This window comes from Cryptomeria japonica, chromosome 8 (genome assembly GCF_030272615.1).
Source record: "Cryptomeria japonica chromosome 8, Sugi_1.0, whole genome shotgun sequence".
NCBI classification, from domain to species: domain Eukaryota; kingdom Viridiplantae; phylum Streptophyta; class Pinopsida; order Cupressales; family Cupressaceae; genus Cryptomeria; species Cryptomeria japonica.
The window spans coordinates 742,143,915-742,432,272 of NC_081412.1; the positions used below are offsets into that span (position 1 = coordinate 742,143,915).

Genomic DNA, 288,358 nt, shown 5'->3' on the forward strand with positions numbered 1-288,358 from the left:
TCAAGTTCCACAATCATATCAACTTGTACAACAACTCAAGTTTCACATTCATATCATCTTGTAAAACAACTCAAGTTCCACATTCACATCAACTTGTAACACAACTCAAGTTCCACAACCCTATCAACTTGTAAAACAACTCAAGTTCCACATATATATCAATTTGAAATAATGCATATCAAATCAAGTTCATATCAAAACATCCATATCAAAATTCACATCATATCCAATCACCATTAGATCAAAATCAACTTGAAACATTGCAAATCAAATCAAGTTATATTGGAACTCATATTGGACAACTTATCAAAACAATAACAACAGACACACAGACTGCCACTTCGCACTTATCCCCAGAAAACTGGCAAAAACCTACCTATTCTTTCTTCATCCAAAATACCACTTTACCCAACATTTTCCACTCATGCGCTACCCTATCCTATCTATGCGCCACCAAAACTACCCTAAGTGCTACAACCCCATATGTGTTATCTTATCGTGGCCCTGCGCTACACCATTAACCCTATGCGCTAGGGTATACCTACGCGCTACCCTTTTCTTCCTATATGCTTCCTCGTATTCCTGATGCACTAACCTAACCCTAAGCACTACCCTTTTCTTCCTATACGTTTCCCTGTAGTCCCGATGCACTAACCTAACCCTAAGTGCTACCCTAACTCACCGCTGCGCTATCCTAATCTACCTGGACGCTACCCTATTTCGTTAAACTCTACGCTCTACGCAACCTATTGTATGCACTACGGTTTAACCCAGACGCCCTAAACCGTTAAATTCACATGGAAAAATTCAAAAACATGATTAAAAATGACAAAACAAAAATCGAAAAGGGGTAAAAAATGATGACTTACCGGTGGTCCATATGTGGCGGGCTTCTAATACCTCCGAACACGCTCGAATCGATGAGAAGAAAAAGGAATTGACATTTTTTCTTTTTCTCCAAATGTCACTTTCTCCAAAGTCAGCAAAGCACAAATGAGACAAAATAAATCACTTTTTCCCTTTTATGGGGTAAATGAAAATTAGGGTTGCATGGACCAATACGTAAATTGCTCATGGTCTCATATCAAACACTCATTATCGGGAGATGAATCAACTTATCGCATTCAACATAGACAAAAAATGACAATGCAATCATAACACATCAAATTTTCAAAATTTTGATTCATCTCCCGAGGGGGCATTATCAACATCATTTATCAAAATCTGGGGCACAACATGAACATCTCGACAAGACATCACACTGATCATAACCAAATCTTGACGACACATCATTTTCTTTGAATCAACATGTGCACACAAGTCACTTCAAAGAGGGGCAAAATGTAGACGTATAAAAATGACCATATTCCTAAATGAACATTTAATGTTCATTTTATTCTCATTCCTCTATTTTAGTTAAATCTAATTTAATTAAATCACCACATTCTTCTATTTAATTAAATAAATTATTCAATTTATTTATTTAAATTCACTTAAGCCATTTATATCATTTGATTGAATAAATCATTTTATTTAATTAAACCCCTTCTCTCTACTTTTAATTAAATTTACATTTAATTAAATAGTTTACCCCAATTAAATAAATCTAATTTATTTAAATCTCCAACTTGCAACCAAATTGAAATAAAGCAATTTATTTTAATTAATCATTTGTCCTCCACCCACTTGTATTTTCCTACAAATGCAAGTTGCACAACTATTTTCCTATTTATCCTCACCCACTTGAAACCTTTAATGGTTTCCCTTAAAATCTTCAAACTTAATGGCTTCCTTCTAGAGTCTTCTTAAGCCTTTAATGGTTTCCCTTAAAGTCTTCAAACTTAAAGTCTTCAAATTTAATGGCTTCTTTCTAGAGTCTTCTTAAGTCTTTAATAGTTTCCCTCAAAGTCTTCAAGCATTTACAGCTTTATCTACTTTTTTCTCATGTAAATAAATTAAGATTTATTTAAATCCAAAATTCACATTCACATTTAAATAAATTAATATTTATTTAAATATTTATCCAAATATAAATTACACCATTTAATTGAAATAAATGATTTTATTTTAATTGAAAATCCCAAATTCCTCCCACTTGCATTCTCCTACAAAATCCACTTGCGTGCCTAAATCCCTTCAATATTCTTCTAACTCCTTCTAATTAGCCTAATCATATCCTAATCATTGTCACATTCCTAAATAAAAGGAAGTCACTTCTCAAAAACCTCCAAAGTCTTCAATAACCATTAAAGGTTTTATGTCTTCAAATGGTTAACCTCTAAAGTCTTCCAAACCATTAAAGACTCTTACATAACTATTTATGGTTAACTCACCTTTTATCTTTGGTTAGAGACTTTCTTCTAACTTAACCATCCTTTTGACTCATGGGTCTCTTCAAATCATTTATTTATTTGACTAAGGTAGTCATTTAACCCTTGCACATTCATTTATCCCTTGTATAAAAGGAATATCCATTAACCTAACCCTAACTCAACCCCCTAGGGTAACCATCATGTCCCCTCAAGCATTTAATGCTTCCTACCTCTCCTTTCAAGCAGTCTTATGTTGAAAATTGTCACCATTTCATTGGTGAAAATTGCAAACATGGATTGATAACTTTCAATCCTGACCCTTAATAACTCCTCCAATCTTGACCCTCCATTGCCCTATTTTCACTATAAATAGAGCTCTCCTTCCTCCATTTCAAAGATCATCCAAGCTTTTAGTATCTCATTTATGCTCAATTTTATCAATACATTTAGCCTCTCTTTGCAATAGGAATTAATCTAATATAGAATTTTAGAATATTTCTTTTATCATTAGCTTAAATCATTAACTAGTATATAATGTTAGGATAGTATTTATACTAACTTGTCATCTTATAATCTAGTTTAACTCATTTGTAGAATCATGCATAAATAGGATGCATTCATGTTAAAATCAATCAAAAGCATCCCTCGTTCTTGCATTAGTCATCCTTAAGTCACTTTGCTCAGTGATCTGAGAGCAAAAACATTGGCTTGAGGGACTTTGTGAGATAGAGAACCATGGAACCTACCATGGGAAGTTGAGTCATTCTTCATGACTCCATAACTTGCACCAAGAAGTCATGTGGGTGTGTGGACAAGCCTCTTTGAATATAATTTTCACATTTTAAGTTTCATCGCCCCGTTTTTCCCATATACAGCTTCGAGTCATCAAAAATCGAGATATGCCTTTATAGAGGAGTATCATGCGACCCACAGGTTCAAACTGATTGATCATATGTGTCTTGGATTGGAAGAAACAGTATGTCAAAGTTTGACATTTTTTTGGACTCGGGGCACTTAAGAGATCGTGTCGGTAGGATATGACTCTCGACGTTTCGACTCTTTGGGATGCATGAGAAGAGCATGCCCTACCCACTCGAACACGCTTGTGACGTCGGTTTGTACACACGACGAACCGAATCAATTCTAGCCTATCTTGCAGCTTTGCATTGAATGCAATTGACAATTTTTGCAGCAAGTGAAAAAATGTTACCAATTGAAAATGGCTTTGAGTCATCAAAAAATGAGATATGTCATTCTAGAGGAGCTTCATGCGACCCCATAGGTTCAAACAGACTGATCATGTGTCATGGATTGGAATAAACAGTCCGTCAAAATTTGGCAATGTTTTGGACTCAGGGCACTTGAGAGATCGCATCAGTAGGGTATGACTCTCGATGTTTCGACGCTTTGGGATGCATAAGAAGAGCATTCTTAGCGTAAACCTTCCCACCTAGATGCGCTCGTGACGTTGGTTTGTGCATATGACAAACCAAATCAATTCTAGCTTATCTTGCAACTGAGCAACTTTGACAACAACTGAGCAACTTTGACAACAACTAAGCAACTTTTACATATTTTATCCAAATGAAGCCAAACTTTGACAAATTTGACAACTTTGATGCAATTGAACAACTTTGACAACAATTGAGCAATTTTTATATCTTTGATCTAAATAACCCCAAACACGAGAACCAAAATTTGACCATTGCAAGCATGAGGGTGCTCTCGCACCACACATATTGTTGTTTATATTTATATTGTTGATTAGATAGGCAAATATTCATTTAAATTTATAAAAGGGCAACCACCAAATACAACAAATACACACTAATAAATTGATTACAAGGAGTTTTGTAAGATTAATTCAACATTTTAGAAATTTTATCAAATCATATTCCACGATTGCAATGTTTTATATCATAGATTTTTGTTAATGATCAATTAACTTTATAAAAGGGCAACCACCAAATAAAACGAATACAAAATAATGAAGTCAATACGCATTTATTGGATCGAATATCAACATTTATATATATATCAAAAAAAGACATGTCTGCCAAATTAATACAAGTATTACAAAAATGTGGCATATGCCATGTCCAAATCAATATACAATAAAAATGTAGAATATATCTACATTTATTGGTCATTCTAACTATATGATCCTAAACTTGTGTTGGATCATCAAAATCGAGCCTCTTTGATGCAGTGCACGGCTCTGTAGATGGCTACAAAACCACAATTCAAGTTGGAATTCTTTTGTAGAAAATAGTTCACAATTAACAACATAACTATGCCTTTAACTATAATTCTTTTGCAATTGAAATGTAGATTACTTCATTAGCTAATCTCAGAGCTAATGTCTTCACTCTCCTCTCCTTGTCACTCTTAGGAGTTTTCTTGAAGACAAACTTAAAAGGATCCACATTATGGCCAAACTGTGAAGGGGGCTATTGTAGATTAGATGTACAATTAATACAATGTACTAACATAAATACATAAAAAACACTTAAAAGCTATAATATAGAGAACAATGACGTACTGGTGCCTAAGATGCTTCTCCAATGGACTGAGGATGGCTCACCATCGATGGAGAAACTGTCACTATTACCTATACAAAAAATGATCAAAGATTAAATACAATTAATATAATGATAAGTATTGTAGGTTAAAAACAATTAATTTAATATATCAAACAAAAGTGTTCCAAATCCTAAGATGCTTCTCCAATGCACAAAGGAGGGTTCATCATTGATGAAGCAACTATGGATATTTCCTGTATGAAAAAATTATAAGATTCTAATTTATCACAAGTTCACATGTACACGTGCATATAATCATGAAATCAAGAAAATAAATTAGAGATATATACCTCTGCCCTCTCTTGATCCACAAACGAATCTGGTGCATTCAACAAATCCACATAGCTCAATGACCGATGTACATGTAAAATAGACAAAAAAAATTAATCAATCTATAAATCCCAACTAAGACAATTTCAATATTTTCAAACAATTGTACAACTAAAAATGTGTTCAATTACCTTCTTCCCACATTTTGGCATCTTCGAGGAATTCTTTTACTTGGGACGAGGCCTAGATGTGGAGGGGGTACCCTAAAAAAACAAAATTAACATGAGATATTAGTATAGATAATATATTAAAGATAATTTTAAAAACCTAAAATGAAATGACTTGCATATTCTATCAAAACAATACATAAAAAAGAGTGTACAAAATATGATATTGTATAGCCTTGAAGGCCAAAATCGTTCGCTGAGAGCGTGATGTCATCAATCTGGGACATTTGGTCCCCTGTCAACACCTACAAACCAAAAATTGGAGCAAACATTAAAGATAGTTAGTATATCTTGTAATTTTTTTGAATTCAAAGAGTACTATTCTATTTTAACATGTTACAAAATTTATACCTCAGGCATCGAAGTTGCAATTGTAGTAACTGCGAAAGAAGTATGGGATACCGCTACTGCATCCTGAAATGCATATTATTTGTATCAATTTAAATTGATGTATAAATGAAAAATTCATTTATGTAATTACAAATTTAAAGTGACTGATAAATAAAATGCTATGAATTCAAATCAACACACCTGTGTCTGCGGTTGATGGCCAAACAACATGTTCATCAACTCCTCTATCAGCACCACATCCTCAGTCGTACAGGTCTGACATCTACTCCCACAAATTATGCACAAATGAGATCTGGATCCATCTACAACGGGCGCGTCATCCATCCCTAAGCATATCCCAGAGCAACTAACACACATGCTGAATGGGCTCTTTGTCGCCACCTAGAGCAACTAATGGCTCATCATCCAGTACAAGAGGGTGTGCTAACCATGTCCCATGTTGGATGATGGCACCAGTCAATGTTGTGGCCGCTTGAAGAGTCTGTAGCTCCATCGACTCTTGTAGCTCTACTGGGACAACCTGATGCACCTTGGGTTTGGGTGCTAGGGGGCGACGACTCTCCGGGGCTACTCGCCTACGAGCTCCAAGTCTATCTTGGGTAGAGCCGCCAACTCTACCATGGAACTCTCATGTCAAAATAGTTTGGTCGCACATTGAGGAAAAACTCACAATATACTTTTATCAAAAAATACAATGGCACCTCATAATTATTACAAGGTGGATCATCAAAGACCATCCACCACCTCTACCAAAAAAGATTCTTCATCTGCACATTGGTACACCAATGTATGGGAAACCTCTTTGCATTAAGAGGTAACAACTAACCAGTTTTAAGATCAACAAAAAGGGCACATATCTGTTATTTACTAATATTTTTGTTTTTCACTCTCTCGTATGATAACCCACCAGGATAGTATTGATGACACATATCTTTAAAGTTTCCCCATTTTGTAATTTGTGTGGAAACGGTTGTGGCACCACTAGCTAATGTTGTTGGGATAATGGCGAGGGATTTATGATGCTCAAGCTCAAATGTTTTCAGTTTATTAATCAATCTATTTATTTTAGACATGTTTTGCCCTAACTAATTAATCAATTGCTCGTGTTTCAGGTGTACATTCAAAAGGAGGAACGGAAGGTGTATCTTATGGGTTTTGTTCGAGGTTTTCAAGAAGTGCATTTTGTTGTTGTTGTTGTGGATTATCAGAATCTGGTTTTTGAAACAAAAAATTAAAAAACCTAATCAAAATAAATGAAATTAAATTCAAAACGTAAAACAAATTGAATAAACGAGAAAGAAAGACAAATTTTAAAAAAATAATCTTGATCCGTAAAGTTTGGTGGAGAAATGTGGCAGCCTGTTCGCAATTTCGTGGAGAAAAAGGAGGAAAAAACATCGTGGTCACAAGGAAAATAAGACCCAATCATTTTTTTTAAAATTTTTTTGACAGATACCGCGTATGTGGTTTTTTAGGGCTTATGAGCGCGTACGCACTCACTTTCCTAAAAGCAACGCGTACGCACTCACTTTCCTAAAGACAACGCATACATGGTATCTTTCTTTAGGCTCAAGAACAATAGACCTAAGCGCGTACGCGGTGATTTCAAATTTTAGAACCGCGTACACTCTGCTTGTTTTTTCATGTTTTTTTTTGGGTGGTGTCCACTTTTCTGACCACCATCTTTGTGCACACACCCAACTAGAAGATGTTGCTCAAGTCTTGAGTTTTTGAAGTTGGACAAATCAAAAGGCATGATTATTATCGTCATCTCCAAAATGGGGATCCTGAAAGACAACATGAAAGATGAGCCAAAAAAGTAGAGATGAAACGAGGCGAGTACTCTAAGGGAAGATTCTTTAAAGTACAAAATCAATATTCATCCATGTGATGGTGAAATTAGTGCCAAAAAGTTGGACCAATAGATGTCTATAATGGAGGTATACTTCAAACTCCATCCACTATTCCCATGTAAACAATTTCTTTTACAAGATTAGAACTTTCTAGACATGCTCTATGTGGTAAGAGAGTTACACTCATTGGAAACCAATAAAATGACACCATTTGCAAACTAGAAAGACTTTAGAGGTTGCTTCATAAATAATTTTACCTCATATTCCATGCAGAAGAGTAAATGATGCAATATTATCACTTGAGACTGAGTCCAAGAAATTGCATGCAAGCCTACTTGAACATTTTTCAAAAGAGGTTAATCTAAATGGGCAAAGACGTCGTGCATAAGGAAGTGCTCGTGAAATATGTTGGAGGACTATTTTGTCAATTAAATAAGCGCTCATTATGCAGACAAGGTATGTGCTCATGTGTGTTGCATTCAGCTAGATATAAAAGGGGAAGGGGAGGAGGAGGTGGGGACACTTTCCACAAAAACAAGCATGGTAATGAGCAATAGCATGGTGTTACCAAAAATGAGGGTGTGAGGAAAAGGAGAAGCAAGATTAGTGATACTTTCCCTACTAACTTAAAAGACAAAATTAGAGCTAAGACTCAATACTCACATTGCAATAGAGATGGCCATTCCAATGACAAGTGCCAATAGCTACATCATGGGTTGGCCGCTTGTAATGAGGATGAAAGAAAGAATTTCATTTAAGTGGGAGAAATTGTTTTTTTCTTAAGTTCACTTAGGAGTGCTTGTTTCTAGTTTAGTTTTTGTGCATCTAGTTTAGGTAGATTTGAGCTTTATTTAGCTCTCCATGCTTCCCATTTAATAATCTAACTTAGGGCATTTTTGTGCTTTCTTTATAAGAACCTCATTGTACAATTGTAGTTCATTACATATTCTTTGCTTTTGAATAATATAGCATTCATTTGTGCAGCTCTCTCTTGTGGAAGGTGTTTTCGTTTTTCATTTAACCTTGTAGGTGCTTGTATTGCAACATTCAACATGGTATTGGAGCTCAATCTTTACTTCAACAAAAATGAAAGGAAGCAAGGTATGTGGAACACTTCCTACACTAAAATTTTGAGACCGTTGTGCAAATTTCAATCTTTTAACAATTACATAAAGAAGAAACACATATAAACATAAAATAACCAATATATGTCATAAGTGCACATGAGGAAAACCCTTTTGAGAGAAAAAATCTAGACTCCAAAGCAACCCAATGTATTATTCAATAAACAACATTCTTACAATACACTTGTAGAACAAGCCTTGACAAGAATTATTACCAAACCAAGATTTGGAGGAATTCTAACAAGTAAATAATATCTAAAAAACTCTACACAACCTCCACCTCAAATGCCTAATATATAGGACATACAATACATGAAACCATCAAATGGTATTTTAAAAGCCATGAGTGAAAACCACCCAAAATGGCAACCAAATCCTTAGCTTCAAAATCCAACACCCAAATCTCAAAATGGATCTACAAGCTAAAAATAACATATTCCTTCCCCCTATCATAACATTGTTATAATCCACTCACCAAATTGGGCATTCCATTTTCGTTTCATTATTTCCAACCAAAGATGACATATGATGTGTGATAACATGCATCAAGTAAGTTAACAAGAGCAACTCCCTCTTACAAATTTCTTATGTGCCCAACTTTCAGATGCCATAACTTTTGATCTAAGAGATTGATTAAGCCCTTTTTCTAAAATTATAGAGCTCAAAGAGACCTACGTGATAGACACCTTTGAAAGTTGTATCAAATAACCAAGAATATTTATTTTAGCCAAAGACCAACTCTATATCACAAAATTAAGTTTTTTTTAAATTTTATAACCTAAAAATCAAACTTTTTAAAAGTTTAACATTAGGAACAAGCATATAGATTCATGGACACTAGTCTAATGATAATGGACACTAGTCTAATGATAATGGACACATATCTTGCATCAATCAAGAAGAGAATTCCAAAGAATGTTGGTGGTCTTCATTGAATGAAAGAGCTCACACAATTATTTCATGCATGGGGCAAAAGTAAGGAAAAATATTTACTACTCTCTTGCACCCACATCTCAATCAAATCTTGATTATTGTAGGCTGGTTAATGAATTAAGATTGGAGATTGTGTTGGAGGTGCAAACTACATGTTGATGTGTTTTTATGGCATCATGCAACACAAAACAAAATACTAAGTATTATATCCTCTCTTGAACAAAGACCTCTCAGATGCCAAACTATGTGAATTAGCATAACAAATTAAGAGATGTGAATTGATTGAGAATAGATGCGGATTGTGGAAAACCCTTGCAACAGACTTAGGGCGAGTTGTAATAGACCTTGAGGCATTCATTTGCAACATATTCTCCAAATTCGCAAGCAGAGATAAAGACAATTAAGAGCAAAAATTCAATCAGACCTAAGAAAGTGAATAAGAGACAAATTGAAGCAAAGGCAAATCATCAAATCTTAAGGTGAATTAGCATAACAAATTAAGAGATGTGAATTGATTGAGAATGGATGTGGATTGTGGCAAACCCTTGCAACAGACTTAGGGCGAGTTGTAATAGACCTTGAGGCATTCATTTGCAACATATTCTCCAAATTTGCAAGTAGAGATAAAGACAATTAAGAGTGAAAATTCAATCAGACCTAAGAAAGTGAATAAGAGACAAATTGAAGCAAAGGAAAATCATCAAATCTTAAGGTGAATTAGCATAACAAATTAAGAGATGTGAATTGATTGAGAATAGATGTGGATTGTGGCAAACCCTTGCAACAGACTTAGGGCGAGTTGTAATAGACCTTAAGGCATTCATTTGCAACATATTCTCCAAATTTGCAAGCAGAGATAAAGAACTATTACAAAGGAAGCCACTAGGATGATTTTCACTTGGGAAGAACTTTACATTCAAAAGAGGGGTTGAATCCGCTAGATCCAAATCCAAGGCAAACAAGGATGTGAATTCCAAGTGGATTGCAAGGGTTGAAGTGTGATTTACCCTCTTTTGTAAATCAGAAAGTTGACTTGTTGACTATGTGGAAAAGAGAGATAAAATGAGTGAAATGAGGAGCTACGGGTTCAAGATCGCACTGTAACTTTGGATCTGAGCTAATTAGACTGATATGGATTTGCCCTGCAAATTTGGAGAAAAGTCGTCGGGACCGTGGCAGGAATGTACATGGGCCTCCACAAAATCCGCGAAACGAAAAGGGTTCTTCCGTCTTTGCAAAGTAAACCCAAACCTGCAATTAAAGTTGCGCACCTACAACCTACACACACAAAAAAAAGGAAAAGGGGTTGTGGATAGGGGTTTTCCTCAATCAAACCCCGGTTGAGGAATCAACCTTGAAAGAAAGTAATTGCAAATGCTTGAATGTAAACAATGGAAATGTATACCTTGTAGATCTACAATTTGTCGATGATGATTGTTTTACTTCTTGAATGTAATCACAAGTGTTGCATGAAATGGCATGTAACATGACAAAACCCTAACACACACAAATGAATGTTGTAATATGGCTCCAATGGATGAATGAAGAAGACTTGAATGCTTGATGATGTATATCTTCTTTTATGCTTGCTTATCATTCCTTCACTTGAATTTTGCCTCCCACAGAAAACCAACTCCCTTTTATACACATGCCTCAGAAGATTAATTCATCTCGCCAAAGGCCAACATCGGGGAGATTTGGGATCCCGAAATGCACATGGGGTCAGGGGGACCTATCTTGGGGCCACCCTAAGAGGGTGGGACAGGGGCACCACCCCCCTGTCCTGCCCTATCTTGGGGCCCAAATAGGGTCCTGAGGCTATCTCAGGGCTCAAACAGGAAGGGGTCAAGGGGTGAAAATGCAAAAAGAGGTCTTGGCTAGGAAGGAGGATGTTGTCGCCAAGGTGAGGACCTCAAATGTGATTAAAATTGTAGGAGGTGCAATTTTATGACACTACATTTAGCCCCAACTTTAGCAGGAGTATGGCTTACGCCACTACTATCGATAAAGTAGAAGAAAAGAGAGATGAAGATGAGAGATGCAGAGCAAGATCACAAGGAGTATAAGATGTCACTAATCTTGAGGAACCAAGCCCCCAATCTTAGGATCTTACCTCACTCAAACATATGCAAGAGCACACAAAACAAAAAAGAGCAAGACGCACAAAACAAAAACAAAGTGCAAAAGACACATGACAAAAACAAGACACAAGATGACAAACCAACTAGCCGAAGAGACCTCGATACTCAGATGTCTCAACAACTAATCAGGACACAAAGACTAATGCCATCACATAAACACAAGCGATCACATAAAAGAGCAAAGTTAACATCATCCATGAACCATCAATAGCAAAACTATGGGTTCATGAGAGGAAGAAGAGAGAGGACACAAATACACACTTTGGTGATCCATGAGAAGAAAGGCAAACAAGAGAGAAACCATGGACATCTGGCCCCTAAAACTAGGTGATCCATGGAGAGAAGGACATGAAAATCTAGCCCCCAGAGCTTGTCTGGGTGATCCATGTAAGGGAGGAGAGTGGGAACTCTGTTAGTTCCACCCAACTTCAAGCGCGTGTGTGTGCAAGTGAGGTTTGAAGCGCCTCATAGGAGTCTATGCCCGAGTACACTACAACATGTATAGAATATATAGTACAAGTGTTAAGAAAGGCGTTATATCTTGCTCTAAGAGTCTGTGCTTTGGTTCCGAGAATAATCACCCTACATAAGAGAAAAGTGGCATCATCTCGCTCTAAGAGTCTGTGCTCTGGTTCCGAGAATGACCCATTGTACAAGAAAAGAAGTGAAGACATCTCTCTCTAAGAGTTTGTGCTCTGGTTCCGAGAATGACCCACTGTACAAGAGAAAAGTGATGACATCTTGATCTAAGAGGCTTCCCTCTAGTTCCAAAAATGTCCCACTGTACAAAAAAAGTGATGACATCTTGCTCTAAGAGGCCGCCCTTTGGTTCCAAGAATGCCCGTGTACAAGAAAAGTGATGACACCTTGCTCTAAGAGGCCACCCTCTGGTTCCAAGAATGTCCCAATGTACAATGCTTGAGAGAAGTATAGTACAAAGGAGCAATGTGGGTGCCCCCCCTTAAGATGTCAACATAGACTAATGTTGATATCTTAAGGAAAGTAGAACAAGGATACCTACCTTCATCACAAAGAAGATATATGTTATGCAACAATGTCATAAATCCCAGAAAGAGAGGGAATACTCTTCAAGCAAGGATAAGATAGTTGAAAAGAGATATCTTGTTGTAAGTGTAAAGGTGATCCTTGAAGGAGAAGAGATCTTTGTTCAAAAGACATCTACCCCCAAGAGGACTTGTCTTAGACAAATATAACATCTTCTAGAACGAAGTGTAGAAGAGAACAAGAATACAATCCTTCCTCCTATTTCTAGGTGAAAGGGATTCTTGATGAGGGATGACTCACGTTTATCCCCAAGAGGGATGGATGAATTTATCATAGATGTACATTACCAAGTGGAAAAGAGGTTGTAATCAAGGACTTACACCTCTTGTATAAGAGAGAATCCTTGAGCAAACAACCAACAATTTCACACAAGGAATGACATCAACTAATAAAACTCACACCATCCACACAATAGGGAAAAGTGGATCCTTAGAGAAAGAGAGAGGGAGAGAGATCATTTCCCCCTCAAGTGTAGGACAATGAGAAGAATGACACAACTTTTAGAGAGATGTTACTCATAAAAGACATACCGTTTCAAGCAAGGAATACATCCTAACCAAGGAATAGACATGCCCTCGCATGAAGGATAACTCCATTCAAGAAAGGACATCAAGTTATGAATAACACAATAGAAGAGGTAATTTTCAAAGAGAGAGAAAGAAGAAGCAGAAGGTTCACAAAAGTTCTCCAAATAGAGATTATTTATAATAGATGCATCATTTCAAGCAAGGAGAAGATCCCACTCACGGAACAGACATGCGCTCGCATGAACGAATACTCCATGCTAGAAATGACATCAAGTTTATGAGTAATGCAATAAAAGAGGTAATTGTCAAAGAGAGAGAAAGAAGAAGAAGGTTCACAAAGGTTCTCTAAATAGGGATTATTCATAATAGATGTACCGTTTCAAGCAAGGAGAATATCCCCCTCACGGAACAAACATGCGCTCGCATGAAGGAGTACTCCATGCCAGAAAGGACATCAAGTTTATGAATAATGTACTCCATAAATAAAATAGTGAAACCTTAGAAAAAAAGAAAAAAAGGAATATTCTTGCCCCCCAAGCATAGAGGCAAAAAGAAATAGACTATTACGTTGCTCACTAAGTATGATTGCACCTGAAATTGTACCACCACAAATGACAAGGAGCCCCATATAGGTAGGCTAACTATGTCACATAGTAAGGAGAACCATAATAGGAATTTGAATGTTATTTTAAATGATCACGATGAATATGCCATTCATTATTAGATGTTATTTTTAACATGCCTAAAACAATGAAATGTTGTATTTGTGTTTTCAAAGCTTAACACTCATTAGTAGAATGGCCATGGGTTTGATGATATTTACAAAAAGAAGAAATCTGAGAATGTTGTTTATGTTTTCTTCTTCGTTTAGGACAAAGAGGAAATATTAAGTTGGAATTTAGAAGATTGGTCAACACATGTTCTTGTTGTAATTCAAAATTAGAATGAGAAGGTGTGCATTTACAAGACAATGGAGAAGAAGAAGAAGATGTGGACAAAGGAAAGTGTGATTTCTTCTGACTTTGTCGCTCACATTCAAGCATTCGTCCATTGCATTCATGTGTATGTTCAAAAGAAGGTTCACTCTTAGGGGGAATTGGATTGAAGTTTAAAGAGGCCCAATCAACTTCAAGATTTGTGTTAAGAGAAAAATTTGGAATATGAAATTCAAGCATCTTAGAGTTTCTAGAAAAGGGAGGAGTGAAATCTAAGGAACCCCAATCATCCTGTAAGAGTTCTTTAAGAACTTCTTTGATAGGAGATGGTGTATTTGAGTGAATTGAAGAGAGGATTGTAGGAACTAAGAAAGCATATGATACTTCACTTATGTTCTCATCAATTACCTCATTAGTATATGTGTAAGGCACAACATGATAATCAGGAAGAATTTTTGGTTTCCTAGGAACATGAATGGAATTGATTTGATTTTTGTTAGACTCTTGATTTTTGGGAGAGAGCATTATGATCATCCTCTTGTTCTAAGGTATCTTTATGTTCAAGACACTCATTAGAAAAAGGAATATCATATGTAATTAATGCTTCATCTTTACAGGGAAGATCATGAAAAGAAGGTATGGTATCACTAGGATAAGTAGCCATAATATCATCCTCTTGCACCAAATAATCCTTATGAAGGAGATGCTTTTTCGGAGAAGAAGGAACACAATTCTCCAAAGATTCATCTTTAGGAGGGAGATCTTTGAAAGAAGTGTCCATATTCCCTTTTTGCACCAATGTGCCCTCATTAATGAGATTAATGTTGGGAGAGGGTAAGTCATAGCTATGAATGAAAGGGGGAACTAAATTATCATCATATGCATGAAAGGGAATATCATGAACATCTTTAATGTAACTCGAAATTTAATTAGCAAAATAAGATCAAAACTCCATATTCATTGATTATCAAACAAGAATAATGTTCACCCCATACATGCATAGAAAATTTAATAAAGGAGGGAAAATGGAATTTGAACTGCAAATTTAAAATTTGAATTTTAAAATTTGAATGTAAAATTGTGTTCGACCTTAGAGGGTGTTAAAATTGATAAAGTATGCCAATTTTCTGGATTTAAGCAAAAAAACATAGTCAATTCCGTCTCCTAAAATTTCGGGGAAAAAGTCGAGGACCATGGCGAAAGTATACACGGTCCGACCAACTTTTTTCAAAATTTTCAAAGATGATAGGTATTATGATATTATTGCGGAATCCAAAAAAACAACTAATTTGGAGATGTCTAGATTGGTCAAATTTGCAGACAAAGGTCGAAAGTAGAAAGATCTTAAAAATTAGGGTTTTATTATTTAACCACTGAATTTTCAAAATAAAGAGATAGATTTGAATTGCAATTTTGAAATAGAAATCAGATCTGAAACAAGTAGTTAAAATTTTACACTTCACAAGCTTAATTTTCTCAAAATGAAAAATTAGGGTTTTTATGCCATTAACCTCTAAAATTTGCAAATAGATCAAACTTGGAAAGGAAAATATGAAATTCAAATTGCAATTATTTAGATCTAACAAATAAGAAATCAGAATTAAGATGTAGGACATCGGGTTCACCAAAATGTAAAGTGGAAAATTGGATCCTAGTGACTCCCCACCTAGGAGAGAGAAAAGAAGCCACTAGGATGATTTTCACTTGGAGATACTTTACATCCAAAAGAGGGGCTTGAATCCACTAGATCCAAATCCAATGGAAACAATGATGTGAATTCCAAGTGGATTGCAAGGGTTGAAGTGTGATTTACCCTCTTTTGTAAATGAGAAAGTTGACGTGTTGACCATGTGGAAAAGAGAGAGAAAATGAGTGAAATGAGGAGCTATCGGTTCGGGATCATGTTGTAACTTCAGATCTAATCTAATTAGACTGATACAGATCTGCCCTACAAATTTGGAGAAAAGTCGTCGGGACCGTGGCAGGAATGTACATGGTCCTCCACAAAATTTGCGAAATGAAAAGGGTTCTTCCGTCTCTGCAAATGAAACCCAAACCTGCAATTACAGTTGCACATTTGCAACCTACACACAGAAAAGAGAGGAAAAGGGGTTGTGGATAGGGGTTTGCCTCAGTCAAACCCCGGTTGAGGAATACACCTTGAAAGAAAGTAATTGCAAATGCTTGAATGTAAACAATGGAAATGTATAACTTGTAGATCTGAAATTTGTCGATGATGATTGCTTTGCTTCTTGAATGTAATCACAAGTGTTGCATGAAATGGCATGTAACATGACAAAACCCTAAAACACACACATACTTGCAAATGAATGTTGTAATATGGCTCTGATGGATGAATGAAGAAGACTTGAATGCTTGATGATGTATATCTTTGCCTATACTTGCTTATCATCCCTTCGCTTGAATTTCGCCTCCCACAAATGAGAAAACCAACTCCCTTTCATACACATGCCTCAGAAGATTAATTTATCTCGCCAAATGCTGACATCGAGGAGATATCATTATTGTTGACCCTTAAATTAAAGGCTCTACCCTTGACAAGGCTCTCAGCCTTATCATGGTGCCTTATGATGCTACTAAGATGAGAAACTATAAGGATACCCTTGAGGATCTCTTTTTTGGGTTTGATATGGAGGCAAAGTTGAATTCCAACGACTCAATCACTAGTGGGGAACAAGATTTTGAGCATAATAAACATGCGGATAATGATCTCAACAATGTTGCAACGCTGGTGCTTGTTGGTAAAGGCAAGTTCATCCGAGTTAGGCGTAAGAGAGGGAGGCCTCAAGGTTCTAAAGGTAAAATCTCCCCCCTCCCCAAAAAGATTGACTCTAAGATGGAATTGCCCAAGTGTTTCAACAACTTTAGGGCTGCCAAGAACTCCTAAAACTATACTTGTTAAAAGATGATGAAGTGCATCTCATGGATCATTAGGGGGCTTGAATCCCCTGACAAAAAACATGTGATGAGAAGGTTTCTCAATCAGCATGGACATGTAGACATAGTAATGCTTCAAGAAGTCAAAGCTATTAAATTTGCTCTAGAAATGAACTTAAAATTCATTTGGAAAGATGTCTGTCAAATATTAATGGAAAATGGAAGGATTTGATCTTGAATTATGGCTCCTCGCCATATAATAGAGTTATCTGGGCTACTATCAACTTTTGTAACACAAAGATTGGGGTATGCTCAATCTATGCATCCAATGACTACAAAGAAAGAACAGGGATGTGGCAATGGCTATGCTCACTTCCAAATATTCCTTGGATTCTCAGAGGTGACTATAATATGATTGAATGTCCTGAAGAAAAGTTAGGGGGTGTCAACATGGATTGGAAGGGAGGGGAGAAACTACACTGGCTTAGGATGAAAAATAAGATGAGACTCTTTGATACATTGGAGGGTCTAAAAAAGGAGTATGAGGGGATATGGTTTACTTGGTGTAATTTCCAACAAGGCCATAAAAGAATCTATTGTAGGCTAGATAGATTTTATGCCAATAAGGATTCCTTTTCTTTTATGCAAGATAGTAAAGGTGTCTCTGTTAGAGTTTTCCCTTGCATGTTATCTAATTATCACCTGATTGTCTCCCATGTCTATTTAAAGGACAAGTTTGTTGGTAAAAATGTGAGGCATGAGAAATTCATTTTGAACACTAAACTCTTGGAGGACCAAGATGTTCTCACTATTGTATATATGATAAGGAAAATTAATAGATGGAACGATGTCCCAAGTTCCAACATTAAAAGATGGAACCAAAATGTAAATAGCTGGAAATATTTACTTAAAACTATTGGAAAGAAGAAGACCAAGGATAGTAGGAAAATTGAGAAATATCTTATTGATGACCTTCAAATAATGGAGGGTTAGGCCCAAAATAACACATTAAATCTTAAGTGCACCAAGTCTATGTCATACTCCAAAAATCTTCTGAGAAATATACAATAAAACAAGATTAAAGGAGGCAAAATCAAGGCTAGAATGAATTGGCTGCAACAAGGGGGCAAAGGATCTAAGTTATTTTTCAATATACTAAAGCAAAAGGAGTATAAAGAGAATATTGACAAAATTTGGGTTGATGGGAAAGATATTGTGGATGATGAAGAGATTAAGTCTAAGTTTTTGCACTATTATTAAAATATGTTTACCTCAGGAAATAACCCTTCTTGTATCATAGCTAGGGATCAATGTAAGAGATTGATTCCGAAATTGATCTCTACTGAGGATGTTATAGCTCTCAAGGAATCCATTTCCATTGAGGAGATCAAAAAATCCATTTGTTCTTTGAATAATGATAAGGCCCCTAGCCCAAATGGCCTGCCCATTGAATTCTACAAGGCATATTGATTGCATTAGTGATGATCTTCTTTTGATATATAAGGAAGTAGTTGATTTGGGTTCTCTTTGTTTGACAAGGGGACTATTAAACTCCTCCCCAAAGATGGGGATAAATCATTAATTAAGAATTGGAGACCCATTACCCTCCTTAATGTTTCATACAAGATCTTGCCAAGATTTTGGCCCTCAGGCTCGTGGATATTCTACCTGGCTTTATAAGCTCTACTCATACTAGGTTTATCAAGGGAAGATAAATACTGGAGAACCTTATTACAAGTTGGGAAGCTATGAGTTAGGCGAAGACTACAAACCAAAACGTGCCTATGTTCCTCCTAGATTTTGAGAAGGCTTATGACCATGTGGAGTGGGGTTTCTTATGATGATGTTAGAAGCCTTTTGTTTCTACAAATAATTATGTCAACTGGTTCAAGTCCTTCTTAGGGATGCTTCTAGTCACGTGGAAATCAATGGGTCTCTCCCTAAAACATTTAAACTGGAAAGATCAATAAGACAAGGTTGCCCTTTGGCACCCGCCCTATTTGTCATTGCTTCTGATGCAATTTCCTACTTGATGAGAGATGTTACACTGTCACCGAGAGTTAGAGGAATTGCTCTACCAAATAAGGTTGACCTATTAAACATACAGTTTGTCGATGGCACTGCCTTGTTTGTTGAATTGCAGGAGGAGAATATGAAGTCTCTGATGACTAAGCTCAATAATTTTGGTGAAGCCTTTGGAGCTAGAGTTTCCCAAACCAAATCTATATCCTTGGGTTGGCTTGACAACCCCCCTAACTAGCTGAGCAAGTATGGATACCATTGGAGGGGACCATCTAAGCAAGTTAGGTATTTGGGCATCCCTTTCTCTTTCTGGCCTTGTTTGAAGTAGATGTGGCTTTGGATTAAGGGCGAATTGGAGACAAAATTAAGGAAATGGGACAAGCATTATTTGTCACCCGTTGGGAGAATTCAAGTCTACCAGAAAATTCTTTCATCATATAGCCTATACTATGTGTGTGTTTGGATGTTCAACAACTACCAAGTTAATGAAATCCAGAAAAGCATTAGAAACTTCTTGTGGTCAGATGGAAGAGGAAATAAGAAGAAACGCTCTGTTAAATGGGGTTGGTGATGTTTGGATAAATGGATGGGGGCTCTGAGGTTGAAATACCTCAAACTTCAAGGTATTGCTCAAGCTGCTAAATGGATTTTTCATTCGCTGGAAGGAGATGAACCTTGGAATGTTCTAATCAGGAACAACATAGAGATGGTTGTACCTAAACAAGCCAAAACATAGAATTCTCTCCCCTTTAGTGACCTAGTTGCTAGGAACTTCCTTGTCTCCATAAAAAGCTCTTATGTGTTTAAGGCAATATGGAAGGGTTGGGAGTTTGTTAGGTCATGGGTCTCTAATTGTAGGGTCAACAGTAATGACATTAAATGTGGGGAAATGTCTATCTAGTGGAATCTTTTCTATGGAGGCAAACCTCTTGCTCGTATTCAAGGCTGCTCGGCTAAGAGCTAGGCCTTAAAAGGTATATGTTGCTTTAAAGATATTATCATTAATGACCATCTTATCTTGTGGGCTGAATTGTCTTAGAAATTTCAGATTCTTGTGTCCAACTGGAGGACCTATTCTATGCTAAGAGAAGCTTGTAATGTACTTCAACTTCCTGAACCTTGTATGGATAATAATGACAGGTTTCTTTCTTGCACCTGGACAGATGGCACTCCTCTTATGAGGACCAAAGCAAAACTAGTTTATAATAATTTATGTTGTAATACTGATCTCATTGCTCATATTAATGCTATGTGGTGTACTGATTTTTCTAACAAACAATGACAAAATATATTTACCAGACTTTGGAGTAGTAACATTGCTCCTCAAAAGAAGTGCTTCAAATGGATACTTATTTCAAGCAGACTTCCCTTCAAGAATGACCAACGTGAGGTTGATATATGTAGTGCTTGCAAAGTAGCAGAAACTGCTAACCATGTATTTTTTGAATGCATCATTGCTAAGGAGAATTCGCTCCTATTTGGAATTACTATTAGTGATATTGTTAACATTATGGACATTGTCATAGGTTTGGTTCATGGCTTAAAAAAAGACTAATCAATTTTTGTTTATATTATCCTGTGAAATTTTATGGTATATATGGAAGATTAGAAATGAGGATAAGTATCAGGGCAAAGCTAGGATGCTTACTGAGTCTTTAAAAAGGCTCAATGTTTACCATATTTGTGTGCAAGTCACTATTGTAATGAGATTGGCAAAGAAAAAGTTTGAGAGATTCTTGGAGAGTGGGAATACAAGAGTATTCACCTTAGAAATCTCCCACGGGTACACTTGGAGAAGGTTCAAAATGGAAAGAACCCTTTTCGTTAATGCATTAGCAACCTTCATGCATGAGATTAATGAGGGCAGGAAGATGGAAAGGGATTACTTAGCTCAACTGGCAACCCATGGAGCAGTTCCCATTGGAAATGACAAAACGGTGATATGGATGGAAGATCCCCTAAGCTGGATAGCCTCAGTGGACCAATAAGTCTTGGCTTGCAGTAACCCCAGAATGATGTTTTGTAAATGAAATACAATTGTAATAGAATTTTTTATTATTAAAAAGCAACATTAACTAGGGCGTCGACGCTTAACATAGTCAAAGACTATAAAAACACAAAAACAACAACCAACAACAAGGGTATAGACCCTTAAAACAAAGAACACGGGAAGAGAAACAACCCAAACCCACTCAATGAAGATAAGGAGGGGTTTGGGGGAGGGGAGAGGATTTCCCCTTCTGCCTGCAACAAACCACGGTCTAAGTGATACTATCATTGGGACCAACAAGAGAGTGGTCCAACAGGGAGGACCCCGTAGTGTTACAAATACTAGCAACAGTAGAGTGTTGTTGCAGAGCAGCAACAAAGTGTTGTTGCAGAACCATGACAGATTGTTGTATAGGAGCAACAACAGGAGCATAAACAACAACATTAGTAGGAGAAGAACAATTCAGCATAGTCGGAGTGACAAGAGTTGAATCCACAAGGGTGGAGGATGAGTCCACCAGAGAGGTCAAAACCATGGAATCGACAACAGCATCAGCAAAAGCAAGAGGCACCTCATCCTCTTGAGAGGAGCCATTTGAATCAGAATCAACAGCTTGGATGGTCAAGTGATCAGCAGTAGCATCCTTCCACCAAGTGGCAACACCTTTGTGGCGTGAAGTAGAGTAGTCTGAAGCTAGATGACCCGAAGAGAAGCATTTCCAGTCATGAAAGGGAAGGCCCTCAAAATCCAATGGTTGTGTCCAAGGCCTATACCCCACCAAAAGAAGCACATCTCTCAAGAGAGGCGAGGAGATGTCAATGTCCACAAGGATGCGGGCAAAGGTGGTGTAGTCCATTGAAGACGTAGCATCATCGACCTTCCACAATCAGCCAATAGAGTTATCGATGGCCTCATAACAAGAGTTCTCCCAAAAATGAAGGGGGAGATTTGAGAGGCGAACCCAAACTTGACGCACATTAAGCGGTTTAGTGAGATGGTTAAAAGAGGTTGTTTAAGGCTTAACAAAGAGGGGGTGCACTCCCCGAGCCCACAATTTTCCCAAAGCCAAATCCCGATCAAGCGAAGATGTAAAGGAAGCAATGAAAAAGCCTTTAGCACAAAGAAAAAGCTCAATATTGTGAGCCACCAAGGGCCTCCAACACTCACCCAACAATGGAGGTCCGATAGTGAAGGCCACAGCCCATGGAATCTACACACAAGAGCACAGGGTTGGTAGAACCCAATGCTATCTACCACATCCTATCCACAAACCACCACAGCAGAGGATTTGGCATAGGGAAGAGGATGAACCTCCTTGGAGGGTTGGGCAACAGATTTGGCCACACCAGCAAAGCTATGCTTGTTAGAAAAAGAAGGTTTGGGGGGGACATTAGCACCAACAACATTAGTAGCAGCCTACTGAAATGCATCACCAGAAGCTAGAGAATCAACACCAACAACTCCCCCCGAAAGGGAACCCACAAGTGGGGGTGGGCACGAACATTCCACACCGCAGGGAGCAATACCCACCATGGAGGGCAAGTCCCCACCAGGACCAACACAGTCCACCTGAGGAGCATCGCACGAAGGATCCGCGTGGGAAGCGTCACCAACGGAAGCACTGGTAGGCCCAACATGACGAGGAAGGGGTGGGAAATCAGCATCACTAAAGAAAAACACAACAGGAGCAGACCCTGTCACAGGGGGAACACTAGTCGCAAAGACATTGCAGGAGCAACGCTCCCAGAAAACTTGAAACAGGAAAAATGTGGGAGGTGATGACTGAAACAGCGTGTGAGGAACCAAAGAGCAAGGGAGCCAAGGTTCCATCACCATCAATGGCAGACACATTCAAAATCTACGAGGCGGGACAGTTGTTGGGGAGCGAGAGCGAGAGAGCCATTTTCTAGTTGTAATAGAATGTTGTCTCTAGAGGAAAGCTATATTGTATATTATACATATATAGAGTCACTGTATTTTGCAATACTATATTGAGTCCCATACATATGCCATGATGACAATTAGTTGGTCAAGTCCTGTACAGAAGTTGGACATATAATATGGTCATTTTGATAGTATAGTCTGTTATTTTTTACAACCCCTACATGATACTTGTAATGTTTATTCTCTATATTGAATATATGTAAAGACAAAATAGGCCTTGTAGACACCCAAAATTGTCCAGTCTAATTAAATAATTATCTAAGCTTAATTCTTCTATTAATTAAATAAATCTTTATTTATTTAATTAATTCATTTATCCTCTTCTAGCCTTATTTTTCATTTAAATAAATACATTTATTTATTTAAATTATCTTTTTTCTAAATTAAATAAATATCTTATTTATTTAATTATCCCATTTCTTCTATTAATTAAATAAATCTTTATTTATTTAATTAATTCATTAACCTTTTCTACCCATGACACATGTCATTCATCTCTTAATTCATACACTACCTACCCCTCTTATTATTTTATTATTTCTTCTACCTACCCTCTAATCATAGCCGACCTCCTTTTACACCTATCTCCATTTCTTATAGTGTCTTCTATATAAGGAGATTTCTCCTTCATTATCAAACCCTAATCATCTTTTATGCACTTGACTACACTACGATCCTACTTGCAACCACATTTCGTTCTTTGTTGAGCTCTTGTGCACATAAAATCTGAGAGCAAATATATCAAGCAAGATCAATGGAGATAGGAAGAATGGAGATCCAAACCCTATTGGATATGTGATGGTATAATCTTTGTGATTTCATTTGATTTGCATTGTCTTAGGTCATCTTCATATGTTATGGTGGATCTTTGTCGTTGTTAGGCTAGGGTTTTGTGGTTGAATTCATTTAGCCTTTCAATATCGTTATTATTGTTATCCATTTTCACCATATACATTTTGGCACGCCCGGTGGGACTCTTGTCCCTTTTGTATTTAACAATTTTGTTGCAGATCTTGTGTTTTGAAGTTGCAGATCTGACGTTTTCGACAACATTTTGATATTCCCGCGTCTACGCACTTTCGGATCGCGTTTTTAATTTTCTAGCGCGTCTGCGACATCTGGAATCGCGTCTGTGTTATTGGCAGTATTTTATTTTGCAGGTTTCGAGAATCGCGTTTGTGTTATTAAGTCGCGCCTACGGTGTTTTTAGCCGCGTCTGTGTCCAGAGGTCACGTCTGTGTCTCACAGAATTGCGTCTGTGTCACAAAGTCGTGTCTGTGTCGAGGGTAATCGCATCTGTGTTCACCGGTTTCAAATTTTGGGTTTATTGATTCAATTTTGGATTTTGCATTTAGGGTTTCAAATCTGGTTTGTTTGGATCTAACATTTTTAGATCTAGTTAACAAAATTGGTGCAGCTTGTCTTGAAAGCAAAATCGTTTGGTTGAAGGCCCCTATTTTCACAAAGTCCTTTGGATTTAAAATTTACCTAACTTGTGTGCTTGCAGGAAGGGGTGATTATTTGAAACAATCCAAACTACTAATAAATCTTTGTTGCAGATCCTTGGCAAGGGTTTTTGGATTTTTATTGTGTGTCTTGTTTTCATAGACTAGCAAACACTTCAATTGGTGCACGAAAATTGAATAATTGCCTTTTGTGTCTTGAGCAATAGGTTCTTTTTGTTTAATCTTTAGAGGGTCTGTCTTCTCGTGTGGTCATTAGGACTACTAGTGAGAAGAGAATGACCCAAGTGGTAGCGAGGAAAACCCACCTCTTCCGAACCACTATAAACAACTGTATTCATGGTGAAAACTATGAATAACGTGTGCTGATTAGTTCATACCGACACTATGTCTCCCCATAAACCCTTTTGATCAAATTTATTTGATCAGTTGTAGGGCGTAACCCCTACCGACTAGGAGCCTTCTGTATTTACAGAGCTGAAAGTGCCACATGTATGGCCACATGAGCGGATGCCCTTACTAGCACCTTTTTGTTTTAGAAACCCAAATCCTTCTAGTTGTTGGTGCAGGAGGTCAGACCTCTGGTAGTGGCCCACACACATACGGTTCTTAGTAGAGATACAAAGTTCACCACAGGGAGTTTTCGTGGGGACTGATGCTTGGCTGACCCGAGAAGTGAGTGTCGAGCGTGGAGCCAGTGAGGTCAAGCATCTAAGTATCTGCTCTGAATAGCGTAGCCTCGGGGGTAAAACCCCATGAGGGATCAACAACTATTGTCTTGGCCAGCCATAAGAATTGTGCTTGACTTATTTTAAACATTCAAAACATTCAAGACCAAACAGCAAAACGTTGTGTCTTTTGTGTCTTCAAGTGTATGCAAAACATTTTTACATCAAACAAAACACTTTTTATTGGAGTCATTTTGGAGTCTAGACATTTGCAAACATTAGGTCTTCAATAACACTGTGTCCTCTTGTCACGAAAAACAGTCAAACAGTCAGATTTGGTCACAACAAAATGACTTCACAGATTGGAAAAGATTGCACAAATTTTGCAGAAACGCGTCTGTGTCTGACATAATAGCGTCTGTGTTGTATAACCGCGTCTGTGAAGGGCAGAAACGTGTCTGTGTTCACAGAATCAACATTACACTACAAAAAATCTCAGAAGCGCATCTGTGTTGAACAGAGCCACGTCTGTGTCAGGAAACTGCGTCTGTGAAGTATACAGGCGCGTCTGTGTTCAGAATTGAAAAAATTGTTACAGTCCAGCAAACAAACATAGTCAGTTTCGGAATTCTTGAGCTTCCTAGGTCATTTCTTCAGGGTTTCATTTAGCATTCAACCTGTCTTTGAGTCTCATAAAGTCCATCATTGCTTCACATCTCACTTTACATTCACAATTGTCTAAATTTGAGTCAAAAGGTCACTTGCTTGTCCTCAACATACTTTGTCAACACACTACATACAACAACACTTTGCTAAGTGGTCCCTCATCAAGGTTTCTTACCTTTGGGTCTCATTTGGTCTTACTTAGAGTCAAGGTCAACTTACCTCATCAAGAGAAACTATCCTCTCTTTGGAAGTCACACCTACTCTACTACATACATACTTGATCTTACACTTTGGACATTGCAAGTACACTTCAGATTCATTTACATTCCATCCAACTCTTGGTCTTCCATACTTTTTCCATTTTCATCTAGTCTCACACATCTTGGCCAATACCTAGTTCATGGTTGAAACCCATCTTCGAAAATCTAGGAGAGAAACTAAAGAGGCTCAAGAGTCCACAAACATGAGTTCTTATGAGTATGATAATGATATCTTTTTCAATTCCGATCATACTACATTACCTGACATGGATGCTTATAGAAACATTCCAAATGTTGAGAACATGGACACTACAAACAACAATGCTACACATAATGACAATATGGACAACTTTTCTGTACATTCAACAGATGTGGAAGAATCCATTATGAATCCCCATTTCAATCGATTGGTTGAGGAAATAATGAGGAGGGATAGACAATACTTCTTACAAATGATGGCACAAAGTGGAGCCAAGATACCTCATGGTTTTGATATGTCTCAAATAATGGAACATAGGCCTTTGCAACAAACTCACTCTAACATGGATCAAAGAAGGCCTAATAGTGGAGGCAATAGAGGACCACATATGGTACCAGAATCACCATGATCTTTGTTTCAAAAACCAGAGGTCCCACATACACATGGTCAAGCATATGATACTCACCTTCGCAGACCATTATGGAAGTCTTATGCAGAAAGATATGCTCAATCACATACCAATGCTAAGGATCAACCACCAAAGCAATTGGATATTCAAAGGCATGCTCAAAATTTGGACACAAGGAAACCCCGTGTCAAATTTGGGGGCAACACATTAGAACATGACATGCCTGTAGAGTATGGTATACATGGACAAAATAGATATGGCATTCCTCAACATGAATCTATACCGAGTGGTCCATATATGCAGCATCATTATAGATCTCCTCCATATGAACATGTGTATGATCAATATCATCCATATATGCAACATGCTCCTCCTCCAATTGGTGCCTCAAGCATGGGGTATGGTCCAAGAAGTTGATCTCCACCTAAGAACAATTTGGAGCAACAAATTAGGGACTTACAAAAGAAAATGGAGGACATAAATACACTGAAGCCAACATACACAATGAGAGACATATGTCCATATCCATTTGACAAGAGAATTCCAATGCCTCCTTTTCCTACACACTTTGTGATGCCTAAATTTCATAAGTATAGAGGAAAAGGGGATCTTAAGGCACACATAAGACAGTTTTTCACAGCTTGCATTGAGGTAGCAACAGAAGAGACATATTTGATGAGATTATTCCCACAAAGCCTAGGTGATCAAGCTATGGAATGGTTCTCCCAACTCCCACCTGGTATTAAGTCATGGGGTGATCTAGCAAAGGCATTTATTCAACATTTCTCCTACAACATAGAGACAGACATATCAGTCACTACTTTGTGCAACACCAAGCAAAAAGAGGGAGAGTCTTTTGCATCATTTTTACAAAGATGGAGGAATCTAGCGAGCAGATGCTCTTGTGAAATTCCACAAAAACAAATGGTAGAGATGTTCACCCAAAATGTTAACAAAGACATTGGCTATGATCTAAGGAAAGCTTGTTTGTCCACCTTCAAGGACGTCATTGAAAAAGGATTAGTGATAGAAAAGGTCCTAATTGAACAAGAAGTCATTAAGATATTCAAGGAAAACAAAGATGACTTTAAAGGAAAAGACAAGCCAAGATTTTGGAATAAAAACAAGAACACAGTCAATGATGGTGTTGTCGATGCCAACACAGTGCGACCTAAATTCATTTTTTCAGGATCAAGTTCTACAAACAATCAAGTGAATACTCAAACAACTTCTAGATCACGAAGGAAGTACACCCCATTGGGAGAACCACTTGAATCAGTCTTCAAAAAGCTAGTGGCAAACAAGGTAATCATAGTTCCAGATTTTCCTCCATATGAACCAAAGGTTAAACCAAATTGGTGGAATGATGATGAGTATTGTGAATTTCATAAGAGAAAGGGTCATAAGATAGGAAATTGTCATCGATTGAAGAACATTGTACAAGATCTCATTGATAGAGGTGACATTGAGATTGAGGGACACTCATCCAATCAAGAACATGAGATGTTTAAGGAATCATTCCCAAAACATGACAAGGGAAAAGCTAAAGCCACAGAGGACCAAACCAACTATACCAGAGCATCTTATAACTATGATTCAACCATCAATCACATCTCGATGGACAGCTATGTCTCTACCATTATCAGCAAGGACAAAACGTCTGAGAATTCTACCCGGAGACCCAGGATTGTCCGAAAAGGTGTTGGATCTTCTTCCGAACCTACCTCTGAATGTAATGTCACAACCCGCTGAGGTAAATTCACTTTGCAAGGTGCTCCAGCCAAGAACACCGCTTCCTCATCAACCAAACCTGAGTATGACCTTGTAGAACAGTTAGGGAAGACACCCGCGCTCATCTCCATACTTGAGCTCTTACGCATATCCCCCGCACATAAAGCCATTCTTGACAAAACTTTGAGAGACACTTTCGTCCCTACTAATCTACGTGGACCAGTTTCAAGCCATGGTGGGATACCTTTCTGTTCCACATTCACTTACATTCACAGAAGCTGATGACGCCTCTGTAAGTCAGCCACCTAATGCACCGCTACATGTTGAAGCCTTCATACACAAACATCGAATAAAATGAGTCCTGATAGATGGAGGAGCTGGTCTAAACATTTGTAAATTGAGCACAATTAAACAATTGGGATATTCTGATAAGGTTGTGAATTCTACAAATCAAATCACCATCAAGGCATATGATGATGAAGAATGTTCATCCAAGGGCACAGTCACCTTGCCTCTCAAAGTTGGGCCAGTTACAAAGGATGTGGTTTGTCAAGTCTTGGATCTAGATCTCACTTATAACATATTACTAGGACGTCCTTGGATTCATGAAATGAGGGCAGTCCCATCCACATATCACCAATGCATTAAGTTTCCTCACAATGGAGTGGAGGTAACAGTTAACGGCAATCCTAATCCGTTCATATACTGCAATAACCTGAGATCAAAAACTGAGACCATCATTCCTAGTAATCACGAAGTTGTTCCTTCTTCGGCATACATTAATCCTAAGTCATTAAAACCTTCGACATCAAAACAAGGTGAGCTTAAAGGCAAGTTTCAAGACAAGGGCATGGGGGAATACACTTTAAATTAGACCATGTACTTACGACAAGTCATGAGTTCCCCAAAAGAATATGGAAGACCACATCCTAACAAGCAAGTATCCATCATGGTACTTAAATGGGACCCTACTACCTTTCAAAGATGGGGCGAACTGGAAGAGGAAGATCTATATAAAATGCTTTACAAAGACATTGAAGATGACACACAAGATCACATCAGTCTACCATGTGAGAAATATGGCAGAGGCTTCAAAATTCTACAAAAATTCGGGTATGATGGAAAAAGCCCTCTTGGGTTACGAAAGGAAGGCATCATTGAACCTTTACAACCTAAATTGACATTCAAAAATGAACACTCAAAAAAACTTGGTTTCCTGACTTCCAAGGTCCACACTCAAAGGACAGAAGAAGCCTTACAAATCAAAGCTGCCAAAATTCAACAAGAGGATTGCTATTCCACAGACTCCAACGAATGGGAATGGGCTTCAGATAAGTCCTCCAGTGACTACGAGCTCACCGAGACATTCAGAGAACCAGATGAACCCATAGAAGAAGAGGAATTTTATAACAAGTTCAGAGTTGGTCAAGAAATAGCCCATGAGGATTCCACACAGTCCTTGTCTCAAGGTTCTAGGTTGAAATCACGTAGGATGAGAACACCTGTCCCAGAATGCGCTACTAGTGATGATAATTTGGATTCACTCATGATCGAGACTGATGAGGAGAGTGCCATCGATGACCTCGATAATTACCTTGACATACCCAAATATAACTGCATCTTCACTCTTAGCCCAGCTAACTTTGAAGACATTAAAGGCCTTCCCCTTGTTCACCACCAACTCATTGACTGGGATCATGAAGGACCTGCACAGTTTGACACATTCCAAAATGATGAAGCTTTTATTGACTATCTGGGCATACGAGATGATCTTCCCCCTAGGGACCATAAAGCGGGATACACTATAGAACTCAATAGCGTGGCATATTTTGGTAAGGGTGTCGAACCTTCCAGTCGCAAAAATGTAAAAATAAGAACAAACCAAGGGTCTTATGGCGAAAACCACATTGTGGCGCTTGACCCCAAAAAAGTAAAAAGAAAGGACGTATCTGAGGGTGAAAACCTCTCCGAGGCACCCGAAGATGGAAGGCTCGACATTCTCCCAGCATCATATGAGGAAAAGTCATCCATGTTGGTAGAGGAGACTATTAAAACAAACATTGGTACAGAAGAGGTTCCACACAACATATTCCTGGCTCAATCGTTGACGGAGTCAGAAAGGTCAAAATTCATAAGTTTCTTCAAAGATCGACAAATCAACTTTGCATGGTCATATGCTGATATGCCTGGATTAGATCCGGATTTGGTAATGCATCATTTGACAGTCAAACCGGGGACACAGCCAGTGAAACAAAAATTAAGAAAAATGCATCCTCAAGTGGCATTACTAGTCAAAGCAGAACTTGAGAAATTATTGGATGTCGGATTCATACGCCCAATTGATTATCCTGAATGGATCTCTAACTTAGTACCTGTCAGTAAACCAAATCGCAGCATCAGAATATGTACAAATTTCAGAGACATCAACAAAGCTTGTCCAAAGGATGATTTTTCAATACCAAATATCGACTTGATTGTTGATCTCACAACAGGTCATGAAATGTTATCATTAATGGACGGATTCTCTGGTTATAATCAAATAAGAATCGCACCCGAGGATCAACACAAAACATCATTCACTTGTACTTGGGGAACTTTTTGCTGGAATGTCATGCCCTTCGGGCTAAAAAATGCAGGTGCTACATATCAAAGAGCCATGACTACTATCTTTCATGATCTCATGCACATAACCATGGAAGATTATGTCGATGACCTCTTGGGCAAATCAATAGACAGAAATACACATTTGGACATACTTTCAGTCGTCTTTGATCGGTTGGAAAAATACAAAGTGTAAAGCGGAAAAATCGAACCCTAGTCGTTCTCCCCTCCCCAACTCCGAGGAGGGAGAAGGGAGAGTCACTAGGGTTGATGGTTTTCACTTAGGAGGGACTTCACATTCAAAAGAGGGGTTGAAACCCACAAGATCCAATCCCACGCAATGCAAGATTGGATTCTATATGAGTTTCAAGAGTTAAGACAGCAAGGCTACCCTCTTTTGTAAAGAATGTAGATAGAATGATTAAGCTAGGAATGCATAGAAAGTGAGAAAGATTCACTTATAAACTGAGTTAGGGATATAGGATGAAGCTGCGGACCTGGAATTAGCAGTAAAATGTCGAGACGGCGCTGTCCTGCAAATTTGAGCAAAAGTTGACGGGACGATGGCGCCCGGCGTGCACACGGTCCTCCGAAAAATCTGCGAAACGAAGGGGGATCTGTTCATCTCTGCACAAGGATTCCAGATCTTCAATTTCAGCCGCGTACCTGCAACCTACACACAGAAAAGCGAAGATGATTGGGGGGTTAGGGATTAGGGGTTTGCCCTTAGGTCAAACCCCAGTTTTGGAATTAACCAAGAAATGAGAAATGTTGTAAATGTAATGTAAAACAAGTACTAGTACCTTGTTGTAAGGATGTTTGTATCCTTATATGCGAAGGTATAGATGTTGTTGTTTGTTGTATGTTGTATGTTGTAGCATGTAATGTGTTGTAAGTGATCTCCTCTTCAATGGTTGAATCCTTGTCTTGAATGCAACACTTAGCCTTGAATGGAGACTTAGAATGATCAATTGCTTGAAGGAATGCTTGAATGCTTGAATGTTTGAATATCGTTTTCACGCCTTTTCCATCTATTTTCCATCCATCCAAATGAGAGAGGAAAATGTAGTTTATATACTTGCCAATTAGGGTTAAAAGACTGATTTTCCCGACCTTAGGCCGACCAGGAAAGATAATTTCCAATTTGCAAACAAAAAGACCCGAAGTCCCATAGGAGACCGGGCCCAAAATAGGGCCAGGGACCAGGGCGCTGGGTGCCATGGTCCTGGGGGACCAGGGCGCTGGGCGCTCTGGTCCCACCTCCCGAGACAGCAGGGTGCAAAGGAGGTTCAGGCCAGGGTGCTTGAAAAATGCAGTTTTTGGTGTCATGAGCAAGTTTCGGGGTCTCCATTCAGGTTTAGTGTTGCGTCGCCATCGTGAAGACCCAAATGCGGTTGAAATTGCAAGTGTCGCAATTTTAGGACGCTACATTTAGCCCCCACTTTAGCGGGAGTATAAGCGTACACTCATACTTCCGGTAAAGTACAAGGAAACAACATTGAAAAACTTTCACCACGTCAAGGAGGCAAGATACACCAAGCCCCCAGTGGACTAAGGATCTTACGACTTCGATTGACAAGGTAAAAGGGAAGATCACGAGGGAGAACCATGACTGTCAGTAGTAAGGTTCCCTCACTATGAGTCATGCAAGAAAGATATCAAAAATTTTCAAGGCAAAGCTAAATTTGTCAAGAAATTTTCAAGTATCTTGAAAAGATATGAACGGGATGTATGCCCCCCTACGTTAAAGCGATCGCACACGCCTCACCGGGGGTGATTGCTTTAAGGTAGTGATACATATAAGAAAATGAAAAAGAGAAAGGAGCACGTTATCACAAGGATTTAGCCCCCGAGTGTGAGATAAGCCCAAGGATAATAGACACAAAACACAAAGCACGAGGTGACTTCGCTTTCCCCGGGGTCAGTATGCTGTATGATAATTCATGTATATCATATGTATGTATGCATAATTGTTCTTCATTCCCCAATCAAGGAAGGTCACCTAGAAGAAGGGAACACGTATCTTTTGAGTCAACATGAGAGAGATCGAGAGATCTCAATGCTTTGCATCATCCTCAAGTAGACAACACTAAGGACAACAAATAGAAGAATGAGAATAACACATAAAAGAAGTAACGAAAGAGAGGAGGAGAGAATCTGCTATGCGAATGAAACTAGTCTAGCACGTCATCTACCCCCCGATCTTGCTGATCGATGTTTCGGGAAGGCAGGGAACACGCTAGAGGAGGAACATCCAACACAGCAGATGGAGCTATCACAAGATCCAAACAAGGGCTATGTTCATGTTCCAAGCCACGTTGTTCTTGTCTAGGAGCTAGGATAAGTGTTTTAGAAAATTCATTAGATAGATAATTATCAACATCAACATGTTCATATTCACTATCAAAATGAACAGGAGTAACATTTGCATCATGAATAACATTTTCATCTATATCATCATCAAGATTTATAAAAATAGGATCTTTAACTCGCACAGGATCAAGACCATCATGCATCTTATGTTTAGGAGATTTCGGCTCAATCGTCGGCTGAGGAGAAAATGGAATAATGCTTGTTGAAGGTGTTTTTGGGGATTGCAAAGTGTAAAGCGGAAAAATCGCGATCGAACCCTAGTTGTTCTCCCCTCTTCCGACTCCGAGGAGAGAGAAGGGAGGTTCGCTAGGATTCGATGGTTTTTCACTTAGGGGAGAGACTTTACATTCAAAAGAGGGGTTGAAACTCATAAGATCCAATCCCACACAATGTAAGATTGGATGCTAAATGAATTTCAAGGGTTAGGAAAGCAAGGCTACCCTCTTTTGTAAAGAATGTTGTTAAGGAAATTAAGCTAGGAACGCATAGAAAGTCATAAAGATTCGCTTATAAACTGAGTTCGGGTTATAGGATGAAGCTGCGGACCTGGAATTAGCAGTAAAATGTCGATACGGCGTTGTCCTGCAAATTTGAGCAAAAGTTGTCGAGACGATGGCGCCCGGCGCCACGGTCCTCCGAAAAATCCGCGAAACGAAGGGGGATCTGTTCGTCTCTGCACAAGGATTCCAGATCTTCAATTTCAGCCGCGTATCTGCAACCTACACACAGAAAAGCGAAGACGATTGGGGGGTTAGGGATTAGGGGTTTGCCTTTAGGTCAAACCCCGGTTTTGGAATTAACCAAGAAATGAGCAAGAGCTGTAAATGTAAATGACTGTAAAACAAGTACTAATACCTTGTTCTAAGGATGTTTGTATCCTTATGTGCAAAGGTTTAGATGTTGTATGTTGTAGCATGTAGTATATGATCTCCTCTTCAATGGTTGAATCCTTGTCTTGAATGCAACACTTAGCCTTGAATGGAGACTTAGAAGGAATGCTTGAATGCTTGAATGCTTGAGTATAGTTTCCACACCTTTTTCATCATGTATGTGTTATGTCCAAATGAGAGAGAAAAATGTAGTTTATATACTTGTCATTTAGGGTTGATAGACTGATTTTCCCGACCTTAGGCCGACCAAGAAAGTTAATTTCCAATTTGCAAACAAAAAAGACCCGAGACCCCTAAGGAGACCGGGCCCAAAATAGGACCCAGGGACCAGGGCGCTGGGCGCTCTGGTCCCACCTCCCGGGACATCAGGGTGCAAGGAGGTTCAGGCCAGGGTACTTTGAAAAATGCAGTTTTCAGTGTCGTGAGCAAGTTTCAGGGTCTCCATTCAGGTTGCATGTTGCGTCGCCATCGTGAAGACCAAAATGCAGTCGAAATTGCAAGTGTCGCAATTTTAGGACGCTACATTTAGCCCCCACTTTAGCGGGAGTATGTATCCTCATACTTCCGGTAAAGTACAAGGAAACAACATTGAAAGACTTTCACCACGTCAAGGAGGCAAGATACACCAAGCCCCCAGTGGACTAAGGATCTTACGACTTCGATTGACAAAGTAAAAGGGAAGATCACGAGGGAGAACCATGACTGTCAGTAGTAAGGTTCCCTCACTATGAGTCATGCAAGAAAGATATCAAAAAAATTTCAAGGCAAGGCTAAATTTGCCAAGAAATTTTCAAGTATCTTGAAAAGATATGAACGGGATGTATGCCCCCCTACGTTAAAGCGATCGCACATGCCTCACCGGGGGTGATTGTTTTAACGTAGTGATACACATAAGAAATGAGAAAGGAAAGGAGCACGTTATCGCAAGGATTTAGCCCTCAAGTGTGAGATAAACCCAAAGATAATAGATGCAAAACACAAAGCACAAGGTGACTTCGCTTTTCTCGGGGTCAGTATGCTGTATGATAAGTCATGTATATATATCATATGTATGTATGCATAATTGTTCTTCATTCCCCAATCAAGGAAGGTCACCTAGAAGAAGGGAACACATGTGTCTTTTGAGTCAACATGAGAGAGATCGAGAGATCTCAATGCTTTGCATCGTCCTCAAGTAGACAACACCAAGGACAACAAATAGAAGAATGAAAATAACATATAGAAGAAGTAACAAGAGAGAGGAGGAGAGAATCTGCTATGCTAATGTAACTAGTCTAGCATGTCATCTACCCCCCGATCTTGCTGATCAATGTTTCGGGAAGGCAGGGAACACGCTAGAGGAGGAACATCCAACACAGCAGATGGAGCTATGTTCATGTTCCGAGCCACATTGTTTTTGTCTAGGAGCTAGGATAAGTGCTTTAGAAAATTCATTAGATAAATGGTTATCGACATCAACAAGTTCATATTCACTATCAGAAGCAAGAGGAGTAACATTTTCATTATGAATAACATTTTCATCTATATCATCATCAAGATTTATAAAAATAGGATGTTTAACTCGCACCGGATCAAGACCATCATGCATCTTATGTTTAGGAGATTTAGGCTCAATGTCTGGCTGAGGAGAAAATGGAATAATGCTTGTTGAAGGTGTTTTTGGAGATTGTAAAGTTTGAGCTCTAAGACGACGCTTTCGCCAGCGTTCACGTGCAGAACGATTTCGTCTAGTCTTAGTAGGAAGTGGAGAAGACTGAGGAGGAGGAATGTTCTCATCCTTAGTTGAGGTTGTGGTCTCTTAGGCTTGATAATAGGAGAAGAAGAAGGTCTCTTCTCTCTATAAAAAGAAGGAGGAGGAACTGCTCCGTATAAAGGAGGAATTTTTGGTTTAGGGAGAAGACCAAGTCCATCATGACGAGGAGGTATAGGTCTACTCTTAGGAAGTTTATTAGGTATAGACATAGTCACATCCATAGGGATGGGTTGAGAATCTTCTTGAGGAAAGACATTAGTTTTATCTTTCAAAGGAAGAACTTCCTTCTCAAGAATGATAGGAATATCAAGTTTAGGTGCTCTAGGTTCACTTAGAGATAGGATCATATCTGTTTTCCACTTTTGATAAGATTTGAAAAGATGATCACTTCGCGAAGGAAGAGGTTGGAATTGTTTAGGCCAAAAGTAATCAATAGGAACACTAGAGGTTCTTTCAGCTGGTTTAAAGAGACTATGATTGACAGTAACAACTTCACCATTATGGGGAAATTTCAAACACTTATGAATAGGAGAAGCAATAGCTTTCATGGAAGATAGCCAAGGATAGCCAAGCTTCACACGAAATTGTTCGGAAGATGGAATAATAGCAAAGTTCACATCAAGAGATTTGTTATGGACCTCAATAGGCAATGTAATAGAACCAATTGCAGGAGAAGAAAATGCATCAAATAATTTCACAATCACATCTGTTTTGTCATATATCACTTGATTCAATTGCAAAGTAAAAAGAAATTCTTCAGTAATAACATTAACCATGCATGAAGGATCAATAAGCACTCCACGGCAAGGTGTATTCTTAACTTTTGCAACTATGTATAAAGGACCATCAGGTGCCCTAATGTTTTCACTGGAATCAAATGTGATGGAAGGTTCTTTAGGGATTTCTTGCTGCTCTACAAAGTTAATCACATTTGGAGTCATAGACACAAGACCATCAGATGAAAGAGAGGAATCATTAGCCTCAATTGCATTAGAGGTATGAGAAGGCAATGGATCAGTGAAAATCTGAAGATTTTGGTTAGGAGGAGCTACAGATGTGTTGCCTTTATCATTCACTCCAGAAACAGAAATAGTATTATTATCAATCAAATCTTGAATTTTACCCTTTAAAGAAAAACATTTTTCAGTATCATGCCCAGGCTGACGATGAAATTGACAAAAAGCTTTGTTATCAAAATAAGGTGAAGTAATCTTTGCAGGATCAATTTGTCTTATAGGAGGAAGAGTAAGCACATTTTGTTCCAATAACTTATTCATAATACTATGCAATGATTCATTCAAAGGAGTATACTTTCTTTCTTTCTTGAAAAATTTAGAAATAGGAGGCACACCTGATGCTGCATTCACATTGTTGTTGATGATGTTTTCATTGAATTTGATGGAATCTTTGTTCGGTTTAAACTTCCCAAATGGTTGTTGACTGCTATCACCCTTATCACTCAGAGCCATAGGATGTGATTGTTCCATTTGACTCACAGTCAGTTGATAATTGTGAAGAGTTGCACACAACTGTTGGAAAGAAGTAAACTCAGAAAACAGAAGTTTGTCTCGAATATCTTTTTGTAAATTAGAAATAAAGATTCTTTGAATATCATTGTCAGGCACTGGAAAAGAAATTTGAGCATACAAATGCTTATATCTACCAATGAAATCAGTCACTTTTTCTTTAACACCTTGTTTACAATGCATTAAATCAATCAGAGTAACCTTAGGACTTATATTGTTTTGAAATTGTTGAATGAAAGCATTTGCAAGTTGTTCGAAAGAAGTAATAGAATAAGAAGGCAACGAGCAATACCATTGTAGGGCTTTGTCTCTTAATGTTCTAGTGAATAGTTTTGCAAGCAACCTTTGGTCATAAGCAAAATCGGTACATATTGTTTGAAAAGTCTTAACATGTGTTAGAGGATCTCCTTTACCATTATAAAGTTCCAAATGCGGGATTTCAACATGTTTAGGAGGGATAGCTCGAACAATGTCAAGAGAAAGTGGGCTCGCAACGTCAAATGTGGGCACACTAAACTTAGATTGATTCATAGAGGCAATTTGTTGCTGTAAAGAAGAGACAGTTTGTGCAAGATTGTTAATGGTCGCTTCGGTCGAAGAGTTCATATTGGATGTGTTAGATTGAGATGGAGGTGTTATGTTATTGAAAGAAGGTAGAGAGTAAGGTGGTGGGACTCTATGATAATTAGTCATAGGAGATGATTGGACAGGAGGAACACTACAAGGAGGAATGGAATGATTAAATGAATTGCCCCCTTGCGTCATGTTCATTTGTGGAGATGTAATAGGAACACTCATTGAAGGGACGAATGAAGAAATCGGATTGAATGAAGGAAGAGGGTTAATTGAAGAAGAAGGGTTGCCCCCATGACTAGTAATCATAGGAGAAATGTCTTGTATAGAAGTAGCCATGATGTTTGATGTAAAGGTAGGTATACTAGCAATAGGAGTTGTCAAAGGAATAGAATGATTGACTTGTGTAGGAGGTTGTGTATAACCCAAATTTTCAGCACAACTCTTCATAGGCATCACATTCGAATTCACAATGTGTGAAATACCACGCAAAATATCAATTCCATTCTTATCACTTTGAAGCATACGTTTTAGACCCTCAATTAAAGGAAGAGCTTGACTATCAAGGTATTCTTGAGACATCCATTGTCGAAAATCGTCAAATTGGTTATCCAATTTCGAAAGTTGTTCTTCAGAAACCTCATGGAGAGCTTCTTCATCATTAGGAGGATTAGAGGAATTACCCATGTCCTCGTTAAAAAGGCTATTCAAATTAGGTTCCATCTCCTCAGTAGTTAAACCTTGGAAAGACTTAATTCTACGGCTTCGTCTAACGGGAATAGTGTAAGTAGGGCTTATTGTTGTAAAACTCATGCACTAGAAAGAGAGAGAAGATTTTGAATTTAGAGGTAGCAATTTTCAGTAAAATCAGCCAATCTTCTAGATTTAAGCTGTTAAATGCAATCACAACAGTCTCCCGAAATTTCAGAAAAAATGCCCGGGACCGTGGCGCCCGGAGTGCAACACGGTCCTTGCAACTTTTTTCGAAATTTGCAGGGATGAAAGGTATGATGATTTTAGAGCTAATCTGAAAAAATTGAGTGATTTTACGATCTGTAGATAGGCCAAATTAAAGTTGTAATCTCAAAATTGAACCCTACCAAGATTGTCGAAAAATGCAAAATTTTGAATTTTGAAAAAGAGAGGGAAACTGAAATTTTGAATTTTATGATTTTAGAGGGAATGTCAAGAGCAATGCAAATTTTGAAATTTGAAAATTGACTCAATTTCACGCAAAATTCAATTTTGAAAGCGGAAATCAAAGTTGTTGTAATTAAGCACTTAATTTCAAAAGTCACAAAATGCAAGAATTTGAATAAAGCACTGAAATTTTTAATGAATAATAACACACTTTTCAGATTTAGGACAGTAAGAACACAATTTTGACACAAAACTTCAATTTCAATGATTTTTAAATGTTTAGAAGCCTTAATCCAAGCAATCACAAGACCAACTTTGACTGTTATTTTGAAGGTGTTAAAATTGATAAAATCAGCCAAAATTCTGGATTTTAGCAGGAAAATACAGTAAGATCTCACTCCCGAAATTTCGGAAAAAATGTCGGGGACGATGGCGCTCGGCGCCACGGTCCTCGCAACTTTTTTCCAAATTTTCAGGGATGAAAGATATTGTGATTTTATTGCGGAATCCAAAGTTACAACTGATTTGGAGATGTTTTTATCAGTGAAATTGTCGGACAAAAGTTGAATCAAGAGGGTTTCAAAAATTAGGGTTTTGACACTTAACCACTTAATTTTCAGAATTAAAGCACAAATATGAATTAAAAATTTGTAATAGAAGGGCAGATCTGAAACAGGCATTAACATTTAGACATTTCGCAGGTTCAATTACAAAAAAGAAAATTTAGGGTTTTTATGCAATCACCTCTAAAATTTTGCAAAAGATCAAACATGGAAATGTAATCAATTTTTTTTTTCAGATCTAAGCATGAAAAATCAGAAAGGATGTTCACGTCGGGTTCACCAAAATGTAAAGCAGAAAAATCGCGATCGAACCCTAGTTGCTCTCCCCTCTTCCGACTCCGAGGAGATAGAAGGGAGGTTCGCTAGGATTCGATGGTTTTTCACTTAGGGGAGAGACTTTACATTCAAAAAAGGGGTTGAAACTCATAAGATCCAATCCCACACAATGTAAGATTGGATGCTAAATGAATTTCAAGGGTTAGGAAAGCAAGGCTACCCTCTTTTGTAAAGAATGTTGTTAAGGAAATTAAGCTAGGAACGCATAGAAAGTCATAAAGATTCGCTTATAAACTGAGTTCGGGTTATAGGATGAAGCTGCGGACCTGGAATTAGCAGTAAAATGTCGATACAGCACTGTCCTACAAATTTGAGCAAAAGTTGTCAGGACGATGGCGCCCGGCGCCATCGTCCTCCGAAAAATCCGCGAAACGAAGGGGGATCTGTTCGTCTCTGCACAAGGATTCCAGATCTTCAATTTCAGCCGCGTATCTGCAACCTACACACAGAAAAGCGAAGACGATTGGGGGGTTAGGGATTAGGGGTTTGCCTTTAGGTCAAACCCTGGTTTTGGAATTAACCAAGAAATGAGCAAGAGCTGTAAATGTAAATGACTGTAAAACAAGTACTAATACCTTGTTCTAAGGATGTTTGTATCCTTATGTGCGAAGGTTTAGATGTTGTATGTTGTAGCATGTAGTATATGATCTCCTCTTCAATGGTTGAATCCTTGTCTTGAATGCAACACTTAGCCTTGAATGGAGACTTAGAAGGAATGCTTGAATGCTTGAATGCTTGAGTATAGTTTCCACGCCTTTTTCATCATGTATGTGTTATGTCCAAATGAGAGAGAAAAATGTAGTTTATATACTTGTCATTTAGGGCTGATAGACTGATTTTCCCGACCTTAGGCCGACCAGGAAAGTTAATTTCCAATTTGCAAACAAAAAAAACCCGAGACCCCTTAGGAGACCGGGCCCAAAATAGGACCCAGGGACCAGGGCGCTGGGCGCTCTGGTCCCACCTCCCGGGACATCAGGGTGCAAGGAGGTTCAGGCCAGGGTACTTTGAAAAATGCAGTTTTCAGTGTCGTGAGCAAGTTTCAGGGTCTCCATTCAGGTTGCATGTTGCGTCGCCATCGTGAAGACCAAAATGCAGTCGAAATTGCAAGTGTCGCAATTTTAGGACGCTACACAAAGTTTGAGCTCTAAGACGACGCTTTCGTCGGCGTTCACGTGCAGAACGATTTCGTCTAGTCTTAGTAGGAAGTTGAGAAGATTGAGGAGGAGGAATGTTCTCATCCTTATCACTTGGGTGTTTAGGTTGTGGTCTCTTAGGTTGAACAATAGGAGAAGAGGAAGGTCTCTTCCCTCCATAAGAGGAAGGAGGAGGAACTGCTCCATATAAGGGAGGAATACTTGGTTTAGGAAGGAGACCAAGTCCATCATGATGAGGAGGGATAGGTCTACTTTTAGGAAGTTTATTAGTCATAGGCATAGTCACATCCATAGGGATGGGTTGGGAATCTTCTTGAGGAAAGACATTAGTTTTATCTTTCAAAGGAAGAACTTCCTTCTCAAGAATGATAGGAATGTCAAGTTTGGGTGTTCTAGGTTCACTTAGAGATAGGATCATATCTTTTTTCCACTTTTGATAAGATTTGAAAAGATGATCACTTCGCGGAGGAAGAGATTGGAATTGTTTAGGCCAAAAGTAATCAAGAGGAACGCTAGAAGTTCTTTCAGCTGGTTTAAAGAGACTATGATTGACAGTAACAACTTCACCATTATGGGGAAATTTCAAACACTTGTGAATAGGAGAAGCAATAGCTTTCATGGAAGATAGCCAAGGATAGCCAAGCTTCACACGAAATTGTTCGGAAGATGGAATAATAGCAAAGTTCACGTCAAGGGATTTGTTACGGACCTCAATAGGTAATGTAATAGAACCAATTGCAGGAGAAGAAAATGCATCAAATAGTTTCACAACCACATTTGTTTCATCATAGATTACTTGATTGAATTGCAAAGTAAAAAGAAATTCTTCAATAATGACATTAACCATACAAGAAGGATCAATAAGCACTCCACGGCAAGGTGTGTTCTTGACTTTTGCAACTATATATAAAGGACCATCAGGTGCCCTGATAGTTTCACTGGAATCAAATGTGATGGAAGGTTCTTTAGGGATTTTTTGCTGCTCTACAAAGTTAATCACATTCGGAGTCATAGACACGAGATCATCAGGTGAGACAGAGGAATCAGTAGTATCAATCGCATTAGAGGTATGAGAAGGTAATGGATCAGTGAAAATCTGAAGATTTTGGTTAGGAGGAGCTACAGATGTATTGCCTTTATCATTCACACCAGAAACAGAGATAGTATTATTATCAATCAAATCTTGAATTTTCCCCTTTAAAGCAAAACATTTTTCAGTATCATGCCCAGCTTGACGATGAAATTGACAAAAAGATTTGTTATCAAAATAGGGTGAGCTAATCTTTGCAGGATCTATTTGCCTTATAGGAGGAAGAGTAAGCACATTTTGTTCCAATAACTTATTCATAATACTATGCAATGATTCATTCAAAGGAGTAAACTTTCTTTCTTTCTTGAAAAACTTAGAAATAGGAGACACACCTGATGCTGCATTCACATTGTTGTTGATGATGTTTTCATTGAATTTAATGGACTCTCTGTTCGGTTTAAACTCCCCAAATGGTTGTTGACTACTATCACCCTTATCACTCGGAGTCATAGGATGTGATTGTTCCATTTGACTCACAGTCAGTTGATAATTGTGAAGAGTTGCGCACAACTGTTGGAAAGAAGTAAACTCAGAAAACAGGAGTTTTTCTCTAATGTCTTTTTGTAAATTAGAAATAAAGATTCTTTGAATATCATTGTCAGGCACTGGAAAGGAAATTTGAGCATACAAATGCTTATATCTACCAATGAAATCAGTCACTTTTTCTTTAACACCTTGTTTACAATGCATTAAATCAATCAAAGTAACTTTAGGACTTATATTGTTTTGAAATTGTTGAATGAAAGCATTTGCAAGTTGTTTGAAAGAAGTAATAGAATAGGAAGGCAACGAGCAATACCATTGTAGGGCTTTGTCTCTTAATGTTCTAGTAAACAATTTTGCAAGCAACCTTTGGTCATAAGCAAAATCAGTACATATTGTTTGAAAGGTCTTAACATGTGTTAGAGGATCACCCTTACCATTATAAAGCTCCAAATGCGGAATTTCAACATGTTTAGGGGGAATAGCTCGAACAATGTCAAAAGAGAGTGGGCTCGCAACATCAAATGTGGGCACACTAAACTTAGATTGATTCATAGAGGCAATTTGTTGCTTTAAAGAAGAGACAGTTTGTGCAAGATTGTTAATGGTTGCTTCAGTCGAAGAGTTCATATTAGACGTGTTAGATTGTGATGGAGGTGTTATGTTATTGAAAGAAGGTAGAGAGTAAGCTGGTGGGACACTATGATAGTTAGTCATAGGAGATGATTGGACAGGAGGAACACTACAAGGAGGAATGGAATGATTAAACGAGTTGCCCCCTTGCGTCATGTTCATTTGTGGTGATATAATAGGAACACTCATTGAAGGAATGAATGAAGAAGTCGGATTGAATGAAGGAAGAGGGTTGATTGAAGAAGAGGGATTGCCCCCATGACTAGTGATCATAGGAGGAATGTCTTGTGTTGAAGTAGTCATTATGTTTGATATAAAAGTAGGTATACAAGCAATAGGAGTTGTCAAAGGAATAGAATGATTGACTTGAGTAGGAGGTTGTGTGTAACCTAAGGTTTCGGCACAACTTTTCATAGGCATCACATTCGAATCCACAATGTGTGCAATACCACGCAAAATATCAATTCCATTCTTATCACTTTGAAGCATACGTTTTAGACCCTCAATTAAAGGAAGAGCTTGACTATCAGGGTATTCTTGAGACATCCATTGTCGAAAATCATCAAATTGGTTATCCAATTTTGAAAGTTGTTCTACAGAAACCTCATGGAGAGCTTCTTCATCATTAAGAGGATTAGAGGAATTACCCATGTCCTCGTTAAAAAGACCATTCAAATTAGGTTCCATCTCCTCAGTAATTAAACCTTGGAAAGACTTAATTCTAAGTCTTCGTCTAACGGGAATAGTGTAAGTAGGACTTATTGTTGTAAAACTCATGCACTAAAGAGAGAGAGAAGACTTTGAATTTTTAGAGGTAGCAAATTTCAGTAAAACCAGCCAATCTTCTAGATTTAAGCTGTTAAATACAATCAGGACAATCTCCCGAAATTTCAAAAAAAATGTCCGGGACCGTGGCGCTCGGGGTGCACACGATCCTCGCAACTTTTTTCGAAATTTGCAGGGATGAAAGTTATGATGATTTTACAACTAACCTGAAAAAATTGAGTGATTTTACGATCTGTAGATAGGCCAAATTAAAGTTGCAATCTCAAAATTGAACCCTACCAAGATTGTCGAAAAATGCAAAATTTGAATTTTGAAAAAGAGAGGGAAACTGAAATTTTGAATTTTATGATTTTAGAGGGAATACCAAAAGCAATGCAAGTTTTGAAATTTGAAAGTTGACTCAATTTCACGCAAAATTCAATTTTAAAAGCGGAAATCAAAGTTGTTGTAATTAAGCACTTAATTTCAAAAGTCACAAATTGCAAAAATTTGAATAAATCACTGAAATTTCGAATGAATGATAACACACTTTTCAGATTTAGGACAGTAAGAAACACAATTTTGACACAAATTTCAATTTCAACAATTTTTGAATGATTAGAAGCCTCAATCCAAGCAATCACTAGACCAACTTTGACTGTAATTTTGAAGGTGTTAAAATTGATAAAATCAGCCAAAATTCTGGATTTTAGCAGGAAAATACAGTAAGATCTCGCTCCCAAAATTTCGGAAAAAATGTCGGGGATGATGGCGCTCGGAGTGCACACGGTCCTCGCAACTTTTTTCCAAATTTTCAGGGATGAAAGATATTGTGATTTTATTGCGGAATCCAAAGTTACAGCCGATTTGGAGATGTTTTGATTAGTGAAATTATCAGTCAAAGGTTGAATCAAGAGGGTTTCAAAAATCAGGGTTTTGACACTTAACCACTTAATTTTCAAAATCAAAGCACAAATATGAATTGATAATTTGTAATAGAAGGGAAGATCTGAAACAAGCATTAACAATTAAACATTTCACAAGTTTAATTACTTAAAAAGAAAATTTAGGGTTTTTATGCAATTAACCCATAAAATTTTGCCAAAGATCAAACATGGAAATGTAATCAAGGAATCCAATTTTCAGATCTAACTATGAATAATCAGAAAGGATGTTCACGTCGGGTTCACCAAAATGTAAAGCGGAAAAATCGAACCCTAGTCGTTCTCCCCTCCCCAACTCCGAGGAGGGAGAAGGGAGAGTCACTAGGGTTGATGGTTTTCACTTAGGAGGGACTTCACATTCAAAAGAGGGGTTGAAACCCACAAGATCCAATCCCACGCAATGCAAGATTGGATTCTATATGAGTTTCAAGGGTTAAGACAGCAAGGCTACCCTCTTTTGTAAAGAATGTAGATAGAATGATTAAGCTAGGAATGCATAGAAAGTGAGAAAGATTCGCTTATAAACTGAGTTAGGGATATAGGATGAAGCTGCGGACCTGGAATTAGCAGTAAAATGTCGAGACGGCGCTGTCCTGCAAATTTGAGCAAAATTTTATGGGACGATGGCGCCTGGCGTGCACACGGTCCTCCGAAAAATCCGCGAAACGAAGGGGGATCTGTTCGTCTCTGCACAAGGATTCCAGATCTTCAATTTCAGCCGTGTACCTGCAACCTACACACAGAAAAGCGAAGACGATTGGGGGGTTAGGGATTAGGGGTTTGCCCTTAGGTCAAACCCCGGTTTTGGAATTAACCAAGAAATGAGAAATGCTGTAAATATAATGTAAAACAAGTACTAGTACCTTGTTGTAAGGATGTTTGTATCCTTATATGCGAAGGTATAGATGTTGTTGTTTGTTGTATGTTGTATGTTGTAGCATGTAATGTGTTGTAAGTGATCTCCTCTTCAATGGTTGAATCCTTGTCTTGAATGCAACACTTAGCCTTGAATGGAGACTTAGAATGATCAATTGCTTGAAGGAATGCTTGAATGCTTGAATGTTTGAATATCATTTTCACGCCTTTTCCATCTATTTTCCATCCATCCAAATGAGAGAGGAAAATGTAGTTTATATACTTGCCAATTAGGGTTAAAAGACTGATTTTCCCGACCTTAGGCCGACCAGGAAAGATAATTTCCAATTTGCAAACAAAAAGACCCGAAGTCCCATAGGAGACCGGGCCCAAAATAGGGTCAGGGACCAAGGCGCTGGGCGCCATGGTCCTGGGGGACCAGGGCGCTGGGCGCCATGGTCCTGAAGGACCAGGGCGCTGGGCGCTCTGGTCCCACCTCCTGGGACAATAGGGTGCAAAGGAGGTTCAGGCCAGGGTGCTTGAAAAATGTAGTTTTTGGTGTCATGAGCAAGTTTCGGGGTCTCCATTCAGGTTTAGTGTTGCGTCGCCATCGTGAAGACCCAAATGCGGTCGAAATTGCAAGTGTCGCAATTTTAGGACGCTACACAAAGTAAGATTAAACCCCAAGAAATGTGTCTTTGGAGTAACCTCCAGGAAGCTTCTAGGATTCATTGTATCCAAAAGAGGAATCGAAGCTGATCCAGCAAAAGTTAAAGCCATCTTGGAGATGCAACCACCAAGAAATATCAATCAACTTCGATCTTTACAAGGTAGACTCCAGTCCATACGAAGATTCATAGCACAACTTGCAGATAAGTGTAATCCTTTTTAGCACTTGCTACATAAAAACATCAAATTCAAATGGGATGATAATTGTCAACAGGTTTTCCAGACACTCAAAGATTATCTTCTGAATCCGCCAATTTTGATGCCACCAGTTCCAAATCAACCTCTGTTACTATACATATCAGTTACTCCAACAGCACTGGGGGCACTCTTAGCACAACAAATTACTGAGGGCAAGGAAAAAGCAGTATACTATATCAGTCGCACATTGGTGGGATATGAGCTAAACTACACACCAATTGAGCATGCATGTCTCGCCGTGGTCTTTGCTTCACAGAAATTACAACATTACATGCTCACTCATAAGACTAAGTTGGTTGCAAGAATCGATCCATTAAAATACCTTCTCAATAAAGCAACACTTACTGGGCGACTGGCCAAATGGGTAATGATCTTGAGTGAATTCGACATTGAGTATGTGGATAGAAAAGCAATAAAAGGAAAAGCCATCGCAGATTAATTAGCAGATGCTCCCATGATAGATGATGTTCCTCTAAGTTCAGAATTTCCAGATGAATCCATTTTAACAATGTCACATGCAAAGCCATGGCAACTGTACTTTGATGGCTCATACACACAGCATGGGGCAGGAGCTGGCATCCTCTTTATAACTCCTCAAGGGGATTCTATACCAAAATCATACCGCTTATCATTTCCTTGCACTAACAATATAGCGGAATATGAGGCATTAACAACAGGATTACGGATCGCAGTTCAGTGGAAGATCCAAAAACTTCGTGTTTCTGGGGACTCTCAACTTGTCATCCGTCAAGCAACTGATGATTACCAGACAAAAGATGAAAAATTAATGCCTTACAAACAAATGATGGATGACCTGAAACAACACTTCACAAAGATAGACTTTGAGCAGATACCAAGAGAGCAGAATCGAGCCGCGGATGCCATGGCTACAATTGCTTCACTGACCGATCTACCTCCAAATGAGACCCACTACGAGTTCTTGGTGGATAAACTTTTGGTTCCTTCATATGAGATCATTCCTACTGAGATGATATGTGTTGTCGGTCCCGAGTCCTAGTTATATGGTTCCATCTTCACATACCTCTGTGACAATACCCTACCTCCTGATCTATCAAATAACCAACGTCACACTTTCATTCGCTAATCCTCTCGATATGTCATTTTAGCTGATATCCTATACCGGCGAGGTCTAGATGGCACTCTTCTTAGATGTTTAGAAAGTGACGAAGCTCAGATTACATTATGTGAATTACATGAAGGGATATGTGGTCCACATGCTAGTGGTCCTACCTTGGCCAAGAAACTCATCAGGACTGAATATTATTGGCCCAATATGGAAAAAGACTCATATCAATTGTAGCATCCTAAAATTGAGACACTTGCAATTTCGACTGCATTTGGGTCTTCACGATGGCGATGCAACACGGAACCTGAATGGAGACCCCGAAACTTGTTCATGACATCAAAAACTGCATTTTTCAGCACCCTGGCCTGATCCTCCTTGCACCCTGCTGTCCCTGGAGGTGGGACCATGGTGCCCAGTGCCCTGGTCCTTCAGGACTAGGGCGCCCAGCGCCCTGGTCCCCCAGGACCATGGCGCCCAGCGCCCTGGTCCCTGGCCCTATTTTGGGCCCTGTCTCTTTTGGGGCATCGGGTCTTTAAGTTTGCAAATTGGAAAATAATGTTTCCTGGTCGGCCTAAGGTCGGGAAAATCAATCTATCAGCCCTAATTGACAAATATATAAACTACATTTTCTCTCCCATTTTGAGGAGGAAGGACATATGTGTACAAGAGGTGAAAGCGATATTCAAACATTCAAACATTCAAGCATTCAAGCATTCCTTCAAGCAATTGAGCATTCTAAGTCTCCATTCAAGGCTAAGTGTTGCATTCAAGACAAGGATTCAACCATTGAAGAGGAGATCACATACAACATACAACATACATTACACCTTCGCATGTAAGAATACAAACATTCTTACAACAAGGTATCAGTACTTGTTTACATTACAAACATTTACATTTACAGCATTCTCATTTCTTGGTTAATTCCAAAACTGGGGTTTGACCTAAAGGCAAACCCCTCATCCCTAACCCCCCAATCGTCCTCTCTTTTCTGTGTGTAGGTTGCAGGTACGCGGCTGTAATTGAATATCTGGAATCCTTGTGCAGAGACGAACAGATCCCCCTTCATTTCGCGGATTTTTCGGAGGACCGTGTGCACGCCGGGCGCCATCGTCCCGTCAACTTTTGCTCAAATTTGTAGAACAGCACCGTCTCGACATTTTACTGCTAATTCCAGGTCCGCAGCTTCATCCCGTATCCCTATCTCTGTTTATAAGTGAATCTTTCCTACTTTACATGCATTCCTAATTCAATCTTTCTATCTACATTCTTTACAAAAGAGGGTATCCTTGATGTCTTAACCCTTGAAACTCATTTAGAATCCAATCTTGCATTGCGTGGGATTGGATCTTGTGGGTTTCAACCCCTCTTTTGAATGTAAAGTCTCCCCTAAGTGAAAACCATCAACCCTAGTAACTCTCCCTTCTCTCTCCTTGGAGTTGGGGAGGGGAGAACGACTAGGGTTCAATTTTTCCACTTTACATTTTGGTGAACCCGACGTGAACATCCTCATTTTGATTATTCATGGTTAGATCTGAAAAATTTGCTTCCCTAATTACATTTCCATGTTTGATCTTTTGCAAATTTTAGAGGTTGATTGCATAAAAACCCTAAAATTTTCTTTTTAAGTAATTAAACTTGTGAAATGTTTAATTGTTAATGCTTGTTTCAGATCTACCCTTCTATTGCAAATTGTCAATTCATATTTGTGCTTTAATTCTGAAAATTAAGTGGTTAAATGTCAAAACCTTAATTTTTTAGACCTTCTTGATTCAACCTTTGACTGATAATTTCACTAATCAAAACACCTCCAAATCGGCTGTAACTTTGGATTCCGCAATAAAATCACAATATCTTTCATCCCTGAAAATTTGGAAAAAAGTTGCGAGGACCGTGTGCACCCCGAGCGCCATCGTCCCCGACATTTTTTCTGAAATTTCGGGAGCTAGATCTTACTGTATTTTTTTGCTAAAATCCAAAATTTTGGCTGATTTTATCAATTTTAACACTTTCAAAATTAAAGTCAAAGTTGGTCTAGCGATTGCTTGGATTGAGGCTTATAATCATTCAAAAACTGTTGAGATTAAAATTCATATCAAAATTGTGTTTCTTACAGTCCTAAATCTGAAAAGTGTGTTGGCATTCATTCAAAATTTCAGTGCTTTATTCAAATTTTTACAATTTGTGACTTTTGAAATTAAGTGTTTAATTGCGGCAACTCTGATTTCCGCTTTCAAATTTGAATTTTGCATGAAATTGAGTCAATTTTTGAATTTCAAAGCCTACATTGCTTTCAGTATTCCTTCTAAAATCATAAAATTCAAAATTTCAGTTTCCCTCTCTTTTCCAAAATTCAAAATTTGCATTTTTCAACAATCTTGGTAAGGTTCAATTTTGAGATTGCAACTTTAATTTGGCCTATCTACAGATCGTAAAATCACTCAAATTTTTTAGATTAGCTTTAAAATCATCATAACTTTCATCCCTGAAAATTTCGAAAAAAGTTGCGAGGACCGTGTGCACTCCGTTCGCAACGGTCCCGGACATTTTTTCCGAAATTTCGGGAGATTGTCCTGATTGTATTTAACAGCTTAAATCTAAGAGATTGGCTGGTTTTATTGAAATTTGTTACCTCTAAAATTCAAAATCTTCTCTCTTTCTTTAGTGCATGAGTTTTACAACAATAAGCCCTACTTACACTATTCCCATTGGACGAAGCCTTAGAATTAAGTCTTTCCAAGGTGTAATTACCGAGGAGATGGAACCTAATTTGAATGGCCTTTTTAATGAGGACATGGGTAATTCCTCTAATCCTCTTAATGATGAAGAAACTCTCCATGAGGTTTCTGTAAAACAACTTTCAAAATTGGATAACCAATTTGATGATTTTCGACATTGGATGTCTCAAGAATACCCTGATAGTGAAGCTCTTTCATTAATTGAGGGTTTAAAACGTATGGTTCAAAGTGATAAGAATGGAATTGATATTTTGTGTGGTATTGCACACATTGTGGATTCGAATGTGATTCCTATGAAGAGTTGTGCTGAAACTTTAGGTTACACACAACCTCCTACTCAAGTCAATCATTCTATTCCTTTGACAACTCCTATTGCTAGTATACCTACTTTCACATCAAACATAATGACTACTTCAATACAAGACATTCCTCCTATGATCACTAGTCATGGGGGCAATCCTTCTTCAATCAATCCTCTTCCTTCATTCAATCCAACTTCTTCATTCATTCCTTCGATGAGAGTTCCTATTATATCTCCACAAATAAACATGACGCAAGGGGGCAATTCATTTAACCCTTCCATTCCTCCTTGTAGTGTTCTTCCTTTCCAATCATCTCCTATGACTAACTATCATAGTGTCCCACCACCTTACTCTCTACCTTCTTTCAATAACATAACACCTCCATCACAATCTAACACGTCTAATATGAACTCTTCGACTGAAGCGACCATTAACAATCTTGCACAAACTGTCTCTTCTTTACAGCAACAAATTGCCTCTATGAATCAATCTAAGTTTAGTGTGCCCACATTTGATGTTGCGAGCCCACTTTCTCTTGACATTGTTCGAGCTATTCCCCCTAAACATGTTGAAATTCCGCATTTGGAGCTTTATAATGGTAAGGGTGATCCTCTAACACATGTTAAGACCTTTCAAACAATATGCACTGATTTTGCTTATGACCAAAGGTTGCTTGCAAAACTGTTTACTAGAACATTAAGAGATAAAGCCCTACAATGGTATTGCTCGTTGCCTTCTTATTCTATTTCTTCTTTTGAACAACTTGCAAATGCTTTTATTCAACAATTTCAAAACAATATAAGTCCTAAAGTTACTTTGATTGATTTAATGCATTGTAAACAAGATGTTAAAGAAAAAGTGACTGATTTCATTGGTAGATATAAGCATTTGTATGCTCAAATTTCTTTTCCAGTGCCTGACAATGATATTCAAAGAATCTTTATTTCTAATTTACAAAAAGATATTAGAGAAAAACTCCTGTTTTCTGAGTTTACTTCTTTCCAACAGTTGTGCGCAACTCTTCACAATTATCAACTGACTGTGAGTCAAATGGAACAAGCAAATCCTATGGCTCCGAGTGATAAGGGTGATAGTAGTCAACAACCATTTGGGAAGTTTAAACCGAACAGAGAGTCCATTAAATTCAATGAAAACATCATCAACAACAATGTGAATGCGGCATCAGGTGTGCCTCCTATTTCTAAGTTTTTCAAGAAAGAAAGAAAGTTTACTCCTTTGAATGAATCATTGCATAGTATTATGAATAAGTTATTGGAACAAAATGTGCTTACTCTTCCTCCTATAAGGCAAATAGATCCTGCAAAGATTAATTCACCCTATTTTGATAACAAATCTTTTTGTCAATTTCATCGTCATCCTAGGCATGATACTGAAAAATGTTTTTCTTTAAAGGGTAATATTCAAGATTTGATTGATAATAATACTATCTCTGTTTCTGGTGTGAATGATAAAGGCAACACATATGTAGCTCCTCCTAACCAAAATCTTAAGATTTTTACTGATCCATTGCCTTCTCATACCTCTAATGTGATTGATACTAATGATTCCTCTGTCTCACCTGATGATCTTGTGTCCATGACTCCGAATGTGATTAACTTTGTAGAGCAACAGAAAATCCCTAAAAAACTTTCCATCACCTTTGATTCTAGTGAAACTATCAGGGCACCTGATGGTCCTTTATATATAGTTGCAAAAGTCAAGAATACACCTTGTCGTGGAGTGCTTATTGATCCTTCTTGTATGGTTAATATCATTACTGAAGAATTTCTTTTTACTTTGCAATTGAATCAAGTGATCTATGATGAAACAAATGTGGTTGTGAAACTATTTGATGCATTTTCTTCTCCTGCAATTGGCTCTATTACATTACCTATTGAGGTCCATAACAAATCCCTTGATGTGGACTTTGCTATTATTCCATCATCTGAACAATTTCATGTGAAGCTAGGCTATCCTTGGCTATCTTCCATGAAAGCTATTGCTTCTCCTATTCACAAGTGTTTGAAATTTCCCCATAATGGTGAAGTTGTTACTGTCAATCATAGTCTCTTTAAACCAGCTGAAAGAACTTCTAGCGTTCCTATTGATTATTTTTGGCCTAAACAATTCCAATCTCTTCCCCCGCGAAGTGATCATCTTTTCAAATCTTATCAAAAGTGGAAAAAAGATATGATCCTATCTCTAAGTGAACCTAGAACACCCAAACTTGACATTCCTATCGTTCTTGAGAAGGAAGTTCTTCCTTTGAAAGATAAAACTAATGTCTTTCCTCAAGAAGATTCCCAACCCATCCCTATGGATGTGACTATGCCTATATCTAATAAACTTCCTAAAAGTAGACCTATACCTCCTCGTCATGATGGACTTGGTCTCCTTCCTAAATCAAATATTCCTCCCTTATATGGAGCAGTTCCTCCTCCTTCCTCTTATGGAGAGAAGAGACCTTCCTCTTCTCCTATTATTCAACCTAAGAGACCACAACCTAAACACCCAAGTGAAAAGGATGAGAACATTCCTCCTCCTCGATCTTCTCAACTTCCTACTAAGACTAGACGAAATCGTTCTGCACGTGAACGCCGACGAAAGCGTCGTCTTAGAGCTCAGGCAGCTGCTTCTCAAACTTTGCAATCCCCAAAAACACCTTCAACTAATATTATTCCATTTTCTCCTCAGCTGACGATTGAGCCGAAATCTCCTGAACATAAGATGCATGATGGTCTTGATCCTGTGCGAGTTAAAGATCCTATTTTTATAAATCTTGATGATGATATAGATGAAAATGTCATTCATGATGAAAATGTTACTCCTGTTCATTCTGAGAGTGAGTATGACTATGTTGATGTTGATAACCATCTATCTAACGAATTTTCTAAAGCACTTATCCTAGCTCCTAGACAAGAACGACGTGGCTTGGGGTATGAACATAGCCCTTGTTTGGATCTTGTGATAGCTCCATCTGCTGTGTTGGATGTTCCTCCTCTAGCATGTTTCCTACCTTCCCGAAATATTGATTAGCAAGATCGGGGGGTAGATGACGTGCTAGACTAGTTCATTAGCATAGCAGACTCTCTCCTCCTCTCTTTTGCTACTTCTTCTATGTGTTATTCTCATTCTTCTATTTTTTGTCCTTAGTGTTGTCTACTTGAGGATGATGCAAAACATTGAGATCTCTTTTGGTCTCTCTCATGTTGACTCAAAAGACACATGTGTTCCCTTCTTCTAGGTGACCTTCCTTGATTGGGGAATGAAGAACAATTATGCATACATACATATGATATACATGAATTATCATACAGCATACTGACCCCGAGGAAAGCGAAGTCACCTTGTGCTTTGTGTTTTGTGTCTATTATCCTTGGGCTTATCTCACACTTGGGGGCTAAATCCTTGTGATAACGTGCTCCTTTCTCATTTCTTATATGTATCACTACCTTAAAGCAATCACCCCCGATGAGGCGTGTGCGATCGCTTTAACGTAGGGGGGCATACATCCCGTTCATATCTTTTCAAGATACTTGAAAATTTCTTGACAAATTTAGCTTTGCCTTGAAAAAATTTTATATCTTTCTTGCATGACTCATAGTGAGGGAACCTTACTACTGACAGTCATGGTTCTCCCTCGTGATCTTCCCTTTTACTTTGTCAATCGAAGTCGTAAGATCCTTAGTCCACTAGGGGCTTGGTGTATCTTGCCTCCTTGACGTGGTGAAAGTTTTTCAATGTTGTTTCCTTGTACTTTATCGGAAGTATGAGCGTACGCTTATACTCCCGCTAAAGTGGGGGCTAAATGTAGCGTCCTAAAATTGTGACACTTGCAATTTTGACTGCATTTGGGTCTTCACGATGGCGATGCAACACGGAACCTGAATGGAGAACCCGAAACTTGTTCATGACATCAAAAACTGCATTTTTCAGCACCCTTGCCTGATCCTCCTTGCACCCTATTGTCCCTGGAGGTGGGACCATGGCGCCCAGTGCCCTGGTCCTTCAGGACTAGGGCGCCCAGTGCCCTGGTCCCCCAGGACCATGGCGCCCAGCGCCCTGGTCCCTGGCCCTATTTTGGGCCCGGTCTCGTTTGGGGCATCGGGTCTTTAAGTTTGCAAACATTCAAACATTCAAACATTCAAGCATTCAAGCATTCCTTCAAGCAATTGAGCATTCTAAGTCTCCATTCAAGGCTAAGTGTTGCATTCAAGACAAGGATTCAACCATTGAAGAGGAGATCACATACAACATACAACATACATTACACCTTCGCATGTAAGAATACAAATATTCTTACAACAAGGTATCAGTACTTGTTTACATTACAAACATTTACATTTACAACATTCTCATTTCTTGGTTAATTCCAAAACCGGGGTTTGACCTAAAGGCAAACCCCTCATCCCTAACCCCCCAATCGTCCTCTCTTTTCTGTGTGTAGGTTGCAGGTACGCAGCTGTAATTGAAGATCTGGAATCCTTGTGCAAAGACGAATAGATCCCCCTTCGTTTCGCGGATTTTTCGGAGGACCGTGTGCACGTCGGGCGCCATCGTCCCATCAACTTTCGCTCAAATTTGCAGAACAGCACCGTCTCGACATTTTACTGCTAATTCCAGGTCCGCAGCTTCATCCCGTATCCCTATCTCTGTTTATAAGTGAATCTTTCCTACTTTACATGCATTCCTAGTTCAATCTTTCTATCTACATTCTTTACAAAAGAGGGTATCCTTGATGTCTTAACCTTTGAAACTCATTTAGAATCCAATCTTGCATTGCGTGGGATTGGATCTTGTGGGTTTCAACCCCTCTTTTGAATGTAAAGTCTCCCCTAAGTGAAAACCATCAACCCTAGTAACTCTCCCTTCTCTCTCCTTGGAGTTGGGGAGGGGAGAACGACTAGGGTTCGATTTTTCCGCTTTACATCAATTTGTCAAGAAGTGTAAGCAATGTCAAATTCATGGAGACCTCATACATGCGCCAGCACAAGAACTTCAACCAATTTTGTCTCCTTGGCCCTTTTGTTAGTGGGGACTCGATCTCATAGGCAAGATTCACCCTCCTTCCAATGGTCATAAATTCATTATCACTGCCACATAGTATTTCACAAAATGGATTGAATTTGTGCCTCTCACACAAGTCACAGGAAAACAGATTGCTACATTCATCCTCAACTATATCATTTGCCAATACAGTATTCCTGTTTCCATTATCACTGATAACGGGCATCCCTTCAAAAATCAAGATGTTCGTGAACTCTGTGACCGCTTCCATATTTCCCATCGTTTCTCCACGCCATATTACCCCCAAGGTAATGGTCAAGCTGAGGCGTCTAATAAAACAATCCTTAAAATCCTAAAGAAGACAGTCGACGATGCTGGCCGTAATTGGCATATCCAACTTAATCCTGCACTTTCGGCTTACCGCACAAGTGTCTGCACACCTACAAGAGCTACACCCTATTCACTTGTCTATGGCGTTGAAGCCATCTTGCCTATTGAGGTTGAGTTACCCTCTTTACGGGTCAATTTGCAAAACATCGTCAATGATGAAGACTATAGGGTTTCTCACTTACAAGAACTGGAACTACTGGATGATACAAGAACTGGAACTACTAGATGAACGAAGACAAACTGCTTTTAATCATCTGAAGGCTTACCAACAATGAATGAGTCGCAGCTACAATCACAAGGTCAAGCCTCGCACATTTGAGGTAGGTGATTTGGTTCTCAGAGAAAACCCCAAAAATCAGCAAGACAGAGAGAAGAAGGGCAAGTTTGAACCAAACTGGCTTGGTCCCTACATTATCACAGCAACATATGGATCTGGGGCATATCAGCTCTCAACTACAGAGGGCGAACCTTTGGAGGATCCTATCAACAGCATGCACCTTCGCAGGTTCTACACATAGCTCTTTGGAATATCCTAATTCAAAAATACAAAAAAAATTCAAAAATTTTAAAAATACAAAAAAAATCATAAAAATAAAAAAAATCGTTACTTGGTGAAAACCTGGCAAACAGGCGCCTTGTGACACACAAAAAAAAAAAAAATTGAAAAATCAAAAAGAGTAAAGAGAAATAATTTCGTCCAACGATGAAAACCACTTTGGTGGCGCCCTAGGCAAGTACCATGGTGAAAATTGGGTCACCAGTGCCATGCGTAGAGACATTGCTCCTCCCTCCTTCAGAATTCACTTTCATCCCTTCACTTTGCACACACTCACAACCTTTTCGTTCATAATAAACTTACCCATTCCCATCATGGCTTGTTATTGATGTACCTAAGATTGGTTCGCCATTTCATAATAAACCTTCCTTTTCACTCCTTTTCCATCCATAATAAATCAACTCCTATCTGTGGCTAAGGCAAAGCCTACGTCTAGTGATGGGTGTGGAACTAAGAGCATCACATGTTTCAAGGAGTACGGTTTCTTCCAGCTTCCTTCAGTCTATCCGTGCACAATTCGCAATAAAGCAACATTTGCATCACAAATCCACAATAAAGTTTCATCTTCTCCACAATAAAGTATCAGTTTCATGGATTCAGTTAGTTTCATATGAGACACAGCAGCAACAATGGGCTTCAACAAATCAAATCTTTCAACAGACTCAAACAACATTATGATTCAGTGTTATCTATCCTTTTTGTGAAAGTAAACGTTGTGACCACAATCAAATAAGACTTATACAAGTGACAAGAGACACTAAACTTGAGGACTACAGTGGATGTTGGTGTCGAGTCTTGGTTTTCTTTTGATTTTATCTTTTGGTGAAATGTCTTTTAGCTTTTCCAGGATGTCTCTGACTAGAGATTCTATCTCCGGGATGTCTTTGACTAGAAAGGCGAGGATGGGGCATCATCACCTATTTGTATTTGTTGTCTGTGGATTATCTCTTAGTAATGTTATGACTTGTCCAAGGATATGAGGACACTGTGAGTCTAGTATGAATTGGGGCATTCCTTGTTTGTGACTGTCTTATCTCCATGCAAACAAGTACAATGACTTTCTGGGTTGAACATATGTCTTGATTGTCATAACCTACTTGCCATAATAAAGCTCAATGATGATAACGCACAAGAAGCTCTTTTCACTTTCATATCTTCTATCTTCCATCCCACGTTCTTGATTGACTTTCATCGTCCTTCCTGAGTCTGTGTAGCCTGCTATCACATGACTGAGTATAATGACACGCCAAAAATATTTGCATTTCATGTAGTTGCACCTGCATTACCAAATGTTAGCATTTCATACATACATATAGATATCACAACTACATCACATCCTGCACACAACACCTGTTAGCACAATTTACATTTGCATTATCATATTCATCTGCAATACATACATTTATATTTGCATCATGCATACACATATAAAACATAAAAGAGCAAAAATATTGCACTGCATCATATACATATTTGCATCTATATCATAAGCATCGCATAAAACAAACATCATAAGAACATCTCATCACATAGGTATGCATGCATATAATTGCCGCAAAAATGAATCATCTCATATATATATAAAGTGTCATGATACAATGATGTCAAAAAAATCATATGGCTACAATCACCCGAAGGTGTCTACATCATCATACAAAAATGGTACAATATTGATACATAGGGAGCCCTCTACGGCTATGATGAACTCTTTCCCTCGGAGCCGCCTGGCCTCGACGGATTCTAAGCCCCTGAAGGACCCACCCCAAGATCATCCCTCTTGTCCCCTCTATCTGGTGGTGGTGGAGGACCCATAACCCCACCACTAGATGTATGTCTCCTCCGGCTCCCTCCCGTAGCTGTCGCTGTCCGCGATGGTCTATGGAAGCTCCTCGCCCGCTGATCCGCTGGCACTGCACCATAATAGAGATCCCGCCAGTAGGCAATCTCCTCCCCTGCCCGCAGGACGTAGGCATATCCGGCTCCTGTGTCCTCTACTGCCTGTCTCCCAGCCCTCAGTGCTGTCTCAGCCTCTGTGTAGCGCCGAATGGCCTGGTCTCGCTCTCGCTCAGTATCTCTGAGCCACCTCCTGAGCCTATCTCTCTCCCTCTCGAACTCCTGGATCTCATCTGCCTGTCCCTAGCAGATCTCCCTCAGCTCCTTTAGCTCATCCTCCTCGGCCTCAGCCCCCTGTGGCTCCCCCTGTACGGGTGCCTATCCCTATGCATGTGTCTGTACTGGTACCTGTCCCTGTATTTGTCCCTCTCCCTGCCTCTGTACCTGCACCTGTCTGGGACCATGTGCTGCTGGCACCTGTAGCAGCAATCCACCGCGACCCCTCACCACCCGAGCTTGCCTGTCCTCTCCACCCTCCCTCCACGGTGCCACCCTCCTCTCTCCAACTGCTCCCCTCCTCCTCTGTCGACCTCTACCCCCACCATCTCCATCATCATCCCCATCCCCACCACCATCTCCATCTAGTGGCTCTCTGGGATCCGTCAGGCGTGGGAATGGATGCTCCGCCCAGTATGCTGTGTACTCGGCATCCATGCCGACATCCTCAATCTCTGGCCACATGTCCCAAGGTAGGGGTATCATCTCTACCAGCTGCGTAACGGCCTGATCATATGATAATAGGGGCCCAAACTGCGCCTGATCTCTCACTGTCCGTGCATACATGCCTGAGCCCCGTGGCATTCGTTGAATCCTGCCAAACTGCCTACCAACCCTGTCCACTAGCTGCCTCTCCAGCACATAGGGCATCCGCCTAATCAGGTACCTGCTCCGGAAGGTGTAGGGAAGCTCTACCGCATCATCCTCCCACTGCTCGCATCCCATGTATGGCCTCCATATGACCATGTCGATGTCATCAATCACCCGCCGCCAATGCTCTAACCTGCCAATCCGTGGCTGCGACGTGATTATGTCGTATAGGTGAACAAAACTGCATTCGTGACCTCTGCCTCTGAAGTGTATCGGTCTCATCACTGGCAGATGCTCATAGGCCCACACCTACAACAATGTCACCCCGCAGCCCAATCCCACTGATCCGTGGTATACAAACTAATGCAGCTCATAGTAGAGGTGTGCCAGCACACACGGTCCCCAAGCATATCTGGTGTGCTGTGTCACCAGTGTCTCCAGTGCACCTCCCCAGCCCACAGCCAACCCCCATGTCGCCCTATCCATACACAGGAACCCACTGATCGCTCCTCCTATCACTGCTAGCAGCGCTAGCCCTATAGTTGTCATAGTATCTCAAGCCACATGTCCAGCCCTCATCTTCAGTCCTGGGTCCTGGAACACTTGTCTCAGGGCCTCCCTATCTCCATCTCGATCGTATGGGATCAGCTCCCCATCGATTGGTATCCTCAAGATCCTATATACATCCTCGAGGGTGACTGTCATCTCCCCCATCGGCAAATGAAATGTACATGTCTCGGAGTGCCATCTCTCCGCCAACGCAGTCAACAGTCTCATATTCGCCCGAAACTTAGGCACATACAGAACATATCTCAATCCCATAGCCTCGATCGCAGCTCGCTCCTCAGCTGTCAACTCAGGTCGCAATCTCTGAGTCGACGGGAATCTCTCCCGTGACTCCAGCATAGGCAAATACTCCTGCAGTCAAGCAAATCAATCATGTCAGTCATCGTGGCATTCCCTGTTTATCACAAAATGCTACTTTTTATCTACATGCATATGGCATTCTATCCTAGTGACACTCACTATTCATCACAAAGTGTTTCTATCTATCCTAGTGACACTCACTGTTCATCACAAAGTGTTGCTTCTATCCTAGTGGTATTCCCTGTTCATCACAAAGTACTACGTGTGTGGCACTCCCTGTTCATCACAAAGTGTTACTCACATTTGCACTCACTGTTCATCACAAAGTGTCTTGATCTATCCTAGTCTTCCCTAGAGGACCTGCTTGAGTGTATCCTCTCAGCAGTTTATCCAATCGACAGTGTATGTTCATCACAGAACTGCCGATTTGACCTAGAAGACACAAATTCACATTTTTGGACACAAACACGCTTACCTGACATAAACGCGCTTGAAGACTGCACAGACGCACCTGAAAAACATAGACGTGCCTATGCTCTGCACAGACGTGCCTAGGCGACATAAAGATGCCTTCTCAGCATAGACGCGCCTACACATCACAAACGTGGCCGCATTTGGCACAGACGCGGTTTCCATCACAGACGCGCCTGGCACAAACACAGACGCGCCTCGCGAGCATAGACGCACCTGGCACCAACGTAGACGCGCCTGGACGTTTTTGGACATTTTTTGGACCCTATTCTAAGCGCATTTATTGCCCTATCTACCATGCATTAATGATAATAATAAATGCATCGAAGTACAAAGAGGTTTTGTGGTACTTACTGACTCTCCTGCCTCTGCTGGCCTCTGAAATTGGCGAACACGATCGAATCTGTAAGTCATTGCCATCGCTGCTGACTACTGCTGCTCTATCTCGCTCTGCACTCTGATCTCTTAGATGTGTGGATGACAATGAGGATGTTTTCCCCTCGTGGTCTATCTTATAGACTACCCTAGCCCTAGCCCTAGCTCTCGTCTCCCGAGTCAGTCTTCATTATCCCGTGACTCTGTCACTTTATCCTATCTAGTCAGTCCATTCTAGCCTCTCTTTCTTATCGAGAGATTGTCTGCAATATTTTCAGACATTTTCATCCAATCTCTCGAGGGGGCATATCATTCCCATCTTGGAGCAACTCTGTATCAGTTCATATTATCTTCTTTGAAACAACGTGACAAGTCGCATTGTCTCAAAGAGGGGCAAAATGTAAACACCCAAAATTGTCCAGTCTAATTAAATAATTATCGAAGCTTAATTCTTCTATTAATTAAATAAATCTTTATTTATTTAATTAATTCATTTATCCTCTTCTAACCTTATTTCTCATTTAAATAAATACATTTATTTATTTAAATTATCCTTTTCTAAATTAAATAAATATCTTATTTATTTAATTATCTCATTTCTTCTATTAATTAAATAAATCTTTATTTATTTAATTAATTCATTAACCTTTTCTACCCATGACACATGTCATTCATCTCTTAATTCATACACTACCCACCCCTCTTATTATTTTATTATTTCTTCTACCTACCCTCTAATCATAGCCGACCTCCTTTTACACATCTCTCCATTTCTTATAGTGTCTTCTATATAAGGAGATGCCTCCTTCATTATCAAACCCTAATCATCTTTTATGCACTTGACTACACTACGATCCTACTTGCAACCACATTCCGTTCTTTGTTGAGCTCTTGTGCACATAAAATCTGAGAGCAAATATATCAAGCAAGATCAATGGAGATAGGAAGAATGGAGATCCAAACCCTATTGGACATCTGATGGTATATTCTTTGTGATTTCATTTGATTTGCATTGTCTTAAGCCATCTTCATATGTTATGGTGGATCTTTGTTGTTGTTAGGCTAGGGTTTTGTGGTTGAATTCATTTAGCCTTTCAATATCGTTATTATTGTTATCCATTTTCACCATATACAGGCCTTATTATGTTGTTCAAGTCTGAATTTATACCCTAGGTTTGATTTTTTACACTTTAGGTCGTGGAAATTTGCAAGTCAAGGAAAAATTATCATGATGGTCGTGTTTTTTAGTATGTTTGGAGAAAATATGACTATGGCCAGACTTTCTGACCTATTAGGACATGACAAGGTCAGGCTTTTGAAGGGGTGGGGCATGACATGGTTAGGCTTTTGAAGGGGTGGGGACATGACATGGCCAGACTTTTTGACCTAGCAAAACATTGTGAAGAGAATGGCCAAACTTTTTGACCTATTATGACATTTTGCTTGAAAGTTCGTGGATTTGGAGGTATCTAAACAAAATGTGAGGAAGAATGGTCGAGGATATTGAGGAACAAGGAAATGTGTGGTTGGGGATTCTATGAGGTAAGGAGATTTTGCTCAAGATGGTTGTGCTTTTGGATAGTTAAGGAAATTTGCCAAAAATGGCCAAACTTTTGGGGGTGTCCGGATGAAATGTGCAATTCAAATTCCCCTTCTAGCATCAAAATTTCTTAACCCATTTTTAAAATGCTTTCATCCTTATTCGCCAAGGCAATTTCAAAACTCTTTAAGCACTTAACCTCCATAAGGCGTTGATCTTAGCAATTCAAAGGGGAAAATCATCATCCACCATCTTGGTCATGGATTTGCGAGTGTCAAGATATTTTGCTAAGCATGGTCGGAACCTTTGGAGGTGCCAAGACATTTCATTCCTGACTTCAATTAGCTTTCACGACATCCTTACCTTCATGCAGACACCTAAAAATGTCTCATCACTAACACACTAATTATTCCTCTTTATTAATTAAATAATTCCCAATCAAATGAGTTCAACTGGATTGATTGATTAGATGACTAGATAGATTGGTCTATTCCAAAAAGTTGATTGATGAGTTATCTGGGGAGACGACTGAATTGATTGGGAAGATGACTTAATTGATTGGGAAGATAACTGAATTGATTGCCTAGTTAAAAAAAGGTGATTGCTAGTTAGAGTGGAAATCAGTGCTAGTTAGGATTTTGACATGTGTTATAGGAAATTGCATTTGGTTTGCATTTTATTTAAATTTGAGTTTTCAAAAATATGAAATGAAATGCACATTTATTTGAAATTAGATGAAATTAGAATTTGGGGATTTGAATTTTTGAAGAAGTAAAGAATGAATTAGATAAACAAATATTTTAAAGAAACTATTTAACTATAGGAAATTGAATTTAATTAAAGATTAAAGATTATTTAATTAAAGGTATTAAATTGAAATTAATTAAATAATAACATTATTTAATTAATTATAAGAAAGGAGGTTAAATGATTTAATGATGAAGATAGACATAAAATAATTAGAAGTGATGAAATGATGATTAAATTAGTTTAGAAGAATATAGATTAGCTTAATTAAAGAATTATTTAATTAATAGAGGAATAATTAGCATGTTAATGATGAGACATATTTAGCTGTCTACATTTCCCTCATTACATCAATTTCATCGACATTGTTCGTCATTGCTTGAGCCTTGCTAGTTTCTAATCACACACCTCATCTCAATTGATTGCTCGTCCCTCTTAAGACCTATAACTCGACCTGACTGAAAGGCTACCCTGTGAAGCATCATCCAAAGACCACCTTGATTTGATCACTTCCTGTCAATAAAAGGCATTGTATCTCTTGCTATCAAAAGGTTAAAGACACTAAAACTACTACCAAGCTAAACAATTAAGTTAAGGCATTTGCAATGGGGTGATGTATGAAAATTTCACAGCACTACCAACATATGTATTATTTGGATTGAATGCACTATGCAATGGACATGAAGGTAACCAAGTAATGCAATATCACATTCAATCTAAATTGAAAGTATAAAGATGAAGAGTTGTTAAATATCATGCCATTAGATGTATGTGATGTAGTTTTTTTGTAATCCTTATTTACACGTGGGATACTATATAATTCAAGAGAAAAAATTAATGCATGCTTGAATTAAAAGGCAAAAGTATTCAATGAACTCTTACAACAATAGATCCAAGATTGTCATTTCTAGTACCCCAAGTGCTACAAGGCTAATCAACACTATTGGACAATTTAGTCCCTGATAAAGAAGGGACAACGTAGTCACATAATGGTAGTTATTGGAGGTATTTTTAAGCAATAAACTAATATTGAACAATGAGCTTAAGTGAAAGAAGTGCAATGAGGTGCAAAAGGCTAACTCAATGAAGCAAGCATGTTCAATTTAAGAAGTGTGTAAGACTCAAGTGGAATCCACAAAAGAGTAGAATTTTCTCTCCTTTCAATTTTAGCTTTGTTGATGTGGTGAACGGATCAATTACAAGATAGACTAATGTCCATGATTTGTTCACCCATACCATAAGAGACAAGTTGTCCTTATGTATGCCAAGCCATATTAGGGTTGACTCTTGAAACGTATATGCATTGAGATTAGTTCAAATTCATCTTATTGGTGTCCCTCGTCTTTTGGGGGCCAAAGACCCTTTGGATAAAGAGGTGTGATCCACAAATTTGTTTCCAAAGTTTAGATCTAGTGGTTTTCCCATCGAGGCACCTTTGTATGAGACTACAATCACACTAACAATAAGGTGTAAGTCACTAGAAATGTTGGTCATAAAGCGACCACATGAATTGTGTAAGTCGTTGCAAGTGTTTGTGTGGTTTACAAATAACACAAGATCAATAAGGGCAACAATTATATTCTTGTGTTGGTTAAGTGGGAGCTAGTCTTCTTCAAGTATTGTTAATAAGTCATGGACAAGAGTATATTTGGGTATCAACACTATAAGCATCTTTGTGGTTCAAAAAGTTATCATGTTGCACACATAGTCAAACCATGCATATCTTCGTTGTTGTAGACTAGCTTTGGGTGATTTATAATAATCGAGAGCTCATTTAAAACAAAAGAATAAACAAACGCAATTTGTCTTGCATAAGTGGCTTGATCATTGCTCAGGTTTCTTATATCTTATTGAGTCACACCATCTAGGGCAAATGTCACCTTGTGTAAATCTAGCAAGCTGACAATTATCCTTAGCTCAAGATATCTCAAAATTTCATACTTGGTGACAATCTCCCTATTGTTCATATTGTCGAGATCATTATGAGATGATTTGCAACCACTTTGTTTGCCCTTACACTTTAAGTGGGTATTTTTTAATGACGAGCAAATTGTGAGCAATTGCATGGATGTTCATTGAAATTCGACACTAATCTATCTTCCCAAGAGAGGGTAATTAGAAATGATAGTTTTGGTCATGTCCAAGATAAATGTTGATGTTTCTTGGCAAGGAAAATAGTGGGTAATTGTTGAAAATGGTAGAACATACAAAACTAGAAATTTTACATATTGCATCATTGCATGCATAAACACAAGTAATCAATTGTATTGATTTTAACAAGATAAATGTTTACAACAGTAGGCATTGCTTGTGGAGCGTTCTCGTTAAAACAACCTACACATACATTACCCAACCTCAATAGGAGAAATTCCTCCTCCTTAACTACTAATATTATTAAATACTAACAAAAGCTAACTTGCTTAATTTGTTGCAATTAGTCAAATGTTATAGATGAGTTTTCTAGCAATGATGGAAACACCAAGCCTTGCGTCATCCTCCTCTACCTTTACTCGTGGCAATGGAGATGGCGATGTTGGCGAGGGCAATATTGAGAGAGGGTCAACAAACAATGAAGGGGATAGTGAACTTGCTTCTATCTCTACAAAATACCCCTATTGTAGTGTCAAAAATGACTCAAGCTTAGGCTTTGATGTTGGAGCGAACATTGTTGAAAGGGGTGAGGTTGATGAAGCAACTACAGGAGTTTGGTTCAGTGCTACTCCCTTCTTTGTGCCTTATTCTCTCCACTTGATTATTGAAGACTTTGTTGCTAGGTGTGAGGGAGGATTTTCTGCTAAAGATAGTAAGGTTGGGGCATATCTTGATCCCTAATGTTTTTCTCGGGATGAGGAGGATGAAACCCTCTTGGATATCATATCGGAAGCTTGTGTTAAGGTTCATCATGTTTGATGTCTTTGAGGATCCTGAGTAGTTTGACTATGATGAGGATGTTAACCTCTTGTCCTTGTTAGCGGAGGCTTGGGCTACTAAGTCGCTTTATTTAGATATTGGCCAAGAGGGTCTAGGCCTAGTGATCTTGGTTTCAAAAATGGTTTTTTGTTGCTTGCCCCCTTGAGACAATGTTGCAACTTGTCCTTCAGCCTCCTCCAGTCTCTCCCTTGACTATGATTGTAGATGAGGTTGCGCCATCTCTCTATTCTACTATGGACTTTTTCTTGAAGCATCCTTCTCAGGTGGAGGCTCCTTAACATAGACAACGGGTTTTCTCCCACTTTGCAAGATTTTAGTGTTGTGAAGGTTCCCCCTCTTGTGGGTGCTAATTTTCTCAACTTTGTTCTTTCTCCCCCTAATTCTTGGGTGGACATAGTTTCAACTAGCCTTCAAAATGCCCTCATTGAGAGATTCATGGGTAATAGACCAAACATAGACGTTATTCACAACCAGGCATCTAACTACTAGGGTGCTTCTAGTCTGCTAAGTGCGAAGGCTATAGTAAAGGGTCTCATCCTATTCTCCTTCAAATCCATCAAGGACTACAATTGAGTTTATCTAGGAGGTCTATAGTTTCTAGGTAAGACCTTTCTCTATTTACAAAGATTTTATGTTGGGTTCAATGCTCTAAAGCTTAACTTGGTTCCTATATGGGTTCATTTCCCACAACTTCCCTTACAATATTGGGATGATTCTATCATTTAGGGTATAACTAACACTATTGGTAAATCATCCAATAACAATCCTTCTAAAGCTAGAACTAGCTTTCTTTATGCTAGATTTTGTGTTGTATTGAAGTTGGCTCTGAGTTGCCAAACAATGTTAAGCTTTATGCCAAGTTGGGTGTTTGGGAGCAAAAAATTTGACATGAGCCCTCACATCAATGCCACTTCCATAATGTTGGGCACTTCTCCTTGATGTGCCATGATGTTCATAAGAAAGCCAAAGTTTTTGGGCTCTCCCTCATGGGTAAGGTTTCTACTTCCCCTTATAAGGTACAAGGCCCTCAACATCATTGTGAAAAGGTGTTGGTTTTAACTCAGAAAGTGTTGGAGTCTTATAAAAAAATAGCCAATGATGATCATTCTTGAATGGTAACGAGGAAATTTATGAGTCCTTAAGTTGAGTTTCCCTCTAACATTAGTTGGAAGCTCCTTCATTGCCCTAACCCCACTTTGAGGTGCTTCTTGAAGTTTGAGTTTAAACCACCATGATCGACTATTGGTTCGTTGGTTTGTTGGTTGCTTCCAACCTTGTTTCTACTAGTTCATTTTTTGTTTGTGTGTCTTTGTTGTAATCCTTGCGAGACTCGTTATATTCATCTCTTTTGGTTTTTCAACTTTGGTGGATTGAAAATCCTTGTTAGTTAAGGGTCTAGACCCTTTCAAAATCCTCTTTCTATCTTGCCCCTTCTGCCTCTATGACTGAGTTACAACGGGATCAGACCCTTTCCCAAGCTTATTTAATCTAAACAAAATCTAACACTCAAATATGCTTTTGGATTCAGCTGTGTAGAAGTTTTTGCATCAACGTTTCGAATCTCTGTGATTCATCATGTTTTCTCCTACATCTCTCACATTTTGATGATGAATCATGGAGAGTGATTCGAAACATTGATGCAAAAACTTCTACACATCTGAATCCAAAAGCATATTTGAATTTAGCATGGATTGTGGAAATCTTATCTCTCTAAAATCTAACACTATTATTTACTGATAAACTATACAATATATGCAATGTAACTCTTTACATTAACCCTAACAAAGGAAAGAACAAATAACTCTAGCAAATCTCCTAACTCAACCAAAACAAAATAAATCGATTTTACCAATGGATGTCCTAATTGTCAAACAATACTCATGAATCATCACAGTGCCTATCCATAGAATGCCACCTAATCCCCTATATACAACGAGAGAACAAATCCCAATCTACATGTCTATAGAAAGTAAAACTCTCCTCTGAGACTCCATCCTCCTCTAATATTGTCAAAACCCTCCTGCAATGCCAAAAGGAAACAAATATTTCCTTAATTGTACAACAAAATCAATAATTGTAGATAGGTACTACAACTCTTTCAGTGATTAGGGATAAACACGATATCCACATGTACTAACAAGAAATGTCAAACCCCCTTGATTTGAATGTGGACACATGAGAAATTGGTGCCTCATGTGATGTACCATATCTAGGGAAGAAGCTAACTCACAATGTGAAAATCCTCCAAACTCTTCTTTGATTAATATTAACCTCTCTCCTCTAGATGCAATATAACAATCTTTGAATGCTTAATCAATATAAAACAAGTATGAAAATGCCCATGTGCACATATTAGGGTGTTGGTTCTAACTAATAACATACCTATTTACAATTATGTTCTTAAACAATCTTCTCTCCAATCAAAAAGCATTGACGCTCATGATTGTGATGTACAAAAAAATTGTCTAAAGGGCTTTGAAACTACCTCCATTTTCTAATTAAATGCTTTTACCAATAGAACTAACTATCACTTTGAACAGATGGCGTCATGCGTGCGGAGGTTCGCGGGCTGCCAAGCTAGGGCACTAATGCCCTAGCTCGTGGGCGGAAGTGTGTGCAGGTGCGACAGGGGAGGGAAGTGGAAGACAATGCAAGGCAGGGAGTGGCCGAGGGGGTGGGGGGTGAAGCGGTGGTCAACGGATGGGGAGTTTGTTGTGCGTGGGGGGGGGTCCTATTTTGCTACAAGCCAAGGGTTTCCAGTGGGGCAGGGGGCTACGGCTGGTTCTTCCTCTCGATGGTGTTTGGGAGGGGTGGGGTCTTGGGTGCCATACCTTCTCGTGTGCCCCTTTGGGGTGTGGGTTCCTTATATTTTATTGTATTTTTTGAGCTCCAATGTCGGGTAATGGTGGTGAGGCCTCGAAGGCACCTCCCGCCATGGATTTTCGTGCTGCGGTAGGCTCAAAATCCCCATCCCTTAATATGAAGACTTTTAACAATAATCTTTTTTCCTCAAAATCGAAGTCGGGGAGTGCTAGTAGCTCTCGCATTATGAAGATTAATGGTTGTCTGGAGAGATGCAGTGAGAGGCCAAAGCTGGTTATTCCTCCTGAAATGATAGTTGAAGACGATGAATACTTTTCAAAACACTCGCTATATTGCAAGTTTTTGGGAATGAGGGTTTCCTTGCAGTTTTTGGAAAACTAGGCACCGGGAGGGGAAATGGAGATTATGTTGTTGGCAAACAACTACTTCATGGTTACTTTTAACTGCATGGAGGATCGTATTAGGGTCTTTGAAGGAGACTCGTATTTTTACAACCAAGTGGGGTTATTTATCAAACCTTGGCATGTGGGGTTTAACCCTTTGGAGGAGCTCCCGAATAGGGTTCCAGTGTGGGTTCGTTTACCACGTTTTCCAGTGGAATGTTGTCGGGAGGATGTGCTACGGATGCTTGCCGCACTGCTTGGGAAGCCAGTGGGATCTTCAACGCAAACCTTGGGGAGAAAGGTAATGACCTTTGCACGTATCCATGTTGAAATTGATCTTAGTAAACCTTTGCTAGATGCTATAGATATGTGTGTGGGCTCTTATTCTTGGGTTCAATAGTTAGATTATGAGACTTTACCATTTCGTTGCCGTCTGTGTCCTGAGTATGGTCGCCTAGATAAGGCAGATAAAGGAAAAGTTGCTATGTCGGTCGAGGTAGAGGGTGTTGATGGTTTTGTCTCAGTTAAGACAAAGAACAAGAATCAAGGACAAAAGAGACCCTTACAAGAGAGACAGGAGGAGGATGCCTTCAATAGATTTGAGGCCTTGAATGACCTTAACCATCAGGAAGTGAATCAGGGGTTAACCCCTTTGGATCACGGTGCATGGGGGGAGGGGCTCCGAAAAGAGTAATTGAGTACTCTACCCAAGGCCTACAAGTGGTTGGAAGCCAGCGAATGGAGATGGATCAGCCAGTAGGGGTCTAGTTGGGACTCACTCCTAGTTCAAAGGTGAATTTGGTTTGGGGGGGAGGGTTCTTCAATAGCTCTATAATTGGAACCGACTGCGGTTAAAAGTAATAAGTCTTTCGTTCACCTGGGTCTACATCAAAAAGATATTAAGAAAAGTGCTTCGGAGAAGAACTCAAAGGTTGGCGAAAAAGAAGGATTTGGATAAAATCAAATTGATGGGGGAGACTTTGGTTGAGTCAGGGTCAATAAAGACTCTGGATTTTCACTTTTCCAATCCTCCAAAATGATTGTGCTTTCATGGAATGTGAGGGGCTTGAATAGCAGCCCTAGACAAAAAGTTGTTCAATAATTGATTAAGAATCATTCACCTGATGTCATGTTCTTGCAAGAAACTAAACTTTTAGTGGAGAGTATGATGGGTATGGTGTCCTAGCTCTAGGGCCGAGGCGAGTGTCAGTGTATTGGGGTAGCTGGTTCTTCTGGAGGGGTGGCCTGTCTCTGGAACCCTTTAAGGATTCGTCCTGTCTGGTGGGTGGCTTCCAGGTCTTCATTATTCGGGGTTGTCTCTAGTCTTGAGACTGGGGGTTATATCTTGTTTACTAATATCTATGCCCCCACCGATCTTCAGGGTAAGCAGAACTTATGGTCTCATATTTCTTGTATGCGAAGGCTGGTCCCTTTTCACCCTTGGATTATGGCGGGAGATTTCAATGCCATCCTTGAGTTGAGTGAGAAGAAAGGGGGTGTTATGCGATTAAAACCTTCTTCTTTCCTTCTTCGAGATAGTATATCTTCGTTGCATCTTGTTGACATTAAGTCTGGTAATGGTTTGTTCACTTGGAACAATAGGAGGGTAGGGGAGTATTGGATTGTAGAGAGGTTGGATCGATTTCTGGTTTCCATTTTTTGGGTTGGTGGGGGGTGGTCCACAAGTTATGAGATTCTTGACTGGAGAGGGTCAGACCACTGGCCCATCAAGCTGGTTCTTCTTCTGCCCGAGTTGCTCGCTCTCCTTTCAAATTCCAACTTATGTGGCTTCGGGATCCTGCTTTGCAGGTTCTTGTAGCGGAGTGGTGGAGGAAGGGGAGGTCAGCCTTTGGCACTGTTATGTACACTTTTGCCAAGCAACTGCAATTTGTTAAGTTTCAGCTTAAACAGTGGAACAGTCAGCGTTTTGGGAACAATTTACACGCTAAGAAAGTTGCCCAAATAGTGTTGAATGGCATCACCAATGAAATCAGAGAGCTTGGTTTGTCTGAAGCCTTGCTTAGGGAGGAGGACGGGGCTATCAAAGCTTTAGAGGAATGGGAGCTCAAGGAAGAAATATAATGGAAACAGAGAGCTCGTATTAATTGGCTTCAAGTGGGCGATAAGAACACTGCTTTCTTCTTCAACTCAATAAAAGCAAGAAGACATGGAAATTTCATTCCTGTTCTGGTCAATGATAGAGGTGAGTTGTTATTATCCTTGCAAGAGATCTCTAGGGAGTCTCTACAGTATTTCTGATACCTCTTCAATGAGGGTTCTCAGGGGGAATCGGTGGAGGAGAATTAGGTTCTCGCGTGCATCCCTTCTCTTGTTACTAGGGAAATGAATGAGCAGCTTATGGGTCCTATTTTGTTGGAAGAACTCGAGAGGATTGTTTTTCACATGAGGAAAGGAAAAGCTCCTGGATCGGATAGATTCCTGGTTGAATTCTTTCAAGATTTCTACGATATCATCAAACTGGACTTACTAGAAGTAGTTCAGGAGTCCCAGAGGAATAAACAGATGCTTCGGGCTTTGAATGCGACTTTCATTGCGCTAATCCCCAAGTGAGGGGGTCAACCGGTTAGGCCAGTTCCGCCCTATCTCTCTTTGCAATGTGATTTATAAGATCATCTCTAAGCTGATAGCAGATAGGTTGAAGAAGTGTCTGGGGGTTGTTATCTCTGAAGAGCAGAGCGGGTTTGTGGAAGGGCGCCAAATTCTGGATGGTGTGGTCATTGCTACGGAGACCATTCATTCTATGGCAACCTCCAAGGAAAAAGCTATGTTTATCAAGCTGGACATGGCTAAGGCTTATGATAGAGTTCGTTGGTCCTTCCTCCAGAAGATCCTCAAGGCTTTTGGTTTTGCTGATGAATGGATCCATTGGGTTATGAGTTGTGTTACGTCTACCTCTTTCTCTATGTTAATCAATGGAGATCATACTAAGTTGTTTGGTGCTTCTAGGGGTCTTCGCCAGGGGGACCCCCTCTCTCCTTACTTATTCATTCTTTTGGTTGAGGCCCTAGGGAGGTTGATTATACATAATGTGGGTTTGGGTAGTATTCAAGGTTGGAGTTGGGGTAATGGCTTGCAGTCGCAGTCTCATTTGCAGTTTGTTGATGACACAGCCCTAATGGGACTTGCTCAGATTAGAGAAGCTACTAATTTGCGTAAGGTTTTGAATGTTTATCTGGCAGCCTCGAGCCAGTTGATCAATGAGGACAAATCTTCTATCCTTTTCTTCAACACTCCCGGAACTATTCAAAGGAGGATTGCTCTTATCTTGAGATTCGAAGTTGGCTCTGTACCCTTGACTTATTTGGGTATTCCTATTTCTCCCGGTAACCCTCCTAAGGAGTCATGGCAAGGTATATTGGATAAATTTCGCTCAAAGGTTGATCACTGGATTCACAGATGGTTATCATTTGCTAGGAGGGTTCAACTGATTCAGTCGGTAGTTCAGGCTCTTCCGATTTATCAATGTATGCTTCAAGTGGCTCCTAAGTGGTTCTTGAAGAGTTTGGACTCTCTGGCAAGGCAATTCTTATGGGCAGGCAATCTATCCTCATCCAAATGGAGTCTTGTCAATTGGGACTTGGTGTGTAGCCCGAACCAATCAGGGGGGCTTGGTTGAAGGCAGTCTATTTTATTCGGGGAGGCTCTGGCGGCTAAATTGTACTGGAGGTGGTGTGTCGAGTAGGATCGAGGTTGGGCTAAGATTTTGGCCTACAAATATATGCAGAGGATCCCCTTGGAAGAAATTCCAAGATCTCCGCTTGAGGGAAAAGGCTCAACGATTTGGTATACTCTCAAGAAGGGGGCTTCTCTCATTAAGGAAGGACTCTTTTGGATCTGCAGGAGGGGGGAAGAGGTCCTTTTCTGGAACGACTCTTGGGATGGATACCCCCCTATCCTTGATCAGTTTCCTAACCTTGGGAACCTTTGCCAGAGGTTTTTGGAGGCAGGGTGGTCAAGGGTGAGTGACTTCAAGGTTGTTTATAGGTGTGGACAGCTGGAGTTGGAGCGATGGAAGGCTCCTAATGAGTGGTCAGTTGCTAGGTTGGAAGAAGAGTGTGCTGAGTTGTATGGCATTTTGGCGAGTAGACACTGTAGTTCCCTTAAGGGTGGGGATGGACTTGCCTGGTCTCTAAATCCTAAGGGCATCTTTACTATGGCTAGTGCATACTGAGAACTGTTGAACCGAAGACTGGAGGGAAGAGAGGTGCAGTGGTGGAAACAGGTGTGGAATATTTTTTCTTGGCCAAAGTGCAACTGCTTCACTTAGACTTTGTCATTGAATAGATGCCCAACTTGGGACAATATTCGCAAGCGGGGATTCTTAGGGCCTTCTATTTGTGCTTTGTGTGGTAATGGGGAGGAAGATTCCTCACACCTGTTCTTCAAATGTCCCTTCTCTTTGCTTATTTGGCATTACTGGTGGGGGGTGTGGAAGCACCCTTGTGTTCACGCAAATTCTCTAGTGGAGTTTTGGAGCAGTTTGGGTAGACCTCCTATCTTGTCTACCTTCCTCCGAACTGTCTGGTATATTGGGCCCATTTTCATACTCTGGCAAATCTGGCTCGAGAGGAACAGGAGGATCTTTCGTGAGGTCATACTATTAGTTCAGCAAGTGTGGAATAGAATCATTGTTATGATTTGGGAGACGATGGAAGCTAAATGTGAGATGAATTTTCTTCTGGATAGAAATGAGGCAGATATTGTGAGTAGGTTTGGCTAGAAGGAGTTGTCTCCCGCCTCAGCTTGTGTCAGGAGAGGTAGAGTGCTATGAAGAAGGCCCAAAGGGTGGGAAGGTGGAAACCCCCTCAGGATGAGTTTATCAAGATTAACACCAATCGCTCCTCTAGGGGTAACCCAAGCCCTGCTGGGGTTGGTAGGAATTGCATGGGGGAGGTGGTTTTCTTCTTTTCGGTACATAAAGAGAGGCAATCTAATAATTTTATAGAGGGATATGCTATTCTCTATGCCCTGGAGCATGCTTGGGAGTTGGGTCGAAGGAAGGTTATCTACGAATCGGATTCACAAATTAGTGTTAACTTGTTGACAAAGCAGAAGGTGAGTGGGATTCTTTGGCAACTGGCAGGGATCGTTCATTAAATTCTTCAAATTAGTTCTTTAATTGAGCAGGTGTCTTTCATCCACATCCCTCGTGAATGGAATAGAGCAGCTGATTGTTTGGCTAGGTGGGCCTTGGAACATGATAGTGATTGGAAAGTTGAAGGTTGGGAGCATCTCTCCTCGGATTACTGTCAGGTCTTGAAGAAGATTTTTGCTGAGGACATGGATAGATATGAAGTTGGCTGATCTTGGGCTAGGCTTGTGGTTCTTTTTTGGGGCTTTGGAGCTCTGGTTCTCTTTGTAATTCTTGTGTCTGATTTTCAATAAAGTTTTTACCCCTTTATTCACAACTATCACTTTGAACAAATCCCTACAAAAACTTTGTTATAATGCCACTAGAGGTTTTTTATCTATAAACAATATTGTAGATGGAAGATAACTCCACAAGGAACAAGAGAAGACAAGGAAGTCAAATGCAAAGTTAGTCAATTGCTTGTAGAAACACATTTTCTAGATTGCAAAGGCAAAGAATTAGAGAGATCGGGGTCCTATGAATTGCACATAGCTGAGTGGAGAACAAATGTGACTGCAAGAAAAAGTTACAAACCCAATAAAACCATTAATTTGGCAATCTCCAGTACTAGAGATCTGTTATGGTGAATGGGAAGCTAACTTGCATACCCATCGTGGAATTTTTCACCCATTTGGGCTTTCTTTGAATGAAATATGCGTCATGTGTCATATGCTCATTGCATGCCCTGTTTGTTTCATTCTCACTGTTTCTGCATGATTAATACTGCTGCAAGTCAATTAAAAGCATTAGAGCAGGTTTCTAGAGGTAGTGATTAGTAAGTCAAATTTACAAATCCATTGTTGACGCAACTCTAGGGTTATCGACCTAAAGGCTTTGGGATCATTTCTTCAGTAGCAATTAATTTGTTAAAAGGGTTTACTACTCCCACATTAACATGAAGAAATTGATCGATACAGTAGCAGATCTACAAAAAAACAGGAAATTTATAAACTATTCAGTATTGAGTGAAAAATCAGATTTAGGCTGACCAGAATAAAGTGCTTTTCTCAGCTGACCTCGTTACATAATATTTGTATACCTAAGAAAATAACAATGCTGTTTTATACAAGTTCTATGATAGCAATAACAAATTTAAAATGATAATACTTGTCGAAGCAAGGTACTTGCCTGTGGTACAGCATTTGGTCACAAAGTGTGCTACAGTGACCTAAAGTAAGAAGTCACCATTAGCATCCATCTTATACCACTGCAAAAGAATCTTGACCCAGTGGATCCCACAATGAAGCAAATGAGAAGCTCATATGTAAGCTACAATGATCTATAGATCAACACTTGACATTTAGTATCCATTTTATAAAGTTGCATGTCTTTCTTTGAGCATCTATAAAAAATTCATTTGAAATTTTAGCCCTGTGATCCCTTACACCAATGACAATCTCCAACACAACATAGAAATTCCAGAGCCCACAATAAAAAGACAGGCCCAAGATGTCCAGCTATTTAGCAGTAGAAAAGCTCCATATATGTGAAATCAAATACAAAAAAAATTTGGTCACAAGTACCCCAAATAGCTAAAACCTAAAGAATGATCATCAGGAGAACGTTGCATCAAGCAACTGCCAACATCCCATGTTCAATTAGATCCTTATCTATTATCTTCTATTATCACATGGCACAGTGCTTGCATTACAACAACTGAATGCCAATACGAAACATTTTAATGCTTGAAGACTATTGTCAGAACCAAATTTGTGTTGCATGATATGCTTCATCTGAATGAAGCCTCTATCGAGGCCAGCCATAAATGTGGAAGGACTTCAACATTCAGCATCATTTTTGGGCCAAATCCAAGTAACAGATTCCCATTATTTAGGGAATTAAAACATCTCAGCCTTCCCCAATTCAGTATTAACTAGAGAAAAACAGTCTTCATTCACTAGCACAATAAATGGTAGATAAGTAATCCATGCACACCTATATGATGCACTTACTGTTCAAGAGTATAGTCTGAACTATGAAAAGTACTTCCTACTTCCTTTATGATGTCGGCTAATGAGAAGAGATGACCAGCCAGCTTATCTCGCTGCTCTGAATTAAACCTTTCTTCGTCCTGCCATTTTGCAGAATTTGCATGCAGCAATGAAAGACCTTTTTGTAGCAATGACATTCCCTGTTGTATGCTCATTGAAAACTCTGATTCCTCCTTGCCACTGTTATTTGCATCAATTTCCATTTCCTGAGATTCAAAACCTTGTTCATTTTGCTTCTGCTCTCCACAAGATATTTCAATATTCAGCCAGTAGTTCCTGATTATTTTATTTTGCAGCATGCCTTCTCTCCTTAGAAAGTTTTTCTCTTCCTCACAAACTGAAAGGGAATTTAATGCTCCTTCCTTCTCTAAGAAATACTTTAACTCAGACATAAACTGCTCAACATTACTTTCTTTACCAGATTTAATGTCAAATGACAAAGCTGCATCCAATGGTACAAAGCGCCATAATTCTTTGCATGGAGTGCGTGCAGCATAATACCCAAAAGAAGCAAGCCCAAGGTGAACACCAGCCCAATGTCTTTCTCTTAAAATGAGATGATAAAGTTTCCACATTGCTTTACTTGCAGCATTTCCTTCATCTTCAGGAATTTCCATTGAACTTAAACTTGCGAGGAACAAAGCAAGTGCTGGTTTAAATTCTATTTGTGCCTCATCTGATATTGAATCACCATTTATGAAGAGGCCATCTAAAGTGGTGAGAACATCCTTAATATCACAAGATCCAAGCCTACGATTCACATATGACATCACTTCCAAGGTATAGCTTAGAAGATTGCTGTAATAATGTCTTTGTGATCTCTCTTTAGCTAATTTGTATGATTTGATAAGAGCAACTGCAAGCTTTGGGACTTTACCAACACATTCATCATTAATTTCAACTTCTTCAAGTTTACTGCAAATGAATAAAATGAAAATGCACTATTAGTGATTACTTAAAGTATGTAAAGAAATATATCAACATATAATTTCTTGAAACAAAAAAAACATGATTAAAATGTCTTAAAGGAAACATATGTATACCATTGTGATAACATCAAAGACAGAAAATAGATGGGTTCTTTGATCGAAGATGAAGATGCACATGGAGAATATCTGGAACGCATTCCCCCCAATTTCTCACTAAATTTCAACACAAGTTCGAGAAATGCATTTGTAATTTTCAGCACAGTATGTTTCTTAGAGTTCTCTGATAATAAATGCAATGGGAAACCTTCCTCTAAGAGTGCTGCAGCAATGACCACTGATGGCTTTGATACGATGTCATATTCACTGAATAACTTACTATAGACATTCTCCACTACAGATTTGGGTGACTGTTCTATAATTGTACATATAGATCTAGCAAGCTTTCTCAAAGACTTATGAGAGTAAAATGTAGGGTCAGAAACTGCTAGTGATCTGAGAAGTGAACAGAGTGTATCTATATTCTTCTCAATCAAGTCTAATTGAGCATGACGCATTGTAAAACACCAAAGCTCCGAAACAAGTTCATAACAAAGGGCATGTGGATGAATAATATTCCGAAAAAGGAATGATTCAACCTCTATCCATGCTGCACTTGGAGCAGCCACAATTAGAAAGGTTTTCAATGCCTGTGCAATATAATAAAACATGAACTGCCAGGTACACTTACAGGGAGGATCAGAATGAGTAATAGTGGGAATTTGGGCATATAGTGTTGACAGATAAACATCCTCTTGGGCCATGGCACCTAAAAGCCAGTCAAGCCTTTTTGAAATTGCAAGCACCATGTCTGCTCCAAGGTCTGAAGAATTTTCTAGGAGATTCAAAAGCACAGCTACACGACCAAGCATCAAGATTCCACTGCATGAATTGTCCTCACTTGTAGAAGAAAATAATCCACGTATGATGATTTCCCCTACATGAATCGCATCCACATTTTCTTCTAATGATGAACTGCACATTTTGCTGTCATTTGGAAATAATATATCAAGTACACGTAGCTTTAAGTCCAAACCTGCTTCTCCTGAATTTAGTAATGAACACAGAAAAAGGAAAGAAGTGGGCTCCAAGATCTCTGCTAATGCCTCGGAAGCAGCTCTAAGGTGATCTTGGAAACCTAGTGCAAAGCGTAGAGCTGAAATTTTCAAAACACATGACATGATATCATCACAGACTTTGAAGGCATGGCTTGGATAGCTAGAGGAAATGCGTACAGCATTTAAAAGATAGAACTTTATAGGAATGCAGGACCTTCTTGCTTCAGGGTCTGTGACAGTATGTAAAATAGTCTTACTATCTGGAGACTGCAGCAGCCACACTTGTGCCGAAAGTTTCAGTGATTCAGTGGCCAATGATATCAGAGTTAAAATAATGTTTGATATATTCACTTTGCTAGCCATAATCTCCTTGCCAATCTCTAACTGTAGCAAGGATACCACACCTTTCCAAGATATGTTCAAAATTGCAATCAAATTACCTCCACCTGTAGCTGCTAATATTCCTAACTCATATAAGTTTTCTATTGCACAGGATGCTATATTAACAATATGAGGTGTAACTTCATCTCTATAATCATTCATAGGTTGGTTGGCATTGGAATTTATACTTCGGCAGTAAATGGAGGAGAGCCTTATCGCTGCACCAAGAAGCTCCTGACTAGCTTTAACAGTTTCTGGTTCTTTGCCATGTATTTGCTGCACAACAATTGCAATACAATAACATAGTAAGGGTAAGCTCCAATAGGGTCATTCATAGCCACAGATTGAAAAACATTTCAGCAAAATGCACCTACAGCTATTTTTATTTGAAAAACAAATAAGAAGTTGGTACAAATTTTCAATCATTCTAATGGTACATCAATGCATTGTTTAAAATTAATTTCAATATTAATTTCCAGATATCCGGAGTTGGCACAATATTTCTACCACCATGATTGCACCAATATTAATATTCATTCTAATAGCACCACTGTCTTGTTTACATTTGATGTATAGGTGTTTTATTGTCTGCCGTAAAAGTTTCATCAGCCTTGGATTTTAGAAGAGGCTCTACAGGGTGTATTCAGCTTCTACCTAGGATTGTCCAAAAGACCACCGTTGGTACTAAACATTCCCCTATGAACATAGGCCCTTTCTCAGTGATAGAGGATGCATAGGCCTTTCTCAGTAATAGATGAAAGCTGTTGGATCTTCTGGCCCTAATGTTACTACAGATGTGAAAACCATTAGCCTCCTGTTCTGATATTCATTAGCTTCATGCTTTGTTGAGGGGTTCTTATGCTTAGCTACTTTTGATAGAGCATATTGCCCCTTTAAAACCAATTCTACTTTCTGAGCCCTGTTGACCTGCTTTGGTTATTCATTGACATTAATAGAATTTCATTCTTGCCAAAGTAAACATCAGGATACGTCTAGTATTTACAAACCTTACAATAATTATTATTCTAATACAAAAAATCAATTCCTAATTCTAAAAACTTGAATGTCAAAGATAAAACTGTACATTAATTTGATACATATCACTAATGCTAAATTGTAAATCTACATAGATCACAAAACACATTCGACTTCCTAATTAAACTTCAACCTCCAATTAGTAAATAAATTTAATGGATTGGTTTAGAATATTCTCTCACACATCTTCCCAACAAGAGAACAAAGCACTTACAGTATGCTAATTGCATTGGCACAGGACAATTGAGCATTATACACAACGATAACTTTAAAAACCTATGCAAAAACAGAAAACATTTACATCATAACAAGTGAAGTGGTAGACAATGCCCATCACAAACATAAGGCTCAACCGATTATAATCAGAAACAGACATACCTTGATATCTGAAATTGCAACCTTTATTAAGGTCAATTGCTCCGAAATAAAGTCCTCCACTCTCAACAGAAACTGATCCTCAAATAAGTAAGAACACTTTGCCAAAGCTGAAGATGTAGCAGAAGCAAAACTCAGAGACACTAAAAGCAACTGCACAAAGAAATATTCAAAAATCCGTTTAAAAAGATTCACTGAAAAATAAATACATTTATCAATGGAAATTTTGAAGGTAATGAAAGTTTCAATAGAAAAGCATTTGGTGCATGAAAAACTTGAAAATGGAACAACTTTAATATCTGTGGGGGACAATCATTTGAATTTGAAAAATCAAGCAACTTAAAATACTCATTGGATGGCCCCTTGATTTCATTTTTTATGAGAATGAACGGTATAATTTGAGCTAAAATCTGTCTGAGAAGTAACATGCCTGGTACAGTTGGTTTAGTCTGATTTGCTTCACATTATGATGGTTCCAAACAGGCAAAGTTGCAGAATAAATGCAAGTTTATCTCTTGCTGAAAAGTTTGAATCACCAACGAAAAACACAACATTCTACTCATTAAAATGTCTACTTGGAACTTTTCATCATGCCAATTGCTTGTCCTTGTAGAGTAAACTGAAGCGTTCATTATCACACTGTGCAAAAGCCTAGACAACTAAGTCTGCAAGTAACAAAAATTCAACGACAAGAACATACATTATCCAAATCCACAAATGCACAACAGTACTAAGTCCACTCATCCCCCTCTCTCTAGAAAAATTGCTTTCATCACTTCTAGGATGCTGTCAAGATTTCTTGACAATTGACACAAAGAAGACAAAATGTTTATTAATACCAAAGTACATCAATGGAACACCAAAACACAGTGTTAAAAAGCGAAGTAGAACTAAAAAGAAACAACAACAAAATTGCTGTCTAGAACTTGAATAGCAAAAGAGTCTAACAGGATAAGGGTAAACCTTAGACAAGTCAATGTAAACAAAGTGATATAATACTAAGAGCCTTGAAAATGGAAAGACTCTTGCCAAAAGAAGCAGACACTAATCCAAGACAAATGGGTTGGTGTATATGTATAATCTACTCTTAATAAGAGTCAAAGCAAAATAGGAGCAACATCATTATCAATCACCGTGGAAGGGCCACTACATAGTTTGTTGATGACCCCAAGGAAGATTAAGTTAAAGAGCCCAATAAGATTATTCTGAGGGGAGGTAAACTATGTCTCTAAAAGCCTCTCCTAACCATAGTTTGTAAACTCAGCCAGTCATTGAGTACTCGAGATTTTTCTTCACACCAAGTAATCACAATGTTAACTTGGGGGATTTTGCAGGATTTTGATGATGACTTGAGTCACCATACCATCATGTCAAAAATGTAAGAAAAAATCCACGTTAAACACTCCAAAAACTTTATTTTTTTGTGGTTTCCAGGCATTGTTTATTTCATTTAAACTCATTTGATACATTTTGTAGCTGTATTTTGCATAAAATTTATGTTTGAATAAAAAATTGAAGTTTTTTTAAAGTTGCTGGGTTAGAAATTTTTGGAATGTCGAGTACTCTCCAAGTCCAATTCTACAAACTATGCTCCTAACATCCAGCAATAGAAAATTGATAATGTATATATGCCCATGTATCTAGGATTGAGAATTGCAAGGAACAGCCAAAACTCTCCATTAGATATGGCCTTCCACACTGTATAAATAGTAAGAGTACTAATATTACTTCTATGGGTTAGAGCATCTAACCTTGATTGATGATTACAAGATTGAATGAGTTCCTAAGACATCAAAATTTAGTGATGGTTTTAGGAGAAAACCATGCATACAGTGAAAATTGGCATTTAAGCATGAATGATCATTGTCTTCATAAATTCTTATATTGGAGATCTTTTTTTCTTGTGGCATATATTGCCTTGTTATGGAGGCACATACAATTAAAGAACTTGGTTCATGGTTAGGCACTTATACCCTACACAAGCTTTAAAATTGCTAAAGAATTTATTGATACTTGGATCTTCTTAGAATATGTTAAGCTGCCAGTTCAGGTTGGTGTTCAGGTTTGGGATTGGGGATCTGGTTTGCTGGTTCAGCTAATTATTTTGGGGGGTATTGGGTTCATTAATACAGAAAAATCTTTTGTGTGCCTGTGCACATGCATGTATGTGTATGCATGTGTGTGTATCTATATGTATGTATATACATACATACATATATGTGTGTGTACACACACACATATATAAGTTGCCAGTTTGGGTTCAGGTTCAGATACAGATTCGAGAACCCAGTTCGCCGGTTCAGCAAAACTTTGAAAATTGGTTTTTACCAGCAAAATATAGGAAATATCTTTAGTAAAAGTGAGGCAAATGACCCCATTTTCTGCCGTCTCCAATGGAAAACCCATTCTTAGGCCTCTTGGGCACACAACCAGCCTGAGCAATTATGTTCAGTCCCTAACACACTTTCATTCAATTCTGTTTTACCTATTACAATCTATTTGTTCGCTTGGAACCTATGGTTCCACTTGGAGTTTGTTTCAAGTCCTCTCACTCTCTTGGGCATTTACAACAAACTAATATGTTTGCATAGGCCAGTCAAGAACCTCAAATGTCACAAGAAATTGAAGAGAAGAGAAATTCAAAGTCACTCTAAGCATTACAAACTGTTCCTAGACAAGTGGAGAAATTTCCCATTCCTACAGTATAAAAAGGACCTCAATGATTACGTAACCATACCTTGACAAAACGAGCTGTTTTGCATTCTAAAGTGGAAATCTGAAGCTTCTTTCATTTTCTAATTTACAATACCCACACCCTGCACAAATATGTCTTTTGAACTATATTACACTTCATCATGAAGTTTGATATCCTTTTGTACATCAATGTGTCCCTGTTTTGAATTACAACTTTTGTATCCCCTTCAATGCGATACCATAACAAGTTGAAGTTTTGAAATAAGGAAAACAAGTAAGAATGATGACTCCACCAAAATCCATTAAAAATTGGTAACAAATCTTGAGAAGAAATAAGAGAAATGCAGCTCTTGCCCATACAACACCAGAGCCTACTCAAATGAGGCAAATCCCTTTAGTAAATAAGGACTACTAACCTAGAAAATATGAGAAGACCGTAAGAGTCTCACCATAGAAGTGAGCACAAAAGATATGAGCAAACAACACTATAGGATTAAAAATGACAATACCAGAGCAAAATTAATAACTAAGTTTTAAAATCTCAAATTTTGACTTTTTGTCGAGCTTGGTGTCTAAGTTTGCCCTGGATTCGCCCAGATTCACCCAGGACAAACTGGTGCCCATTCTGGCGCACCCTGGCTGCGTAATGCTTTTTGAAGCGTTTTTGGCCTCATGGGCTGTTCACAGTTCTTGGAGAGCACACCTATTTTTAGTAAGTCTCCAAGTTGGCACTAGGCTTCATCCCAATGCCTCAGTTTCATCTTAGCATACTCAGTTTCTGTTTTTGATGTCTCAGCACTGCTTTCTACAACACAGACGGGAGTATTAAAAATATGCACTAAAGTTATAACATTAATGTTATAACATTTCACTTTAGTGTTATATTATATAAAATGTTATGTTCCCTCAAGTGGATGCCCAAGGAGAGGAGACTTGCACATTAAGTCATTTTTATAATTTGAAATGTGCTTTTGGTGGAAAATGAATTATCTGAAATTTAAAATTAACCTTTTTCCCTCCAATTGTATAAAAGGAGGTTTGAGCTCACATTTTAGTTATGCAAAAGAGTACACATAAATCATAACAAAATGTTGTTGGATTGAACCTACTAGTTCTTCCAAGGATTGATTGAGGACGAAAACCCTTTTTTGGTTATTGATTTTGAATCTGAAAGACAATCCCTAGCTGGTTGGAGTGATTCTACACAAGAGTCACCATTGTTTTCAAAGTGTTTGCAGATTTGAGGTTTAACAAAACTGAAGATTTTCAAAAAAAATATTGCAGTTTTTTGGGTTTGTTTCTGGAGATTTTTGCTAAGTTTGTTGTGTTTTTAAAGGTGTTTGAGTCCTATTGATGGTCGTACAACTGTGTTTCCAAACAATGCCCTAGCAAGTTCATACAGTTATTTTATGCTTGTGAGTTTATGAAAAGGGACAAATTCATCAAAGTTGGTTTGGGTCAATTTTATCATGGCTAGGTGACATAATTAAGGGAGCTTTTTGAAGGGTTTGCAGCTTGAAAATGAAACCAAAGATACTGAGAGGTGGGGTGTGAATCAGTATCCTAAGTACTTTGAACCAATTTTAACAAATAAGAAAACTGAACACAATTCACAAGGATGACACAATGTTTATCTCGTGGAAAACCCATTTGGGTAAAAAATCATGGTACAGAAAAATATTATCATAACTGAAATTGGGCACCAACCCTTTTAAAGAAGTGAGCTACAACTCACATTATGAGCACCAACTCAATACAAAGGCAACAACATTAAATGAGCACCGACTCAGAAACATCAAACACAAATTCAAGGACTAGATTGAAAATGTAAGCACTCTGTTTTACTCAGACTTAAGTAAAACTCTTATAATTCATTACATTGTCATACCACTTGATATAAAGGTTCAGCACACTTTTATCAGTAATCAAGTTCCTCTGTGTACACAATCTGAAGATAACTTGTCTCTGAAGATTCGCAGCATTACACAATATTTCAGACCCCCATCTCAATCTTCAAATTTTAGCTTCAACCTCTAATACAAAAGTCTCAGGCATTATATACTGGAATGATGTATATCACTCTATTATAGATGAGGCAGCACTGGAACTTGACATAGACATAGCTAGTGGGAGTGGCAATCCAATGGATTGTGGTTCAAATAATGTTGAAGTTGAACCAAATGATGACCTTGGGCTTGATGCTTCAGATGAAGATGAATATGGAGATTAAATCACATATGGCTTGTAATTTGAATTTTCATTGTGTCATGACATTTTGAGACTTGAAAGTTGAATATTATAATTTTTACAAATTATGAATATGATATTACGATATTATGAATATTTCTAGGCAATTATGGATTTATGTATGGGAAAGTTACATTGTATGGATTGTAATAATCATAAATTTGATGATTGTACATATATATATATATAAAAAATTGTCATACCGACAAATCCGTACCCATACCCATACCAGTACCTGAATCAGTAACATAGAAAAAAAGAAAGCATGCAAACAAACATGGGGATCAAAGCAAGCTAGCATCTACAGATTTACATCTTGCTCCATTGTTGATCAAGCAATATGTAATGTCGCCAACTAGGAGGCTGCCAATTCCCAATGATTAACATACATCACTATGCACTTAAATCAGATTAAATTAAGAAACAATTAATGATTCATAATACATTTGACAGTTAACATACTTAAGCCCCAATTTATTACTTCTCTCCTAATCATCAACCCTAGGGAGGATGGGGAATTACTTGTCATAGGGTGCTTGGAAACCAATCTACATGTAGGCTCCCTCAAGGCTTTAGGACCCCGTCCATATCCCATCTTGGGATTCACCTACCTTGTGAGGAATTACTCCGCCTCTCCCTAACAAAACCAACCAATCCTCTTAAGGGGCAATGGCAAGTGATTAAGGATTAGGCTATAATATTACTAACTTCTCATGCATTATGAATATATACGAAATTAATTATGACTGTCATGCGTATTACAGTCTATATTAATATTATTATCAAATTCTGCATAAGAACATTATCAGGCTTCATATATTAAGCACATCCCCGTGCATACCACCAAGAACAGGGATGTTACTGCCTGTAACTTAATAACAGTTCTGATCTGATCTGATCCATGGTGATCCCCCTGGATGCTTTTGATTCCTTTGCTTTATATCTCTCAATGTGAGGGAGAAGTCACAACTCTTCGTCATGTATGCCCTTTGGCAAGAGACGCACCCTTTCACCATTAGCACCCTTTGAAAGAGTGCAACTCTTAATCATTTCTGCCCTTTGAAAGGGACAAAACCTTTCACAATCAGATCTGCACTTATTATTTAAATCAGAAATGCACTTCTGATTATTTAAATCAGATATGCACTTCTGATTCCCAAAATTATCCCCCCTTCAAATGAGTTCTCTTCTCCCTTTTATACCTCATATTTGGGGGAGTCACAACTTATCATCTCATGCCTTTTGACCATTCATTAACTTTAATTATATTTAATTATATTTTTTATATCATAATTTAATGATTATTTTTATTCTTTTGTATTTTAATTTTATTATTATTAATTATTATTAAATCCTATTCAAAGGGGGACATTACAAAATATGTGACCTGCAACGGTAATCAACCTTTGCCAACCAACAAGTCACTACCAAGAAAAAATTGTGTGGCCAAAATGGCTTGGGCACTTCTGATTTAGTTTTTGCAAAGTCTACTTGCTTTACAAAAAAACTACCCGATACCCACAAAAAAAATTGGCTCTAAAATCAAAACCCAGAAAGCATTTTCCTTTCCAATATGCAAAAGATGCATGTTGATAAAAAAATCAGCTTCAACCTGCACGTAAAAAAAGTCACGCCATGCTATTTGACCAACATTTTTTGCAATATTAACTTATTATCTGGAAAAACTAACACATACCTAGATGATATTTCATTGTTGCAAGCAAAACCCAGAAATCGTTTTGCGATCTGATATGTAAAAGATGCGAATTTGATGCAAAAACAAAATGCCTTAACAAAAAATGGCTACCAAATTATGCATGCACTAGTGTTTTGAATAAAAAACTCACAAGTAAATCAGACTAGCAAACTGAGATCAGACCTGCTCTGATACCATGTAGGAACTTCCAAAATCTCATAATAGATTAACTAGTACTGGCAAGCTAAGAGATTGAAGAAAACACATAATGTGCAATGCAAATGGATTAACTAGATTGATTGATTAGCTTAGGGATAAGTACAAATATATAGCAGAGCACTACCAATTAGAATAGAAAGTACTAGTTAGAGAATAGGCATGTGATCTTTATACACGATTGCACACCTAAGCAATCAATATCCTAACAACTAGCAAACTTATTTAGAGGAATATTCCATGCAAAATATTCTACACTAACAAATAGGTTACTAGTTCATCTACATCTAAGAGGAATTGGAGAAAATACTTCATGCACTCAATAAAGTGCAATCAACTACCTCAAAAAAGGCAGAGGACTTAGTGTATGTGCATTCAAACTTGCAACTCCTTTCGCACAAAGTGGCTAGAAGGAAGTAGAATATCAAGCCACATCATACTGATTTGGAGGCTTCCACTTCCTATCTTGCTCTACTTGAGGTTGAAGATGAGCCAACTAGCAAGCATGTCAATGCCAATGGAATTGTTTGTGATTCTTCTAATTTACCAATACTTACATCATCTAATATGGATGGTGGTGATGATATCTTTGTAAACCCATATGATGATGCTTGACCAGTGATGGCTGATTGATGACGCTTGACATTATTATTATTTTATTTTTAATACATAATGTATATCATGACTCAAGTTTGACTAATTGGCATGGTAATATTTTTTATTCATATTGTGGTTTTGTTTATTATACAATATATGATGATATGTGTGGCATTCTGAACCTAGTTACTATTGCAAATATGTATATTTTTCTATAATTTATATGTTTTTGCATGGATGAACCAAACCCCCCCAAAAAAATTGACTGAAATTGCGAACCAAACCCCCCAAAAAAATTGACTGAAATTGCGAACCAAACCCCCCAAAAAAATTGAATGAAATTGCGAACCAAACCCCTCCAAAAAAATTGACTGAAATTGCAAACCAAACCCCCCCCAAAAAAATTGAATGAAATTGCGAACCAAACCCCCAAAAAAATTGAATGAAATTGCGAACCAAACCCCCACACTAAACCCAAACTAGTACCAAGCCTGGTAACTTAGGTGTAAAGCACATATTTACATCAACACACTGCTATTGATCATTTCAAGGATATATTAATTGTTTCAAGGGCATTGACACTAAAACCTAAGAAATGAGAAAGAATGACTGCTGAAATTCACTAAAAACAAGCACCTTCTGCAAATCCCAATCTGTTCCGAGAAAAGATCTTAAGCTAAAGTTTGGTTTAAAACTTTAAGTGTCTTTGTAGTCTTAATGTCCTTCTGACTCCTTTTTCGACAAAATATAGAATCTTTTGTGAATAATCTCAAAAATTTAGCTTCAAAAATCTAATTGTTGCTCCAATTCATGATAACAATACCTTTAATCCATGAAGTTGTCTTAAAACAGCTAAATTAAAATGCTGTTTTGTGAGATAGTGCAGTAAACATCCCATCAATGCAAAAGACATACCTCATACCTGAATGAAAGTGCACATGTGGCTTTCGTCTTTTGACCCATTTGTTGTAAGCACTAATGAGTGGAAATGTTTTCCACACCATTTGCTTGCCTTTTTCAAACAGCAACCAAATCAAATAAGATAAGGCATGATACAAATTACCCTTAAAGAAAGCTGATCACAGGAACATTTTTTTGTACTAAACAAATAAAGTTATATTTGAATACCTTGGTGGAAAGAATGACATACTGACAAAAAATGTCACAAGCATCTACAAATTGTAGGTATTGTTGTGCCACATTTAAGATGGACATGTTAAACTTGCACTGAGAGCTGCTGGAACATGAACTTCCTTCCCAAAAGGCCAATCGCATGGTCAAGGTACCAAACAAAAGCTACAAATTAATTTCCAAGTGAAATGTTCAAGCGTTTTTCTGTGTTGCTTAATGCTTTGGATACTTTGTTCGCTTAAAAAAATCATCATTGATTTTCAGCTATTTATTAAGCATAGTCATTTCCACCATTCAGGAAAAGCAGTTGATTCTTACCTCAGGATAGCTCAAGATATACATGGGGTAAACAAGTAACATCAATCCAATAAATAAAGAAGCAATGCAATACAAACTTACTTGAAATCAAACCGTTATACATGCACAGTTGTAATTCTGACCAAATATTTGTTATCTGCAATTTGCTGCAAATTTGACTTTTTATTTTGAAAGTTGAAAATTACTACTAAAGAGAATCTTCAACTATTATTGTTGTTATATATGCAAGAGATCTAAACTAAACAAAACTGATCACAAAAACTGGAACATGTAACATGAAATCTGAATGGAAGGACATTATCTGTTTTTTGCATCGTTGAATTCTTCATCATTACAATTAACAGTTTAAGAACAGTACATAAGATGACAGCTAATGTTGCTAAGAAGATATGAGTGCCAACACAAGTCTAATCACAAATTCTTCATCATTAGAATTAACAGTTTAAGAACAGTACATAAGATGACAGCTAATGTTGCTAAGAAGGTTTAAGTGCCAGCACAAGTCTAAACACAAAAAATTGAACATGTAACATGAAATCTGAATTGAAAGGACATGATTCATTCTTTAATTCATTGGAGTGAATTTGTTTATCTAATAGATTTATACTATCTAAAAGGAAAGATGAACATGACAAATTATTAAAACCATACCGTGAAGCTTCACTACTGTTAAAATAACAGTTCTAGAACAGTACATAAGATGACATAATTTTGCTAAAAAGGTATGAGAGCTAACTCCAGGCCAATCCAAGAGACAGAATGGGTGCTGCACTTGGACATGAATAGTCCTTCCAGTCTCCTCAATTATTGTTTCCATCCTAATAACTATTTTTACTATTATTTAACTCAAAGCATAAAGGCCTTTTATAGCACTTAGAGGTATAAAGGCGTTAGTATAACTGGCATTCTATTCCTTTTTCCAATTCTAGGATCATTTCATTGTAAAGCACAAATGTGTAAAGATGTGTGCCTAACTGCTGAGTCGCTGACCACAACAATGACTGAATAACTGACAAATTTACATAAATATTGGTGAATGACTGGCATAATAACTGATGATGCCATGAAACAAATGGCATTTCCTGCATAGCCACCATAATCCCACATGACTGGATAATCTTTGCTGAGCCTAGAAGTTTGAGAACAATCCACAAACAACGAGATTCACCTACTTAGTTGTTCTGTTAATTATGTTGAACATACAATGGAAATGAATGAACAAATGTGAAAGCACCATTGCATTTATAAAAAAGATAAAGAAAGTGGTATTTTTCAGATGAGTACAAAGCTGGACTGAGTGGCAAAACTGTGTCATTTGCATGGGCCAAATCTAGAGATGTATAATGTGGCATCTGAGAATGTGTTACAGAAATGGAATTTGTACTGTATTCAACATGCATCACCCATTTCCATCAAAACCCAGAAAAGGGAAATTATAGAAACAAATGGGTTCCGAAATTGAACTGTTTACATAGGATATTTGCACTCCGATGATTTAGCTTCTTTGGCCATAACTTGACGAGAAAAGAAACGATGTGCAGTTGGAGGATGTAATCTCCATTGATGATTCAAATTTATCCAGTACTATACATAAAGCTCAACACATTGACATGCAGCTCATATTGTCATTTGTGGGAAAGTGAAAATGTAATGTCCCCTATTAGGGTTTAACTCAATTTTCCCTAAAATACCTAAATGGAGGTATGGATTATATTTGGAAATGTGATTTGCTGACTTAACGTCTTGATTTAGAACTGCAATCAGATTAGTTATCAATAGATAAACATATAATCCAACAAGTTACAAATAGAACTCTATTCATCATCCTATTAATCATAAGTACATATGGGTTTCCTTTGAGGCTTTACCCAATGACTCATCCACACTATGAAGCCCATGGGAAATCATACAAGGGGCCTTGAGCCTGTCAGTTTTTCCAACTGATGTGTCCAAATATCCTCTATGAGAAGCCAACCTCAATGTTCAAGGGTTTGGAGCAGTGGCCAATTGACAAGATTAAAACTAGGGATAAGGAGCTAGTTATATCCTCTACACTTCAGGCTCTGTTAGACCTAGGTGGGTATCTCTTAAACAGTACTTTTATAATCCTAATTCTCTTCTTATAGTACTGTAATAAATATGCTCTCAATGCATGAAGTAAATCAGAGAAATACTTAACTTTTACTGGATATGGCTTCTATCTCTGGCTTATGTACTTTGAATCACTGTGAGAGTCAATCTATCCTACTACTGAAAACTTAAACTCAAAATAAAAACTGAATGTAAATAATGATAGATTTTCTTTCATTCCAAGTGCCAAGGTTAGCAATCCATTACACATGACCAATGCCTGTCCATTGGGCTAGATGAACCGTTATTACAATATAAAATATGTGTGTACTGCAACATCTTTTGCCTTATATAACTAACACCTGATATTAGTCATAGCATAAACTGAATTATCTAGTTGCATCCCAACTAAGTATGATCTCTACAAAATCCTTGTGAACGAATAAAGCAATTTAATCTCCTACTTTATAAGAAGCTAAAATTCATACACAATCAGCAACACAATGCAGAGGTAAAATCAAAAAACCCTTGATTTATTGATTGAACAAGATTTTGGAGCACAGATGATGAGAACAACTTGAAAACCATTAAATTCGATTCCAAGATGTTTTTGTAACTGCAAAGTACTTCACATATCCATTGCAAAAAGACTGCAAAGAGACTTCACATATTTATTGCAGAACCTATGGACTTTTTGTGTGCAAATTTACTCTTAGCGAAAAAGCTTTTACAAGACTTGAATAATACTCCTAATCTGAACTTAGAGACTCGACACAAGGCCCTAAATATCCTTTTATAGAATAATCAGGATGCAACAAGCTTTGGGCCTTTTACAATCTCAAAAAGCAGTAGGTGACAGCCTGACAAAGCAAAACAAACAACTTTTTAGATCTTCTGTCAGAGACAGACATTCTCCTTCTTCTCTCTGCAGGTGGTAGTTGTTGTAGATGATCTGGAACTCTTCTTTTCTTCGCATGATCTCTCTTATCAAGATGGAGGATCAGATAATCATGCAGATCCATTGAATGCACATGGACAGAGAGCAGCTTACCATATCTTGACAAAAGATATACATTAAGAGAGAGATTAAAATTCTCTAAGAACATCATAAACTAGCCACCTAATCAAAATTAATATCCCTTTACATCTATATATGCCAAGAAAACAAGAAAAGACAAAAATTCAAAAAAAAGGCAAGAAACATTAGCTAACTGCTAAATTAAAAAATTTAAAAATATAGAAACAGAGAGAGAAGAATTAGAGAGCTTTCAATCCTCCAATTGTAATTAGTATTTCATATCTGATACAATCAATTCACTCTTCCTTGGCTGGTCAAACAGACAAAAAGAAACTCTCTTCGATAACCAATGTCTCTTCGACAGGGATGCACTTAACCACTTCATGTTTAACACGTCTATGGGTCAGCTTGGTCAACAATCTTATCAGACTATCGTGGAGACTTCATATGCTTCTCCCTGGACACGTAGCGTTGGGTCGCAAAATTGCAACCTGGCTTTCGCTTACATCATCAAACCTTGCAAGGCTGAACTTTGTTCATTTCTTCTAGCTCCGTGGGCCCCAGCACAACACGTGGCAACCTCTTGCTACTACGTGGGCTAACTTTCCAATGTTATCTCCTAGCTGCGATCATGTACCTAACATCTTCTGTAACCGTTCATGGGTCTATTGCAACAATGCAGATCATAGTAACAGTTAACCTTGACTACTGCAATCCGGCGCCATACATGCACCTGACTATCCATCGAAACTTCGGAACCATCACTGGCGGTTTGTCTCAACCATTGCGATCTTGCCCCTAACATTTCATGTCACCACGACGCACGCTCCAAGTTGGATGGCAAAAAGCATATGAGCTATTGCTCACTTATACTACACTCACCGATCAAAATAAAAACTCGATATCGCCACCATACTACCAATGTGGGATAAATGGTTAAAATCATTACACACACAGGTTTGTCCATTTAAGCAAGCACCAAATAGCTATCATTACACCAGCATCCATCTTGGGAGTTTTAGTAGCTCTCTAATTAGCAAATTGATGGCTAACGCATGGGGCCGGTCAAAGAGACGGATTAAAAGGCTCAAGTTGTAACTAAAGAGACCGGGAACGGGTTGTAACAGGTCAACACTCAAACATAACAAAAAGGGAAAAGGAAATAGGCACCAACGCTAGGGTTTAGGGTTTAAGAATCGGGGTTTAGATTATCAAGCCATAAACCTAGACAATTTTAGCACAAAAGGCAAAATTTTGCACAACCCAACAGAGCCTACCCATCGAGTTCAAGGGCATGGAAGTACTTTTGTCACTCAACTTCCTAAGGGGCAAGGAAGTACATCCATCATTTGGCCTCCTAACTTAACTCGAAATGAACCTGGCCACTTGCTTTCCTTATATGCCCATATCTTCCCTCCATAACGGGACAGCAGATTGGATGAAGCATTAAAGAAATCAATGTATTTATTCTATCATGCAGTGATTGCATAGTAACAAGAATAGCAACATATATATAATGGTAATCATGTATTATCCAAATAATATGCTTATTTCACATCCATAGAAATAGTAATAGTACAACCTAATCAGAATGTCACATATTATCATTCATACCAAAACACTCAGATTAGTATATAGACTATTGTCTTAATTCGATACTATTGGGACTATGAATCTTGGTTTTTATCCAATGCTTATCTTTCTTCTGTCATGCCTTCCCTTTTTGAAGGTTGTGTGTTGTTTTTAAATATCCTCACTCGTATGGGAAGTTGTCCTTTTCCATGTTGACCCTTCCTTGCAAAAGTTGCTATTCCTCATGAATATTCCTGTCTTAACTAATTAGTGGTTGCTGTAATCGCACCTCTTTATTTGCTTGATGATGTGTATGATCATAAACCGAAACCATCGCATACTCTTATTTTGTATTGTTAACTTACATATGTTTATGCATCAATGAAACTTAAGGATGCTAGCCTTCGAAGGAACGTAAACATTGCCTTCATCTCTACTTGTGAAGATTTACTTCTTAGGATTTAGAAAATCTTGGAATCTTCTAATTAAGGCAATTTTCTAGGCATACTTCTTTTGTCTACCTTCAGGGCGAGGGCATGACAATCTACACTTCCCAAGATTGCTTGTCTTCAAGCAATTTCAAGTTTGGATGATTGAAAATCTCCTCCTTCCTCATGTAGCATCTTCTATAGGCAAGCCTTTCCACTTGACCAAGAATTCGGGAATATTCTTATTCCTTAATCTCTTCTCCCACATATTGAGGACGGTTTCAAGCTCCAAAATTAATTTGCCTTCATCATCAAGTGGAGGTAGTTCCACCCACGAGGTAACATGTTGCCCTAGGGCCTTTTTGAGTCGGGATACATGGAAGACATTGTGGATTTTGTTGTTCCCCGACAATTTTAATTCATAGGCCACTTCACCTATTCTTCTCAAAATTGTACAGTCCATAAAATCGGGGTTTTAGCTTCTCTGCTACGCGGGCCTTGATTGAAGACTACTTGTAGGGTTGTAGCCGTAAGAAAACCAAGTATCCAACTTCAAAGGTTCTCTCGGTTTGTTACCCCTTTTTTTTTCCGCTTATAGCCCATCATAAATAAGGGTCATCATTTTCGCAGAGCTTAAGTCTTCATCAATCGAGTTTCGTACTCATCTGTTGAACCTTTTATAAAGTTCAAAATTCAAGTTCAAAGGAAATGCGATCCATTAAGTTCTAAGTCTTCATTAGCATAGTTGTTGAACTTGAACTTTGAACCTTTCCGATTCAAGGTTCAAGGTTCAAGGTTCAATCGGTCTTCTGTCTTGTGTTTTGCGGCTGTCTCTTTAGTACTAGTCTTGTGGTCGCTTTGAACTTGAACCATTGAACCTTTTTTTTGAAATGGTTCAAGGTTCAAGGTTCATTCCCGTGTCATTGAATGTTCCTTTTGTCTCTTTATGCCTATTCGCAAATGTTGATCTTTTGTCATTGAACTTTGAACCAATGAACTTCTTTTAAAATAGTTCAAGGTTCAAAGCAGTGTTTCAAATCAGCCCGATGGTGTTTAGGAAGAAAAGGAGGCGCGATGGAAACAGAATATTCCTTGTTTTCCGTGTTTTCAAATTTTAATTATGGAAAACAATCATGAGAAAGCATGTCGACTGTGTGAAATTGATTTTTAATTAATGAGCATGTCAGAACTATATCAAATCATGAGGGGTTTTACACGGATAAATGAGCTGGGGCGAAGCATGTTTTGGTACTTTTCAATGTTTTCCGTCCTTAAATATGATGCTTCTCAGGTAAGACAATTATTGTTGCCGCTGGCGAAGAGTAGAGACGCGGAAGGTAATTTAGCTCAGTTTTTCTGAGGGTTACACAGTTTGATGGTGAAGACAGGTGAGTTCAATTGCTTATTTCCCCCTGCTCTGTTTTAGTTCTGAAATTGGAATAGTGTAATTCTTTGCCTCAGAGTTGAATGTTGTCTGATTGATGCAATTTTAAGCAAAAATGAGACCGACTCTTCCAAAATTGGGTCGAACTTGATTAGTACCCTCCCAGAATTAGATGATACAGCCTTTGTTCAAGATGAGTTACATAATTTTCTAGAAAGGGCTAAGAACCCAAAAGCCAATTCCATGATGGGAAAGATAGTTCACAGTGGTCTGGTTGAGGCCACCGCATTGCCAATTGCTGCTCCTTGCCCAGAATTAGTATATGCATGCATGAACAGATATGATGCTAGTAATAGGTGTATTAGGGCCAATAATGGAGACATGCTAGTGCGGATTGACAGAGAAACAGTAATGGCTGCAATTGGAATTCCTCACAAAGAGTCGTATGAAGATTGGTCCATAGGAACCTCATATGCATTTTTCTCTGAGAAGAAAAGTGTTTATCGGAGCGACATTGCTAGAAACTGGCTCCTTAAAATACAAAAGGGAGGTTCTACGTTGCCTAAACCCTTGACAAGAGAGCATTTTATTACAGAAGTAAGAGATATTGTGATTCTTTTGAATAGGCTTAAGGAGAATTTACATGCCTTCCATTGGGAAGACTGGATGTATTTTTACATTCAGGTATTATTATCTGGTGAGAAATACCTTGACTGGGCGCAAGTAATTGCTGAGAGATTGCACGAAGGTTTGAGTAATTTTGTTGGAATAGCTGGTTTTCATATGACTTCCTACCTGTTTTATATTTTAGCCTGTATTAGAGAATGGCCAGGATTATATCAAGAACCTTGGGTTGATGGAATGAAAGTCTATGAGTTCTATCCACATTTGCAGATACAGAGGTACACAGAAAACTTCTTGAGATGGAATGATGTCTTTGTGGGAAGATTAACTTTTGAGCTGCAGGGAAATTTGAATAATAGAATGTCACCTGAAGCATTAAAGTTGGTCAGTACATATGGGAGTTGTTTTATTCAATTTCCTAGATTTACTTATATTAGAATTGGTGGCTTTGAAGATGAACCTTTCAAATTGCCCAGATATGCTCTCGATAGTTATGTACTCTTAGAAGTTTGCAGACAGTTAGCTCATATTGATAAGAAATTAGGGATGAAAAGTGAGTCTGAAGCAATTTTCCCAGTTGAACTTGGATATTATAGTTGCAAAACTGCTTCTGATGCATTGAACTTAGCAGTGGAGCTCAAGAAAATGAATTTGCAGCCTTATAATTCTCGGCAGGGGTTTGACAGCAAAGAATATGCAATGAAACACCTGAATGTTGATGTGAACTTTTCACATATACCCCAATTAGAAGACTACTGGGAAGATTGTCGTGATGAATTTGAAGTCCAGAGAAGATTATGGTCAAGGTTCACTCTACGGCAAATCATTACTTTGAAATTGTCAATGAACATAGCAGGAATACAAGAAGAGGAAGGTGAAGATATATTGGACCCGGAGCTCAATGAAAGAGTTCATGAGCAACCTATTCCTAAAATTGACTGGGATAGGAGAGAAGAAGAAAATATTCAATCTAGATCCTTTAATGTTATAAGGAGAACAGAAAAATGGTTTAGAGACCGTAGATCTGGAATAAGATTGACCACTACCTCAGCCGAGAAATCAGTTGAGCAACCTCATGCTGTTGTACCAATTTCTTCTTCTGACATTATCGTTGATATTACAGGTGTCACTAATACACAAAGTGAGAAGGTTCAAACTAGGAGATTTAAAGAATCACTATTTGGCCCCTCATCAGTTCGAGTCACCCGTTCCGTAAGTAAGAAGAAAAGTAAAGAAATTTCAGGAAAAGAAACTATCATAATTCTTGATAGTGAAGAGGCGCAAGTGATTATGGGTGAACCGGAAGCAAACATCCCTGCAGCTGAAGATGCAGGTAAAGAAAAGGAGCAACCTGAGGAAAACCCCAATCAAGTGACTACTTTGGCTTTCATGGATTCATCTGAATATCAGACGCCGCCAGCAAAAGAATCTCCAAATGTTTCAAGGTGGTTAGGAGCTTCAATTAGTAAGAAACGAAATGTAGTCCCTATTAGTGTACCAATGGAGGATATGGTGAGTAGATGCCTCGGGAAAACACCTAAGTCTAAGAAGCTAAAAGCAGAAGCTATGCTGGAAGTGGATGAGAATACAGGGCATTGGGTAGCTGAAGTGGCTGGGCCAATTTCAGACAAAGATCCAGAGAATGCTACTGAGAAGGATTTTGCCGTTGAAAAGGTTGATTTAGGAACTGCTTCAAGGGCTGCTGACGCAAAACACCTAGAGTCCTCCACTAAAAGAATGTTATCCAGAACATGGAAGGATGAGAAGGACAAACGGGAGTTGAAACAAGTTGTTAAGTAGATGGCAGAGTACATCAATGCCATACATCATCCCAGTCCACAACCCCTGTCACAGGTTTCTCAGAGTTTTGATCCTAAATCACCCATGAACCAAAATTTATTGGATAAGGTTCAGAGGAATCGTATGATGGCGGAAACCTTCGAGGAGTGGCTTGAATCCATAATTCAGCAAGGAACAGCGTATATCACCAATCTGATCAGGGTGTACGAGGATGCTGTAACTGTGACTCAAGAGCTTGAAACAGAGGTGTCGGCGTGGGAGAAGGAGAGGAACAAATGGGCTGAAGTATTGATTCAGATGAGAGATGTGCAGAAATATGGTGTCATGAAATTTCTCGCAAAAAAGGCAGTAAAAGATTTGGATGACAAGGTACTGTATGTAGCCAAGGCAAATATTGAATGGAGAAATTCAATCATAAAGCAAGGTCACAAAGAGTCCATTAAGCTGTTGAAAGAATTGAAAGAACTCATTGCCGTGATGCAGAAAGACTTAAAGTGCATTGATGTACAACTTCTTAAGGAAGATGGACAAACCATCGAGCAAACAATAGATATGGTGGAGAGTTTCAAAGGAAAGATGAACTTGGTTAAAGAATCAAAGTCTTTAACCAAAGATGACTTCACCAGAGTAGCTCGAATTGAATCTATGTTAGTTGTCTGTTCAGATCACTTGGAAGTGCACAAAATTAAAGTTATGCAAGTGAATATGGACAAAGAAGTTTGGAAGCAACGCATCCTGCACATTGGGCTCCCACATTACTAGGTTGTTCATAACTTCTCCGTGGCTCATATGGAGTGGCGAAATATACGTGGCACCACACACACCCATGAGACAATTTAAGCCGTTTTCTGTTCTTATCATTATAGCTCTATTTACGGCTCTTGGTCGTTTAGTTAATTTCAGTTACAAACGGTTGTTTCTTGAAACTTTGGTTTTAGTTAATGGGTCAGTTTCATTTGCTAAAAAAAAGACAATTTAGCTTGGTGGCTATAAATATTAGTTATGGATGTTTTGGCACCAGGGGATAAAAATTTTGTAAAAAATTGAGAGAGCAGACTGGTTTTACTTGTTAATTTCAGTGAAATACCCATCTTTGAATGGAATGGAATATATGATACAACTTTAGAAAACCTGTGGTTTTGAATATATAAAGATTTCTATTGGAATAATTATGTGTTCATGTATCGGATTCCTTTCTCTGATTTTTCATTTTAAGTTTGTGAATCAATTTGATGAATGAAATTAGCTGAAAGCATTTGAATATTTTGATTCCCCTTGTCCTGTGAGACATGAGCGAGTATCAATCAGAGTTCAAAGATCTTTTATCATCCTATGAGCTAATCTTTATTTGAAGTTTAATGTCTTAATATGAATTTCATTATCTATCATGAAGCGTTCACGTTGTGTTGACAAGTGAATGTTAAAGCCTTTTGTTTGCTTTCTGGTTAAAAGTGAATTACATGATTAAATTTATTCAAGATTCATTGAATATCATATAGGGAGTTGTACCTTTATGCAGAGGGTAAAATAATATTATTTACCCGACTGTTGGTTCTCACTGGTTTTCTATTGGGCAACAGGAATATTTCTTTTGAGAGATCCAATCTGTTAACCAACACGGTTCGATTACGATCGGCATAGATTTTATTTTGGTTTTGTCCATGATGCAAATTTTCCTTGAGTGTGTTCATGATATCCATACTTTGCTGCACAAAATCCTTGGCCCTTGGCACTCGACATTCTTGAAGAGCTAAACTCCCAAAAGAGGTTGCTTTGTAACCATATAATGCCATGAATGGACTCATCCCAATTGACGTGGTGGGTGGTATTGTAGCAGTATTCACCAAGGTGTAACCATTCTATCTATGCATTATGTTGGCATGTGGCATAATTTCTCCAACATCCCTCCACCCATTTGTTAACATTCTTTGTATGTCCATCTATCTAAGGGTGATAACTTGTACTAGGAGTAAGTTCAATTTTTGCTAAACAAAAGAATTCTTGCCAGAATAAGATGAGGAATCAGCTATCTCTATCACTAATAATGTTTCTTGAAAGGCAATGTAGCCATAAGATTTTTTTTGACGAAAACCTTGGGTATTTGGGGAGCTCAATACTCGGTAGATATTGCCATGAAGTGTGCATACTTGGTAAGGTGGTCCACTATTACATATATACAATCCTTTCCTTGAAGCTTGGTTGATCCTATTATTTAATCCATAGAGATGCTTTCTCAATTTTTATTTGGAATTGGCAACGGTTGTAGAAGACCAACTTGGTGGTTGTGCTCAGCTTTGTTTCTTTGACAAGTTATACACTCTTGTACATGTTTAAGGAGATCCTTCTTGAGATCTTTCCAAGAGCATTTTTCCCTTATTTGTTTGTAGGTCTTGTAGTACCCCTGGTGGTCGGCTAAAGGATTGTTGTGAAATTCCTTGATGATCTTGTCTTTCATTCTTGAGTTGGGTACAATGAATATTTGATTCTTGTACACGATAAGCTCTTCAACTATTTTTTAGTGTTCATTGGGCATGTTTCCTCTTAGGATATCATTAGCTTGTGGATCCTTGACGTATTCGGCAATGATGTCATTCTTCCAATCAATTGTTATGCTTGTCATGAAGTTCAAGTGGGGTTGCCACAAGAGAGCATCTACTACTATGTTATTGGTCCCTTTCATGTATTCAATGTTGTATCTTGCTTACCCACTTTTGTTGTCATCATTTAGGTCCTCTTGGTTCAAAAAGAATCTCATCTATTAGAATTTGTTTTAACACTGAACTTTCCACAAACTAAATATTGTCTGAACTTGGTTAGGGCATGCGTGATGGCTAACATCTCCTTATCATAGAGGGACTAATGCCTCTCGATTTTGGTAAGCTTGTGGCTTTCATATGTGATTGCATGTTTATTTTGCATAAGGACTACTCCAATGCCCTCCCCAAAAGCATCACACTGCAATTCGAAAGGTAACAAAAAATCGAGAATGGCTAGGACGGGGCTATTAGCAGCAGTCAAGAAGGAAGACTGAGAGGGGGGGGTGAATCAATCTTCACCGGAATACCAAACTTACACACAAAACACATACCTGATAAACCACAGTAATAAGACAGATAAACAAATTGAAAGCACAACACACAACACCAGGATTTTGATGTGGAAAACCCAGTTAAGGGAAAAACCACAGTGGGAACCTACCCACAATAAGATGATACTCTGCAGTGGTATGTGAAAATAATACAATGGGGAATGCACATGCATTCAAGCACACTGCCTAGAGTACACTGCTCAAATGATAATGGCCCGGAAGGCTACAACCCTCAGGGAAGTCTCACTGACTTACAACAAGATTCGGACTACAATCTAGAAGAAATGAACTGAAAGAATAGCATCTCCAAATGCCAAATTACGGGTTCGGTTAAGCACAGATGTCTGCCCTGCAACACCAATCTCACCTCTCAAAACCGAAGGATAAGTCACTTGTTCCCACATAAACCTCTCTCTAATAATGCAGACACAACATCGACACCTAACTTACATGAATATATCACCTATATATACAATTCATCAACCTTGATAACAAGGTCAGCTAAACCCTCAACCCTCAATTACAAAATTACATCACATGATACAAAGATCGACCACCGGACCAATATAATGGTTTACATAGCATAACATGGTCCTAAAACAAATTTCCAAACGCACGTCACCAAAAATCATGCCAAGATCAACCACAACACGCTACTCCACCAAGAAAACCGCATAACACGAAAATCATCACCAGTTCATAGAAACCACCAAAAACTCGCACAATGATCAATGCGGATCGCCAAAACAAATAGGACATGACTAAGAAACACCAGCAAGCACGTTGGAATCATCAGGAACATCTGCATCAACACCATTTATCAAATCTTCATCAATCAATATCTGAAAGCTCGAGAACACATCCAATCGGCAACTATCACGAAGAAAGATAACTTGCAGAGCGCCAAATCATGATCCATCTAAAATGAAGATACACAAGACCATCCGAAGCAATATCCCAAAGTCTCAGCATAAGACTTGATCACACCAAAATATACCAGAGGATATACCGAACTCTGCAAAACAGTGATCAACAAAACAAAACAACAAACTGGATCATAAGATCTTCCCAATCTGCAATCACCGGAGCAATACACAGGAATATGTTGACATCAATGACAACAACATATCCTAGCAACAGCAATGACCAACAATATCCAACAATCTCCCCCTTTGGCATTGATGGCAACATATGAATGTGAAAAACAGTCAATGCAAAGAAAAAAAGATATCTTCAGCAAACTCCCCCTAAGATCAGGACATATAAAGTAGTTGTTCACATGATCTCTCTCCCCTTTTGACAACAATGCCAAAGATCTCAAAACAAAAAACCAAACTCTCCCCAAAAACACAGACTACTCTAGCAGAGGAGCAGTATCAACTCACCAATCCGGATAAAAGGATAAGACTTGTGAAGTCCACTAGATTGATGCAACTCAATGCATCTAGTTCTCATCAGGAGGGGTGGATACCCCTAACTTCTCTCTCAAATAGACAAGTGTATCTGCAAGCAAAGGCTTAGTGAAAATATCAACAATTTGTTCCTTTGTAGATACATACTCTAGCTTCACCTTCTCTTCATTGACTTGCTCTCTCAAGTAATGATATTTGATTGACACATGCTTAGTCTTCGAATGTTGCACCGGATTCTTTGACATGTTAATAGCACTAGAATTGACACAGTATATAACAGTAGGCTCATCATAAACAACTCTAATATCTTTTAACATTTGCTTCATCCACACAACCTGAGCGCAATTACTAGCAGTAGCAATGTACCCAGCTTCAGCAGTAGATATAAGGACATTGAATCTTGTTTCTTACTAGCCCATGAAACCAACTGCTTACCCAAAAAGAATGCTCCACCGATAGTGCTCTTCCAGTCATCTACATCACCAGCCCAATCAACATCAGTGTAGGCACATAGCATGAAATCATCATTCTTCGGATACCATAAACCATAGTCCACAGTTCCCTTCAAGTATCTGAATATCCTCTTCACAGCAATGACATGACTCTCTTTCGGATCAGCTTGATATCTAGCAGCCATGCACACAACATGGATAATGTCCGGCCTAGTCTGAATAAGATATAGCAGTGCACCAACCATAGATCTGTACAAACTCTAATTAGCTTTCGGGGATTCATCATTCTTAGATAATTTACAACCAGTCACCGTACCGGTTTGGAGTCATCTAATCCAAACTTCTTCAGTAACTCCTTCACATACTTAGTTTGTAATATGAATATACCTTTTCCAATCTGTGAAATTTGCAAACCTAAGAAAAATTTCATTCCGCCAATCATAGGCATCTCAAATTCCTTCTGCATATCACCGGCAAACTTCATGATCAAGTTATCATCACCACCAAAGATAATATCATCAACAAAGACTTCAACAATCAGGATGTTATCATTCTCAATCTTGAAATACAGATTATTGTCAACAGCACCTTTAGTAAATCCCAAGAAAATTCCTTCATCACTTCCAGCATCATACTTTCCTATATCCTCATCTCTCTTGATATAACATTTGCTACCAAATACTCTAAAATATCTCACAATAGGAACATGACCAAACCAAAGCTCATAAGGGGTCTTACCGGTATCACCTTTGATGTGAACTCTGTTGAATGTGTAAACAGCAGTACTAATAGCTTCTCTCCAGTAGATCTTTGGAACATTTCCTTCAATCAGCATAGTCCTTACAGCATCCAAAATAGTTTTGTTCTTCCTCTAAACAACTCCATTCTGCTGAGAGGTTCTAGGAGCAAATAATTGTCTTCTAATCCCCCACTTCTCACACAATGAATTGAACTCACCGGAACAAAATTCTCCACCTCTATCAGATCTCAGACACTTCACCTTCAATCCAAACTCAGTCTCCACTTTTGCTTTGAATATCTTGAATAATCATCAATTAGTAGCATAAAATATCTATCACCCTGAACACTTCTAACATTTGTAGGTCCACATAGGTCAGTATGCACAAGATCTAGTAATCCTTCTAATGTATAATGTTTGCTCTTGAAAGAAATCCTTGCTTGCTTACCCAACTGACATTCCTTACATACTGAATTAGCAGACTCAACAATCTTAGGCAGAACTCTAACAACATGTTTAGAACTGATCTTAATCATTGAATCAAAATTGACATGACACATTCTCCTATGCCACAACCAACTCTCATCAATCTGAGCAATCAAACAACTTTTCTCACCAGCATTCAAATAAAAAATGTGACCTTCAGTCTTAGTTCCAGATGCACTCTATATCGGAAGCATTCAAGATCTCGCATTTTCCATCATTAAATTGTAGATCATAACCTTTATCAACCATTTGTCCAACACTCAAAAGATTATGCTTCAAACCTTCAACATACAAGACACCATCAGTGTTATGCTTACCATCAAAAGAAATAGAACCTCTCCCACGAATCACACAGGCTTTCTCATCTCCAAATCTAACTATTCCACCATCATATCTTTCCATACAAATTTGCTTTTATCACTGATCATATGATGTGAACAACCACTGTCAATTACCCATTCATCTTTCTCTTCAACTTTAGCAACTAAAGATTTATCTTCAATAGCACAGCTAGTGGAATCAACAGGTACAAGTCCATCTTCCTTAATGGCAAGATATACAACTTCATCTCCTTTCGATTCTTCATCTATAATACCTTCGTCAGCAGCATAGTAACAGTTCTTCTGATTCCTATACTTCAAGTTAGGCTTGTAAGGCTTATCATACTTCTCATGTTTCTCATATCTATCATTCCTATCATGCTTATCAAACTTATAATGCTTGTCATACTTAGCCATTCTCTCCAAGCATCTAGAAGCAAAATGTCCTATCTTATTACAAGAGAAACATTTCAAAGGTAACTTTCCATCATACTTACCGGTACCTTTAGGCAATCTCCAAGCAATCAGTGCTTCAAGTTCATCCAGCTCCCTTTCTTGCTCTTCCATCTCTCTTCTCTCTCTTTCATATCTAGATATCTTGCATTCATCAGGATCATACCTCTACTTACCGAATACAGATGCAAATGCTCTAAATGCAGTCTTAGACTTTCCATGTGATTCACCAACTTCGCTCAGCTAAAATGCAACAAGCTTTCCAACTAGCATATCTCTTGTCACTGTAGTTACACTTCGGATCTCATCAATAGCAGCAACCTTATGTTTATAGGCAGGAGGCAAAGATCTCAGCACCTTAACAACAATTTCATCTTCCTCAATGGTTCCACCGACACATTGAATACCTAGGACAAGATCGTTCACCTTAGCCATGAAAGAGTGTATGTTCTCATCATCTCCCATCTTCAATGTTTCATACTTTCCTTTTAAACTCTGCAACTTAGCAACTTTCACCTGTTTATCACCTTCATACAGAACCTCAAGCTTCTTCCAAACCTCATGAGCGGTCTGAAGTCCCATCACATTTGTCATCTGAGAATCCGTTAGGGCACGAAGCAATGCTTCCTTAGCTCTAACATTGTGTCCAGCTTCCTTGATCTCATCAGGAGTAGACGGTCCATTATGAGGAACAATATAGGTATTCTTTGTAATCTTCAAGTAATCTTCACCAAGACATTTCAAATGCACTTCCATCTGGTTCTTCCATATAGCATAGTTACTTCCATCAAATCTCAAGACTGTCCTTAAAGATAACACCTTGAGTTGCCATCCCAGATCTCCCCAAGCGGTTAAGCTTCTATCAAAGGATTTGGCTCTGATACCAATTGTTAGCAGCAGTCAAGAAGGAAGATTGAAAGGGGGCGGGTGAGTCAATCTTCACCGGAATACCAAACTTAAACACAAAACACAGACCTAATAAACTACAGTAATAAGACAAATAAGCAAATTGAAAGCACAACACAACACCAAGATTTTGACGTGGAAAACCTGGTTAAGGGAAAAACCACGGTGGGAACCTACCCACAGTAAGATGATACTCTGCAATAGTATGTGAAAATAATACAATGGGGAATGCACATGCATTCAAGCTCACTGCCTAGAGTTCACTACTCAAATGGTGATGGCCCAGAAGGCTACAACCCTCAGGGAAGTCTCACTGACTTACAACAAGATTCGAACTACAATCTGGAAGAAATGAATTGAAAGAATAGCATCTCCAAATGCCAAATTACAGTTCCGGTTAAGCACAGATGTCTACCTTGCAACACCAATCTCACCTCAAACTCAACACCAAAGGATAAATCACTTGTTTGCACATAAACCTCTCTCTGATAATGCAGACACAACATCGACACCTAAATTACATAAATATATCACCTATATATACAATTCATCAACCTTGATAACAAGGTCGGCTAAACCCTCAACCCTCAATTACAAAATTACATCACACGATACAAAGATCGACCACCGGACCAATATAATGGTTTACATAGCAAAACATGGTCCTAAAACAAATTCCCAAACGCACAATACCACCAAAAATCATGCCAAGATCAACCGCAACATGCTACTCCACCAAGAAAACCGCATAACACAAAAATCATCACCGGTTCATAGAAACCACCAAAAACTCGCACAACGATCAATGCGGATTGCCAAAACAAATAGGACATGACTAAGAAACACCAGCAAGCATGTTGGAATCATCAAGAATAGCTCCATCAACACCACTTATTAAATCTTCATCGATCAACATCTGAAAACTCAAGAACACATCCAATCGGCAACTATCACGAAGAAAGATAACTTGCAAAGCACCAAATCACGATCCATCTGAAATGAAGATACACAAGACCATCCCAAGCAATATCCCAAAGTCTCAACATAAGACCTGATCACACCGGAATCTACCAGAGGATATTCTGAACTCTGCAAAACAGTGATCAACAAAACAAAACAACAAACTGGATCATAATATCTTCCCAATCTGCAATCACCGAAGCAATACACAGGAATATGTTGACATCAATGACAACAACATACCCTAGCAACAACAATGACTAACAATATCCAACAGGGGCATGAGCTGATTACCTCTTTTAGTTTCTCAAAGATCTATCGAGATGTTTCATTCCACAAAAAGGCACTCTTTTTGGTCAAGTCCGTGAGTGGAGCAGCAAGTTTGGAAAAACCCTTTACAAATTGCCAGTAATAATTGCATAGTCCCACAAAATCCCGTACTTGGTTGTGGCCACTCCTTAATGGCTCTAATTTTCTCCTCATCTACACTCACTCCTTCAGCATTGATCTTATGGCTAGGGTAAAGGATCTCTTCCAGCCCAAACTCAAATTTGGAGGCTTTGGCATATAATGATTCTTGTTCCAAAATGCTTAGAACTTCCTCAATATATTTGAGATTTTCTTCCCATGTTCGGTTGTAAGTGAGGATGTCATCAAAGAAGATTAGTAGGAATCTCCTTAGTTGTTTTCGGAATATATGGTTCATACACGATTAAAACGTTGCAGGAGCATTGGTTAGGCCAAAGGGTAGGAGCAAAAATTCAAAGTGCCCATAGTGACACCTAAAAGTTGTCGTTGGAATGTCTTCTTTTCTCATTCTTATTTGGTAATATCTAGACTATAGATCAATTTTAGAGAAGTATTTTGCTTCGTGGAGTTCATCCATTCTTGATGTGGGGTAGCAGTTTTTCAGAGTCTTTTTGTTTAAGGCCCTATAGTCTATCCACATTCTCATAGTGCCATCTTTTTCTTTACTAGAACCACTAAGCAGGCAAAAGGGCTGGAACCAGGTTGGATGTGCCCCATCTCAAGTAGTTCTTTAATGGTTTTCTCAATTTCCTCTTGGAATTTTTGACGATGCCTGTAAGGTGTGGTTATCACAAGTTTTGCTCCTAATTCAATGGTGTGCTCAAATCCTCTTTTTTGAGGGGTAGTCTCGAGGGAATACCACCAAATACCTTCTTGTGTTTATTTAAAATAGGTTGGATATCAATGTGGACTGTCTTTCCCTGGGAGGAAGTTTTGTCAAGAATCACACATTGGGCAGCCCATTATCCTTGCCCTTTCCTAAAGATTCTTTCCATCCTTTTAGCTAAGACTATTCTTCGGGAGTCGTTGGGTAACCCAATCAAGGTGACTTCTTGTCCTTCCTATTGGAAGCAAATTTCCAAATTTGGGAGGTCCATAATGAAACACCCTAGGGATTATATCCAAGGAGTACATGTTGGATTAATTGCCAACGTCCCCCTTCAAATTCGGGACATGGACTAACCGCCCATGGATCCATTTATCTTTGGCATTTGTATCAAGCATTAACAAGTTGATCCTTTGGTGCAACGGCAAATGTGTTCCAACAAACGGTATCAGAGTTGGGTCATGGGTTTGAATCCCCTCAAGTGACACTAAGGGAGGGATTGTTGGACTAATTGCCAATGTCCCCCTTCGAATTCGAGACATGGACTAACCGCCTCTTGTAGATCCATTTATCTCTGGCATTTGCATCAAGCATGTTGATTTGTTTTTGTGACACTATGCAACATAAAATATAATACCAAGTATTTTACCCTCTCTTGAACAAAATCTTCTCAGATGCTAAATTATATTATCAATTGAGATGACTCCAAGGTTTTTATTGTCAGGTCTTGATGTGTGGGAAACTCAATGGTTTGATGTGATTGTTGAGTACACAAAGGCACTTACGTTTTTGTTCTAGGATTGATCAACTTAAGAACAACTAGCTTTAGGAATGCAATCGCCACGATTTGATTAACTTATGATTTGGCAATATGAGCGCTTGATCCTAATTCTAATAAGGTTTTGAAATAAAATGCAAAAGATCTAGAGGTTTAGAAATCTAGCTCTAACACTATCAAAGAAGGAAATTGATGACAAGTTAGTGAAACCAAACCACACTTTGCTTCACCATTAGGAACAATTATGCAAAGATGGTGCAAATCTTTTGAGGAATACAAAATGATATTCGAATCACCAACACACATTAATCCCAAAAGCATTGTGAATTAATGAGGAATAAGCAATCAAAATTAAGCACTTGACGATTTCAGACTAACCATGTACTATAACTTGCAATCAATAAATTATAAATGTCATGAACTTATGGATTCCACCATCAATTATCAACAATATCTTCCATACAATTATGAAACTTTTACTTAGCAAATCTACTTTAATTTGAGAAGTAAAGAACCATACAAATACTCCAAAATATCAAATAAAATCACCAATATTCAATGATTTATTTCAATTCTGGCAGCATCAAAGTAACAATTCTCCAAACCACTTCTATTAGGTACAAAAGAAATGACTTGAGCTTATATAGAGCTCTTATTGTAAATGAAGGGCCAAGATTGAACTAAAATCAGTGGCCAAGATCAAACCACCTAAGCCCTAATTAGGGTTTACAACAAAATCATCACACGCTATGCAACAAAAGTGGAACATTATCCTCATCACCAACTACGAGGAGTAAGAGTCAATTAGACAATTAGATGACACTCAATCATCTTAACAAACTATCTTCTAGAATCTGGTTGCCCTTATCCCTTTCTTTGATGGCATATTCAATTAATCTGGACACCACCAATTCAAGCTCCTCCATTGTGACACTTGGCAAAGCATCTTGCTGAAACTCTATCACATCCAAACTTTTTGTACAAGCATCAAAGATGTTCTCCCAATCAGCTTCTTGCTTCTGAAAATTGTTGATGTAGATCATGAGGGAAAGAAGATCACCCAACTGATTTCTTTTGATGGATTCTACTTCTCAAAAGTAAACAACTTTTGAGGTTTTTTTACAATTCTCCTAAATCCAAACCACATGTGGCAGTAACTTCTTGACCCAATAATTCCTCAACTAATGTAAGGACCCTTGATTGCATTTCCCTAATAGATCCTTCCATCTCAATACAATCTTCCTTGCTGATTTCTTCATCACCAAAGAACAATACCAATGATCAAAATCATATATATCTCCTTCTTCAATTACTTTCTCTTCAATCAAGGTTGTCATAGGAATCTTCTTCAATATCTTAAGACATGGAATTGTCTTATCTTGGACCATTTGAAAATCTTCCCACACTCAATCCAAACTTTGTATTTTGTTCATGCGTATTATTGTCTTATTATATACTTGGATGAGTCTAGCTAGGAATTCCTCTACTTGCTTTGAAATACCATCAATCCATTCCTTCACTTCCTGATTTGTACTATCGATTGCCTCATAACTATCAAATGATTCTTGAGGAAAAGCCATTAGTGGAACAAATATAGGATCCTCTTGCCTCATTGGGTTCATCAAATGTTGTGTGAACTCTTTCAACCTCTTGTTTTCCAATTCCAACCTTTCATTTTTTTCTTCAACTTTGTCCATCCTTGCCTCAATTGTCGTAGTCGTATCACAGATTTCTTGAAAGTCGTGTTTCTTTGTTGATGGCCCAAGGTCAAGTGTCTTATCTCATAGTCTATAGGACTGATTTCTTCCCTTAACTTATCAACCTTTGGGACTGCCACGTTAAGATGTGTGATCCTACAATGTCTCTAGTAATTTGAGAGAATTTCTTAGCTTTCTTTTGCTCCTTAGTTTTGCCAAATTTGAGCTAGGAAATCATCTATATCTTCAATTGGTTGAATTTTCACCACCATTTTCTTCTTCAAATTGTTTTTCAACCAATCAAGAACTATGGATGGTTCCATTCCATCTTCAAGTTGATTATCCTCATTAAGTCCTCTCAAAGCTAAAATGATTTCCTTATCTACCTCTTCATTAGTATTTGAATTATTGGATTCTCCCAGATTTTCTTCTATCTCAATTTCAAAATGACGTCTAGTTGTAAAGTAGTACCTTGATGATATGTGTTCATCATGACTCCCTTGAGGTAGCATTTGTGTTTTTGTTTCTCGTATTGATCCACTTCCTGTATTATGTGTATCAATCTCTCTAATGGGTGAAGTGCTTATGGTGGATTGAGTAGTATTGGACTTTTGCTTCTTATGCCTAGATTCTTCACTAGGTACTGATGTGATGTTTCACACATCGCCGCATCACAAATGGGGACCCCCACTTTTTTCTACTTTCTAGAGTAGTAGTTTGAGACTTTTGCTATTAACCTTTGCATTAGAGAGGTATAGTTGGTTAAGAGGCCAGGAGTCAAGAGGATAGCCCTTGTTGTGAGGGGTGAAATGAAGTGGTGAATGAATGAAGGAGCCCTTTATATCAAGCCTAGTCAACATTGCAGTGTTTCTTTCACCATCTAGATGATTTGAGCGTACGTTAATAAGAGGTGAGATCCGGGAGCAAAATTTGACTAAGTATGCTAAAAATTCCCTTGCTCCAATCTAGGAGCGAATTTTGCTTCCATTCCTCCCTTTTAGGAGCGAAATCCCTCTCAAGCCTTCCAAAACACCTAAAACTACCTCTAATCATCATGAGATGTCTTGGTTTGAGCAATGAATGCGATACTGGATCAAAGAAACCTAAAATTGGCTAAGTGCAAGGTCATTTCCATTGCTCCTCTCCATGAGCGAAATCTACTTCCTTTGCTCCTCAAGAGCAAAATCTTCTTCTATTGCCTTCATTTTGGAGTGAAGTGAACTTCTTGAGCACATTAGAGGAAAATGAGTAAGTTTTAATACCTTTGATACCATTTTAAAGTGAAGTTCATCATGATTTTGGCTAAGGAATGGAAGGAAGATGACAAATTTGGGTCACTTCCATTGCTCCTTCATAGGAGCGAAATTTACTTCCATTGCTGTCCTTTGAGAGCGAATTTCCTTTCATTGCTATTGGAGTGGATCGAAATCACATTCAAGATAGGCATTGAGGTTCTTTGGTGCATAGAGACTGAAACCTAAGGCATGAAGTGATAAGACCAAGCTAGAGGATGAATTTGAAGATCATTTCCATTGCTCCTTCATCGGAGCGAAAATCACTTCCTTTGCCCTTGGTTGAGAGCGAATTTGCCTCTAGACCTCACATTGGGCATAATTTGACACAATTGAGTTGATAGAATGAAGGAAAGTCACTAAGAAGGTGTTAAACTTCAACTTGAAAACTATTTCCTTTGCTCCTCAGTGGGAGCGAATTTCACTTCCTCTGCTCCTCTCTAGGAGCGAAATTCTCTGCAAGACCTTCCTTAAGGCTAATTTGACACATCTACACACTAGGAAGGCAAAATCACAAGGTCTAAAGTTGATGCAAAGGCAAGGAATTGATAAAACCTAGCTAAGAAGTGAGTTTAGGGACTACTTCCTTTTCTCTCTAACAAGAGCGAAAAACACTTCCATTGCTCCTTGTTGGAAGCGAAATTTGCTTCCTTTGCCTGAGTTTGAGAGTGAAATTGAGCCTTCCTCTAAGTTGATTTGATGCCTTCACTTGCATAGATTGCAAAACACCCTAGCTTGAGTTGATGAAGGGCAAAATTTGATTAAGTGTGTGATCATTTCCTTTGCTCCTCTTTTGGAGCAAAAAACACTTCCTTTGCTTGAGATTGGGAGTGAAATTGATCTCAAAGCCTTCTTCAAGGATGGATTGACTCCTTCAAGTGCATAAATGGCGAAATACTCAAATATGAAGTGATGAAAGACAAGTTTGAAACCATTTCCTTTGCTCCTTGAGAGGAGCAAAATTTACTTCTATTGCTCCTCATTATGAGCGAATTTCTGATTTCACTTCTGTTGCTCCAATCTTAGAGCAAAAACACCTTCAAGACATTTGGTGGGAGAAATTAGACAAAGCTTGCATATGAAGAGATGAATTGATGAAGAGAGAGCAAGAATTTGGCTAAGTATCACAAAATTTCCTTTGCTCCTCACTAGGAGTGAATTCTTGTTCCATTGCCTCCCTTTAGGAGCTAATTCTACTTCCATTGCCCTTCTTTGAGAGCGAAAAATCTTCTCAAGGCAATTATGATGACAATTTTGAGCATTTCATATGGGAGAGATGATGATCTTGAGGTATAAGAGGGCAAGATTGGTGAAATTTAGCTAAAAGAAGTGAGTTTCTTACCATTTCCATTGCCTTGACCTTGAAGCAAAATCACTTCCTTTGCCACCTTGGAGGAAAGAATTTCCCTTCTGCTCATTGAAAGAGATGAATATGCCAAAATTTGCTAAGTTTTGGAAAATTTCCATTGCTCCCATTTTGGAGTGAAATCTATCTCCTTTGCTCCCTAACAGGAGTGAAATCACCTGCCTGTGCTCCTTCATGAGAGCAAATTCACTTCTAGGGCACTCATTGAGGGTAATTTGATGGCTTTTTGCACAAGGAGACTAAAAAACTTAAGGAATGAATGAGGTACAAGAGATCAATTGATGAAGAGGTGATGGAATTCCTCCAACTTCCATTGCCTATCCTTAGGAGCGACCTCCTCCCTAAATGCACTTATCAAACCTACAACACTTGAAAATCAGAGATTATATCAAATTAGGAGGTTATATACAAGTTTTATAGCATGTGTGCTTAATACCATCTTTGTTTATTTTGCCAGAATAACTAATGAAAAGGATGGAGAAGCAGACTAGAAGCAACATCAAAGACATGATCCACAATGCTAATAGCATGAAGAGAATCACAAAGAAAGAGTTTCCAAAAGAGTGAAGAAGCAGCTATGACATCAAGGGTTCATTCCAAGGCAATATCAGCATCCAAAACTAATACGAAGTCAACATCTACACCTTGCACCTCCATGATCGAGATATTCAAGAGGATAGTTTCAGAAGAATTAATCAAAGTTAGAAAATCATCATCATCACTGCTGAAGCTAGATAGTATCAAGAGATATTCTATCAAGTCTACAAGTGCAAGTCGAGTTGTCATCCCAATCACCCCTCACCAATCAGAGGAGTTCCACATCAACATGTCCGGATTCAATGAACCAAGCTCATCATATGGAGGCACAAACTCCAATGTAGCTACCCCCGTTTTCTATTGGTTCACATTCAATATTGAACCTAAATGTAATTATCTCATTGGCTAAGAAGAGTTTGTTGTAAAAAACCCTAATTAGGGTTTTCATTGTAAAGTCTTGGCCATTGATTGGGTTTGATCCTGGTCGTTCATTGTAATGAGCTCTCTATATAAAGCTCAAGCTCTTCATTTGTAAGGGGTTAATAGAAGAGAATGATAGAATAGTGTGTAGTCTAAGGATAGATAGATTAGAAGATAGAATAGAATAGATTAGGAGAGGAAGAAATTGTTGTTAAAGACTTGTAAATGAGATACTCTTTTCATTGAAGTTATGGTGAAATGTATTATTTCAACAAGTCTCATGGTTTCTACTTCTCATTTCCTTTCATTTTGATTAGATTGAATGGAAAAATTTGTTGAATGCATTTTCATGGAATCCGTTTAGTCCATACCACTAGCCTCTTGCTGCTTGTAAGTGTGCCTTGCATGGTCAACTGGAATGATATGAGCTTAACTTCAAATTGTTATATATCCATTGTTTATGCATTAATTTGAATGGTAAGCAATGCTTGATGATAATGATTTGAACATCTTTGAATTGCACCTTAGGAGATTGCATTGAGCTTGTGTCAAATTGTTTAGTTTGATGGTGAGACCCCGCCCAGTAGGATTCCATCGAATCATTCACTCTTATCTTGCATTCTTAGGATTAGAATAGACTCCCTAAACCCCATGCCTTTTGCTCTTTCTATATTCTCCAAGTAAGTAATTAGGATCTAAGTTCCAGCGATTCAAGCATTCAACAATTCAACGCAAGTCCCTTTGTGACTCCAACATTATCACATCAAACCATTGAGCTTATCCACACGTCGTGACCCGACATTCCGACATTTATGAACCTTGGAGTTGTCTTAAGTGATCCTTAAGCTAATCTTCAGCATTGGAGTAACTTTGTTCAAGAGAGGATAAGATACCTTGGTATTTTATTCTGTGTTCACATGTGCATGAAAACACATCAACAGAATTGGTGCTAGAGGGAGGGCTGAACATTGAATTGTATATCAAAGAGTTTTCTTCCAAGCTGAGGCGTAATAAGTAGAGAGTCATCAAGTGGAGAAGCTACCTCAAATCTTTCAGCCTCACATCCTCCTCTTCACACTCAACAAAATTGAAGCAGAAGAAAGGAATGAATGAAGCAATTGATGATGGAGTTTATCGAGTCATACTTTGAAGCAGTCGCCAACAAAATTTACACAAGAAAAGAGGGTGATCGCTAAATTATCAGTTGGGCTTATAAAGGAAAGAAGTACCTCATGCAGCTGGAACCAGTCGAGCTTTCAAACTAAATTTGAGATTTGCAAGATCTCTCTTATTCCAGAAAATAAAAATAAAAGTGAAAAACTAGAAAATCAAAAAAAAAAATCAAGAAATCAAAAAATTAGAAAATTCAAAAAAAAAGAAAGATTTCTCAATGGAGTGACAACATTACCAAGATGAGCACCAAGTTGATATTCCTCAACTTTGGTGGAGACTAAATGCACAACTTTACTCACGCCATTTATCCGAGTTTGCTTCTTCAGGGAAGTGTAGAATCCACGAGACGAATGAACATGACAAGATGCATTGCTTGACATACTTGTCAAGGATGGAATCAGCAGCACAAGGAAAGATCTTCTTTTGGGATGTTCCTAGGCCAGAAGCTGAAGAAAGCAGTTTTAGTCTCCCAAAGAGAAAGGATCCTCTTTCAAGTTTCTTATGGATGATTGAAAATCAACTTATTTTGAATGGTGAAATGCATTTAGAACGCATATTGCTACCATTGTGGTGTAGGATTTACAATGCACCCCACTCCAAATTTACTTGCTCATTATGTGAAATGGCTATCAATCAAGTCAAATATCAGTTCAGATTGCCAGCCTTATCCGAGGAAGAGCGTATTGCGAATAGATCTTGGAGTGCACGACTTGTAGCTGAATTTAGAAGAACATATGAACAAGCCATTGCTACATCACCCGACAATGAAGAGAGTAAGTTGCAAGTCGATAACATGTAATGTCCCCATTTTCGGGAGCATCAGAGTTCCAAGGATTAGCCTATTACTTGGACTCTTGTAGGCTAATATGTTTGTATAGAGAGTCTCAGTGGCAGTTAATGGAGATCGTTGTCACTCCATGTCTTCAGTTCAGTTCTAGGCCTTTGTATATCAGTGATTGAGCTTAGTTGAGGAACTTACTATTTATAGTAAGTCAATTTGGCAATGAAGTTATTTTTAGTCAAGGCACCTAGACACATTGGAGTTATACAATGTTGACCCCAACTTCAGACGGCTCGTCAAGAGAATGAATATTGAAGGAGATATTAATATTTTAGTGGTTAAGTTATTTAATTAACTTATATGGATATTATAAAGTCATAAAGTGACTTTATATAAATAAAAAAGCCACTTAAATATTATAAAGTGACTTTAAAAATCACTTAAATGAAATAGTTCACCCAGATTCATTTTATAACTATGTAAAGTAATTAAAATACATTTAATGTATTTTAAAAGGCAATTGGGTGTATTTTCTTGGAATTCATGCCATTTGGGGTTATAAGGGAAAAAAGCAATTCAACCTCAATTCATTATTGATTATTGATTATTTGAAATTGCTTGGTTTTGCTCTGTGGATTTTCTGAGACAAGCGTTTCAGAGGGTTTTCTATTGAAGAATGATAATTCTTCATGGTTCTGTGATTTTGAGGCTCTGAAAGATCAACTGAATTATTGCAACTGTGAGGGCTTCATTCAAGAGTCTTATTGTGCTTCATCAGAGGTTATTTTCTTCAATTATTTGCAGATTTTTCAATAAGGAAAGGGCATTCAGGTTTAGTTGCCCCAATTAGCAGCATCTTTCATTTTAATAAGAAGACGTACAAGTTCCTGTTGCTGGCCATACAATTCTTGCTTGGCACATGGGGTCCAGAAAAGGGACATTTTGTCTGGGAGGCTGAAACACCTTCCCTTTTTGCAATCTGATTGCACCATTCCCAACACCCAGCATATTCAAGTGGTTTCATCTCATTTTTGGCCTGGAGAAATTGTATTCTAGACTTGTACACCTATTATGGTCAATTTCCCAGTCTTGGCTGGCAAGTTCCAGAATTTTCTTATTTAAATAATCTAAGGACCTTCGGGTATGTTTTATGTATTAGTTTCAATTGTAGCAGTTACCTGATACTTAATATAGTTGCAGTTGCTCTATAATTCTTGTCAATTCAATTTTATGTGCATTTCTTGTCTGGCGCAATTGTTATTTTTTGCTTAAAATTCTTCAAAACCTTTGAAATTACAAAAACAAGACAGCATTTGCATCTGTAGAAGAGTTAGAACCAGCAAGGTTCTTACATAACACAAATCAACTTGGTGATCAATGTATTGCAATGGATAGTTCTCCATACCTTGCACATGAAGAGGAGTACATAGGAATACAAGTCGAAAAAACAATTGAGAATGTTCAAGTAGTGGCAAGCAATGATCAAAGTGTTGAGCAAGCAATCAAGGAAGATGACTTATTCCTTGAAGAATTTTCGTTCATACTACAAAGGGAGATTATTGAGAATGAGATACAAGAAGTTTCAAATAGCGGCCTTGAAGGAGGAGACAACCATATAGAGATGTTGAATAAAGAAATGCAAATCATCATAAGTGAGCCCAAATATGAAGAACAATTTGAGGGGGCGCTCAAAGACATCATCACCATCATACTATTTGAGGGGGCGCTGAAAGATCTCATGGAGGAAGCACAACTGGAATCACTGCCAAAAACATTTCCATACAAACAAGTTGTTACAAGAGGCATGATTTATCATCAACTTCTACCTCCCGAAACATTATGGGATGAATTGCAAAAGGATAGTACGAATGAGACAAGTAGTCAAGGGATGACAGTTGAGGATCACTCTGTGTCCAAGGAAGACGAAGATATAGTGGAAGACATTCAAGCCACCAAGATGCTAGTAGGTCAAGATCAATGTGTGGAGACACTGAGGCATGAAACTCTACAAAATATGGATACTAGTGAGGATCATCAAGAGATTGAGAAAGAAAATGATGCAGAAGGCATAGATGATTCGAGCGATTATTAGATGATCGATGCTCCACCATCCCAAGAACGATAAATTAAGTGTTATACTATTCAAGATGATGAAATCCTTGGTGAGCATCCATCCTTACCACAAGAAGGAGAATCAAATTAAGGATGTCAAGCCGTCCTAAAGGAAGAACTTTCAAGCGTCCTTGAAGGTGAGCAAATGGAGCTAGAGAGTAAAAGACACTTTGAGTTGGAGTTTCCATCAATGTCAGCATTTAATCAACCTCTGGAGGAAATTTTTGAAGATCAATCACTCAAGGAGACTCATTTTCGAAGATACGCTTACAAAGTTTCATGAAGATGTGTAGTTTATGCATAGAGATGAGCAAGATGTCATGATGATAGTAAAGAAAGTTAAGCTATTTGAGGGGGCGCTAAGCTTACTCCAAGAGGAGCTTGCAAGTGAGGATCAACATGTTGTCAATGCTCGTGGAATGGTACATCACCAATGGTGACCTCCTGAAGTGGTTGATGATCTCTCTTCTTATGGTGCGAAGGTGGAGAACACGCAAGAGTTTCCATCTGAGCCCGAAACATGCCAAGTTGTCTCTTTCCTTAATCCTAGTTTTGAAATTTATAATTTTGATTCTTTGGGGTTAGGAAAAACAACTTGCATTTGGATTGATCATGGACCTGATGAGTTGCCTCAATTGCTTATCTTGCATGACGAATTGCCTGAATATGAGAGATGCGTGGTGAGAACTTGCTTTTCCGTATTTAAAGATGAATTCACTCGACTGTGAACTATCACTTCTGCCATGCTCATGTTGCATACCTTGAGAAATCATGTGAATTCATGTACATACATCGTTTCTTTGAGTCGTGTCAAATCCAGGAAGCTTGTATATAATTTAGTTTAGCTTTAGAGTAGGTTTCCCTTTCGTGTCCTTTAGATAGGGGTCTTATTGAGCCATGTTGTTAATTTGCCTTGAGTCATTTGACTCATGATTCTCAAGTGGCTCAAGTAGTTAGTTGTTTTCTTTCTTTAGTTCGCTTTGGTTTTGGTTTGCATTAGTTTAGTTTTCTTTTGTGTGCTTTAGTTTGCTTTGCTTTAGAGTCATTCGTTTGCTTAGTTTAGGTGTCCTCAGTGGGAGCCTTCATTTGTGAGAAAGGTGTTTGTGTTGTTTTCTCACACACTGGCACATTTTGGATCTTATGTTCAAAACCATCTCCTAGATATCTACTTATGAAGTGCTTTTGAATCCAAGGTTGTTCCTCTCCAACTTTATAATTTGGTTAGGACTTGTACTTGTCTTGGAAGAGAATCACTTTTTGTATCTTGAAACCGACATCATTTGATTACTATATTTTTACACACTAATAAACTCCGAGTCATTATGGTTTTCAAGTGAAGTTGTGATTAGTGAAAAATCCAAAGTCTCGCTTCAATGCCATTGTAATCGTCAAACCCAAGTAAGCTTCATTGCCTACAAGCCAAAGGAATTGATGGAATATGAGAAAAAGCAATATCAAAAGAAAAAGGATGAGAAGAAAAAAGGAAAAAATCAAGAAAAAAAGAAAATGAATGAAAAAGAAATATCAATCACCCATTCTCTTGAGTCACCAATCACTTCTCTCATCAATGTGTTTAAGTCTGTCATTTCTCGTTGTGACTAACTGTATGTTGGGAAAGGTTTGTCCTTCTCTTGCTGATATTGAGGATGTATGTGATTCCCATTGTCCTTCACTTGAATTTCCTCATGAAGTCAACGAACATTCTTGACCACATCTTCCTTCAAACTCCAAATTCATCGGTAAGGTTCGCCCAATAGTCCTCTAGATCAGTTATGTACTTGTATTTCTTTCCTTCAACTGTAAGGATCTTATGAAAAGGATTGAAGTGAGTCCTAGACATGTATGTTCCAATTTGATAGAATTGCAACTCGATATTAGTTGTTTCTGCTACAAAAGTTGTAGGGCATATCTTTGACATTTTTCCAAGTGTGATAGGGAAGTTAACACCAGATCTATGCTTCTCTTTCTGAATGAAGGCAAACCCAGCAATTGTCTCACTATGTCAAGCAACACCAATTTATTTGTCGGATACCTCGAAAGCTTACAAGGATTATCTGAGCATCCTTGAATCCTTATGTATGTGAAGATCGAGAATTGGATAAATCACGATTAATATTTCTCTATCAATGCCATTGCTTCCTTGGATAATCTTCTATGTAATCCACCTTGTAACAAACAAGTGAGATGCATTGAGAACATATCATTCAGTTTTCTATATTGTCCTTTCTCATACCATTGCAACTGAGGAGAGCAATCGTATACTTTGAGTTGACATCTCTTACCTCCCACTTCGCCTTTGCATATCAACCCCTTATACCTTATATGCCTAGCCAACATATATAGCATGTAGGAACTCATATAAAATGTCTTTGTTCTTTCCAAGTTCCTTAGCTAAATATCCAAGTTGTCACTTATCATTTTTGCCCAAATTATCATTACCAATCCGCCTGCAATCTCCTCTATGAAGTAGAACATCCATGTTTCAAATCACATGCCTTGAGGAGCCCCCGTGATCCTATTCAATAGGAATATCATGTCACCATATTCTTCCTTGAAATCTGTACTTATGAGCTTCTTCGATAGCTTGGAACGATGTATCCTTGGCTCAATGACCCATTCATTGTTGATGAGAGTCATACATGCATGCGGTTTCTTCTCAAACATTGCGTGAGATTCCTCCTTAATTCGAGTTATCATAAGGAATCCCAAACATTTCCCTTATCGAATCTTCATTGAAGAATGCAAGTACCATTCCTTTAGGTGTCTTTATAGTCCTTGATTGCGGATCATAATGTCTAGCACACTCAACCATCAAATCATTGCATTGCACTGCTAGTGGAAAGCATGTTGCTTGATATATCTCATTCCTCATCATGTTGGCTGCTAAAGAGGATGGCATTTGATCTTTCGCTCCATACATCCTTTGCTTGATCTTGGCCATATTCAATTGCTCAAAGTTTGCATCTCCAACTTTCTTCCACTTAGATGACATTTGAGACTAGATAGAATCCTTCCAGCACCTTCTTCATTTCAGTCTTCCCGACAGCTACTCCTGATTTCAACCCCAACATGTTCCCATATGAAGCTCGAAGTCAATAACCTTGAAGAGCAATTAAAATGTCAAATTGATTCTGTAGACACATAAATTTGTCCACTTAATTAAATGAATATTTAGTATTTATTTGATTATTTAACCATCAGTCAACAGTTAATTAAAATGATATTTAATTAATTCATCCTTAAACCTCTTCTCCTATTAACTAAATAAATTATTCAATTTATTTAAATTAATTCATTAAACCACACTCTAACAATCAATTAAATGAATAAAGCGTATTTGTTTAATTTAACCCCTTTCCTCATTTAGATAAATAAATAAATATTTATTTAAAATCTCTAAGTCCCCCCCACTTGCATTCTCCTACAAATGCAAGTTGCACAATTTTAGTTGAAATAAATGAATTTTATTTTAATTAAAATCCTATTTTCCCTCACCCACCAAACCCACTTGCATCCTAAACCCATTCTAGATTCTTCTAAATTCATTCCAAATTGGCCTAATCCCCCCCCACTAATTATTGTCACATTCCTAAGCAAAGAGAAGTCACTTCTCAAAGCCCCTAAAGTTTTCCAAACCATTTATGGCGCTTACATGACCATTAATGGTTAAACTCAACTCACCCACAAGGTTAGAGGCTTTCCCTCTAACTCAACCCTCATTTAACTCATGGGTCTCTTCAAGCATTCATTGTTTTGACCATGGTTATCCCCACTAACTCTTGCACACGAGTTTGTCCATTGGATAAAGGCATTATTCATTGGATAAAAGCTTTATTCACTAGCTCAAACCTAACCAAACGCTCCCAAGGTAACCTTCATGTCATCTCAAGCATTTAATGCTTCTTCCCTCTCCTCTCAAGCCATCTCATGTTGAGATTTGTCATCATGGGATTGGGTTGAAAGCCCTCACATGGATCACAAACCCATCAATCCTGACCCTTGTTGAAATTACTCAATCTCAACCCTCCATTTTTCCTATAAATAGAGCCCATTCCTTCTTCAAAAAGATCCAAAAATCTTTATACATCAAACTTATAGTCATTTTAAGAGAGCATTTGCTTTGTTATTTTGCTAAAATTAACATAGACTAATTAGGTGCTTTCTCATAATAGCTTATTTACACTTGTATAGGCATTTGTTCTTATTTTCATAATCTTGAATCGTCATAAGACATCCATAGATAGTGCATAAAGTTGAGGGCTACACTCATGTGGAACTTGGAGAGGAGAGGAACAAGGGAGGAGCAACTACGAGTATGTTGGGGAGCATCTTAGGGGGTTTCCTTTCCCTCTTTCGTTTGTTTATGCTTCTTGTTATATGTTTTTTATCTCTCTTGATATGCATGTTTAGGTTCATAAGTTCATTTGTGCTTTGTTTTTATTGTCACTAACATATTAACGTTTGAACTTGTGTGTCTTTGTGCCTCCTTTTTAGCGTGCATCATTTGGTGAACCTGACGTGAATCGAACACGCAAGCTTTTGATTATTTCCAATATAACTTTTTGTGATTTTCTTATTTTCTTCACACACAGGTAGCGCTTTTGTCTTGCGTTTTGGCACTATTGACAGAAGAGTTCTAACGCTTTCGTCCGATTTTTAGCACTTTTGCTGTAGGTTTAGCATTTTAGTCATAGTTTTAGTGCTTTTGTTCATTTATTAGCGCTATTGTAATAATCTAGCACTTTTGCGCTCTCTGTTTGTCAGCCTGTTAATTCAGTTAAAACTATTAAATCAGCGTTGTTGTTCATATTTTAGTGCTTTTGTTAGTTGTTTTTGTGCTTGTGCAAATACTTCGACGTCGTTGTCCGAAGTAGCGCTTTTGTAACAGAGAGTTCAAAAAAAAATTGTAACCGAAAAGAAAAAAAGTTAAACTTAGGCTTGTGGAAGCCCACCAAAGGATTTTATATTTCATCTAATTTTTCTTCTTGCAGGTTACTAACAAGTTCTTGCAGGATTCGAGAAGTTAGAGTTAGGAATTTATTTTCTTTCTAGCTTTTTAAGTTACGTAAAAAGAATTCACTTTCCTTTGTTTTAAAACGAATCTCATCTTTTATTTTGGGCTAAAATCAATGTCGTCTTCATTTGGGTTTAAAAAGAATCTCATTGTGAGCTAAAAAACACAACAAATCAAACCACTTTGCTTTCTTGCAAGTTAGGGACAAACATTTCAATTTGGGCTTAAAAAAAGAACCAACAATCTTTCATTTGTTGCAAAGATAAAATTCACAATCAATCTTTTATTTGCAAGTTAAAAAGAACAATCAAACTTGTCCATTTTGTTTACAAAGCGATTTTACTTTAAGCAAACGTGCTTTCAATTTTGTTCACCAGCAGTTTCACTTTCCTAGTTAGAAAACAAAATGCTTTGTGGAATTAAAAAGAACATCATGTTTGTTGGAGCAACATCTCCAAATAGCAAATAGATCATATTGCAATAAAAAGCTAAAAAGAACAAGTTTTTTTTCGTGATTGGCACACTTGTGCAAAACTGTAGAGTGGTCCCATTTCTAACACACACTATCCTCTCCCTTGGCTCTCGTGGTCCTAGGTGCAAAAGAAAAGTGTTAGTAACGCTCTAAATTTTTTATTTTTAAGAGGGGCCTGCCAAGAGACACATCACTCTTGGGAACGACCTTGCGTGGTAAATCCTTCGAGCCGCTATAGAAATCAGGTGAGAGCGAAAGTTGTAGCCTTGGGTGTAGTTGTTCCTACAATGTAACTTGCCGAAAGGACATATGGGAACCACCACAAGTTACAAGGCTCATAAGTGAGTCACTGCAGAATGAACTTACGTCCAAAAACATCGAACATTACTAGACACCTCTTATTTTAGAAGCCCACCCGTTCTATTGATTGAGGATATTTGTGAAAAGTTCAGTGCAAGAGCATAGATAGTTTTGCTCCCAAGATAATCACCATATATATTTCCTTGAGTAGAAACGGGGCTTTTTGAAAAGCTACTTGTAGCTTGATAAAAGTGGTGACTCCCCCATCATAAGGATCATCTATCTGTTATGCTCGCGCAAGACTTAGTAGATCACATCCTTACCTGCCACGGTGGGATTCATAAGGTATGTAGTACCAAAGTCAAAGAAATATCAAGATGTGGGCTGAAAATATCACAACTGGCCATGACCTTAGAGATAAAAAGTGTTTGAGTTGTCTTCGTCTTGTTTCAGACCAGTAACAACTTGGGCCGACTTCAGGCTTTGGGAACATAAAATACATTTGTAAAGGGTCAAAAAGTTCATGATTGGGTTGATTTGGACCCACACCTATTGTGCCTTTATTGAAGAGGGGCAAGATTATTGTGCATGTGTGCTTGATGTGTTTTCTTGTCAAAGAAATTCAAAAACAATTGAAACCAAGTATCCATCCAACAAATCTACATCAAACATTGATAAACAAAACAACATCAACAAGTGAAACAAAGTATCATTTTGTATGACCATCACTCATATCTTGAGAAAAAGGAGTCTTCATCAAAAGACCAAATTGAAGAAGAGACAACTTGGTTCAAAAGCTTTTATCAAGAAAGGAAATTGTTCTATATCAATAGACAACTATTTCTCTCACATAGAGTATTCTTGCGTCATATGCACTTGTACCTACAAGGCAAATCCAACGAATTTGACAAAGAGCCTTTGAGAAATAGAGCTTTCACTCAGTATAGAACTTTTGATTATCACAAAAACAAAGGGGGCAAGATCAATCCTACTTTCTTTCTTCAAATCTGTATCACATACAACGAAGCTCGAGGAGAACCACCAACCCCTGTAAGAGAGGAAGAAGTAGAAACCCCCTTCATAACAGAAGAATTCTATTGAGACATATATCCTACCCACTTTCACATCCAAGCATCACAAATCCATTCAACTCTCAAACATAAAGAGGTTTTTGTCATTAGTACTTTCAGATATTGCTTAAACCAAACCAACAAATCATTTTAGAGTGTCTCTACATCTAGGATCAATCATCCTAAGAGGCATTTCTACACATCTCGATAGGTTAAAACTAGTTTATGAGTGCATCCTCTCATTACTAGGTAGCTTGGTTTGTAACACATCTCAAACCTTGCTATACCTCATCACATCAAAATTGTTGAAAAACATGAGCAATTCACAAAGAACTTTGTTGACATCAAACCTTCAGTGCTAGAGATCTATCTTCCACCAAACATTTCACAAAACTTGTCTTCCATCAAACATTTCATCACCACCTCATAATCACTTTCACAAACATCAACTTTTAAAAACATGGCTCTAACAAGATCAACAAGAAATCGACAACCAGAAATTGAAGAGGAGGAAGAAAACCTCAATGACTATCATGAGGCCTTTGGAGGAGGCACTAATGATGAAGATCCTAGCACTCCAACTCCACAAGATATAGAAAGAGCACAACATAATCCCAAATTCAACAAACTCTTTGATAAAATCCTTAGAAACAATGCCAACGCTCATTTCTTGAGACTTGCTCAAGAGGGTGCCAAACTACCCTCCACCTTTGATACAACGCAAATACGACAAACATCTAAGCAACATAGCCATCACGATGGTGAAGGAGGTAGAGACTACTTTCGCTATGACCCTAATCATCAAGGGGCAAAGGAGATCCTAGGGACCATGTACAAGAATTTCACTCAGCTTGTTTAGAGGTGGCCTATGAGGACACATATCTAATGCGTCTCTTTCCTCAAAGTTTGGGAGGCACAACCACACAATGGCTTTCACGACTACCAGGTGGCATTAGAACATTTGAAGAACTGGTCCAAACATTCATCCCTCATTATGCACATAACATAGAATGTGATGTCACCATGGCAGATTTGTGCAACACCAAACAAAAACCAGGTGAGTTGTTCTCAACTTTCCTACAACGGTTAAGGCAATTGTCTAGCAAACGCTCCCTTCATCTACCTGAGCAAGAACTAATAGAAATTTTCATTTCCAACTTAAATGATGAAAGAGAATTTCATTTAGACATGAGGGGTACAGAATCATTCGAAGAAATGATCACTCAAGGACTAAAATGTAAAAGAGCCCTCATCAAAAAGGGACTTATCAAAGTTTACAATGAACCCAAAGATGGTCCTTGTCCACATTATAATAGCGATAAACCAAAATTTTGGAACAAAAACAAGAACGTTGTCAATGACGGGATAGTGGACGCAAGAACAGTAAAAATTGCACAACCTGTGGTCAGGTTTGCAAGACAAAATCCCCCTCCTAACAGCAACACCATCAATATTCCACAAAATCAAGGTCGCAATACACAACAAGAGGAACCAAAACAAAAGCAACAAAACTACAAGCCAAAACGCACATATACACCCTTAGGGGAACCTATTGAAACAATTTTACGTCAATTGGTATCCTCCAATCTTGTGACCTTACCAAACACATCTAATTATGAGCCTCAGGTCAAGCCTCCATGGTGGCGAGATCATGAACATTGTGAATTTCACCAAGGAAGAGGGCATAAAACAAGCAATTGCCATCGACTAAAAGATCTTCTTCAGGATCTTATTGATAGAGAAGAAATTGAAATTGAGGGACATGATCCAAAAACATCTAATGATGATCACTTAATGTTCAAGACTCCACTTCCATCACATGATCAAAGGGGTCCTTCCACCTCAGAGAGAAACACAGATACCACAACCAATTACACACAAGCTACATACAATTATACTGTGAATCACCTTTATGATGCGGATGAACAAGTTGCAACTCTTACCATAAAAAATCGAAATCCTGCATGCAACGTTGTTACGCGTCGTAGCAAGATTACTATTCGAGCAGCACCACAAGGAACGACACCCCTCCCCAAACAATATAATCTTGTAGAGCAATTGGATAAGACACCAGCCCTCATCTCCATATTAGAGCTTTTACGCCTATCCCCCTCACATAAAACAATCTTGGATCAAGCTCTCCAAGAAGCATTCGTCCCCGCCAACCTCAACACAAATCAGTTTCAAGCTATGGTTGGTAGTCTAAAGTCATCACCATGTCTCGCTTTACCGAAAGTGACAACACATCCTTCCAACAACCCCATAATGCATCCCTTCGTATTGAAGGATTCGTAAACCAACATAGAATCAAGCGAGTCTTGATTGACAATGGAGTCGGCTTGAACATATGCACCTTGCAGTTAGTCACAGCATTGGGTTATGCAGTAGAATCGGTGGATGCCAGCAAAAAGATAACCATTAAAGCATATGATGATGCAGAACGTTCTTCCAGAGGGGCTCTTATATTACCCATCACAGTGGGGCTAGTGGTGAAGCATATAGTTTGCCAAGTTCTAGACCTTCCTTTGCCATATAATCTCTTGTTAGGAAGACCTTGGATACATGCCATGCAAGCCGTTCCATCTACCTATCACCAATGTATCAAGTTTCCACATCACAGGGTAGAAATTACAATCCTTGGTGATGCTAATCCATTTGCATATTGTAATAATATTTACCATCAGCCAGAGATCACCGTACCTAACAACAAAGAAGCTATCCCTTCCTCATCATATGTTAATCCAGCCTCTCTTTCCAGCTTAACAACCCCTATACCAAAGCAAGAGAAATTGAAAACTGTTGGTGTAAATAATTATTCATCTTGGATATTATTACACTTAAGTTTACTTAGGATAATGCATTTCATAATAGTTTGGATATGAGACACTTGGGTGTTTGTGTCACATTGGGATAGTGTGTGTAGGAGAAATTCCACCTTTTATGGTGTTGATCTTGTTGTTACACTCCACATTCAGTGGGCGATCCACCTTATGTGGACTATTATATTATTTCTCCTACCTACCCACACCTATTTCCTACCTACCCTTGTTTCTTATTGAGCCACATGTCATGTTTGTGTGCTCACATATCCCTAGCCTTGCCTATATAAGCAAGCTCATCTACATTGTATGTAACAATTGAAATTTGATTATTGATCATTTTCTATTGATGAGAATACAGTTTATTCTTGTCCCATATTATGTCTCTATTTTGTACATTTCATTGAGCTCTTGATCTTGGCAAAATCTCACAAAAAAAATGGCAGAGGAAGGTCCCGAGGAATATAATCTAAGCCAACTCTTTTGTGTTGGGCAGTTACTCACATGCCCTAGAACTCATGGCAAACCCCAAGGTTTACTTCAAACACCACTGGCCAAGAGAACATGCACTTTGGCACAATTCACCCCTGGTAGAAGTCAAGAGGAGGAAACCATGGATGAAGACCTGGCAGAATGGATTTACACAGACCCTATCGACAAAGAAACCCCGAAGGCTAAGCTCTCTACTGACAAATATGGCAAAGGCTTCACTATAATTCAAAGAATGGACTATGATGGACATAGTGCTTTAGGACCTTGCAAACAAGGACAACAAGAGCCCTTACAACCAAAGCTGAAACCAAGAGATAAAACTGGAGTAGGTTTTCAAAAAGAATCTCTTCCTAAGCTTCGATTCAAAGGAAAACCCAGCAAACCCGTGTATCAACCAGTTACTCGAGGGATGCAATCCATCACTATATCTACAACACCAACAAGCCCATCAGTAGCACCAGCAACACCAATGGCACCAATAACCCCACCAACAACATCAATAGCACCCGCAACACCAACGGCAACAATAACCCCACCAACAACATCAGTAGCACCAGCAACAGCGACAGTACCAATAACCCCACCAATAGCATCAGCAGTACTAGCAACACCAGCAATCCCACCTCCAAAAGTACATAAGCCAGTAACTAATACATTATTCAATTCAAAAGACATCCCATCTTGGTACAGTAATCGGATGCTAGAGACTAATTCTGAGACAGACTCACATGAGTGGGAATGGAATTCAGTGCATTTAAATACTTCAGACGAGGAAGAAACATCACCCCCTCCACCTCGTAAGGCTATACCAATTTATGGAGAAGCATAAATTAAAACTTTTTGGGTTCCTGAGCAAGAAGCAACTTCCACAAGCCCTACGTAAAATCCTACACTGGAATTTGACAAAGAGAGTACCATTGATGAACTTCACATCTTCGTATTAACCCTCACTGATGCCTCCCACGAACTCAACTTAATCGACAAAGTAATGCCTATCATTCATCCCGAACTCATTGAATGGAACCAACCAAATCCCCCATGCCTTGACCATTTCCAAAATGATGAGGCACTCATAAACTTTTTTGAATTACTAGATAACATACCAAGCGGGGATCATAAAGTTGGGTTTGCTATTGAACTTAACAACGCAACATACTTTGGGGCAGATGAAGGTATTAGAAGTCTGATCTAGTTTCTCCTCAATGACCTCTAACTTAGACATTATCTGAAAAATGTCTTTTATTACCTATGCACATATATCGTGAAGCTGATCAACCCAGGAATCTAGTGCTTGTACCTTCTGAGCAGCCCTTTACACTCCACGAATTGATTCTTGGGAACCAGAAGAACCTATGGAGTTACTCCCTTCAACAACAGGTTTTGTGATTTTATGAACGGCTGCCATAAGTTGTCGGTTTTCCTCTTCTAGCTTGTCTTTCTTTGCTAGAAGTTCATCACACCTTTGCACCAGCAAAGTAATAGAAAACTGAGCATCATGTTTAATGACCTCATGCATCTGTTTTCCCAACTCTATCCTTGTAACCTTATAATCGGCAGCTAACATTTCTTCAAGTAGCTTATCTGCAATAGGTTCCACAATTTCAGATACCTTCATCTTGTTGTTGTCAACAGTTACTCTAGAGATAGTCTTGGCCTTCTTAGTAACTTTGGATCTGGATTGTTTCAGTTGCTGGTAATCAAAGCCATCAGGTGAGATTTTTTGCTTCTTCCTTTTTGGAGTAAAAGAACTGAGCCATGGAGGCAAAGTCATCAACTCCCCTCCAGTAGCAGTCGTAGGCAAAGGAGAAGCAGTTTCTGTTTGAATCACCGTGGTCATCCTGGGAGGAATATCTGTTTGGACAGTGACCACGGTTTGCTCAGTTACCAATGGGCATGAAGATTGCCTCGTGAATTCTTCAAAACCAGAAGTGGAAGTATCAATTTCTGATAACTGGATGCAAGTAGGAATATCCTCAGGAACTTCCAACACACCCTCTTGTTGAGGATCAGGAGATGGTTCGTATGCTGAAATGGGAATAGCATTCAAAGGAGACTCATCCACCAGCAAATCAGAAGGAGAAAGCGGCGTCTCAATGGGAACTGGAGGAATGGTCTTATGAGGCGAGTCTGAAACTGGAGACTTGGGAGCATCATCAGATTGCTACCCCTCTTCTAGATTATCCAGATCAATCACCTGAACATGGAATCATGATTTTTCCTTCCCACAAACTGTCATCTCCTCAGGAGGAAGCACTACTGCACGACTAACTCGCAACTTGATCCTTGTGCCCGAAGATGACGCACCCTCCTTGTTGTCAACCTGAATCTCAAACTTACGTCCAAGATGCCCCGTAGAATCATCTTCTTTACCAACCTTGATTTTTATAAGTCTAACAGCATTACTTTTTAGCCATGCATTGGTGTTGGCCAAGATAGGTTGAAATCTCTCAAGGATGGATATGCACTCTTTGTGCGACCATTGGATCAAAGGAAGTGGAGCTTCCTCAACCCTCTGTGAAATGTATTCAGGATCAAGTATGTGCCCATCATCAATCATCCCTTGTGGGATATCCACTAAGTTCAAATCAACAATTTGCTCAACAGTGAGCCTGCAGTAATCCATTTTCAGAACTTCGGCTTCTGTGCGGAGATCTACCTAGATGTCCTCAATGCGATGCACGTGCACAAAAGATTTCTTGATCTTCTCCTTCATACCCCTATAATCAAAATCAGCTCTAGGTTTAAACCTTTTGAGCTTGATTTCCTGCAATTCAGTCTCCATGGTCTTAGCCTTCACAGATGTGACAAGGGAATACCACCAATTTTCAATGGGTTTGTGGTAGAGATCCCCATTCCAACCTTGTGTCTAGCAGACTGACAAGTGTGGACAGCCATGATTTGTCTTCCGAACTCCATAAGAATGATCTTATCAGTCGGGTATCTAGGAAGCACATATGGTTGACCACCATAGAATCGAATTCTCATATAGGTGAAGGTGGGAAACTGCAGAAACAAACATCCATACTCGCACACCTTGTCCCATGCCTCATCTGATACTCTCTTGTTCCTGAGATTTCTGTCGAACTGACACATGAAATATCCAAAGAATGCATCTTGGATTCTTCTGAAATGCAGTCTACTGGGTCTCAATGGCAACTGATCATGATACTCCCAAACTGGTATAAGTGAGCGATCACCCTTGGTAGAAAGACCTGGAAAGTGTCTAAGTGATGCTGCTAAGTATACCAAATATGAATTCATGAAGAAGGTCATGGTGGTAGGAACTGCTACAAGTTGTTCACACAAGGCATCCCTGATGACTTCTCCCCATGAAATGTGATGAGACTGCCTTATGAACATGATGAACTGGTACATCCATGGCTCAAAGACATTGGAATGCTCAAGGCCCATCATCCTGCTGAGAAGAGTGATGGTGTCTCCTATCTCCCATATGAAATTGCAGCGGTACAACTTCGCCCACCTTGAGAAGGAGGCTCGTGGCTCTTGGATCCACCTATTGATATGTCGCTTGCAATCTTTTTCCCTCTTCACGTAATACTCCGCAGCACTTTCTTTGGAGATTTCCATGTAAATAGGTGCAGGAGGTATTCTGAAGACCTTCTCGATCGTAACTGCATCAAGACGGATTATAGCTTCGCCATCATCATTTTTTATGACTCTTGTCTCTTTGTCAAAATGATGGGCGCAGGCGAGAACGAACTCAAGTTCTAGGGCAGCCACCGGGAAAGATGACGCATGGTGGATATGGCTGTCCAACAGCCGCTGCAAGTTATTATCTTGTGGATCTTCTACCCTCTTGACAAATTCTGACATATCCACGTGCCCTATTTTTGTGTCTTTGATGCGATCCAAAGGAGAAGAAACCTGGGAAGGTGCAACCTCGTTCTGATATTTGTCATATTTGTACTTCATTTTCTTTGAAGCTGGAGATGCCGGCAAATCTTACATTGATTGTAAACCTGGAATATTGTGATGAAGACTTATAAGAGTTAAGGCAACATCATAGTTAGCTGCAAATATCATTCTTCCTTTTCCAAATGGGAAAAAATTCGATTCTTGAACTTCACGATTTTGTGAGAGGAAGAGGGGAAATATGTAGATATGGGAAAATTTTGACTTTGACCAATTTCGGATCTTGGGGAAATTTTTGCCAGTATACAAGTCGGAAAGAACATACATGCAATCGAGGTTTTAAAACCCGAATGCAAGTACACTTGTAAATTTGCAAATGGAGAAATGAATGGAAAATGAGAATTTGACTTGCGGAAAATGACGGAAATGGAAAGTACGGATATGGGAAACATGAATGGATAGAAATTGGAAAATCCGGGAATGTCATTTTCATGAAAATGGGAAGAACTCTTCAACATGTAATCCGGTTTTTAAAACCTGAATTTGAAAGGGAGGGGTATTTCACACTTTTCGACTTGGAATCTTAACCAAAAATGGTTAAATTCCTTAACCGTAAGGGAAGAACAAGAATTTCCAGCGAACTTGTAATCGGGATTAAAAATCCCGAATACAAGTAAAGAGGGAATTTTGGGAAGAACAATGCAATTCAAAAATTGCATACCAAGGGGAAGATCTCTGTAATGTCCCCACTTTGAAATAAAATTCAATAATAAAATTAAAATACAAAATAAAATAATTAAATATGATTAATTAAAAATTAATTAAGTTAATGAAAAATCAAAAGAAATGAAAGGAAAGGTTGTGACTCCCTCAACAATGAGATATAAAAGGGAGAAGAGAACCTCATTTGAGAGGGGGAATAATTTGAAAATGAGAAGTGCAGATCTGATTTAAATGATAAGTGCAGATCTGATTATGAGAGGTTGTGTCCCTTTCAAAGGGCAGAAATAATGAAGAGTTGCACTCTATCAAAGGGAATGGTGAAAGGGTGTGTCTCTTGCCAAAGGGCATACATGATGAAGAGGTGTGACCTCTCCCTCACATTGAGAGATATAAAGGAAAGGAATCAAAAGCATCTAGTAAGTGCACCATGGATCAGATCAGATCAGAACTGTTATTAAGTTACAAGCAGTAACATCCTTGTTCTTGGTGGTATGCATGGGGATGTGTTTAATAAGTGTCCTTAATATTAAATATATGAAGCCCAATAATGTTCTTATGCAAAATTAATAGTAATACTAATATGGACTGCAATATGTATGATAGTCATACTTAATTTCATATACGTATTCATAATACATAAGAAATATATATACTTATAGTCTAAATCATGTTATTACTGTCAGTATTTAAGAAGTGGGGAAGGAGACGTTCCTAATAGGGGACATTACAATTGGTTTGATACTTACATTAAGAACTAGGGATGTTTGATGGACGAATAATTTATTTATGAATATTTTATTGATTGATTTGCGAAATATCATTGATTTGATGCATGTTAAGGTGGAGTTGTCTCCTAATATATTCAATCTGAGTCATAAGTATCTTAAAATTGATTAATTATGGCTAAAGCATCCCTAAACCCATAAGGGGACATTACAATCTCTCTCACAAAAACCGATTTTTGGGGGAAGAACAACATATTGACAAAAATGCAACTAAGAAAGAAAACTAAGGAAACAAGAAAAAAATAAAATGAAGGAAAGAAAGGAAAGAGAACATACCTTTCTTCAAACTGAAAATGCGTCACCAAAAATGCAACAATCTTTGGAATGAAGAAGCCACACCAATAAAAAGAGACAAACCGCAACACTAAACCCTTGCCACGTTTTTGGAAAAACGTTTTATGTGAAAAAACGTGGTAGCAAACAAGTGCAAAATGGCATAGAAAATGCTTGAATGCTTCTTAACCCTCAACCCCTTAATACTCCTAGCCAAAACGATTCATCTCCTTGGTCCGTGGCATCCCAAAGGGTTAAAAACGTGGTTTTTTGGAAAAACATGGTGCTGTTATGAAGCTAAAAACCAGCAAAAACAACCTCCATGTGGCATGAAAAGTGTCCAAGAATGCATGAAAATAGGGTAGAAACCAAAACGCCTCTCCCTCCTAGAAGATCTCCACAAAAATCTGCTTTGAAATCTTTAAAAACCGTTTTTCCTTGCAATTCGGGTTTTTGGGAGACAAGAACAAGTTCGAAATGCATAAGTATGTGAAAATCAGGTTTTTTGGGACATATGACAAGTTCTAATTTTCACTTTTGCACTTACTCAGCAAATTCGGGTTTTTTGGGACAAACTGCAAGTTTTATTTTTCACTTTTTCACTTACAAAGCCAAAATCGGGTTTTTTTAGGACAAACTGCAAGTCTAAAATTGTCAAAAATGCACTTGCAAGGCAAAATCGGGTCTTTTGGAGAGAAATGCAAGTTTTAATTACTTGTAAAAGGGAAATATAATCCCTACAACAAGTTATACTTGCTTGTGTTGATTCAAGTGGCATCGATCAGATAAAACCATATACCTATCTGTTTACATCAAATGAAGAAAGAACAAGTGGCTCTGATACCATGTAAATGTTATTGCAATTTCCAATTTAATGAACAAGTTATATGCAAGATGGTGTATTTAATATTTAGGTATTATGACTATATAACAATAATATTCTTGTCTTTCTTTTGCTGCAAGTATGGAGGATGAACATGTATCGATTTCAATGTCATCCCCTTTCATATGAATGATATCGAACCTCTTCATTATCGAATTACAATTAATACATGTCCAAACATTATCGGGTTATATTAGAATTGACCCGAATTAGTTATCGGGCTTGTTTGCTTTGATACCGATTCATTATCGGGTGTGTTATCATTTACAATGGCACCGGTTAGTTATCGTAGACACCGAATGGATCGGTTGCCATTTGTAAGAGTCACGACCAAGTGACATCTTGGTTGGACATGTCTAAAAGACATGTCCGATCAAGGTGCCACTTGATCGTGACTACCTTACTATATATGCATCATTCAAAAGAAAGGGGATGACATTGAAATCGATACATGTTCATCCTCCATACCTGCAGCAAAAGAAAGACAACAATATTATTGTTACATAGTCATAATACCTAAATATTAAATACACCATCTTGCATATAACTTGTTCATTAAATTGGAAATTGCAATAACATTTACAGCTTGCACATATGTAATGGGGATTTAAAATCCCTATTACATGTAAAAACCATTAAAGTAGGGGTTTTGGAGAGAACTACAAGTTTACTTGTACTTTAGCCAAAAAATCCCTATTTTAACTAAACAAGACCAAAAACAATAAAAATGATAAAGCAAACAAAGCGAAAATTTAAAACAAATTACAAGTATTCATCCTTGAATAAAAGTGCACATGTAATAAGCCAAAAATTCCCCTACAAAGACCAAAACAATGAATATCATTAAAACTTGCAGTTTGAAAAAAATTCTCCACTTGCTGTCGAGGTTTTAAAACTCGAAATTGAAGGAAAGATATAGCAAACAAACCCAAAATTTGACGAAATTCGAAAAGTAGTTCGAGGATGGACTAAGGATTAAGCCAATCCAAGGATTAGTCAAAATTCTGCCTCGGGAAGCATGCCATAGAGTAAAAAAAATTATTTTTTCACAAAAAATTTTATGTAGTGGTCCTTCATTTTTGGAAACAAAAATGAGGACAACAGTGTTCTTGGTAGAATAGTTGTGGATCGCCTTGTCGGTTCCGACTCCCCATGGTACAGTGAGTTCTTCACTTACCTACGTGATCACACACTTCCCCCTAACCAATCAAACAACCAATGAAAAACCTTTATCCGCCAAACCGCTCAATACACCATCATTGCCGAAACCCTATACAGACAAAGGCTTAACGGTACTCTCCTTCAATGTTTGGAACAAGATGAGATAACAAAAGCCTTGGAAGAGGTACATGAAAGAATTTGCGGGGCTCACTCAAGTGGTCCTTCACTAGCAAAGAAAATCATGCGCGCCGAATACTATTGGCCCTCCATGGAAAAAAACTCCTACTACTTCGTCAGAAAGTGCAAGAAGTGCCAAGTTCACGGAGATCTGATACATGCCCCTGCACAGGAATTACAACCTATCACTACACCATGGCCCTTTTGTCAATGGGGACTTGACCTTGCGGGTAAAATCCATCCATCTTCGTCCAACAGTCATAAATTTATCATTATCGCCACAGAATACTTCACAAAATGGATCGAAGCCATTCCACTCACCCAAGTCACTGGCAAGCAGATCGCCTCATTCATTCTCAATTACATCAACTGTCGGTATGGTGTATCCATGTCCATCATCACAGATAACGAGCTTCCTTTCAAAAATCGGGATGTTCGTGAACTCTGTGAGAAGTTTCACATCCAACACCGCTTTTCCACCCCATATTACCCACAAGGCAATGGTCAAGCTGAAGCATCAAATAAGAATATGTTGAGGATCCTCAAAAAGACAATCAATGATGTTGGTCGTGATTGGCACATTCGATTGAATCCAACACTATGGGCATATTGAACTAGCATTTGAACCCCTACAGGCGCAACCCCCTACTCACTGGTTTATGGAGCAGAAGCCATCTTGCCTATTGAGGTTGAAATACCATCTCTACGGGTCTCCTTGCACAATCCAATCAATGATGAATCATACCGAGTCTCACATCTTTAGGACTTGGAACTACTTGATGAAAAGCAACAAGCTGCCTACAACCACCTAAAAGCCTATCAGCAGCACATGAGCAAAAGCTACAATCATCCAGCCAAACCTCACACATTTGAAGTAGGAGATCTTGTTCTCAGGGAGAATTCTTGCAATCAACAAAACAGAGAACATCAGGGCAAGTGAAAATCTATTTGGCTGGGTCCATATGTCATCACTACCGTCTTCGGGTCTGGGGCATATCAGTTAGCCACTTCAGAAGGAGAACCACCAGCAGATCCGATCAACAGCATGCATCTAAAAAGGTTTCATACATAAGTTGTGCAGAGCATCAGGCTCATCCGATATCAGAAAATAACAAAAAACATTCAAAAAACAATCCTGAACAAAATACAAAAAATCAAGAAAATAGTAAAGAAAAATCATTCATCCAAACAGTGAAAACCACTCTGGTGGCGCCTTGGGTAAGTACGGTTGTGAAAACCTGGTAAACAGGCGCCATTCGTAAAGGCTATGGCTCCATTGTCTTTCAGACTTGTTGCAATCACATCCATTGCATCCATTCATCCATCATTTATACCATGGCTTGTTATTGATCTGCAATCAGGGTTATTACTTCATGTATCTAGCGTCACGCTTTCATAGCGACATCTAACTGGGGGCAATGTTCTTAAAACATGCTGATGGAAGTGGATTCTCCATTACTTGTGATTCATTAAGTTGCTCATTCAAAAGTATCTTGATAGAATAATACTAAAAACATTCGTAAAAACTCAGAAAATCCCAAAAACATTCACAAAATCCAAAAACATTCACAAAAACATCAAAATCAATCAAAAACATTGCAACGCATATTATTCCTTGTAAATACACATCGCAAACAAACACGACACAACATTTTGAGCTACTCAAACGATGACCACCTATCAAATCAACCAACCAATCAAAACATCTGCACACAACCGTCTTCACAACAATGCATCCTTCCTCACAAATAAGACATGGTAACATTTTCCTTGACAAGAAAATTCGGTTTGGCTAATAAGTACTTGGTCAATTTGTTATTTCTTTATTTATATCAGGTTCCTACGCTACTCCAGGATATCCACAAGTGATTAGAGTAGCGAGGATGGTTCCTAATATCTTTTTCTTTGTTTGTTGTTTGCGGATTATTCCAATGAAGTTCTGGGGCATATACTAATGGTGTCTATGTGGGAAGTTCACTAAGCTACGCGATCCTATGCAAAAATACAGTCATGGATCACTATGGCTTATTGACTACAGCGTATACCTAGACCATTTGTACATGAACTAGAATGGAAGGGAACTTTCCTTGTTTGCGATGTTTGCTTACAAGTGAAACGCTCAACCGTGGTTTCGGATACCTCCAAGATCGATACTACTATGCTTGATGATGAAAATAAAGCACTATGAATAATCTATGGATCGTCATTTCATCTCATCTGTATATATTGCATTCCGTTGCATTCCATCCATCCACCCATACATCCATATCGTTGCATATCATTCATACATAGTCATGACAATGGATACGCTATTTTGCTCCTCTTACATAGGAATGGGTCCTAGGTCCTCCATACCTTCTATCTAACATTGAATCCCCCTCTCACCCTCCCTATCTAGGTCATCATCATCAATGCATACCCTGCATCGTTTCCCATCAACCCAATCAAGCCATGTTCATCACCGTCCATCTCTAACAGGAGGGGTTGTGTTTCCCATCCTAGGTCATCCTATAAGCCAAGCAAGTTACTCTATCTACACAAGTACATCGACTCACACGCACCTAGACTATCAACAGATACTTTTTAATCAAGTATATTCGAGTCTCAACAGGTAATCGATTATGGCAATCCTAGACTACAACAAGCATTTACATCAATTACCTAGTCTCAACGAGGCTGCTATGATACACCACAAACAACCTACAACCTACAACGCAAACACTATCAATTGATCAACCAATCAAACACAATCAACACAGACAATTACATCAATTGTTCTAAGTCTCAACGAGTATTTTGCTTCATATACCTTGACTTCATCAGGCAATTACATCAATTGTCTAAGTCACAACAAGTCAATTTGACTCACTTACTCAGACTTTATCCTGTTCAAGCGAACAACTGACATCAATTGTTACGCTTTGACTCAACCGGGGCAATTAAACCGATTGCACCAGATTGTCCAACCAATTTTGATCAATTGTACAATATCAATCAAAAGCACAAACACTACATTTGCACCGTGACCCTCGTGTACTTTCGAGGCTTGTCGTTTCTCCGTATTCACTCTACTTTCGAGGCTTGTCATTTCTCCGTATTCACTCTGTCTTCTCCCATTATTTCTAATTTCTTCTATTCTACCTCCCCCCAACTTCTTTCTCTTTCGAGAGATCGCCCAATTTTTCGAAATTTTTCAGCCCATCTCTCGAGGGGGCATACCACCCACTAAATTAACATTTTTGGGGCATATTTCTCATACCTTTCTTTCTTTCTTTGAAACGACACGATAAACCGCACCGTCTCAAAGAGGGGCAAATGTAGACACATAAATATGTCCACTTAATTAAATGAATATTTAGTATTTATTCAATCATTTAACCATCAATCAACAATTAATTAAATCAATATTTAATTAATTTATCTTGAACCTCTTCTCCTATTAATTAAATAAATTATTCAATTTATTTAAATTAATTCATTAAACCATATTCCAACAATTAATTAAATGAATAAAGCATATTTTTTTAATTAACCCCTCTCCATATTGAAAATAAATAAATATTTATTTAAAATCTCTAAAAACCCTCCCACTTGCATTCTCCTGCAAATGCAAGTTGCACCAATAAATAATTTTATTTCTAAATAAAATCTTATTTTCTCTCACCCAGGAAACCCACTTGCATCCTAAAACCCTTCTAGATTCTTCTAATCCATTCCAAATTAGCCTAAACCTATCCCCTAATAATTGTCACATTCCTAAGCAAAGAGAAGTCACTTCTCAAAGCCCCTAAAGTCTTTGAAATGCATTAAAGGCTTTTATCCTTCAACAAGTTAACCCCCAAAGTCTTCATAACCATTTATGGCTCTTACATAACCATTTATGGCTCTTACATAGCCATTAATGGTTAAACTCAACTCACCCACATGGTTAGAGGCTTTTCCTCTAACTCAACCCTCATTTAACTCATGGGTCTACTCAAGCATTTATTGCTTTGACCATGGTTATCTCTATTAACTCTTGCACAAGAGTTTGTCCATTGGATAAAGGCATTATTCATTGGATAAAAGCTTTATTCACTAACTCAAGCCTAACCAAACCCTCCTAGGGTAGCCTTCATGTCATCTCAAGCATTTAATGCTTCTTTCCTCTCCTCTCAAGCCATCTCATGTTGGCATTTGTCATCATGGGATTGGGTTGAAAGCCATCACATGGATCACAAACCCATCAATCCCGGCCCTTGTTGAGATTACTCAATTTCAACCATCCATTTCTCCATTTTTCCTATAAATAGAGCCCATTCCTTCTTCAAAAGGATCCAGAAATCTTTATAAATCAAACTTATAGTCATTTTAAGAAAGCATTTAGGAAGCATTTGCTTTGTTATTTTGCTAAAATTAACATAGATTTAATTAGGTGCTTTCTCATAATAGCTTATTTACACTTGCGTAGGCATTTGTCTTATTTTCATAGTCATCTTAAATTTTCATAAGACATCCATGAATAGTGCAAAAAGCTGAGGGCTACACTCATGTGGAACTTGGAGAGGAGAGGAACAAGGGAGGAGCTACTATGAACATTGTGAGGAGCATCTTGGGGAGTTTTCTTTCCCTTTTTCGTTGTCTACTTTATATCTCTCTTGATATGCATGTTAAGAATCATAGGTTCATTTGTCTTTCCTTTTTTATTGTCACTAACATACAAACGATTTGAACTTGTGTGTCTTTGTGCCTCCTTTTTAGCGTGCATCAGATTCTAAATAGATTCAAAAGCTTCCTAAGTTCTGATTTTACTTGTGAATTCAGACCTTTTGACAATTAATGCTTAATTCTAGATAGGATAACTTAGAAAAATTATATTCTAGAAACATGATTCTTATCGCTCTAATGAGGTCAGATTACCACTCAAAAATCTGAGATATGTTTTTTCTTTAAAACTTCAAGAGGTTTTGATTAGATTCTGTGATTTTGCCTTTGAATCTTATTGCAAAAAACTGAAAGGGAGATCCAAGGATTCTGTCTTGAAAGCGACAAGGGCTTTGATCTACGATCAGCCCTCTTGAATCTCTCCTTGCAATGATTTTTCTCTTATAATTTGCCCTTCTTTCTGCTGGATTCCTTATGCTGATAGTGGCGAATATCTTGTTCCTTTTGGTGCGAACTTGAATCAATTGACTTGATGCGGATTCGCTGAGTCTTTCTTTCCTTAATGAGAACCTGAAACAATCTTCTATGCTGCAAATTTGCTGAGTCTTTCTTCTCTTAATGCAAATTTAGGAGAGCAGATTTGAATTTGGTTTTTAAGTGAGCATTCCCTCCTTTGTTATTTATGCATTCCTATCAACAATCACACCTCTCTATCATCAAACACTCCTAGCCGACTTGCTTTGGAGACTTTTTTTTTTTTAATTCAAATTCAAATTTGCTTTGCACTTAGTGATTAAGCCGACCCTCTTCTTTCATGTGATTTTCAATAACCATTAATTAAAGTGCTTGGGTTTTGAATTGTAATTGCAAGGTGGAAATTCGATATCGATAGGGACTGATTTAGTCCCTATAGAATTCATTTACCTTAGTTCACTCTACCAAATGAAATGGTGGAGAATCGATATGCATAGGGACAAACTAATCCTTATAGAAAATTTGCATTACCTATAGCATGATTTGTCTCAAGGTGGAAATCTGATCTGGATAGGGGCAAAATTAGTCCCTATAAAATTCATTTTGTCCCTATGAATTTTGATTGATGTTTACAAAGTAGTTTCTCAAGTGGAAATTCAACCTCTATGGGGACTATTTAGTCCCTACTTTTTGTTCATAGGTTTGCACCCTCTTAGTTAGGTCGGATTTCATAAGGACAATTTTGTGTTTTATGTTGATAACTCCTTGGTGGAAAATCAATATTGATAGGCACATATTAGTCCTCATGGAATTCATGATACCTTTGCAAGCTTTTCACTTAAGTGGAGATTTGACATCCATAGGGACTATTTATTCCTTATGAAAATTCATCCTTAGCACATTTGCTCCTTCAAGTGGAAATTCGATGGTAGTAGAGACTAGTTGATTTGTATTTCAAGTTGATTTATCCCTATAACTTTGTCCAATTTTGCAAGTTCAGCCTTGAGTGGAGATTCGACCTCCACAGGGGCAGATTAGTCCCTACTTCTATCCTTATTTTCAATGCAACCCTCCATAGGTATGTTGATTTCATACTATAAGTAAAAATCGAACCTCGTAAGGACTTTTTGATCCCTATTTTTGTCCTTATGAATTTGCTCATTATCTATGCGAATTTGACATTGAGGGGTAAATTCAATCTTCATAGGGACAAATTGGATTTTCAACATCATTACTTCAATTTAAACCCTCAGGAGTGGAAAAACGACCTCCATAGGGACAAATCCATCTGTCACCACAAAATTCACATGATCTTACAACCATCTTATCAATTTTGCTCAAATCCAAAGGAAGAGTGGAAATTTGATTCTCATGAATACCTTTTGCATTTTTTACGTTGCAAACCCAACAAACCATAAGACCTATTTACATTTGCAACTTGGAGACTTGGAGATTGGATCATAACTTAAGGGCAAAAATTCACTTTGAAGCTCAAAATTGATACCTAGCCACCTTAACTCAAGAAACTGACACAACCGAAAAGCAAAAAGACGAGGTCCCCATTTGCAATAGGGCAATGTGTGAAAAGGTCAAAACGGGGCATTAACAAGTCAATCTTTGGCGCAACAACAAACATGTTCCAACAATACCCAATATCACATCAGCATCTAGGGTTACCACATAGAAGTCTTCTTGTATGGGATGCTTTCCCAAGGTGATTTCTAATTGAGGAACTATTTTGGTACATTGAGAGATAGATCCATTAGCTAGGGCTACCATAAAGCCCTTAAAGTCCTTTGGTTTTCAATTTCATCTTTGCAACTAGATTCTTGTCAATAAAGTTGTGGGATGCCCCACTATCCACAAGGGCAATCACCCTTTACCCTTTTAAAGTGCTTTTGATTTGAAATGGTCGGTGTTTGGAGGCTTGCGAGATGGTCGCTAGGGTCCCATGCCCTTCTTCTTCGCCTTTCCTTCTCTTACTAGGATTCTCTTCCTCCTTTTCCGATACTTCCTCATCGGATTATTCTTCCATATGGCATGCTTGACTTTCCTTTTCACACCAATGTCCTGGTTTCCATTCTTCCTTACATTTGAAACACAAATTAAGGTCTTCTGGTCATCTTTTACAAATGTGTCCCTATTCCTTTTTCCTTGCACTTAAAACACAATCCGTTTTTTATGTATTCCCTTCTTTCTTTGTAAGTTAGAGAGGATTTTTTCCTTTCGTCTTTATGTAAAGGTTTGGTATGAACATTAGAAGGTTGGTTTTTGTAGGGTATTTGTCTTTTGTGGGTGTGATATCCACATTCAGTGCTTTTTGAATTGCATCGTTAAGTGAGGAAGGATCGAGGGCACTTACCAAACCCCTAATAGAGTCTTTTAATCCTTGGACAAATAGGTACGCCAATCTTCTTTGAGATAATGCTAATACCATCACTAAAAGTTTTTGAAACTTAGTTACATACTCTTCCACGATTGCAAGTTGCCTTAGAAGTGTAAGTTCCCTAGAGTACCATTCGGGGTGCTTTTGGTCAAATCTTTGGATGAGATCTTGGGTAAACTCATCATAGGTTCTTCTGTGTTGGTCGTCTTGGGTAATGAGGCCATGATGCCAGCAATCACGAGTTGTCCCTCCTAGGTGGAGTATGGCAAATTTTATGGCGTTCTCTTATGTCATGGGGCTAAGTGCAAGGTAGGTGTCCAATTTTTGGACCCAAAAACGTGTTGTAGCCTTCTCGGATCCATCAAATTTGGAGAGGGTCATCTTACTAATCCTCTCTTTTAAGTCTTTATCAAGTTGCCCTCTTCTCTTGTTCGGGGCAACACGTGTTTTAACGTCACAACAATCCCTAAAGGAAACATCCTTCTTTATTTCATGATCTAATCTTGAGTATGCTTCCACAAGTTCTTCCACACTATCCATGGTTTGATTGTTTGATTCTTCCTCCCTCATGTCTTCTTCCTGAGGTGGGAAAGGGGGTCTTGTTGGCCTAGGCGTTGATACCCTTGTTGGGTTGTTATTTTCAGAATGGTTGGAGTGAGTATCCCTTCCATTATTTTGGTTGGATCTAAAGTTATTGTTATTCAAGGTTTGGATTACTTGGAGGAAAAGTTGGGTCCTCCTTTGGTTTTGCTTATGAGAGCTTGAGTGAATGCTCTCAACACTGCCCATTTGTTCGCTCTCGGTGTTGTTGGATGTACGGTTATTGATAGATGCAAATTTCCTTCTTTCTCTTTCTAAAGCCCTTTGAGTCCTTTGGCTAGGTTGCATTAACTACCCTTCGCACGATGGCAGGAAGGATTTCTCTAATACCAATTATATTGTCCCCTATTAGTGTTTAACTCAATTTGCTCTAAAATGCCTAAATGAGTTATTGATTATATTTGGAAATGTGATTTGCTAACTTAACCTATTGATTTAGAACCTGCAATCAGATTAGTTTTTAAAAGATAAACATATAATCCAACAGGTTACAAATAGAACTCTATTCATCATCCTAAATTCCTAATAATCATAAGTAGATGTGAGTTTCCTTTAAGGCTTTACCCAATGACTCATCCACTCTATGAAGCCCATGGGAAATCATACAAGGCACCTTGAGCCTATCTATCAAGTTCAAGGGCATAGAAGTACATCCATCATTCGACCTCCTAAGGGGCACGGAAGTAAATTCGTCATTCGGCCTCCTAACTTAACTCGAACAGAATCCAACTACTTGCTTTCCTTATATGCCCATATCCTCCATAACAAGATGACAGATTCGATGAAGCTTTAAAGGAATCAATGCTTATTCTATTATGCAGTGATTACCCAGTAGCAAGAATAACAACATATATATATATATAGTAACCACGTATTATCCAAATAATAAGCTTGTTTCATATCCATAGAAAACAATAATAGTTCAACCTAATCAGAATGTCACATATTATCATTCATACCAAAATACTCAAATTAGTATATAGATTGTTGTCTTAATTCGATGTTGTTGGGACTATGATTCTTGGTTTTCATCTAAAGCTTATCTTTCTTCTTTCATACCTTCGCTTTTTGAAGGTCATGTGTTGTTTTTATATATCCTCACTCATGATGGAAAGTTGTGCCCTTTTCCATGATGACACCTCCTTGTAAAAGTCGCTACTCCTCATGATTCGTCCTTTGTCTTTAACTTATTAGTGGTTGTTGTAATTGCACCTCTTTACTTGCTTGATGATGCGTATGATTGTAAGTTGTAATGTCCCTTTCATGGATTACCTTGTAATTTGCCCTAATTTCACAAAATACAAATGAAACAAGGAACATAATATAGTTCGAGATATAATCCTCACCCAAGAATAAGATGAGATAAGTCTTGTCTTTGAAACCTGCAACCAAGTTAGTTAATGATATATATATAACCCACGTAATACATCCATTTCTAGGGTTAAGAAAAGATATAACACATAAATCTAACTGATCATGTGGGGGTTCAACCATAACAAGGGTTGATATGGGAGGGACACGATAAGGTGCCTTAAATGTCCCCTACCCTAGGCCCAAGAGTGGAAAGTCTATCTGCCTTGGGCTCATGTGATCCGTAACCATGCTCCTAAAGTGGCCTACCTAGTGGAGCTTATACTTCATTTCCCTCTACCATGCCATTCCTTCTCTCCTCTTATGATTGAGGATCCCCTCTAGTTCACCTCAACAATTGACCGATATAGGGTTCATAGAGGAGACTACAATAGGGTGCCCTTAACTCAACCCCAAGCACAAGAGCAAAGTCTTTGTCCCCCTTGGCCTCATGTGGTCCTTAACGATTCTCATGAGGTGGTGTACCTAGTGAGGCTTGTATGTCATTCCCCCTCCTTTCACTCCCTTTCCTACCCTAGCATGATCGATTATTGTAGGTATATAGTGGTTCATATATTATCAAGTGCATAGATATATGTCTATCATACGTAACAATTCATGCATCTATTAGATATATAGACATCCACCCACGTATAATTATTATAAACACATTGATGTATTGAGAAATTAATTCTGCATGCCACAATAATTTGGCATGTGATTATTTAATAATCAGATCTGCTGCGAATGAAATATCTTTGCTGATGTTCAATACTCTGTTAGAGGGCTGATGTTTATGACTGATTTGTAGATGTAATTCTTCTTGATTTATGCAGATTATAAGTATTTGAGTTTCTGATCTGGCTCTTTATTCTGTTCTGCCTCTGCTCCTCTTGCTGCTTTAAGTCTGCTCTAAATGGAAGAGATGTGAAATTGAAACCCATGATAAATGATCTCCAAAGACCTTCCTTTTATACCCCACCCATGCCAAAAGTTGTGACCTTTTGAAACAGGTTTGCCAGCTTGAAGAATTATTATTTATTTATTATATTTTCAATTAATTAAAAACCCTTGCCCTAGGGGTAGGCGGACCTTTCTATGGGGTTGGCCCTCTTGTTGAGGGTAAAAATAAATTAATAATTATTTTGATTTCTTTTTACAAGGTCAGCTCTTAAAGGGGCATCCAATATTTGATTTTCAGTTCATTTATTATATTTATTGTTTTGTTGCCTTTAACCAGGTTGGTTTTTAGACCTGTTTTCATTTTAGCTTTTTAGAGCGGGGGCATGACATAAGCTTAAACCATCGTATGCTCTTGATCTGTATTGTTAACTTAGATGTGTTTATGCATCAATGAAACCTTAGGATGCTGGCCTTCAATGTAATGTAAACATTGCCTTTGTCTCTGATTGCGAAGGTAACTACCGCCGGGTTCGTTTACTTCTTAGGATTTAGAAAATCGTGGAGCCTTCTAATTAAGGCGATTTTCTGAGTTGTCTACCTTCATGGCAGGGGCATGACAGAAAAGTTTCCTAGCTGCAAAGTCAAAACGGTAATTATCTTGCATAATTAGCAAGGCCTGGAGAGAAGGTTGCATAAGCAGCAAATTGGCTTCAAAAGATGTGCACGAGATTGGGGAGGTATGAACCCAACCTGAAGGTTTTTTTGCTTGGATCTCTGGAATTTTCTACTCAACTGATTTATTTCTGCATAAATGACTCAATTCTGCACAACTACATAGAAATATTGATGTCTAATCCAAGGGTATTTTTTCTTTTTCTATACTAACAAAACAAATAATACAACATGCAAACAATTCAAATGTGATAATCTCAATATATTTTATTCTTTTTTTTGGCTGCTTTTTTATTTAATTTATTTTCTTATTTAATATGGCATCACTAATATTGCGTTCATTATTAAATGACATCATTAATATTATGTTTATTATTAAATATTACTTATTTGACATGTAAAAATATGTCAAATTTACGGTAATTTTATGTACATGGTCATGACATGAGAATCCTTGTGGCCACTTAAGTATGCCTCTTGATGTAATAAAAGCCATCAACTAGGAGAATGATCCAAGTAATAAATAATCATTACTAATATATGAAACAAATCAATTAATTTAGTTTTAATACATTACTAGGATACATGTCACAAATTGATCATATGGAATTCTATTTTTACCTTCCTCTTTCCCAAACTTGCATAAACTTTGACCATTTTAAATAGCATCTGTGCCTCACCTTAAAATAAGATATCATGATAATTCAATTTCATACAGAATTAATGAATTTAAGGTAGGAGGATACTATGAGAGCTTCAACAATCTGATAGACATGAGAAGTTCTTGTTGGAGCTGTGTCCCCTAACTGGTTCATAAGCTCAATGCGATCTTCAAGTATCTAATATTATCAAGGACGAGCATTAGCAAGTACTTAAGGTACATTCAAATACAAAGTGAAGACCAAAGTAAAATTAAAATGCCAATTAACTTTTAAAGACAAACAAAAATTCTTCCAATTTCTTCTAGTCCATAGGAAATTTATGTGTACAAATTTTTTTCCGACATGAAAGTAAATTTCAAATGAAAATAACCACTTTAGGATTACTTTAAACATTTTTGTTATAAAATCAAGATCCTAAAATCAATGCTCAAACTATGAACAAATACTTAGTACAAATAGAACAATTAGAAATACATCATCATCTTGGTAAGAATTGTCAGATGTACAAAATTATTTGTTGTTGACCATTTAAAAAAGCAAAACTTCAGTCTTGATATGTTTGTCCATCTTTTGCAAATGAAGCACTCTTTGAAGAAAATCATTTCTAAGAGAAAGAATAGCATCTATAGTTACAGATGATTGATAGGTTCCTAAAAGTAGGTATCAAACATTTTTTCTTGAAAGTTCCATACTAGACATAGATTCATTTGCCAAACACAACCTTGTAATAGACATATAAATAACTATGTAGAGAAACATCATATATAAAACACAATCAAACATTACAAACGGAGAAGTACAAGATGAGACAAAATATACTAGAATATGTATAAGATCAATCCTAAAGACAATGGACAAGGAAATATTAGGAATTCTACACACAAAAAAGATAACAAAGTATAAGCCTTCCCTTCAATATAAGATCCTTCAACATCCTATAAACCTCTTTGTCCTTGGATCCAAAATTTTAGCAAACAACAAACTATTCTAACAACACAACTTATCCTTCAATTACAAACATATCCAAGAAAAAGTTTGACGCATCCCTAAGAATCAATTCTTATTTGTGCTTTCTACAGCTCAAGAAAGGGACATGAAAAGAAAAGCTTTATTTCATTTAGTGTAACTCTTCATGGAATTTTTTATACATACTAATACATTAATTAAGGAATCCTCTACTTGGACTTATTCGCGATTAATGGTATATTCCCAAAGTTCCAAGGATAATTTTCCAATAGGTAACATAATGCAAGATCTATCCTAAATGTAAATCATTTATCAAAGTACTCATTGTCAATCCAACTACAGAGCCTACTACAAATAAGGCAAGGTTCTGAATATAATTCCCAAAACCATCTCTAAACCTTTGTATTTAAGGCCATATATGTGTGTCATGCTTCTAATCCTCATCTTAATATATGGAAAACTTGCTCAAAGAAATACCCATGACATTGCACAAACATAGGGCCAACCAATCAGTTTCTTGCAAATATGATTGATGCCATGCAATTATAAAGATAACCTCGTCACTTCTCTCAAAGGATGAGAGAAAACTCGTCTTAGAATTACACACCCTGTCAACTTTGAACTCTTGACTATGTTGTTGAAAGTTACTGACAAAAATATATCTTGGTCCAAATTAGCAACCTGATATAATATCATAATAGTGCAGTGAAAGTTGAATTCTAAAATAAGAATCCCCTAATGAAAAAGTTAGGAATTGCATACATCAAACAATTTCCTATTTGGAGTCATCTTGAATACTCTCTCCATGATCATTCCACTATTGCTTGAGGACAAGCAATCTTGGGAAGGGCAAATTGTCATGCCCCCGAACTAAGAACAGATCATAGACTACACTTATAAATAATAATGCCTAGGTGACTTTAAAAAGGCAAGTGAAGAAGAATAGCATGACGACTGTGCGGAATCAAGTTTTTGGCAATTTCTCCCCCAATTTTTGTTGTGTAGTCAAGTTATGTATAGCTTAATTCTGTTATAAGATAGAATGTAGATATTGTGAGCATTTTGTCTATGGTGACTGGGAATGAAAGCAAAGGTTTATATGGCTCCATTTTCGTGGTGTGGAGGCTGAATATGGGGGAGGGCTTAGGTATTAACATGTATAGAAGGATATGGGGTTGATATGTAGCAGATATAAACGGCCTATGCTAATGGACTATACTTGTAAATTTCATTTTCAATAATATATGGGTGCTGCCCCTTAGCAGTGATTTACATACCAAAAAAAAACGCCTAGGCGAACAAATGAATAGGGCCGACGCAAAATAAAAGAGAAAAAAAAAATTAAAATGAAATAGCAGCAATTGTTTAATTGAAGGGTCGACCAGATTAAAGAAACATATATAATAATAAAAGAAATATATATAATGATCAACACCTTATACCCATCATAATGACTAAGAATCCTCCAAGTCGATGATTTGTCTTCAGTCAATAATACTAATTATCATTCATTTGTAAGCGAAGGAAACCATCACCAAATAGCGATCCTTGAAGAGCAACGACTAGAAGGAAAGGGTGACAATTGCAAAGAAATGTATCTCTTTAAGAATAAAAGACATGACCTTTCCCACCATATAAAAGGAAGGGAGTCTCATTTGCGGAAAGCATGGACTGATCATGCAAAAAAGCAAGATAGGAATTAAGGAATGCAACGTCCCCTTTTGGGATGATCCTGAATCTTGCCCTAAAATCATCAATTAAAATAAGGAATGTAATATAATTAGAATTATATCTTTACCAATAGAAAGTCATTATCAAAATAAATCCTGGTTTAGGTCCTGCGACCATGTTAGATAATATTTAAAATATAATTCATAAGATTTTTCATTTCTATTAGGGTTTGAAGGATAATAAACATTAAGTATGTAATTAGTTATTTGAGTATTGGTAGTAGAAGATTTCAGTTATATCCTTAACTCTATATATACAAAAATATATTGTAAGAAAATAACGAAGAATGAATGCAATAGAATTAGTTTTAAGTTTGATATATTCTTTGTGTATATTATGTATTTTTCAATTTCATTATTAGTTTTATATTCCCTCATTTGGTATCAAAGCCCGAATTGAAAGATCTCATGGAAGATAGAAGATCAGATTGATGTTGAAGTTTCTGTTGAAGTTTGGAATGGTTAAATGGATTTGATCAGATTCAAAAATTCATAAAGTCTTCATCCAATTCGCTGATCTGTTGCTAAGATTGCATAACTTGAGGAGAGGTTGTTGTATTCAGCATTCTGCAGAGGAAGTTGTTGTGAAGGAATCAAGGGTTTTAAGAGAATTGTTTGTTTGTTGAACCAAGGGAAATCTAACAGTAGGAAAGAAACCTAATCCACCACAAATACAAGAAATCGTTGTAGCTGCTAGAGGAGATTTTGGAATCGTTGCTCATAAAGAAGTTCAAATTCAGATTTGCTGATATGGTCTATAATTATTTAAGTTGTCGATAGAAACTAGCGATGCCAATAGAAGTGCATACAAATAAAGAGTTTCCAGTTGAGAGGATCACCTAGGACATCTTGCAAAGAGAGGCCATAACAAGGAAATCGGTTCAGTTTTGCTAGACAAGAGTTAATGAGGGACAACACAAATCAGAATGCATTGATTGAAGATTGCAAATCACTTGCATTGTAGCCAAAGAGATTGGTTTACTTTTTTTGCAGAGATAATAAAAAGGTAATCTATATAATTGGAAGGCTTCTAATATAAAAGAAGAGAGATCACTGTTTATTTTGGACTGATGCAAGATAAATAAAATCAATAAAGTGTCACAAGTTTTGTTTTTGAAGGAACCAACACACTTTTTGATCAGCAAGGTGCTGATGTGTATTTTGTGACACTCGCCAACACAGATTAAAATACCCAAGTATCCCATCCTCTTTGAAATATCCCAGACTCGGATAAATCTGATATGGGTTTTCGTTTTTGCTCATGTTTTGTTTCATCATAATGTAATATTGCGACATGCAAACATGCAGATTGAAAATGCAAGATGAACAATATAGATTTTCAAGGAAATCAATCAATGTAATACACAAAATTTAAATAAGCCAATGGTATTCTTTGATATATAAATGTATTGCTGTTTACAAACACATGCCGCTGTTACAAATCAAAAGATGCCTAATGCCATCAAGTAACACATACCCGGAATGCCCCCCTACATAAAATAAAAAACCCTCTGAAAATCTGCAAGATAGATCATCGAATCTCCATGAAACCTGATCAATGATGTGCAACTATGAATCCTGAGATGAATGTTGCCGGGAATAATCATTATGTTATGTTGTTATATTATGTTTATGTTGTCGTCGGTAATAATGAGTTACGGCGGTCAGTTAGTTAGCCGACGGGTAGGTAGTTGGAGTCGCGACGGTTGTGTCGCACCCCTTCAGGTATTATATATTGTGTACCTTTTCTTCGAAGTAGGATCATGTTAGTCGTGTCAGATGTAATGTTATAAGCACTTATTGTACATGGACTGTTGAATTAATATAGAGGTTGGTTATTTAATATATTTCCATTATGTTCTGTGCATTTACGTTTTGCATTTAACCGTTTACCCGAGAGGGCAAACATTTGGCGCCATTGCCTAGACGTACTCGGGAACGGAAGACGCGGATGGCGCACGGACGCAATGGGCCTACCCGTCGGTGAGATGAACCCAGAGACCGACAACGCGCACATGGAACAAGAGGCGAAGGGGAAATTGAACCCTGTAAGAATCCCGGCACAATGTTGATATAAATTATGGTTGAAAGGGAAAAATAAAAAAATAAAAGTTTTTTTGTGTACATGGCGTGTGTTTGTTGTGTATGGAAGTGACTTATGCCCAATAGACTAAATAAGGACAAAAAAAAAAAGATACAGAGTGACGAATGGGAAGTGGCACAAACCGCGTTGAATCTCAGACAGCAGATAGAACGAAGGCGTAGGCTAAGGCAGCTTGCCGAGGGACGACTGGCCGAGGGGTTGCCCGAAGGGAACCCAGGAGGTGTCATGGAGGTTGCGGAGGCAGAGATAGACGGAGAGAACTACACTGTCTACACTTTTGTAGGGCTGCCAGAAGGAGTCATGGAGGGTGCCGAAGGAGAACTCTACAGTTCGCCAGAATACCACCGTAGGGTAAGAAGCCGCGAAGAGTTGGTGGAACAAACAAGGCGAAGTCTAAACCTGATCGACGCTACCAGAGACTTGCTAAAGAATTTGTCCATTTCAGAGGACAACCAGAGGGAGACAACGGAAGGTGACAGTACGACCGAAGGTGCCGAGGGAGCACAAGGGTACCGTACGAGAGGCAATTTGTTTGGTTCAGTGTCATCAACTTTTTCCGGAGGACCCACGAGTGGAGGTTTAGTTGCAGGAGGCGGAGGATCGCCAGGTACAAGTACACAAGGAATTAGAGGAGCGAGACCCAGCGGTGGGATGGCGAGTAAACAAAAATTGCCAAAGTTCATAGGGGAGGGCAAGGAAGACCCCTTACGGCACTGCCATACATGTGAAACCATTTGGTCCGCCAACAGAGTAACAGACTAGGATGACTGGGTACAGCAGTTCCCAGCCACGTTACGAGGAGTTGCCATAGATTGGTACTCCGATGTGGACAAGCAAAAAGTGGCCACGTGGGCCAATCTACAAAAGGAATTCACGGGGGAGTTTCGGTTGCTCCGTGATGACAATGAAATTGTAACGAAGATATACAGTACCAAACAAGGTACCAGGGAGATAGTACGGGCATACAGTCGGAGGCTGAAAGAACTCTGGTAAAATGGAAAGCCAACCCGCAGATGGATTGAAGAAACGATGGTTCGTTGAAGGGTTGAAATCCTCCCTACGGAGGAAGATGAAAATTGTACCCCTGATGTCATATGACGACGCTTATAATAGGGCAATGGACCTGGAGAGCGAACACAAAACATCAAAGAAGAAGAAAAGTAATAAATCCTCATCCAAGGATGATGACTCTTCACAGGAAAGCAGCAGCGATGACGAGGCTGGCAAACGGGTGCAAGCGCTCCAAAAAGACATGGAGCGAATGAGAAAAGAATTCAAAATAATGAGAAGCACTGGTCGGAACGAAGGGGACATATGGTGCACTGAGTGCAAAGAGGAAGGGCACACAAAGGGTACTTGCCAAAAGAAGGCATTCTGCGAGATTTGCCAAGTGATGGGACACTCCACCAAGGAGTGCCCATACAACATGAAAACCCTAAGTACGCAAATGAACCAGGTGTTGTTCACAGAGCAGGCCACAACATCCGCACCAGCGGGTACCGGCCAACATACTAACACAACGGCATCATCTGGAGGATACCGGGACAACAGACGTGGCGGCAGAAGGAATAGCAACAATAACAATAACGGAAGCCGTATCCAATATGACGCCAAGGGCTGGCCAATTATCCAATGTAGGGCCTGTAATCAGTGGGGGCACTTTGCCCGTGATTGCACGAAGGAAGCCACCCCTCAGCACCTCTGCCGTTGGTGTGGGCCAAGCAACCATGAGGACGCAAATTGCCCGCAGGCAGGGGTTAATCTCCTCAACATTGAGAAGGCTGAGAAGACTGGTGAGAAAGAAATACTGGCGATCACCCGCGCCCAGACGAAAAAAGCCACTTATCCCGACCCCCGTACGAAGAAGGAGAGATTACGGGAGGCAAAGGCCAATATTGAACGTGAGATGATGACCGAACGACGGGACGACGAGGTGGCGAGTACATCATCCCGTACGGAAGCGGAAAATAACATCATCGGGCAAATCTTGCAGATAGAGGTGCCGATAAAGGTAAAAGACCTTCTAGACTCTATGTCACAATTGAGGACTACCATCCTCACCAATGTGCAAAGCACCGCAGTGTCGAGTGCACCACAGGTAGGGGTTCCCGCCACCGCATTATCGAGTGCACCACAGGTAGGGGTTCCCGCCACCGCATCGTCGAGTGCACCACAGGTACAGGTTCCCGCCACCGCATCGTCGAGTGCACCACAGGTAGGGGTTCCCGCCACCGCTTCGAAGAGTACACCACAGGTGGAGGTTTCCGTCAGCCCTTCGACTGACCCGATGTTACTAGCCTTGAGCAGTGGTAGACACCTAGTTGTGGTAGAAATGGGTATCCGTGGGACCATTCTGAAGGACACCATTGTGGACGGGGGATCTGGGGTGAATGTACTACCAGAAGAAACATGGAAGCGGTTGGGGAAGCCCACCATATGGCCACCCACATTCAACCTGGTGGGAGCGGACCAACACAGCATTAAGCCACTCGGCCTGTTGATGGCCCAACAAGTGACAATTGGTACGCAACCATTCTTGTTAGATTTCATGGTTATTCCCTCGAAGAAGAAAGGCTATGACGCCATCCTGGGGAGAGCGTGGTTGATCAACGCGAGGGTAAACCACAACTGGAAGAAAAATACACTTTCCATGGAGAAGGGAGGGCAGAAATATACCATTGACCTACACACCCAAGATGTCGGCGAAGAGCTCGCCTATTAAGACTCGGACTCAGAGGACTCTAATAAAGGGGAAGGGGGTCCCGATGAAAGCAAGGGCAAGAACGCGATGGAGCCGAACAGTGAAGGGGTGCTCGAATTGGAGGGATGTTCTGAAGATGAGGTATACTCGCTTAACGGGCTCTTCCACTGGCAAATAGAGGATTACAAAATGTTCCAAAGCTACAGGCTCGAAGTAGAGGAACCAGAGCAACCAACAGAGGTGTACCTACCGGAATACAAAGAATATTGGAAGGGAGACGCCCCAAACCCTGGCGACGTAGATAATCCGAAGAGTGTTGGCAATGATTGGAACCCTGTATGGAAGACCGCAGTCTTCAAAATCTTTATCATTCTTCTTCTTCTTATGTACGGGAAGGAGGTCGTGGTCCCTGTAGAATTTGTGGTTCCAGGTCTTCTGATGGCCATTGAAAATAGACTTGCCACCAACGGGCCCAAATTGAAACCCTACCACGCGAAGCGCGCAGGGGACCCGAGAGGCCGAACGGACACCCGAGAGCCCGAAGGGGTACTCGAGAGGATGGAAGGGGACCTAAGAGGCCAAGCAGGCGACTCGAGAGGCACGAGACAAAAGCAAGAGACTTTTGGGCGAGGAAAACTGAGAAGGATGAAGGGCGATCCCAGAGACAAGGGACCCGAGCAAAAGACTCTCTAGACAACTTTAAAAAAATAAAAAATAAAAATAAAAAAAATCCGTATGGTCAAAAAAAAAAAAAAAAGAAAAAAAAACCGTAGTCGTATGACAACGACGGTACAGTCAAAAAAAAAAGGGACGGACCTACGGTGGGACCACCGTGCGGTGGACCACCGACGGTGGTAACACCGATGGTGACCACCATGCGGTGGACCACCGGCGGTGGAAACACCGTACGGTGGACACCGGCAATGGCACCCGCAGCTACAAAGTCGCAAAGCACGCAGCCCGCAGCCGCACAACTCACCCGCCCGCACACTCACGCGCCAAACAGCCCACAGCCGCACAGCGCGCAGCCCGCAGCCGCACAGCCATGCAACCGCACAAACACACACGCAGTCGCTTCGTCGTCAGTGGTCACTGTACGGTTGAACTGTGTTGGGCGTGCGGAAGGAGGACCGTATGGTGTGCACAGTTGAGCATGTTGTCGGTATGCTAGAGGTGTGTCCGTACAATAAGAAGGATGTCAACCACACGGGAAGGTGGTCGCACGATCGGAGGTGCCAGTGGAGGTGTGTCCGTATGGTAAGAAGGGTGTCAACCGCACGGGAAGGTGGCCGCACGATTGGAGGTGTCAGTGCTGTTGTTGGCCGTACAGGGAGGTTGTATGGCCGGGGTGCCATCGGGGACATTACAGTGCCAAAAAAAACGACGACGACTAGATTTAAAATGATTTGCTGGAGTTTGAAGCCAAGACATTGGAAATTCAAAGTGGAAAAGAAAGGTTTTTGGCATCTTAAAATATCACAGAAATGCTGTGCGCCATGGACTTGTAGCTATAGATGGAGATGAAACCTTAGAGTGCCTAGAACTCCTTGAAAGTGAATCTTCAAAATGCTGCAAATTCTGAACTATCTTCCATTGTGTTTGAGCACATTTATTTCTCCAGGCTAGAAGCCTTTTCCTTCCTCGTTGGAGCAGGAAGGAAGGTGGGTAACAATCTTCCATCCTTAATTCTAGCCATGGAACTAATCTTCATTCCAAGCAACTGATTTTATAACCTCAGGCTAGCAAGATTGTGGCTGAAAAGATGGTCAGGTCTCAAGGTCAAGAGCTAACCCAATGGCACCATGCAATAACCTATTATCACAAAAGCTTGCACCCTTACTGAGCTATCAACTCGACAACCTCGTGAAACATGGAAACAACCCCAAAGTGTGGGACCTTGCGCAAGGGGGTTAAGTCTCCGAAGAAGGCCGACTTCCTTCTCAATCAAGGTGCAGATGTTGAACCAACTCAACACTTCAAAACTTACTCCTAAGCCTATCCTAACAACTTGCAGAGGAAAAAGGAAGAGAGAAATGCTTGAAATAAAAGGAGGTGATGCACCAAGATAAGAGATTGTTTCTCTCCCTACCCGAAATGACACAAAGAATCAACTGAAATACCCAGGAGATGCACAAACTTCAGTTGTATGAGTTACCCCAATGCATGTATGGAGGTTAGAATTCGTTGAATATCAAGAGGGGAGAAGGTTTCCCACAAGTCACACTAAGAAATAAATTAACAAAGCATATATGACAGAAGAGCCACAAAACATACACCTATGATGAAGGTAAGGAAACATACATAGCATACATAAGTTGAAGGAAGGCAAAAATGGTGATTTCAATTCATTATAAGGCCAATGGCCAAACTTACAGTTGCAAAAATGCAAGATAAATACAAGAGAAGTGAAAGAGCATAGAATAGCTCAAGCCAGCAGGGAGAGAACCCTTTACAATGAGGCTTGACAGCCTTTATATAGAAAACTGGTTACAAGAGTGATCATGACCCCTGTGTGTGCAGGGAAATGTCAGTCTGGAAGTGCAGGGAAGTGCATGCACCTGACTTTCTGTACATGCAAACAACCTAGCCATACCCTGAAAATGCAACCCTGAGAAGGGTGGATTGACTGACCTTCCAAAGTTAGAGCATGCAGACATGACATAAGTTACCACAACAAGCATGGCCCTGTACCTCCCTTGGCGGAAATCCTGCAAAACTCATTAAATGCACCCCTGTAGCTCCACAAAAGGTGTACAAGTCGCCAGAGTTGTCGGAGCATTAAAGCTGAGTGTTGATCACGCCATCTAGAGGTGATGCAAGTTGGAAGGAAGTCGGAAGACTTCACAAACTTGGGTTCTCGAAGTGGGGAAGACAAGGAAGGAACTTCGGAACCTCAGGGTTCCTGAGTTCCGAAGAAGGAGAAAGAGATGCAACAGGGAACTTCGGAACCTCGGGGTTCCGAAGTTTCGGGGAACTAGAGAGAAAAGGCAAGGAGGGAGGTTCCGAAGTTCCGGGAAGGAGAAAGGAGACAAGGAAAAGAACTTCAGAGCCTCGGGAGTCTGAAGTTCCGAGAAAGGGAAGAAGAAACTAAGCAAAGGGAAAAGAGGGGACCTAGCAAAGGAACTTCCGAACCTCCGGGTTTTGGAGTTCCGAAGAACAGAAAAAAGGCTATGGAAGGAACTTCGGAACCTTGAGGTTTTGGAGTTCCAGGGAAGGGAAGAAGACTAGGAGGGAGGTTTTGGGGTTCCAAAGTTCCAAGGAACAGAGAAGGAGGCAAGGAAAAGGAGAGACTTAGCAAAGGAACTTTGGAACCTTGGGGTTCCGGAGTTCTGGGAAGGGAAAGGGACAAGGGGAGGAACTTCGGAACCTCGAGCTTCTCGAGTTCTGGAGAAAAGAAAGGTAAGGCTAAGAAAGGAACTCCGAAACCTCAAGGTTCCGGAATTCCGTATAAGGGAAGAAGACTAGGAGGGAACTTCAGAACCTTGAGGTTTCGGAATTCGGAGAAGAAAAGAAGAGAAGGCAAAGAGAAAGAACCTCGGAACCTCGGGGTTTCGGAGTTCCGAGGAACATGAAAGAAAAGGAAGCAAAGGGAAGGGACTTCCTCCAAACAAGACAACACTTCACAATTCCTAATTTCATTGCTCTTCTCCCTGATCAACTGGGGTAGTGCCGGTCCATGGATCATATCTCCGATCGGTTATCTTTGATGGACCAAGGGTGTCATAAAATGACAACATTTTTGGCGAAATTTGCGGGATGCTTGCCTGCTAAGCATGAAGTCCAGAAGCCTTGAGCATCCATTGGGCATTGAGTCATTGAAAAGACCCAAAACATATGTGTGCCATCACTTGGAGGAAACTGGAAACTAGAGCACACACCCTCTTAAGGAGAAAGCGGCAAGTGCACAAGCACTTATGAAAGCAAAACAACTTCTAGTCTAATATTTACATAGTCATCAACACCCTCTTTAGAAGCAGGGCTTGAGATGAATCCCATTCACTAGGATTGGGAGAACTTCGCCATCAAGCTTGGAGAGATGAAATGCATTGGCCTCTTTGCAACTAGTGATGACATGTGGACCACTCCAGATAGCATCAAATTAGGAGTGTCGCCCAGCTTTGGCTCTGTCTGCATCCCACTTGAGAACTAGATCTCCCTCTTTGAAGACTCTATTAGTCGCCCTTTTGTCAAAAACTTTCTTGACCTGTTCTTGATGAGTCTCAAATGTATGCATAGCCTAACTTCTAACCTCTTCCAGCTCCATCAGCTCAACTAGCCTTACCGTCATGGCATCATTTTCAGTCAATTCTAGCTGATGTGCTAGTTCAAGAGAGGGTAACTCTAGGGAAGTTGGGAGTCTTGCTTCTTTCCCATATACTAGCATGAAAGGGAATTATCGATCGCTCTCTTGGGTGTGATCTTGTCAGCCCACAAGGCTGTCCTCAACTTAGTATGCCATGCCCTCTAATTGTCTTCAATCGTCCTTTTAATTATCCTGATGAGGTTCTTGTTGGAAAATTCAGCTAAGCCATTACCCTGAGGGTAATAATTGGATGACGTCTTTACGTATACACCATGCTTAACTACCCAAGAACTGATTTGGGTTCCAACAAATGCCTTGGCATTGTCTGATATGATGGTGGAGGGGACACCGAATCTTGTCACAATTCCATCAAGGAATTCCAACACTGAGGCCTCAGTGGCATCCCTCAATGCAACTGCCTCTATCCACCTAGTGAAGTAATCTGTTGCGGCCAAGATCCACTTATGGCCAGCACTAGAAGGTGGATTTATCATGCCAATAAAGTCTAAACCCCATTGTGTGAATGGTTGATCTGCTTGGATGAGGTGAAAAGGTAGGGCAGCTAGTCTTTGATTTCCAAAGAAGAGAGCACATTTCTTGCAATTCTTCACCCATCTATATGAGTCAATGAATAAGGATGGCCAGTAATAACCAGCCCTCATTATTTTGATAGTCATAGTCCTTGCAGAGAAGTGGCCCCCTGAAGAGCCATCATGAAATTCTTCTAATAATCTGTTGACTTGATTTTGCTCGATACATCTCAACAAGACTCCATTAGAGTCTCTTCAAAAAAGAGTGCCATTCACTAAGGCATAGGGAATAGACTGCAACCTGAAATGCCTTGTTTTGGTCCAGTCCAGACCTTGGGGGTATCTACCTTCCATTAAGAAGGTGGTCATGTCACTTACCCAATTGGATTGAGTGTTGTTGCGAGTTGGTTGATCTTCTTGTAACAAAGGGTGACCTCTGAAGTATTTTCAGAAGATGAGACAAGTTGTACACGTAGGCCCCTATCTCTTACAAGCTTGGTGATCTTGATGTTGATGTCGTATTCTATGACCTTGGTTATCCACCCAGCCCTCTTCTCACTGATGTCCTTGTTTAGAAGGAAATCCTTGACACTTGCATGTGGAACTAAGAGCTGGATCCTGTTGTTAGACAACATGTGTCTAAACTTTTTTAATGCCCTTACAACAGTGAGGACCTGCTTCTCTACATAGCTATACTTAAGCTCGTAGTCCTTTAGCCCCTCACTAAAGAAAGCAATAGGTTGCTCCAAATTATCATCGTTCAGTTGTGTTAGGATAGCTGAGATGCTGCATTCTCCTCTGAAGGTATAGAGGATAAAATCCTTTTCATAGTTAGGATTGAAAAGGGTAGGGGCCTGAGCAATTACTTGTTTGATCTCTTCGAAACCGACCCTCCCTTCCTTGGTCGAACTGAAAACCAAGTTTTTCTTCAACATGGAGGTGAGAGGTTTTACCATGGTGGCAAGGTTGGAAATGAACCTCCTCACAAAGTTGATCCTACCAAGGAAACTTTGCAATCCCTTCTTGTGACTAGGGAGTGGAAAAGAAAGAATAGCCTCCACTCGCTCTGGATCAATGGTCAAGCCATCTTTGGATACAATGTGTCCTAACAATCTTCCTTGATCAGTAGCAAATACACACTTGTTAGGGTTCAAAGACACACCACACTCCCTACATGTCATGAATACTTGCTCAAGATGACCAAGATTGGTCAGCTACATGCTTTGAATAAACAGTTATGTCGTCAAGGTATATGAGCACAAACTTTGCCAATACACCCTTGAAAGCCATGTCCATTGCTCTTTGAAACGTGGCACCTGCATTGGTTAGCCCAAAAGGCATTTTACAATAAGCATAGGTACCCCACTTGGTAGTAAATGCAGTCTTGTATTGGTCCGATACTTGGACTAAAATTTGATTGTAGCCCGAACACCCATCCAAGAATGAAAATCTTTTTGAGCCACTAACCTTTTGGAGAATCTACTCCATAGAGGGAAAGGGATGGTGATCCTTGAGGGAGACTCTATTGAGGTCCCTAAAGTCTACACATAGTCGGATTTCCCCATTCTTCTTTCTTACAGGGACAAGGTTGGCCACTAAGGAGGAGTGCTTGATAGGGAAGATGATATTGGCTTCTATGAGCTTGGTCAACTCCTTCCTCATTAGTGGCTCAATCTTGGGGTTTATTGGCCTTTGCTTTTGTCTAACAAGCTTTGCATCCGGGTTTAGCTCTATGGTATGCTAGGCTAAGCTAGGGTCAAAACCCTTCAAGTCTTCATAGGTCCAAGCAACTATGTCATCATATTTTTGACAAAGCTCAACAAAGGCCTCTTGTTCGGTTGAGGAACATACCTTGCCCAGGTTTAGAGACATACCTGTTGACGTGGCTAAAATCACGGAACTACGACTCTATCCAGCCAACACAGAATAGAATGCTAAGTATCCTATCCTCTCTTGAGATAAGGAAATCCCTAATGCTGTTTCAATTGATCAATGGGGGACGACCTCAAGGTTTTGATTGTCAGGTCTTGACTGCAAGATAACTCAACAGTTGATGTGTTTTGCTGGAAACACAAAGATGACTTATGGTTAGACAGAATTGGTTTCGCACCGGTTCCCTAAGATCTTACAGATTGATTTCATCTGATTTATTTTAACATGATGGTGCTTTAGCTTGACTTGCGGGTTTAAAAAAAGGGAAAAAGGGGGATAAGGATAGAGAGTAATAAGAACAACTAGCTAACTTAACTAAGACAGCATATTGAGACACATAGACGGAAATCTTAAAATAACCAGAAATTACTTTGCCAACAAACGAGCACAACTAGGTAAAAACCAATGCAATCATCTAGGACCTTTAAATTTTCAAATTGCTGAATACAAATGCTGGACTTTCACACCCATTCATTCAAATTTAACAATCGAACTTAACATAAAATTGGGCTCAGACTAACCATACAGAGGGAATAACCATCAATTATTTCTTAATGGTATGAACCAAGATTTCTATCAAATATATATCTAAACAAGCTGTTTGAAAATTAAATACGTTTGCAGAAATTTAAAAAGGGGTGGAGAAGAGGACCATGCACTCACAGTAAAATGACACAGCTTTAACATCCATTAAAATCTATATAAAATTTGCCAGAGCTTTTGAAACAATCTTTAACTTTCTACCCGAAATAAAGGAGAAACCAACTCCTTTATATAGAGTTTCAAAATGGATGAATGGCCAAGATTAAACTTAAACAAGTGGGCTAGATTCATCCCTTAAAACAAGGCTGCCCATACCCATAAATGGGAAGCAAAATATCAACACCAACCATAAAGTAACTAATAACTACCAACTGCCAAACATAAAGCTACTCCAAAAAGTGCACTTGCACGGAGCTCAAAATTTACAATGACTTTGGTAGAAAGAAACTTTATAGTTCAAAAAGTGCACTTAAAATCTAAAAGAAACAGATATTTTCAGGAAAGCACTTTTTCCTTCCCCGTGGTGGACTTTTTCTCCACAAATTTGTCCTCTTCATGCAAGCAACCTTTCCAAATGTCCCGGTGTACCGCACGCTCTTCCCGAACATACTCTTGAAATTTTATACAAATGTGAAACAATTCCTCATTAGGGGGAAAAGAAGGATTGCGCATTTTGAACTTTGTGCCTTCAAGATTAGAGTCGACTATCCCTAGCCGCTCACACCAATCCGATTGTTGATCTTCAAAGCACAATATGTCTATATGCAGCTTGCTAATGCACTCTATGTCCTCCACAGAGTATGCAGTTTTATTGGGCTTCAACCTGGCTTTCCATCGTGATACCACATCAGCATCCTCCATGGCATCTGACCAGCCAATGACCAATGCCTTATGGATATTTTCACCGCCATTTTCAATATGGGATAGGTCCATCTCACATTCCTCCTAAATCTTCTTAACGATGCCCGCCATTTCTATCTCCAAGCCGACAATCTAGTACCACTCCTTCAAAGTATTGACATTATAAGGGTCTAGGATAGAATGGAGTGTCGGAATCCAAGTGTAAGTCCAGAAAAGAGCCCTCATGAGTGGTTGAGCTAAGGCAACCACCTCTTGAATTTTGGTGTACTCATTTTGCACCTCCAGCATCTTTATCTGTGTCCCTTATATTTCGATTGTTACTTCAAATACATCATTAATAATCTTCTTTACTTTCTTTTTAATGCCCCGGATCCATTCCCTAACAGCCTTGGTAGTGTCACACACTCCTTCAAATTCAGTTTTAGTATTTTGTGCCAGTGCCAATGGGGGAACATGGGATTCAGCGACATGCTGCAGCAGTTTCAACAGGTGATCTATGTACCCTTCAGCCTGCTCAGCACGAGCCTGATACATATCTCTCTCAGCGATCATTTCGTCAAGCTGTCTGAGCATATTCTGCATAGAATCTTTGAATTCTTCCCTCTATTGCTCTTTGGTGGCTCGCCCTATTGGGATGGTCGTGACATTGTAGTCAGCCAATGCAATTTGATCTGCTGGTTTGTCTGCAGGTGGGGTAGCAATATGAATCGTGCGGTTCCTTTGCTCGTCTTGGGTAATCCTAGAGTAACTCTTCGGCTCTTTCCTGCCTTTGGATTTTATTTCTCCTATTCGAGAGAAGATATCCTCCAAGTTAATTGGTGGCTATACAGCCTCTTTCCGTTGTGCACGAGCTATTAACTAGTCCTAAGGGATGGTTTGTTCAGATGCAATTGCCAGATTCTCACATTGTTCTTTAGAGGCCTCTGCTGACCCGTTGCCTATCTGTAACTGATCGTTCATAGGAGGAATGGGTGCAGTATCTAATCCTTTATTGAAGGCTGAGTTATCCCCCACCTCACTGAGCAACTGCTGGGTATCCTCTAGTAATGGCTACTCTTCAGTTCTACTGGGTTTTTTAGTCTCATCCCCTTTCTGTTCTCCCTCAACCGTGGTGTCATCTTTGTTGCCACTATTCGGTTGCAACTCATGCCTGCTATCTTGAGTGAGCTCATGTTTACCAATCCCTTGATCAGGTGCAATCTCTCCCTCCTCAACCTGATTTCCAAGTTCATCCAAGCCAATGATCCTCACCTTTGCCTCTTGCTCATTTTGTGTTTGAGGATTATTTGCCTCGAATGCAACAGGATCATTTTGCGAAGGTGGAGTGGGTATGTAATCGAGTTCAACCACATCATCCTCTGAACTAGGGTCTCTGCATGACGAAGTAACCTTTGGCCTCCTGATTGGGATCTTTTCTCTTCTTGTTATTTTTGATGTTCGAGTCCCTCTATTGGCCCTTGTTTTCTTTCTCTTCTTTTCAGGTTTCTCAACCTCTTCTTTTGGCGCAGTTGAGGTTCCTTCGTCCTCTGAAGACTGGGAATCGAGACTACCTATTAAATTGTATGTGAATTGGGTCCCTTCATGGGTCAACCTTTCAATTTGTTGGGATAACCAATCATCTATGTACCTTCTTGGACCTTCCATGACTGCTTCAAAATCTATGATTGGGTCCTAAGTCCAATCAAAGGCTAGCGGGAGGTCTTTGACCGCTTCAAATTCTCGAACTTGCAAGCAATTTCCATAGTCTGTCACTTGATCTGAGACCTGGCAGAACTCATAAAGCCGCATTTGCTGAACACTCAACCTAGAATATTCCCGCTGACGGACTTCAAAGTCATCAAAACAATTGCTCCAACAATCCTCAATTGATGCCTTGGCCCTATAATGCTTGTTGTAGGCCCTCTTTGCCAATTTATCATGATCAAAGCATTTCCTCGAGAAATGTTCCTGTAAGCAATGGGATGCTAATTCAGCAAATGACTCTTCAGCTTGCACCGAATTTTTGAAGTGCGCATCAAGAGTACCCAAAATCATTTTTGTCTTTGAGTAAGCTGCCTACTGGGTGTGCCTGCCTTGCTACCTCCATGAGGACTACTCCGTTTGATGGATAACGCTAAAGCCGAAATAGTGTTCCTTCAAAGCCTGTTATTCTAATGTAGGTGAACTTGGGGAACTAGATGAACCATACACCATATTTCCGGATCAGGGTTGTAGCCTGTTTTGACAGCCTTATATGCAGTCCTCCTTGCATTAATCTAACCAGGCGCATTGTAAAAGCATCATTAACACGCTCGTATTGACCAATTGCATATGCGATGTTATTCTTCTCTCTTTGGGCAATGTCATAGTGTTGTGCGTTGCACACGCTCCCTGTCGCCGACAGGGTCCACCTCTTTTTTGGTCTTTTCGCCTTCGCCTTGTTGAGTTCTGCACAAGGTGTCTCGCGTCCTTTTTTGAGCGGGCCCGTAATCAGTCCAAGAGATGATGAGTCATGAGCGGAAGCCCGGGAATCCGCAAGATGAGTTTAACATTCGGGCGTTAAAATTCCAAGAGATCGCTTAAACTTGTAAATCGCCTAAGTTAGGTGAGAAATGGCAGAAGCTTGCAGGATTCCCGCAATGATGAAGCGTCCAAAGGTCGTAGAAGGACCCAAAATGCCGATTTTGCAAAAGGGAGATAGAAGGGAGAAAAAACTGTTAAAGTGTCAAAACTTTGCGAAGTGCCTAGAAACCCTGAAATTCGCCATAAATGGGTAAAATGCAAAAGGTTTTTAAGAAATTTACAAAATGGGTGAAATCCTTGAAATTCGCCAGTAATGGAAAATTGCAAGAAAATGAAACTTCGCAAACTAGCCAAAAACCCCGAAAATCGCACTATGGAGGAAAAATGTCAAAGTTCCCTTTACTTTTCAAAAAGTGCCCAAATCGCCGAAATTTGACCATGAGGCGTAAAAGAGCAAAATATCTTCGAAAATTGGCAAAACCTCCCAAAACTCCGAAATTTGCATTAGAAACGTAAAAGTGCAAAATGTTTTAAAAGTTTACAAAATGCTCCAAAGCGCTAAAGTTTGAAAAAGACCCCCAAATCGCGATTTTTGGTAAGTTGTAAAAGTTTAAAACCTTGCAGAATGTTCTATTTTGCAGAAGTTCGGCCACTAAGGTAAAATCGCGATTTTTGACAAAGTTTGAAAAAGCAACCCAAACGCCAAAGTTTGCAAATAGCTTAAAATGCTGAAGTTTTAATTCAAGAGGAAGTCGCGGTTTTTACGAAATTTTCAAAAGAGCCTCCAAACTCCAAAATTTACAAGGGTAAATCGCGCCACAAGTTTATAAACCTTGCAATCACTCTAGAAATCCCGAAGTATTGGCAACAGCGCGAAAGTTATAAAGTCTTCCCCGAAGTTCCCAACCTGAGGATAAATCGCGCCACGAGAGAAAATCGCGATTTTTGGTAAGTGTTCAATTTTTTTTTAAAGTTTGCAGAAACCCTCCATTCTCCGAAATTCGCCAAAAAAGGCGTAAGTGTTACGATTTTGAAATTTGCAGCTCTTAGAAACCCGAAAATCGCCATAGGGAAAAGTCGCGAAGTTTCATTTCTTTTTAAGTGGAAAACGCTACATTCCCCCCATTTTCAACGTCTAAGGAAGAAAATCACGATTTCAAAACATTGCAATCCTTCCAAAAAACTCGAAGTTTGGCAAAATCGCTGAGTTTGAAGGTTTTCAAAGATCTTAAACCCATTTTCAACGCTATAGGTAAAAAGGAGGTTAAATAGTTTGTTGAATAACAAAACGCCCAAGACGCCAAAGGTAAAATCACGCAGAAGTTCTAAGTTTAAGGAGAGAGCTATAAACCCATCTTTGACGCCATAGAAGAGAAAACGCAGAGTTTATAGTTTGAAAGCATTGCAACTCCCGAAGTTTGCCACTAAAATTGCAAAGTAAGAGCTTGCAGCATGAGTAAAACACTGAAGTTCCGTCCAAGGTAAGTTGCTAAATCCAAGTTCTCAAAACTACATTTTCTTCTCCGAACTACATTTTCTTCTCCAAACTTACGCGCGAAATAGGAGACATAGGGAATTAACCATAAAAGTTTGAAATTGCAGAACTCTTCCATTCCAAATTTGCAAGTTGTGCATTTGTCTTTTCAAAAGCATACGGCATAAGAGGGGCATTTTCAAATTTCAAAGGAAATCAATCCTGCAAGCCAGATTGTGCAAATTGACACCATTTATTTCGCCAGGTAAGTTTGCTTTACGTCTCTTAGAATCATTTAAAATGAATGCAAAATTGGATAGATGTGTTTACGCAAAATTGATTAAATGATTAAATCTTTAAACCGCATCTTTTCCCATTTAAAAAGCATCAGGCAAAGCAATTGAAATCAAAGCCTGTTCCTAGGAGTTAACTAGAAACGCATTTTTTCAGACTTAGGGAATCTTAAACTCATCCATTTTTTAAAATTGATCCTAAATGTCTAAGTGTAAATTTAACAGTCGAAATCGCCTAAGTCCTTGAACCGCAGCCAAATAAGTAAGTTTTTAATCAAAGAGCTTAGTGATGTTCATGTTTAAATCAATCAAGCTCTTTAGCTGAAGTATCATACTTTCTTCAAATTCGGTTTTCAATTAATCCTTGTGTGCTAACGTATCCCTTTTATCTAACCCGCTTTGTTTCCTTCATCTCGTCTCGTAATCCGCGTCCGACTGTGCAGGATAGATGCCTAAATCTACGGTAGAGTCCTCAAAGACACCTGGCGCAGCCGAAACATCCCGAGCATCCAAATCAAACATCCCTCATAGAGTCGAAAAGATGAAATATCAGTATCAGAGAGGATGATTGAGGGAATCAAAAGTTCAAAGCGTATAGGAAAATGTAGGTGATACTGACCTAGGCCACATTGATATTCAGGATTTCAGAGATAGAGTTTTCTCCCCTAACGCCTTTGGCAAGCCTAGGCGGATGATGGAAAGTGGCATCGCCCAAGCAACAGGATTTCCCCCATCAGTGCAAAATTATGAGCTGGTAGTAGAGGTTGCCCGGCATTACCAGCCAAACAACAGATTGGTGCTCCTTGAGAATATGGTCCTCGCTGACTTCATTCCTGAGGCCATTGGCAACGCATTTGACATCCCCTTCCCGAACAACCCCATAGCAACAACTATAGATGAAGCACAAGTGGCATATGATATGAACCCTGCCAAATGCAGGACATTAATAATTGAGGAGTGGTATAAGGAGAGAAGACCTCCCAGCATCAGAATTGGGAAAAAAACCCCCAGAAGCGACTTTCACGATGAGCATGGAGATATGGTCACATTGCTCAGCAAGGTTATGGGACTCCCCCAATCTAACTACTTTGAAGAGTGGATGTTTTACTTTACAGAGCAGGTCTTTGCTGGGACATCCAAGTTCGACTGGTCCCGGATCATAAGTGACAACATCCATACCCAGTTGGTCGAATTTGAGGAGAAAAAGTACTTTACCATGACATCCAATCTAGTCTATATGTTCGCCCGAAACCAACCATTGCCAGGTTTAATCATGAAGGGTGAAATTGGGAACGGGCCAAATCAGGTGAAGGTGTATGATTGCTATCCACGATTACATTATCAGGACATAGCTCAAAGGGAAAAGAACAGCGAACGGGCCCAATCAGGTGAAGGTGTATGATTGTTATCCACGATTACATTATCAGGACATAGCTCAAAGGGAAAAGAACAACTCTGCCTATGCAGTTGGTCAGTATGAGCGTGTCGATGCCTTCACAATGCGCCTAGTCAGGCTGATGCAAGGAGGACTACACATAAGGCTTTCAAAGCAAGCTACCATTTTGGTACAGAGGTATGGCTCCTAGTTCATCCAATTCCCAAGATTCTCCTACATCTGAATAGCTGGCTTTGAAGGCGCTCCTTTCCGACTTCCACGATATCCAACCGACAAAATAGTTCTTCTGGAAGTTGCAAGGCAAGCATGTCCGGTGAACAGTTTACTCAAAGACAAGAAGCAGTCTGGATTCGCCTTCCCTATGATTATAGGTAACCTTGATGTCCATCTAAAGAATCCAGCTGATGTCGAAGAATCCCTTGCTGAGCTAGCCTCCTATGGATTACAGGAACATTTCCCAAGGAAATGTTTTGATAATGACAATATGGCGAAAAGAGCCTACGGCAGGCGCTACAGAGCAAAGGAGTCAGTTGAAGATTATTGGAAGAATTGCTCTGATGACTATGAAGTCCGACAGCGCGAATATTCAAGGCTAAGTGTGCAGCAAATGCAGCTCTATGAATACCGTCGGGTCCCGGATCAGTTAACGGATTCAAGAAATTGCTTACAAGTCCAAGAATTTGAAGCAGTAAGACATCTTTTGCCAGGCATCGATTGGTCACAGGATCCAATCACTGATTTTGAGGCAGTCACGACAACCCCAAGAAGGTACACTGATCAGTGGTTGCACCAGCAAATTGAGCGGCTAATTCATGAGGGAGTCCAGTTCACCTACCATATGATGGATAGCCTTGATTCTTAGTCCTCTGAAGATGAGGGAACCTCGAGTGCACCAAAGGAAGAAGTTGAAAAGCCCGAAAAAAGGAAGAAAGCTAAAGCCAGCAGAGGGACTCGAACATCTAAAAGGACAAGAAGGGAGAAGATCCCTATTAGGAGACCAGCGGTCACTTCATCATCAAAAGACCCCAGTTCATCTAATGATGTAATTGAACTAGATTATATACCTGATCCACCTTCCCAAAGCGATGTTGATGCATTCGGAGCTAATGATCCTCCTGCACAAGACAAGATAAATACAGAAGTGAGGGTCATTGAATCTGCCGAACCTGAGAATCAAATTGAGGAAGGAGAAATTTTGTCCACTCAAGGGGTTGAATTGCATGAACCCACCAAGGGGAGCCATCATGAATTGCAATTGCATAGTACCGCCAAGGATGACACCATTGTTGAAGGAGAGTAAAGGACAGATGAGACCCACGAGCCTGATAGGACTGAAGAACAACCATCAGATGAAGATACCAGACAATTGTTCAGTGAAGTAGGAGAGAATTGAGCTGCAAGCAAAGGACTTGACACTTCCTTGACTCCTCCTGTAACAGAGCAACTACAAATATGCAATGAGCCAACTGAAAAAATTAAAGAGCAGAGTGGGAATTTAACCACAGCATCCGGAAAGACCATACCTCAAGATTGGTTAGTTGCTCAAGCTCAACGAAAGGCAGCCACCAAGTCCAAAGGGAAGAAAAAGCCCAAAGCATATTCCCGAATAACCAAGGATGAACAAAAAAACCATACCCTCCATATCGCCATCCCGCCTGTCGATAAGCCAACAGATCAAGTTACACTAGCTGATTATTGTATCACAACCGTCCCAATCGGACGAGCCACCAAGGAACAAGAAAGGGAGGAGTTCAAGGACTCCATGCAAAACATGCTCAGGCAACTCGAAGAGATAACTGCTGAGAAAGACATGTATCAAATTCGTGCTAAGCAAGCCGAGGGGTACATTGATCAACTACTGAGACCATTGCATAATGCCCCCGAATTCCATGTTCCCCCTATAGCATCGGCGTAAAGGACCATCACAGAATTTGAAGGAGTACGAGATACCACCAAGGCCGTCAAGGAATGGATGCGAGGCATTAAAGAGAGGTGAGAGCTAATCATTGAGGATGTAAAGAAATGGCCCACCACCGAGAGACCATTTTGGTCAAACTATTCGAAATAAAGCGAGAGTGCCTCATGGTTCATGAGGCCATTGCTACAACTCTCCCCCTCATGAGGGCTCTTTTTTGGACCCATTCGCAGATTCCTACATTGTCCGCCATCCTGGATCCCTATAACATCAGCACTTTTAAAGAATGGTACTAGACCATCAGCATGAAGAATGACACAAAGGCCACCATTAGCAAAGAGCATGAGACAGGCCAGGAAATTCAGAGGAACATGAGGGACCTTGGTGGCAGGATCCTCCGATCAATGGTTCTGGGCTGGAAAAATAGTTTGTCCGATGACCAGGTGCAGCCGGACTAGGAGGAGAGATTGAGGATGGATAAGATCGCCTACTCCACAGAGAACCTGGAGTTTGCCAGTGGGTTGTATTCGGACATTTTGTGGTTTGAAGCTCATCGCTCCGACTGGAGAGGTGGTTTGAAACACGTAGATCGTCATCTGGAAGGCATGCAATATAAGATACGTCATCCTCCTATGCCTCAGTTCACGGTGTTGTTCCAGTTGTGCATCGGGTTTCAAGAGTATGTTCGTGAAGAATGTGCAGCAGGTCGAGACCTTTGGAAAGAGTATTTGCATGGCGAAGATGAATTTTTAGTAAAGGGATATGCAGCTAGAAAGGAAAAAGTGCTTTCTTAAAATGCATTTTTCTTTTAAATTTGAAAAAGCACTTTTTGGCCAAAAGGTCATATTTTACTGCCAAGTCAACTGTAAACTTTAAACTCTATGCATGTGCACTTTTTGAATTGTTATGGATAGTTTTTAATTACCTTTTTTAGGTAGTTATTGCTCCCCTTTGGGTGGTTGCTGATATTTACCTTCCATTTATGGGTATGGGTACTATTTTGTACAAATGAATCTGGGCCACTTGTTTAGTTTAAATCTTGGCCATTCATCTATTTTTGGAAATCTATTTAAAGGAACTGGTTTTCCCTTATTTTTGTAAGAAGTTCAAGGATTGTTGCTGAAGCTCTGGCGAAATTTACACAGGATTAATGGAAAATTAAAGTTGTTTTCATTTCTTTTCTTTGTGAGTGCATGGTCTCCTTCTTCACCATTTAAATTATTCTGTTATGTCTTTTATTTTTTTCAATAGCATTTTTAGGATAAACATCTGATAGAATCCTCGTTGTTCATACCATTAAGGACTGACTGATTGTCATTCCCTTTGCATGGTTAATCTGAACCCTCAGACATGTTCAGTTCGGTTATTAAACAGTTAGTGAAGGAATGTTAAAATTCTGAATTTATGTTTAATAGCATGAAAATCTAGTTTTCCTTGAAGATCACACTAGATTCTTACAAACATTGTGCTTAAATAGCTGATAGTGTTAAATCTGGTTATTTGGAGGTGTCTGTATGTTTTTCTTGAACATGCTATCTTAGTTAATTAGTCAGATTTTTTGTATCTCTTTTCCCTATCCTTCTTTTTTCCCTTTTTTTACTAAGAAGAAACCCACACTCCAGCTGAATTAGTATTAATCCAACTGAAATCAACCGATAACAAGACTGTTAAATTTCAGCGAACTCACCCGAAAGTTATTCATCTCATCGTAAGTCCCCTTTGTGTTTCCAGCAAAACACATCAAACCACTGAGTAATCCCACAGTCAAGACCTGACAATCAAAACTTTGAGGTCATCCCCTTTGATCAAACAAAAAAACAACATTAGGAATTTCCTTATCTCAAGAGGATAGGATACTCAGCGAGTACATTCTATTCTACATTGGCCGGATGGAGTTTACAGCGATGCGAAATTAGACACATCAACACATAGTAATGCAACTGAGGGTAGCAGTCGTATACCTTCACCTAATTCGGCCCGTTCCCAATCTCGCCTTTCTTAATTAATCCCGTCAACGGCTGGTGTCAAACAAACATGTAGACCAAGTAGGAAGTCATGGCAAAGTACTTTTTTTCTTCAAGCTCAACCAGTTGTGTATGAATATTGTTGCTGATTATCCAAGCCCAGTCGAACATAGACTTCCCAGCGAAGACTTGCTCAGTGAAGTAGAACACCCATTCCTCAAAGAGATTGGATTGAGGAAGTCCCATGACCCGGCTGAGTAGGGTAACCATATCACCATACTCATTGTGAAAATGGCTTTTGGGGGTCTTTTTATTGATTCTAGTGCTTAGGGGTCTTCTCTCCTTGAACCATTCTTCATTTATCAATGTTTTGCACTTAGCAGGATTCATGTCATAAACAACCTGAGCCTCATCGATAGTTGTGGCAATGGGATCATTGGGAAACGGGATATCAAATGCTTCCCCAAGGGCTTCAAGCGTGAAATCAACTAGTACCATGCCCTTCAATACCACTAATCTGGTTTTCGGCTGATAATGTCTAGCAGCCTCAACCACTAATTCATAATTCTGCACAACCGGAGGGAAACCAACTACCTGAGCAATACCACTCTCCATCCATCTGGGCTTGCCATAGGCATTCAAAGAGTACACTCTATTCCTGAAATCCTAAATATCAATATGGCCTAGGTTTGTGTCTCCTCTGTTTTCCCACAGACTCTAGACCTTCGACTCCCTAACTCCTCCTCCCTGGTACTGGTACTTCATTTTTTCAACCTTGCGGGGAATGTCAACTTTGGAAATCCGAGATGTTCCAGTTGTGCTAGGTGCCTTTGAGGACTCAGCCGCTGATTTAGGCATCTATCCTGCGCAACCGGACACGGATTAAGAGACAAGATTAAGGTAACAAAAACGGGTTAGCAAAACCAGAAGACGGCATTAGCATTAAGATTGATGATCAACGAGGTAATCGAAATTTGAAAATATTGCTAAAACACGACATTTAAACAATTTAAATCTGATTGTCTGGAAGCTAAATGCAATTTGAAGCTGAAAGTCAAGTTGGTTTGGTTAACAACTGTTCTTGGAGTGAATTTCGAAATGTTACTCCCGATTGTTAATGGCAGAAAATTACGAACGCTCTGGCTTGCGACTCAGCCTTTAAATGTTCTAATAATTGAAAATTGATTGTTTCAAAAATGCACTTGGAAAAGAGTGCTTTGGAAATGATTGATTGATTGATTCCAAAGGTTTAAGTTTAAATTTTCACAATTCATTTTGCAAGTCCATCTTAAGTAAAAGAAATATGATCGTTTCAACCATGTGAAGGACGAATTTATCTTACCTTGCAGCAATATGATAGGTTGTTGACCAAAAACAGTTGAAATTCGGTGATGAAGGGAAAACCTCTCGGGCTCGACTCTTTAACCTACGCCCTATTTCCTTCGCATGAACTTAACTCCTTTACGATTTTCGGCTTTGAAAGCAAGAATGCAAACATTGAATCCATTACTCCAAAATGCAAAATTAATATTTTCGGCTTAGAAGAGGGTTTGAGCGATTTAGAACTTAGAACGATTTGATGTGCTTGAAAATACGGCAAAATGTAGGTTAAATGGCGATTTAGGACTTACCTCCCTTTTCGACATCTCCTTGCTTGCGGGTTCCTTAGTAGCCTTGCGCGAAATCGGACTCCAATAGTGAATTTCAAAATGTTGGAAGTCGGCTTTGTGATTTTCGGCTTATACGAGGGTTTTGCGCGATTTTGATGACTTCTGTGATTTGAGGACTTTTCGGCTTCCTAAGACTATTCGCATGATGTGCAGAGAATGAAAGATTTCGGCAAGAAGAATGCTAAGCGCGCGAATTGAAAATTGAGGGATTTGACATGAAATGAATATGCATTCACACTTTTCTTTTATAACCTTCACCCTCTGAGTTTTTCGGCCTATTGAAGATTTTTTGGAAGCATTTCAAATGTTCGGGTCATTTGCCTAGAATGCGAGATGTTAGTTGGAAGTTTTTGCCTTTGCTCTAAAACGCCTAACTCCTATGGAATGAAATTCGGGATAAAATCACACAATTTCAGCATTTTAACTCATTTTGTGAGCTTTTACAAATTTCGGCATGAAAGATCATTTTGAAAACTCGGGCTCTTAAAGAAAATTCATGACTTTATGTTTGGGCATTTTTCCCTCTTCCAATTTCGGGCTATAAGCCGATTTTACAAACTTTAAGTTGTTTTCAGGCATTTGGAGGATTTCACGAATTTAGATATTTTCGGCCTAAAAGGCCATTTTGCGCGATTTATAACTTAATGTCCTTTTCGGGTTAAAGGGTCGCTTTGCAAGCTTTAAATATTTTCGGCCTAAAATGACCTTTTGCAAACTTAGGCGAGTTAGTGAACTTTCTTTCTTTTCGGCCTAAAATGACATTTTGCAAACTTAGGCAATTTAGTGAACTTTATTTCTTTTTGGCCTAAAATGATATTTTTTAAACTTAGGCGATTTAGTGAACTTTCTTTCTTTTTGGCCTAAAATGACATTTTGCAAACTTTGGTGATTTAGTGAACTTTCTTTCTTTTCTACCTAAAATGACATTTTGCAAACTTAGGCGATTTAGTGAACTTTCTTTCTTTTGGGCCTAAAATGACATTTTGCGTGATTCAGCTTTTTAGGCTAGGAGGCAATTTGTGAGACTTTTACCTTTTCGGCTTCAACCGACTCTGCAAGTCTTTTATTATTTCGGCTTCGAAGGGAGTTTCGCGAACTTTCTCACATTCTGGCCTTATAGGCCGATTTTCGAATTTTAGGTGATTTTCGGCCCTCATGCCGATTTTACCAACTTTGTCTTACATTTTAGTCTTTCAAGCCGAATTTGAAAAAACATTATGCTCGTTCACCCTATTCTCACTTCGCAATCGAAATTGCGATCAACCTCCAAGGCGAATCTCCCTTTCTCCTTAATAACTCAAACTCCTGATTGCTTTATCTTTTTCTGCAAATTATCAAAACTCCCAACTCAGGACCTAAGTGAGGACGAGACGAGAAAACATCGAAAGGGGGACCCTGGCGACGACGGGGAGTGTGTACAAGGCATAACACTACCCTCGGCAACAACAACTGGCTTGTAATCACCCCTCTTTGCAGCCAAGTTCATCTTCTTCTTCAACTGATCATCCGAGTTGAAAATGCTTTCCAAGGTAACTAGACCTTTAGGCAACTTGTTGGAGTTGAGTTGCATGATTTGATCTCCATACTGGTCTTGCAGCTTAGTCTGATTTTTGGCAAAAAATTCTGCTTCGTTTTGCAAGAAGTTGACAATTTGTTGGTCACTTTCGAACACTTGCCAATTTACCTGATTGTCTAGGACAGCAGGCCTCACAACAAGCCTGATGTGTTGTTCCTTCTCACTTGCAACATGCGTTGATATGTCGAATTGAGCACCAACAGCTGCAAGCCTATCAGCATGTTTCTTCTGACCTCTAGGAATACTCAGGATATTGAAGGCCTCGAATCCTTCAATCAAATCCCAAACCCTGTGTTTGTATGATTTGAATAGGTTGTTCTTTGCTATACTTTGAGCTCAGATGTGGTTAACAACCAACTCATTGTCTTCAAATACTTGCAAAGATCTGATCTTTCTGCTTTGTGCACGTTGGAGGCCTTGGATCAAGGCTTCATACTTAGCAACATTGTTGGTGCAACCAACCTGAAGCCTAAAAGAGAAGAAATATCTCTCTTGCTCAGGAGAAACAAGCATCACACCAGCACCTGCACCGTTCTTGTTTCTTGAACCATCAAAAAACATGCTCCATAACCCCTCTAAATCTCCTTGTCCCTTGATGAGGTTAGGGATAGGAGTATCCTCTTCATGGACACAGTAGGTGCCAAGCCCAGTCTCTTCAGTCTCAGCTAATAGATCAAACTGAAAAGCATTGGCCCATTCGTCCAACAAGCAATCAAGGACCTCTTGCAAAAGAGTGGTAGGGTCACAGACAGTACACTCCTCCCCCTCTTTGTGCAAAGTGCAATTCATGTTTATAGTGTTGGTGTGTAGGGCTCAATGTGGTTTTGTGCAATGGGCTATGCCCTTAAGGTAACCTTGGTACCATACCTTGTTCAAAATATCATGTGGGACCAATCAAAAGACAAGTACTCACCTATCTTGCGGTGAAGTCTCTAGACAGGCAAATGGCAAAGAAGGCAGGGAGGTCGATGATTGATGCGTCTTGCAAGACAGTGCAACCAGGACATGCATGCAAGGTTAACTTCAAATTTTTAACAACCCCAACTGTCTTAATAGAAGTGCCATCCAATTGGACCACCCCTTTAGTCATAGATTCATATTCTATGCCAAGAAGATCAGCTACCTTCTTAGTCATGACTAAGCTACTAACTCTTGAATCTATCATGCAGTTGTGAACCAAGTTATCTCCTACGACTAAAAAGAGATAGAAGGGGGGAGGCTCGCTGATCTTACTTGAATCTTCCTCCTCCATGGGTTGCACCAAACTGGTGGAGACTGCCTTTCTGTTGATTGCTGCCTCATCACCTGACTGGTCGACGTCCTTCAGTGCCTCTTTAAGCAAATCCCTTTGAGATGGGATGGAAAGGGCCTCCCACATAGTGACATTGAGGCTGGCCTTCTTCATCTGATCAACTATGTTGAAAGGAACACCAGCTGATTTTAGAGGCCCCTTTGAGGCTATAAGGTCTACCTTTGCTCTTTGGACGACTTGGGCCTCTTCCTGCCTCCTGCTCCCTTGCATGGTATTTTGGCTTGTATCCTGGACAGCTACATTGGGCATTGGAGCTTGGGCTGATGTTGAAGGTGAGGCAGCCTCCACGGCTCTCTTCTTTGACCATGTATATTGCAACATAGACTCACCATTCATTTGGTTCATACCACAGAATTCTGCAAGCTGCCAATTGACAAAGGTAGAATCACCTTGCAAGTAAGCCTGAGTGCCAACACTAGGTTGATTTGGGTCATATAGCTGGCCAAAGGTGGTTGGCTCATCCTGCACTACTAAGGCTTGGACAAACCCTCCATTTTGGCATGCACCTTGGTCGTGTGGCTGATTGCATGGTTGACACCAATCCTACTCTTGGGCGAGGTTATTTTGCATTGGAACTATCGCCTTTGAGTTGCTTCCAACTGTGGGGTTCAGACTATTCAAAGGCCTAGTGTTGCTCCATTGGTTTTGCCCTTGAAAGGGTGGCCTATTCTGTCGATAGTTCTGATTTTGTGCTTGATAGGGCCTACTATGCTGGGCTTGTTGCCTCATTAGTGTCACCAACTCATTGCTAAAGTTTTGCAATAGAACCTTGACTTCATGGAGCTCATTGGAGGATGTAGAGCGTGTGGATGGTTGACCTGCGGCCGCCATGGGGATAGGAGCCAAGGTGGGTTGTTGAGTAGAAGCTTCTGGGAAGAGAGGCATTGGAGGCCTTGGAGCTATCTTCCTAGCCTGAATCAAACAATTTTCTGCCTTATGGCTATGTCATATGCACCTAGTAGAGAGGCTCTACCCATTGATTGTACCATGACAGCTATATCGTTGTTGAAAGCTCTAAGATAATACAGGAAGGCATGATTTGGAGATGGCTTCACTGGAGCAGGAATTCTATTTCATGTCTTATGGAATCTGAAATTGAAATCTCCTATGAACTCATGAGGTGCCCTCTTGATCATAGTCAACTGCTCCACAAGTGATAGGTGATCACTTTTGTCTTCGAAATGATTGCACAACCTCTCCCCCAATTCATCCCAATTGTGAATGGAGCTAGACGACAACCCTCTATACCACTACAAAGCTTTGCCTTTCAAAGATGTGGCTACGAGTCTGACAGCAACATCATCCTGAGTGATATTTTGGACGAAGCAGATGTTCACAATGTCTTGAATGTGCTCAATGGGTGTAGTAGCTATTTCACCAGTAAAGTATGGTATACTCTTTAACGCAGCCACTGGTATATCATTCCATTGAGTCAAAATAAGGGGACTCCCCCCATTGAAGGTAACAAAAACTTGATTTCTTGCCATGTGAAAAAATGGTCTATTGATATGAGTGGTGGGAGCCCTTGACAGTATTGGTCTTGTAAATGGAGGGGTAGACTGAGACCTGGGAGATGGAGTGTTTACAACCCTGACCTCCCGAACTAGTGATAATGAAGGTCTACCTCTCTGCCTTCTAGTGCTTGAAGATGACACTTCTTCGAACTGGAAACTACCTCTAGAAGACGCCCTTGTATGAATTCTAGGCATGAAATCAGCAACAAGTCGTGAAAAGCAGTGGACCTCTAAGCAAAGACCTCGGAACCTCTGGGATCCAGGGTTCTGGACTTAGGCACTTCGGAACCTGGGGTTCCGGACTTCCGAAGTTGCGAACTTCGGAACCTAGGGATTCCGGAATTCTGGAGTTGCAAGAGGTGCGATGACTTGGGAACCTGGGGGTTCCAAGGTCCCAAAGTTAGGAACTAGTCATGAAAAAGAAACTAGACTTTTGACCAGTCGCCAAGTGCTTGAAAGATGGCTGCCTCTAAAGGCTGAAACACTAAGAACAACACTAAATCCTTAGCATAAAAATCGAAAGGAAGCCCCACCAGGGATGCCAAAAATTCTTATCACAAAAGCTTGCACCCTTGCTGAGCTATTAACTCAACAACCTTGTGAAACATGGAAACAACCCTGAAGTGTGGGACCTTGCGCAAGGGGATTGAGTCTCCGGAGAAGGTCGGCTTCCTTCTCAATCCAAGTGCAGGTGTTGAACCAACTCAACACTTCAAAACTTACTCCTAAGCCTATCCTAACAACTTGCAGAGGAAAAAGGAAGAGAGAAATGCTTAAAATAAAAGGAGGTGATGCACCAAGATAAGAGATTGTTTCTCTCCCTACCCGAAATGACACAAAGAATCAACTGAAATACCCAAGAGAAGCACAAACTTCAGTTGTATGAGTGACCCCAATGCATGTATGGAAGTTAGAATTCGCTGAATATCAAGACGGGAGAAGGTTTCCCACAAGTCACACTAAAAAATAAATTAACACAACATATATGACAGAAGAGCCACAAAACATACACCTATGATGAAGGTAAGGAAACATACACAGCATACAAAAGTTGATCCTCTGCCTCCGCCTCCCGCACCTGACCCTCCACTCATGGGTCCTCTGGAGAAGGTTGTTGACCTCGAACCGAACAAATTGCCTCCCATACGGTACCCTTGTGCTCCCTCGGCACCGTCGGCCGTACCGTCACCTTCGGTCGTCTCCCTCCAATTGTCCTCCGATTTGGACAAGTTCTTTAGTAGGTCTCTGGTAGCGTCGATCAAGTTTAGACTTCACCTTGTTTGTTCCACCAACTCTTCGCGACTTCTTACCCTACGGTGGTATTCTGGCAAACTGTAGAGTTCTCCTTCGACACCCTCCATCACTCCTAGGTTCCCTTCGGGCAACCCTATGACAGTGTAGAGAGTGTAATTCTCTCCGTCTATCTCTACCTCTGCAACCTCCGTGACACCTCCTGGGTTCCCTTCGAGCAACCCCTCACCGGTCATCCTTCAGCAAGCTGCCTTAGCCTACGCCTTCGTTCTATTTGCTGTCTAAGATTCAACGCTCTTTGTGCCACTTCCCATTTGTCACTTTGTATCTTTTTATTTTTGTCCTTATTTAGTATATTTGGCATAAATCACTTCCGTAGATAGCAAGCACACACCATGTACACAAAAAAAAAACTGTTTTTTTAATTATTTTCCCTTTCAGCCACAATTTATCTCACCATTGTGCAGGGATTATTACAGGGTTCAATTTCCCCTTCGCCTCTTGCCATCACGCTCTGCGTCCCACAACGATTGTTCCGTTTGCGCAGCGTCGGCCTCTGGGTTAATCTCACCGACGAGTAGGCCCATCGTGTCCGTACGCCATCCGCTCCTTCCTTTCCCAACTATGTCTAGGCAACGACGCCAAATGTTTGCCTCATATAGGTAAACGATTAAATTGAGAAAGTAAATGCACAGAACATAATGGAAATATATTAAATAACCAGTCTCTGTATTAATTCAACAGTCTATGTACATCAAGTGCTTATAATATTAAACCCCAAGTACCACTATCATGATGCCACTTCGAAGGAAAGGTACACAATATATAATACCCAAAGGGGTGCAACCAATCGTCGCGTCCAATTGCCCTTCAGGACAATTAACTAACTAACCGCCGTAACTCATTATTACCGACGACAACATAAACATAATATGACAACATAACATAATGATTATTCCCGGCAACAATAGCCTTTATATAGAAAACTGGTTACAAGAGTGATCATGACCCCTGTGTGTGCAGAGAAATGTCAGTCTAGAAGTCCAGGGAAGTGCATGCACCTGAAATTGTGTACATGCAAGCAACCTAGCCATACCCTGAAAATGCAACCCTGAGAAGGGTGGATTGACGGACCTTCCAAAGTCAGAGCATGCAGACATGACATAAGTTACCACAACAAGCATGGCCTTGTACCTCCCTTGATGGAAATCCTGCAAAACTCATTAAATGCACCCCTGTAGCTCCACAAAAGGTGTACAAGTCACCAAAGTTGTCAAAGCATTTAAAGCTTTGGGTGTTGATCACGCCATCCGGAAGTGTTGCAAGCTGGAAGGAAGTCGGAAGACTTTGGAAACTCGAGTTCCCAAAGTGGGGAAGACAAGGAAGGAACTTCGGAACCTCGGGGTTCCAGAGTTTCAGGGAAGGAGAAAGAGACGCAGCAGGGAATTGCGGAACCTCGGGGTTCCAGAACTCCGAGGAACTAGAGAGAAAAGGCAAGGAGGGAAGGAACTTCGGAACCTCGGGGTTCCGGAGTTCCGGGAAGGAGAAAGGAGACAAGGAAAAGAACTTCGCAACCTCGGGGGTCCGGAGTTCCGCGAAAGGGAAGAAGAGACTAAGCAAAAGGAAAAGAGGGGACCTAGCAAAGGAACTTCAGAACCTCGGGTTTTCAGAGTTCCGGAGAACTGAAAAAACGCTAAGGAAGGAACTTCGGAACCTTGGAGTTTCGGAGTTCCGGGGAAGGGAAGAAGACTAAGAGGGAACTTCAAAACCTCGGGGTTTCGGAGTTCTAAGGAACAGAGGAGGCAAGGAAAAGGAGAGACTTAGCAAAGGAACTTCGGAACCTCGGGGTTTCGGAGTTCCGAGAAGGGAAAGGGCCAAGGGGAGAAACTTTGGAACCTCGGGGTTCCAGAGTTCCGGAGAAAAGAAAGGGAAGGCTAAGGAAGGAACTTCGGAACCTCGAGGTTCCGGAGTTCCGAGGAAGGGAAGAAGACTAGGAGGTAACTTCGGAACCTCGGGGTTCCGGAGTTCGAAGAAGAAAAGAAGAGAAGGCAAAAAGAAAGAACCTCAAAACCTTGAGGTTTTGGAGTTCCGGAGAACATGAAAGAAAAGGAAGCAAAGGGAAGGGACTTCCTCCAAACAAGACAAAACTTCACAATTCCTAATTCCATTGCTCTTCTCCCTAATCAATTGGGGCAGCGTTGGTCCATGGATCGTATCTCTGATCGGTTCTCCCTGATGGACCAAAGGTGTCATAAAATGACAACATAACCCACTTTCACAAACTGATCAAAAGTAACATGCAACCATCTAGGTATCCACAAAATTAACATGCAATGCAAATCTACTAACCAAGACTGCTCCGAAATAACATGCAATGCTAACCCTCTTCATAAATTGCTCCTAAACTAACATACAATCATCTAGGTATTCACCCAATTGTCATGCAATAACATCTGACACACATGCAACTGCAAAATCTGACATGCATTGTTGAAACCCTAACATGTTGGCAAGATCACCAGCTTTGATACCACTGAAATATCCTAGACTCAAATATTGCTTCAAATCTGATATGGGTTTTTGTTTTTTCTCATGTTTTGTTTCATCATAATGTAATATTGCAACATGCAAACATGCAGATTGAACACACAAGATGAACAATATAGATTTTCAAGGAAATCGATCAATGTAATACACAAAATCTAAATAAGCCAATGGTATTCTTTGATATAGAAATGTATTGCTGTTTACAAACACATGTTGTTGTTAACAAATACATGTTGCTGTTACAAATCAGAAGATGCCTAATGCCATCAAGTAACACATACCCGAAATGCTCCCATATATATAATAACAAACCCTCTGAAAATCCGCAAGATAGATCATCGAATCTCCATGAAAATTGATCAATGATGTGCAACTGTGAATACTAAGATGAATTCACCAAGTGGGCTGATTTGGGTTTCTGTCCAAATAGTCAAAACCTCTAGGGTTTCTGTCCTAGGGTTTTCTAAACCTGCAAGCGAAAGCTCTCAAGCTCTCAAGGAAAAGTTTCTTTGAAAATAACAACTCAAGAATGAATCCTCATTTCACTTTTTCCTCCTTTTATAATGCTTTTCCTTTTTGAAAGTAATACTTTATTTTATTTCTTTCTTTTATTTACTTTTCCCTCCAAAAGTGACTTTACTTTATAATTTGTGATTGACATTATCATAAAGTCACCTTATAAAATAAAGTATGACCAAATGCTACTTAATTAAATATAAATAATCCCACGGACTTAGGACTTTTTAACATTTAATTAATTAATTTATTCCCTTGCATCAATCTAATTAGCCCACGGGAATAAAATAGGCTAATAATCTCCTCTAGGTGATCACTCGAAGGAAGGGGCATTACACTCTCTTGAACAAGGAAACCTCAAATGCTAAACAATGTGATCAAATAAGGGAGCCCCAACATTTACAATGCGACTTTACATTGGATAGACTTTGTGAAAATATGTGATTTGTTGATATCACAAAAGGACTTATGCTTAGCTGGAACTTGGATACTAGACTGACTTGAACCTCTAAAAAAACAAAAAGATAAGGGTTAGAGAATCTAATCTAAACCTAAGGACAATGATAATAATGGGTAGCACTTAGATAAATGGGTTCCTTAAATCAAGCTTTGCTTCACCATGAGGAAACAATTGCACAAAACTAATGCAATCTCCAAATGCAACGAAGGATTTTCATATTGTAAACATTCTTCCAAATACCCAATACAGGTGCAATCCAAATGAACATCCACAATCAAAGTAGTCCTAAATTAGGTTCAAACTAACCATGCACTGCAATTTACAATTAACAAACTACAAATAGTATGAACCAGAATTCCATCAAACATCTTCACATTTTTCCATCAAAATCAATGAACTTCAACTAAAACTTGAGAAGTAGAAACCATGCAAAATGTAGAAACATCACATAAAGGTCCACCATATCTTCAATGAAAATTGTGTATTTATTTTAACATAGTCTTGGCAACAATTTTTTATCTCCTCCTCCTATTGTTACTTGTAATTGCTTCTCCTAACTTCTATTATTAACAAATGAAAAGGCCAAGCCTTATATAGACTTTGAGTTATAAAACGAAGGGCCCAAATTGATTCTAAATCAACAACCAAGCTAATTCTATGAAACCCTAAGTGGAGGTAGTTATAACTACCACCTTACATTTAATATCCTCCAATGAAAATATTACAAGTCCTTAAATATATGTCCTTTTAGATGAAGGGCCAATAATGTCCTCCACGTCTACTTGTCCATGAGTTAGGTTCAATGTATCTAGACATGTTGACTTATCATTATTTGATTGGTTGAAGATATGTAAACGCCACCTCAGCGTGCTTATCTTGTAAACTTTCATCTCCTTGTATTTCTGGCAATATCTCCTAATACTCAACATCATCTAGCTTTTGATTGATTGTGATGGTTCATATCTCAAATTGCATCATCTCCTTGAATGTTCTTCTCTATCTACACAGTAGTCCTTCATTTTTGGAATCCTTCTCTGTGGATATCATCTTGTCTTGATCTTCTTGTCATAGTTGAGCAATCCTCCATTTTGTAACACTCTTCATGTTGTAATGTCTTGTGCTTGTGCATCTTGATGTCATCTTGCATTGACTTTGTTGAGTCCTTCACCTTGAACTTGGATTCCCCTTGGGAAATTCAAGGTCGTTGTAGAATCCTTCATCATAAAGTAATGTTGTTGAAATGCTCCCTCATCTTGGATTCCATACGCTTCGAAAAATCCTCTCTTGCATTGTTAAGTCCCCTTCCTCGTTCCATCCACCTCCTTGTATCAATCCTTGCAATTATTCCTTGGATTCTTGGTCTTCTTCATGTTGTTGTTGAAACATGTTTTCATTGTTCACCATATACATCAATCCTGAAAAGAGAGAGCACACTTTAAATCATGATTGTAAATGAAACCCTAAGTTAGTGAAATGCAAGATATTGATGATAAGACAATGAAAGCTGAACATCTTGCATTCTTAATTTATGCTAAAAAATTTAAAAGAAATTACATAACAATCATTCCTCCCATAGAGTGACAGATTTTATCTTAAAATAACATCAAGACTTCACCAAAATTGCCCCATAAACTCTCCTTATAATCTGAAAGTGACACTTGGAATTCTGTTTCAAATCTGGAAATGATGTTCCAGGTCTGGGAATTCCATAAATGATGAAGAAAACAACTCACATCCGATGTGAATGATTGTTTTCTTGTCAATGATGAATTGCTTTTGTTCACAACAACAACACCACCTTTTTCACTGGATTTCATCCTCTGTGTTATGGATTAACACCTTACAACTTAAGACTTTCCAAAAATGATGCTTAAGAACCAGAAATTGAAGGGAAACTTAATCAGATCTGTATGTTGATTTGCATGTTCTTCTCCAGAAATCTTCTTCTCCCAGCCTCCAATATCATGTTAATATTCAATCATTCACTTGAGCTCTGATTTTAAGCACTTTAATTTGCATTTGTTGCTGTTGAATTGCCTCTGGTCTGCCCTTATTCGCTTGGAATTGCCTTTGAATTGTTATGAGAATGACCTCCCTCCACCTTACATATATAGGTGCTCATATCGTAATTCCCTCTCCCTTGATAAAGGCCGACCTCTTAGCGTCTTGCTTGATTTTTGCCTAAACTCTCGCCTATGGGATTTACATGCCTCCAAGGACAAAAGGGCGCATTTGTGAGGGAGTTTCAGACTAGAGGGCACATTTGAGGGGTAGTTTTGGACTAGAGCGCGCAAAACAAGGGTTGACAAGGATTTTCCAAGTGCTCTTTCACCCCAAGCATGGACTAGTATGGGCGCATTTAGACCTTATTCTTGGACAAGAGGGCAGGATTAGCATGTGGTCAAGGACAAGTATGATCACTTGTGAGGGTGAGAGGACTACTAGGTGCAAATCCTAGTTGTGCAAGGACAAGTGAATACTATGGTGAATTTGTCAAGGAATTTCCATGAATTGCCTAAGGAAAATTAGGACTTGAGTGAGAATCCATGTTCCAAACTTGGATTTCATATTTTAATTTTGGAATTCCACACTTGAACTTAGGATTTTAAATTTTTAACATTTAAACTTTGAATTTGCATACTTCAATCATGGATTTAATCTTTGAATTTTGGAATTCCCTATTTAGCCAAGGATTTTCATCTTTGAATCCATATCTCAAACAAGTATTTCACTTGAAAATTGAAAACTTTATCCAAAACAAAATTCACAAAATTTTCCTTATTTCTCTCCTATTAAGGTCGGAAAATCCAGCCTTGACAAAGAATTTTCCTTGTCAAGATATGACATCCTTGGATTTTCCTTCTTAAATCCACACTTAGCATTTCCAAATTTCACTTTCTTGTCAACTTGTCTTGACAACATTTTGCTTTGTGAAGCCTCTCACAATTTCACCCTCAATCCCAATCTTGAATATCTCATTCATGGATTTTGAGCTTAAATTCCTTGCTTGATCATACCTAAGGACAAGACGTTGCACTCTAAGTCATTTCAAGGGTCACTCAATACACCCTTCCCAAACTAACAAGACAATACTACCTTCCCCAAAGGGCTAAAAGATCAAAATTATTGCCAAGCTAAAGACAACTAAGAAAAAACGACTAAGCTATCAAACAAAAAAAAGAGGGGTCCCCATTTGCAATGGGGCGTGTGTGCTACAACACAACAAAAGGCAGATAAGTTTTTTAATCTCCCAAACTATATATGAAATCTTGTTTGAAAAAGGGCAATTTGTTCATTTGCATGTTAAATATTGATGATAGAGGTGATAGGATTTTTTATAAGGGATAAAAAGTGATTTTTATGTTTGTTTTTGAGAAGTGTCGTTACTGGATGTGAGGGTTATTGGATGTATGTAGGAATTAAACTACTGAGAATACATGAAACCAATCAGAATACATTTTCCTGTGTTTTCAGTTTTGTTACTGTGTTTATATTCCTTTTGATGTTGGAAAAATTCCTGTTGTAGCAGTTGATTTGAAGTAGTTGTTCACGGTACTTAACAAAAGAGAAAGCTAAAGAATGTCAAAGCTTGTGTTTGGAGGAGAATATGTTTTTGTGGTTGACAGTGGGTGTTTTATCTGTGATGATTAGCCTTTTGCAGATCTCTTCAAAGGTTATTTAATAAATGTTTGGTAGTTCAGTTGAAATCATTTGTTTCAATGGAGAAGATAGGAAAAAAAGTGAAAAATGAAAATAAAAATCTAATTTGTGAAATGGATGTTTTAAAAGAAGAACTAATGAAAGTGAAGAAATACAATGCAGATATGATAACAGTTATCAAAGAAAGGAAGAAAAAAAATGTCAATTGTTGAATGCAATTTAATCTTATGGTAGAATTAGATAAGGTTAATGAGAAAAATGAAAAGTTAGAAGCCAAAATAAAATTGTTTGATGATGTCGAGGAAAAGAATAATGATTTGCAAGAAAAGTTACAGAGATTAAAAGACGAAAACAATTTGCAAATGAAAGAAATTTCAACATTGAAAGATGAGAATGAACAATTAGTAAAATGCAATAAGTGTCTATCAAAACTATTGGTTCAATGTGATGTTTCATGTGGCACAGAAGATTTATGTTCTTCATTTGGTAATTGTGATTTTGCTAAAGCTATTTGTGAACAAACTGACAATTTTGTAAATCTTAAAAAATGTGATTATGCAAATGTTGTTAGTTGTTTTAATGCCAATGTTGGTTTAAAAATTATGAAAAGAATAGGTTATAAAGGTCAAAAATTAGGAAATAATGAACAAAGAATAAGAGAACCAATTGAGCCAACAATGAGGCCAAAGTATGAAGGCCTAAGGTATGTCAAAGGTAAAGGAAATAATGTTACAAATGTTAAATTAATCCAATTCTCTCATCGTAACAAGAAAGAGCATACAAAGGATAAATGTTGGTATTTACATCCTGTTGTGCGTATTGCACAACCCACCCCGTCTTGGACAAGGACCCCCTGATTTAGTTGCAGTCTTCCCAAAAGAAAGAGAATAGGCCTGTTAGGTCACTGGGGCAAAGGAGACAAAATCTTCAGAGGTCCGATTCATTGTGTAAACCAAGTGAAGCAACAAAAGCATCCAAAATCTCGAGTTTCAGGTCAAGCAAAACAAAATCACTCATCTTCCTATGAAATCCCTTCTGTTAACGAGCCTCCAAAGGCCAAGTTTCTAAGTGTATGGGCGAATGGTAAATTCGGCATTTCTTTCGAGTTTGTGAGGGATAGTTAAAGTCACCATTTCAAACCAAAATTCATGAGTCACAATTCCCTCTAAAGGCCCGAATTTGCCAAGTTTGGGCAAATAGGTCGAATGGAGGTCGCATATTTAGGGCCCGAGAAAACCCGACATCACAAAGAGAAAAACAAAGCAAAAATCACGCGATTTCATAGAAGATGCCGAAGTTCGCAAGAAGCAAACAAAAATCGCGAAGAGTAAGCTTTTGAGCCGAAAGACAAAACACTTAAAACTTGCAAAATCGGCTTGTAAGCCGAAAATGACCAACACTACCAAAATCGCGCAAAATAATCCAAATGCCCAAATCATAACCAAAAAACAAAGTTGCGCAACTCATCTAAGCTGCCCGATTTTATTAAAAGGGCACTTTAACTTGAAACAAAATCGCACAAAGGGGATTTCGCGTTTTCATTCAAAGTCGCGAATTTCTCCAAGCCTCAAATGCCAACGCAAAGGGAAAGGAGGTTCAGCCTTTTTATTCGTTTTGAGAGAAACAAATTCACACTCTCACCAAAACACCCAAAAATGACTGCGCGATCGTGGATATTGGAATTACATAAGGGTTTGATCGTTTTGCACAAAACTCGTACATTTCCTCCCGAAGTCGCAAATTCATCAAAAAGCCAAAAATCACATGAATGCCAGGAATCGCAAATTTCATCCCAATAGGCCAAAAAAAAGGTAAAAACATCTAAGTTCGCTATATCCTTCATTTGGCCGAAAATCTTCAAAAGACTAAAATCGCATTTTCGGGTCATTTGGTCGAAAATGAAAGAATTCTAAAATCACGCCAAGAGCCTTAAAAGGCTGAAATGTGAGGTGAAGCTCACAAAATTGGCTTGTAGGCCGAAAAAGAAAAGGGATAAATTCATGCAATAACCCATTTACGCCCAAAAAGGGTATAAAGGTTCAAATCACACAATTCGGCCAAATAGGCCGAATTTAGAGGACAACTTGGGAAAGTTCCCCCCCATTCTAAGCCAAAAAAGTTAAAACTTCCAAGCTCGCAAAATCCTCCCATGGGCCGAAAGTGCCAAAATGGGGTAAAAACGTCCAAAGTCTCAATCAAGCATTTTAGCTAATCAGGCCGAAAACTCCAAAAAGGGTCTTTCTAACCGAAAATCTGAGGCACAATCCCAAGTCGTGCATTTCGGCTCAGGAGCCCGAAATTCATTAAAAGGGTATATTTAAAGAAGACAACATCACATAATGTGTTGAAATCGCCAAGTTTCACCACGAATAAGAGGGCGTTCAAAACAAAATTTTGGCCTTTAATTGTATTTTGGGAGAAAGGAAACAAAGTTCGCTCGTTCCTATTAAAGTGGATCAGATTTATCTATAGGTAATTTAAATTATAATTATGAAGATCACACAATATTCTGTATAATATAACAACTTATTGTATTGCAGATCACTGTTGTAAACACAAAGATATTGACTATTGTAAATACAATGATATTGATGTTGTATGTTATCACAACAATATCGACTACTATCTGTTATCACAATAATATCGACTGCTATTTGTTATGCATCACATTCTAAGTAAATCATATTACCTATAAGTATGACATCCACGGACTTCCTTAAGGGGCGTGTCCCTTTAACACAAAGTGGTGGCTAGAGAAAACCTGTATCAATTCATTACTGAATAGGAATGCTAACTAACACATAATTTGCCATTAGTTAAATATAACCGATCATCATCGGTCACTAATAATCAATTAATACATAATAGAAATCGATTAGCTATTAAATCGATAATAGATGTAGCAGATAACAGTTATAAGGTTATGACTAATATGAAGATTGAGTCTAAACTTAATGATAAGAACAATCATTCAATCGTCTAAGGCCGATCGGCCAATTAGACTGTTGAATTGTATAGGCTTGATCAGTTAATTCCGACCGAAGCTATACACATTCAACAATTCCAAGTTAATGGTCGAATTTCACTGTTAGAGAGGAGGCGTTTGAACTACAGAGCCCGACATTACCTAAATTGATTGACAAATTAATTTATTTAATTTTTCAAAATGATTATTTAAAGTGGAATTCATTGTTTGCAGGATGACATCAGGAAAAGCTAGAGTGTCAACCTGAAGCGTAAATTGGAGACGCAATCGCGAGCGACGCTAGGAAGCAAGAATGAGGAACGCACTGCAAAGCGCAGGATCAAAAAACCAAGTGTGGGGAAGCGCGCCATCACCAGACGACAAGTTGAAGTCCACCAACGAGATTGAAGACCAAGAACACAGAATGCTACAAAATGTGCATTCTCAGAAAAATGCACTGCTGGAAGAAATTCGAAAAAATCAGTTTTAAAATTAAAATTGTTTATTGTGAAAAAACAACTGCCTGTGGGCCCTACCTAATGCATTCAAAACAAAGGGACACAAGTCAGTTATTTCCAACTACTCGATTGACCGAATTAATGTCAAATATTGGTCGGTAGTTGAGAATATGGTTGGAGGATAACTGAGAATTGAATAGGCATGGGTTAAAGATGTCAAGCTTCTAGAAGGCAGATCAGGACTGTTGGATGTAGTCAATCCTGGCCATCGATTCAAATTGTAAAATCTATAAAAGGCAGGATGCCTCTCATTGTAAAGGGTTAGATTTTTAGAATTAAACAGTCAGATAGTTAGAGTTTTTGTAGAAGGTTAGACAGTTAGAACAGGTTAGATTGTTAGAAGGTTAGAATTTAGTAGTTAAGAATAGAGTAGAACTACTGCAGAAATTGTTGTAATGATAGCCAAAATCAATATATGAACATTGAAGATATGGTGTTTGTTATCTTGGTTTTCTTTTGTTTGCATGGTTTCCTTCAACAGGTTTAGATAGATCCTTTTTGGTGAGTAGGTATTTGATGGATTTAGTTCAATTGCAGGTGTCCGTTTGAGTTGCGCCAGAATTGGGTGTTTAGGCATGCACCTGCAGTTTGAATATCTTCTAAGTCCCCTTGAAGATTGCACCGTTCTTGCGAGGTTGTGAGTTATTCTGGCCAAGCAGGGATTGGTTGTGTTGAATCCGTCTACTCGCACACCAATCTTGTTAATTTTAGGTCTCTTAACCCTATCCTTTTGCATTTATTTTTCCCGCAGCATCTTAGGATGCAGACCAACTTGTTGCAAACGTAAGGTCCCTTGTGTTCCCAACAAAACACATCAAACCGTTGAGCTGTCCTGCAGTCATGAACTGACATTTGGAACCTTGAGATTGTCCCCTTTGATCGATTAAAAACAGCATTAGGGCTTCCTTATACAAGACAAGATAGGATACTCAATGAGAACATTCTATTCTGTGTTGGCCGGAGAGAGTTGTAGCGATACGATTTTAGCCACGTCAACACATCCTTGTAGTCTATGTGGATTGAAAAACCACTGTAAAAAGACATGTTGAAACAATGAATTGAAGAATGAATCTCTGTCAAGATGCATGAAAATGGATTATGGATGGAGTTATGGGGTGAGTTGGAACAAGGTAATAGGTATGATCAAAAAATTATTCAAGCATAAATATTCCTATATGAAAAAGAAACCATTGTCGTGTGAGATGTCTACAGAAGGTGAAGTTGGCAAAAGCAATTTCTATGATTTGTTTTGATGATGTTAATGCAATTATTATTTGCAAAGTAGTTGTTTATTGGTATGTGTATAACAGATTCAAGTGGAAATTTCACAAAAATGAATGTTGTATGATTCAGATATTTTGCAGAGTTGTTGATTTTGTGGCATTGTTAGTGATTACTTTGGATATTGTTTGGTCCTAAAACTTGCAAATTTGTGGTTGGACTGTAAGATAGATCCCATGATTATTGATATTCAGTTTGATAAATATTTTGAGATTGCAGGGAATTGCGAATAGATGGCCATGTATGGTCCTCATTGGAGTAACCACTAGAAGAGTGACTCCTACTCGAATGCATTGATGCTTGAAGAATGGTGATAGTGCTGCAGCACATCTTTTGGAGGTTTTTTTTTCAAAATGGTCATTATGGAGGAGAAATGATAGAATAATGACCATTATTTTCCCTAATGTCATTATGGGGGAGAATGAAGGATAATGAACATTAAGTGTGTAATTAGTTATTTGATTATTGATAGTTGAAGATTTCAATTATATTCTTAAATCTATATATACAAAAATATATTGTAAGAAAATAACGAAGAATGAATGCAATAGAATTATTTTTTAAGTTTGATATATCTCTATGTGTATTATGTATTTTTCAATTTCATTATTAGTTTTATATTCCCTTAGGGTTAGGGATCCAACAACAAATATAAATGCGCGCACACACACACACATGTGTATGTGTGTGTGAGTGATTAGTTATTTGATTATTGGTAGTTGAAGATTTCAATTATATTCTTAAATCTATATATACAAAAATATATTGTACGAAAATAACGAAGAATGATTGCAATAGAATTATTTTTTAAATTTGATATATCTCTATGTGTATTATGTATTTTTCAATTTCATTATTAGTTTTGTATTCCCTCGGGGTTAGGGATCCAACAACAAATATAAATGCACACACACACACACACTAATGTCCCCACTTCCCTAGATGTTATCCAGATGATTAAATTCCCCTGTCACCCATCTGTAATGTCCCCACTTCCCTAGATGCTATCCAGATGATTAAATTCACCTGTCGCCCATCTCCACATGTGAAGTTCGGTGTTGGGAGATGATGGGTTAGCCAAAGGGGACCTATACTTAGACAAATTTTGCATTGGTGGACCTTAATAATAATACTTTATAATTTTATGTTATAAAGTTACTTTTTCTAAATTTAGAAAAAGTTTATAAAAGTAACTTATAATGTTACTATATGATTAATAAGTAACTTTATTTAAAAAGTTACATGACCCTTTTCCCTAGGCAAATAATAACTTAAAAGGTGGTCAAAAATTACAAGATGAAGGTTACCCTCATGGCTGGGCGCTCAATTGGAGGGATATAGTTTCCTTGGCATCTTGGAGATGCCCCTTTTGGAGTTCGATGTTTTTATTCAAGGAGGCGATTCATTTGTAGGACTTCAACTTCAATTTTTATGATATTTGGGCGATTTGCAGGCCATCTTCAAAAGTTTCAGTAATATTTATTGCAGGCCGTACCATTCCAGCTGGGCCGTACCACTGCCTTTGCCTGGGGACCACAAAAAAATAATTACAAGGGTTTGGTTACAGTGTTTTGGCTCAGAATTCATAATTATTGAATAAGACAGCATTCCATTAGTTTATTTGGCAAATAAATCATTTGTGTGGGCAGTACGTATAATTCTTTGGGGAAAGAGAATACAATTCAAAGGTTTGTGCCTGGCATCAGTCAAGAAATCACATGGGATATGCAGATTCCTCCTTAAATTTGTTTTGGTAATTCTTAGTAAGCATAATAAAGCTCACTGGAGCTGTTAGTGCATGGTGGAAACACTCCTGTTAGCATACTCTCAATTCTAGTCAAATAAAGAAGCTCATCCGGACAAGCATTGGACTAGTGGTAGGCCAATTTTGGCTTCTGATGTTTCTATATCTAATTTTTGATGTTTGATAATTTGCTGTCAATAAATCAGTCATATCTAAGTTCCTATCTCAGTATTAGTTCTTTCATGTATTGCAATTACATTTCGTTTTGGTTTCAACTTCAAGCATCAAACACCAAAAAAAGGTATAAAACCTCAAAATTGTCAAAAGACTTTAAACAAATTCTCGCTGTCAAAGATTCGAAGTTGCAACAAAACAATCAGAATTGGGCATAGTCCTAAACGGCATCACACACACACACACACACGTGTGTGTAATAATCGTCTTAACCCATTTAAATAAACCATACAATAGCTTGTTGACCTTTACAAATCAAACATTAATAGTTCCATTTCCCATTGTCAACCAGAGTAGAGTTTGGGGAGGAAAGCCAAAAAGGGTGCCTGATTATCGTTCAACCCAATTAAGCCCAAGAGTGCACAACATCCAACTAAGCCAACTTGCCCCTTGGCCCACAAACAGCAAGAAATCCATCTTCAATATTTCCATCCCTTGGAGTGGCCTACTTAATTTGAGGGAACCCGGGTTATTGAGGAATATATCTTTGTGTATTATGTATTTTTCAATTTCATTATTAGTTTTATATTCCCTCGGGGTTAGGGATCCAACAACAAATATAAATGCGCAGGCACACACGTGTGTGTGTGTGTGTGAGTGATTAGTTATTTGATTATTTGTAGTTGAAGATTTCAATTATATTCGTAAATCTATATATACAAAAATATATTGTAAGAAAATAACGAAGAATGAATGCAATAGAATTATTTTTTAAGTTTGATATATCTATGTGTGTATTATGTATTTTTCAATTTCATTATTAGTTTTATATTCCCTCGGGGTTAGGGATCCAACAACAAATATAAATGCACACACACACACGTGTGTGTGTGTAATAATCTTCTTAACCCATTTAAATAAACCATGCAATAGCTTGTTGACCTTTACAAATCAAACATCAATAGTTCCATTTCCCATAGTCAACCAAAGTAGAGTTCGGAGAGGAAAGCCACAAAGGGTGCCCCATTATCGTTCAACCCAATTAAGCCCAAGAGTGCACAACATCCAACTAAGCCAGCTCGCCCCTTGGCCCACAAACAGCAAGAAATCCATCTTCAATATTTCCATCCCTTGGGGTGGCCTACTTAATTTGAGGGAACCCTGGTTATTGAGGAAGATTGTTCAGCCCAAGAGCACAGAGCATCCAACTAAGGCAACTCACCCTTTGGCCCACAAGCGGCAAGAACATCCATCTTTGATAATTCCATCCCTTGGGGTGGCCTACTTGATTCAAGGGAACCCATCTACTACCTCTCCCTAACATAATTCCATCCATTCCCGCAATGATTGCTTGTAGGAATAAAGAATAGACTAACTTATTAATTAAAGAAACATTAATAACTTGGTAAAGATATACATTAGAGAGCATAGATGTATAATAACATAAATTCTATTGCATACCAATTACTTGCTAATGCACAATTTAGATATTGCCTCAAGATAACCTGATCAGCTTCTTATACTCAGGTATGTCTACCTATGAGAAATCCTTCATCTTCGATGCTCATTTGAATGGTTGGTATGCTGCATTATATCCCTTTCATTGGATGGAAGGGTATGTCTCTTCCCACGAACATTCTCCTTGCAAAAGTGGTGACTCAATCATATGTCCCTTGCCTCTAACGAATAATGGTTAATGTGATCTAACCTCATCAAGGAATATTAATAATACTTGTCAATGTAAACACAATTCTTATCATATCCTTAATCCATTCGCTATCATGCTAATTTGTATATGGATCGCTGCATTGATGTAGATTTCTAAAGGATCGCTGCCTTGTCATCTTCTCTTATAATTACCGGCTGAATGTATTAGTTTCTACTGAAAATCGTGAAGTCTTAACAATAAGACGATTTTCGTGAAGTCTTAACAATAAGACAAGGAATCAGAACTGAGTTAGAGCAGAAATAAATATATTATAGCAGCAACTAGACCAAAGACAAATCCATGGATATAGTAGAATTATAGGCACATTTTTTTATATTTGTGCAATAGAGATACTTGCGAAAATTATTAATCTATGTGAGTAATCTAAGTGCCTTAGAGGTGAAATAGAAGACAAGCCTTCCATGCTTTTGGGCTTGATCCACGAGGACGGCCAGCCTCCAAGGTGAACTAAGGGATGGAAGGGCAACCCACCTTCCATGCTCTCGCAGTACAAGAGCGACCAAACTTGAGATTGCAGTTAGCAAACATTTCAAATAATTCCTAATGAGATCATTGTGGGAATCTGCATTGGAGTGGCAATTGCCTTAATTAGATTTTTAATATGAATAATGTTTATATGATATCATGATGCATACTAATGCTTAGTCAAAATAGATGTTATCTTGACTTATGGTTTAATGTCAATTTCCAGTGACTAATATTGTGTGCATGACCTGAACTGAGAATTCTCTTAAATGACATTTCAATTGGTAAATTTATATTCTAAAATGTATAACATTTCTTATTTTTTATTGGAATTGTGATTTTAGGGCAAAATTTAGGAATATCCCAAAAGGGACATTACATAAATCCACCCTTGACTTTCACCTGGGCTTAATTTTTTAGGTCAAAGAATATCTCTTTCACCAAACTTAAAATGGACTTGCACCTAATTTCCAAAGATAATGCCACAATTTTTTATTTGGTGAATTCTTATTTAATGAGAAACCCTTAGTCATAGTATCCACAACAAAGGGAATCCACCCTACTTCATATCTCTTTGGTCAAATGTACTGCTTGTTTATGCCTAAGCTTAGTTGTCACAACCAAAGGGCATCTATTCTGCACAATTCAGTATGAAATTGCACCCGATCTCTAGAGTAAATAACGTGATAATTTTTTATTTGGTAAATTCTACTTTTAGTTGTCATGATCAAGGGATATCCCATCTATCAAATTTACCTTTTCTTCTATCAAAAATAACTACCTGCAATGGCAAAAAGTACCAATTTTGCTAAATTCACCGAGTGGCAACCCACCTCTAAATAAAATAATGTGGAAATCTTTTTTTTGTAAAACCCTCAGTTTAATTACCATGACCAACGAGCATCTCTTCCATCAAATTCACCCTTAGTATCTCTTTGCCTAAGCTTAGTTGCCATGGCCAAAGCTGAGCTTTCCATCAAATTCATCATGGATTCCAACCAACCTCCAAATAAATAATGCTGTATTTTTTCATTTATTAAATTTCCCTGTTCTTATAAATTCTGACCTTCTGCTTATTTGTCATGAATAAATGTATCTCCTATATCAAATCAATGCTAAGTATTATTTACACCTAACCTTAGTTGCCTTGATTGAATGGAAACTCCACCCTCAAATTCATCATAGAATTGAACCTAACTTCGCCTGTTTGTGATAGCCCACACCCTATAAATTGGATGCAATAGTTTATCCAGTTTACACACTTTAACGTATCTCCTGAAATTAGACATCAGGCTTCCCCCTGGAGCTCTCCATGATTTTTCCCTGAGCTAATTCCATTCAACAAAAATAACCACGTGAAAAATAATATCCAAATTCAATAGAATTAAATAAATCCAAACGAACACTTAAGCAATCGCCTCAAATTATTTAGCCTAGACAAGATAAATCATGATGCCGATAGTATCCAAGGATTAGCAACAAACCCTTGCCATAAAAAAGAATAGACCAACCGAGCGGCAAGCATAAGGATTTCAAGTCACTTCATGAAACTGAATCTATAACTTCTTAAATGAACTGAAAACCCTGTAAAAACAGATATGCATTGCCCCTTTTTCATTTTTATTTCTTTTTTATAAATTCAATGTAATTGGTTCCAGGCTTCTCAAATAAACTGAAAATCCTAGACAACTAAGAAGACTTTGCGCTAGTTTATTCCTTTTCCTGTAACTTCATATAAATAATTTAAAAGCTACTCACATAAACTGAAAATCTTAAACAATCAAAAAGACCGACTCTTATAAAATATTGAAGGAGATTACCTTGGATTCTTTGATGGCCAGTAGACAATCTTCCACTGCATTTTGCGTCGCTTCGACTGAGCTCTCCATGTCGATTGCTTTGAAAAATTAGTTGCTGTAGTTTTGGATTTTGCAAGAAAAGGATATACAGGTGTTGTAATGTCGTCTAAAAAGAAAAAATTTCAGACTTCTTCTTGCGCTTTCCCGCTCTTTTTAATTCGCTACCGTACACAGATGCTCGAAATGTAATCAAATAATATTTATAATATTAAGAGATATATATGTGTCTCTCTTTCTTTATATACAACACTATGAGGTAGTAGATATCTAAATCACAAGTTGTCTTTGGTTACATTTTCATATAACTAAATTACAAATTGTTTTTGGTTAAGAAGCCAAGTTCATAGAGATCCATGAAGATCCATGGAAAATAGACTCAAGAATTATGTAGATAACATTAGATTTGAGATTTGTATCTTTTTTTAATGAATGAGTTTTTAATATCTCTTTTTTCAATTAAGTTTAATTTATTTTGTGTATTTGTAGAATTAATTATACAATAATAAATGTTTAAAGTTTAAGAATTAAGATTGATAATCAAAATATGTGTTATGATTAAACTAAAAAATCATACTAAATTAAATGTATGGATATTAAGTGTTGATTTTGATGTAGCAATCTTTTTTCAAATGTCAATAAATCTTTAAGGTTTTGGGATTTCATTCTCTATTGTTGGCATGTAAATCTAATCAAATATTATTTGAGGTCATTTTTGTGAGTTTAGAATCAAGAACATGATGCATAAATATGGCTTAACTCACAAACTAATATGGCATAATTTTAAAGTCTAATACTTATTCTCACAATTCTTGATATATGGATTTGTATAAGGATAGATAATATTTACAAACGCCTTAGTTAAGTTATTGGATTGTGAGGATCTGGTTCTTCTTAGTCAAATCCTTGGATAGACCAATTTGGTGGCAATAAACCAATATTAAGAACATCAAGCAAGCATCCAAAAAGCTCCTAGAATGGTGATATAGTGGTAATATAATATATTTTAATATCTATTTATGATAAAAATCATAAATTTGTTCAAGATATTATTCCCTCTACCTAAATAATTCATTATTGTTAATGTTAGTCTTTAAATACACCGCCCTAACATGTAAATCAAAAAATATATCCTTTAGTTAATTCATAGTAATCAAGTTAAAAAGGTGGTAAATGTTTGAATTTGAATTTTAAATTTATAATTTTGGGGGTCCATTTTGCAAACACTAAACTAATCTAGATTGGTTTCACACTTGAATGTATCTAACTCATGGCAAACAAGTGGAATATTTGGGAACGAGATGGAATCTAATGATGTGTGATGGTAGGATTTGGGAATGAATGACATAATTTGCCAACTTCCATGTCAAGTATACCATTTCTCATGTTAATTGATGTATTAAAGACAACCTAGTTGTTGTGGGTCCAAAAGCATAAGGGAAAAGGGCATGAGTATGTAATTTTCACTATCACATTTTGCACCCACTTTGATTTACATGTGAGCTACTATAAAAATACATGTGAAAGTAAAATCAAGTTGTCAGGTTAGAAATTAATTATTTTTCAAATACTCAAATGATACTAGATTTATGTAAAGTTATGAATCGTGAGTTTGGATGATGTACTCTTCTTGCCATGAATGTTCCATTTCAAGTACTTGCAAGCATAAAAGAAAAATTCATAATGAATAGCATTTTCAAGCATTTTAAAATGAGCATTATTACAACTCAATGTATTTCTTATAAAGAAGTAAAAAGAGTAGAATGTGAGATTTTCATATTACAAAAAGTGATAAAGACATGACTATGTTGAGAGGACTACAACTATTTATGTAATTAATTATATCATAGCTTAGGTCGCAACTAAAACTAGCTCCAAAAAGTCATCAAAAAGTACAATTTTTGCATAACCTTCATGTTAATTGACAATTACAGAACCTTGATCCTGATCGGCGGAACAAACTGTGGATTTGATTTTTCAAAAAAGTCAATAACACGCACTTTTTGGAGCCAATTTAGCTGCGTCCTCACACCTTATGTTAAGTTGATAAAGTAAACATTGTTTGTTTATTCCAATAAATTAAGCACTAAGAGCATATTTCATCTTCTTGATTGATGGGAGCACATACTAGTTTTCTACCACATTCAACACGTTGATTAACAATAGTTAGGTGTCATATCTCCCTCATCAAGATGAGTTTGCTTAACATTTTTTCTCATATAGTTGAGTTAGTCCTATAATCAATTGCTCTCCTTTAAGACACTTATCATCTTAATTTGTGCATCCTAGAACCTTTTATTAATAGTCATGTCCTTCAACTCTGTGAGACATGGACCAGCTCTGATACCATGTGGGATTTTGCCAAGATCAAGAGGCAATGGAAAGCACAAATAAGAGAGAACAAAATAGATGATAGAAATAAATTGTATTCTATCAAGATGAAAATACTGATCAACTGGATCGTCAATCGATACATACAATGAATATGAGCCTGCTTATATAGGCAAGGCTATATGGATATGTGAGCACACAAACATGACATGTGGCTCAATAAGAAACAAGGGTAGGTAGGAAATAGGTGTGGGTAGGTAGGAGAAACAATATAATATTCCACATGAGGTGGATCACCCACTGAATGTGGAGTGTAACAACAAGATCACACCATAAAAGGTGGAAATTCTCCTACACACACTATCCCAATGTGGCACAAACACCCAAGTGTCTCATACCCAAACTACTATGAAATGAATTTCCTAAGTAAAGTGTAATAATATCCAAGATGAATAATTATTTACACCAACAAACTCCTTATCTTAAATATCAAGAATACAAATATTAAAATTCTATCAAATTCTTATATTTTGCTTGCTAGTGAATATATGCTATCTTTATTTTGTTTTAATTATAGGGGGATATAATATTGTTAATCATTCTTCAGTATTAAATGTGATAAAAACCAAGTGGAGAAAATCTAAAAGGGCTTTGTATGGGTATGGACTATGATCAAATTATATAAATAGCATTGTAAAGGTCTCTAACTACGTGAGAATGTACTTCATCTAGTATGATAATAAAGTTGTGTTTGGTACAAAAAAATTATTATAATTGTCATAGTTGCATCACTACAATCACTCAAAAAGAAATGTCACTAATTTAATATGCTCCCTCTAAAAATTTGTCTACAACGGAGGTAAGTAATTCCATACGTAAGGGAAAATGATAATAACATGTCAAGCATTTAATAATTTTAAAAACTATCACCATACAAAGATATGTTTAATAAATATTCATGGATAGTAATAAATGACATCATATAAGTGTAATGAGCATATTTAATAAATTTCCATGAATAACATTATGTGGGCACAATGAGCATGTAAAATAAGGAATAAGCATGTGAGTATAAAGAGATAAAGTGGCTAAATGTGCCAAGGCTTATCTCTGATTGATGCAGGAGCATCCTTGGTTACCAAGCAATCCCACATCAACCAGAAATATTTTCTTTATTGCATTTGAGTTTGTAACTGCCTTGGTATTTTCTCTGCATTATTTTGAATATTCTTCGTGCCTTGCAGATCTAGATTCACACTCTAAACATGGTCATATACATCATATCCAAGTATATTTTACTTTTCATCAAGTTATCATGCCTAAAAGCTCATTCATTTGCTAGAACATTCTATGTTGGTGGTGCCAGTTCATTTGCAGACCCTTCATGTGGCATGCGGATATGATTGGAGCATTGTTCAAGACATTTGGGACTTAGAGGGGAATCCTTTCCTATGGTTTTCATTATATTTTCTCCTTCCACAATGTATTTTGAGGCCGACCTACATGTTTTGTCATTCTTCAGGTTTGAAATGTTTGAGGCCGATGTAGATCCTTTCCAAAATTTGTAAAGCATATATAATAGCCTCTTTGTAACCATTCATGATAACCAATAGGTAGATTCATAGAGATATAACATCCACATTGAGAGTTTAGTTTTGTCAGTTCATGGGACTGTGATTAAGCTAATGCGCCATGTATAATGCCTTATGGTAAGCCTATGAGCCCATTGTTATTCTAGATACCAATTCACATGATACAATTGATGTTGCTAATGATAAATATATTGATCTTCTTGCTTAGTAAGTGTTATTTTTGTGTTTCATTTATGTTGTGTTGACTATATGTTGCACAGTTGGACAGTCTTGTTCTTGACCCTTCATCTAGGACTATATCAAGTGGTACCAGAGTAAGATTTGAGTCCTTGCGGAGTTGAGGCATTCCTTGTAGTGAACAAATTGCTGACCTAAGGCAATCTATAAGTGTTGTCAACCAATAATTGATTGTGAGGCAGTTGAGACCTTGTAGCTAGATTGTTGGATTGAGGCAGCTACACTGGAGCCAACGAAGAGATGTCACCAAGGAGAATACCTGTTATAGAAAATGTTGTTGATAGAATGGATGCAATGACAAAAATGATGAGAGAGATGATAGTGTTATTGGATGTTGTAGAAAATGATAGAAAGAGAGACTTAAACCCTAGACTAGAAGGTGAAAGTGATGATGAATTAGAGCAAAACTAGTCTGAGATGATTCTAAAGAACCAAAGAAGAGAAAGAAGAATTAGATCAAATAAAGATGACGAAAGCTATTTTGAAGATTAGTTAAAAACCTAAAATTTAAATTCAAAATTACACAAGAAATCTAAACCCTGGGGAATTGATTGATTGGATAAATGTCATGGAAGAATACTTTGAATAAGAGGAAATTGAAGATACGAAAAGGAAAAGATTTGCAAAACCTAAGTTGAAAGGTCATGCTACTTTATGGTGGAAAGAAGTTCATTTGGATAGGAATAGGAGAGTAAAAGAGAAAATTAAAAAATGGAATAGGATGGTGACAAAACTGAAGAACCAATTCAAACCTGTTGATTTGAGCTTGAGTTGTTGAAAAAGATTGCAAAACCTAAGACAAAAGGAGAAATCTATGAAGGAGTATATTGAGGAATTCCACAAAGTGATTATTAGGGTTGGACATAATGAAGAAAGTAAAGAAAAGGTTGCATGGTACATCAATGGACTACAAGCAAATATTCAGGAAGAACCGAGTATGGTAAGAATAACACTAGTTGAGGAAGCATATCAATTTGCATTGAAGGCAGAGGAGAAGTTGAATAAGAAGTTTGAATAGAGACAAATGTCTGAAAGAGGTAGATTTTAGAGAGGCAAAATATAATATGGAGAAGGATGACCCTTCACTAAGCAAAACAAAGAAGATAAACCTATCCAAAATGATAAAAAAGAAGGCAATGCATACCATAGAGAAAAATATGATAGAAATACCTATCGATGTGACAAAGGAGGCTACAATTCATTTTACAATCATGGATATTGAAGAAATGGAATTAGATCAGAGAAAAGACTAATCTGAGGAACATGTTTCAAGCATGGAGGTGAAGGACATAAAGCATTTGATTTTTATCAAAAAAGTATCAGTAATAGAACTTAACACGATGCTAGGACAACCTATGTAGAAGAAGAACCTATTGGATCACCCAATTCAATTGGAAAACTAGAGAAAGGTGAGTCACTGGTGATGAGGAAAGCTTCATTGAAAGAAGAGAACACTAAGGAGCTGCCCCAAAGGAGGAGTTTGTTCAAGACCAGATGCAAATCTGGAGGTAAATGTTGCAAAGTCATTATTGATAGTGGTAGTATAAACAATTTAGTTTTAGAACAAATGGTGACCAGGGTCAATTTGAAGAGATTGAATCATCTGATACCTTATAAGATAGCATGGATTCAAGATGAAACACAGATTACTAGTAAGTGAACAATGTTGGGTGAAGTTTCATATTGGATCTTATCATGATGGAGTATTGTGTGATATTATGATGATTGATGCATGTCATCTATTGTTGGAGAGACTATGTCAATATGATAGGAAGGAAATTCATGATGGGAGAAGGAATACTTATACTATGATATCTAATGGCAAGAGACATATATTGATACCTTTGTAGGAAGAAGAAGAGAAAAATGAAGTGTGCAGTAACACCAAAATCTGTTTGGTCGATGGTAGAAAATTCTTAGGAGCTCTAAGACATGAAAATATGTGTTTTGAATTGATTCCAAAGAAATCCAACAATATAGAAGCCAAGAACCATACCGAAAGAGAGGATGAACCACCGTAGGGAGAAATAGCAAAGTTGCTAACAGAATACCAGGACATTGTATCGAGGAACATTCCATTTGAATGACCACTAGTCTGGAGTATTAGTCATCATATGTATCTCATACAAGGAGTGAGTCTGCCAAACAAGGCACACATAAAATGACACCAACAGAGAATTAAGAGTTGAACAGACAAGTAGGAAAGATGTTGAAGAAGCGATTGATCGGAGAAAGCTTAAGACCATGTGTGGCACCTATCGTACTTGCACCAAAGAAAGATGAGGAATGGAGGATGTTTACTGACTCAAGAGCAATTGATAAGATCATTGTGGAGTATAGATGAATGACATTATGGACTGTCTAAGTGGAGCAAAGTATTTCACCAAGATTGACTTGAAGAGTGGATACCATAATATCAAAATCAAAGAAGGAGATGAATGGAAGACTACGTTTAAGACAAATGAAGGATTGTATGAATGGTTGGTGATGCCTATTGGACTGACTAATGCACCAAGTACTTTTACGAGGCTAATGAATGAGGTATTAAATCAATTATTGGGTAAATTTGTTATTACTTACTTGGATGACATTCTAATTTTTAGTAAGACTATAGAAGAACATTTATGGCATATTCGACAAGTATTTCAAAGATCGAGGGAAGAGAAGTTGTTGATAAACATCAAGAAGTGTAGTTTTCATTAAAATAAAGTTTATATATTTGGGATTTGTAATTTATGCAGAGGGATTGAAGATGGATACGGAGAAGGTTAGAGAAATTGTTGAATGGCCTACACCAGTAAATGTTGGATAGGTAAGATCTTTTCATGGGTTGGTTACTTTTTATAGGAAGTTCATTAGAAATTTCAGTAGTATTTGCACACCCGTGACTGAGACAATAAGGGGAGTTAGGAAATACTTCAAGTGGACATCTAGGTCACAAAGGAGAATTGAACTATTGAAACAAAAAGTGACAAAACAAATGGTGTTAGCTTTTCCTAATTTTAACAAAGTATTTCAAGTTAACTGTGATGCTAGTGGAAATGCAATAGTTTTATTGAGTCAAGAAGGAAGACCAGTAGCATATTATACTGATAAGTTTAATGATGCCAGAAAAAGATATTCGGTGTATGATAAAAAATTCTATGTCATAGTTCAATCCTTGGAGAAGTTGAGACATTACTTGTTGCCCAAGGAATTTGTGTTTTACACTAATCACCAAACTTTACAATATTTGAATAGTCAAAAAAAAGTTTTGTTGGAGACATATGAGATGGGTTGAATTCTTGTAGAGTTACATATTTGTGTTGAAGCATAAGAGTGGTGAGTCAAACAAAGTTGCAGATGCATTGAGCTGGAGGAGGAATTTGCTAGCATAAATGAGAATGGAAGTATTGGGTTTTGAAGAACTTAAGCATTTGTATGAAGATGACCTTGAATTTTAGGAAGAGTGGAAATCATGTAAGGAAGTGGTAATGAAAAATAAAAGACAGTGGTTAGACTACTACACTCAAGAAGACATGTTGTTTGGTGGAAATCAATTGTGCATTATGGAGAGTTCAACGAGAAAGAACCTAATCAAAGAAAAGCATAGTGAAGGTTTAGCGGGAAATTTTATAATTGATAAGATAGTTGCTTTGGTGAGTGAATGCTATTTTTGACCGTAGATGTATAAGGATATTAGGAAGAATGTTCAAAGTTGCAAACATTGTCAAGTTGCAAAAGGAACCAATCAAAATATCAGATTATACAAAACTTTGGCAGTACCAGAAAGACCTTGGGAAGATATTAGCACGAATTTCATATTAGGGTTACCAAGAACACAAAGAGAACATAATTTAGTAATGGTAGTAGTAGATAGATTTTCAAAAATGGCACATTTAACTCCTTGTAAGAAGATTGATGATGCAGTACATGTTGTAGACCTATTTTTCAAGGAAATTGTTCAATTGCATGGATTATCTAATTGCATAATTTTGAAGCAAGATACTAAATTCATTAGATACTTTTGAAGAACCTTATGGAAGAAGATGACGACAAACTTGAAATTCAGTTTAACATGTCATCTACAGACTGATGGACAAACTGTTATGCCCTGCATACTCACCCCTCTATTTTGACTTGACAAAATTTGGGTCCCTTTTTTTTTCTTTGCTTTTGTTCCCCCCTCCTTTTGTTCTCTTGTCCTTTGTTTGTTTGTTTTTGGGATCCCGAAGTCTCGAGTTCAATGGGTTTTCCTCCTTCCAATCCTAGAACCCTAGTTTTTTGAGTTTATTTTTTTTGTTATGTCTTATTTTGTTCTGGTATTTTTGGAATCCCAAAATTTTGAGTTCTCGAGTTTGAAAACTAGGAACCTCGAGATCCCAAGTTCTTGGGTTTTTTCTTTGTTGTTTGTCTTGCCTTGCTTTTCTTGTTTTTTCTTCTGTTCATTTTATTTTTTGAAATCCTGAAATTCTATGTTCTCGAGTTTGAAAATTTGGAACCTTGGGATCCTGGGTTCCCGAGTTTTTCTTTTGTTTTGGTTTGGTCTTTGAAATTTCAAGTTTCCAGTTTTTCATTAGCATTTAAATTTTTGAGACCCTGAGACTCTAAAATCCTTAAGTTTGTTTCTTTGTTTGCCTTGGTCCTTGGAACCCCAGGATTCCGGGCTCTCGATTTTGCCTTTGTTTTGCTTGTTTGGAGCCTCAAAACCTGAAATCCCAAGTTCTTTGTGTTTTGTTTATTTAGAGCCTCAGAACCCTAAAATCTCAGGATCCCGAGTTCTTCGTGTTTTGTTGAGTTGGAGCCTTAAAACCCCAAAATCTTGGGGTCTTGAGTTCTCTTTATTTAATTTGTTTTTTTTGGAGTTTTGGAAACCCGAATCCCTAAGGTTTATCATGAATTATAGTTGTGTGAGCTCGGAAACTTGGGATCCCAAAACCCTAGATTTTGTTGTATTGAGCCTTAGTTTTCATATTTTGAAGGGGTATAAATATCTTGTGTTAGCTCATTCTCCTCATTTGTGCATTTGGCCTTCCACGAGATTTGAGCATTTGATGATTCTAGCAGATTTGAGGTTGCGTCTTCCTAGGCTTTGGTTCCTTGTCTTCCTTTTCATTTGTTGTCAATGTAGGATCTTTGCCCTCATGTTTTCTCGTTGTTGTTTCGTTTATATTTGTCTTGGTTTTCTTTGTTTAGTGTACCTATTAGATTAGGGTTTTCTTTTTGTTTTTTTCAATAAGTCAATTTTTTGATGCGTTGGCCCCTGGGAATTAATTTTTGGTCTCTTAGGTTAGTTTTTCATCATTCAGACTCAGGGTTTGTAATTTAAATCATCCGAGTTTTCCATACCCTAGGGTTTGTAGTTTTCTTTGTGTTCGAAGTATTTAGGAATCTCTTGATCATGAACCTCCAAGGAATTAGAAAATGCTCTTTCATAAACTTCGAAATACCATAATTCTCGAGTCTGGTTCTTCATAAACTTTGGAACCCTAGGATCTCGAAGTATGCTTCATTGTAGACCTTTTGACCTTTAAATACTGGTATCTCAAAGTTCCAGAATGCACTCATTAAATAGCTTCAGAATCTCAAAATCTCAGGGTCCCAAAGTATGACCTTCAAATTTAAAGTTTTGCACCATGAAACCCTGGAGTTTCGAACACCTTTTATTCCTTGCACTATAATTTTCAGGGTCCTGAAGTCTTGAGATCTGAAGCGATTTGAACTTTCTCAACTTGAAACCCTAAAATCCCAAGATTACATATTGAGACTTATCTGCCTATACAAGCTCTTTTGGACTTCGGAACTCCAGAACCTCAAGTTTATGAAGCCCATTATTTTATTGAAATCTAGTAAAGGGTAAATTATGTTTTAAGTAATGATTAGTGGATTTTCTCTTGTAGATTAAGAAGATCATATGGAAGCAGTGAATGCTCTAGGGAGCTTAAGAAAGCAAACAAGGACTGGGATAAGGATGGAGAAGGTCCTAATCACCATGAAATACCAATATCAAGGCCAAACTGATTCTTCCAAGTTTGATGATAAATTCCAATGGATCAAAGACACTGATATTGGACATATTAAATTGGAGGCAATCAGACGTGAAGTATATGCTTATAATCCTAATAGCATCCGGAGAAGAATTAGAAGATTAGGATTGGTTGAAGCTATTTTTTTCCTTAAGTAATTCAAACTCCTAAATTGATTTTATCCATCACACATCACTATGACAGAGATACAAGGAGGTGTATGTATACCAAAGGAAATGTAGTTGTGGACTTATCCCTAGACATGTTGGCTTTGACCTTCAGGATCCCATAGTTTGAACAAGTATTGCAAACTATAGAAGAACAAGTTGTATGGCAAACACAAATAAAGATTATGTGAATAATACTTGGCTCAAGGAGCCTATGAAAACATATTTGAAGGCAATAGACAACATCCATTAGATAGATTTCAAGGATGCTCCTTGTGATTTAATTTTCTTGTTAAACAGAGCTTTTAGGAAGGAGGAGTCTAGGCACTACCACTTATGGATGTGTTATTTTATGTTCACCATCCTCAAATGGAAGCTTTGCTTTGTTTGGGATCAGATCATTTCTAACAACATTCATTAGAAAATTTGCAATATGATGGAAACTAAGAGATTCTTTATGACTTCATATGTAGTATGGATGGTTGCTAGGAGTGATGCACATATCCAGGCCTAAACACTCAAGGAATATTAGGAGAAGGTTCTAATGATAAGAAGGTGTGGGAATATTATACTCAATTACCCTTCAGTGTGGCAAAAGGTCATTTCAAAAGAATAAATGATGTCTTCATATTTGCAATAATATGTAGATTGACCAGTGATGTTGGATATCGGTCGTCTCCAAAAGCTATGAAATTAACAGAGACTCGGGGAACTTGGTTTATCCAGTTACCAAGGTCAACTTATATCAAATTGAGTAGGTATATAGGCAATCCTTTCCTCCTTCCTCGATATTGCAGCAATAAGATTATACTTCTTGAGTTTTGTAGATAGATTGTACATGTACAGGCCCTGATGACACAAAAGCATAATACTGGGGTGAATTTCCCATTTACTATTGAGCACTACAAATGCCATAACTTGCAGACTGCTAAAACAACAATCCATGAACTCCAAGATCTAAATATTAAAGAATTTGACTATGCCCGAGATTTTTATGATCCTTTTGGAAAGTTGAAAGGTATGATGCCAAATTCATATAATGGACACAATCCTGCATTGGAAGACTTTTGGGTAGGTATGCAAGATAGTTTTGAAGCAAGGAAGAAAAGGTTATGTAGTCTTACTATTTTTGAAATGAGATCTTATGAATTAGAAGATGATATCCCTAAGGATTTCAGATAAGATGGAATAATTTTGGACCCACACTATGAAGAGCATAAAGTAGATCAAAGACCTCTTTCCCCCATTAGATGGTCAGAACCAAAAAATGTAATAACAAACTTTGTTTCTCAAGAGGTGGTCCAAAGAAGTAGACATCAAATTGAAATGAGGCTCTAAGGTAGTTTTTATAAGAAGAAAAATACAAAGAAAGCCACTGGGAACCCTTAATCTAAGGTGACCCAAGAATATGTGAGGAAAAGAAGAAATATCTAGAAAGCCTACTCCAACTAAGGAGGACACTCTTATGTTTTGGACAGAGAAATAAGAATTGCAAAAATAGTTGGATAGGAAAATCAAGGAATCTAAGTTTTTTAAGGCAACATCTGAACAAGGAGTAACCATTGGGTTGCTCGCCACTCCTCAAGCTTTAATTTCCCCTGTGATGCCTGCCATTAGCATCGTTTCAAGAGAAGGAACCTCTCAAGATCCAGAGTCAAAACATGAAACCATTCCTTCTCAAGTCCCTATTGCCACAACAATGCCATCAAATCAATAGTAGGTCATAATTTATAATATTGATATTGATTCAAACTCTGACAATGAACCAATATTAGTAACAACTCAGAAAAAGGAGGAATCAAGCCAAAAGCAAACAACTTTGAGTTGGGATTTAGGGGAAACTATGCTTGCTCAAGTATTGGTCATTTCTCAAGATGAGGAATCCATTCAACCACCCATGGCCATACCAAAATATCAAATTATTGAAGCTATTCAACAACGGGGATGTTGAGCAACAAAAGGAACCTATGAAAATCGATGACCAAGATGGTTGCTTGGTACTTACACCACAGGATCAAGAAGAACTCCTCAAACATGTGGAAGAAAGTGCAAGGAAGCAAAAAGAAGAGATAGATGAGGCTCAACTCTAGCACATGAAGTGGGATAAAAACATGAGGATCTTGCCAAAGAACAAGAATAACAAGAGCAACTCTCGCAGCCACCACCATAGCATGAAGAATCCAAATAACAACATCAAGTGGAATATCAAGAGGGGGAGAAAGAACAAGAACGAGAAGAAGAGGAACAAGAGCTTATAACTCACAATTATACAATGACCAGTTGGGTCACTCCTCGACAACAAGATTCAAGTATGCCACAGTGGCTAAGTTTTAATTTTGAAAGGAAAAGAAAAATTGTACTACCAAAGATGACTATACAGGATGTAGCAACTGAATCTCCTAGGAAAACTAATAAGGCAAAAAACCATACACCACTTGGCAAGGAGCAGGTTAGGAGAAATTTTGGCAAACATAGCAACTCTAGTGCCTGCAAAAGAAGATGAAGATCCTACTTCCACCAGCTATCAAGTTTCAAAAGTGAATCTAGGTAGGCATACTAAGTGGGGAGAGATAGCTAATTTGGACGTTGCTACTACAACAATAAACACAAGAATTGAAAAGGAGCATAAGTCTAAATAGGAGGTCAAGGCTCAATTGGAGTAGTATAGATAGTTGCTCATGGAACTATCATGACCACTTGACTCTAGGCTCATAGATACTTAGCCTTCTTCTTCAACATACCCTCGATAAATAAGTTAAGTCCTTATATGCTATGAAAGAGAAAGCCACCACTGTAAACACTTGGGCTTCAAAAACTAGTTAAAAAAGGTGAAGCTCTTCTTGAAGGAAACTATGGAGACATATAAGGATGCCTCTTTTCTTGAAAAAGGTTCAATTTTTCTCTCAACCCAATGGGAAGCCCAATCTCAAAAAATTTAAAATAAAATCAAAGTAATAAAAGAAATCAAGAATTTGGGAGAGGATGTAATTAAACGGGAGGACCTACTAGGAGGTGAAGACTTAAATACCTTGCAAGATTGCATTGATATGTTGGAGTTTAAGAAGGATGTTCTTGATCAATATAGAACTGAAGTGTTGAAAAGGCACCCACCACTCTTGGAGCTGTTAGAAGTATATGAAGAATATGTAGCGAAAAAGTTGGGCAAGCATGGGCTTATAGTTACTCAATTAGGTTCGCTTGATCATGAGTCGATGCTCAAGGAATGTGAAAGATATGTTTCAAAGAAATTCCCTTTAAAAGCTAAGTTTGATGTCACAATGATGGATAGATACATGTATTTCATCTTGCAGTCTTACCAGGCAACTCAAGTTGTAGATAGCCTGGTAGACAAGATGGAAAAATTAAGAGAAAATATCAGTCTCTAAGTTTCAGATTGGATATGTTCCAGATCCTCCTAAAGCTTTAATTGAATGTTATCTAGAGAATTTATGGAGTTACAAGAGGAATAGTAAGTGAATGATAAGTGGACTACACGTGCAGCGGTAGTCACTTCAAGTAAAAACTTATAGCAATTACAGTGCAACTAGCAGTATCAATAAATATACTACAATTTTGATAACATGTTTGACAAGCAATTTTTTCAACATACATTTCTCCATGACACCCTAGGAGGAGAAGATTACATTCAAAGGAAGAGTACAACTGCTAAGTCCGAGATAATGAAGACTTGATTTAAGTACTTAACTGAGGTTGGGGTGTAGTAACTTGCATGTTGAATGCAACTCCCCTCATTTTGTAACTAAGTTATAGTCCAAATTTGTTCCAAGTTTAGGGATGTTAAGCCTATAAATATAATTTCCTAAGTCATTGCAAGGGTCTAAAAATTGATGATTTGAGGCCATTAATTAGGAATTTACTTTCATGAATTTTTTCAAGTTTTAAATATTTGTAGATAGTTGAACACTTATAGTATCGATGATTGTTGATACTTATTTTCTAAATCAATACAAGTAATTTATGGATCACATGGTCAATAAGATGTGCTCTTCAGAATTGGTATTCCTCTATAGTGTGATATCTTCCAGATAGAATCTAATTGTTTTAAGCTTTATTATTTTATGAATCATATTACACATGTAAATGGTATATGACGATTGAATGATATTATGAAAATTTTCTCTTATGAATCTTGCTTTGTTCGCATGTTGATCGATGATCTTGCATGTTGATAGGAAATTGTGCTTGATGCTATTTTAAAAGTTATCTGATAATATCATATTGCATAACTTATCTATTTCGGAATTGCATGCTTGTTTTCTTTACTTTTTTCCTCACAACTCTGTTCTATATTTTTTATTATATTTATTCAGTGAAGATCCAATTCATATGCTCCATTTGTGAACCAATAGACCCCTTGATTTTTAATAAGCCCCGTATAAACAATGAGTTACCCTTGCACTGTTGTGACCCAACAAAAGAGGCCTTGGAAGGTTGGGAATTCTTACTTCCTTTCCTTTTTTAGGAGAAGCTTAGTTTCACAAATCTTGCATATTATGTGTGTCAAAAGGCCCATCAACACAAACAAAGGTAGTAAACAAAAGTTTGGGTAACTTTTTAAGATGTTTTGTAGGAGACGGAGCAAGAAATTGGGATATAGTTTTACCGCAAGTAGAGTTTGCATACAACAATTCAATAAACCATAGTATAGGGAATACATCATTTGGGATTGTTACCGGAGCACATCCCAGAGGAGTTGTAGAACTTAGAGACATCAGTATGGAGAATAAGAGGAGAACATAAGCAAAAGAATTAGCAGGATACATGGAGACAATGCATAAATAGGTCCATAAACATTTGGAGAGTATGAACAATAAGCATAAGGAATGTGTTGATGAAAAGAGGATACATAAAGAGTTTGTTATTGGAGATGAAGTCATGATATATCTCAAGAAGGAGATATTTCTATTTGGTACATATAATAAGTTGAAGATGAGGAAGTATGGACCATGTAAAATTGTTAGTTTGATTTTGGAAATGCATATGAAGTGGAGTTATCAGAGACGTTGGGTATATCACCTATTTTCAAAATTGCAGACATTTATGAGTGTCATGGAAGACAATTAGATGGTAGTAGTAGTTTGGAGGATCAATTGCCACCTCAACCACCATAAAAAATTGAGCATATTTTAGATAATATATTTGGAAAGACCACTAGGGAATGTTTGGTGAAAAGAAAAGGTAGACCGATAGAAGATTCAACATGGATTTCTCAGCCTGAGGTAGAGCACCTTGGTTTTCCTCTAGCCCCTACAAAGTGAGAGGTCAACTTTATTTCTAACCTCGTTTGTCTGATGCAAGAGCATCCCTAGTTACCAAGCAAACTTGCATCAACCAAAAACATTTCCTTTATTGCATTTTTCATTTGTAGTTGCCTCAACATTTTCTTTGCATTATAACATATATGTTTCTTCATGCCTTGTGATTCTGAATTCACACTTTGAATATGGTCATCTACATCATATCCAAAGATCTTTTGATTTTCATAAAGTTATCGTGTCCAAAAGCACATTCATTTGCCAGAACATTTTGTGTCTATGGTGCTAGTTCATTTGCAAACGCTTCTCATGGAGTGCAAATTCGATTAGAACACCATTCAATACATTTGGGACCCAATGGAATCCTTTCTTGTGGTTTGCATTCTATTTTCTCCTTCCATAATGTATTTTGAGGTCGGCCTACGCGTTTCATCATTCTTTGAGTTTGAGACCTTTGAGGCTAACGTGAATCCTTTCTAGAACTTTTAAAGCATATACAACAACTTCTTATAACTATTCATAACAATTAGTTGGTAGATTCATAAAGATATAACATCTGCATTGAGAGTTTGGTTCCGCCAATTCATGGGACTGTGATCAGGCCAATGTACCTTGTATAATGCCTTGCAACAAGCTTGTGAGCCCATTGTTATTCTAGATACCAATGCATATGATGTAATTGATGTTTCAAATGATAAATATATTGATCCTATTACTTATTAAGTGTTTTTTCCATTGTGTTGAGTCTATGCTACATGGTTGAACAATCCTATTCCATACCCTCCACCCATGACTGCATGACTAGTATAATGACACTCAAACAATAATAAGTTACCGCAAGAACAAAATACAACTAAAGTAATGCTTCAAATTATTTGAGCATGGATAATTAGGTGAGAATGTAATATTTATGATGATGTTTTAGTCACTTTTCATTCTTGGGCAAGATTATGAACTTTCTCATACCGTCATACCTTTCTTCCATTCTCAACTCACCTACCAATTGGAATCACAAAACCCTAATCTACAACCTCTCACTCCCTTATTGTTTGTAGATGCATAAAAAAATTCTTCCACATGCACTCAGTATCACTAACCCTAGATCCTTGATCCCTCAAATAATTACATCCTTCTAAAAAGTGTTTCCTCAAACTCCTATCTTTTAATATGCTCTTTCACAAAACCCTATTGTTCAAACTAAGGAATTCATTGATTGTTAAGTTGATTGGGGACATAATTAGTGGGCTCGAAATTTATTTTGGAATGGGAGGAAACTTTCAAATGACTCTTGATAAGGGTGATATCATGTTAGACCTCTAACCTCTATATAAGGTAAACAATTTCATCAATTTAGATCATCTTTGGACATCGTACCAATAGACCTTAAATTGTATAATTAAGCATTTGCATTCACCTATTAGATATAAGGATGAAAATACTAGGTTCTAGAGTATAGTGTATAAAACCCCATTGGTTACTTCGACCTTGGAGTATGAAACCCCTTTTTAGTTATATGTTGGGTCATTAATTACTTGAACTTGAACCTTTCTGTTGAACTTGTCCAAGGTACAAAGTTCAGGTTCAAGCGGTCTTGTCGCTCTGTGGTCATGTCTTTATTAAATTTTTGTCGGGTGCGTCTTTGAACTTGAACCTTTGAACCACCGTTGTCACAAGTTAAAGGTTCAAGGTTCAATATGTGTGAGGGTGGAATTTGGTCTGAAGTCTTGTCTTTAGCAAGGTCCGTTGTATATTCTTATGTTGATCCATCAGTAGACTATTTTGGCTTTGTTGAACTTGATCCCGTGAACCACTGTTGAAGGGGTTCATATTTTGAGGTTCAATGTTGGATGAATGCAACTTCAAGCGGAAAAAGAAAGCATCATGTTGGCAGGTGTTTCAAAAAAAGAATATTCCAAATTTAAAAAGAACCAGAGATAATAAGTCGTGAGGTGTACTATATTGCATGATAATCATGGAGAGGAAGGAATAAGCCGAATAATGATGAGATGCCAGGAAAGGGTCTTTTCAGAGTAAGAAGACACATATAAGTAGTCAGTTAATCCTGAATGAATCGTGTGAGTAATTATTTTGCCCTTGCTTGAGTTTTTTTGTTTTTGTTTTAAAATCATTTCTTGTAGTTACCCATTTCACAATTAAGCAAGTGTTGGACGCTACGCATGGTGACTTGACCTCTATTTTTGCAATCAAGAATTCTATTTCAAGGTGATTTTTGTTCTTTTTCCCTCATCCTCATCATTCCATGTATTCAAGAGCTCTGTTAATTTATTTTATTGCAAAGTTTCTTGTTTACTTCTGAGTCCTATGTAGAAGCCCAAGATGAGGCCAATATTGCCTAAAATTGACTAAAACTCGGGGCTAGTTTGTTCACACCTAGATTTAGGTGATACTTTACTCCCATCCGTAGATTTAAAGGAATTTCATGAGGGAGTACAAGATTTTGTAAATTCCCGTCTCATATAGAAAATAATTGATAGTGGGTTAATAGAAGCGACAACTTTTCCACCAGTCGTTCTCTGTCCAGAATTGGTCCGAGAAATTTTGGAGATGACACAGATTAGTAGACTTAGTTTTTCTTATGAAATGTGTTGAATTTTTAAGGAAGATATTTTATCAATGAATAGAATGATACTTATTCTGCAGCTTTCAAATTTGTGCATTTGAATGTGAATAGAAAATCTCTGTTGAGATATATTCGTTAATGCAACATTTGTTGCTTCTTTGGTTATTTCACTTTCATAAGTTTGTGAATTAATTTAATAAGTAGGTATTTTGTTGATTTTGCATGGATGTTCTGATCCCCCTTGTCCTATGATACACGAGAGAGATTCGATCAGATCCGTGTTAAGAGGAAATTTTCTGAGAAGTGAAGCTATTTTAGTTGCAAGCCTGCGAGTTTGCATACATAATATTTATCTTTATAGAATTCATGTGGTGTTGACTTATGAATGTGAATGCCTTTACTCACTTTCTGGTTAAAAATGAAGTTAGAATTTTAAATAAAATTCATTGAATATCATACGGGAAGCTGCACCCTTATGTAGAGGGTAAATTATTCATTAATTTACCGAGCTGTTGGTTCAATTTTGTCTTTCAAGAAATAGGGGCAACACGAGTCAATCAACATAAAATTAAGACAAGACTAATTTTTTAACCAACAATCTTAAAGTTCAACCTAAGGCATGGATAATTGATTCTGGATGTTCATATCATATGACAGGAGATAAAGGAAAGTTCATTAATCTTGAGAATTATGATGGTAGATCCATAAAATTTACAGGAGAGGAAGCTAAACCTATTTGTGTTAAAGGCAGTATCTCAATTTATGGTAAGCATAGAACTGATGATATTTATTATGTTAAGGGCTTGAGACATAATTTTTTAAGTGTGAGTCAAATGTGCAAAAAAAGGTTATAAGGTGATATTTTATGCATTCGGATGTGAAATTAGAAAGGAGGTTATAAAAGATTACTTGCAGAAGGTTAAAGAACTAATCACAATGTCACTATGTGAAAGATAACAGTGGTAGCAGTTGTATGTTGGAACAAAATAGTGAATGTTGGTTGTGGCACTAAAGTTTTCACTTTGATTTTTTTTTCTATGTCCTCCAAACTCTAATTTTGGTGAAACAAAAATCAATATTGACTTTCTTAGACCTTCTAGACACTCTAGAAATTCATAAAGTACCTCCAATATTACAAAAAAGTTGCAACCACTTGAATCTCACAAGAATGAATATATATAAACCAAATTAAATAGATGCTTATTTTTTCCTTTAAACTAATTTGATTCTCCAAGTCATACGAGGATGCAAGAGAGGATCACATTGTTGGAAATATGAGTTTTTATGGTTATCAATGATGTCAAACTTGGTTGTTCAGATGGATTGGTTTGGATATGCTCATGTTGTTACAGTTGTGTTTTGGATTGCAGTTGAGTTTGATATTTTGGTGTTGGTTGTGGCATTTTGATTTTGGATTACAAAAGTTGGTTGGCAGACTGATCCAAAAATTCTTCAATGGCCTCTGGATATTTTGTAGTTAGTTTTGTAGTTTTGTAGACATGATTTTATGACTCGTATAGTATTCTCATTGTGATTCTTTGGTGGATTCTTTGTTCCGCAAGAGAACTATGCTAATTTGTGTTGGGGATATTCAACTATGCTTTGGTTTGATGTGTCTGGATAGGCTATTCTAATCAAATTAGTTTCTTTGGTTTTAATATGCATTGGAGAATGAGTTAGAGTATTGTTATGGGTCTCACCATTGTGTTTGGAGATCTATGTAGCATAATTTGCATCAGAAGATGCCTTTTAGTTGGTTGTTTGATGAGTTCTATTGCCTAACTACACATTACATTTTGTGGTGAATTTGGAGGATGAGTTAGCATGTGTGAATCATTCGATTTGTCTTGGAAGGATGTATTATTGTGTATTTGGGTCTCCTCTTTATCCTAGAGTGGACCGCTTTGATTATTTTTGGTAAGGGTGGGTTATTTTGTGCAATTTTGTTTATTTCGATTGTGGTTGACCCTCAGTTAAAGTTTTTAATGATCTATATTATATTTAAGGAATGTGATTGTAAGAGTTGTGTGTGAATTTATGAGAAGTGTATACAAATGATATGCACATAGATTTGAGAGTGCAAATGTGTGAAAAAATAGTAAATTACTTTGAAGGTGATATATTATGTGAGATAGTGATAATGGTCAAAGTTTTGCCATGATGTTGGTCGCTTGATATCAAAATGTTCAAGGATAATTTCATGTTCAGGAGATCCTTCTCTTATCAATTCTACTATTTCTTTTGTTGTTGAATGAAAGTGGGTCTTTTAGTAGCATTTTGTATCTTACCCTGAAGTATTGTGCCTTAGTAGTGCAAGTCCATGTATCTTTCCCTATGGTAGTGTGCCTTAGCTTTGCAAGTCCTGTAGGTGTTGTTTCTCCTTCAAAGTAACCCTAAAACATTGTAATAATTTGTATTGATATTTTGAGTTTGACTGTAATTTTTCCCAATTTGGGTTTTCCACGTAAATCTAGTGTTCATGTGTTAGTGTTTAATGTAATTTTAATTTTATTGTTAGATGGTTAGATGCGGTTTATAATTATCTTATTTTAAAGTTCTGAACTGGTTCATCCCCCCCTTTCAGTCCTACCTTAGGTTCAATAATTGGTATCAGAGAAAGGTTCCTCTTTGGAAAGCTTAACAGCTTGAGGTAGATCCGAAATGATATAGGAACTACATCTTACAACACAATTATTTGATGGAACAAACTTCACTTATTGGAAGGATATGATGGAATCCTATATGGGGACTTTGCATAATGGAATCTAGGATATTATCAAGACTGGTTATACAACTCCACATAATGGACCTCAAACTCCAGATGAAATAAATAATCATGACACTAATGCAAAAACTAGGAAAATAATATTCAACTGTTTGAGGGATGCAGTATTCGACAAGGTTAAGGGATTGAAGGAAGTTAAGGAAATCTAGAACAAATTATGTCATTCTTGTGAAGGTGATCCTAAGATAAAGAAAGCTAGGTTAATGAATTTGAAACAAAAATATGAGTGTTTGAGAATTGTTGATGATGAATGTGTTGAGAACTACATACACAAAGAGAACAATGTTGCAAAAGCTATCAAAGGTGTTGGTGAAGTATTTTGTTGGTTAACTAATTTGTCATCTAACTCTATATTCTCTCACCCACAAAAGTAACTATTGAAATCAATAGTTGAGCCAAGTGTAATAATATTTTACACCTACTCTCTTCTTATTTTACAAGGTGCAACTACCTTCTAATAATATACAAAGAATAAACTCCATATATGCTTTTAACCAAAAATCTTTAAAAGGTGAAAAAATCACAACAAAATTATAATTGAATATAATACAAAGATTCTACCCCAAAATACTTAGATTTATAACATCCAAAATATCAATGTTCTATTCGTCCAAAGCCAAAATATTCACAGCAATGTGCATATACAATTTTCATAAACCATCCAACATATATCGAGAATAGATCATCCAAATAGAAGAGTATTGAACATAGGAATAATAAACAATCCATCAATCATAACTCAAAGTTTATGATCCATGAAACTGCATTCATATTTATTTCATTAATATTTATTCAAAATAGTCAAGTATTTTGAAACCAACAAAAAAAGATCCTATTCATTTTCATCCATCTAACATATATAGATACCCATCACAGTAACCATCTTGAAACTAACGACCTCTTAAAGATGATTATTTTTAAAGCAATTTTAAAGTCATAACATAAACTAAAATATTATAACGACTCTCCACAACCAATAGTTTATGGTGCCCAATCAAGAAAGAAATATAGAAACATCAATAAAACAAGATTTAAATAATGATGATGGCCCCTCCATCTCCATTTCCTTCTTCTCCACATGGTGCCTTCTCTATAACATCATTTGTAGGTGCTTGTTGTGCCACTTGTGTTAGCAATTTTTCTCTATATGCCATGTACTTGGAGACGATCGGTGTTACGAATCTAGCATTAGGGTTTCCTGTGATATTAACCCTCAGCTTGTATTTACTTAACTTTTGATCCGCTTCTATAATTTTTGGGTGTATATCATCAACTTAATTTTTCAAGGCTAGGAGATAAGATGCCAAGTTCATCAGGGTCTCCCATTTTCTTTTCATTCACCCTTTCGACAAACAGTTCCTCATTCATTCTTGTCTTGAAACTTTGGGCTACATGAATGCTCTTACGTAGCTTATCTCCATCTTCTTCAAATATATCTATCTCCAAAGTAGACAAGTGATGTTTTAAATCCTCAATGCCCTACTGAGACTGTACTAGGGTTGACCTTATTTGAGTGTCCAGCTCATTGATTATGGAGAGTTTCCACTCCAGTGTATCTACCCACATGGAATATTCGTTCTCATTCTGATTACTAATTATTCCTTCATTAATTAAAAGGCCTAGGAGTAACTTCGAAACTTCTTGTAATTCATGAAGGATCATTGACAAATTATTTTCCTCGTTTTTCACATTTAGTAAATCATTGTTTTGGGTTTTCATCATCTCTAATACTAGGGTGTATAATATCATAGATTCCTTGATGCATACTATTCCATCCAATATAATTTTACTAGCCCAATTATCCATTGCCAAGGTGACAGATTGACTCGTTTTGATTTTTTTTCAATTTATTGGGGTCCAACCCCTCAATGGGAATACTTACAATTTGATATGTGGACTGGTCATTCATTTGAAAAATGGACTAAATAAAGGAAGTTAAAGTTCTCACATGTTTTTATAGAACTAAGTTAATTTGCACGCCGAGTTTGACTCTTTTTGACAATGCACCCATAGATAATTTTGTGTGATAGATGTCCCCTTCAACAATAGTTAGACCCATATACACTCTACTCAAGCTAAAGGCCATCTTTGTGACCTCATGTTCATTCTCAAATCTAATAGGGTCTATGATTTCGAAGAGTCTGTGACTAGAGATATGGTCAACAATCATTCTAGGCATTCTTTTGGCCTTCTTAGGCTTGGGACTATCCTATAACAACTTAACCACTGTGTCCACTTCTATATATGTTGGCATTTTTTATGATTATGATGTGATTGTCATTGATGGACACACACTTACATTGAGATCACTTTTTATATGTATGAGTTAAAGCTCAACCGGAATTTGTTCCAACCGATATGATGCATTATAGTCTTTAGACTATCAGTGTTTTGCAGAAAGTGTTTACCTGTTTGAAGCGGTATGAAGATCCCAAATGGTTTGAGGATCTCAAGCGGTACGAGGGATCAAAGCGGCAGAACACATATTTCCTAGTCTTCATTTTTTGTCAAACCGGCAACCGGTATTTTGTGTAAATCAGTATTTTGTATGAATCGGTAATACTCTGTGATGAGTTACCAACCGACATTTTGTGATAAGTTACCATCCACTGATTGTTTGACGATGCCGACACTCTAGTGTTGCTTTTTGTGTCATGTTACCAAGTATGTCTAGATTCATTGAACCTAGGAAATTAGATTGTAAACCTATTGGACCGACATGAAATTAGATTCCTTTATAAGGACATCATGTCTAGGGTTTTAGTTTGTTGCTAGGGTTTAAGGTGGTTGATGAGTTTTTGTAAGTACGATCTTAACTGAGAAGATCAATTTTGTGAGCTATAACAGAGGGAGAGTTACTGAAGACTGAAGTAATGCTGAAATGCATAAGCTATGAGCCATAGTGGATCTAATCAAGCAACTTGTGCCATTTGCTAGATCATTCACTTGTTGATTACTCACATCTTTGACAAGTTTGAAGCCCTTAACCGGGTAGGCTCAGAGAAGCCTTTGTAAAATACTCTAACAAGGTGGTTCACATATGTGGATCTAAAATCCTCTAGAAAGGTAGTCTTTGATCGGACTTATCTCCTAACAGAGATTGAGATTCCTAACAGGATCCGTTCTGGTAACGAACATTGTATGACCTTAACCGGTCTGGTTCCTATTCTATAGATAGTTACTTGTGAGTTTCATCTCACCGTGGTTTTTCCCATTTGGGTTTCCATGTCAAATATCTTGTGTTATGGTGTTATTGCTTCTGTGGGTGAATGTCTTATTTCCTATTTGGTTTGCATGTGCATTAACCGGTTTGTTTATTAAACTATTTTATCGGTTTATTATTAGACTGTTTAAGTGTTTAAATACAGTGTTTTTCGGTATACTAATTCACCCCCCTCTTAGTATTCATCAATTGGTATTAGAGCCAATCTTTCTATAAGTCTAATCACTTGGAAAGAGATATGGGGGAATACACTGTGAGGGAACTTACTCACCGGCTCACTCAATCTGAGCAAACCTATGATGAACTCATGGTAAAATATAAGGCCTCTCAGGAAAAAAGGAGAGAACATGCTGAAAAACTGATGGACCTATCTGAAAATAGTTCTTCTGATGAAGCAGATATGGAAGCCCTAATTCAAGAAGTAGAAAAGGTGAATGAATCAAACTCCAACCTGAGAAAGGAGTTGGAAGGACTAACTATCCGAATGTGTCAAGAGCTTGATAACCGGAGGAAAGTTGAAGATCTGGTGAAGGACAAAGATCATGAGATCTCCAAGTTGAAGAAAGAGATCAGTGTACTTATTGCTCACCTTCATGAGAGCAAAATGGAAAAAGAATAAGTATAAGGTGAACTGAACATAGCCATCTCTGAGAATGCAAACTTGATGGAGACAAATGCTGCTATTTCTAAAGAACTCTCATAGTCAAAGGAAATACTTGCTAAGTTCAACAAGAGTACTGTTAAGCTAGAGCAAAAGCTTGAATCGGCCAAACTGGTGAAGAATACCAATGGACTTGGTTTCTCTGGTCATGAGGAAGGTGAGACCTCAGGTGCAAATGCTGAAGCATCAAAGAAGCAACCGACATTCAAAGGTAAAGGTAAGAAAAAATTCAAACCTGTTTGCTTTAATTGTCTTAAAGAAGGACATACTGCCAATGTATGTACGAGCAAAGCCTATAATAATTTTCCTTACTTTATAAACAATGTACTTAGATCCAATAAGTTCAATGGTAATTGTTATGCATGCAACAAGTTTGGGCATAGAGCATCTGAATGCAGGTCTGTTATGAACAACACTGGAATATATCCTTAGAAGATTCAAGGAGTTGGTCTAGAATCTTTTGTGAACCGAAACCCCAACCGGTTTAATACCTATAATCATCAGTCAAGTAGCAGTGGGTATCAAGCGGCAACCAGATGGAGAACAAACTATTGGATTTGCCATGGTCATGGTCACACTGCTACAACATGCAGAAGGAAGAATGGAAACATGAATAATGGACCTTGGAGAGCACCTAGAATGGTTTGCTATCATTGTAACAAACCGGGTCTTTCAGCAAGATTCTGCAGAAGTAGAAAGAGTATATCGGATGATATACTAGTCACTCCGGAAGGAAAAATTGATGTTGAAACCATTCAAGTGGATATGAACAAAACCTAGAAGAAGAAACCAACAATGTTGCAAGAAGAACCGGTTTTTGCACCTAGCATGGAAATCATGGAACTGACAAACTAAGCATCAGAAAAGCTTAGGGGGAACAAACGGTGAAATGTTTCGAACCCCCGGTTTGCACCGGTAAAAGACCTTAACCGATATGTGATACCTGTCATTTGGCAGAAGACCAGAAATGGTAAAAGGAAAATTAGGGTTTACGCCCTAATAGTGGAGCATTAATTATGATAGGTGAGGAATATGCTTAAAAGGAATTTTCAAATCATTTCTCAGTATCATTTTTCAAGCAAAGAAGCTTTTCAAGTGGAGAGCAAAGAAAAAGTGATTTGTGTTACAATTCAAAGAAATTTTGAAATCCTGAAGAAGATTCAGAAGCAAATATCAAATGGTCAAGACAATAACTCAAAGCGGTGATTCAACAACCGATGAAGTGTGAGCCGAGGTGGAATTTGCAAGCCCTAAATTCTTGATTTTTGAAAGGTATTTCTCGAGTTTTTTGTTTTATCATGGCTTCCGCATCTCATGCTAGCTCTAGTACACTTGTTGATTCTATGAACTTCATTCAACGCAAGTTCAAATACAATGCCTTGTCTCAAGTACCTGTTGGTGTAATAGTGGAAGAAGGCATTTCTAATTACATAGATTGTAAAATTGAAGACCCAGGGTCTCTTGCAATCCATTCTCAGCTAGGTCTATTCAGTGGGAAAGATAAAAAGATCAAACCGGAGTATAGCATCTTGGAGAAGAAGAAGCTTCACAATGCAGTTTACTTCCTAGAGGATTTCACAGATGACCACATTCGAATCATTCTGAGCAGAGTTTATGGTGACAAGATGTATCTTGAGAGAACACATGTTATCACACTGCAAGTTATTCATGCCATCATTGGTTTCTGCAATGTCAGTGAAGTGCCAGCCCTGAGGAAGGTCATCAAGACTGAAATGACCAAGCTCACCGGTTCAGTGAGCGACTCACAAGGAATGACTATTAATTCCATCAAGGATGACCTGGTGAAATATGCGTGTATGGTGATAGGATACCAAACGTTTCATGCCAGCAAAATTAACTCTGTATCTGCTGCAGCGGTAAATGCCGCTTACAGGATGATCAAGGAAGATGCATCGTTTGATCTATGCACTTGCATGCAAAGACAACTTTTGTTAGATCTCAAATCAATCAAACAGGATAATGCATTGAAGCTTAAGTTTGGTCAACTATTGGTAGGGTTATTCTTCTACTTCCAAGGTTATTTCCCAGGAGTTGGAGATATTCAGTGGTCTGCTGACCAACTAGTTACCAAGCAGATCAAAGAAAGCCTGCAAGCAGTTGGAATCGGTTACCCTGGAGTTCTGAACAAGTACTTTGATGAGTTCAGAAGCAAGACGAGCCTAAGGATGAGGATATCCAGTGACATTGTCAAGAAATATGAAGAGGACATTTGCTTTATCATCAAAGTGGATGAATGCATAATGGAGGCCGTTGAGCCCAGAGAGGATGAAGTGGAGCCTATGGGCTATGAGGTGATGTATGATATGATGGATGGGTATGCTTCTACCCTACTTGCCTCGCCCCTTGATTCTAAGGCAAAGAGAATTGGCACCTATCTAGAAAGGGTGACACCGGTTAAAGAACCCTTAGCAAAGAAAGGGAAGGAAGTGCCTTCTGCACCGGTTACTCCATCCAGTCCCAAAGTGACCAAGTGGTCACCTGCAAAGAAGAAACCAGAAGTGGCACCTGCTAAAGTCTTCGAGAGGAAGAGGAAGATAAAGAACAATTCACCAGACTCAGAGGACACTGTGTCTGAAGAAAAGCCTAAGAAGACTAGGCAAACAAAGAAAAAGACAAAGAATGAATCGACAACTTCGGCACCGGTAAATATTGATATCTCTTCCTACAAACCTTTGACACATTGTCAAAGAACTATTAAAAATATTAGGAGAAAGTTGCTGAGTGATTTGAAAGAATATTTTGATGATTTTTCCGATAGTGAGAAAGAAGAAGTTGAGCGGGAAATCATTAATTATTTATGTGTTTATGACCGGTCGCCATCAGAAATTAGATCTGATGCACCTGATTCTTTATTCAATTATTTAGATAATAAATGGTGCATTGCCATAGAAAAGGAATAGTAAATGAGAGAGGAAATATTTGCACAATATTTTCCTGATGTATCAAATTCAAAACTTTTTGAAGTTATGAATAAATACAAAGGTCTCTTCTTCATGAGAAGAAGAAGACTCTTGTTACTAGAAGGAAAGGTTCATGAAGTGGTAAAAGATACACATACTCATGCTCAAGCATGTCTAAAGATGCATCAAGTGGCTGAAGCCAATAGGAAAGCTGAGCAAGAACCAAAAACTGGCAAACCGGATGAGGTGTATAACAGTGAAGGAGAACCGGTCACAGAACAAATGGACCCCATTGATGTTGACACCTTAGATGGTGAAAATGTTACTCAGGGTACACCATTCAAAGAAGCAAGATAGGAGAAGCAAGCTGAAGAAGAAAAGAAGCAATAGGAAGCAGAGAATAAGAAATAGGTAGATGAAGAGGAAAAGAGAAAAGAGGAGGAGAAAAGAAAAGAGGAAGAGAAGAGAACAGAAGAGGAGAGGAAGAGACAAGAGGAAGATAAGAAGAAGAAGGAAGTGGAAAGGAAAGAGGAAGAGAAGAAAAAGAAAGAGAAAGATGATGAGGAAAAGATAAAAAAAGAAGAAGAGAAAAAGAAACAAGAAGGTGAGAACAAGAAGAAAGAAGAAGAGGATAAGGAAGAGGAGAAGAGAAAGGAAGCAGAGAAGAAGAAAGCAGAGGAAGAAAAGGAAGAGGAGAAGTGGAAAGAAGCAGAGAAGAAGAAAGCAGAGGAAGAAAAGAAAGAGGAGAAGCAGAAGAAGCAAAGAAGAAGAAAGTAGAGGAAGAAAAGGAAGAGAAGCGGAAAGAAGCGAAGAAGAAGAAAGCAGAGGAGGAAAAGGAAGGGGAGAAGCAGAGAAGAAGAAAGCAGAGGAGGAAAAGGAAGAGGAAAAGCAAAAAGAAGCGGAGAAGGAAAAGAAAGAAGAAGAGAAAGTAGAAGCAGCAAAAAGTACTCAGATGGAGACTCCAAAGGCAACTGGTAGTCAAGCCAAACCGGCTAACCTCACCAGTCCTATTGACCTGTAGTCTGCAAACAAAATGGAGCTGCTACAGAGCATTAAGGTTGCTCAAGAACGCCTTGAAGTGATAAGGAGGAAGAAGGAGCAAGATGTGACCCAAGTTGTGGTGGACATTCTTACCGGTTTGATATCCGACACTAACCTCCCCAATACTGATTCATCACTGGCACTATTGAAGCTCCTATGCACCGTAGTGGATGATCAGGTGCAGAGCCTAGAAGAGGTAGTAGAGGCAAATGCCAAGAAAGAGCATCAAAAGGCTCTAAACATTGCCCTAGTGAAGAAGCTAAATGAGCTTTGGTCCGATCTACAAAAAGCTCAAAAAGATATAAGGGATGCTCTAGATGAGGGGAATCTACTACTTAGTAAGATTTGCCAACCCCATCTCTTATGTGATGACGTGCTTGTACAGAAGCAAAAGCTACAATCTGACTTGCAGTTATACATGAGCACCTTCAAGCTGCCATGTGACTCTTTTACAGCTTATGGGCAAACCGTTCACCGGTTTCATATCCAATCTGCAAGAATAGAGCTAGAGATCAACAACTAGACACGAGATTTGTAGGAACTACAATTGGTTCTACTCCCACACCTGCAAATACTTCATAAATGCTATCTCAATTTGGATGCCTTAACGGCGACTCAAGAGATGAGCACAATAGACGCCATGGAAGAACATATCTCCCAAATGTAGACAGAGAAAGAAGTGGCTATCTCCCTACTTGAGTCATGGTCCTTATCCATGAAGCAATTTTTACAGGACTTTAAATCAGTTTTTGACAAGTTTTATTCTTTATTGTCATAAACTCTTATTATTTTAATACCAAATGAAAATAGGGGTTGTTCAGCTGTACTTTGTCATTGTTGGCAAAGGGGGAGAAGTATTCTGGTATTTAAAAATATTGATGTATGCTCTGTATATCTTCATGTCTATCTCTGTAAGCAAATAGTTATACATTGTATTGTTTGCAAAAGGGATAGTGTATATGCTTAGGGGGAACAATTTTGCTTATGGCATGAATTTGTTGTAAAACACTCATAAGTCAAAATTTTGTTTTCCTAAGTGTTGCCATCAATGCCAAAGGGGGAGATTGTTGGCATTTTTTATGATTATGATGTGATTGTCATTGATGGACACACACTTACATTGAGATCACTTTTTATATGTATGAGTTGAAGCTCAACCGGAATTTGTTTCAACCGGTATGATGCATTATAGTCTTTAGACTATCGGTGTTTTGCAGAAAGTGTTTACCTATCTGAAGCGGTATGAAGACCCCAAGCGGTTCGAGGATCTCAAGCAGTACAAGGGATCAAAGCGGCAGAACACATATTTCCTAGTCTTCATTTTTTGTCAAACTGGCAACTGGTATTTTGTGTAAATCAGTATTTTGTATGAACCAGTAATACTCTGTGATGAGTTACCAACCGACATTTTGTGATAAGTTACCATCCACCAATTGTTTGACGGTGCCGACACTCTGGCAATGCTTTTTGTGTCATGTTACCAAGTATGTCTAGATTCATTGAACCTAGGAAATTGGATTGTAAACCTATTGGACTGACATGAAATCGGATTCCTTTATAAGGACATCATGTCTAGGGTTTTAGGTTGTTGCTAGGGTTTAAGGTGGTTGATGAGTTTTTGTAAGTACGATCTTAACTGAGAAGATCAAGTTTGTAAGCTGTAACAGAGTGAGAGTTACTGAAGACTGAAGTAATGCTGAAATGCATTAGCTATGAGCCATAGTGGATCTAATCAAGCAACCTGTGCCATTTGCTAGATCATTCACTTGTTGATTACTCACATCTTTGACAAGTTTGAAGCCCTTAACCGGGTAGGCTCAGAGAAGCCTTTGTAAAATCCTCTAACAAGGTGGTTCACATCTGTGGATCTAAAATCCTCTAGCAAGGTAGTATTTGATCGGACTTATCTCCTAACAGAGACTGAGATTCCTAATAGGATCTGTTCTAGTAACGAACATTATATGACCTTAACCGGTCTGGTTCCTATTCTGTAGATAGTTACTTGTGAGTTTCATCTCACCATGGTTTTTCCCATTTGGGTTTCCACATCAAATATCTTGTGTTATGGTGTTATTGCTTCTATGGGAGAATGTCTTGTTTGCTATTTGGTTTGCATGTGCATTAACCAGTTTGTTTATTAAATTGTTTTATCGGTTTATTATTAGACTGTTTAAGTGTTTAAATACAATGTTTTTCGGTATACTAATTCACCCCCTTCTTAGTATTCATCAATATCTAGCATGGGAGTATGTTGGCATTATGTGAACTGGTATGAGGACATAATGATATTGTATGTTGTCATTGATGTCAATATGTGTGAAGAGAAGAGAGAACCGACACGTGTGTATGTGTGAAGAAAAGAGAGAACTGACACATGTGTATATGTGCGAAGAGAAGAGAGAACCGACACATGTGTGAACCGGTGTATATGCAAAAGTGAACCGGTATGATGAAAAGTAAACCGGCATGATGATATGAGAATTGGTTATGTAAAATTGAAGCGGTATGTTTGTTGAAGATGAACCAGCATATGGGAACCGGTTCATGGAACCCTTATGTGACTACCGGTTGGTAATGTTATGGTTTCTGGTTGGAGCACCTCAAGCCTGAGTGACTCAATCGGTGATCTTTGTGTGATGAGTTAGTATGGTAATGGATAACTAATCGTGTTGCCACGTAAGCCCTGTGCGTGTGAAGGATCTTGCATGAAGAAGGCTATCTATCTCAGGAATGTGTGAAGTTTGTTAAAACGGTGATAATGCATGATGGGTTATCAGCCACCAAGAAATCGGTGGATAATGGACGATGGAGACTGTCTTGAGATTGATTCAAGACTGTTGTATTTAATGTAGTTTGATTCAACGGTCAGTATTGAACCGCTTGAATTGCTTAACCTAATAGGTTTAGGGTTTAGGGTTTTTGCTACGGACCTGTCTGTTTCCTATAAGGTCGATGTTGTGTTTCTTTCTAAGGTTGTTGGCAAAAGTTATGAGTGTGTATCCAAGGGAAGTGATACGCGATTCTTGCCAGACCAAAGGAGAGAATAGATACCTACAAAGTGAATGTGCAGAAGGTGAAGAGGAGCCAAAATGGATCTGCATTAGCATTGAGTTCTATTACCAGATCATTGTAATTCCTGTTGATCTTTAACCACTTAAATAGTTGTGAAATCCCTTAACAGGGTAGCCTTAACAGGCTTGATACAAATCCCTTAACAGGGTAGTCTTAACCAGCTTGATTCAAATCCCTTAACAGGGTAACTTGAAGTTAATGAGTTCTGGGAAGCTATAGAGCTCTGGAGATCCTTTAGCTATTGAGTTCTTGAAATCCTCTAATAAGGTAACCCCAACCGGGTTTAACCCTTAATCGGGTATTGTAGCCATCCCTTAACCGGGTGATCCCTAACAGGATCAGTTCCTAGCAGAACCTATTGTAATGTCTTTAACTGGACAAGGCTCCTAACAGAGAGAACTTCTAAAGAGTTCAAAAGCAAGCTTGTGGGTATTCATCCCCACCATGGTTTTTCCCAGTTGGGTTTCCATGTGAAGAATATGTGTGTCATGTGTGATGCTTTTATCTTGTGATGCTTTGTTGTTACCTGTTGAGCATATGATGGTTCTGTGTTTTATGCCTGTCTATAAAACATATTGAACTAACTGTTGTGAAGATCAGATGATAGTTTACCTATTCATGCATGAGGGTGTAATGGTACTATAGTATTGAGCTAAGAGGAAAGCTTAGTGAGTGACTGGTTTATGATTGTTTTAGTTATTCTGGGTCTTACAGGTTGCACTCTGTTTCAACTAGTATCACTGCTTGTCAGTCATTTGGAGTATTTGTTGTCAAATCGGTTTTGGACTGTATTTTTGTTTGTACTAATTCACCCCCCCTCTCAGTACCGATTTGGTACTATTGGTTCATCATTGAGTTATCAGAGTATACCTCTTCTTCATCTCTACAACCTTCTTTAGTCGTGGGGGAGACGTAACAACAAATGAACTGGTAACATTGGCTATTGCATTGGTGGGTGGTAGATGTGTAGAATCAGTAGGAGTGAAATCACCAAAGAATATGTTGGAAATATTATCTCCACCAAATGGGTGAAAGATAAAAGAATTATTTTATTAGTTAGTGCTTGCTATAGTTGAAAAGTTGTCAAATGTGGGAGAAACAAGACTGGGAATTACTTCTTTGGGGAGTGGGAGTTGAGATGTGATGGGGAGGGGAACTCAAAGAGAGTCAATCCTTTTCCAAAAGGAAGTAAAGTGATGTCTTAGTGGATTCCCTTCACTCTACACTGGTCTATCAACCAATCTAAACATCCAAACTCTCTATGAGTGCTCCCAATCAGTATGTGCTCGTTGACTGCTCAGGCATGGTTGAGATTCACAAGGGTAAATCCAACCTTACTCTATCAAACTCCTAACATATGCTTGTAGAGGTTGTAGTAGGTGTCGATAAGGTTTTACAAAGACAATCAACTGGTTTTGTGTTTGGGTTTCATTCATTTCTCCATCGCTCTTTCTTTTCCCTATTTTCTAGGCCTAGTAGCCCTAGAGCCCCAATTAGCCCTACCTAACCGGTTTTTGTGGATTTATTCAAAATTTTCCCAAAGAGACAGGAAAATGCATATATGATCTAAGTACCCTTTTGGAATAAATTTGAGATTCATGAAGTGAGGAAACTAGGTTTGTCCGTATAGGTACGGAACCCGAAAAATGGCAAATTTGAAGGGTTTTTGGGTCTTTTTGGTCTTCTTCTAAGGGTTTAATGTCTTCCCTAGCCTTCTGCATATCCAAACTTCCACATAGACTCTACCACACCCCACTTGAACATGCCAACCACTTGGAAACTTCAAACCTGATCATCCCTGCAAGCACTTGCAAAATTTCAATCATTTCCTAACCAGACTATGACTGAGCTTGCCTAGGAAATGATGTCCAATGGCCTTACAATGACCTCCAAATAAAAAAAAAGATAATTTACACTATACAAAGGTTCCATGTCTCGAGTACAAAGGGCTATTGAGGGAATCTCAAAGGACTTCAAGTTGGAACCATGTTTGGGCCTCTAAAACCCTTGCTTAGGCAGAGAGCTATCAAAATAAAAAACTCAATTCAAACCTGCAACAAAGACTAACTCAAATGCTTCCTGAGAACTACAAGACCATGTGCAAAGAAATTATCAAAGAACAAAAATGAAATCAATCCATGAAGTATGAACTGTTGCTCCAAATTTGAGAAAATACAAGGTAAAATTTGTAAAATGGTCTTCAAAATGTATTATGATTTGCTCCAGGCGTTCACCAAATTGATTACATTCATAATCAAGGAATTTATATGCCATTTTGATCCTAAATAAATCTCCATTGGTTTCTTAACCACTGATTTTCTCAAACTTTCAAAAAGTTGCTTAAAGTTGTAAAATGTTGTCAAGCAACATTGGCAACTTTTGCCAAAAAGTGCATTTTTGTATTTCATGCTTTGTCTCTCATTCTAAACCACCTAGGATGACTTAAAACCACTAACATGATTTTTCTCAATGCTGAATAAGGATTTTCAAGATGTTGGACACCAAAATGCACGTTTATGCCATTCTAGGCTTACAAGGGCTTATAAGCCAAAATTGAGTAAATGCATGATCCCATTGACATTCAAACTCCATTCAAACTCCAAATGAACATAAAACACACATGTGGACCTATGAGTAGTCCATCATTCACAAACCAAAACCAACCTAAAGACTAACACCCTAAAATGTAAAAAATGCACTCGAAACTAGGTGCTCCTACACCATACTCCCCCAATGAGAAAGAAGTCAAGTGACTCCTTTAGGTAACAAAGAAAGGGGAAATCCAAGATTAGAAAAGTCTGCCTTAGGTACCTAATTAGCCTCAGATGTTGGAAGGTGCTGCCATTTGATCAAGTGCTCCATATAGATGGTATGCCTTATTTTCTTAAAAATTCTAGAGTCTAACACCTTCGCGGCTTGTGGCATGGTTGTAGATGGTAAGGGAAGGTCTGAGAGTGCTTGAAATACCTCTAAGACTCTACTATCTTCTTCTAGAAGTGTGCCCTTATATTGCACCATATCTACAACATTGAAGATGGGAGATAAAACCATATCACGGGGTAGGTCCAACTTGTAAGCATTGTTGCCATACTTGGCCTAGATTTTGTAAGGACCAATCCTCCACATCTAAAGCTTACTAGGGACACCTTTATGAAGCCTTTCCTTGTTCAAATGAATCATGACCATGTCCCCAACTCTAAATTGTATATCCTTTCTTTTCTCATCTACTCTTTCCTTGATTCTTTGAGTGGTGTCTAATAGGGTTGTCCTAACCTGCTCATTAACCTCTTTCATGGATTGAGAAATGACCAAAGCATTTCCACTCTTCTTTGCCATCTTTCCAATATATCTAAGCTCCAAAAAACCTCTAGGATGAAGGCCATACACAATTTCAAAAGGGATTTTATCGATTTACCTATTCACACTGTCATTGTAGGTAAACTCAGCTTGATGGATGATCTGATCCCAAGCTTATCTATACTCCTTTGTCAGGAATCTAAGAAGGTTTACAAGTGTTCTATTGACCACCTATGTTTGGCCATCCGTTTGGGGATGATAGGTTGAACTGAAAGACAAGTTAGTACCCAATATCTGCCACAAAGTCTTCCAAAAATGACCAATAAACTTTGCATCTCCATCTGATACAATGTTGATAGGAAAACCATGGATTCTAATAACCTCTTTGAAAAACAAGTGAGTAATGTGACTAGCATCATGATTGGTCTTACATGGAATAAAATGGGCCATCTTGCTAAACCTATCTACCACAACATAGATGCTATCAAAACCTAATTTGGTTTTAGGCAAACCAACAACAGTCCATACTTACACACTCCCATGGTCGGTTTGGGATAGGTAAAGGATGATAAAGACCAGCATTGGAAGAGGTACCCTTATCCCTTTGGAAAACCACACATTGTTCCACATATTTCCTGATATCTCTTTGCATCTTGGGACAATAGTAGAATCTTTGGACAAGTTCCAAAGTCTTGTTCAAACCAAAATGTCCACTTAGGCATCCATTGTGCTTCTCTTGCATCAAATTTTCTCTCATAGACCCTTTAGGTACACATAGTTGTCCTCCTTTGAACAAAAGTCCATCTTGTAAGGTGTAAAATGCATATTCACAATGAAAATGATTTCCAAACTCTTGGCAAACTTGTCAACAGCAGCAAAGTCTTCATCATCTTCATACAAATCCTTGAAACTATCCACTCCAATACTTTTGAGTTGCACTGTTAGTAACCTTCTACTAAAGGCATTAGCTACTTTATTACATTTTCCTTTGTTGTGTTTAATGGTAAAGGTATATGATTGCAAATACTCTACCCATTTAATATGCCCATGGTTCAACTTTTCTTGAGAATTGAGAAAGCTAAGAGCTTGATTATCAGTATAAACCACAAATTCCTTAGGCAGCAAATAATTCCTCCATTTCCCAAGGGATTGAACAAGTACATACAACTCCAAATCATAAGAGGAATACCTTTTCTTTGCATCATGGAGCTTCTCACTGAAAAATGCAACCGGTCTATAATCTTGGCTTAAAACTGCTCCAACCGCTATGTTGCTTGCATCACATTCAATGGTGAAGAGCTTGTCAAAGCTTGGAAGAATGAGTACCGGTTGAGTAGCCACCTTTATCTTCAAGAGATCAAATCCTCTTTTTGCTTCCTTTGTCCATTTAAACTTGGTTCTCATACCTCCCTTGATTGTCTCAAGCATGGGTGCACATATCTCACTAAATCCTTTGATGAACTTTCTATAGAATTGAGCCAAGCCATGAAAAAATTATTACTTCACTCATTGTCTTAGGTGTAGGCCAACTGATTATAGCTTCCACCTTAGAAGTATCCATCTTCAAATCACCTCTTGAGATTACAAACCCAAGATACACCAACTCCTATTTCATAAACTCACATTTCTCCAAATTGATGGTTAGTTGCTCATCACATAGTTTCCTCAATACAATCTTTATATGCTTAATATGTCCATCATTAAACTTGCTAAAAATTAAGATGTCATCTAAGTAAAAAACAACAAATTTACCAATATAGTCCTTGATTACTTCGTTCATGAGTCTCATGAATGTGCTAGGAGCATTTGTGAGTCCAAATGGCATAACAAACCATTCATAAAGTATTTTCGTGGTCTTGAAGGTTGTCTTCCATTCATCACCCATCCATCGAGTCTTCAATTCTTGGAATGGGAAATCTATATCTGATGGTAATCTGGTTTATGACTCTAGAATTGGTGCAAAGTCTCCAAGTACCTCCCTTCTTTGGGGCCAAAATGGTGGGTACTGCACATGGGTTGATGCTCTTTCTTATTAGTCCATTATCTAAGAGTTCTTGTATTTGCTTGGCTATCTTCTTGTTCTGATCCAGTGTCATTTTGTAAGCTGCCTTATTGGGTAATGAAGCTCCGGGTATGAAATGAATTTGGTGATTGATGGCACATTGAGGAGGCAATGTTGCTGGTGTTCCATCACTGACAATGTCCTTAAACTAATTTAGGACCTTCTGCACTTCTTTAAGAATGCATATTTTCTTCTATTTGTTGTCTTCTTTTGGCTTTACAACAATGGAAAACCCCACTCCTTCTCCTTCCTTGAGTGTGTTGATGAACTCTTTCTCACCAACTAACAACACATTAGAACCTTGTGATCTGCCCTCTACTTGGTCTCCTATGGACTAAATTTTGTAGGTGATTCCATCGTTTTGAAAGGTATAAGCATTCTTATCTACATGGTGTATTGCTTTTCTGTCAAACTACCATGGCCTACCTAGGAGTAGGTGGCAAGCATCTATGGGAAAGATGTCACACAAGATTCTATCCTTGTATCCTCCTATAGTGAACTCCACCCAAGTTTGTTCAATCACAAGAACATGTTTCCCCTTGTTGAGCCATGTAACCCTATAAGGATCACTATGTGGTATTCTTGGTAAATTGAACTTACTCACTGCTTCCTCTGACACTATGTTATATGTGGATCTTTAATCCACCACCACTCTACGTACCTTTCCCATTATCTTGCATTTTATCCTAAACAAGGATCTCCTTTTGCTAGGTTCCTCCTTAACCGGTTCTTTAATCAAGACTCTTCTTATCATAAGATTCTCTCCAACCTCTGAATCAAAACTCACTTCTGATGCTTTCATGTTTGTTGCATCCTCTTGAGCATAATTTACTCCCCTCTCACCTCCTTGGGATGAAGAAGACTTCTTGGGACATCTATAGGCCGAGTGTCCAAGTTGATGGTAATTGTAGCACTTCATTATGGCAAAATAGGACCCTCTTCCTGATCCACTAGACCTTCCTCTACTACAGTTGTTAGATCCCCTTCCTCTATAGCTGCTTCTGCTATTGGAATCCCCACTTTTCTCAACCAACTTTGAATCCCCTTGGGATCTTTGGTCTAAACTTCTTCCACCAAAGCTACCTCTCTAACCTCTGCTATCTCTTGCCCTACCTCTGCCTCTATTGTTTTGTTCTTGTTTCTTTTTACTCTTTTCTTCCACCTTCAGTGCCAATTGATAGCACTTATGAATGGTACTAGGACATAACAAAATCAATTCTTCTTGAATGTTCCATCTCAAGCCATTCAAGTATCTGGCTAGCTTGATGCTTTCATCCTCTACCAACTTGGATCTAAGACACAACTTCTGAAATTCCTCAGTGTAGTTGCTCACATCCAAGTCTCTTTGTCTTAAGTTTTGTCTCCTCTTGTGCAATTGGATCTCATAATCTTCAGGGATGTATGCTTCTTTCACCTTGCCTAACATTCCTTTCCAAGTGGCTATTGGGTTCTTACCCTCCTTTTGCCCCTCTTCTTGGATGAATTTCTACCAAGTCAAGGCTTCTCATCTGAATCTAGACTTGGCCACCTTCACCTTTTGTGCCTCACTGATTCCATCACATTCAAAGTGATTCTCCAATCCTTCAATCCATTCCATGACTACTTCTGGTTCTATTTTTCCACAAAAAAGTGACACTCCTTCCAAGGATTCTCCTCCTAAGGCTTTGATTGCTCTAAGGAAAGGTTCTTCGGGTAGAATAGGGTCTGGTTCAGGTGTGCAATCCTCTTCTACAACTTCTTAATGATAGTTCTGATACTTAATATAAGCACAGATCCAATAGCCAACAAGATGAGAGGGGGGGGTGAATCATACAAACTTAATCATCCATAAAAACATCAGATTCAACCTCGGTAACATATATATTAGTCATATAACCAAAACTGTCAAACATGCAAACTTAAAAGCATATGAACAATATAAACCTCATAACACCAGATTTAATGTGGAAACCCAAATAGGGAAAAACCACTATGGGATTTCGGACCCACTAAGAAATATACTCTTCTAGAGTATGCTCGGTTAAAAGCAAATCCTGTTAAAGATTACAAACACATTGCTAGATGTGACCTGGTTAAGGGATTTCCCTCAGATCTATTAGGATCTTCACTTTGTTAGAAGTGACCTTGTCAAAGGATTTCAAGCACTCAATCAGAATGCCACCTTGCTAGAGGATTTACATATAAGACTGTTAAGTCCACTCGATTAAGAGATTTTTTGTCACTTTCACAAAATAACAGTAATAAAAATCTATTTGCGACTTCACATCTAAAATGCTAAAGTAGATTCTTATTTGTTCAATACAATCTAGACATAGAACTAATCTTGTCTATCTGCTGGGCTTCTATACTCTATTATTCTAACGGGTCTTCAAGCTTCTGTGCTCGGTAATCACTATGTAGCATCCTTGTGCATACACTTGCCCGCATACATTGTTTATCAACAGTTTCCTATTTATAAACAATTAGGTAACCGCTTAATCTCCTTGATCACATTTCCCATGATCAATCATAGCCATCAGATCTTCAATCTTGTCTAGGTTCAATGCATCTTTCGATCTGAAAATGTTTCACCCCACGTTGGAACTTGCATAATAGTCTTGGAACTTGTGCCAGGGTTTTGCGGTTCAATTTGAGCTATAGATCTTCATGCCGAATTTCCATTGCCTTAGATTCGTTAACAAACTTCTTACACGGCTTACCAATCATTGATCCGCTCCAGCTCATCAGCTTCTTTCATTAAATACAGCATGTAAACATTTAATGCATTCTGTTATAGCTCGGTTACAACTCGGTAACAACTCAGTGATTACTAAACTTCACTCGGTAGACATTCCGCCTTCATTAACCGATAGCGATAACCTTAGGGTTTATCGACTAGGTTCTTTGGTTGATAACATAGTATAGTATTAACCTTTACATTTTACAACATATGTATGACGTTAAAACAATCTAAAACATCATGATCTCATCATTGTCTGACTCGGTAGTAGTTGCCCATTGAATACCTTATTCATCCCTTTATTCATCATATTCTTTCCTATGCCTTTTACCGACTTCTTCATAATCTTCTAATTATACTTCTCAAGATATGGCAACATCATACTGAATTAGAAAATCAATTTCTTGACATCAATGACAAAATAATAATATCAACAACCTTCTCAATATCCTTATTGGAATGCCAACAATCTTTCATTGTCTGTTATAATGCAATATTGCCAACAATCTCCCCCTTTGGCATTGATGGCAAAACCAATTGATTTGACCTTACTAGATTCAGATTGTTGTGATTCTGAAATGCTGAAATGCTCTCCCCCATACATTAGACTTATCTTGTTTTCTCAATCTTCTTTCCAATCTGTAGTCTGCTCTTCTCCCCTTTCACAGGTATTCTCCCACTTTCATAGGTATTCTCCCCCTTTGACGACAATGCCAAAAAGAAAAGAACTAAAACATAATTTGTTTATGTAATAAGTTATTTCCTGCTATTGTGTATCAACTGAGTCTTGGTCAGAGCATTTGTCTTCAATTCCTGTTCCCTGTAATATTCTCTGTATTATTTCCAGTATTAATTCTAGTACACTTTTAGAAAACATCCTAAAGTGTATAACTCCAGCATCAACTCCCAAAAGATATTCAATAGAGTCATCAGATTGATGCTTTCACTGAACTCGGTCAGTGAGTAGAAGATAGGGGTAGGACCCCTAACTTACTTATGAGATATTCAAAAGTGTCCTTTGGTAGTGGCTTGGTGAAGACATCTGCTATTTGCTTCTTTGTGCTAACATATTCCAACACCACTTTCTTCTCTTGAGCTTCTTCTCTAAGATAATGATATTTGATAGATATGTGCTTTGTCTTAGAGTGCATAACAAGATTTTTTGAAATATTAATGGCACTAGTATTGTCACAGAATATAGTTACTGGCTCGGTAACTTTCTCATTTATACCTTCCAACAGTTGTTTGATCGATGCAATGTTGGTACAATTCAATGCTGCAACAACGTATTTAGCTTCTGTTGTTGACTGTGAAACACATCCTTGTTTCTTGCTAAGCCAACTCACTAGTCTTTCTCCTAAAAAAAAAGCTCCACCACTTGTGCTTTTTTTGTCATCAATGTTGCCTGCCCAATCAGCATCAGTATAAACTTTTAAATCAAAATTATTTCCTTTCTGATATACTAAGCCATAATCCTCTGTGCCTTTCAAGTATCTAAAAATTCTTTTGATTGTTGTCATGTGTGTTTCCTTAGGATCTGCTGAGATTAGTATTCCATTTTCATCATTCTTCGTGTACATGTTGCTATTCTTATTTGTCCTTATAAAACCAATCTTAATCAAATAAGAGTGCAATCTTTCATACCATGCTCTTGGTGCTTGTTTCAAACCATATAAAGCTTTGTTCAACTTACATACCCGATCTTTATTATTGTCTTCAACAAATCCTTCAGGTTGTTCAATGAAAACTTCTTCTAATATTCCATTCAGAAATGCAGATTTGACATCCATTTGATATATCTTGAAGTTCTTGAAAGCAGCATAGGCCAACAATGTTCTTACTCCTTCAAGTCTAGCAATAGGTACAAAAGTTTCACCATAATCAATTCCTTCTTCTTGTGCATAACCTTTGCAAACTAATCTTGCTTTGTTTTGAATGACCTCCCCCTTTTCATTTAGCTTGTTTCTGAAAATCCACTTTGTATCGATTACATTTTTGTCCTTCGGCCTTGGGATTAGTGTCCATGTGTCATTCTTCTTTATTTGATCAATCTCTTATGTCATAGCTTTTACCCAATCTTCACTGTTAAATGCCTCTTTTACTATTCTCGGTTCAAATTCAGATATCAAACATGTGTTCTATCTCAGTTTGTTCCTTGTCATCATTGGATCATCCTTATCTCCTATAATCTGACTTGGTGCATGATGTCTTCTGACATACTTGGCTAATACAGGCTTGGTAGGCTCTGTGTGATCTTCTTCATCACTCGGTAACTGGATATTTTCTTCATTTTCTTCAATAGTTATCTCGGTAGGACTTCTCGGTTGCACATAGACAAATTCATCGTAGTCTTCTGGTTCTTTGGAATTTCCTTCATCATTTCTTTCTGCAAATTCATCAATTTTCACATTTGCACTTTCTACTATTTTGTTAGATGATTTGATCAGACATTTAAATGGTTTGCTTCTAGAAGAATAACCTAGAAATGTTCCTTCTTCACTTTTCTGATCAAATTTGCCATTTCTATCATCTTTATGAACATAGCATCTACTTCCAAAGATTTTAAAATAACTAACATTAGGTTTCTTATCATACCAGATCTTATATGGTGTCTTCAAAGTACCTTTCGTCAATTGAACTCAGTTCAAGGTGTAAACAACTGTGCTTATTGCTTCTCTCCAGAATGTTTGTGACACCTTCTTCTCAATCATCAGTGTTCTAGCACAATCCACAATAGATCTGTTTCTTCTTTCAGCTATTCCATTCTGCTGTGGAGTTCTCGGTGCAGAGACTTGTCTTTTAATACCATGATCGTTGCAGAATAAGTTGAATTCATCAGATGTGAATTCTCCTCCTCTATCTAATCTAAGACATTTCAGTTGTCTCCCTGTTTCATTTTCAACTCTTGCCTTGTACCATTTAAACATTTGAAAAGCTTTTGATTTTTCTTTTAAAAACATTATTAACATCATCCTTGAATAGTCATCCACAAATAATATGAAATACTTATCACCATAATAACTTTGAACTTTCATAGGACCACAAAGATCAGTGTGCACTAGATCTAAAATTCCCTTAGAAGTGTAAGACTTACTTGTAAAGCTTGATCTTGTCATTTTACCCACTTGGCATCCTTGGCACATAGCATTCTCAGGTTTTTCAAGATTTGGTAGACCTCTTACTCTATGCTTCTTACTTATCTTGATTAGGTTATCAAAATTTACATGACAAAACCTCTTATGCCATAGCCAGATATCATCAATCTTTGCATGCAAACACTTATTCCTAGTTGAGTCAAGGTGAAATGTATTACCTCTTGTTTGTGTCCCGGTAGTAGCTAACTTTCCATTGTTGTCATGAACTTTGACAATTCCTTTCTGAAATTCTATTCGGTAACCTGTGTTGTTTAGCTATGTTACACTCAACAAATTGTATTTCAAACCTAGCCTACATGGTGCATTATTACCAAATCTAACATAGCCTCCATCATAATCTTCTAACATAACAAACTTGTGTTTATCTCCTGTCATATGATGTGATCATCCACTATCTATAATCCAAGAATCATTAGTGTTTATGTGAGATATTAGGGCTTTTTCTTCATACTTTTTTTCATCTGATCCATCCTTGATAGTCACATAAACAACTTCCTCTGTATCAGTCTCATCTGATTTATCATCATTAGATTCTTCATCAGCTATTAAGCATGTCTTTCTATCTCTTCTTCTAAAGTCTCAGTGTCCTCTGTAATGGTTATCTTTCTGTCTGTCATCTCGGTAATCTTTCTTTTCAGTAAAATCTTTGTCAGGACAGTTAGAAGCCATATGTCCAATCTTATCACAATTGAAACATTTCAAAGATAGTTTTCCTTTATACTTACCTTTGCCTCTCGGTAACCTTTTGGCTAATAGTGCTTCAAACTCTTCTTTCTTTCTGATTTCTTCATATAGTTTGTGTACTGCTTCCATGTTCTTCTGAAATATTTCACTTGCTCCACTGTGATCTCCTTCAGAGTACTTATACTTTCTTTCATTGTAATCATTAGATTCATCAAGATGAAAAGAACTAAATGCAGATTCAACTTTATTTACCGAAGATCCACTGTTATCAAAATTACTTAACTCAAATGCATGTAGCTGACCAATAGTAGCATCCAAGGAAACTGGCATATTAGGTACAGACCTCAATTCATTGATTGCTGAGACTTGGATTGCATAAGCTGGTAGAAGGGTTCTTAACAACTTACTTGTTATATCTTTTTCTTCAATAGTTCCACCTGCTCCTTTGATTTGATTGACAATCTCCTTTAGTCTTGTACTGTACTGAGTTATGTTCTCACCTTCATTCATCCTCATGGATTCAAGTTGTCCTCTTAAACTATCTACTTTTGCTCTTTGAACACGTTCATCTCCTCCATATACTGATATGAGCTTATCCCACATTGCCTTTGCATCATTGCAACCTTCCAGATCATTAAACTTTGAATCGCTTAATGTAGATGTTATTTCAATCATTGCTTGAATATGTTCTTGCTTTGCCTTTATCTCTTCCATAGTCAATGGATAGGTGCTCGGTGTGACAAAATCATTCTCCAGATAGTGTACAACATATTCTCCCACTCCTGATAGATGTAGCTTCATCATTTTCTGCCATGTAGAGAAATTTGACTTATTCAGCTTCGGTGCATCCCTCTTATACATCTTTGGATCTTTAACTCAAGTGCCTTTAAACTTTCCTTCCAGATTCCAAAGCTCTGATACCAATTGATAGTTCTGATACTTAATATAAGTACAGATCAAATAGCCAACAAGATGAGAGGGGGGGGGGGTCAATCATACAAACTTAACCATCCATAAAAACATCAGATTCAACCTTGGTAACATATATATCAGTCATATAACCAAAACTGTCAAACATGCAAACTTAAAAGCATATGAACAATATAAACCTCATGACACCAAATTTAATGTGGAAACCCAAATAGGGAAAAACCACTGTGGGATTTCAGACCCACTAAGAAATATACTCTTCTAGAGTATGCTCAGTTAAAAGCAAATCCTGTTAAGATTAGAAACACATTGCTAGATGTGACCCGGTTAAGGGATTTCCCTCGGATCTGTTAGGATCTTCACTTTGTTAGAAGTGACCTTGTCAAAGGATTTCAAACACTCAATCAGAATGTCACCTTGCTAGAGGATTTACATATAAGACTGTTAAGTCCACTCGGTTAAGAGATTTTCTGTCACTTTCACAAAATAACAGTAATAAAAATCTATCTGCAACTTCACATCTAAAATGCTAAAGCAGATTCTTATTTGTTCAATACAATCTAGACATAGAACTAATCTTGTCTATCTGCTGGGCTTCTATACTATGTTATTCTAACAGGTCTTCAAGCTTCTGTGCTCGGTAATCACTATGTAGCATCCCTGTGCATACACTTGCCCGCATACATTGTTTATCAATAGTTTCCTATTTATAAACAATTAGGTAACCGCTTAATCTCCTTGATCACATTTCCCATGATCAATCATAGCCATCAGATCTTCAATCTTGTCCAGGTTCAATGCATCTTTCGATCTGAAAACGTTTTACCCCGCCTTGGAACTTGCATAATAGTCTTGGAACTTGTGCCAAGGTATTGTGGTTCAATCTGAGCTGTAGATCTTCATGCCAACTTTCCATTGCCTTAGATTTGTTAACAAACTTCTTCCATAGCTTACCAATCATTGATCCGCTCCAGCTCATCAGCTTCTTTCATTAAATACAACATGTAAACATTTAATGCATTCTGTTATAGCTCGGTTACAACTCGGTAACAACTCGATGAATACTAAACTTCACTCGGTAGACATTCCGCCTTCATTAACCGATAGCGATAACCTTAGGGTTTATCGATTAGGTTCCTTAGGGTTTACCGACTAGGTTCTTTGGTTGATAACATAGTATAGTATTAACCTTTACATTTTACAACATATGTATGATGTTAAAACAATCTAAAACATCATGATTTCATCATTGTCTGACTCGGTAGTAGTTGCCCATTGAATACCTTATTCATCCCTTTATTCATCATATTATTTCCCGTGTCTTTTACCGACTTCTTCATAATCTTCATATTATACTTCTCAAGATATGGCAACATTATACAGAATTAGAAAATCAATTTCTTGACATCAATGACAAAATAATAATATCAACAACCTTCTCAATATCCTTATTGAAATGCCAACAATCTTTCATTGTCTGTTATAATGCAATATTGCCAACACTTAACCCTTCCCTTCATTGAACTTGATTGTCACTTTCTCAGTCTTGTCTTCAACTGCGTCTAGTTTTCTCTCCAATTGTAGTAATCTTTCCCCGAGGAGTCTATTCTCTTCCTTTTAATCTTCTACCTTCTTGGCTAACTATGCATTGGTCACCATCCTTAGACTATTTTTTCCTACTGATCCAGTGTATGTCACTTACTGGCTTCTTCCCAAATCTTGGTTTGCTTTGATACCACTATGATGGGGAGGGGAACTCAAAGAGAGTCAATCCTTTTCCAAAAGGAAGTCAAGTGATGTCTTAGTGGGCTCCCTTCAATCTACACTAGTCTATCAACCAATCTAAACATCCAAACTCTCTAGGAGTGCTCCCAATCAGTATGTGCTCTATGATTGCTCAAGCATGGTTGAGATTCACAAGAGTAAATCCAACCTTACTCTACCAAACTCCTAACATATTCTTGCTAGGGTTGTAGTAGGTTTCCATAAGGTTTTACAAATCCAATCAACTGGTTTTTTGTTTGGGTTTCATTCATTTCTCCATCGCTCTTTCTTTTCCCTATTTTCTAGGCCTAGTAGCCCTAGAGCCCCAATTAGCCCTACCTAACCGGTTTTTGTGGATTTATTCAAAATTTTCCCAAAGAGCCAGGAAAATGTATATATGATCTGACTACCCTTTTGGAATAACTTTGAGATTCATGAAGTGAGGAAACTAGGTTTGTCCGTACAGGTACGGAACCCGAAAAATGGCAAATTTGAAGGGTTTTTGGGTCTTTTTGGTCTTCTTCTAAGGGTTTAATGTCTTCCCTAGCCTTCTACATATCCAAAATTACACATAGACTCTGCCACACCCCACTTGCACATGCCAACCACTTGGAAACTTCAAACCTGATCATCCCTGCAAGCACTTGCAAAATTTCAATCATTTCCTAACCAGGCTATGACTGAGCTTGCCTAGGAAATGATGTCCAATGGCCTTAAAATGACCTCCAAATTAAAAAAAAGATAATATACACTATACAAAGGTTCCATGTCTCAAGTACCAAGGGCTATTGAGGGAATCTCAAAGGACTTCAAGCTGGAACCATGTTTGGGCCTCTAAAATCCTTGCTTAGGCAGAGAGCTATCAAAATAAAAAACTAAATTCAAACCTACAATAAAGACTAACTCAAATGCTTCCTGAGAACTACAAGATCATGTACAAATAAATTATCAAAGAACAAAAATGAAATCAATCCATGAAGTATGAACTGTTGCTCCAAATTTGAGAAAATACAAGGTAAAATTTGTAAAATGGTCTTCAAAATGTATTATGATTTGCTCCAGGCATTCACCAACCTGATTACATTCATACTCAAGGAATTTATATTCCATTTTGATCCTAAATAACTCTCCATTGGTTTCTTAACCACTGATTTGCTCAAACTTTCAAAAAGTTGCTCAAAGTTGTAAAATATTGTCAAGCAACATTGACAACTTTTGCCAAAAAGTGCATTTTTGCATTTCATGCTTTGTCTCTCATTCTAAACCACCTAGGATGACTTAAAACCACTAACATGAATTTTCTCAATGCCTAATAAGGATTTCCAAGATGTTGGACACCAAAATGCACGTTTATGCCATTCTAGGCTTACAAGGGCTTATAAGCCAAAATTGAGTAAATGCATGATCCCATTGACATTCAAACTCCATACAAATTCCAAATGCATTGAAAACACACATGTGGACCTATGAGTAGTCCATTATTCACAAACCAAAACCAACCTAAATACTAACACCCCAAAATGTAGAAAATGCACTCAAAACTAGGTGCTCCTGCACCAAGATGGTTGGCTCCTTGGAAGTGGTAAGATTCTAAGATGTCCTCTATTTTAGGCTTCACATCCCCTTTTATGCAGAGGAATCAGTGCATTCCTTTTCTTTCTTCTCAACCCACCTCATTGTTCTTTCCATCACATGTGAGGGTCTATTCTCCATATCAATTTATTAAAGATTGTAATTTAATTGGTGAGAGATAACTATATAATATAATTCAACCAAACAAACTCATGAGGAAACTCCCAATTAACCACATTGGCCAACTTTCTGAAAAAGCTTCACTTCTAATTTAAAGGAGAGAGAAAAAGGAAAGAAATCTTTAGCCTAATTTGTTCTTCTATGTGCCTATAAATTTCCCTTCACGGTGGGAGTACCCTCATTCTTTTTCAAAAACCATGCCAACATACTTGCATATCCTTCATCACTTAACCAATCGTTGATGCATTGTACTTGATAGTGCCTTGGAATGACCTCTCCTTGGAAGATGAGAAATCTCTTACGTTGCAACGTCAATAAATTTTTCAAATCTTGAGCCATAACTATGAAGGGGTACTGGGGTTTGTAAATCTTTTGACTGGCCAACTACAAAGACAACACCAACACAAGCGACTGATGACAAGACACACCAAAGAGTAGTCAAAAGATCAACAAATTTAGGAACTTATGAACCAAAAAAATGAAGGGGGTAAGAAGGTTCCAAACTCACCCAACTGACTGACATAAAGACTTCTTTATCATACATGACAACAATAAGGACTTAAATGTATAGAGTGGTCAGATGGTTGGTGATTCTATGAACTTTTACACCATGAACACTAGGTTTAGTAACTTAAAACTTTGGTGACTAGGTGAAGCAGTCATCGGTTAGGAGGGACCTCAAAGAGATCAATCCAGACAGGTCAGCAAGAGTAAACACAACAAAAATAGAAAGATATGATGGAGGCAATGCAGAATAGATTGATTTATTTCATGAAAACTGATTACTACAAATCGGTAACAACCGAGTTACAGAAACCAGTTCACAGGCTTGCTAAAACATGCTCAAAGTACAAAATAGGTCACAACCGGGACCTTCAATCTTAAAAACTATCTTCTACGCTCAGTCTAGCTATTTGATTGTTTGATCGTTTCATTCTAATGCACAATTATAATTATATATACAATCCAAGGGGATCCGGTCAGCCCAAAAAGTGATCAAACCCCGAAGAACAAGACCTAACGTGTAAAACCAACAAGGTCGGCCTCCGCCAAGAGATTCCTCCAAAAAATCCAAAGGATGAAATGTAGATCATGGGAAAAAGGTTAGCCGCACGCCAAGGAATGTCAAAATCAACGCCCAAGGCTTTGCAAGCTTCGAAAGGGGTTCTGGTAGATCACCAAAATAGGTCCAGGCAACCGGTAACAAGAAACTGTCAACTGGTAACAGTAAATTATCATGCAAACCAATAGCGATAACTTACCGAAAAATGATCCAAATGCGATGCGGTTTGGAAATAAGAAAGATGATCAAGTCTTCAAGTAGAATCCAACTCCACAAGATTTGGTGAGCCAAAACCGGTACACACAAAAAGAAATGCTGAAACTGCAAATAGAAAGCAAAATAAAAAGGAAAATATTTTTGGTGGATGCAAGATTGCTATGAACCGGGGATGCTCCTGCATCAGACATCTGGGGTTATTGAAAATGTGAGTCTCTCACTTTGCTGGGGTTAGAGGAAAACCAAGGTGGTCTGCCTCTTCTTGAGAAATCCAAGATGAATCTTCAATTGGTATGTCCTTCAACTTCACAAGATACTCCTTATATTGACTGCTCTAGGTACTATGGCCAATCCTACTGTCCAAAATTTCTTCAGTCCGATCCGGTTCCTTCCAAGGCAATTATTTCTCCAAGTCTACAATACTGTCCTCACTGAATTTTGGTCCATGATACTCATGAAGATCTGCAGGTGAAAGACTCAGACTATCTAGTAACTCCACTTCATATGCATTTCCAAAACTGAAAATTCCTCAAAATCCTTCAAGGTCCAAACTTTTTCATCTGCAATTTGTTATAAGTTCCAACCGAGAATCTTTCTTTTTCATCTATACCATCACTTCATCACCAACTTCAAATTGCTTATGTCTCCTCTTCTCATCTTCCTTCTCCTTATACTTGTTGTTCATGTCCTCCAAATGTTGCTTAACCTGAATATGCAAGGCTGCCATGTGATCTGCAAAGTCTTTTGCTTTTGAATTTCTTTAGTCTTCACTACTAATATCTCTTACTTCTGATACACCTTTAGGATTCACCATGGTAATAATCTCAAAAGGAGTTCTTCCGATACTCCTGTTTACTGAATTATTGTAGGCAAACTCTGCTTGTGCAAGAATCAAATCCCAACTCCCGATTTTATCTCCAACTAAACATCTCCGGTTAACTAATTTAGTCTATGGATGAAGTGAACTTCAAATTTGTCTTCATCTTCTTCCAAAGAGTTCTCCAAAAATAGCCAACAAACTTAGTGTCTCTATCTGAAACTATGCTCTTAGGTAATCCATGCAATCTTACTACTTCCTTGAAAAACAGGTCTCCTAAATATAATGCATCTGATGTCTTCTTACAAGGTATGAAATGAGTCATCTTCGAGAATCTATCTACTACCACAAATATAGAATCATTCCCTCTCAGTGTTTTAGGCAATCCAAGTATGAAATCCATGCTTATATCCTCCCAAGGTCTTACTAGTACTGTCAAAGGTTTATACAATCCCACATTCTGACTACTACCCTTTGCAACTTGACAAACTCTACAACTTTGGACATATTTCTTAACTTTCTTATCAATCTGGGGCCAAAAGTATTTCTTGCTCACCAATGCTACTGTTTTATCAATACCAAAATGTCTAGCTAATCCTCTATTGTGTTTCTCCTTTATCAAATTCTCCATCATATAACTCTTAGGTATGCACAACTAAACTCCTCTGAATAACATCCCATCCTGAATGAAGTAATCCAACCACGTGATTCTATCTACCTGATGTAGGGGCATATTCACATAAAACAGATGTCTTGAGTGTTCAAACACCTCAGAATGAGGATGGAGCATGATTTGAGTTCAACATTTAAGTTTTGTTTTGTTTATGTTACAATCTCATATTTGTATGTTGCAAATAAGACCCCCATGTAAGCCTATGCCTCCGGTAGGTATGCTATAAACCACCTAGGCATGAGGAATTTGGGTCAATTTGGATTTGGAAGTTGTTTTTATGTCATTTTAAGTCATCCCTATTAGTTTGGGGTGTCCAAGTGGATGGGAGAATCAATTTGCAAAAGTTGTCATAAAAAGTTGTCAATGTTGCAACAAATCTTGACAACTTTTGGTTTAACTTGCAAAACTCCTCAAACTGACTTGGTGGTAGTTGGTAACAACCATAGGAGGTATAATATGTTGTTTCCAACCTCTGGTAAGGTTTTTGGTCGACTGGAGAGCATTTTGTACTTTCAAACCCAATAAAAATTGTTCCTTTTTCTTGCAAATTGCTGCAAAATGGTTTTGTCCGTACAATATGATTGTGGTACAGTCTTGATAATTGTGGGATGTGATGCATAGATGAACTACCTTTCATTTTCCTCCAGTCTAAGGTTCTAATTCATCAGGAGTCAGGAGAAATCTCATTTTTTGTGCAAGTAACCCGGATTTTGCTAGAAACTAGGGTTTTGTGAAGAAAATGCCTTCTCCTTGCTAATTCTTCATTGGATTTGTATGGACATTGGAGAATAGCAAGGCATGGGAGTGTATAGAAGGATTTTTGTGGTTTTGTGCAGGTTGGAGGAGGCCCAGACCAAGGGTTTGAAGGTTTAGAGTGGACAACACCATGTGTCCACTATTGGCAAACTAGCACTCGGTGAAGTTTCAGATGCAAATGGTCTAATCAGACCCCGAAACCTTGAATTTGGTGTTATTTTATCATCACCTTCATGGTTCATGCACTACCCTATCAAAACCTTGGTGATTTCATAGACCCCCTTTGTAAATTTGACCTATTTGGGGCTAGTTGGCCTAGTAGGGTCAGTAGGAACAGTCATACTAAACTCCTGATCAAAGGGAACCCTTTTAACCTTGCATAGTAGCCCATAAAGGGTATCCAAAACAATAAACAAGTGTAGGGGTCCTTTGTAGATATTGAGAGAAATTTGCCTTTTTACAGTCAAGTAGGCTACTAGGCGCAGTAGGCTAATAATAGCAGCAGAGTCTAATCTACAATTTTGTTCATCTCTGATCATTGGGCAGTGTTATTTGAGTCATCAAACCAATAAACCAAAGTCCCATGATGCCTGAGACCCTTTGGAGATATGAGCAAACCCAAGTGTGGGTATGGTGCATTGAGCAACCTAGGAAGAGCATGAAGGAGTAAGACTTAATTTGTTGATTCCATAGGTACTAAGGAATGAACCTGCATAAATGAACCTTAAGCAGCATTGGGATATGTGTCATATGATCAGGGCTTTTTCTTGAAGACCTTGTGTGAAGGTGATCAAATCTTGCATTGGCATTGGCTCTGCATCACTACCATAACCAGTTCTCTACATGCTTTCCAAGGTTCTGCAAAATCCAAGTCATCATCATACAAGGTCTTCAATTCCTCAAATCCTAATACTATTACTCTCATCTCTATCGATAGATTCCTTGTCCTACTCAATGCATCAACAACTTTGTTAGATTTTCCACTTCTATGCTTCAACACAAAGTTGTAACTCTACAATAATTCTACCCATCTCATATGTCTCTGATTCAACTTACTTTGATTGTTCAAATACTGCAAAGCTTGATGATTTGTATACAACACAAACTCCTTAGGCAACAGGTAATGTCTCCACTTCTTCAAGGCTTGAACTACGATATAAAAATCCTGATCGTACACTGAATATCGCCTTCAGGCATCATTCAATTTCTCACTGAAATAAGCTACTGCTCTCCCTTCCTGACTCAAGATTGCTCCTATTGTTGTTCCACTTCTATCACAATACACATGAAATGCTTTATTGAAATCTGATAAAGCTAACACAAGCTGCTCAATCACTTTTTGCTTCAACAGTTCAAAATTTTTGTTTGCTTTAGTGGTCCACTTGAATTCCTTCCAATCTCATCTCATGGTCTCAGTCATAGGGTTACAAACTGAGCTAAAATTTCTTATGAACTTCCGGTAAAAACTAGGCAATCCATGAAATGTTCTTACCTCTCCAATGCTTTCCGGTGTAGGCCACTCAACAATTGCTTTTACTTTTTTAGAGTCCATCTTCAAACCATCCTCATATATCACCAATCCCAAATAGACTAACTCATCCTTCATGAAAGTATACTTCTTGATATTGATCAATAACTTTTCTTCTCTCAACCTCTGCAAAACTTGTCTTAAATGCAACAAATTCTCCTCTTTTGTCTTACTGAAAATTAGAATATCATCCAAATATACAATAACAAAATTACCTAAGAATTTCCTCGATACCTCATTCATCAGCTTCATGAAATTACTCGGTGCATTAGTTAACCCAAAAGACATCACCAACCATTCATACAGTCCTTCATTTGTCTTGAATGTTGTCTTCCACTCATCTCCTTCTATGATCTTGATTTGATGATATCCACTCTTTAGATCTATCTTTGTAGAGTATTTGGCTCCACTCAAACAATCCATTATGTCATCCATCCTAGGCAAAGGAAATCGATATTTCACTATGATCTTGTTAATTGCTCTGGAATCAATACACATTCTCCACTCTCCATTCTTCTTAGGTGAATACTGCTACTACTACGTAAGGGCTCAGACTTTCTCTGATCAAACCTTTCTTCAACAACTCCTACACTTGTCTATTCAGTTCTTCATTCTCTATCGGTGTCATCCGGTGTGCAACTTTGTTAGGAAAACTGGCTTAGGGAACCAGGTCCATGCAGTGACTGATACTTCTCACAGGTGGCAATCCATCAGGTACATTATTTGAAATGATGTCTTCATATTTTGTCAGCAAATCTTTTATCTCTTCTCATTGTTCCTCCTCATGCTTTGGATTCTCAGTCTTCTTAGGAATTAAGGCAAAACACACATTCTCATGTCTCAGTCCATCCAGGAATTTCCTTCCATCCACCAAATAGATTCTAGCATTTGTACAAACTTCATTCTTCAAAAGTTCCTCCAAAGGCAACAAGGTTTGCTTCATCCCATTGGCCACAATAGTGTATGTATTCATCCTCCCATCATGTACTACATGTCTATCAAACTGCTAAGGTCTACCCAAAAAAAGATGACAAATATCCATAGGCATATATCACACAAGACTTCATCATGATGATTCCCAATTTTCAATTTCACCAAACATTGCTCACTTACTAACAACTTATGTTCATCCTGAATCCATGCTATCCGATAAGGCTTAGAATGTTTCAATCTCTCCAAATTCAACTTATTCACCATCTCTTCTGAAATAAGATTATCTGAACTACCACTATCAATAACAACTTTACAACACTTACTGGATACTTTATATCTAGTCTTGAACAATTTCTTCCTATTCAAGGGCTCTTCATCTCTCCCGGTATGACACAAAGCTCTCCTCATTATCAACAGTTCTCCATCTTCTGGTTTATTGTCTAACCCAGTGGGGTTTTCTTCCACCACTACTGCTCTTCTGGTATTATTTATCTTCTTACACTCAAAGGCATGATGTCCTTCTCCTCCACACTTATAGAAAGTTCCTATAAATGTTCTCTTGTCTTGTCTTCCAAAATTCTCATTCCGGTAGCCATTTGGTTCTCTCCTTTGGTATAAATTTCTATCATCCTTCTGATATAAATTACCTTCTTTGTTCACTTCCTTGTCCTTGTTCTAATATGTACAAGTTCCTCTACCTCTGGTATATCCTCTTCCTCCTTGAAATGTTCCTCTGGTAAACCTTCCACCTTTGCCTCTCTGCCTCTGCTCATGTCTTTTGTTTAGCTTCTCTTCTACCTTTAGGGTATACTGGTAAGCCTCTTCAACACTCTCTAATTTGATCAAACTAAGTTCATCTTGTATAGACACCCGCAATCCATTCAAATATCTTGCAACTTGTTCAACTTCATCATCAACATGTTCAGATTTGATGTTCAACTTGTAAAATGCTTCAGTGTATTCCTTCACACTAGATTCCTTCTGTCTCAAATTTTGCAACTTTTGGAATAGATTCACTTGATAATCAGTTGGCATAAATTTTGACTTCAACTTAGCAATCATCTGATCCCATGTCTTGATCTTCTCTTTGCCTCTTCTTTATCTATCAACTTGCAAGTGTTCCCACCAAAGAGATGCATGGCCTTTCAATCGAGTACATGCATATTTCACCTTCCTTTCTTCTACAGTGTTTTCAAAATCAAAATATTTCTGCATCTCTGAGATCCAATCTATCAATTCATCTGAATCCAACTTCCCATCATATTCTGGTGGGGTAAAATGAGGTTTAGTATTCGCCCTACTCAAAACCCTCAAAAACCTTTCCTCATCTGGATCAACCGCTGGTGGGTTTGCTTGTTTTTTCGGGGCTTCTTCTCCTTCAAATTCACTTACATCTTCAATGTGTCAGCCTCTTCTCTAGGCTGTCTCCACCTCTTCCAATCGGGCTTCTATCCTTCGCAACATTTCCATCATAGTAGGGTCTGCATTCTCATGTGCTCCACCATTCCTAGTTCCTCTTCATGCCATCATTTGCGCAAGACCTTTGCTACTGCAAGTCAGATCCATAGTCCACCACCCTACAACAAAAATCTTAGGATATGCAACCTCTAGAATGCAAACTCGTTCTGATACCACTTGAAGTAGTCACCGGTTAAGAGGGACCTCAAAGAGATCAATCTAGACTGGTCAACAACAGTAAACACAACGGAAACACAAAGATGTGATGGAGGAAATGCATAATAGATTGATTTATTTCATGAAAACTAATTACAACCAACTGGTAACAACCAGGTTATAGAAACCAGCTCACAGGCCTGCTAAAACATGCTCAAAGTATAGAATAGGTCACAACCAGGACCATCAATCTTAAGATCTATCTTCTATGCTCAGTCTAGCTATCTGATTGTTTGATCATTTCATTCTAATGCGTAATTACAATTATATATATGATCCAATGGGATCCAACCGACCTAAAAAGGGATCAAAACCCGAAGAACAAGACCTAACATGTAAAACCAACAAGGTCGGCCTCCACCAAGATATTCCTCTGGAAAATCCAAAGGATGAAGTGTAGATCATGGGAAAAGGTCGTCCACATGGCAAGGAATGTTTGAATCAACGCCCAAGGCTTTGCAAGCTTTGGAAAGGGTTTTGATAGATCACCAAAATAGGTCCAGGCAATCGGTAACAAGAAACTATCAACCGGTAACAGGAAATTGTCATGGAACCGATAGTGATAACTTGCCGGAAAATAATCCAAATGCGATGTAGTTTGGAAATAAGAAAGATGATCAAGTCTTCAAGTAGAATCCAATTCCACAGGATTCGGTGAGCCAAAACCGGTACACATAGAAACTAATGTTGAAACTGAAAACAAAAAGAAAAACAAAAAGGAAAATATTTTTGGTTGATGCAAGATTGCTATGAACCAGGGATGCTCCTGCATCACTAGGTACACAACTTGGACAAAAGGGTGACTAGGAAACATGACTTAGTGATAAAATGAAGGTGGGTAAATACTAAGGATAAGGTTTGGACCAAAACTTCAGTTCCAAAGAGGGGATCAAAATTTTCAAAATTTTAGGGTAACACATTAGAAGAAGGCAATGTCATAAGAAAGATCTTGTTGGGACTAACTAAACCCTACAAACCTAAAAAGTGTGCAATTGAAGAATATGTTGGCAATATACACTGCATTGATAATCAAATATTGTCATTGATGTAAACTAGAGTTAGATATCCAATCCATAGTCTGTGATTCATTCTTACTAGAAGATTGATTAAGGTCCAGTGAGGTCTGGTGAGAAGAATAGAGCATCCAACAGAGTGTACAGTGTTTTGGTTGGCAACTAAGTTGTGTTGATTATTTGGTGTTTCGGATCTTGGAGATGCATTATGGTTGCATAAATTTCCTTATTCCAGGTTTTTGGCCTTCGGTGTTTAGAATTGAGTGAGTTGGAAGATCCGGTAGACATGTTTTTGAGTAAAACAGTGTTCATTGATAGTAATGTGTTAAAATTCATTGTGCGGATCTTGTAGAGCGATTTTGATGATTGTTTGTTTATTGGAGGTTAGTGATCCAACATTTGGGAAGCGTGTGGACAATTTTTTTTGGTTTGCATAGTTGTTTTGGATCGGATTAAGCTAACTTGGGTAACACGTTTCATGTTGTGTGTTATGCATTTTTGGGCCGACATGATGAAGACCTAATTTGATGTTGCAGATATATATGAGTGATTAATTTGATCATTTTTTAGATTGGGAGATATGTTAAAGTATGTATGATCGATTGTGTGCAATTTCAAGTGCGTAGTTGAAGGATTTGTGCTCTGGAATACAACAAAATATCATAACAGAGTAGTGAGGCAAGACAAAATAAGATAATGTGTTTTGTGCTTAACTGAAACTATACCCACACATTTGTAGATGTTATTAAATAGTTCAAACCTTCTTGTATCTCTTTTAATCACTTTGTAAGGGAGTGAGTCTTCTGAGTTGTAGCCCTTATTGTAATTTTGAGAAATGAGCTCTAGGCAGTGTGCCTGAATGCATGTGCATTCTCATTGTAATATTACACTTACTCCTAATAGGGTATTATCTCATTGTGGGTATGTTCCCACCGTAGTTTTTCCCTTAACTGAGTTTTCCATGTATAATCGAGTGTTGTGTTATTGTGGATGCTTGCCTTATGTGTTTACATCTTTAGTTTATTGCTTTGTATTAGATGGTTGAAGAATCAGATTAATAATGTTAAAGATTGCAAAATACTGATTCACCCCCCCCCTCCCCCTCTCAGTGTTCCTTGATTCCAATAGAATGTCATGACCTGAATAATTATTTGATTGATCAACTCATTGGAACTTTGTCTGCCCATGAGATTGGAGAGATGAAAGAAATAAAAAGAGAAGAGAAATAATTTGTTGTTCAATGTTTCAAAGATAGCAAAAGATGAACCGGAAGCAAGTGAGAATCTAGATGACATTGAAGCTAACTTTGTAAGAAGATTGAAGAGAGGAACTATAAAGTACAAAGGTAAGTTACCCCTAAAATGCTTTAATTATGGTAGGATTCATCATTATTCTTATAAATGTATGTACAGGGGGGATTACAAAAGATTTGATGATGATAAAAAAAATAGTAGATATAGAAGACATGACTTTAAGAAAAGGACAACTAATAGCGATATAGGGAATAGGAGATTTTGTTCTACGAAGAAAAATCCATTTGAGGATGAAGATGGTGATGACTCAAATGAAGAATTTGTATTCTTATCTATAGAGGAGAAGAACAAGGATAGGTCTAGAAGACTGAAAGGAAAGAAAAATAATAAGTCGGCAAGAGAGAAGACCGTACTACATGCTAAAGTGGAACTGAGAGATTGGATCATTGATTCTAGATGTTAAAATCACATGACTGGTGATAAAGATAAGTTCATTAATCTCAAGAAGTGTGATGGTGGATCAGTGAAATTTGCAAGAGAAAAATCTGCACCTATTTGTGGAATAAGAAGTATCTCAATTGATGGTAAGCATAAAACTAATGATGTTTATTATGTTTAAGGTTTGAGACATAGTTTATTAAGTGTTAGTTAGATGTGCAATAAAGGTTATGAAGTGTTATTTAGTAGGACTGGATGCATAATTAGAAAAGGAAAAAATGGAAGAATGGTAGCATAAGGTATTAGAACAAGTGGAAATATTTACTACTGTAGCGTCCTAAAATCGCACCCCTTTGAAATTTTGACCACATTTGGGTCTTCACCTTAGTGTTTGCGCCCCTTGGCCTGATTGAAGACCTGATTATGCTCATACACATCACAAATGCCATAAAACTCAAAATTCACCTCATCAAGCACCTTAAGCCTACCCCAAAATAGGAAAGGACCATGGTACCATGCCATGGTCCACCCTAATTTGGGGCCCCTCAAAACCCAATGCAACATTTTAAATTTGAGCGAGATCCCCTCTTCGTGTTGGTTCATGTTGGAAAATTAATTTATTTTCTTAATGAGAAAGTATATAATGAGGATTTCCCCTCTCCCTTGAACATATAAAAGCATCCATCAATTAGAAAGAGCACACATATGACATCAAGCAATCAGGAATTCAATCATTCAAGAGCAATTGAGCATTTTTAGTCTTCCTTCAGGCCTTGGGGAAGCAATAAAGTCAAGATTCAAGCATTAAAGTGGAGATTCACATCGTATTTCATGAAACCCTAATTCCATTTGGAGGCAAGAAAAACTTCACAAGGAGGTACCATCATTCAATTTTCAGTCATAATTCAACATTTCCCTTAAAAGGATTATCTTTCTTTACAGTCATTTCAATTATCTTTATTTCAATTTCATGGTTAATTCCAAAACAAGGGTTTGCCTTAAGGCAAACCCTTATTTCCCTTTCTTTCTATGTGCAAGAAATAGGTATAGAGTTGTACTCTTCAAAATAAGCTTCATTCACAGAGATGAACCATCTCCCTTTGGCATGCGAAAAGTTCCGAGGACTGTTGTGATGCGCCATGGTCTGGACTTTTTAGGAGATTTTTTGAGGATCAGATCCGACTCGACTTATACTTCTCAGATCCAGGTGCACACAAAAATCTTGCATCTGTAGCTTACCGTTTTCTCAATTTTAGCTTCATTTTTCAGCACTTTACCTTAATGCAGCATTTCAACTTACAAAAGAAAAGAAAAATACCACAATAATTAATCAATCCACTCAATATTCAATCCTTATCTGATTTGTGATTGAATCTTGTGGATTCCCTTCCCTCTTTTAACTATAAAGGTTTTAAGTGAAATTGATTTGCTGATTTCTCCCTTCTATGTTGCAAATTGCAAAATCAATTTTTTTCCACTTTACAACTACATCAAGGACAAGAATCGAAGCAAGTGTTTTTTGACACATAGCAGTGAATGTTGGTTATGGTACAAGAGGATGGGACATTTTGAATTTGATACCATGATAAAGATCAGTAATACTAAATTTGTGAGAGATTTGCCTAGGTTTATCAAACCTACTGATACTATACAAACTTGAAAGCATTGTTTATTGTCTTTGTGAGATTATACAATCTCATAAACCTCTTTGTACATAGTGTAAAATCAAAATTCATTACAAGATTCTCTAACAATTTCTGTAGATTTTCCCCTCTGTAAAAGTCCCTTCCTTTACAAATGAAATAGCCTTGTATTTATAGGCATTTTGCAATAACTAATTCATAACCACTCTTGGTAACCACTTAGTGTAACTACTTAGGATAACTATCTAGCTAATCCACTTAGGATAACTACCTAAGCCAACACTTAGAATAACTACCCTTTACAAATAATTTAGGGTTTACCTAACTTTTACAAATCTCAAGCCAAAAAGCTAACTTTAGTTACAATAAGTGACTTAAGTCACTTTTACAAAGAACAACTTGAAACATTATAACATTAAAGTTATGGATCTTGCTGAAGTACAATTCTCCATCTTTTTCTGCTTCATGTATAAGACTTTCTAAAGATGTTGTCAACATTGAGTAACACCTATCTTGATTGTGATCTCTTTGAGGTGGTTTGCAAAGTGATTTACATGCTTTGTCTTATGATTTGTGTTTCACATGCACTTCCACACTCTAGACTTTGATGCATGTTCATAACTTGGTGCTAAGATTACATTTTCAAGTGTAGATAAAGAAGATGCGTTTGCTTATTTTCTTAGGTAGTTTCAATAACTAATTTATCACTTCAGCTATCGGCCATTTGCAACACTTTCCAAACTGTCTGAAATGGCCGACAAACTCTAATGAAACTTGAATACATTGAGCCTTGTTTTGTTATCGGGCCTTTGGACAAGTTGTCAAACTTACTGAAATCATTGATGGGCATAAATCCATTCTTGTGTTGACCTTCAAAAATACCTATGTAATACACTTTTTCAGCATGGTGTGCAAGGTGGTCAACTTGGGCATATTGCTAAAATTGCCAATGAAGATGTAAAATGCTCCTTTCAAAAAGTTATGAATCTTGGGGAGGACATCTATTTATAATGACTAAAAAATCTTTCATTTATAATTCTCCTTTGGACATTTCAAACAAATTAATCAAGTTAGCCAATAGTCGGCCTTTATTTCAAAACACAACCAACTTACCAAGCTCTGGCTTCTTCGCAGTCATCATAAAGTTGGCGAACTTGCCATTATCATCGAATCATTTAAAAACCAATCGATGATGTCAAAGCAGTGTGGGTTCGATGTTTATTATTCTACATTTGTGTATGCATATCTTGGAGGCACCTGCAATTACATTTGACAAAAACCCTCATTTGTTATGTCTTGATGGACGTTCAAACACTGTGCTTTGACTTTGCATTGCGGATGCGAGGCAAGAGTGAAGCATCTATTAGGCAGTTTAGATAACCGGAAGACAACTGAGAGGGGGGGTGAATCAATTGTCATAGATTACAGGAACATTGGACAATTAAAACTTTAATACTGGAACCCAAAACATTAATACCAGAATAGCAGATAAACCAATTAAGCATAAACAATAATCACATAATAACTACCATCCACATGACACCAAGATTTGTACGTGGAAAACCCGGTAAAGGGAAAAACCATGGTGGGAAGCCTACCCACATTCAGATAATACTTATGCACCAAGTATGTGAATTACAATGAAGGGGCCTGCACTTGCAAGAAGGCCAACAACCTAGAGCACACTATTCATCACAAAAGGAGCCTCACTGACTACATATAAATCCAAACTACAATCCGAAGAAGTGTTGAACTGCAAAAGATAGAATCTCCTATGCTTGAGTACAATTCCAGTTAAGCTCAATACCGAAGGACTAAATCCTCTTACATAAACCCAATTTGATCTCCAATGATTGACCAACTCCTCTTCCTGAATGATATTACATTATTCACACATCATATTCCTTGACCATGACCTCTTACATTAACCATGATGATCTATAATGAGATCTTACACCTATTTATACAAACTCGACCATAAACAATCAGGTCGGCCACCAGACAATAAACCAATTACATAATTACAAATCATGTCGGCCCTAGACCAAATAATTAATATCAACACATAAGACATCTCAAACATACATCAATAGGTCCTATCCACATGTTACATTAATGTTGGTCCATAACCTAGATCAACCAGGACCAAGTATAGGTCCACACACTTCAGCAATGATCTCTAAACACCAAGTCTTGAACATGATCACCAACAACCTCCTAAAACTCCATCAAAAGCTGCACCAACACCACTTATGCAATTCATCAAAGATCTCCATCAAAATATCTATCGGTGAAACCCTCACCGGAACCAGAAACCAATCTTCTAAGCAAGCAGGATAGCATCCAATCACCAGACCAAAACCAACTGACCAAATATGAGTATAGGTATCATGAACAAGCCAATTCCATCACCAGGCTATACCGGAGTCTACCAGATCATGCCGGATCCAAGTTAACTAGAAACTACTCATCCTACCGGGACCAGAAGGGTACCGATAAAGTATCCAAACAACTAATGTTGACATCAATGACAAAACATAAATGCAACACATAATCAATACCTCCAAATGGCCAACAATCTCCCCCTTTGGCATTGATGGCAAAACTAGACGTGAAAAACATCTAAGTACCAAGAAATGCCAAACAAGTCTCCCTTTGTGAAAGACAACCAACAATCACCTGCATATAGCTCTGAATATCAATATATCTTCCTTTTCATATTTCTCCCCCTTTGACATCAATGCCATAAATCTGACAGAAATATCAAAGCAAAAACATAAGCCTCAAATCTGACTACTCCCCCTAAGCAATAGCATCCCACATCAGTGCCAGAATGAATAGTATCTCTGATAATGCATGTCGGAATGATGCCAAACTGTATCAATCAAGTCTATACCAGAGGAGCAAAAACCCCCAATCTATCTCTCAGGTACTCAAATGATTCCTTGGATAAAGGTTTAGTGAAAATATCTGCAATTTGTTCTTTAGTGTTCACATAAACTAGTCTAACTTCATTTGCTTTCACCTTCTCCTTCAAAAAGTTATACTTGATAGATATGTGCTTTGTCTTAGAATGAAATACCAAATCCTTTGATATAGCAATAGCAGTAGAGTTATCACAGTGAATAACTACCGATGTATTACAATCCACCTTTATACCCTTCAACATTTGCTTCATCCATAAAACTTGTGTACAGTTAGTAGTAGCAACAACATACTCAGCTTCAATAGTAGATAAAGAAGTACATGATTGTTTCTTGCTGAACCATGAAACTAACTTTTTTCCAAGAAAGAAAGCTCCATCGGAAGTACTTTTCCGGTCATCAACATCTCCAGCCCAATCAGCATCTGTATATGCACATAAAGTAAAGTTATCATCCTTAGGGTACCATAAGCCATATTCTGATGTACCTTGCGAGTATCTAAAACTTATTTTCACCGCCATCTCATGGTTTTCTCTAGGATCACTCTGAAATCTTGAAACAATTCAAACAACATTCATAATGTCAGGCCTAGTCCGAGTCAAATAAAGCAGACCTCCAATCATAGATTTGTATCTTGTAGGATTTACTAGTGTAGAAACATATTTTCTTGTCAATTTCTCACTTGTAACCGTAGGTGTACTTATCGGTTTAGAATCTCCCATACCACATTTATTTAACAATTCCTTAGCATATTTAGTTTGACAGATAAAAATGCCTTTGTCAGTCTGAGTAATCTGCAAACCTAAGAAAAATTTCATCTCACCAATCATAGACATCTCGAATTATTTCTCCACATTCTTAGAAAATTCTATGCACAATTTATCTTCACCTCCAAAAATAATGTCATCAACAAATACTTCAACAATCAGTATATCATCATCAGTAATTTTATAATATAAATTACTGTCAGCACTGCCCTTAGTAAAACCAAGCTTCAAAAGATATTTATCAAACCTTGCATACCAAGCTCTAGGTCATTGTTTCAATCCGTATAAAGCTTTCCTTAACCTGCAAACCATATCTATATCATTTGATAGTGAAAAACCATCAGGTTGCTCAATATAAACTTCCTCATCAAGATCCCCATTCAAGAATGCACATTTAACATCCATTTGATAAACCTTGTAGTTTTTATAAGCAGCATAGGCAAGAAATAATCTCACAGCTTCAATCCTAGCTACCAGTGCAAAAGTCTCTCCATAATCAATTCTTTCCTTCTGATAATATCCTTTACAAACCAATCTACCCTTATTCCTTATAACTTGACCATCCTCATTCAATTTATTCCTAAAAACCCATTTAGTTCCAATAACATTTTTATTCTTAGGTCGGGGAACCAAAGTCCATGTGTTATTTTTCTCAATCTGATCTAATTCTTCTTCCATAGCTTTTAACCAAAATTCATCTTTACATACCTCAATTACTTATATAGGTTCAACTTGTGAAATTAAACATACCTCATTCGTTGCCAGTCTTATTCTTGTCATCACTCCATTGCTCTTATCCCCAATGATTTGATCTTCAGAATGATTCAATCTCACATACCTAGGAGTCTTCTGACTCACTGTTCCTCTCCCCTGTTCTTCAGTTATTGTAGAATTATCTGATGTTGTCGAAGTAATTGGTTTAACTCTCTGTTCCAGTAAAGGTGCTACCGGTTCAGATATAATCATTTCCATTGCCGGTTCCTTCTCATAAACTCTGATTTGACTTTTGTTTAGCTCATCTACTTTGACATTAGCACTCTCCACAATTCTCCACAATCTCTTGTTATAACATCTATATTCTTTGCTTTCATTAGAATAACCAAGAAATATGTCTTCATCACTTCTAGGATCAAATTTCCCAATAGTATCATCTCTCCTGATATAACATTTACTACCAAAAATTATAAAATACTTAACTGTAGGTGTATTGCCAAACTATAATTCATAAGGTGTCTTACTAGTTTCTCCTTTGATATGTACTTTGTTGAATGTATAAACCATTGTACTCACCGCTTCTCTCTAGTAGATATGAGGTAGATTAGCTTCCATCATCATTGTTCTAACAACATCCAAGATAGTTATGTTTTTCCTTCCACAACTCCATTCTGCTGAGGTGTCCGAGGAGTAGAAAATTACCTTCTTATACCATGCTTGTCACAAAAGTCATTAAACTCATTGGATGTGAATTCTCCACCATGATCTAATCTCAAACATTTAATCTTCAATCCTATCTCAGTTTCCACTTTAGCCTTAAATATTTTAAACTTTTCAAATGCTTCAAAATTTTCTCTCAAAAAAGTAACCCACATCATTCTAGAATAATCATCAATGATTAGCATGAAATATCTATCACCATGAAAATGTTTAACTCTAGCAGAGCCACACAAATCAGTATGAATAAGATCAAGAACATCATTTGATTTATCTTGTATACTCCTAAAAGAGGTTCTGACCTATTTACACATTTGACATTCTTTACATACCAGATTGTAGGGCTTCATAATCTTAGGTATATCTCTAACAACCTTAGTTTAATTGATCTTCACAATTCAATCAAAATTCACATGACATAGCCTTTTATGCCATAGCCAACTCTCATCAATCTATGTAATCAAACATGTCTTCTCACCGGAGTTCAAATGAAATATGTTACCTTTTGTCTGTGTACTGGTTGCAATCTCCAAGCCAGATCTGGTAATGATTTTGCATTTTCCATCCTTGAACTATAATTGAAATCCCTTATCTAGCAATTGTCCTACACTCAAAAGATTATGCTTCAAACCTTCAACATAATAAACATTGTTAGTATTTTTCTTACCATCCAATGATATAGTTCCTTTTCCTTTAATCATACATGCCTTGTCATCTCCAAATCTAACTAGTCCACCATCAAATTCTTGCAAAGACAAACTTCCCTTTATCTCCAGTCATATGATGTGAACAACCACTGTCAATTACCCATTCATCCTTGTCCTCAATTTTAGCAGCAAGTGCCTTCTCCTCAGGTACATTCTCTTCCAGTGCCAGATCATATTCCTTGATAGCCAAGAATACCCATTCCTTCCCATTGCCGAATCCACTAGCAGAGTCTTCTGTCGGTTCATCATCTGAATCAATAATGCCTTCCTCATCCACTATGTAGCATGATTTGTCTCTATTTTTCTTGAATCTATACTTGTTCTGATATCCAAGGTTAGGATTAAATGATGTTTTAACTCTTTCTTCAAATCTTGAATTCCTTTCAGGACATCTAGATGCAAAATGACCAATCTTATTACATGCAAAACATTTAAAAGGTGCTTTTCCTTCATACCTGCTTCCTATCAGTCCTTTCAGTACTCTTCTAGCAAATAGTGCTTCAAGTTGCTCAAACTCATAATCTTCTCTCTTCATATCTTCTAATTCTTTTTCATATAAAGCTTTACAGTCTTTCTTACCAGTTGTAGATGTAGATGCATGAAAAGCAGGTTCAGTCTTCACAGCTCCAGAAGGTCCAAATTCCTCAAGTTCAAAATAAGATAGTTTTCCAACCAAAGTATCTATGTTGATAGATGTATTAGCCATTGTTCTCAATTCATTAATAGCAGTAGCCTTTACTTTGTCAACCGGTGGTAGGGCTCTCAGGACTTAAGAAATAATTTCATCTTCGCTCAGAGTTCCACCACGACATTGAATTCCTATAACAATCTCATTTACCCTTTCCATGAATGCAGTAATCCTTTCATCTTCTTCCATATTCAGGTTTTCATATCTCACCCATTAACCCTCAAGTTTAGAAATCTTCACTATAGGGTCACCTTCATTAAGAGTCTACAACTTATCCCATATAGCCTTTCCAGATGATTTGTCTATTAATCCCATTATTTGTTGATCAGAAAGTGCACACAAGTGTTCTTCTCTTTCTCTACAATCATTCTCAAGCTCCTTATCCAAGTTTGTCAGAGGAGGATTTCCAGATCCCATATTATAGGGTGTGACACCATTATGTGTGATCTCCTAAATCTCCTTGCCAGGACATCTCAGATGAGTCTCCATCTGAATCTTCCATACTATATAGTTTGTTCCTTCAAGCCTTGGTATATCCCTTCAAAAGATAGCTCCAGAAGAACTGGATAACTTGAATTGTTAGTCGCCATAGGATCTTCCTCAAGTGGTTAAACTTTTTGCAGAGAGGACCAAAGCTCTGATACCAATTGTTAGACAGTTTAGATAACTGGAAGACAAATTAGAGGGGGGGAGTGAATCAGTTATCATAGATTACAGGAACATACAACAATTAAAACTTTAATACCAAAACCCAAAACATTAATGTCAGAATAGTAGATAAACCAATTAAGCATAAACAATAATCATAGAATAAATACCATCCACGTGACACCAATATTTGTACATGGAAAACTTGGTAAAGGGAAAAACCATGGTGGGAAGCCTACCCATAGTTAGATAATACTTTTTCAGTAAGTATGTGAATTACAATGAAGGGGCCTGCACTTGCAGCAAGGCTAACAACCTAGAGCACACTTCTCATCACAAAAGGAGCCTCTCTGACTACGTATAAATCTAGACTACAATCAAAAGAAGTGTTGAACTGCAAAAGATAGTATCTCCTATGCCTGAGTACAGTTCTGGTTAAGCTCAATACCAGAGGACTAAATCCTCTTACATAAAACCAATTCGATCTCCAATGATCGACCAACTCCTCTGCCTAAATGATATTACATTATTTGCACATCATATTTCTTGAACATGACCTCTTACATTAACCATGATGATCTACAATGAGATCTTACACCTATTTATACAAACCCTCAACTATAAACAATTAGGTCGACCACCAGACAATAAACCAATTACATAATTACAAACCATGTCGGCCCTAGACCAAACAAGTAATATCAACACATAAGACATCTCAGAAATACATCAATAGGTCATATCCATACATTACATTAATTTCGGTCCATAACCTAGATCAACCGGGACCAAGTATAGGTCAACACACTTCAACAATGATCTCCAAACGCCAAGTCTCGAACATGATCACCAACAACATCCTAAAACTCCATCAGAAGCTGCACCAACACTACTTATGCAATTCATAAAAGATCTCCATTAAAAGCTCTACTGGTGAAACCCTCGTCGGAACCAGAAACCAATCTTCTAAGCAAGAAGGATAGCATCCAATCACCAGACCAAAAACAACTGACCAAATATGAGTATAGGTATCATGAACAAGCCAATTCCATCACCAGGCTATACTGGATTCTATCGGATCATGTCGGATCCAAGTTAATCAGAAACCACTCATCCTACTGGGACCAGAAGGGTACTGGTAAAGCATCCAAACAACTAATGTTGACATCAATGAAAAAACATCAATGCAACACATAATCAATTCCTCCAAATGGCCAACAACATCATGATATGTCATGAGACGACATCGCATTGGGTATTCTCTCATATAGTTGGTGCCTTGTCGATGCTTCCATACATTGCATTCATGTCTACCAAATCAGAATAAACCAAAACCAATATCTTTATGCTTATTGCTTAACATTTACAACACATTCATTTTGTGCCTATCTTGCAATCATCCATTTCATCTCTCGAGATGACATCTTTTGGAGGCATTATGTCAAGACTTTCACGTACCCTATATAAGATTCTACTTTGGATGCATGTCCATACTGAGTTCCAAAACTTATATTTTTGCAGAGGCAGGTAGGATGAGGGCAATGGTTGTGGACTTTGGATTTGTTCTTGCTGATTGCATTGGCCTTAAGTTTCTAAACCACTTCCAACAATTGCATTTTATGGTGCTCAAGTTAGTTATGATAACTAAATTTTTCAATCAGCTTCTTGGAGAACTTTAAAAATAAGAGAAAAGCATCGATAACATTCACTTCACTCTTTGCATTTCGAGAGATCACTCACCAGCCTCCTCATTGATGATTTACATAACTGCTGCAACTTGCCGATGAGAAAGTACAAGGTGAATTGTGTGATAAATGTGGGTGATGGAGTGACCAGGCTTCTCAATCTTCATCTTATCGATATGTTGAATTACTTTTGCAACTAAGCGAACTTGTTCCTTAAGAAAAATATACGACTTATATGAATATATACCAGATGCATTAGAACATATACAAACTTACCGATATCACTTATGTCACCGAAGGCTTCCGTGTTCATGATAAAAATTGGTTGTCCGCAACCTTGGGAAACTTGCTCAAATCCCCAACATATGAGTTATAATAACTAACTCTTTGGTGAGTGAGAACGCATCCGCATTTTGCTGTGGTTTACAAAGTTGGCAAATTTGTCGTTGTTGTTTTTACTGCCAATGATAATTATAACTGGCACTGAAAACTCTTCCTCCTTTGGTGAGTTTCAGCACACACACTTTCTTATAAAGCCTTTCCCTTGTCGATGAATAAGCGACACTTGAACGATTCACGTACGAATGAGCACATCGGGTCCTTTGTAAACATAACCAACTCACCACAATTGTTTTGAAAGTAAAACAACTTAATAGGTTTGGATCCTTTACAAAATTACTCTCATGCTTGGCCAACACAATAATAAAATGAGGCATCGGCATTTTTATAAAATAAAACAACTTTCTGCTCCACTCTTGTCAAATACTTTAATGATTCAACAATGAAATCTCTTTTCAAAACTTGATCAACTCTTTGGTCTACCATTTAGGCAAATTTAACAACAAAGGCAAAAGGGCCGACACTCTTCATTGACATCAATACTAACTTAATCGAGGTAGTGCAATATTGACTTGGGGGATATTATTTGGACAATCATTGACACAAATATTTAAATTTTTTCAAGTTTAAAAATAGGGGTAACACCACTGTAAGTTGATACTCTACAATAGTATGTGAAAATATTACAATGGGGAATGCACATGAATTCAAGCACACTGCCTAGAGCTCACTGCTCAAAATATATATGCACGAAATGCTACAACTCTCAGGGAAGTCCCACTGACTTACAATATTATTCGAACTACAATCAGGAAGAAATGAGCTGCTATGATAACATCTACAAATGCCTGATGACAGTTCTAGTTAAGCACAATTGTCTGCTCTGCAACACCAATCTCACCTCAACAATGCATTGAATGATAAGTCTCTTGTTCACACAATCACCTCTCTCTGATAATGCAGACACATTACCGACAACTAAATTACATAAGTATCTCACCTATAAATACAAATCATCAACCTTTCAACCCTCAACTGATAATTATAAAAATTATATTACATGATACAAAGATTGATCACTGGACCAATATAATAATTTGTATTACATAACATGGACTTAATTCAAATTCCCAAATGATCACATCCACCGGAAATCATACCAAGATCAACTGCAAAACACTACACCCCCAAAAATACCGCATAACACGAAAACCATCACCAATTCACAAAAATAACCAAAAAATCGCACAATGATCAACGTAGATCATTAAAAAAAATAGGACATGACTAGGAAACACCAACAAGCACATTAGAACCATTCAGAACAGTTGCACCAACACCACTTTTCAAATCTTCATCAATCAACATCTAGAAAGCTCAAGAACACAACCAATCGACAACTGTCACGAAGAAAGATAACTTGCGGAGAACCAAATTACGAACCATCAAAATGAAGATACACAAGATCATCCCAAACAATATCCCAAAGTCTCAGCATAAGATTTGATCACACCAAAATATACTGGAGGAAATACCAGATTCTGCAAAACAGTGATCAACAAAACCAAACTACAAAACCGGATCAAAAACTCTTTCCAAACTCAGTGGAATAAATCATAGGAATATGTTGACATCAATGAAAACAACATATCCTAGTAGCAGCAATGACAAAAACCAAATCCAATAATCTCCCAAACAATCCAACAATCTCTCCCTTTGGCATTGATGGCAACACATGAATGTGAAAAATAGTCAATGCAAAGAAAGAAGATATCACCAGCAAACTCCCCCTAAGATCAAAAGAGATAAAGCAATTTTTCACATGATCTCTCTTCCCCTTTGACAACAATGCCAAAGATCTCCAAAAGAGAAAATCAAACTCTCTCCCAATACAAAATTATGAATCTCTCTCTCCTTGGGATACACAACCAAATCAAATGACTACTCCAGTAAAGGAGCAACATCAACTCATAAATCTAGATAAAAGAATAAGGCTCTGAATTCCACCGGATCGATGCAACTCAATGCATCTAATTCTCATTAGGAGGGGTGGATACCCCTAACTTATCTCTCAAATAGACAAATGTATTTGTAGGCAAAGGTTTAGTGAAAAGATCAACAACTTGTTCCTTTGTAGATACATATTCCAGCTTCACTTTCCCTTCATTGACTTGCTCTCTCAAGTAGTTATATTTGATCAATATATGCTTAGACTTTGAATGTTGCACTAGATTCTTTGACATGTTTATAGCATTGGAATTATCATAGTATATAAAAGTAGGCTCATCATGAATAACTCTGATATCTTTCAACATTTGCTTGATCCAAACTATCCGAGTGCAATTACTAGCAGCAACAATGTACTCAGCTTTAGTAGTAGATAAAGATACTAAATCTTGTTTCTTGCTAGCCCATAAAACCAACTTCTTGCCTAAAAAGAATGCTCCACCAATAGTACTCTTTTGGTCATCAACATCACCAACCCAATTTACATCAGTGTAAGCACATAACATCAAATCATCATTTCTTTGGATACCATAAACCATAATCCATAGTTCCCTTTAGATATCTGAATATCCTCTTAACAGTAGTGACATACATGACTCTCCCTTAGATCAAATTGATATCTAGCAGCCATACACATAGCATGCATAATGTTAGGCCTATTCTGAGTAAGATATAGCAGTCCACCAACCATAGATCTGTACAAACTTTGATTAGATTTAGGAGATTCTTCATTTTTGGATAGTTTACAACTAGTCACCATAGGAGTTCCAATCAGTTTGGAATCATCTAGTCCAAACTTCTTCAACAGTTCCTTCACATGCTTAGTTTGAGATATAAAGATACCTTTTCATGTCTGTGTAATATGCAAACCTAAGGAAAACTTCATCTCACCAATCATAGACATCTCAAATTTTTTCTGCATATCATCGGAAAACTTCATATTCATATCATCATCAGCACCAAAGATAATGTCATCAACAAAGACTTCAACAATCAAAATGTTCATTTTAAATTTAAGTACAAATTATTGTCAATAGTACCTTTGGTAAATCCCAATTTCAATAAATATTTGTCTAGTCTAGCATATTAGGCTCTAGGAGCTTGTTTCAGTCCATAAAGTGCTTTCTTCAACTTGCATACCATGTCTCCATCATCCAACACTGAAAATCCATCAACTTTCTCAATGTAAACTTCTTCCTCTAGATCACCATTCAAAAATGCAAATTTGATATCCATTTGATATGTTTTGAAATCTTTATAAGCAACATAAGCAAGTAACAGTCTAACAACTTCAATTCTGGCAACTGGGGCAAAAGTTTCTTCATAATCAATCCCTTCACGCCGTGAATACCCTTTGCAGACCAGTCTAGATTTATTTCTGACTACTTCATCGACTTCATTCAGTTTGTTCTTGAAAACCTACTTAGTACCAATAACATTTTTATCCTTAAGTCTAGGCACAAGTTCCCAAGTGTTATTATTTTGAATCTGATCCAACTCTTCTTCCATGGCTCTTATCCAATTTTCATCTTTACAGGATTCAGCAACATCTTTAAGTTCAACTTTAGAAATCAGACATACTTCTTCTAAAGCTAACCTTCTTCTAGTCGTCACACCTTTATTCTTGTCACCAATGATCTGATTCTCAGAATTATTCAAGCTAACATACCTCAGAGTCTTCTAATTGTTTTGATCCCTAGGATCTTGCACATCATTAGCAGCAGTAGAAACATCTGGATTAACAGTTTCTACCAGATCATTTTGCTTAGGCTCTTCAGGTTGAATAGGAGTTAAAAAAAACATGTTGACCATCATCATGGGCTCTGATCTCCTTCCCAAGATTCTTATCCACCTTCACATTTGCACTCTCAACTATCTTTCCCAGTCTCTTGTTATAGAACCAGTAGGCTTTACTCTTTGTGGAATATCCCAAAAAGATACCTTCATCACTTCTAGCATCAAACTTTCAAGATCCTTATTTCTCTTAATATAACATTTGCTACCAAAAACTTTGAAATATTTCACAGTAGGAATATGACCAAACCAAAGCTCATAAGGGATCTTACCAGTATCACCTTTGATATGAATTCTGTTGAATGTATAAACTGCAGTGCTAATAGCTTCTCTCCAGTAGACCTTTGGAACATTTCCTTCAATCAACATGGTTCTTGTAGCATCCAAAACAGTACGATTCTTCCTTTCAACAATCCCATTATGTTGTGGAGTCCTAGGAGAAGATAGTTGTCTTCTGATTCCATGCATCTCATAGAATGAATTGAATTCATCGAAACATAATTCTCCACCTCTATCAGATCTTAGACACTTCAGCTTCAATTTGGACTCAGTTTCAACTTTACCTTTGAATATCTTAAATTTCTCAAATGCTTCTAATTTTTCCTTCAAAAATACAACCCACATCATCCTGGAATAATCATCAATTAGTAGCATAAAGTATGTATCACCCTGCACACTTCTAACTTTTATAGGTCCACATAGGTCAGTATGCATAAGATCCAACAATCCATCAGATGTATAAGGTTTTCTCTTGAAAGAAATCCTTGTTTTCTTACCCAATTGACACTCTTACATACCAGATTAACAGGTTTAACAATTTTAGGTAGATCTCTAACAACTTGTGTAGAACTAATCTTAATCAATGAATCAAAGTTTACATGATACATCCTTCTGTGCCAAAACCAACTCTCATCTATCTTAGCAATCAAACAATTTTTTCACCAACATTCAAATGAAAAATGTTACCTTCAGTCTTAGTTCCAGATGCAATTTCTATACTGGAGGCATTCAAGATCTTGCATTTACAATCCTTGAATTGTAGATCATAACCCTTATCAACCATCTGTCCAACACTCAAAATATTATGCTTCAAACCATCAATATATAAGACATCATCAGTGTTATGTGATGGACTTGAAAAGCACTTAGAGGGGGGGTGAATCAGTGTCACAAAAAATAAAACTACTTCAAAACACTAACAAGTAGATGAACTTAACATAACTTTTAAACACAATGCATGCAATCCAAAATGATATAATAACATCCATAACAAGTAAAACATCCACCATAACACAAGTCTTTGTACGTGGAAAACCCAAATAGGTAAAAACCACGGTGAGATGGAACTCACAAGTTAACTATCTGCAGTAATAGATAACCGACTGGTTAAGGTCTACAAAGTGCTCTGCTAGGAGCGAATCTTGTTAGAGATCCCAAAGCTTGATTAAAAGCTATACCCTGTAAAAGGTAGTACCCTACTAGGAGTAACCTCAGTAGAGGATTTTTGAATCCATACTAATGGATCACCCTATTAGAGGATTTGAACAATGAAGCTTGTTAGAGCTTACCCGGTTAGGGGATTTTAATTCTGTTGTAATTGTTAGAAGACAATAGGATTTGTTTGATCTGTCTGAGTAGCACAATACTTGATTGATCAGATCCTTTTAAGCGTATTCAACACTGCTTTTCAACATACTCTGCAACTTAACTCTTTTGTCTTTGCACATAACATATCACTTTATCTCATACAAAATAATTCATTGTGATGTCAATATATAAATATTTAGATTTCATGTCGGCCTCAAGAAATCATAACACAATTTCCTAGGTGCAGTGTATATGGTCAAGTGATCATAACTCATCAGAAAAATACCGCCAAAACTTGTCGGTGGTGATAACTCATCATACAATATACGAATACTGATTGGAACACTTAATACTGGTTAGAGTTAAACTGCTTGTCATTGATGCTTCTGAGATAGTCTCTGCTGGATCTTCATGTTGATGTTGAGACATGTATGACTAAGCGGTTATCTCTATGCATATACCGGTTGTCACCAAATACCGGTTAGAAATGAACCTCTAGTATACCGGTTGTAGTGTAAACAACTTTGAAGTTACACCGGTAGACAATATGAACATATGTGTGTGTATGTATTTCATCAGTGACAACATATGATGAATTCATTACAATCATCATCAAGCCAACAATCTCCCCCTTTGGCATTGATGGCAACACTTAGAAAGTTTTACAACAATACCGCTAAGTGGTGCTTACAAAAATTTATACACATATACACATACTCCCCTTACTACATACATCATACAAAATTTTCAAAACACACATACATATTTCTACTCCCCCTTTGACAACAATGCCAAATTGAAAAATCAATATATATATATATATATATAGAAAAATTGTATCAAAGTGCTCAACATATACAACAATTTGAAAAATTGAATCAAGATTCATGCATTAGCAATCCTCAGAAAAATTGCACTAAAATTCCTCTTCAACTGAGATAAAGCATGTTCTCATGTTTCTAGTAAATTCTCAGTGAAATCAAGTGTAGACATGATCTGATTATGAAATTCCTCCATGGAATCCAGTGAACAGGTTTTTGGGGTAGCTAAAATAGCTTTTGCATGCATGTAGGCTCTTTGTAGTATGTCCACTTGTGTTGTGAGTTGACTCTTCAATTCCTTTAATGACCAGAGTCTTTTTTCTTTCTCAAGATCATAGGTATCTAACCTGTTGTGCAAATCATCCATAGATTTTCTAGAAGCAAAAACAAAGTCTTGAAGTGGCATATATGCATTGCATATCTTTTCTAGCTCCTGCTCAGTTTCGGTATGCTTGCTATTGATATCAGTAAAAAAATGAAATAATAGAAGTAGATTCAAGATACTTCCCACCTATTTCAATAGCTTGCCTTAATAAATCTTTATTAATTGATAGAGTTAGTTTCCCATTATCAATCTCCTTCATAAGTTGTTCACCTCGCTTCTTCCTATAACTCTTATCAACATATGTTTGGGATGCTTCTTTAAGTGATGTAATTTGGTCAGATGCATCAGCAACTAATTGACGAAGTTTGTTAATGGGTGTTGTTAGGTGCCCTTTAGCAGTTTTTGGTAGCAGATTTGTCAGAATATCTACTTCTTTCTGAATGGTTTCTGCTTCTATCCTTTGTTCCTTAAGTATTTTCTTGTGTGCTCTAGATTGCATGAAATTTGCAATTTTCATCATTTCAAATGCACTCATATTATCAACAATTATAGGCCCTGAAATGCCTAATGAGTCATCTTCATCTTCATCATTCTATTGTAAGACTAATGGCTTTGCCGGTTCAGAAGATGTTACCTTAACAATTACTTTTTCTTGTTCTTTCTCTGTTTCTTGCTCAAATGACTGAGTACCAATGTTTGCATCAGATTCCTTCTGAATATCCTGTGAAACTGGTGGGGATTGGGGTTTCTCTGGTTGATATTTTGCTAGTGGAATATCCACTCCTTGTTGAGTTGTCGGTTCCTCAACCGAAGTAACCTGTAAGACTGTGATCATAGATGGTTGCATATCAGGTGCAATGATGTCTTCAAATAGATCAATTGTGTCCTGATTATCATCAATATCATGGATAGTAGTGTCATCCTTCCTCTCATCAGCTTGCACATCTTTATCCATTTTAGGTATATCATTATCATCTTGTTCATTCTAAGAAGACCGTATGAGCTCTTCCATCCATTGGATGCTACAGGCTATCTGATGAGTTTTAGTCTCAATAATTTGCCTCTTCCCATTAAGTAGCTTCAATCTTCTTGCTTTGAAAGCAAATTGAATTTTGTACTGATCAACTAAAGCACTTATTTCATCCTTGGATAATTTAGGAAAATATTGCAGAAATATCTCATCTATAATTTCTTTTTCCTCCTTTACAACTTCCTCCCATTTATTCAAAAGAATAGTGTACAAGGAATTAGAGATATCCTTTTCAATATCATGAGGTAATCTACCATAATGACACAAATGATTGATAACCTATTGAATGATTTGCTCCTTCTCATCTTCAGGGAAGGAATCAAAATGTTCTTTGATATTGTCAAATCTATTTCTCCCTAATGTCTTCATTGTTCTTTCAAAGTGGGTTTCAGGCTTGTAAGTTGAGATATCAATAGGCACAGTTGCCTTTGGCATGTTTTTCACTGACTTTTCTACTCTACAGGTAGCTTTCATCTTCTTAGGTTCTTCTTCAGTTTTAGTTCCTTCAGATTCTTCTTGAAGAATTGACTTCCGACCTCTTTTCTTTGTCACCTTTTTCATATACACCTTAGGTTCCAGTTCCTTTTTGTTTTTGACACTCCATGTCCATCTGGTACTTTTCATCACTGGAGGTGCATCCTCATCTTTCTTTTTCTTACCTTTACCGCTTGTGATCAGAGCAATACTTGTTCCAGCTTGTGCGGTCTGTTCTAAACTCAATTTTGCCCCCTTTTATCTACTAGAGATGCCAATAGGTTATTGGCATAGCCAATCAATAAGTCATAATTAACCTCATAACTCATATCTTCTATTTATTCCTCTCTAGGCTTAATTGCCTCAATTAAAAAAAAATCAGTGGTAACTGTAAAAACAATGTCTTTTGATTTTTTTTTTACCACATCCTCAAGCAATCTTACTCTCATGCTCATCTTCTTCTGAAATTCATTGAAGTATTTGTTCATAGTGATAGAGAAAGTATTCCTTACAACCTTGATGTTGTTCTTGATCTGGGCGGATACCGATAGATCCTTAGACCATTCAAGATCTCTGATTCCCAATAGGAAATTCTGAAAATAAAAGAATAGCTCGATCAATAACTATCCATATTTAAACTTTAGGCTGTTGTCCTTCTTGATAGATTGTAGATTTAAAAACAATTTGCTCCTTATAGCTTCACAAAGGTCATAGTCTGCATTTTTAGCTATCATTCTATAAGCAGTATGCACTGTTGTTGATGGAACACTATTCATTCTGCTAGAGTAGAATACCCGGTAGCCTATGACCATAGCCGCTAATTTTACCACTAGGTCTCTGATATTGTTAACAGAGAAGGCACGACCATCAAAGATTGAACCGGTTAGGGTATTTACTGTATCTTTTAAAATGTGTCTCTATTGAGGCACTTCACTAGTTGAGTGAAAACTAGTTACGACCTAAATGGCTTCCTTGATTATGGTATGAGTCCTCTCTAAGTACATGTTCTCACCATGAACTCGACTCAAGATAATTCAAATATGCTCTTCTTCAAAATCTTCAAGGAAGTAAGCCACGTTATGAAAACCTTTCTCGAAAACCCTAATATACTTTGTTTGAATTTTCCCGTTTTCATCACAAAGTGATTTCAACTGAGAATATATTGATAGTGACCCTAAATCCTCAATTTTGCAGTCAATGTAGCTGGACAAATCTCCTTTTACTATGACACCGCTAGGAACTTGTGACAAAGCATTATAAGACACAATCTTTTCTACTTTTACATCTTCCATAGGTTCTGACGCGATCATCAATTTCCCTATTGACTTAGAAGACGATGCCATTCCAGATAAACTAGATTACGAAGCAAGATTATCAATAAATACCTTATTTCATGTGATGCCTCATTTATCAGTTGTATGCCCAAGTGGAGACCAGTTCTATCTTCTCCAACCTTCAAATCAACTTGATTACTCAAATCTCAATGCAACTTTGACTGAAATCAACTAATATTCTTTACTTAGCTCTGCAAACACTCAAAATTCTTTCTTGAAAGCGTTAGGGTAAAAATAACAAAGTGAAAACTCACTTTTATTCTTTTTACCAACTCCAATAAATTCTCTCTTGTTAGGGTTACAAACCCTAATTACTCCGCTTAGGAAGAAACCGGTTGATAACTAAATGATAGAAAGTTATCAAAATTTCATGCTTTCAAATTCACTTACCACATATTCACTTCAAGGGGTCTGGAGGTGGATTTACCGTTTATGCTCCCCTTAGCTATATGAAAAAGCTTAATTCACTAGTGTAGGATTCTCTTCACTGGGTGAAAGAATATCTTGTTCTCTAGGTGAATCGTCACTCTTCTTCTTCCAAGTTCTATTCATTTCTTCTCTAGTTTCTTCAATATTAACCTTCTACTTCCCTTTCTGATCTTCAAAAGGGTTGACCAATTTGCTCTTCCTGGATCTATATAATTTTGTCATATGTCTCGGTTTATGATAGTGATAGCAAGCCATACCAGTTGATCTCCAAGGTCCTGCATTACCTCTCCCAGTTCTTCTTCTACAATTCATAGCCACATGACCAAAGTTGTTACAAATGGTGCATATGACATTTGTTACCTTTTCCATCTCAAATGGACTAAACTGGTTGTTGTAGGATTTTTTCCAGTTCAAATTTCCTCAGTTATCATAATTTCTCATCCAGTTGCCATTTGGTCTTGGATGCATATGTGGTACAAAATTATTTGTTCCATATCTGCATTCAACTGATCTATGTCCATACATTTTGCATGTGAAGTAATGACCTTCAAATTTCTTGGACACATACCTAGCATTAGTATTGTAGCTTGCATTTCTGTTAGGCTTGTCTCTACAAACATTTGCAATGTGACCAGGTTTATGTCAAACAAAACAAACAAGTTTAAAGACTTTCTTATTGGTAGGTTTCTTGATCTTAGGAGCATATTTGTTCTTAAGAGTGTTGCTCTTTGTACCAGATGATTCTCCTTTCTCAGATGTGTTAAATCCAAGTCCAAAGGTATCACCTTTCATCCTTTGTGATTGGATTTGTTCATCTAGCAAGGCAAAACTCTTGTTGAACTTTTCCAGTTTCTCATTAGCTTCGGTGAGCTACCTGGTGAGATCTTCATTATGTTTTGACAAGCTCTCTCTCAGAGATTATGCTAGTTCAAGATCTAGCTGTAGGTTCTCTTTTTCTTCTCTTTCTGCAACCAATTGCTCATGCATAGTCACATTTTCCCGCTTCATCTTCGCAATCTCTTGATCTCTTTCCTTGATAAGATCTTCAGTTGTTATTCTGGCTTCCAGTTCCTGACTCATGCAGATAGTTAAAATTTCTAACTCTCTCCTCAGATTTAGTTTCTCACCGTTTAACTTTTCAACTTCCTCAGCTAAAGCATTAATATTGGCCTCATCTGAAGAAGTGTTATTAGATATTTCCAACAGTTGTTCAGTTAGCTCTCTCCTTTTGATTTGTGAAGCTTTCGGTTTGATGCTAAGGTTTTCAAGCTCATTTCTACTAGCTTCAAGCTCTTTAGCCATCTCAAAGTAGATCATGTCCCCCATGGTGGTTTCAAGGCTCCCTTTTAAGTGATTAGGCTTCAAAGAAGTTAGGCTCTGATACCAATTGATGAACTTGAAAAGCACTGAGAGGGGGGGGGGTGAATTAGTGTCACCAAAAATAAAACTACTTCAAACACTAACCAGTAGATGAACTTAACAAATCTTTTAAAAACAATGCATACAATCCAAAATGATATAACAACATCCACCATAACACAAGTGGTTGTACATGGAAAACCCAAATAGGTAAAAACCATGGTGAGATGGAACTCACAAGTTAACTATTTGCAGTAATAGATAATTGACCGGTTAAGGTCTACAAAGTGCTTTGCTAGGAGCGAATCTTGTTAGAGAACCTAAAGCTTGATTAAAAGCTATACCCTGTAAAAGGTAGTACCCTGTTAGGAGTAACCTCAGTAGAGGATTTCTGAATCCAAACTAATGGATCACCTTGTTAGAGTATTTGAACAATGAATCTTGTTAGAGCTTACCCGGTTAGGGGATTTTAATTCTGATGTAATTGTTAGAAGACAACAGGATTTGTTTGATCTATCTGAGTAGCACAATACTTGCTTGATCAGATCCTTTTAAGCTTTTTCAACACTGCTTTTCAACATACTCTGCAACTTACCTCTTTTGTCTTTGCACATAACATATCACTTTTGCTCATACAAAATAATTCATTGTGATGTCAATATATAGATATTTAGATTTTATGTCGGCCTCAAGAAATCATAACACAATTTCCTAGGTGCAGTGTATCTGGTCAAGTGATCATAACTCATCACAAAAATACTGCCAAAACTTGTCGGTGGTGATAACTCATCATACAATATATGAATACCGGTTGGAACACTAAATACTGGTTAGAGTTAAATCGCTTGTCCTTGATGCTTCTGAGATAGTCTCCGCTGGATCTTCATGTTGATGTTGAGACATGTATAACCAAGTGGTTATCTCCATGCATATACCGGTTGTCACCAAATACCGGCTAGAAATAAACCTCTAGTATACTGGTTGTAGTGTAAACAACTTTGAAGTTACACTGGTAGACAATATGAATATATGTGTGTGTATGTGTTTCATCAATAACATATGATGAATTCATTACAATCATCATCAAGCCAACATTATGCTCACCATCAAAAGAAATAGAACCTCTCCCACGAATTACACAGGTTTCGTCGTCTCCAAATATAACTATTCCACCATCATACCTTTCCATGCTTATAAATTTGCTTTTGTCACCGATCATATATGATGTGAACAAGTACTGTCAATCACCCATACACCCTTTTCTTCTACCTTAGTAGGCAAAGCTTTCTCCTCAACATAAAAACTTGAGGAATCACCAGGTACATGTCTATCTTATTTAATGGCAATAAACACAACTTCATCTCCTTCTGATTCATCATCTATAACACCTTCATCTGTAGCATAATAACAATTCTTCTGGTTCCTAAACTTCTAGTTAGACTTGTAAGGCTTATCATAATTTTCATGCTTCTCATATCTATCATTCCTATCATACCTATCAAACTTATCATGTATGTCATACTTATCCATTCTCTCCATACATCTAGAAGAAAAATGTTTTATCTTATTACAAGAAAAATATTTCAAGGGCAACTTTCCATCATACTTACTAGCACCTTTAGGCAATCTCTGAGCAATCAATGCTTCAAGCTCATCAAGCTCTTTTTCTTGCTCTGCTATCTCTCTTCTTTCTCTTTTATATCTGGATATCCTGCACTCATCAGGATCATACTTCTGCTTCTCAGATAGTGATGTTGATGCTCTAAATGCAGTCTCAGACTTTCCATGTGATTCTCCAAATTCTCTTAGCTCAAATGCAGCAAGTTTTCCAACCAACACTTCTCTTGTCATTGTAGTCACACTCTAGATCTCATCAATATCAACAACCTTATGTTTATAAGCAGGAGGCAAAGATCTCAACACCTTAGCAACAATTTCATCTTCCTCAATCTTTCCACTGACATTCCTGATACCAAGGCCAAGTTCATTCACTTTAGCCATGTATGAATGTATGTTCTCATCATCTCCCATCTTCAATGTCTCATACTTTCCTTTTAAGCTCTATAACTTAGCAACTTTCACTTGTCTATCACCTTCATACAGGATCTCAAGCTTCTCCCAGATCTCATGTGTAGTCTAAAGTCCCATAACATTTGTCATTTCAGAATCAGTCAGGGCACTAAGCAATGCTTCCTTTGCTTTGATGTTATAGTCTGCTTCCTTAACCTCATCAGGAGTGGATGGTCTATTTTCAGGAACAACATAGACATTCTTAGCAATCTTCCAATAATCTTCTCTAAGACATTTCAAATGAACCTCCATCTGACTCTTCCATATAGTATAGTTACTTCCATCAAACTATCCTTCTTGAAAAGATTACCTTGAGCTGTCATCCTGGATCTCCTCAAGCGATTAAGCTTCTATCGGAGGATCTAGCTCTGTTACCAATTGTTGGCAACAATCAAGAAGGAAGACTGAGAGGGGGGTTGAATCAGTCTTCGCCGGATCAAAGTAAACTAAACTTCAAAACATAAACTGATAAACTACAACAATTAATCAGATAAGAAAATTAACAACACAACACACAACACCAAGATTTTGACGTGGAAAACCCAATTAAGGGAAAAACCACGGTGGGAACCTACTCACTATAAGATGATACTCTGTAGTAGTCTGTGAAAATATTACAATGGGGAATGCACATGCATTTAGACACACTACCTAGAGCTTACTACTCAAAATATATATGCACAAAAGGATACAACCCTCAGGGAAGTCTCAGTGAATTACAATATGATTTAGACTACAATCTGAAAGAAATGAACTGCAATGATAGCATCTACAAATGCCTGATGACAGTTCCAGTCAAGCACAATTGTCTACTCTACAACACCAATCTCACCTCAACACTGCATTGAATGATAAGTCTCTTGTTCATAGAATCACCTCTCTCTGATAATGAAAACACAACACCAACACCTAAATTACATAAGTATCTCACCTATAAACACAAATCATCAACCTTGATAACAACGTCAGCTAAACCCTCAACCCTCAACTCATAATTATAAAAATTATATTACACGATACAAAGATCGATCACTGGACCAATATAATGATTTACATTACATAACATGGACCTAATTCAAATTCCCAAATGATCACATCCACTGGAAATCATGCCAAGATCAACCGTAACACGCTACACCACCAGCAATACCACATAACATGAAAATCATCACCGGTTCAAAGAAATCATCAAAAACTCGCACAACGATCAATACAAATCATCAAAAAAATAGGACATGACTAGGAAACACCAGCAAGCATGTTAGAACCATCTGGAATAGTTGCACCAACACCACTTTTCAAATCTTCATCGATCAACATCTAGAAAGCTCAAGAACACAACCAATCGACAACTGTCATGAAGAAAGATAACTTGTGGAGCACCATATCACGAGCCATAAAAAATAAAGATACACAAAGATCATCCCAAAGTCTCAACACAAGATCTGATCACACTGAAATATACTGGAGGAAATACCGGATTCTGCAAAATAATGATTAGCAAAACCAAACTACAAAACTGGATCAAAAACTCTTTCCAAACTCAGCGGAATAAATCATAGGAATATGTTGACATCAATGAAAACAACATATCCTAGCAGCAACAATGACAACAACCAAATCCAACAATCCAACAAATTCATTATGAAGCCAATACTTACTAGTAAGCATCACAAAGAACAAAGATAGTGCAGAGAATTAATGAGAGCACCATGTACAATCATAGGTCATTATTGATCTCTCTTGGCCTCATGTGCCACTAATTGACTAGATCAACCCTTAGGGGGTAGAGAAAAGAATATTTTTTGTAGTCACAAGTTTGTTCTAATGATAGAGAATTAAAAAGGATAGCATGAGAGCATACAAATGATAATGAAATAGTGAGCAAGATTTTTACAAGTTAATAATAGCAATCATGTGAGCATATAAGTCTGAGAACAACACTTTCAAGGATAAAAACATAGTCATCTTTGACAATAGAAACAACTATGAACAATTCCAAAATGAAGTATCATGCATCACGAGACAACCCTAGACAAAGAGTATTCACTATTAAGGTTGTTAGGGTAAAATGATTATAATCATTATATGGACATTGTGAGCAGCCCATTATTAAAGCTTCATCAAGGACTCAAGGTCAAGATTTGATGTAATAGTGAATAGCCTTAGCAACAAGGGAGATGATACAATGAAATATAATCAAATGATGACTAAGACATGAGAACGTATTTTGACAAAGATTAGTGGCAACATTTATCAACAATAGTTAAATAAAGAGCAATCCTAGGTCTATCAGCTACAACCACTAAGGGATAGTCTTCATAGAAATAAATAGAACAAAAGAAATGATGTAGTCCATAGTGAATAGATAAAGATGCAATGAAGAGTTATCTTATAGTTTAAGGACAATTGATTTATTTACAGTTTAGTAACAATGAATAAAAGAGTAGTAAAGACCTCAAAATAGCTACATCACTGTCATGTGAATATCAAATTCTTAGAGAATATAGTCCAAATTAGCTCTTTGATGTGTGTGGAAGACAATTCATTACTTAGACAACAGACAACACATGAAGCACCAATTCAAGGCATACAGGAAGTTAAGATAGTTATGTGGAATAATAGCTAACCAAATAGAGAAAGCCTTTAAAGCAACCATGGACAGAGGTCACAATCCTCTCTTAATAGGGCAAAAGATTAAAGAAGCAGTACACATACACTAGGTCTACTCCATCTCACCGGATATTTGAGTCTCTATGTTTTCTAAGAAAAAGGATCATTATGGGGTAGTCCAAAGAGTTTGTAGTAAGCATCAAAGAAAACAATACTAAATTTTGTAGCAAATAAACCCTTACAGAGCATCAAGATCAAATAAAATAGTTTAGACTGATTAGAATATGGAAGCAACCATGATATTTTTCTTCCAAGAAGGAGTATACAGTCCCTACTATGAAAAACAAAGGTGATTACGATACAACCAAGTCTATAATTAATCTTCCAGAAAGAATGCAAATAATGAAGGTATAAGAGGGTTTCCATTAAAACCCTAGATACATGCATCCAAAACACAAAAAATATAGAAATATGTGCATCTACAGTCAAAAGGATGCATATATAAAGAATTTCTAATGAAACCCTAAATATATCCATGATTTGAAACAAAACTCTTGAGATAAGTGCAAAAAGACAACATAAAGCATGATAATCACAAAAAAAGCCATTAACTTTTATCATGCATACAAAAAGGATTCATTCAAAAAACCTTAGCCGTATGCATAATAAAAACCAATATTGAGCTAAAAAGGCAGAAAGAAAGATATAGAATAAAGGCAGATTCAACAACTCTTCCTCATCAAAATGCATGTATAAAAGGATTTTCACGAAAGCCCTAAATTTAAGCATGAGGAAAAGAAAAAAGAAAACATGTGTTTTTTCCTTCTGGAAAGATAACTGCAAAAACAGATGAAGGAGAAAATAGTTCATACAATGCAGAGAAGGAAGTTCATGTTCAAAGCCCAGATCAAGCCTGAAAGACCCAGTTCAAACTCCAAATCAAGAAAAGGTAGAGTGCATGGTGACCACAACAAGAGTTTTCTTCCAGAATGAACAATGATTAGGGTTGAGAGGCTTTTTCTTACATGCCCTAATCCGAGTATTGGGCTTTGCTTTTTTATTTATTTATAATAAATCATCTTCCTTTTATTAAGCATTAGGGGCATGACCTTAAGTCATTGACTTAAACTCGTGTTGTATATGCAACCCTTGTAATATGAGTAGGGTTCGAACAAATAAATATTTAAATAATGTTTTATTTCTTTATTATTTATGCCTTTTTTAATATAAATTTATTAAAAAATAATTGTATTAATTGTTTTTCAATATTATTAATATTTTAATATAGCTTTATTTAAATGATTGCATTAATTGTTATAAATAAAGTTATATTAAATTATTTCAAAAAGGCAAAACAATAAAAAAAGTAATGTATATGCATGCAAAATTAAGAGGAAAGGAATGCTTTTTTGGATAAATATAGAAGTCATGCACCAATGAAAGCTTCTACATGCATATACCATAAATGAAGGAGCTATTTTGGGCTCACAAATTATCATTTTGGAGAAGTTTTGCATGCCTTTTGCAAACTTTTTAGGACAAATTCGACCAAGGAGGCTCACATGCAGATTTTTTAAGATTAAAGTGAAATAAAGACTAAATAAAGAGCCCAACTATTTTTAGCTATCTTCTCTCAAGACTATTTCTATAAAGTCTCTTCTCCTCTTCTATTCTTTTTTAGTTCTTTCTTTTCTGCCTATACATAGCAGAAAAAGTATTGTAGCTCACAGATTTTATGCATTGTAATAGATTTATTTTGAGTAATCAATAGAGAAAGCAGATTTCCTTGTCAATTATTCTTATTTTTTCATTGTTAGATGAATGATTTGATACAAGTATTGTGATTTAATTATGAATCATTTACTTTATCTCATTTATGCTTTGCAAAAATAAGAGATTTCATAGTAAATTCAGGTTGTGGGTTGTGTTCATCTGATTTCCAATCAATTGTATGTTGTGAAAATTCACTTTTCCTTCATACAACATTGGAAACTTTGAGCCTTCACATTAAATATTGATGAATTTCATGATCTTATTTGATTTGTGAGATAAATATAAATCTTTATTGCAACTAATTATAGTTTTAGGACATTAAGTAGAGCTAAACAATTTTGGTGCAACCTGTAGCTTTAGGATTTTATTTTTTAGCAAGATTTCTATCCTTTTTCTCAGCAAAAAAGTTAATTTTAGGAGATTCATCAAATGGGAAGCTGGCCTATAATCTGGAGGTATACTTTCAATATAGGCAACCCACAGGCCTGAAAGTATTCCCATGTTTCACATGATTGTTGGGTTTTCATACTTAGCTTCACAGGTGCAATCCTTCGTGACAACATTGACATTGATGGAGAAAGTATACCCATACTAACATGAACAACAAGTTTTAGACAACAAGAAGATGTAAGTTACTTTGACAAGGTGTTGGTCTTCCAAGGACAATATAAGGGCAACCTTATTTTGAAGAGTTAAAAGGTTTGCATGAATATATTGATCAATTTGAACAAGATGAGAAACAAAACTTGTTTTCCAAGGTATTGGCTTTAATAAATCTTCAAGAAAATAATCATGAAGTTGAGGAAGGACATATTATCCACGAGGAAGCTAATGATTACCTATAAGAATCATGTTCTAAAAAATAATAGATGAATTCTGCTCAAAACTTCATGGCAAGTTAGTATCTTCTAAATTAAAAATTTGTGAGAAACATAATCAAGTAGAGGAAGCACTATGTTCCCATTTGATTCACTTGAACCAAATAATTCTATAGATTGGGAAAATCGAGGTAAAGAAAATCAAACCAAAGCATGAAATTGATCTAACTAAGCTAATCACGAAATTTAATCAATCATGCTAATCTATCTTAATTTAACCAACAAAACTATTGAAACAAAACATGAATCTATTTAAATACAAACCATCATTTCACATTTTCTCATTAAAGCTTTGATGTTCTTCCTTTCATCTCTAATTATGATATGTCGTTCTCATTGTGGAAGTGCAAGTATGAAATGAAAGTAGGGATGTGATATTCAAGATTTAATAGGAACGTGATTATGCAAGATATAAATGTTGATTGCTAATTGCTAGATTATTTTGACAAAGTAAGGATGCCTAAGATTGGATTATTGCTAAGCTATTTTGACAGAATAACAATGCAAAAAATTAGACTACTAAGCTATTTCGACAAATTGAAGATGCATAAAAATTAGATGATTCAGATGATGGACGAGGTCCCAGTTTATAGAAAATCGAAGACTCGATCGACAGGCAAGATCGAAAAGATTTTTTATTAGATGGACAGACTTGAATGAGAACGTGACAAAGCTGCCATTCAAGGAAGGATGAAGGTGATGAGGAAAAAGAGGAGAAAAAGTGAAAAGAGATTTTCAAGGATGCAAACCTCATTTTCGAATTTAAAATTAAAATTAATGAGATATTTCCAATAAGATGGATTTTTGAAAATCAAAGAGGATATTAGTTTCCCATTTTTAAAAATTAGGAAAATTTGGGGAAAATCGCATAAATACAAACAAAATATTTGTTTCCATTTTGAAAATTAAGAGATAAATAATTAAAAAAATAAAGATATTTATTTAATTGTGATGACATAATTAGATAATTAAATAGTTTAAATAAACTATTCAATTATGAGAGATAGAAATTAAACATTTAATTAAATAATTAAAATCATTTAATTAAAATGTGTAATCAAGATAAATGAAATGATATAAATTATTTAATTAATAATAGAAAGGAGATGGTTAATGAGGAATGTTTAAAATGATTAGGGAGAATAATTAGTAAAAGGGAGTTTAATTAAACTGACGTCCAAAGACCTTAATGTGGTCAAATTAGATGAGATGGGAAGAATTCAAAAGGTTCAGACATAAAATAGAAATAATTGATCAAAAATGGGAAAATTAG

General features: G+C 37.8%; 1 protein-coding gene across 4 annotated transcripts; it reads right to left on the reverse strand.

The window, feature by feature from the left end:
- Positions 1-76,558: 76,558 nt before the first annotated feature.
- Positions 76,559-199,318, reverse strand: LOC131061428 (uncharacterized). 4 transcript variants are annotated; one of them, XM_059209982.1, is made up of 7 exons: positions 199,105-199,318; positions 148,772-148,865; positions 89,632-89,768; positions 89,426-89,515; positions 81,057-81,206; positions 78,283-79,919; positions 76,559-78,154 (listed from the first exon to the last, which is right to left on the reverse strand). In XM_059209982.1, the coding sequence occupies exons 1-7, from the start codon at positions 199,171-199,173 to the stop codon at positions 77,197-77,199; spliced, it is 3,135 nt and encodes a 1,044-aa protein (XP_059065965.1). In that variant the 5' UTR covers positions 199,174-199,318; the 3' UTR covers positions 76,559-77,196. The 4 variants fall into 4 exon arrangements, with proteins under 4 accessions (XP_059065965.1, XP_059065966.1, XP_057851079.1 ...); XM_059209983.1 differs by lacking the exon at positions 199,105-199,318 and adding an exon at positions 198,422-198,591; XM_057995096.2 differs by lacking the exons at positions 148,772-148,865; positions 199,105-199,318 and having other exon boundaries at positions 81,057-81,163; positions 89,632-89,758.
- Between the last annotated feature and the right edge of the window lie 89,040 nt (positions 199,319-288,358).

What these genes read in the sequence shown, in the direction of transcription:
- LOC131061428 (XM_059209982.1), bottom strand. Translation starts at nt 199,173, where the DNA reads ATGGAGAGCTCAGTCGAAGCGACGCAAAATGCAGTGGAAGATTGTCTA. An exon ending in ATGTCATTCTTTCCACCAAG is followed by an intron (nt 89,516 to 89,631) that starts GTATTCAAATAT and finishes TGTTTGAAAAAG; the next exon opens with GCAAGCAAATGGTGTGGAAA. An exon ending in TCTTTGATGTTATCACAATG is followed by an intron (nt 78,155 to 78,282) that starts GTATACATATGT and finishes ATTCATTTGCAG; the next exon opens with TAAACTTGAAGAAGTTGAAA.